The sequence below is a fragment of the Macaca mulatta genome, chromosome 2, assembly GCF_049350105.2.
Source record: "Macaca mulatta isolate MMU2019108-1 chromosome 2, T2T-MMU8v2.0, whole genome shotgun sequence".
Classification (NCBI taxonomy): Eukaryota; Metazoa; Chordata; class Mammalia; order Primates; family Cercopithecidae; genus Macaca; species Macaca mulatta.
The window spans coordinates 145,373,065-145,618,444 of NC_133407.1; the positions used below are offsets into that span (position 1 = coordinate 145,373,065).

Here is a 245,380-nt window from a genome sequence, read left to right on the forward strand (position 1 = left end):
ATAACTGCAACAAAATATGTACAGAATCTGTATGAGGAAAACTATAAAGTTTTGATGAAGGACATCCAAGAAGATCTAAATAAATTGAGAAATGTTATTTTCATAGATAGTTAGACTCAATATTATCAAGATTTCCGTTCTTCCCAAGTTCATCTACAGATTCAACACAATCTCAGTTAAAATTCCAGCCAGTTGTTTCGTGTATGTTGACAAACTAATTCTAAGGTTTATATTGAAAGGGAAAATAGCCAGAATAGTCAACACTGTATTAAAGAGAAAAACAAAGTCAGAAGACAAACACCATCCAAACTTCAAAACTTATATAAAGCTACAGTCAACAAGTCAACAGGATATTGGCAAAAGAAAAGACAAGTAGATTAATGGAATAGAGAGCCCCCAGATAGACCAATACAAATATAATCAATGGATCTTTGACAAAAGAGAAAAGGCATTTCACTGGAGAAAGGATAGTCATTTCCACAAATTGTGTGGAACAACTGGATATTTATATGCAAAATATCTAGACACAGACATCATATATTTCACAAAAATTAAGTCCAAATGAATCACAGACAAAAAATGCAAAACAAAAAACAATGAAACTTCTAGAAGATGCCACAGGAGAAAATCTAGATGATGGGTTTGGTGATGTCTTTTTTGATACAACACCAAAAGTACCATTTAGTAAAGAAAAAAGTTGATAAGTTGGACTTCATTGAAATTAAAAACTTCTCTAAAAAGACACTGTTAGGATTGTGAAAAACAAATCAGACTGGGAGAAAGTATTTTCAAAACACGTCTGATTAAGAACCTGTGTATAAAATGTACAGAAAACCTCTTAAAACAGAAAATAAATGACCCAATTAAAAAATGGACAAAAGATCTGAGCAAACACCTCCCCCAGAAAAACATCCACATGGTAAAGAAACATATGAAAAGATGTTCAGCATCATAGGACGTTATATAATTGCAACATCAAACAATAAGATATTATTACATACCTATTGACTAAAATCCCCAAAACCAGTAATACAAAATGTTAGTATGGGTGTCATGCAGCAAGGACACTCACAAATGCTTGAGCAATGGCCACTGGGAATGTAAAATGGTCCTTTTGGAATTCCTTTTGGCAGTTTCTTACACAGCTAAACATGGTTTTGTAATATGTTCCAGCAACCATTTTCCAAGGTGTTTACCCAATTGAGTTGAAAACATAACCATACAAAAATCTACGCATGATTTCTTAGAGCAGATTAATTTATAAGAATAAAAATCTGAAAACAAGATGTCCTTCAATAGGTGAATGGATAAACAGACTATGGTATACCCATTCAATGGAATATTATTTAGTGATAGAAAAAATGAGCTGTCAAAGAACAAAAAAGACAAGGAGAAACCTTAAATGTATGTTGTTATGTAAAAGAAGTCAGCCTGAAGAGGTTATGTACTATATGATTCCTACTATATGGTATTTTGGAAAAGGCAAAGCTATAGAGACTGGAAAGATCATTGGTTGTGGGTGGGGGGATGGTAGTTAAAAGAGAGAGGGGCAAGTATGAAAAGCACAGGGAATTTTTAAAGTGGTGAACCTATTATTCTTCTAATCCAATATGACTGGTAAAGTTGTTCCTTCTGATGCTGTAATGATAGATGAGTGATGATATGCATATGTCCAAACCCATAGTAATACTGCACTTTAGTTAAAAATGATTTACCAATATTGGTTTATTAATTGTTACAAATATATTAATATAACATGTTAATGTGGGGGAAATTATGGGGGGGAGGGGAATATATGGGAGATCTTTGTACTGTCTGCTCAATTTTTCTGTAAATCTAAAATTGTTTTAAAAAATAAAGTTTATTTAAATAAAAGGCACCAGTGACAATAGAGTGTAACTGAGTAAAAGATATATTAGGATTAACTTATTATGCATACTTTCATGAAACATTTTTAGACTTTGTCTTAATCAGTAGACATAATGCCCCAAACTATGATTTTCTGCTTGAACAGTACAATTTCCCACAAACTTGCAGTTGCAATTTTAGTGTAATCTCTGTAATGTCATGTTGGCTTTTTAAAATTGTTTACTGGTCTATTTGTCTCTGGGTATAGGAAATTCACTGTTCACTAAGAAGCAGAACGATCTTCACTGGAACAACGAATATCTGCCTTTAATAGAATAAAGGCCAGTATTTGAAAATATAAAATACTATTTTGAGATCCTTTGTATATGGTCAGAGGTTATTGTCAAGGTTCATTTTTTGCCATATAGATACCTGGTTTTTCTACCATTTGATGAAAAGTATTATCATGTCCCCATTGAGTTATCATGACACTTTGTCAAATATCACTTGACCATATGTATGAAGGTATCTTTCTGGCTTCTGTTTTGTTCCATTGATCTTATGTGTATCATTGTGACAATATAACCCTATCTTGACTACTGAATCTTTACAGTATATCTTGAGATCAGCTAGTGTAAGTGATATAAATGTATACTTTTGTTTCTAAATATTTTTGACTTTAGTTCTTTGAGTTCTCCATATACATTTGATAATCAGTTTGCCAAATTTCTCAAAAAACCCTGCTGGATATTCAATGGAATTATTTTTAATCTAAATATCGGTTTGGAGATAATGGACATCTTAATAATACATCTTCCAATCAAATGCACACAACATATCTCATTTATTTAGATAAGTTTGCTTTAATTTATCTTAGCAATGTTTGCAGTTATCTGTTTACTATTTAAATTATTCCTAAATATTTCTTGATTTTTGATGCTACTGGAAACACTGTATTTTACTTTTTTCATTAATCATTACTTTATAGAGAGATACAATTGACTTTTATATGTGAAGCTGGTATACTGTGACCATGACTATGCTAAACTCACTTATTAGTTCTGGTAATTTTTTTGTACATTTCATAGGATTTTTGGCATACATAATTATGATTATGCCACATATAAATAAATACAATGTTACTTATTTATTCCTAATCTGCATGCCTTTTTTTTTTTTTTTTTGTCTTACTGCATTCATCTGGATCTCCATTACAATGTTGAACAGAAGTAGTAAATATGACACTCTTACTTGTTCAGTCTTTTGGGAGCGAAGTGTTTGTGTTCATCATAAAGTGGTTTTAGCTATAGGTTCCATGGTAGAGACTCTGTCAGTTTGAGGAAGATATCTTCTTTGCACAGTTTGTTAAAAGGGTTTTTTTTTTTCTTATCATAAATGGACATTGAATTTTGGCATATGTTTTCTTTGCTTCTACAGAGTCATCAAATTTCGTCTTCATTTTCTTGAATTATATGTATTGAATTATACATATCAATTTCTTTGTAAATGATATGTATTGATTTCTCATGTTTATTAAATCTTACATTCCTGGGAGAAGCTATATTTTAAATATGATATATATTTTTAAGTATGGTTGGATTTAATTAGCTAGTATTTTGTTAAATATTTTTGTGCCAGTGTTAATGAGAATTTTGTTTGTACTTTTCTTGTAATATTTTTCTCTACTTTTATTACTCTGGTCTCTTAAAATGAATTACAAAGTGTTTCCTCCTTTATTTTCTAAAAGTGTTTGTGTAAAATTAGTATAATTTCTACACAAATCATTTCTAAGTATCAACAATAAAAACACCCTGGCTTTTTGTTTTCTACAGTGAGATTTTTGATAAATAAAAATTCCTTAATAGACGTAAAAACTATTCACATTTTCCTGATTTGTTGAGGAAGGTTTGTGTTTTGTTTTTTGAGATGGAGTTTCACTCTTGTCACCCCGACTGGAGTGCAGTGGTGCTATCTCGGCTCACTGCAACTTCTGCCTCCCGGGTTCAAGCGATTCTTGTGCCTCAGCTTCCCAAATGGCTGGGATTACAGGCCCCCGCCACCACACCCGGTTAATTTTTGTACTTTTAGTAGAGACAGGGTTTCACCGTGTTGGCTAGGCTTGTCTCCAACTCCTGACCTCAGGTGATCCGCCCGCCGGGGCTTCCCAAAAAGTACTGGGATTACAGGCGTGAGCCACCGCGCCCGGCCTTGAGGAAGGTATTCTAAGTATATTTTTCATGAAATTTAGCAACTTCATCTATGTTGTCAAATTCATAGATATAAAGTTATGCATAATATTATGGTATTATCATCTTAATAGCTATAGGATCTGTGATAATGTCTTTCATTTCTAGTATTAATAATTTATAATTTTAACTCTTTTTCTATTAGTCTTGCTCAGAATTTATCAATTTTATTAGTAATCTAAAATATATAACTTTTGTATTCATTGTTTTTCTAATGGTTTATACTTTTGCTTTAATTCCATTAATTTTTATTTGTATTATTCACTTCCTACTGCCAATTTTTAAAGCTTATTAAATTGGAAACATAAATTATTAATTTTGACTTTTTTATTTCTAAGCACTTAGAATTATAAATACAGCTTTGGATGCATTCCACAGATTTTGATATCTTGTGATCAAAATTAAGATCAAAATATTTTTCTAATTTCTCCAGGAGTATCTTTTTTTGACCAATTGGTCTTTTTTGACCTATTGCTTATTTACATATTTTGTCTTGTAAGTTCCCATTATTTAGTCTTTTTCCAAATATCTGGTTTTTATTGATTCTTAATTTAACACATTGTGGGCAGAAAATGGACTGTGTAAGATTTCAATCTTTTTGAATTTACTGAGATTTATTTTATGGCACAGCATGTGGTCTATCTTGGTGAGATTCCATGTGCACATGAAAAACATGCATAAGTTCTGTCACTGTTGAGTGCAGTGTACTAACTATATATATCAGGTCAATTAGGCTGATTTTGTTTACGTCTTTTATCTACTTACTTATTTTCAGGCTACTTATCCATTTGATGTTTTTCAAGTTTTTAAAACACTTCCTTATTTTCTGACTACTTTTTATATCAATTATATGTAGGTAGAAAGATCTAACTATAGTTGCGGGTTTATCGCTTCTTTTAATTTTGTCCAGTTTTGCTTAATATATTTGCTTCATATATTTTAAAGTATTATTAGCAGGTGCACACGTATTTGTAATTGCTATGTATTTTTGATAACTTGACACTTCTATCCTTCATTATGAAATATTTCTTCTTATCTGTCAATATTATTTGTTAAAATATATTTTGTTTGATATTTACACAGCCCCTCACTAGCACAATGTATCTTATATCTTTATGTTTACTTTTAAATATATCTCTCTGTTTTTACATTTAAAGTTCCTTTCTTGTAAACAGCAACATATAATTCAATCTTACCCTTTTATTTAGTCTGATACTCCCTGTTGTTTATTTGGAATATTTAGACTACTGAAATGTAATTATTGATATAGGCGGTTTTAAAATCTCACACCACATTCAACAATTAACTCAAATGGATTATAGACATGAGTTTAAAAATTAAAAGTAGAAAATTTCTGAAAGAAAGCATTCGGCAAAGATTTCTTAAAATAGGATATAAAGAGTAAACATGACAGTGGAAAAAACCAACAGTTTGAACTTCAGAATTAAAAACTTTAGTCTTTCAATAATCACTCATAAGAAGCTATCAAGGGAGTAAACACACAACCTACAGAATGGGAGGAAATATTTGCAAACAATACATCTGACAAAGGTCTAATACCCATAATCTATAAAGTGCTTAAACAAATCAACAAGCAAAAAGGAAATAACCTCATTAAACAGTAGGCAAAGGATATGAACAGACACTTCTCAAAAGAAGTCATATTCACATCCAACAAACATGAAAAAGTGCTAGCCATCACTAATAATCAAGAAATGCAAATCAAAGCCACAGTGAGATACCATCTCACACCAATCAGAATGACTTTTGTTAAAAACCCAAAAACAACAGATGTTGATGAGGCTGCAGAGAAAAGGAAAGAGTTACAAACTTTTGGTTGGAATATAAAGTTGTTTAGCAACTGTAGAAAGCAATTTGGAGATTTCTCGAGGAACAGAGTTTAACCGCTACCTGACCCAGCAATACTCTTACTGGGTATCTACTCAAAGGAAAACAAATTACTTTACCGTAAAGACACATGCACTCTCATATGTTCACTGCAGCACTATTCACAATAGCAAAGACATGGAATAAATCTAAATGCCCATCAAAGGTGGATAAGATAAAGAAAAGATGATACCTATACACCGTGGACTACTATGCAGCCATAGAAATTGAAATCATCTCCTTTGCAGCAACATAGGTGCAGTTGGAGGCCATTATCCTAAGGTAACTAAAGAAAAAATAGAAAACCCAATACCGTATATGGGAGTTACATATTGAGTACACATAGACATAAAGATGGGAACAATAGATACTAAGGAATAAAAGAAGAGGGAGAGAGGGAGAGGAACAGGGTTGAATAAACTACCTGTTGGGTACTATGCTCACTACCGGGGTGACAGATTCATTTGTACTGTAAACCTCAGCACTGTGCAATATACCCATGTAACAAACCTGCACATGTACCCCTAATTCTAACATGAAAAAGTTGTCACTCTTGCAAAAATGAAAAGGCAAGCCACGATCTAGAAGAAAATATCTATAAAACAAAATATCTGACAAAGTACTTGTATTTAGATTATATAAAGACTCTTAAATTTCAATACATCTAATAAAAAGTGGATGAGAGCTCTGAACAGACACTTCACCAAAGCTGATGTTAGAATGGTGCATAAGCAAATGAATATATGCTTTCATTAGAAAAATTCAAATTATAACTACAAGGAGGAATCACTATAAACCAATTCTAATGTCTAAAAATTTAAAGACCAATCAAACCAAGTTTTGGAGAAAATATGGAGCAACTGGAATTCTCTTACACTGCTGGTGGGAATATAAAATATAACCATATTGAAAATAGTGTGACAATTTCTTAAAAAGTTAAATTTACATCTACTATGTGATTCAGCCATTATACTCCTAGATATTTACCCATGAATAAAGAAAGCATATGTTCATACAAAGACTTGCACATAAATATTCATCATAGTTTTACTTATAGTAACACAAACTAAAAACAACCCAGATGTCAATCAACAGACAAATGGATAAACCTGTTGTGATGTACCCATTAATATACATTTAGTCAGTAATTTTTAAAAAGTGAGCTATCTATGCATGTAAAAACATACAATAGTACATATTATATGATGACATTTTTGCAATGTGTTTTAGCTTACATAGGTTACTGCAGACATGATTAATTCTGGACAAGCACAGAATAACAAATCAACTGTGCCCAGAGTAAATTTTGGATCCTCAGAAGCATGAACAGCATATGTTTTTAAGTTACTATGTTTTAGAATGTTTGGTTGCACAATATCTAACTTTCACAGTTTTATAGTGAAATATAGAGCAGAATTTAGTCCCTCTAAAATTTTCCTAATTTACAAAATGGACATAGGAAAACTTGTACCACTTGTACATGTCAACTAATTCACATTTTCAGTAAGGATCAAAGGAAATCATATGCAAATGCCCATTAAAAACTGTAAGATTAAAAAATTACCTTTTTAGTACATAATCTTTTTGGAATACTGATCAATAGTATGGTTGGGATACATTGGTGTTTAGGTTCTGAAATTTGAAATTCACATTTTATTGACTTTACCTTGAGTTTCTTTTATATAAATGATGCTAGTCATAAGATAAATAAACTAGAATAATCATTCAAAGTAATTTTAAATTGTAAAGAGAAACAAAACTATCGTATTATATTCTATGTCAAAAATACTAATAATAATTAATCATTTGGGGAGTGTTATATTACTAAAAGATAGCAATTCAATAATTAGAACCTTCCGAAGACTGAAGAGTAGAGTGTGAAAACTATAAATACTATCAAGGGATCTGAACGCTAGGACTTTTCAAAAAATTTATTTTAAATGGGGCAAACACTTGCCTGAAAAAATTTTTATACAGTTTTATAAGGTTATATAAAATGACATCATTTCTATTTCAATCACAAATTTAATTTTTCATTTAACCTATTATCTTTATTTTAACATTTTAAATTGACAGTGTGTAAGTGTGTATATTTATGGAATAAAAAGATGTTATGATTTATGAATACAATGTGAAATAAATAAACCATACTAGTTAACATATTTATCATCTCAAATACTTAACATTTTTGTGGGGAGAACATTTGAAGTTTGTTGTCACCTGTTTTGTAATAATATAGTAATAATACAGATAATAATATGTACAGTTACCTATTAATATTGTACATATTATTACCTATATTCACCACAATGTGAAAGGTAACTTTAAAAAATCCTTCCTGTCTTAGATTTTGTACCATTTGATCATCATCTTTCCATTCTCCTTACTCTCCAGTCCCTGTAACCACCCTTCTTATTCTCTTCTTCTGTAAGTTTGATTGTTTTTAATTCCACATACAAGTAAGCACATAGAGTAATTGTCTTTCTGTTGCTGGCTTACTTCACTTAGCATAATGTCCTTCAGGTTAATCTACATTGCCTCAAATGACAGAATTCCCTTTGTTTCTAAGGCTAAATAATATTTCATTGTGTGTATATACAGCATTTTCTTTATCTATTCATCTGTTGACGAACACCCAGGTTGATTCCATATCTTGGCTATTGTAACTCGTGCTATAACAAACATCTGATTGCAAACATTTTTACAAATGGATTTTAAATATTTTGGGTAAATAGAAGTGGGAATATTGGATCATATAGTAATTCTACTTTAAGTTTTTTGAGAAATTTCCATAGAACTTTCCATAACGTCTGTATTAATTTGCAGTTCTACCAACAGTGTACAAAGGTTCCCCTTTCTCTACGTCCTCACCCAAACTTATATTTTATCTTTTTTGATAATAGCCATTCTGACATGTTTGAGATTATATCTCATTGTGGTTTTAATTTAAATTTCTCTAATAATTAGTAATGTTGGCAATTTTTCTATAGGTCTGTTTGCCTTTTGTAGGTCTTTGAAAAATGTCTATTGTGGTCCCTTGCCCTTTTAAAAATTGTTTTGTTTTGTTTGCTTCCCATTGAGTTGTTTGAGCTCTTTATATATTTTGAGTACTAACCCATTATCAAATACATGGCTTGAAAATATTTCCTCCCAATCTGTAGATTGTCTTGGCATATTGTTAATTATTCACTTTGCAGAAGATTTTTAGTTTCATGTAATCCCATTTGTCTATTATTGCTTTCGTTGCTTGCACTTTCAAAGTCAAATAAAAAAAGAAGTTATTGCCCAGACGATTTTTTCAACATTGCATGGTTTTTCACCTATGTTTTCTTCCAGTAGTTTTACAGCTTCTTGTCTTACAATTAAGTTTTTAATCTATTTTGAGTTGATTTTAGCATATGATATGAGATAAGGGTTCAGTTTTATTCTTCTATATGTGGATATTTAATTTTCCCAATAAAATTTGGTAAAGAGACTATCCTTTTCCCATTGCAAATTCTTGGCACTTTTGTAGAAAATTAATCGATATGCCTGTGTATATTATCTTCTGGGCTCTGTATTCTCCTTTATTAGTCAATGTGTCTATTCTAAACAGTACTATGCTGTTTTAATTTCTATAGCTTTGTAGCATAGTTAGAAATCAGGTGTATGATACCTGCAGCTCTGTTATTTTTACTCATGACTGCTTTTGCTTTTGTTTCTTTGTGGCTCCATATAATCTTAAGATTATTTTTCTATTTTTATGAAAAGTGATATTGGAATCCTGATAGAAATTTCATTAAATCTGTAGACTGCTCTGGAAAGTATGACTGTTCCAAGAATATTTGCTCCTTTGATCCATGAGAAAGGGATATATTTCCATTTTTGTGAATTCTTTAATCTCTTTCATACACATTTTATAACTTAATACACAGGTCTTTTGCGTCCTTAGTTGAATTTATTCCTAAGTATCTTATTTTTTACAATGATTGTAAATAAAATTATTCTCTTTATTTCCTTTTTAGGTAGTTTGTTGTTAGTATATAGAAATGCTACTAATTTTGTGTGTTAATTTTGTTTCCTATAATTTTGCTGTACTCATTTGTTCTCATAGTTTTTTGGCAGGGTCTGTAGGATTTTCTGTTTTTAAGATCATGTTATTAGCAAACAATGACAATTTCACTTTTTTGTTTCCTATTTGTATGACTTTTATTTTTTTCTCTGGCAAAGACTTTTGAAAATAGGACTTTGAATAGAAGCAGCAAGAACATACATCCTCATCTTGTTCTAGGTATTAGAAAAAAAGCTTTTGATTTTTCACCATTGAGTGTGATGTTAGCTGTGGGCTTCTTATATATAGCCTTTGTTATAGTGAAGTATATTACTTCTATACCTAATTTGGTTAGAGTTTTTATTATGAAAGGATGCTATAATTGTCAGATTTTCTATGTCTTCATGATTCAGTCTTGGAAAGTTGTGTATGTCTAGGAATTCATTTATTTCTTCTAGGTTATCCAATTGGATGATGTAATTGTTCACAGTAGTTTCTTATGATCCTTTGTATTTCTGAATTATTAGTACAAATGTCTCCTCTTTCATTTCGGATATTATTTATTTGAGTCCTGTTTTTTTTTTTTTTTTTTTTTTTAATTTCCTTAGTGTAGCTAAAGTTTCCTCACTTTTTGTTTATCTTTTCAAAACACAACTCTTAGTTTTGTTGAGCTTTGTATTATTTTTCTAGTCTCTATTTCACTTATTTCTGCTCTGATTTTTGTTATTTTTTTCCTTCTTCAGACCTTAGGCTTGGGTTGTTTCTCTTTTTCTCATTCTATTACGTGTAATGTTAGCTTGTTTATTTGAGGTCTTCTTTTCTCTTTAGATGTGGGATTTATTGTTATAAACTTTCCTTTTAGATCTGATTTTGATATATCCCCTACATTTTGGTATATAATATTTTCATTTGTATTTGTATCAAGATGCTTTTTCAGTTTCTCTTTTATTTATTGACGCATTTGTTATTCAGAAAATTCCTTTTATTACTGTTTCTAATTTTTTATCATTGTGCTTAAAAAGAATATTTGATATCATTTTACTCTTCATAAATTGGCTGAGGCATCTGATCTTTGACAAACCTGAGAGAAACAAGAAATGGGGAAAGGATTCCCTATTTAATAAATGGTGCTGGGAAAATTGGCTAGCCATAAGTAGAAAGCTGAAACTGGATCCTTTCCTTACTCCTTATACGAAAATTAATTCAAGATGGATTAGAGACTTAAATGTTAGACCTAATACCATAAAAATCCTAGAGGAAAACCTAGGTAGTACCATTCAGGACGTAGGCGTGGGCAAAGACTTCATGTCTAAAACACCAAAAGCAACGGCAGCAAAAGCCAAAATTGACAAATGGGATCTCATTAAACTAAAGAGCTTCTGCACAGCAAAAGAAACTACCATCAGAGTGAACAGGCAACCTACAGAATGGGAGAACATTTTTGCAATCTACTCATCTGACAAAGGGCTAATATCCAGAACCTACAAAGAATTCAAACAAATTTACAAGAAAAAAACAAACAACCCCATCAAAGAGTGGGCAAAGGATATGAACAGACATTTCTCAAAAGAAGACATTCATACAGCCAACAGACACATGAAAAAATGCTCATCATCACTGGCCATCAGAGAAATGCAAATCAAAACCACAATGAGATACCATCTCACACCAGTTAGAATGGCGATCATTAAAAAGTCAGGAAACAACAGGTGCTGGAGAGGATGTGGAGAAACAGGAACACTTTTACACTGTTGGTGGGATTGTAAACTAGTTCAACCATTATGGAAAACAGTATGGCGATTCCTCAAGGATCTAGAACTAGATGTACCATATGACCCAGCCATCCTATTACTGGGTATATACCCAAAGGATTATAAATTATGCTGCTATAAAGACACATGCACACGTATGTTTATTGCAGCACTATTCACAATAGCAAAGACTTGGAATCAACCCAAAGGTCCATCAGTGACAGATTGGATTAAGAAAATGTGGCACATATACACCATGGAATACTATGCAGCCATCAAAAAGGATGAGTTTGCGTCCTTTGTAGGGACATGGATGCAGCTGGAAACCATCATTCTTAGCAAACTATCACAAGAACAGAAAACCAAACACCGCATGTTCTCACTCATAGGTGGGAACTGAACAATGAGATCACTTGGACTCAGGAAGGGGAACATCACACACCAGGGCCTATCATGGGGAGGGGGGAGGGGGGAGGGATTGCACTGGGAGTTATACCTGATGTAAATGATGAGTTGATGGGTGCAGCACACCAACATGGCACAAGTATACATATGTAACAAACCTGCACGTTATGCACATGTACCCTACGACTTAAAGTATAATAATAATAATAAATAAATAAATAAATAAATAAAAAGGGTGCATTTCACGCAAAAAAAAAAAAATTGGCTGAGGCTTGTTTTGTGCCCTATCATGTAATCTGTCCTGGAGAATGTTCCACGTGTGCTTGAGAAGAATGTGTATTCTGTTGTTGTTGGGTAAAATGGTCAGTATATATGTCTGTTTGATCTACTAGGTCTAAAATGTTGTTTAGGTTCAATATCTCCTTATTAATGTTTCCCTACTGAAAGTGGGATATTGAAATATCTTACTGTTATTTAATTGCAATCTCTTGCTCTCTTCAAATCTTTTATTATTTGTTTTATATATTTAGGTATTCTGATATTGAGTGCATATATATTTACAATGGTTGTATCTATTTGATGAATAGATCCTTTATCATTATTAATGCCCTCCTATATCTCTTTTTATGTTTTTGGCCCTAAGGTTTATTTTTTGTTACATTAGTATAGATGTCCATGCTCTCTTTTGCTTTCTATTTTCTTGGAATATCTTTTTCATACTTTCAGTGTATTAATCTGTTCTTACACTGATAATAAAGACATACCTGAGACTCAGTAATTTATAAAAGAAAGAGGTTTAATGGACTCACAGTTTCACATAGCTGGAGAGGCCTCACAATCATGGTGGAAGGCAAAGGAGAAGCAAAGGCATGCCTTACATGGTGGCAGCCAAGAGACCATGTGCAGGAGAACTCTCCTTTATAAAACCATCAAATCTAATGAGATGTATTCACTATCACAAGAACACCATGGGAAAAGCCCATGCTTCATGATTCAATTACCTCCCACTGGGTCCTTCCCACAACACATGTGAATTATGGGAGCTATAATTCAAGATGAAATTTGGGTAGATATACAGGCAAACCATATCATTCACCTTCAGTCTATGTGCGTCCTTAAAAGGGAGGTTAGTCTCTTACAGGCAGCATTTCATTGAGACTTGTTTCCTTTATTTGTTTCAATCCAGTCACTCTATGTCTTTTTATTAAATAATTTAATTTTTTTTACACTCAAGGTAATTATTGATAGATAGGGACTTACAACTGCCATTTAGATAGTTGTTTTCTGGTTGTTTTGTAAATACTTTGTTTCTTCTTCTATGGCTATCTTCCTTTGTAGTTTGACGGTTTTCTATAGTAATATGCATAGAACGCTTTGTTGTTGTTTTCTGCTTCTTTTTTTTTTTTAATTGTACTTTAAGTTCTAGGGTACATGTGCATAACGTACAGGTTTGTTACATATGTATACTTGTGCCATGTTGGCGTGCTGCACCCATCAACTCGTCAGCACCCATCAACTTGTCAGTTACATCAGGTATAACTCCCAGTGCAATCCCTCCCCCCTCCCCCCTCCCCATGATAGGCCCCGGTGTATGATGTTCCCCTTCCCGAGTCCAAGTGATCTCATTGTTCAGTTCCCACCTATGAGTGAGAACATGCGGTGTTTGGTTTTCTGTTCTTGAGATAGTTTGCTGAGAATGATGGTTTCCTGCTTCTAATAAAGATTTTTGCCTTGCAGTTACCATGAGGCTTACATAGAATGTCTTATAGCTATAGCAGCCTATTTCAAACTGAAAAAACTTAACTTTGATTGCATACCACAACTTTACACTTTTACTCTCCTCTCCTTCAGATTTTATGTTTTTGATGTTAGAATTTCCATCATTTTGTGTTGTGTATCCCAGACAATGTATTTTAGCTATAATCATTATCAATAGTTTTGTTTTTTAATCCTCTTCCTAAGGATACAATTGCCTTACGTAACATCCTTACAGGCCTACATTGTTCCAAATATGCTTGAACTTCCCATCTTGCTCCTGAAGGCAACCAGCTCATTTTTGCAGGTTGGCTGCAAAGTTGGCTGGTATCTGCAATCAAATGCCATACCTGGCAGGACCAGAAGTACCATTAAGATCTGCATACTAGTCACTATGTGACCTTTGCCTTTTTTGTTTGTTTGTTTGTGCCTGACCCCTGGTGGTCTAGTCCTGCTGTTTCCCCTGGTGTTACCCATGAGGTGAGATTGAAGTGGGCTTTCTGGGAAGCATCTTGAAGTGCTAGAGAAGCTAGATGACTGCCTCAGTTCTTCTTTACCCTTTCATAAATTGTGGACCCGGGAAAATTCTCTCTGTCTGATGTTTTGCCAAATTGGGGGCAACACTGTTAGAGTGAGACTTTTCTTCTTACCTTTCTAATTCAGACTTTCTTCAGTTCTGCAGACCCAATGGGTGTCTCAGGCTTATTTCCAAGTATTGGGTTTTCAAAAATATGGTCTGATCTGTGCTAGTTGAAGTTTCTGTGATGGGGAGTGGCACCTAAGACTTCCTATTTTGCCATTGTGGCGATATCACTTATTTATTTTTTTCTGAGACAAGTTCATATATGCTTCACTCACTACTTTCTATACAAATAATGAACCCCATATGAAAATGAAGTCTTCGTGCTTTTGTTTAAAGATAAAGAGTTTATGCATCCTGGTTGTAAATTAAGTTTAGAAGGATACTTGGCATTTGCATAGGCTATAACACTTAAAACATGCTTTAACCCATTAAAAGCTATTAATTTGTTGTAATGTAATGACAATATAAGAACCTATTGACAGAAAAAAAAAATGAGATCAGGCAAATTTACTTTCCCAATGCCGTATAGCAAGTAGAATTTACTGAAGAAAGTAATTTAAACCTATGTGTATTGATTATTCCAGAATTTTTCTTTGCCAGCAGGCTATGTTCAGTCTTCCTATACTCATTTTGATCAATTGATCAACAGAAATTATTAAGTTATAAACTTATACTTTTCTGTGCTAAGAGGAAGTAGAGGAGGGAATTGAGGTCCCTGACATCAAAAAGATCCACATCTTATGGGATAGAGCGTGCAACGTGAGAAATCACATAGTGATGTTGAATATGTTATATATAGCCAGTAGAGGACTGGCTGGATACTTTGCAAAAAAATTCTGCCTAGAAAACTTAAGAGAAAGTGTGCCTTTACCGTTTCCTCTCTCTCTCTCCCATCACCCAAATAGATGTGAGTCTCTAAAATAAATTTGGTAGTTATATGTTGACGATGAAAGAGTCTCTGCCACCCTTACTGACTTGCATTGTACTGATTTGACCCAGGAATAAATATATTTTGCTAAACAACTTATATTTTGGAGTGATTTATTGTAGCTACTCATATGCCCTGACTAATTCCTAAATATACTCTAGTCACTCAAAAAAAAAAAAAAATTGGCTGAGCACCAGCTAGGAGGCAAGCACTGTGCTAAGAACATGAAGGTACAAGGGAGAACAAGATAGACAAGATTCTTCATTTTCAAAGCATACATTGTGGTGTGGGAGACACACAAGAAACATGAATTTCAATAATGATAATGTTTATTAATTATGTCTTGAGCCATGTGATAAGTAAGTCAGATTATATGACTCAGAGTAAGTAAGTAATATGATTCAGGGATCTTTCATATGGAGTGGTCAGGGCATGTCTGTAGAAGGAGGTAACAATGAAACCATGACTTAAAGGACAGAAAGAACTAGTAAGGCAAAAGTATCTAGACAAGAGGGCTCCTAGCACAGGGCACAGTAGGCAATAAGATGCTGTACCTGGAAGAACTTGATACATTTTGGAAATTAAGAGAGATTAGTATGACTTAAGTATAGGAAAGGAGAGAGGCAAGTTTAGATTGGAGAAGCAGGCAGTGGCTTGCTCATGTAGAATTTGGGGTTGGGGAGAATTTATTTATTTTTATTTTTTTTTAATTTTTTTATTATTATACTTTAAGTTCTGGGGTACAAGTGCATAATGTTCAGGTTTGTTACATATGTATACTTGTGCCATGTTGGTGTGCTGCACCCATCAACTCGTCAGCACCGATCAACTCGTCATTTACATCAGGTATAACTTCCAATGCAATCCCACCCCCCGGCCCCCTCCCCATGATAGGCCCCAGTGTGTGATGTTCCCCTTCCTGAGTCCAAGTGATCTCATTGTTCAGTTCCCACCTATGAATAAGAACATGCAGTGTTTGGTTTTCTGTTCTTGCAATAGTTTGCTGAGAATGATGGTTTCCAGCTGCATCCATGTCCCTACAAAGGACATGAACTCATCCATTTTTATGGCTGCATAGTATTCCATGGTGTATATGTGCCACATTTTCTTAATCCAGTCTGTCACTGATGGACATTTGGGTTGATTCCAAGTCTTTGCTATTGGGAATAGTGCCGCAATGAACATATGTGTGCATGTGTCTTTATAGCAGCATGATTTATAATCCTTTGGGTATATACCCAGTAATGAGATGGCTGTGTCATATGGTACTTCTGGTTCTAGATCCTTGAGAAATCGCTATACTGTTTTCCATAGTGGTTGAACTAGTTTACAATCCCACCAACAGTGTAAAAGCATTCCTCTTTCTCCATATCCTCTCCAGCACCTGTTGTTTCCTGGCTTTTTAATGATCGCCATTCTAACTGGTGTGAGATGGTATGTCATTGTGGTTTTGATTAGCATTTCTCTGATGGCCAGTGATGATGAGCATTTTTTCATGTGTCTGTTGGCTGCATGCATGTCTTTTTTGAGAAATGTCTGCTCATATCCTTTGCCCACTTTTTGATGGGGTTGTTTTTTTCTTGTAAATTTGTTTACATTCTTTGTAGGTTCTGGATATTAGCCCTTTGTCAGATGAGTAGATTGCAAAAATTTTCTCCCATTCTGTAGGTTGCCTGTTCACTCTGATGGTAGTTTCTTTTGCTGTGCAGAAGCTCTTTAGTTTAATGAGATCCCATTTGTCAATTTTGGCTTTTGTTGCCATTGCTTTTGGTGTTTTAGACATGAAGTCCTTGCCCAGGCCTATGTCCTGAATGGTATTACCTAGGTTTTCTTCTAGCGTTTTTATGGTATTAGGTCTAACATTTAAGTCTGTAATCCATCTTGAATTAATTTTTGTATAAGGAGTAAGGAAGGGATCCAGTTTCAGCTTTCTACTTATGGCTAGCCAATTTTCCCAGCACCATTTATTAAATAGGGAATCTTTTCCCCATTTCTTGTTTCTCTCAGGTTTCTCAAAGATCAGATGGCTGTAGATGTGTGGTATTATTTCTGAGGACTCTGTTCTGTTCCATTCGTCTATATGTCTGTTTTGGTACAGTGTCATGCTGTTTTGGTTACTGTCGACTTGTAGTATAGTTTGAAGTCAGGTAGCGTGATGCCTCCAGCTTTGTTCTTTTGACTTAGGATTGTCTTGGCAATGCAGGCTCTTTTTTGGTTCCATATGAACTTTAAAGCTCATATGTTTTTTTCAGTTCTGTGAAGAAACTCATTCGTAGCTTGATGGGGATGGCATTGAATCTATAAATTACCTTGGACAGTATGGCCATTTTCACAATATTGATTCTTCGTATCCATGAGCATTGAATGTTCTCCCATTTGTTTGTGTCCTCTTTTATTTCACTGAGCAATGGCTTGTAGTTCTCCTTGAAGAGGTCCTTTACATCCCTTGTAAGTTGGATTCCTAGGTATTTTATTCTCTTTGAAGCAATTGTGAATGAGAGTTCACTCATGATTTCGCTCTCTGTTTGTCTGTTACTGGTGTATAAGAATGCTTGTGATTTTTGCACATTAATTTTGTATCCTGAGACTTTGCTGAATTTGCTTATCAGCTTAAGGAGATTTTGGGCTGAGATGATGGGATTTTCTACATATACAATCATGTCATCTGCAAACAGGAACAATTTGACTTCTTCTTTTCCTAACTGATACCCTTTCTTTCTTTCTCTTGCCTGATTGCCTTAGCCAGAACTTCCAGCACTGTGTTGAATAGGAGTGGTGAGAGAGGGCATCCCTGTCTTGTGCCAGTTTTCAAAGGGAATGCTTCCAGTTTTTGCCCATTCAGTATGATATTGCCTGTGGGTTTATCATAAATAGCTCTTATTATTTTGAGATACATTCCATCAATACCGAATTTATTGAGAGATTTTAGCATGAAGGATGTTGAATTTTGTCAAAGGCCTTTTCTGCATCTATTGAGATAATCATGTGGTTTTTGTCTTTGGTTCTGTTTATATGCTGGATTACATTTATTGATTTGCATATGTTGAACCAGCCTTGCATCCCAGGGATGAAGCCCACTTGATCATGGTGGATAAGCTTTTTGATGTGCTGCTGGATTCGGTTTGCCAGTATTTTATTGAGGATTTTTGCATCGATGTTCATCAGGGATATTGATCTAAAATTCTCTTTTTTTGTTGTGTCTCTGCCAGGCTTTGGTATCAGGATGATGTTGGTCTCATAAAATGAGTTAGGGAGGATTCCCTCTTTTTCTATTGATTGGAATAGTTTCAGAAGGAATGGTACCAGCTCCTCTTTGTACCTCTGGTAGAATTCAGCTGTGAATCCATCTGGTCCTGGACTTTTTTTGTTGGTAGGCTATTAATTGTTGCCTCAATTTCAGAGCGTGCTATTGGTCTATTCAGGCATTCAACTTCTTCCTGGTTTAATCTTGGGAGAGTGTAAGTGTCCAGGAAATTATCCATTTCTTCTAGATTTTTTAGTTTATTTGCGTAGAGGTGTTTATAGTATTCTCTGATGGTAGTTTGTATTTCCGTGGGGTCAGTGGTGATATCCCCTTTATCATTTTTTATTGCGTCTATTTGATTCTTCTCTCTTCTTTATTAGTCTTGCTAGCAGTCTATCAATTTTGTTGATCTCTTCAAAAAACCACCTCCTGGATTCATTGATTTTTCGGAGGGTTTTTTGTGTCTCTATCTCCTTCAGTTCTGCTCTGATCTTAGTTATTTCTTGCCTTCCGCTAGCTTTTGAATGCGTTTGCTCTTGCTTCTCTAGTTCTTTTAATTGTGTTGTTAGAGTGTCAATTTTTGATCTTTCCAGCTTTCTCTTGTGGACATTTAGTGCTATAAATTTCCCTCTACACACTGCTTTAAATGTGTCCCAGAGATTCTGGTATGCGTGTCTTTGTTCTCATTGGTTTCAAAGAACATCTTTATTTCTGCCTTCATTTCGTTATGTACCCAGTAGTCATTCAGGAGCAAGTTGTTCAGTTTCCATGTAGTTGAGCAGTTTTGATTGAGTTTCTTAGTCCTGAGTACTAGTTTGATTGCACTGTGGTCTGAGAGACAGTTTGTTATAATTTCTGTTCTTGTACATTTGCTGAGGAATGCTTTACTTCCAACCATATGGTCAATTTTGGAATAAGTGTGATGTGGTGCTGAGAAGAATGTATATTCTGTTGATTTGGGGTGGAGAGTTCTGTAGATGTCTATTAGATCCCCTTGGTGCAGAGATTAGTTCAATTCCTGGATATCCTTGTTAACTTTCTGTCTCGTTGATCTGTCTAATGTTGACAGTGGGGTGTTGAAGTCTCCCAGTATTATTGTATGGGAGTCTAAGTCTCTTTGTAAGTCTCTAAGGACTTGCTTTATGAGTCTGGGTGCTCCTGTATTGGGTGCATATATATTTAGGATTATTAGCTCTTCCTGTTGAATTGATCCCTTTACCGTTATGTAATGGCCTTCTTTGTCTCTTTTGATCTTTGTTGGTTTAAAGTCTGTTTTATCAGAGACTAGTATTGCAACCCCTGCCTTTTTTTGTTGTCCATTTGCTTGGTAGATCTTCCTCCATCCCATTATTTTGAGCCTATGTGTGTCTCTGCATGTGAGATGGTCTCCTGAATACCCCAAACTGATGAGTCTTGGCTCTTTATCCAGTTTGCCAGTCTTTGTCTTTTAATTGGAGCATTTAGTCCATTTACATTTAACGTTAAGATTGTTATGTGTGAACTTGATCCTGTCATTATGATATTAACTGGTTATTTTGCTCATTAGTTGATGCAGTTTCTGATGGTCTTTACATTTTGGCATATTTTTACAATGGCTGGTACCGGTTGTTCCTTTCCATATTTAGTGCTTCCTTCAAGGTCTCTTGTAAGGCAGGCCTGGTGGTGACAAAATCTCTAAGCATTTGCTTATCTGTAAAGGATTTTATTTCTCCTTCACTGATGAAACTTAGTTTGGCTGGATATGAAATTCTGGGTTTAAAATTCTTTTCTTTAAGAATGTTGAATATTGGCCCCCACTCTCTTCTGGCTTGGAGAGTTTCTGCCGAGAGATCTGCTGTTAGTCTGATGGGCTTCCCTTTGTGGGTAACCCGACCTTTCTCTCTGGCTGCCCTTAAGATTTTTTCCTTCATTTCAACTTTGGTGAATCTGGCAATTATGTGTGTTGGAGTTGCTCTTCTCGAGGAGTATCTTTGTGGCGTTCTCTGTATTTCCTGAATTTGAATGTTGGCCTGCCTTTCTAGGTTGGAGAAGTTCTCCTGGATTATATCCTGCAAAGTGTTTTCCAACTTGATTCTATTTTCCCCCTCACTTTCAGGCACCCCTATTAGACGTAGATTTGGTCTTTTCACATAATCTCATACTTCTTTAAGGCTTTGTTCATTTCTTTTTCCTTTTTTTTCCTTATACTTCTCTTCTCACTTCATTTCATTCATTTGATCCTCAATCGCTGACGCTCTTTCTTCCAGTTGATCGAGTCGGTTACTGAAGCTTGTGCATTTGTCACGTATTTCTCGTGTCATTTTTTAAATCTCTGTCAGTTTGTTTATGGCCTTCTCTGCATAAATTATGCTAGTTATACATTCTTCCATTCTTTTTTCAAGATTTTTAGTTTCGTTGCGCTGGGTACATAATTCCTCCTGTAGCTCTGAGAAGTTTCATGGACTGAAGCCTTCTTCTCTCAACTTGTCAAAGTCATTCTCTGTCCAGCTTTGATCCGTTGCTGGCGATGAGCTGCGTTCTTTTGGAGGGGGTGATGCGCTCTTATTTTTTGAATTTCCAGCTTTTCTGCCCTGCTTTTTCCCCATCTTTGTGGTTTTATCTGCCTTTGGTCTTTGATGGTGGCGACGTACTGATGGGGTTTTGGTGTGGGTGTCCTTCCTGTTTGTTAGTTTTCCTTCTAACAGTCAGGACCCTCAGCTGTAGATCTGTTGGAGATTGCTTGAGGTCCACTCCAGACCCTGTTTGCCTGGGTATCAGCAGCAGAGGCTGCATAAGATAGAATATTGCTGAACAGCGAGTATACCTGTCTGATTCTTGCTTTGGAAGCTTCGTCTCAGGGGTGTGCCCCGCCGTGTGAGGTGTGGGGTGTCGGTCTGCCCCTAGTCGGAGATGTCTCCCAGTTAGGCTACTCAGGGGTCAGGGACCCACTTGAGCAGGCAGTCTGTCCGTTCTCACATCTCAAATTCCATGTTGGGAGAGCCACTGCTCTCTTCAAAGGTGTCTGACAGGGTCATTTGCGTCTGCAGAGGTTTCTGCTGCTTTTTTTTGTTTGTTTAGTTGTGCCCTGTCCCCAGAGGTGGAGTCTACAGAGACAGGCAGGTCTCCTTGAGCTGCTGTGGGCTCCAGCCAGTTCGAGCTTCCCAGTGGCTTTGTTTACCTACTTAAGACTCAGCAATGGCGGGTGCCCCTCCCCCAGCCTCGCTGCTGCCTTGCCCTTAGATGGCAGACTGTGTGCTAGCAATGATGGAGGCTCCTTGGGCGTGGGACCCTCCCGGCCAGGTGTGGGATATAATCTCCTGGTGTGCCATTTGCTAAGACCCTTGGTAAAGCGCAATATTGGGGTGGGAATTACCCGATTTTCTAGGTGTTGTGTGTCTCAGTTCCCCTGGCTAAGAAAAGGGATTCCCTTCCCCCTTGGGCTTCCCAGGTGAAGCGTTGCCTCGCCCTGCTTCAGCTCTCGCTGGTCGGGCTGCAGCAGCTGACCAGCACCGATTGTCCCGCACTCCCTAGTGAGATGAACCCGGTACCTCAGTTGAAAATGCAGAAATCACCAGTCTTCTGTGTTGCTCGCGCTGGGAGCTGGAGACTGGAGCTGTTCTTATTCGGCCATCTTGCTCCACCCCCCCTATTTATTTTTTGTTTATCCTAAATACAGTAGAAATACATGGAAAAAGACCAGTCATCATGGCTCACACCTGTAATCCCAGCACTTTGGGAGGCCAAGGCAGAAAGATCCCTTAAGGCCAGGAGTTCAAGCCCAGCTTGGGAAACATGAAAAATTAAACCTGATCTCTATCAAAACTATAAAAAATTAGCTCGGCTTGGTGGCATGTGCCTGTAGTCCCAGCTTCTCAGGAGGCTGAGATGGGAGGCTCGCCTGAGCCCAGGAAGAAGAGGTTGCAATGAGGTGAGATTATGCCATTGCTCCCCAACCTGGGCAACAGAGACAGAGGAAAGAAAGAAAGAATGAGAGAAAGAGAGAGAGAGAGAGAGAGAGAGAAGGAGAGAAGGAGAAGAGAGAGAGGAAGAGAGAAAGAGAAGGAAAGAAGAAAGAAAGGAAGAAAGGAAAGAAAGAGAAAGAAAAAAGTTATAAGTAAGGGAACAATATGGTTAATTTACTTTAAATGAGTTAACATGTAGAAAATGTGTAGCTATATTAAGAGTTACATATAAGTTAATAGTAGTAGGTAGTAGTGGGGCTTATCTCTGAAAATATGGCGTGAGATACTGTAGGATATATGGGTGGAGTATGGAGACAAGAAGAAAATTGGAGAGACAAATTCAGAAGCTATTACGGTGGCCTAGACTATGACAGTGATTTGACCTAAATTGCTGAAAGAGGGATAGAAAAAAGTGGATGGATCCTAGTTATAGCTTGGCAGTGGATGTCAGAGTGAGCATGAGGAAAAGGTAGAAGTGAGGCATGTCTCCAAGATTCCTGGCATTAGAAAGGATGCCAGAGGATGATGGTATTCTTTTTTGGGATGGAGCAGAAATGGCATAGGAGTCATTCCATTTCAGACATGTTTATGGAGATGCTAGTGAGACATACAGATGGAGAGCTCAAACAGGCAGGGGAGTATTTGAGTCTGCAGCTCAGAACAGAGGGCTAGGTGGAGACATTTATTTGAAAAGTGTTAACATAAAGATAACCTAAAAGACTGGAGTAAAAGTGAGGTTGCTAAGTAAAGAATACGAATAGAAAATAAAAGTGAACCAAAAATTAGCCCTTAAAACAAGAAGATTTAGAGGTCTGGAATGAGAGGAGAAGCAAATATTGAAACAAAACTCCATCCTTCAGTTCATGCCTATACAAGTTCTAACTACTGTAAATGTCTGAAACAAGCTCCATGTCTTTTGAATATACCATTCCATTCATCCACAATTCCTTACCTGCTTGTGCCTGTTCTTATTTCATTATTCCCTGTGGACTTGCAGAGATCTTTCTAGCCCTTCTCTGTTTCTCAATATCTTCTCTCTTTTCTTCTTACTGCTCTTGACTACCCCAGTATTCTCTGTTCTACAATCAATATCCAAGAGGAAGGCAACCCGTTTATTTGGCTACATTAATTAGCATTATTCTGATCATAGGGGAAAGCTCTTTGTGACAGGCCACCTCATGAGTCATTCCAGCATATGGACGGTAGCTATTCTATTACAGTTAGTGCTCAATTTCTGCATTACAGTAGCCCAGTATCTTTTGCCTGAGCAAATAGGCTGTTTAGCTAGAAGGAGAGTTGAGCATAGCATGTAAGTGATAAATCTCATAAAATAAATACTTAATGAATTAAAATTATTCAGTCACTTTATAGGTGAGTCACCATTCTATCTGTACCAACTCACAGCTCTCAGACATTTTTCTACCCTTCTCTTTTCACCTTTATCACCATTCTGAGAAGTGACTGGTGAGAATCTTTCAGTAGTCTTTGCAGAGATGTAGAAAGATATTGCAGGTAAAATGTGTGTCAGGATACAGGATATGGGAATCAACTAAAAAATTAGCAAGGAGTTTTTATTTTTGCCAAATTCTCTCTTTCACAAATCCTCCCAATTACTGTGCCAGGGATTTGCGAATATGGATAAATGAAGGCAGACATGTATACTTTAATAATGTGGTTACAGGTAAAGAAAAAAACTGTGGCTCCATTTGTGAGACAGGAGAATTTGCTCTCACTTTTTTTTAACCAGTAAGTTTTTACTTTGTTTATTTTATTTTATTTTTATCTTTATTTCTACTTACGTATTTATGACATATAACCTGGTGTTTTGGAGAGTTTTTATCTGAAATACTTGGGGCAAAAAGATAATTCAGTTACAGATGAAAATAGTTTTGTTTCTCTTATTCTAGATGTGTAGTGGCCTAAAAATTATCTTGTATTATGACAATTATGTTTATAAAGCCAGTATCTATCATCGTATGACTCTGATGTTTGATTGCAGGTTTTGGGTTTTTTTTGTGCTATTTTGTGGAAAAAAGAAACACATTATTGCATTGCTGGTTAGAGTTGGTGGTTCTTCCTTTAAAAAATTATTTGACTATGCAATTTAGAACCAAGTCTTTGGACTTCTGCAAAAAGAAAAACTATGTATAATTATTTTTTTGTATCATTTTTTTCCAACAGTGGTATTATATTCACATTAAGTTCAGAAAAAAAACCCCACAAAATTTACAGCAGTTTAAATCTTGCACTATTGGGATGAAAAATAAATAAATTAACCAGAAGTCCTATGTAAGATGATTACATTGCCATCTCCTCGAAAATAATGTTACCTAGTTATGTGTTCTATTGTTCTTGTTGTCTATGAATATTTATCCATAAATATTTGATAATTTCAACATATTTTGAATGCTCATTAAGTATTAATATATTGTACATTTATTGTGTGATAAATGTAACACAGGTAGATGTTAAAATCAATACAACTTTCAATTGAAACAAACTACCTGCAGGTCTCATCCAGAAGCTTAGGTTTTATAGATTGCCAATTTAAAAGGGAAAATCTCAGACTGCATGTGGATTCATGAATGTCATGTATTTCACTAGGAAGAACTGTTCAATTACTTCTGCCTGTGGAGTTAATGGTCTGCCTACTTCTCAACTCCTGCAGTGCCAACCCCTGCAGACCCCAGGCTACTGTGTTCTCAGAGAGGGTCTTTATGGAACATGTAAGTATACCTTGAGCTCTTGCTGTGGGCAGCCTTGTAATACAAAGGCTTTTCCTCAGGCTCGACAAAAGATGCTGCTATAAGGAAAAGTGTTAAGAGGTAGGGGATCATGGAGTTTGATACAAAGTTCTTTGAATTTTGGTCATGGTGTTTTTGAGGTTTTATTGTTTGCCTTTTCTTACATAATAACAGAACTCCTTATTTTCTTTTGGGAACAACTCTTCCATCTCTTAATCATGTGGTTTTTGTGTGATCAACACCCACAACTCTGCCTCCCTTTCCCCAGATGCCGTCATAGGTAGCCATGTGATTCAAACCCGGGCAAATAGAGCACCACACCACACTGCCCATAGTGATTAATCCTGGGTACTTAATCCAAGATGAAGTTCTGTGACACATAGAATTTTGAAATCCCTCAATCCAAAAGTGCCTGAAATTGCTCCTGTTTCCCATCATTTCTATTTATTGTATAAGCTCATTTGAGCTTTTACTGTCACCTGAAATTGAATGAAGCCTCACTCATACAGAAGTGTTTTGTTGTTTCACCTTGAAACAGGATTGAACATGAGCAGTATTTTGTCTTCAGTTTTAGACCTTTTCTTAATTCAAAATAATTTCAAATTTGCAAAATTTGCCAAATAAGAAAAGTAGTATGAACAAAAACCATATACAGTTATCCAGATTTTGCCTTTGTTAACATTTTAGTACGTTGCTTTATCTTCTGTTCTCTCTCTCCTTCTCATTCTCCTCTCCCTCTCCTCTCTCTCTCTAATACACACACACACACACACACACACACATACACACACACACACACATATATATGTAGCTAATTTTTGGAACTATTTCAGGCTAAGTCAGATATGTAGTTGTGTCTCAACATGCATTTCCTAAGAATACAGATATTCTCTTACATTATCACATCATAGTACACTGATAAACTATACAGATTTACATAAACATACTCATTTTATCTAATCTATAGCCATGTTTTATTTTCTTCAGTTACACAATAATGCCTTTTATAGAATCATACCACCCTACTCCTACAGGAGCTGGATGGGATTTAGGTATTAGAGGATTTTGCCATGTCTCTTTAGATTCCCTTTGCCTGAAACAATTCCATGGCCTTTGTTTTTTAATAACAGTTTTTAACAGTACCAGCCACACGCGTAATGTAGAATTTCTTGTTTTTTGCTTGACTAGTGTTTCCTCATGACTACATTCAATTTTCGCATTATTTGCTGGGATAATACATAGGGATACTGAGTCCTCCTCAGCGAATCACATCCATCACATCGAGAGCCACATAGCATCCATCCGAGACAGTGTTGGTAATAATTTTGATCCTCCAGTCAAGAAAGTGTTTCCTGATTTCTCCATTATGTGCTTTTTTCCCTACCTTGCAATTAATAATCTGTGAGAACATACTCTGAGAACCATAAAGATATCCTGCTTCTCCTTAAAATTTCCCAGTGCATTTAGCATTCATGAGTGACTCTTGCCTCACTTCCTTCATGTTTAAAAATAAGACTTCTGCATGTAAGTTGCTTATTTTTATACTTAAACTTTTTATTTTGAGATTACTGTAGATTAACATGCAATAGCATGAAATAATACAAAGAGATCACATGTACCTTTTACCCAGTTTTCCCCAATAGTAACATCTTCCAAATAATAGTAAATGTAACAACAGGATACTGACATTAACACAATCAAATGAGGCATTTCCATCACCACAAGGACCTCTCATGTTGCCTTCTCATAGCCACATCCCCTTTGCTTCCATCTGCACACTCTCTTTAAATCCTAAGAGTCACTCATCTGTTCCCTATTTATATAATTTGGTCATTTCAAGAATGTTATTGAAATGGAAACATACAATATGTAACCTTTTAGGATTGACATATTTACTCAGCAGAATTCATATGACTGAGTAGTATTCCACAGCATGGATGTACCATAGTTTGTTTAACTGTTTGCATATTGAAGGACATCTGGGCTGTTTCCAGTTTTTTACTATTATGAGAAAAAACCGCTATAACTCTTCATATACAGATATTTGTGTGAACATAAGTCTTTATTTCTCTGAGCTAAATGCTTAGAAATGCAATTGCTGAGTCATATGGTAGATGCATATGCACTTTTTAAATAAACTCTCCAACTTTCGAGAGTGACCATTCCTTTTTACATTCTTACCAGCAATGTGTGAGAGATCCAGTTTCCCTGCATCCTCACTAGCATTTGGTATAGTCACTATTGTTATTGTTATTGTTTTACTATTAGGTTCTTTGCATATCCTAAATATCAGTCCTTTGTTGAATACGTGGCTCTTGAATATTGTCTCCTATTCTGCAACTTGACTTTTTATCTCTGAAAGGGATTCTTACTGTGCAAAGTATTTTAAATTTGATGAGGTCCAGTTTGTCAGTTTTTTCCTTTAAGGGTCATGCTTTTGATGTTAAGTCCAAGAACTCTTTGCCTAGCTCTGTATCATGAAAAATTTCTTCTGTATTTTGTCCTAAATGTTTTATAGTTTTGTGTTTTACATTTAAGTTTGTGATATATTTTGATTTGCATTCAAATTTATTGCGATAAATAAGGCAACATAAAATTTGCCATCTTAACCATTTTTAAGTGTGTAGTGCAACATTGTTGAGCATATTTACATTATTGTGAAACACATCTTCGGAACTTTTTCTTCTTGAAAATCAGAAATTCTATACCCATTAAACAACTCCTTTTCTGTCCCTCTGCCCAGCTCCTGGTAACTGTCATTCTACTTTCTGTTTCTAGAATTTTGTCAACTTTAGATACCTCATATTTCTGGAATTATACAGTACTTGTCTTTTAATACAAAAGATTGGCTTATTTCACTTAACATAATGTCATTTTGTTTTCCTTTTGGCATAAGGTATGAGACTTATAAATTATTTTATTAATTGATTGATTGATTATCTGTGGATATCCAAGTGAACCTGCACCATTTGTTGTAAAAGCTATCTTTCCTGTATTTAATTGTTTTTACACCTTGACCAAATATTAGTTGGGCATATTTGAATAAATCTGTTTCTGGGTTGTAGGCTTTTGCACTGCAGTTCACAAAATATATTGGTCTGTAGTTTATTCGTTAGTTTATTTTGTACCTTTTGTCTCATTTTGCTCTCAGAGTAGTTTGAGCTTTATAAAATAGCTTGGGAAATGTCTCCTTCTTGTATTTTCTGGAAGAGATTGTAAATAATTGGTGTTAATTATGCTTTAATTCCCTTAATATTTGTATGAGTATTCAAATTTTCTACTTTATATTGAGTAAGTTATAGTAGTTTGTGTCTTTTGAGAAAATGGTCCTTTTCATCTGAGTTGTCAAATTTATGCAAGTAAAGTTGTTTATTAGTTCTCTGTCCAAACTCTGTGTTCCATAGTGATTATCTCTTTTTTGTTACTGATTTTCATAACTTGCGACTTTTTAATCTTTTTTTGTGAGAAATGTTAGAAATTTGTTAATTTTATTAATCTTTTTAAAAAACAGCTCTTTGTTCTATTGAATCCTCTATTGTTTTTCTGTTTAAAATTGAATTAAATTCTGTTTTGAGCTTTCTCATGTCCTTCCTTCTGTTTACTTTGATTATTCTAGGTTTCTGAGGTGATTAAACTATTGATATAAAACTTTCTCTCTTTTATAGCATATGCATTTAGTGTTATAGTGTTCCCAAAACTATTTTTTAATTGTTGTATTTAAATCATTTTTATTTAATATAGTTATTTATATGTTAGAGATAAATTTCATCATTTATTTTTTGTTCTGTTTATTATTTATTTATTTATTTTTTTAGACAGAGTCTCACTCTGTCACCTAGGCTGGAGTGCAGTGGTGCGATCTCAGCTCACTGCAACCTCCGCCTCCCAGGTTCAAGCAGTTCTTCTGCCTCAGCCTCCCGAGTAGCTAGGACTATAGGCCCACACCACCATGCCTGGCTAATTTTGTATTTTTAGTAGAGACGTGGTTTCGCCATGTTGATCAGACCGGTCTCGAACTACTGACCTCAGTTGATCCACCTGCTTTGGCCTCCCAAAGTGCTGGGATTACAGGCATGTGCCACCATGCCTGGCCTATTATGCTTTTTTAAAAATATAATTTCTCTGTTTTCTGTTTCCTGCTATTTCTGTTTCCTTAGTATTTCAGTGGTTTCTGTAACTATTTGTATAGCAAAAAAATTAACCTTGCCCAAAGAGAGATCTGGTCTTTGATCTAGGATTTTGGGATGTGAACTCTAGGAATGTCATGCCTGATAAGAGTATCTTATCTGGTGTCCTTACCAAATTGTCACACCAAATTGTATAACAATGTAATCTAGAGTGAGGACTTTGGGCCACAACAGATAGTCTAATAAAGTGATTTAGAGTGGGGGTTTGGGGCCACAAGATATCAGCTTGACTCTTTTGAAGTCTGAGATTAGCTATGTTAGCAGCCATCCAGGTTTATGTGACCTAATAAAAATGCTAGAAACTAAGGCTCAGGTGAGTTCTCCTGGATAGTAATGCTTCATATATATTGCCATAATTTATCTGTGAGAGGAGTTAACACTTTCCATTACTGCATTAGGAGAGGACAACTGCAAACCACAGGTTTGGAACCCTCCTAGGCTCTACCTCTTGTATCTCTCCTGTTGGCTGATTTTAATCTGTATCCTTTTCACTGTGGTAAACCACAACCATGAATATAACAACTGTCAGTAGGGTTGGTGAGTTTTTCAGCAAATTATTAAATGTAAAGGTAGTCCTGGGGACCCCAGAACTATTATTTGGTGTCAGAAGTGAGAGTGGCTAATTCTTTCCTCTGTCCCCTCCATTCTGCTATTGAGCTCATCTTCTGAGATTTTTTTTTCAATTATTGTATTATTGTATTTCTCAGTTCTAATATTTCCATCTGGTTCTTCTTTTTTTTTTTTTTTTTTTTTTTTTTTGAGGGGACAGAGTGGACAGAGTCTCATTCTGTCATCCAGGCTGGAGTGTAGTGGTGCAATCTCAGTAAAACTGCAACTCCCACCGCCCGGGTTCAAGTGATTCTTCTGCCTCAGCCTCCCAAGTAGCTGGCACTACAGGTGTGTGCCACCACTTCTGGCTAACTTTTTGTATTTTTTAGTAGACATGGGGTTTCACCTTGTTAGCCAGGATTGTCTTGAATCTCCTGAACTCGTGATCCACCCCTCTTGGCATCCCAAAGTTCTGGGATTACAGGAATGAGCCACTGTGCCTGGCCTCTGGCTCTTCTTAATATCAGGTTTTTCTTTGAATAGTTTTTCTGTTTCTTTGCTGAGACTTGCTATTTATTCAGTAGTTTCAGGTGTGTTTGTGTATGTTTGTTGAAGCATTTTTGTCATGGTTGCTTTAAATCTCTGCCAGATACTTCTGTCATCTCTGTCACCTTGGTGTTTGCATCTATCAATTGTCTTTTTAAATTAATTTTAGATATTTTTCTTGCGGTAATAAGTAATTTTTTAGCCTGGATATTGTTGTATTATGTTATGAGTTTCTGGATTTTATGTATACCTTCAGCTTTAACTGTGTTTTCTTTTCCTTTCTTTCTTTTTGACACTGCCCCACTGGGGAAAAGGAGAAAGGGCACTGTTTCATTACTGTCCTATAGAAGAACAAGTCAAGGTTTCCCACTCAACCTCTGTTGACACCTGAGAAGGGTGCGCCTCCTAACTGCTGAGTGGAGATTAGAGTTGGGGTGCCTTATGGTCTCCACTGACCTTGTGGGGGAGGTCAGCTTGTTACTGCTGGGTGACCGCGAAAGCCTGCACTCTCCTCTAGTGCTTTTCTGATACTACCACAGTGCGGGGAGAGTGCGTAAAGATCCAGACTCCCTGTTTGTTCTGCACTGACCTCATGAGGCAGATGCTGTTTACTGACCAGACACCCTACTTGACCTTCTCTGAAACCACCCTTTCAGGGGTGTTGGGGTACCTAAGAGCCTCCTGAAGGTGCAATCCAGCTCTCTCCTTATCCCTTGATAATGTGGGTGTGGACAGAGTCATTGTTCTTTCTGTGATGTTGGCTGAAATAAAATATTTATTGTCTAAAAGTTTCCTGTCTTCTTTTTTATTGGTCCTTTGACAAGATCGACAGGCTTCCAATGGATATTGTTTTGTTTTGTCTGTACCTGTTGTATTTTTGAGTTGTTGCCTTCTCTGGCACCAGGAAAGTCACTACTATAGCTTTTCCCACGTCCCTATGTCACCAGTTAGTCTGCCTTTCAGAGTCTTCTTATTTTTGTTTTACATATATTATCCAGGGTTTTTAGTTGTAGTTAGTAAGAGAAATAAGGAAAATATATCTGCTCCATTTGTCCATAAGTGAAAGTCTCTAAGTAAATTATTTTTAAATGCCTTCCCTGGGTTCACATTTCTGGTTGGGTCTAATTGCTACTATAGAGTAGAGAGTTTTTTGAGTGCCCTGTGGACTTTTTATATATATTGGCCTTTTCATAGAATAAAGAGGAAATGGATGGACAGCAGGGGCAGGGTTTGTTTAGTGTTTTGTGTTTACTGGTAAGTTCCAAGAGAGCAGAAAAATTTTCTCTTGTGTTTCTGCCGCATTTTCAACTCCTAGCAGAGCTCCTGGCATGTGCTAGAAACTCAAAACATGACAAAGGAATTATTTGTCTTAGAAATCTCTAAAGACAGAAAATGACAATTCTTAGTTGGTTTTTTAACTTGACCACCAACAATCAACATCGTCCTATGGTACCTCAAACATGCTTGAAAAGTCATAAACTTTAATTTCATTACACTAAAATTGTCTTTAATGGGTAGACTATTCTAATTCACATGTATAATTATTCTAGAAAATACAAACCCACTTCTTCTGTTCTGAGAATATTTTAACACTTCTCTCCAAAAAATATGAATACACGCACCATATGATCTGCTCCACTGGGTAATTTAACAGCAGTTTGGGGGAGAACCTTTGTGGGTGCAGTGCTTATCACTTCATTGCTAGTAATTTCCTGACTTAAGAAATAGTGGGAGATAAGGAAGAGTAATTGGATATGATGAGACCTGCTGTGTTTAAACCAATTTCTACTCCAAAAACACCCATGGAGATTTTTCACACAATAAAATGGGAAATAATTGAAAAATAGTTAATATATTTCCATAGTGAATTCTGCTAGCGAGAAAGTACAACTAAAAGGAATGGCAGTATGAAAAATGATAAAACAAATGTGCTATTAGAAACATGCAATTAAAATAAATTAAAATAGTGAATGAATAGTTGATGTTTTATGTGCTACAATTTCATCTATGAACATCCTTATTTTGGGACCCATAGAAAGGATAAATGGGTTATTTCTCTGTTTTATTAAACCAGTAAGTCATTGGAAAACACACAAACCCACACTTATTTGCTTGTTTCCCATTCATTTGTGAGAGAGGGTGAAGATAATGGCTCAGAAATGTTTCCCATCTTCATCAGGGTCATGCATCCTGTTGATTTCTTGTTTCCAACAAATGGTGATGAGCTGTAAATTCTGAAGCACTCTGTACCCTATCTCCTCATCACTCCTTTTCTAACTACGAACAGACTATCTGATTTTGTATTTTTAATCATTAGTTTGTAATCTTAATATCCTCCATTTAGTTCTCAACAAGATATTGTACATTTGGTTTGAGGCTTTTCTTTTTTTGGAGGAAGAAAAATGAACATTTTGCATTTTAAAATTGCATTAAGTAATTTAGAACCGCACATGAACTTTTGTTCTTAGAAGCTGCAACCAAATCCCACATCAGTGATTTGATTATTGAAAGCACAGAATAACAATTGCATGGCAATGTATAAACATGCTGATGGAGAGCAATAGAATGCTATGTGTTACAGCTTTGATTTACAGATCAGCGTCAGCAGATTGCTTTTGATCTTGACCTGTGAATTACTGATACCCTTAGATCAATGAAATGGTTTCCTTTCAGCTCATCTCAATGTGCTCAATTTGAAAGAAGACTTTAAAGAATGCTAGTTCTATTGGTAAGGGCTCCTTTGTCTGCCTCCCTGAAACCTAGTGTTTCAAATCACATTAAAAGAAGATTCCATGGCATCTTGATATCTTAGGTAACTAAAACCTGTTGCCTTGGAATGACAGTCTTTCCCCTCAATGCAGCAATTATTGCCCCTGCATATCAGATTCTTGAAGAGTCCTGGTGCGTTTATAAGGTCTTGGTCCTTGTCATATACCTGCCTTTCTCACTCTCCTTTACCATTTGACAATAGGGCATTTTCTTTCTTTTTTTTTTTCTTTCTTAACATAGAAAAGTGCCCAAGATGGGTTGTTACATTAAAAAGCAAGCTGTAGAAGGATTTTAGAGTAGATTCACCATTTTGTCAAAAATAAAAGTAGGTATACGTATGTGCCTGTGTATGTACAGAAAAAGTCTGAAAGCCTGTGCCCCTAAATTTAAAAGAACTATATCTCAGAAGTAGATAGAAAAAGATTTTTTAATTTTTTGTGCATTTAGTTATTGATTGAAATTTTCACAAGGAACATGTATCCTTTTTACATATAATACTGAAACCAAAAAATGACATTTACAGTGAGTCTGTAAACTGTACAAGTATAAAATTTACATTCAAAGCCTCTCACAGTTTGGCCCCTGCCGATATCTCCACCCTTAAAACTCACTTTGTTAGGGTGAAAGTGAGGCAATACGACCCCCAGTGTTAATTGCAACTTGCTTTTATGATTCTCTAACTTTGTTTTGACCAAAGTGACTTCCTTTTCCTTGAAAATCAAGTTAATGTGTAGTGTTCTCTCTGAATCCTGGCCTCCTTTAAAGACCATCATGTGTATTTTATCTTTCATCATATTTTCACATATCCAAGAGTTCTGCCTATCATCACCAAGAGCAAGATTTACTGAGCTTCACGGAGAGTGTGGCACCATTATATTTTTTGACAAACCCACATGTAACTTCTAATATTACATCATTCACTGCAATTGCCTCATTGTCTTCTAAATGTTTTTATAAGAATAACTTTGTGTAACTAAATCTGGTGGAACCATGGATATGATGAGTCAGTTTTAATGGCTATTAGAAAAAAACAAGAAATCTCTTATGTTAAGAGTGATATTTGTTCCCTGCTCTGGGATAAATTATCTTTTTGCACAGATGAATTGTCTACTTTGGACATTCATCTAGCTTTATATAGAATAACTTTAAAATAGTTGTCTCAAAACATTGATGTCCTCTTTACCCGATAGTAGTTCCTGAGTGTTTGAGATGGCACATTTTTAATATATAGGTCTGCTGACAAATTTTATCACCTGATTTAATCTTTCTATGCCTCGTTTCTTCATGTAGTTATAATAACAGTACCTACCTGGTAGAGTTGGGAGACTAAATGAGATCATTATAATTTAAATAATCTTAGAATGCTGCCTGGAACAGATTAGTAATATCTCAATTAATTCTCACTGGGAACTCATCTTGAGAGTTTGGTAAAAATGATTCAGGTGTAGCACTTATGACAGCACCTGACACATAGTAAGTACTCAGATATCATTGATGATAAGGATGATGGTGATGATAACGGTAATGTGATGATGATGGTGATGATAATTATGTAATTGATGAAGATAATTATTACTAAAACTAAAAAGGGAACGTTGAAGGTTTAGACAAGCAAGCACAACTGGCAGATGAAATCCATCCCCCTTTTGATCACTGATGCATAAGCTTTTGGATGGGGTTGTGTCATCCATAAGAAAGGAACACCTTTTATTATTTTTCAACCCAGAAGTTGCCCCTTTTGGTTACTTCTCTATTCAAAGGTAAACTTTTCCATTAAACTTACAAGAAGGTGTCATGTAAGTTAGTGGTCTCCTTAGAAATCACAATATATATAACTCATTCACACATGTTTAAAGAATAACTTAGAGAAATATCTCTTCTTTCTTTCTTGTCCCCATTTCTAAATTCTCCCTTACAACATTTCACAAAAGTATAGCGGCACCTCTTCTTCTCTTTTGCCTCAGGGCAACTTTGTATTTCAATGCCAACTGTAGGAGTTTTCTGTAAGGTATTTTCCCCTCCTGAATTTTGTTTTTTAAAGACTGAATATTCTGAAAAGATGATACTGTTGAGATTCAGAAAGCAATATCCCCAACATGAAAGCCTTCGAAGCAAAGGTTTTTCTCTGAACCTCTCCTGCCCTCCTTTCTCTTAGTCCCATTCTCCTTCTAGGCTGGCCATAGAAACTAGAATCCCTCTTCCCCAAGGTGGGTCACAGAAACCAGAAACACCTTTCCCCAAAGCCAACCATAAAACCTAAAAATTACTACACTATTTCTGTGTAGTAACTTCCTGTGCAAAAAAACTGGCCATAAAGAAATTATCTGACCTATGTTGTAGGGTATAAGATTCCCCCAGTCCAGACAGAGTCTGGCCCCACACACAGAAGGAAGAAATGCATGCTCAGAGAGGCCAAAAAGAATCCAGACAGACAGGCCTCTAATAGACATTTAGTCTATTAGAATTAGATTATATCCTTTTTGTCCAATCATATTTCTACACAGCTGGCCATACTTGTTGAACCTAAGCTTAAAAAAAAAAAAAAGAACAATTATTCTTGTATCTTTGGGTCTTCATTCTGAAGGCTCCCATGTACACATTCACAAATTTTCTATATCTTTTCTCCTATGAATCTGCTTTTTGTCAGTGATTTTAGATAAACCTTCAGAGGTGAAAGGGAAGTCTTTCTTTGACCCCAACAAGGCCAAGTTGAGCACTGATATTTAGGAAGGTACACATTGAAGAGGTGAAAGGATTTTGGAGGGAATGAGTTGTTTGGAGGTAGCTTTTTTTTTTTTTTTTTTTTTTTTTTTTTTTTTGAGACAGAGCCTCGCTCTGTTGCCAGGCTGGAGTAGAGTGGCTCACTGCAACCTCTGCCTCCTGGGTTCCAGCGATCCTCCCAAGGAGCTGGGACTACAGGCGCACGTCACCACGCCCAGCTAATTTTTGTATTATTAGTAGAGACGGAGTTTCACCATATTGGCCAGGCTGGTCTTAATCTCTTGACCTCATGGTCCGCCTGCTTCGACCTCCTGAAGTGCTGGGATTATAGGCATGAGCCACCACACCAGGCCTTGTAGGTAGACTTTTAAAGGCTTTCAGGCTCAGTCTTTAGGCTTCATAGCATAAAAGCAAATAGCTCTTCCATGATTGGCTTGTATAATGAGTACGTCAATGGTAGTCACACCAGATTACACTATGGAGCCCTTTCTCTGTAATTGTCCTAAATTAGGAAGGAACTCTGGAACACAATACATCCAGTAATGACAAACGTAATTTTCCATCAGCCCAATAGGTTTTTAAGAATGAGACTTGGATTTAGTTTTATCACCTGAAAGCAAAATCATTGATAATTCTTGTATACTCTAAAACTACATTCACAGAGCTTACCCAGAGAAATCAGGTCCTTTTATCAGCTTTGTCCCTGTCATACTGAGATATAAACCTTAATCATCCAAGAGAGTTTAGTACTTAATAATTTGAGCTCCAAGGCCTGCCCTCACCTTATAGCCATTCTTTGGAGGAGGTACAGAAGGATTTTGTCTAATCTTTATTCAAGGATACGTCATAAAAAGTTCTGGAGGCAAAAACAGTGTGAGCTTCCCGGGGGCGGAGCAAGATGGCCGAATAGGAACAGCTCCAGTCTCCAACTCCCAGCGCTAGCGACACAGAAGACCGGTGATTTCTGCATTTTCAACTGAGGTACTGGGTTCATCTCACTGGGGAGTGCCGGACGATCGGTGCTGGTCAGCTGCTGCAGCCCGACCAGCGAGAGCTGAAGCAGGGCGAGGCATCGCCTCACCTGGGAAGCGCAAGGGGGAAGGGAATCCCTTTTCCTAGCCAGGGGAACTGAGACACACAACACCTGGAAAATCGGGTAACTCCCACCCCAATACTGCACTTTAAGCAAACAGGCACACCAGGAGATCATATCCCACACCTGGCCGGGAGAGTCCCACACCCACTGAGCCTTCCTCATTGCTAGCACAGCAGTCTGCGATCTCGCGGCAAGGCAGCAGCGAGGCTGGGGGAGGGGCGCCCACCATTGCTGAGGCTTAAGTAGGTAAACAAAGCTGCTGGTAAGCTCGAACTGGGTGGAGCTCACAGCAGCTCAAGGAAACCTGCCTGTCTCTGTAGACTCCACCTCTGGGGACAGGGAAATAACAAACACAGCCAAAACCTCTGCAGACGCAAACGACTCTGTCTGACAGCTTTGAAGAGAGCAATAGATCTCCCAACACGGAGGTTGAGATCTGAGAAGGGACAGACTCCCTGCTCAAGTGGGTCCCTGACCCCTGAGTAGCCTAACTGGGAGACATCCCCCACTAGGGGCAGTCTGACACCCCACACCTCACAGGGTGGAGTACACCCCTGAGAGGAAGCTTCCAAAGCAAGGATCAGACAGGTACACTCGCTGTTCAGAAATATTCTATCTTCTGCAACCTCTGCTGTGGGATACCCAGGCAAACAGGGTCTAGAGTGGACCTCAAGCAATCTCCAACAGACCTACAGCTGAGGGTCCTGACTGTTAGAAGGAAAACTATAAAACAGGAAGGACACCTACACCAAAACCCCATCAGTACATCACCATCATCAAAGACCAGAGGCAGATAAAACCACAAAGATGGGGAAAAAGCAGGGCAGAAAAGCTGGAAATCCAAAAATAAGAGCTCATCTCCCCCGGCAAAGGAACGCAGCTCATCGCCAGCAACGGATCAAAGCTGGACGGAGAATGACTTTGACGAGATGAGAGAAGAAGGCTTCAGTCCATCAAATTTCTCAGAGCTAAAGGAGGAATTACGTACCCAGCGCAAAGAAACTAAAAATCTTGAAAAAAAAGTGGAAGAATTGATGGCTAGAGTAATTAATGCAGAGAAGGTCATAAACGAAATGAAAGAGATGAAAACCATGACACGAGAAATACGTGACAAATGCACAAGCTTCAGTAACCGACTCGATCAACTGGAAGAAAGAGTATCTGCGATTGAGGATCAAATGAATGAAATGAAGCGAGAAGAGAAACCAAAAGAACAAAGAAGAAAAAGAAATGAACAAAGCCTGCAAGAAGTATGGGATTATGTAAAAAGACCAAATCTACGTCTGATTGGGGTGCCTGAAAGTGAGGGGGAAAATGGAACCAAGTTGGAAAACACTCTTCAGGATATCATCCAGGAGAACTTCCCCAACCTAGTAGGGCAGGCCAACATTCAAATCCAGGAAATACAGAGAACGCCACAAAGATACTCCTCGAGAAGAGCAACTCCAAGACACATAATTGCCAGATTCACCAAAGTTGAAATGAAGGAAAAAATCTTAAGGGCAGCCAGAGAGAAAGGTCGGGTTACCCACAAAGGGAAGCCCATCAGACTAACAGCAGATCTCTCGGCAGAAACTCTACAAGCCAGAAGAGAGTGGGGGCCAATATTCAACATTCTTAAAGAAAAGAATTTTAAACCCAGAATTTCATATCCAGCCAAACTAAGTTTCATCAGTGAAAGAGAAATAAAATCCTTTACAGATAAGCAAATACTTAGAGATTTTGTCACCACTAGGCCTGCCTTACAAGAGACCCTGAAGGAAGCACTAACCATGGAAAGGAACAACCGGTACCAGCCATTGCAAAAACATGCCAAAATGTAAAGACCATTTAGGCTAGGAAGAAACTGCATCAACTAACGAGCAAAATAACCAGTTAATATCATAATGGCAGGATCAAGTTCACACATAACAATCTTAACCTTCAATGTAAATGGACTAAATGCTCCAATTAAAAGACACAGACTGGCAAACTGGATAAAGAGTCAAGACCCATCAGTCTGCTGTATTCCGGAGACCCATCTCACACGCAGAGACATACATAGGCTCAAAATAAAGGGATGCAGGAAGATCTACCAAGCAAATGGAGAACAAAAAAAAGCAGGGGTTGCAATCCTAGTCTCTGATAAAACAGACTTTAAACCATCAAAGATCAAAAGAGACAAAGAAGGCCATTACATAATGGTAAAAGGATCAATTCAACAGGAAGAGCTAACTATCCTAAATATATATGCACCCAATACAGGAGCACCCAGATTCATAAAGCAAGTCCTTAGAGACTTACAAAGAGACTTAGTCTCCCATACAATAATAATGGGAGACTTCAACACTCCACTGTCAACATTAGACAGATCAACGAGACAGAAAGTTAACAAGGATATCCAGGAATTGAACTCATCTCTGCACCAAGCAGACCTAATAGACATCTATGGAACTCTCCACCCCAAATCAACAGAATATACATTCTTCTCAGCACCACATTGCACTTATTCCAAAATTGACCACATAATTGGAAGTAAAGCACTCCTCAGCAAATGTACAAGAACAGAAATTATAACAAACTGTCTCTCAGACCACAGTGCAATCAAACTAGTACTCAGGACTAAGAAACTCAATCAAAACCGCTCAACTACATGGAAACTGAACAAACTGCTCCTGAATGACTACTGGGTACATAATGAAATGAAGGCAGAAATAAAGATATTCTTTGAAACCAATGAGAACAAAGATACAACATACCAGAATCTCTGGGACACATTTAAAGCAGTGTGTAGAGGGAAATTTACAGCACTAAATGCACACAAGAGAAAGCAGGAAAGATCTAAAATTGACACTCTAACATCACAATTAAAAGAACTAGAGAAGCAAGAGCAAACGCATTCAAAAGCTAGCAGAAGGCAAGAAATAATTAAGATCAGAGCAGAACTGAAGGAGATAGAGACACAAAAAACCCTCCAAAAAATCAATGAATCCAGGAGTTGGTTTTTTGAAAAGATCAACAAAATTGATAGACTGCTAGCAAGACTAATAAAGAAGAAAAGAGAGAAGAATCAAATAGACGCAATAAAAAATGATAAAGGGGATATCACCACCGACCCCACAGAAATACAAACTACCATCAGAGAATACTATAAACACCTCTACGCAAAGAAACTGGAAAATCTAGAAGAAATGGATAATTTCCTGGACGCTTACACTCTTCCAAGACTAAACCAGGAAGAAGTTGAATGCCTGAATAGACCAATAGCAGGCTCTGAAATTGAGGCAATAATTAATAGCCTACCAACCAAAGAAAGTCCAGGACCAGATGGATTTACAGCTGAATTCTACCAGAGGTACAAGGAGGAGTTGGTACCATTCCTTCTGAAACTATTCCAATCAATAGAAAAAGAGGGACTCCTCCCTAACTCATTTTATGAGGCCAACATCATCCTGATACCAAAGCCTGGCAGAGACACAACAAAAAAAGAGAATTTTAGACCAATATCCCTGATGAACATCGATGCAAAAATCCTCAATAAAATACTGGCAAACCGGATTCAGCAACACATCAAAAAGCTTATCCACCATGATCAAGTGGGCTTCATCCCTGGGATGCAAGGCTGGTTCAACATTTGCAAATCAATAAACATAATCCAGCATATAAACAGAACCAAAGACAAGAACCACATGATTATCTCAATAGATGCAGAAAAGGCTTTTGACAAAATTCAACAGCCCTTCCTGCTAAAAACGCTCAATAAATTCGGTATTGATGGAACGTACCTCAAAATAATAAGAGCTATTTATGACAAACCCACAGCCAATATCATACTGAATGGGCAAAAACTGGAAAAATTCCCTTTGAAAACTGGCACAAGACAGGGATGCCCTCTCTCACCACTCCTATTCAACATAGTGTTGGAAGTTCTGGCTAGGGCAATTAGGCAAGAGAAAGAAATCAAGGGTATTCAGTTAGGAAAAGAAGAAGTCAAATTGTCCCTGTTTGCAGATGACATGATTGTATATTTAGAAAACCCCATTGTCTCAGCCCAAAATCTCCTTAAGCTGATAAGCAACTTCAGCAATGTCTCAGGATACAAAATTAATGTGCAAAAATCACAAGCATTCTTATACACCAGTAACAGACAAACAGCCAAATCAGGAATGAACTTCCATTCACAATTGCTTCAAAGAGAATAAAATACCTAGGAATCTAACTTACAAGGGATGTAAAGGACCTCTTCAAGGAGAACTACAAACCACTGCTCAGTGAAATGAAAGAGGACACAAACAAATGGAAGAACATACCATGCTCATGGATAGGAAGAATGAATATAGTGAAAATGGCCATACTGCCCAAGGTAATTTATAGATTCAATGCCATCCCCATCAAGCTACCAATGAGTTTCTTCACAGAATTGGAAAAAACTGCTTTAAAGTTCATATGGAACCAAAAAGAGCCCGCATCTCCAAGACAATCCTAAGTCAAAAGAACAAAGCTGGAGGCATCACGCTACCTGACTTCAAACTCTACTACAAGGCTACAGTAACCAAAACAGCATGGTACTGGTACCAAAACAGAGATATAGACCAATGGAACAGAACAGAGTCCTCAGAAATAATACCACACATCTACAGGCATCTGATCTTTGACAAACCTGAGAGAAACAAGAAATGGGGAAAGGATTCCCTATTTAATAAATGGTGCTGGGAAAATTGGCTAGCCATAAGTAGAAAGCTGAAACTGGATCCTTTCCTTACTCCTTATACGAAAATTAATTCAAGATGGATTAGAGACTTAAATGTTAGACCTAATACCATAAAAATCCTAGAGGAAAACCTAGGTAGTACCATTCAGGACATAGGCATGGGCAAAGACTTCATGTCTAAAATACCAAAAGCAATGGCAGCAAAAGCCAAAATTGACAAATGGGATCTCATTAAACTAAAGAGCTTCTGCACAGCAAAAGAAACTACCATCAGAGTGAACAGGCAACCTACAGAATGGGAGAAAATTTTTGCAATCTACTCATCTGACAAAGGGCTAATATCCAAAACCTACAAAGAACTCCAACAAATTTACAAGAAAAAAACAAACCACCCCATCAAAAAGTGGGCAAAGGATATGAACAGACATTTCTCAAAAGAAGACATTCATACAGCCAACAGACACATGAAAAAATGCTCATCATCACTGGCCATCAGAGAAATGCAAATCAAAACCACAATGAGATACCATCTCACACCAGTTAGAATGGCGATCATTAAAAAGTCAGGAAACAACAGGTGCTGGAGAGGATGTGGAGAAACAGGAACACTTTTACACTGTTGGTGTGATTGTAAACTAGTTCAACCATTATGGAAAACAGTATGGCGATTCCTCAAGGATCTAGAACTAGATGTACCATATGACCCAGCCATCCCATTACTGGGTATATACCCAAAGGATTATAAATCATGCTGCTATAAAGACACATGCACACGTATGTTTATTGCAGCACTATTCACAATAGCAAAGACTTGGAATCAACCCAAATGTCCATCAGTGACAGACTGGATTAAGAAAATGTGGCACATATACACCATGGAATACTATGCAGCCATAAAAAAGGATGAGTTTGTGTCCTTTGTAGAGACATGGATGCAACTGGAAACCATCATTCTTAGCAAACTATCACAAGAACAGAAAACCAAACACCACATGTTCTCACTCATAGGTGGGAACTGAACAATGAGATCACTTGGACTCAGAAAGGGGAACATCACACACCGGGGCTTATCATGGGGAGGGGGGAGGGGGGAGGGATTGCACTGGGAGTTATACCTGATGTAAATGACGAGTTGATGGGTGCAGCACACCAACATGCCACAAGTATACATATGTAACAAACCTGCACGTTATGCACATGTACCCTACAACTTAAAGTATAATAATAATAAATAAATAAATAAAAAACAAAAAAAAACAACAAAAAAAAAACAGTGTGAGCTTCCCTGAGAATAAAGCAGAACAAACACCCTAAGTGGTAACCGAGAAGTCATTCGAAAAAGTGAACTATGTTTATTTTAACTAAAAATTCCAAATCCGGGGTAGAGCAGCAAATGAAACATCATCTTGTTGCCAGAGACTCCCAAATGTAGTACAAACTTCAGCTTTTTTACAAGAATGAATGTAAAAATATTCTTCCTTAATGGGAGCAGCAAACCAGAGGTGTTTAATCACCTCTTCCAAGTGTAAAATCATTGATAGTAAAACACCTCATCATCCTTATGGAGGTGAGAATCAATTATGCAAACATAAAGTCACCCTTGACAAACAGGCTCTTTGTTGATTTCATCAAGTGCCATATTTTGGTCACCCTGTTTGCCTCTGAGTACACACATTTCATTTCCATGAGTATTCTAGGAAGACAGCATATGTCATTTGCCAACACACCAGGCAACATCTGCATAATAAAATGCAACCGCCATTGAAACTGGGCTAAAAACCAATTCATCTGGTGTTTAATGAGTAACGTTAGCACACTCTTAAAATACACTAGTAACAAGTTTAATTACTGTTCATTTTATTGTTGATGGCAGGTATCCAGAACCTAATTTCTGACTAAATTCATTTTAGTAAAAGCAAAATATAATGAATGAAATAAATGAATGTAATTTCAAGTTTTTGCCAGAAGTTACACTTTTATTTTATTAACATGGCATTAACTCAGAAGAGAAACATCTTTCTTTTCCCAAATTACAATTTTATTTTAGGGAACCCTTTTCCTCCTACCCTGAATTTCAATCTAATATTGTCTTCAGATTAGCTTTTATTGTTTTACTTTAAAGTAATACTATTATATGCTTTTAAAGTTTTACTCCAAAAGGAAGAAAAATAAAAAATATTTGCAGTTTTAAAAAATTTATAAAATTTAGAGAAATGACTAACAGCATATTTTAAAACAGTTCTAGTCAAAATTTGATTTGTAGAGAGCTGTTGGTCTGAGAGCTGTCTGTTACCTGTGACTAATAAGTATACAAACTAAGGGGCAGCATTAGGAATTTTTGTAGCAACGTGATATTTTCATAGTATTTTTACTGTATTTTCCAAATATCGTCAGTCTGCTATGGCCCAGAGAGGAAAAACATTCTTTAATACACAAACATTGAATTTTAAAACACATAGGTCTTACTTTCTTAAATGGAGCATATGATAACTAGAAACATTGTCTTAAATAGTTTGTTTTTATTACATGATTAACTTTTTTCAGATTTTTTCCCAAAAAGAAGTATATGCCTATTAAATAGTCCAGATATTTCAAGTATCTTAAATTGACCATTGATTCTTTAATGGTATTTGAACATAACCTTTCTTACAAACTCATATTTGTGTGCTGCTTTGAGATTGTTCCTACTCTGTGCCAAGCATTGGACTAAGCATTTTTCATGTGACTAATTCTTTTGATTACCACAATGATAAAATGATAGTATCGTGTGTTATCTCATGCCTTATAATCAGGATGAGGGCACAGTTTTCTGGTGAATAGTTGATGCATAGAATGAACTATGAATGAACATTTGCACAATGTATTTCAAGGAGCTAAGGCAGAAAAAGCTGGAATTTAGGTCTGGAAGATGGTAGGTAAAGAAATCAGAAAAATTTCTGTGGTTTGCATGGGCCAATCAAAGGAATCAAGAGAAACATTTTGTTGTAGAGAAAAGACTGGATATTTGAGTCATATAAATCTACATTTGAATAACCATTTCACCTCACACAAGCTATGTGACTTAATTCTGGTCACTTGAACATTCTTTCCCACAATTTCTTGATTTAAATGAGGTAATAATTGTGGAGGGTCATTTGTATTGGCTTTGTAATGCTCTTTCTGATGATTCCATGCATGCCTTTGTTACTTTTGAGCCTTCGCAGCCTCTACAGTGCATTTCGTGGCTCACTTGCAGCTACAGTTCTGGATGTGATTTTAGTTTTGCAGATCACATGTATTCCTTGGAGTCTCAGATTTGCAATTTGGAGTTCCATTTTACTCACAGAGATCCTGGCAAAGGTGGATCAATGGCCGAGCAATTTCCTTCCCACACCAGACACAGAAGTTACCGGGGCAGCCCAGGTGTGGCCCCAGCCTGGGTATGGAGTCTATTCCTTTACTTTTGTATGATAATAAGCTTTTCTTATGTAGGTGTTTATAACAGAAGAAAAAATTTAGTCTCTACAGATGAACCCTAAACAAGACAGCATTGAACTCTGACTCATAAGTTGCATTATTTTGGTAATTAAATGAGATAGTTACATATAAAATGTTTAGTCCAATGTTTAGCACAGAGTAAGAGCTAAGTATTAGCTTCTCCTTTTCCGCTTATGATAGTTTACATGCCTAATGAAGTTTGATGTGAACTTGCCGGAAGATAGAAAAATTAAATCATTTTGATATACTCTTTAATTATGCTGGTGGCTACATATGACTTAATACAGAAAGACATAGAGATAGTGTGTTATAATGATAGAAACATAGAAGAGTGAATCATTTTTAGAGCAAAATGATCTAAATTTATCTAAGTTTAACTCTCAGAACTACTTATCATTTGCCCTTGAGCAATGCTTCCTGGGATTTATTTGTTTCATCTGTAATGAGAGATGGATTAGGTTATATTTAATGTTCAACAAGTCTTTAAATAAAATTCTGAGACTCAAATTCCAGCTTCATTTACTCCCAATTTACAGTAGTGATTTGAAACATGAGGAATGTCCACTTTAGATGATTCATTGTTGAAGGAGTGTGATGGCAAACTATGAAGCGATTTTCTTTTAAAAACGTGCCTAACACTTGTAGTAAAGTCATGAAAGGTGAATGAAACAATGTGTATATATATATATATGTGTGTGTGTGTGTATATATATATTTTATCTTCTGGTCTTGTAGAAGTTTAAGGTCTTGGTAGATAACAGGAAGGATGCAAAAAGTAGTGTTTGTGTATTCTCTCTCTCTGTCAATGCTTTAAAGTGAGAATGGTACAGGTTGAGCATCCCTTTTCCAAAATGATTGGGGCAAGAAGTGTCTTGGATTTTAGATTTTTCAGATTTTGGAATATTTGTTTACATAATGAGATATCTTAGGGATGAGACTCAAGTCTAAATACAACATTTATTTACGTTTTGTTTACACTTTATACATATAACCTAGGGGTCATTTTATATAATATTTCAGTAGCTGTGAGGCATTGTGAAGAGCTTGCTGTTGGTAAGACTGGTCTGGACACACGGCATTTTATTACACTCTAGATGTGCTTTCCTGGGGAGATATGGGTACATATGAAAAAGATATATCACAGCTGAAGGGGCCTGGGATGGTCTTCTCTCCCTTAGAGACACTGAATGAACTGTGAATTGTTCATCTGTAATTTGACTGCAACCCATCATCACATGAGGTCAGATGTGGAATTTTCTATTTGTGACATCATGTTGACATTCAAAAAGTTTCAAACTTCTGAACATCAGATTAGGGAGACTCAGTCTATACATTGTATAACTTTGGGGGGACCAGAGGAATTGAACTTAGTTTAGTTTGTCATATCAGTGGGATTTTCTGTGGTGACAAGTTGTTGTTATTCTAAGAATATAAACCTTGATACACCTCTTTGTTGTTGTTGTATTTTTATTTTTACAATTATAAATCTTGAGTATAGTTAAAATTTAGAAAATTTTTTTCAAAGTACTGTGTAGAATCGAAAGGTATCTAAGATAATAGTCTTTCAAAGGTGCAGAAAGTAGATGCAATCTCTCCTGAGAAAAGCGGATTTCACAAAACTATAACAGAAAAAAAAAAAAAACAGTTGGCTGAACTTACTATAAATACATATAGCTAAAAGGGGAAAAAGCAGAGAAAAGACAGTTATCTTCTGGTCTTGTAGAAGTTTAAGGTCTTGGTAAATATCAGGAAGGATGCAAAAGGTAATGTTTGTGTATTCTCTCTGTCAATGCTTTAACAATCTCTAGGGATACATCAGGGCTATTTAAATTGAGTTTTAAAAATATGACATGGGTTCATATTTGGGTTGACACTATTGACAAGTCCTTTTTCTCTTAATACAAGTGATAGTGGTAGCAATGTTTGCATCTGATCTATTTGACTGCAAGGAGGAAGATTTGAATAAAATTAATCCAAGGAAAAAAACTGTTTTATTATTGTTATTATTGACATATAAACTTTGATTGGAACTGTAAGCCTAAGCCTAGAGATAAACATTTCTCTCTCTCCATCATTGTTTCTCTGTGACCAGCCACCCTGTTTCTTATTCCAACCAATGAAAGTTGTCTCCTTTCCCTTATTTTCTACGTCTTCATTATTCAGCTTGCCCATTTGTACATTTAATCTTTTCTAGATTATCTTTGTCCCCTTTCTACATCACACATTTTCTCTCTAACTGGTATTTTAATCTTATATATAAAATAGGAATCTTGTCTCTGTGGGAGAAAGAAGAGCATGCTTCTTTTCTCTTAGAACAGCTCCTTTATTTGGGAGGACATGACTAATAAAACTGAGGAACTTGAGTTGAGGACTGCTGAGCATCCATCACTCATTCATATTCCCTCTTTGTCTTGTTCTCTTGCTCTTCCTGTTTCTTAATCATTTCAGTTTATAGAGAAAGAAACCTTGATTTTTAACACCAAGTTATTCTGGTTTTACTAGAATGACAGATTGTTCAATCTTCTTTTTTGATTTATGTGTATGTTTATCTACTACTTTAAGATTCATGAGGTTGTTATTTTTCAACTGGGGATGATTTTGGCCCCCAGAGACATTTAACAATGTCTTCAAACATTTTTTATTGTCAGCACAGGGACATGGGTGCTACTGGCATGTAGAGAGTAGAGTCCAGAAATGCTGCGAAACGTCCTACAATGCACACAACAACCTCCACATTAAAAAATAATAATAATAAAAGAATTATATGGCTCTAAATGTCAGTAGTACCAAAGTTGAGAATCTTTGCCATAAGGGAAGTGAAGGGTTTGAGATGAATTATTTTCTTTATACCCAGTAAGGTTTTGAGTTTTTGTTTCCTTTTCAAACTGTCTAATCTCTCAAATACACCCTTCCAGGTTCCCAGAACAAGGCATAATGGTGAAGCTGATTTTGGGGTCAGTCTCCACAAAACATAGAATTTTGCCAATATTTGGATTCAAGTTCCTTAGCCTTGTCCAAACAGGTGAATGGGAGAAAAATCATTATCTTTTCCTTACCCATTGCAACTGTCATGGGTGACACCCCTATAAGACAAGACTGATTAACAAGAGAAAAGCATAACAAATTAATTTAACAAAGTTTTAGATGGCATGGGACCCTTGAGAAATGAAGACCCAGAGACCCTGGGAAAACTGTGTATTTTTATGCTTAGGGTCAATGAAGCATGGACAGTCATTCAGAAATGTGATTGGACAAAGAAAGGGGTATGATTTAATGGTAATAAACTGGGAGGAACTCAGCAAATCTTGTTTGTTCAGATTCTTCTTGTCCTTTCTGAACAGCACTTATTCTCCGCTAGGTATGGAGCAGGAAGCCCCTGGAATGAGGGTCTTATAATCTACATTCAGCTGAGGTAGGTCAGGGAATTCCTTTATGACCGTGCTTCACACCAGACAGCCAGGGGAAGGTCACAGGAAACTTCTTGCTTCTGTGTCTTTCTCAATTGCCCGAGGTGTCATATTTTGGATTATCATGTTCTGAGCCCTAACACAGATATGGTCCAGTACAGCATCAGCTGTGATGCATACAACATGGGCATGTTAACAATCATCTTTTTATAAGGTGGTGAGGGGAATCATTTTTTTTTTTTTTTTAGAAAGGGTTATCATTAGACAGAAGTCATAAAATATCTGTAGAACAAAAAAATTAAAATTACCTCAATATTTACTACCTTTTTGTTGATGAAAAAACACAAATGGGTCTTGCATCATATTTTTTTTATGATAACATTAATACACAATGGCTGAGCTCCTGGCTAAACTCCACCCTCAAGCCTGGAACCTTGGTCCTATGTGAAAAAAACTGACCCTGATACTGAAGGGCTAGGCTCCTGGCTAAACTCCACTCTTAATCCTGGAACCTTGGCTGTCAGTGAAATCAGCTGACCCCATTTTTCCTCCTAAATGATTGGTTTTTGTCCCATCCTGCCCCCTATCCTGTGCCCATAAAAACCAGACCAACTGGCAGAAAAAAAAGAAGAAAAGAGCAACACAAGCGGCTGATCCAAGTGGTTGGGGACACAAGCTGCTGAGCATTGGGAATATAGGCTGCTGAACACTGGGGATACATGTGGCTGAGCACTGGAGACTAGGAATAGTTGTGTTTAACTTCAGACAGTGTGACTTCAGGGAAAGATGGCTTTTCTTCCTGGACCATCCCCTTTCCAATTCTCCATCCCACTGAGAGCCACTTTTGTCACCCAATAAAAACCTCCTTTCTTTTTTTTTTTTTTTGTACATGATATTTTAAATTTATTTTGAAAGTGGTTATCTAGGATTTACTCATTTATTTGGATAATATGCACTCTTTTCTTATTGCCATTCTGAAAGAAAATTTGCATAGATAAAACTGTGTTAAAATAGCACAAACCCGTGAAACAAAAGCATTTAAATATTATTTTCCATCCTTAGATATAATCTAGTTAAGTATCAGTTAAATTGGTGTCCTTTTGTGCATTTATCATTTTATCACTCTTAATGCCTTTAAACCTGTTTTTATTAAAGTAAGCAGTTCAACCGAGTCATTAGGAGGGATTATATGCAAATGTAGTTATGTAGTGTTGTGTAATGTTACTTGATGTTTAGGATGAAATCAATACTCTAAATTTAAGAAATTAAAAAAGAATGAACAGTCAATTGTACAATAGAAACAATATAAAATGTGTTGTATTTAAAGTATAAAATCACAAAGTTGAATAGTAAAAGCTGCTATAACTCGAAATTATGAAATGGACAACTATTTGTTACAAATACTACTTACACAAAAGAAATTCTAAAGAGATCTAAATTAGCCTGTTATTTGTTTGCTTACTTATTATTGAATAAATAAGAGCACTCTCTGTTTTCTTTTTTAAGTCTGACAAATTTTAAGGAAAATGTGAGAACTGGAAATACACTGTAAGTTTCATTGATAGTCTTATAAAAGTGAACTTCAGGGCAGTTTTTTGTGGGAAGTTTGGTGGTGCTTAGATTAGACTGAACAAACCAAAAATGTTTTTCTATTGATGTGTCACTTAGCTGTAGCTCCTTATGAACTAATATGAAATGCTTGTAGCAAGTATTTGATCACAACTTCCTGAATTAAAAACCTCCTTTCAAACACTACCCTTCTGTGTGACCTGATTCTTCCTGGATACTGAACAAGAACTCAGGTGTCAAAAAGAGCAGGTGCTGGAGGCTGTCACCCTGACCCTTCACTAAGCTGTTAACACCTAGCTGTCCACGGACTAAAGAATGAGTGAAACGAACCACTAGTTCCTGCCCACAAGTGAATTGAAGGTCAAGGGAACAACCCCATCTCAATACGACTCAAATTATTTTAGATATTCATTTCTCACATTTCTAAGAACTGTTCATTTTTATTAGCTTTGAGAAAAAGGAAAGACAAACAATGTAGTAAATGAATTGGTGACTTTCCTGTTCCTTAGGCACCCTGGAGGGCCATGACCCTTATTTCTAGAAACCTTCCTAAGCTTTTTTACAGAACGAATCTCAGAACAAGAGTACAAAGGCAAGGCAAGACATTCAGCTTAGATCCTAATATTCACTCAAAGAGGAGCAGGGAACTATCTTCCAGAGAGTAAGAAGGAGCTTCCAGTTCCTTCTAGTCCTGTAATGACTTTAATAGAACTGGTGTGTGTTGTTCCCAAACAGTTTACTGCATACTTGCCCCTGAGAATATAGTGATTAAAATGAATGATGAGTTGGAATTAAAATACTCTGCTGTTTGGTACTATTTGTTTGTTGGGAAACACTTGCTGACTTTAGCCTTCATTTAAATTCTAGCACAATTTAAAGCCCATGAGGTATGTGCAAGAGCCCAGAACATGACTTTGGAAAGGATTACTTCAGGTCCTTGCTTTCTCCCAGTCTTGGACTATGAAAATAGGGCAAGTCACTTAAGCATTTTGGGCTCTAATCTCAATGTCTTTATTTTGAAGAAAATACCTACTTTTCAGCATTGTGCTAAGGTTTTTGTTTTGTTTTGTTTTGTTTTGTTTTGTTTTGTTTTGAGACGGAGTCTTGCTCTGTCCCCCAGGCTGGAGTGCAGTGGCCAGATCTCAGCTCACTGCAAGCTCTGCTTCCCAGGTTTATGCCATTCTCCTGCCTCAGCCTCCCGAGTAGCTGGGACTACAGGCGCCCGCCACCTCGTCCGGCTAGTTTTTTGTATTTTTTAGTAGAGACGGGGTTTCAGCGGGTTAGCCAGGATGGTCTCGATCTCCTGACCTCATGATCCGCCCGTCTCGGCCTCCCAAAGTGCTGGGATTACTGGCTTGAGCCACCGTCCCCGGCCTTGTGCTAAGGTTTTAACAGTTTTTAACTGAGCTTCAATACTTTCTAGTTCTGTGAATGCGGTTTTGTTCTGTAACATTATCTGTCTATAGCAGATCAGTGTTATATCTACTTATATCTTTAAAAGGACTCTCCGTTTATAAGGATGTCTCCCTCTCTCTGTACCAGGAAAACACAGATGATTCTGCATCGCCAAAGACTCTTATCAATGGGAAAGCATCAACTTAAATCTGCATAACAAACTTTACCTTTGTTTACTCTGTGTTTTATGATCATCTCTCCATAACCAGCCCTTCCCACACCCTTTTTTATTTCAGTGGACAACAGTATTTAAACCTGAATTCAAAGTTACCTTGAGATTTACTTATTTCTTTGGGTATCTCTTTTATCTACATGAAGTATATATATTACTAAATTTCTGTTTCTTTTTCTCTTGTTAATCTTTCTTTTGTTACAGTAATCTATCCCATCTAAACACTATAAAATGTAGAGGAAAAATTATTTTTTCCCCTAACTGCCTCAATTTTCTCATTTGAAAATTGGGGAAGATTGTAACTGCCTCACAAAGTTTTCTTGAGATGTAAATGAGTTAATGTCTGCAAAGCACTTACAATGGTGCCTGTCACAAACATGAGCTATCATTATTAATGCATGTTGAGCTTTCATCACAGTGCTTGACACCTGGCAATCATTCAGTCAATAGTAACTATTTTTATACAGAGTCAGGTATTATTATTAATAGAAACAAAGAAATATATGGATTTATGGCAAGGGAGAATCAGAAAAATGAGCTAGGAAGGTTTGATGTTGCCTAAACAAGCATATGCTTAGTGGTAATGGCTAGGCTTAGTGGGAAGCCATCAGTTAAGCAGGAAAAGAATGAAGAAGCCTTTTCAGTAAACATGAGAGTCATGCTAGTAAATTAGATGGAGTTTTGGCTGGAGACACAACTTGAAAATAATTGAGCACTCCGTGAATATTTGTAAAGTAGACTTACCTTAATACTGTAAATGGCTCATATACATTTTCTGGCACAAATTTACACTCTATAGGTTTTCTGCACATTTGTGAATCCCCTTGCAGGGTTAAACCAAATGAACAGAATCCTTCCATCATGCTCATTTCTAATGCAACCTATATTGCTACCATAAGCAGCAAAATAAAATTCTTTGCATGCATCTGTACCTTACAAAGCAAGGAGAGAAGCATTTTGAGACAGAATGTTTAAATGATGAAATGGAGATCTTGAGATTACATAGTGGTTTTAATGACAGTGATGCCTCATGTTGAAACAAGATTCCTTTTTTCAAAATGTATTGTAAATAATCTCCTAGGATCTGTACAACAAAATAAAATATAAGCGGAGTTAAATAAAATTTGTAGGAGACCATTGATTTGGACAAAGCTCTTAGACTAGGCACAACAGACCAAACCAAAATGGAATTACTCGTGCTCAACTTCCAAGTTACCAAGCTGAAACTAAGTTGTTTATCTGACCTTCCAAGAAATCAAGAGAGGAAGAAATAATAACCAAATTATCAAACAGGTCAGTTTTTAGCCAGCATGATAAGGGAGTCTCTTCTGCTTTAACCTTTACAAGGGAAGTGACTTTGAAATTACTAATCTGCTTTTTGTTCTCAGTTGCTGCTTTCTTCAGCCCCTTTCTGCCTATAAAGCTAATCTCTGCTCAGCTCACTCATTCTGTTTTATAGGATGAGGTGTTGCCTGACTGATTCCAGAATTGCAGATAAAAGACAATTAAGATTTTTAGACCGAATTTATTTTAATTTTTGTCTTTTAAGGGAAGGAATACACAAAACTGTTACTTCCTTATTACAAACTGGAAAGCTGAGGCTTCTCCATCAGATATACACAAGAGATGTTTATTTAGCCTAACCTGTAGTCAGTGATTCCAGGTTTCATTGTCATGTGGAATATCTTCTCTTGCTATCCATGTTAGCCTAAAGAACTCTCCTTGTGTAGACTTTAATCTGACTCCTTTAAAATAAGTCCCTGCTAACTTTTCTTGAATCAGATACTGGAAGATCTAAGTAAACTAATCTACTTATTCTTCCCAGCTACCCGTAAAGCTAGCAGTACCTGTAGGCCTGAATCCTCTTTTCTTTAAATTAAGCTTCCTTCAGTAGGTCTGAATTTATCACAAATCCTATAAATTTTACCTTCTCAGAAAAAAAAAATGTAGTTTATCTAACTCCTTGAGGAAAAAAATGGAATAATTGACTAATAAATTCAACCAATATTGTCTGATGACCAATAGTATTAGAATCTTTTTCGTGTTCTTATATTCAACTATGAGCAGGAAATAGAAGATCACAGATCTTAGGTAATTTGCATATGAGGGCAGGGAAGATAGGTGATAACCAAAAAATTAAACAATTTACCTTGTTCCTTTCAGAAGATCTGCTTTTACACAGATAAAGAAAGTAGAGAAAGCTCCGTCCTTCATTTGCTGTTCCTCAGGTCCCCTCAGTTTGAAATAATCAGCGTACAAAAGCAGCGTATTTTGGGCTAGCATTTGCTAAACTCCTCCAGTATTATTTTGTTCTGTAAGTTAGTAACATTTAGAATATTATGTCCTGAACATTAAATAAGAACAATTGTTTTACAAAAATGAATTGTCCATTTTTTGTTATAATATTTTGATTTTAGACAAAGCCTGTAAAATTTTAACTGTTATTTTAATGTATTATAAATCAATTTTTGAAGAGATCATTTTGGAGAAATAATAGGCAAAAACAAACTTTCATTGCAAAATGAGAATCTAAACAAAAAAATCAAAGATTTAATAATATATCTAAGGTAGTTATGATCTCTATGAGTATCACAAACATAAGTAAACTTAGGAGATAGATTAATGATCACCAATTTTGTTCTGACATTATAATAAAGCAAACTTAAATGTTACACAGAACTTCTCAGATGTAAAATGCTTTCTTACTTAAACCTGCTTTTTCCAGAATAAATTGACATTTTTGGTATATTTTGGGCAATTTTTAAATAAAATATTTCCTTTGTCATTGAGAGACTATAGATCACTAGACTTGAGGAGTTCTGGGGACTATGGGCTTTGTGTTTCCTTATCTGTAAAAGAGAAAACTTTAGGTTTAGTTTCTGGAAATGTGGGACTGCCTCCTCTCCTCCTTATATTAGAAAACAGATTGTATTGACTTTATATTCCTTCCAAATAAGCACAAAACAGCCAGGTGTGGTGGCTCATGCCTGTAATCACAGCACTTTGGGAGGCTGAACTGGAAGGATTGCTTGAGTTTAGGAGTCCCAGACCAGCCTGGCAGCATAGTGAGACCATAGAAAAATTCCACAGAAAAATTTTGAAAATTACCTGAACATGTGGCACATGCCTGTAATCCCAACTACTTGGGAAGCTGAGATGGGAGGATCACTTGACCCAGGGAGGTTGAGGCTGCCATGAGCTCTGATTGTGCCGTTGCACTAAGTGACAGAGTAAGACACTGTCTCAAAAACCACAAAGCAATAAATGGCGTTTTTCACACTTCTATAAGTTCTCTACTTGAGGATGAGATTCCTACAAGTCTACAAGTATTATCCACTTTAGCTTTAAGACCTAAATTGTTCCGACGACTGTGAGAAGACACATAGGCATGTATTTGCCTTGCAGAGGAGTCTTTGTATGTTTTCTAGGGACCATAACAAGGTCAAAAATGAAGTAATTTGACGCCATTTCTAGTTTTTCCAGGACCCATGGTGATAAAGAATTACAACTGTCTTACTATATTTGGCACCTTAGGAGGCATAAATGAAGCTAACATTATTTCTAATGAAAGACGGTTTTCAAAGGATGTCTGCAAAAATTGCATGTTCTTTTATTTTGGTACTATATGTAAGAATTATCTTCTGGGAAAGTACACCCAGATAAAATCATGTACTTCTTCTTTAAGGGGGAAAAAATAATGTTTGGTCAATACCATTTGCTTCCCATGGAAAAAAAGTTAAATAATTGTATGTGAGTGTCTAGAGAGTCTTGACTCCATAACAACTATTATATAGAGAAGTTCTCTTAAATCAAAGATTGAACCAGGCAATGTTTAGTTTATGATTCTATTTCAAAAATTTTTACTACTTTTTTCTTTTACCTGTCCTGCAAAGTGAGGGTGTTATAAGTTAACTAAGTAATGTAACACAGATTTTATATTTAAAAGATTTAGGAAAAGAGAGTAATGAGTTTTTTCACTCTCTTCTCTCTTAGTTTGAGCACTAATCTCAGATTTCAGGAAAGTGTGTGGATAGTGAAGAGGAGAAGAGATTAAAGTGTACTTTGTTTCCCTGAAGGTCTCAGAGCTCCTTTGGAAGAAAGGTAGCTTAGATAGCCTAACATTTCGAGACAGGTAACATGGAAGGCAACCGATGTAAAATAAACTCCTTGGTATTAATGTCAAAATAGGATAGATGCGTGGTCTACGATATTTGCTATTTAGTATGTTCTTCTGCCTTGTGAAAAGAAAGGCCAAATCCGTATCTTGTCTGGTTTCCAGCAGATGGCCATAGGTCAATTACTGCTCACCTGAATTACAAATTTTTTGAAGTAATTCTTTTTCACTGATGTTATTTAGGGCATAAGTGGTTAGTTTGACAATTAGAACAAAAATATACTTAAAGAGGGTTTATAAATTTAAAAAAAAGATTGAGACTCTATAACCTAAATATAGAAAATACTTAATGAATATATCCAAAAGTAATTTTAGTCTTCACAGCAGTGAAACGGTCCAGCATTAATTTTAGGTTTTTAAATTAGACAAAGAATTATAGCCAAAGAGTACTGAAGAAATTGCTTAATATCAGCTTTTTCTTTAAGATTGGTGTAGGTTTAATGAATTTAAGTTAGCATATAAGACAGAGACAAAAAAATTAAATTCAAAGTATATATACATCATCTTAAAATATCAACTGAATTGAGAGAAACTATGTTCTTTTTAATAGTTTTCCAAATGACAACTTCAGGAGATGTTGGAATAAGACAATGTATGACAGGCACAACTATTCCAGAATAACTTCCATCTAGAGACCTGTGTTGATCAAACCCAGACTTTTCAGTTTTTGTAACCTAACAGTTTACTAATTTTTTGAAGAGAGGGAAGTAGAAAGGCTCTTGTACCAATATTTATGAGATTTTTTAGAATTTCCCCTCCAACTGAACAGATACTGATGTTGAAAGCAAATTTATGCATTGTAGAAGTTTTTTGTTGTTTGTTTCTGAGCTAGGGCCTCACTATGTTTCCCAGGTTAGTCTGGGAACTCCTGGGCTCAAGTGATCCTCCTGCATTACCTCAGCCTCCCAAGTAGCTGGGATTACAGGCACACCATTATGCCCAGCTCACGTTTTTTATTTTATTTTTTCATCTTTAAAGAGAAGTCACAGTAGAACTTCACAATTATCTGAAGAAAAAAATCAGTATAATTTTTGGCATCCTTTTCAAATTTGACTTTTAAAAGCTGGTTAGTATCATTCTGAAATAAATTCTTTCCTTCTCTAGATTTTTTGAAAAATATTATATTATTAACTGCTAGGACTCAGAACATTATACCCCAATATATGGTGTCTTGGCATGCAGAGTACTTTGAACTGAAGGGTATTGGAAGGGCCTCAGAAGGAAGGCCCCTCTGACCTTCTCTCACTCTCCTTTCTCCAGCTCTCCTCTCTCCCAAGGCGGCTCATAGAAATTAGAATTCTTTTCCCTCACAGCAAGCCATAAAACCTAAAAGGGTCATTCTGACCTACCTCCCCTGAAAATAGGTCAGAATACCCTTTTCTGATAGTTGTTCTTCCCTATATGGGGGGAAGGTATGCTAGACAGAAAGGTTGAGAAGAATGTGAAGAGACAGGCGTTGCTAAATTCTCTTCAGTTTATTATATCATTAGGTCATACTCTTTTCGTCAAATCACATTTCTCCACAACTATTGACTTCTTTCTTCAGACTTAGCATACAAATGCAAAATTTTCTCTGGATTTGGGACTGCATTTCTGAAGGCTCCCACATCATTAAAACTTTGTTAAATAAACACATTATGCATTTTTCTTGTTCACCTGTGTTTTGTTATAGTGGTGTCAGCTGTGACCCTTGCAATGGGTGAGAAAAAGACATTACGTTTTGCCACTACATAATAAGCAAACTAAATATTATCAGCTGGATTTTGTCACTATAATTCTATAAATGGACAAATGGTTATCAGCTAACCATGGTTATCTACTCAGATTTGGGGAAACTTATCTCTTCTAATTTCCACTATTGTGACAGGAGCAATTAATATTTCGATACTCTTTTATTGGTGGTGTTATATTGCAGGATATGAGGGGAAAATAAAGTTCAAATGTATTTATATGCTATACATAAAGAATGTTTTCATTAATTGTACATTCATATGTATTTATAAATAATAACTAATAATAGTAAATAATAATAGGGCATTGGGGGTTAGAAAAGAGTGTGATAACCGTGGAGCGATCTCCAAGTAATTTTTTCGTACATAATATCACCTGAAGTAAGAGGAATGCTTTGTGTTAAAACCTGAAGCTCTGTGAATGTTTATTGATGATGACAGCATTTCTTATAATTTAGTAATTTGCTTTGTAAATTATGTGCTTTAAAGTATTCTATGAACCACAAATATCAGCTGTGTATTGTATCACTATTTTTTAAAGTTTTTCCACTTGTTTTCCTTTGGGTTATCATTTTTCCAGGGGCAGAAACTATGACAAATTATCCAATTCCATAAAACCCAAGCTAGTCCACCATCCTCTATTCAGTCGAAGGCACAATTCAGCTATAAAGTGTTCTCATTGTATGTTTCATGTGGAGAAAGGAACCAATGTCATAAACGTGCTGCAGTTATTTTCTATTTCTTGTTTCTGCAGCAATAAAAGAAGAAAGAGAGTTAAACATTTATTTACTTGTCAAACTGGACAAAATTCTTCAAAAAGAAAAATTATGTACCACCTTAACCACTTTAGCAATTTGAACTTTCTAAGAGGAAAAATTTTAAATAAGATGCATTTCTTGTTAACTACTTTAATTTTTATTCAGTGGGTAACACTTTTCTTCCCCCTAGACATTTACCTCTCTCAAAATTAGGAGTTATTTTAAAACCACTTCACTGTGTTTTTTGAAACCTAGGTTCTCTAGGAGACTGTCTATTCTGTACTTAAAATATACAAATACTGTATATGGTTGGAGGTATTGAAATGAAGAGTATATGCTGTTTAAGTGCTTTTTAGTAAGTTCATGTTAAACCTTTAAGATGCCTGTACAATGAACATGTAAATGGATAATTCACTCGATAAGCCAGAAAAATAAAAGAATTATCTTTTGTTACATTTAGAAGGTATAACATGTTCATTTGAAACAATATCTACTAATCGCACATTATTTGGAGAATAATGTACTGATTTTATGGTTTTTTTGAGACGGAGGCTCGTTCTGTCGCCCAGGCTGGAATGCAGTGGCACGATCTCGGTTCACTGCAACCTCTGCCTCCCAGGTTCAAGCAATTCTCCTGCTTCAGCCTCCTGAGTAGCTGGGATTACAGGCGCGTGCCATCATGCTCAATTTTTTGTATTTTTAGTAGAGGTGGGGTTTCATCATGTTGGCCAGGCTGGTCTCGAACTCCTGACCTCAGATGATCCGCCTGCCTCGGCCTCCCAAAGTGCTGGGATTACAGGCATGAGCCACCGTGCCTGGCCTATGTACTGATTTTATAGGCAGAACAAAGAACAGGCACATTGTCTCCCTTTAAAGTATTTCATTTTATGATGTGGAGAATAACTACACAAAAAGAAAAAAGAACATTTGGACATGGGGTACAGTATCTTTCATAGCTAGCAATAGTGATGAGACTTTACAAAAAGGATTCTTCCACTTTAATGAGGCTCCTCGTGCATATAGGAGATATCCTTTTCTGTACAGAACTTGCATTTTCAGATATTTGAGCATTCTATAGAATGTGGACTACAGTTGTTATTAAATGTCTGGCTTTATTAATGAGATCATTTATTACTCGTTGCCTGTGCCACCTGCAAACCCATCTGTAACTAGGTTCAATATTGTTCTGATTAATTTTTCTTGACTATTTTCCTTTTCTTCTTTCTTTTTCCTGTTTAAACATGGAATGTCTGGAGCCATAGTTGTGGGAGTATCTGAATTCTAAATCAACATTTTCCAAAACATCATTTCCAAATTGACTTCAAGGTTGAATTGGCCATTGGCTGTTTTTTTGTTTTGTTTTGTGAATGTAGAATTTTAAATGCAAAACATCATGTGACAGTTTTCTTCTTTGAGGCCAAAAAAACCAAATCACTAAAATTTTCACAACAATAACGTCAATCTTCTATGTCAGGAGAAGGGAAACTATGGTCTGTGAGCCAAATCAAGATGATCAAGATCACAGCCTACTTCTGTTTTAATCTGTGATGTAGCAATATTTTTTGTATTTTATAGGGTTTGTTTTTTTTTTGAAAAATAAAGAGAAGAATATGTAATGGAGACCTTATGGCCCACAGAACCTTAAATACTCACTATCTGGCTCCTTTAGAAAAGTCTGGTAGACACCTGCTGTACTATGAAAGTATTTATACATACAAGCATACAAAGTGTTCCTTTTGTAACTCTAATCTCCAGCTCTTACATTTTTGCCTTGGGCTTGCAATCTATTAGTTCTCTCTTGTTTTCTAGCCCTCCCTTTTGAGTTCTTATACATAATCACATTCTTCTACAGTATAAATTAAGAGGTCTCTAAAATGACATGTGCCATGGGCACAATAGAGGAGCATGTTGGTGCTTGTGTATGTAATCAAGTGAATTTAAATGAGATTAATACCTGCCCTTCATTTTTCACTTTTCTATATTTGTTAACATAATGATCTTTGTGATTTATTTCATTCATTCTAACCTGCAAATATTAATAAACTCTGTGTACAGTAAATAAGATACAGCTCCTGCCCTTATGTGTTTACAGTTTGATGAAGAATACAGAAAGTTAAGTAGGCATTACAATACACTCTCGTAACTACTACATACTACTATACAACTCTGTAGGTCAGAGTAGGGAAACAAAATCAAACAGTGAGTATTATGGAAGGCATTTAGAAGAACTGCATTTTGCATTCAGCTGGCTATTAACATGCAAATTTCTAGCTTCATGGAGCTTTACATAGAAACATTGCAATTAGTATCCCAATATTTTCAAGAAAAATTAAATAACTTTCTAACAGTTGTAGCCTGTTACTGCTTAGAAAATGAAAAAGAAAAAAATATGATGGCAGAACATGTATTTTCATGACAGCAAATCTTTAGACCTTTTGAGAAATCCCTTTAACTAGAAAGCAATTGTTCCATTTTAAAGTAAAGCTCACTGGCAGTGTCATTTTGAACTTCAAAGTGATGTCAGTTTCATCTCTTAGGGAGCAAATGGTCAGTCATGCAGGTCTTGTCAGCAGTAACAAGACATTTCAAACTGGGGACCCTGGAAATCAAAAAGTGGAATTTTATTTTATTTTTTCAATAGGTACAACTTCATTAACTTTAAAATTAAAGGTAAACATTTGATCTCAGTTTGCTTACTCTAGCTGTCCAGTTCAGTAGCCATTAGTCACAGAGAGCTACTCGATGTAAATAAATTTAAATTTAATTTAATTTAAAACTCAATTTCTTAATCACAGAAGCCATATTTCAAATGCTCGGTAGCTGGATGTGGCTAGTGGCTACTATATTGAACAATGAAGATAAAGGAAATTTCCAACATCACAGAAAGTTCTATTAGAAAGCACTGACTGTTCCATTGATCACAGGAAAGTCACATCTATTAAGTTCCCCAAATAGCAGTTGTTTGTCATATACCCATTCAGACAACTTCTTTTTATAATTGCACTTCAAAGAATAAATTTTTGAACTTGAGTCATTGCCTTAGCTAGATATAAACTCTTCCAGAGTTTTATTCTTCAAGTAAGATCTACACCTTGCAAAGGCCTTGTAACCCTATTTACTTTTCATTATGTATTCAGACTTTAAAGGTCTTTAGGAAGCTAATGTAAGTATAGAAAAGTGCATGTAGTTCAATAAATAATCTCAAAATGAACATTCTCATGTAACCCTCATAAAGTCAATAAATAGAACATCACTTATTATCATTTTACTTACTAATTTTTTAAAGAGATTTTAAGTTCTTACCATTTTGTGTAATTAAATTAAAAGTTTCATAGAGTAAATTTGGGTTATTCATGAAATACCCAGTTTATAAATTATCAATTTTCACTTTTCTTATTTTTCTCTTTCACAATGCTGATAATTTTAGCCTATTTTTTTAATTACAGTAATTCACTCCTTCCCCTATCCATAGTTTGGTCATGTGGATAGAGTCAAGGAGGAAATAGTCAAAGGCCAAATAATCAAAATTGAAGTAACTATATGCTGTCGTTTGGTGGTTTCACTGTCACTTTTTATTGGCATCCAATATGCTGAAAATCTGAACCACACCTCTACTAAATGATATGGCCATCCATATATTTTCTTTATTTCAATTCTACATCTTTGCTACTTAAGAATGCAAAATTTGATCAATATAACTTTCAATTTTGTCATAGTAAAACATATAAAAGCTATATTGTGTGTGATATTTAAAAAGTACATTTCATAGAGTTGACACCTACGACTTAAAGGTTAAAATATCTCTCTCCACTTACTCAATTACATACGTGTTCTACAGTTATAGTTTTGGACTTAGCAAGTCCTCACTTAACAAGGTATTAAATATATGTCACATAGACGACCTCGTGCAAATTCATTTAGCTTTTTCATGCATCAGTTATGTGTTTTGTTTTGTGCCTTAGGAATTCCAAGCTTGTATGTACCTTGGGAAAATGAAATAATGAATCTTTTTTTTTTTATAGGAAAAGCAGAATACTTTTATTTCCTAAGAAATCCTATCTAAAATAAAATTTTACTCAGTAGTTTGAGGAGTAGGCCATCTTAATTATTAAGTGCTTAAAAGCAATGCTAGTATAATAATTTCAACTGAAAACTAATTCCAACTAATTTCCATAGGCATTCATCACAGTTTTACTTATTGCAGACAAAGGAACCTTCAATGAGGATTAATGGACTATTAGGATGAGCTCTGAGATATTTGAACTCTCTAAAATTGTATACTAAGCTGTGGATGTGTATATGTTTGAAATGCCCATACCTTTAGATTAATGTAGATTAATTTAATTATTTTTTGGATTTATCCTTTCTGTTCTATCCGTGCTACCACTGCCCTAATTTAGATTCTCTCTATCTTTTACACGAACTGGTCTATAGGATCATGGCTTGACCCACAAAAGGCTGTCTCTTATAAAGCCGTTACAGAGTTCCAGCAGCTGTTGAAAATAAAAGTGGAGATAAACAGAAGCATTTGCTTTGAGATTTTGTCAATTCTCTCCAGTGATTCAAGTCTGAATTTTTTCACAGGTGAACATGTTTCTCTCTTGTCTACTCCAACTGGCCAAACTCATGACTTGCCACTCTTCACTTTAAACTCAGAGTGTTCTTGTCTTTGGAATATTCTTTCTTATCCCTTTTTAGATAACTATTCATACTCTGTAATTTCACTAAGACATTCTCTTCTTGTTTCCAAAAATTCTTCACAGGCTGGATAGTTGTGTTAATATTTTGTTTGCCTCTCTAATACCTGGGCACATAACTATCATTATAATTACCACAGTATGTGTGTAGCTTTAATGTGTGTGTGTGTGCGTGTGTGCGCGTGTGTGTGTGTGTGCGTGCGTGTGTGTGCGTGTGTGTGCGTGTGTGTGCGTGTGTGTGTGTGTGTGTGTGAGAGAGAGAGAGAGACAGAGGTTTCACTTGACAGTGAACTTCTTGAGAGTAGGACCTATGTTACTGATTTTTCTATCCCTAGTATCAAGCACAAGGTCTGAGACACCAAAGGTGCTCAATAAATTCATGGCAAGTGAATGAATAAATGACTGAAGGAAGCATTTTTAGATCTGCTCATTTATTTAAAAGAATTCATTTCAATTCAAACTTGTTTTCACATACATACACATTAAAGGCCTGATAGTTCTATTAACATAATTCGATTACCTTGTTAACTTACTTGACACACTTTTTCGTGGTGCAAATGTGAAAATCATACAAATATATCAGGCTGGACTTGGTCACATCAGTATTTGAAGAGCTCAGAAAGATCATCCTTTTACAATTGAGGAATCGGAGGATTAAATTCAGTAGGTAGGCAGGAAGAAGCATGACATGGCACCACCCAGGCTTAGTAGTTCTGTATTCCTTGGGCAAATCTGTTTAACATATTTAATTCTCAAATTTTACATCTTTAAGGTGAAATAATAGTGACCAATTAATTTACAGAAAACCGCTTTCACCATTTTGATTTTTTTTTTGTAACCTAACTTCCTCCAATGTATCTTTCTGATGTTTGAGAGAGGAAATGGGGAAGAAAAGGGAAGAAGGATAAAAGGAGGAGAAAATGAGAATGTAGACTACAAAAAATTTTTAAGATCTTAGTATTTATTTGAAAATGCAAAAGATCCTGGATAGGTAAACAGTCTTGACAGAATGACCAAACCTAGAGGCATCACACTACTTGACATGAAAATATTCCACAAAGTAAACAAGACAGCATGATACTGGCACAGAAACAGACACCTAGACCAAGGGAACATGATAGAGAGCTCAAAAATAAATCCATGCATATACAGATAATTGATTTTTTATAAAGGTGCCAAGAACACATATTGGGAACAGGACAGTCTCTTTAACAAATGGTGCCGGGAAAATTGGATATCCACATGCAGACTGATGAAACTAGATCCCTACCTACCACCATATACAAAAATCAATTCTAAATGAATTAAGGACCTACATGAAAGACCTCAAACTATGAAACTAGAAGAAAACATAAGGGAAACACTTCATGAAATTGAACTTGGCAAGGATTTTAAAAATAAGACCTCAAAGCACAGGCAACAAAAAGCAAAAATTAAAAATGAGATTACATCAAATTAAAAAGATTCTGCACAGCCAAAGAAACAATCAACAGAATGGAGACAGAATCTACAAAATGGATGAAAGTATTTTCAAAGTATGCAATGACAAGGGGTTAAAATCCAGACTATATAAGGAACTCAAACAAATTAGTACCAAAAAATAATAATAACTTGATTAAAAATGGGCAAAAGACCAAAATAGGCAACTATCAAAACCAGACACACAAATAGCCAACAGGTACATTTTAAAAAGCAAAATATCACTAATTATCAGGGAAATGCGAATCAAACTAGAGAAGATATCACCCCATACTTGTTAGAATGGTTATTATCAAAAGAACAAAAACATAACAAGTACTAGCAAGAATGTGGAGAAAAGGGAACTCTTATGCACTGTTGGTGAGAATGTAAATTAGTACAGCCATTATAGAAAACAATATAAAGATTTTTAAGAAAAATAGAACTGTCATATGATCCAGCAATCTCAGTACTGGGTACATATTCAAAGGAAATGAAATCAGTATGTCAAAGAGATATCTGCACTTCATATTTATTGCAGCACTATTTACAATATCCAAGATATGGATCAATGTAAATGCCCATCTACAGATGAATGAATAAAGAAAATGTGATATATATATGTAGAGAGAGAGAGATAGATATAGATATATCAGACACACACACACACACACACAATAGAATGCTACTCAGCCATAAAACAGAATGTGATCTCTCTCTCTCTGCTCCCTCTCTCTCTGTCTCTCTCTCTCTCTCTCTCTCTCTCTCTCTCTCTCTCTCTCTCTCTCTGTGTGTGTGTCACACACACATACACACACAATGGAATGCTATTCAGGCATAAAACAGAATGAAATTCTGTAATTTGCAACAACATGGATACACCTGGAGAACATTACGTTAAGTGAAATAAGTCAGGCATAGAAAGACAAATACTGCATGATCTCAGTCATATGTAGAATCCAAAAAAGTTTATTTCATAGAAATAGAGAGTAGAATACTGGTTACCAGAGGCTGAGGTGAGCAGATGGGAGGGAGGACCTGAAGAGGTTGGTCAACTGTACAAAATTAGGGTTGAACAAAAAGAGTAAGTGCTGATGTTTAATTACAGAGTAGGGTGACTATAGCAAATAGCAATGTAATGTATATTTCAAGGTAGTTAGAAGATTTTTAACGTTATCACCACAAAGAAATGATGAATGTTTAAAGTGATGGATTTGGTGACTATACTGATTTGGTCATTATACAATATATATATTCACTGAAACATCATACTATAGCCCAGAAACATGTTTAATAATTATGTGCCAATTATAAATAAAACACAATTTTTTTCAAAAATTTGCAAAAATCATATTATATTTATAGTTTTCTATTCCCTGATTTTCACTTTTTAAGTGTGACATTTAGTTATTGCATAGTATTCCTTCACATGGATGCACCATATTTATTTAATAGCTTTTCCATTTTTGTTCAGCAAAGAAGTTTCTGCTTTCACACAACTACATGTCATGTGGCCTTCAGCATGAATTGTTTCCTGTATTGGGAATCATTTCTTAACTGCCAATTCCCCAGAATGAAAAGTTTCTGAGATACATCTCCAAGACTCTGTATCTATCTGTATTGGCTTCAACAATATATTGACTACTCTTTCACCAACATAGGAACAATTATTGCATTTTAGAATAGACATCTTTAATGACAATGGAAATGATATTACCCCTCTTTATACACTAGTTGGACCTTCTTCTTATACTCATGGGAGTTTTTGAGAACTTGAGCATATATTGTTTCCCTCTTGAAGGGGGTCCTGTCAACTGTGGTGGCATTTCTGACATCTGAGAGGGAAACAGCTGTAATTGAAACAATAAAGCTAGTGGCTGAGGCAGATGCTCTTTGGAAATGCCTCATCTTCTTTTAGAACTCGAGTTGTGACAAGCAGGTACAGCAGACAAGTTTATGTTTATATGTAAAGTGATATGTGATTATCTTTCCCATACACTCAAAGTCTTATTTATTTCGACTACATTATACAGATGCTGCTATCTGCAGGGTATAGAGAATATGCTAAGTAATATGTCAACCTCGACACCTCAATAGATAGAACTTATTTGCTCATCATGTTAACATATTGGGCCACATTTTTCCAGAGTGTGAATTACTCCCACACAGGAAATTTCCACCTGAGAAGCATCATTAACTCCTTCATGGTACCAGCAATCTGGTTATCAAATTGCCTCTTTACTGAACTAAAATTCTACATTCAGAAAGGTAAGGAAGAGGTCTGTATTCCTTCTCCTTATTTTTGTGTAGGACTATTTCAGTAAAGAATGGCTAAGGGTGTGAATTCTAAGGAAGGATTCCTGGATTCAAATCCTTTCTCCACAAAGTATATAACTCCTCTATTTTTCAGTTTCCTCAGAGGTAAATAATACCTACCACATAGGTTTGTTGTGAGAATTAAATAAATGTATACATATTAAGTACTTAGATAGAACTTTAATACTAAATGTAAGCACTCAATATGTGTTAGCCGTTATATTGTTATATGTCCTATTATTGTCACTATGATTTTAATAATCTTCAAGAAAAATTGCACGTCCTACTTCCATGTTGTTGAGACCTGAGTGTCCATGTAACACCTGGTACTCTCTGAGACAGTAAATAACTCTGGGAAAATACAGTTAGTGGACTAAAATTAAAGCCATTGTCCATTTAAAAAAATTATAAGTGAGTTGTACAGATAATCACAGTTCACATCATTGTTATTGTGTCCTTCAGTATGAACTCTTAGGAACATAAAGATTTAGGTCTCCATGTCCTGAGGTAGTAAATTGTTTAGGAAGAAAATAGCTACATTGATAGGTTCTGGTTTGCTTATTGGCATTCGGTTTGTGGGTCCAACAGCGGCACAAAGATTTCGAAAATCTGTATTCAAGACCAGCTCTGCCTCTTAGTAGGATGACCTTGGACTGCTCAGTGTCTCTGTTTTTCAGATCTTTATCAATTTTTGTAGGACTTGGTAGTCTCTGAGATGTCTATGAGAGCTAACATCTTACAATTAAGTCCGCAAGGACATTTTTCTTATGCTTTAAAGAATGAGTTCTCCTTTCAGTTCCTCAAGTAGACAAACCTTTATGGTATAATAAATTGACAGTAAAGTTATTCTGATTATACTTGCCATTGCAGAAATAATCCAATGATGTGTTTCAGGTAAGGTATAAATTGTCTGGATAAGACCCCACACCCGACTAAGTTAGATTAAGTTTCTGATATAATAAGCTAATAAAATTATATCAAAAGTGAGCTGGTCACACAGAGAATTGGCAGCTGCAGCCAGTACCTGAATAGCTTTGATTGGTCACCTGTTTCTAAAGGGATTACTCAGTAGTGCCGCTGTCTGAGCAAAGCAGTTCTCTCCAGCTTTGAGAAACTCACTTCTTTGTAGAGTCAAACTCTTTTAAATTTAGTGTGTCCCTTTCTGTGACTTTATAATGTTTGACACTACCTTAGTCAGTTTGGGCTGCCATAACAGAATACTAAAGACTGGGAGGCTTTAACAACACAATTCATTTTTCACAGTTTTGGCAGCTGAAAGCCCAAGATCAAGGGGCTATCTTGGTCATGTTCTTGGTAAAGATCCCTTTGCTGTTTACAGAGTGTATCTTCGTATGGTAGAGACAGGGAAAGGGGCAAGCTTTGTGTGTCTCTCCTTTAAAGGGTACTAATTCCATCATGAGGGCTCTACCCACATGACCTAATTACCTGCCAAAGGTGGTGGGAGGCTTATTACATCAGGGGTTAGTTTTTTAACATATGAATGTGGGAGGTACACGAACACTCAGTCCATTGCAGGTACTTCATGGTTCTTGAAATGAACACAGTGTCAACAGGTCATATTTTCATCCAGAAGGAAAAGGCCAAACTGTTGCCCAGATGTCGCTGGTAAACAGTGCTTCCAGATTTGTAGTGTCCTGGTATGCCTATGTTTACCTTGAGAACCAAGACATGCTGATCTAATGGCAGACCCTTGCATCTCCCCATTCCCCACTGCTTATGAGGAAATACTAAAAGCTGTTTTATTTGTATCTGTACCTCTTGTTCAAGATAAAGCAGTATTTTGGTGGTCCATTGACACATTGATTATAGTGGAGCCATGTTTGACTCAGAAATTAGGATTTAAAGTCAGTAGTTACGGTGAAAACCATGTCTAGTAAAATTGCCCTTAGAAATCCATTAAGCTGGACATAAAGTGCATTGTAAATAGATTTGTGTATGCAATCTTCTGCAGTAAAATAGTATTTAAAAATAGTACAGTAGGCCAGGTGCGGTGGCTCATGCCTGTAATCCCAGAACTTTGGGAGGCCAAGGAGGGAGGATCACCTGAGGTCAGGAGTTTGAGCCAGCCTGGCCAACAAGGTGAAACCCATCTCCACTAAAAGTACAAAATTAGCTGGGTGTGGTGGTGCATGCCTGTGATCCTAGCTATTTGGGAGGCTGAGGCAGGAGAATCACTTGAACCTGGGAGGCGGAGGTTGTCCAGTATGGGCAACAAGAGTGAAACTCTGTCTCAAAAAATAAATAAAATAAATAAAAATAAATAAAGATACTACAGTAGTGCCCTCATATTCTTGGCGGGATACATTCCGAGACCCCAAATGGATGCCTGAAACCATACATTTTACCAGACTGTACATATACTGTACCATGCTTTTTTTTTTTTTTACCATGCATGCATACCTTACGATGAATTTCCAAATTAGGCACAGTGAGAGATTAACAACCACAATAATAAAGTAGAAAAATTAGAACAATCTACTGTAATACAAGTTATGTGAATGTGGTCTCTCTCTGTTTCTCTCTTTCTCAAAATATCTTAATATTTTTGGACTGCAGTTGACCACAGGTAAGTGATGCCATGAAAAAGCAAAACCACAATAAGAATGGACTACTGTATTTCTAAACTAGACTTAACACACTACAAGATGCTCACACTGACAGAGTCTCCCAGAAACATACCCACTGAAGGCGCGGCTACTTCATGTCCCCCTGTTCACTGTTCATGACCCTTTTGGTTATATTCATTTCAGGAAAGGGAAGACAGAGTCACTCAAGACACTAATATTGTTTCTCTTCTTCTCTTTTTGATTCCCCAGATGTCTATATTTGGAATATTGTAAGCTAAATGCACAGTAATATGCCTCCTCTATAACTAAGGTTAGCAATATATCCATTGAGGGAAGAGATGAACTAAAAGACTTCTAAATGATAGGCTGCTGCAGGGAATCAGTTTAAATTACCTTTTCACGAGTCAAAGAACATTTATTAAATATCCATGTTATGGATTGAATGTTTGTGTCTCTCCCCACCGTTCATATAGTGGGAGCCCTAAACCCTAATGTGATGGGACTTAGAGGTGAGGCCTGAAGGGAATAATTAGGTTTAGATGAGGTAATGAGAGAGGTGTCTTCATAATGAGATTTGTGTCCTTACTAGAAGAGGAGGAGCTTGCTTTCTCTCTTCATGAGCACACCCTAGAAAAGTCATGTGAGGACACAGCCACCGCCAGAGGTAGCCATCTGCAAGCCAGGAAGCAGACACTCACCAGACACACAAGCTGCTGCCACCTTCATCTTGGACTTCAGAGCTTCCAGAACTGTGAGAAATAAATGTCTGTTGTTTAAGCTGCCCATAGTATTTTGTTACAGCAGCCTGAGCTGACTAAAATAACCTACTATCTGTTTGATCTAGATTTTTTAATCCAGGAAAAAAAAATACCTTGCCTGTCTACATGCAAATGTAAATGGGATGCATAGTAGAGATGGCATTAGAAATCAGTGAATAAAAAATAGATGGGTAAATAAATAACCTGGAGTCCTTTGCTATGCATGTAGAACATATAAATAATTCTGTACATTTCAAGTACACAAAAATCAGTTCCATGTAGGTTAATACCTAATTATATAAAGCAAACATTAATTTCTAAAAAATAAAATATGTAACTTTTTATACACTCACAATGGAGAATGGGTTTTTAAATGAAAAATAAAATTACAGAACCTGAATAAAAGTGTTGATAAATTGGTCTACATTAACATTTTAAAATGTCATGTTCTACTGAGACCCTGTCTCTACCAAAAATTTAAAAGTTAGCCAGGAATCGTAGAACACATCTGTAGTCCTGGCTACTCAAAAGACTGAAAAGGGAAAGATTGCTTGAGCCAAGGCGTTTGAGGCTGCAGTGAGCTATGATCACATCACTGCACTCTGCCTGGGTGACAGAGAGAGTCTATCTCTAAAACAAACAAACAAATAAATAAATAAAAGTCCTGGTCAACCAAAAATACTATAAACAAAGGAAGTAAAGTTACTGACTGGGGGTAGATATTTGCGACATATATAAACAACCTAGGATCAGTATTTCAAATTTATAAAGAATTCCTACAAATTAACAATAACTAATAGAAACATAGACAATAACTAATAGAAACATAAAATGACAATAACTAATAGAAACATAGACAAAAAATTCAAGCAGGCAATTTCCAGAAGAGAGCAGATTGGATTGACCAATCAAGAAGTTAACAAGATGCTCAACATTTCTAGAAATTGTTGAAATTTATGTAAAAACATTGAGATAATGTTTCACACCTATCAGACTGCTAAAACATTTTAAATTCTTAAAATAACATGTGTTGGCAAATATGCTTAGAAAGGGAAATTCTTAGACCCTATTGTCTGAATAGATTGCTAAAACCAATTTGCAGAGCAATTTTGTAGTATCTAGTAAATAAAAATATGCATATTTTCAACCTAGCCATTCTATTAACTATGATTCAAGAAAAACTCACTGGTATGTGAGCAAGGAAATACAAATAGACTTAATTATGGCGTTATTTGTATTAAAAATAATATACAAATATGCTTGTTAGAAGGTCTTTCTTTTACTTGTTCTTTCATATACTTACTTATTTATTTGATTTACATAGTCTGCATACTTAATCACTTTAAGACCTCTAATATTATGTCTATTAAGTAGAACCAACAGTTTTCTCCTATTAGCACAGAAAAATATCACTTTACACCAACCCAGTACCTTATAAAACCAGTAGGCAGGCTGCAGGGGGTGGCAGTAGAGGAACAGCCTCTAGTTGATGGCTAGGCGTCAGCGGTCACTGCAGGAGAGAAATAAAAGGGCACTTTCAAGCTGGTACAATGGCTCACACCTGTAATCTCAGCTAGTCAGGAGGCTGAGGCAGGAGGATCACTTGAGCTCCGGAGTTTGAAACCAGTCTGGGCAACCTAGTGAGACCTAATCTCTACTAAAAAAAAAAAAAAAAAAAAAAAAAAAATTAGCCAGGCGTAGTGTCACCCGTATTCCCAGCTACCTGGGAGGCTGAAGTGGGAAAAGCGCTTGAGCCTGGGAGTTTGAAGCTCCAGTGAGCCGTGATAGTATCCCTGCACTCCAGCCTGGATGACACAGTGAGACCCTGTCTCCCTGCCCCTAAAAATAAAGGAAAGAAATGGGAAAAAGAAAAGGGCACTTTCAGATAGGAAAGACTTGATTGGCTTTGTGGCATACTCACACAACAGAGCCCAAGAACACAGCTGAAGCAAATTATTTGGAACTACATGTATCAATTTGGCTAAGTCTCAGATGCAACGTTAAGAGGAAATAAAGCATGTGGCATATCAAATAGAGTAACATTTATTGGGTCCTTATTCTGTGCTGAGCATAATGTAAATGTGGTGTATATATAAAGCTTAAAGAAACAGGCAAAATGTTGTTTTATATCCTTCAGAGAGAAATCATTTTGTAAAAGAATGAAACTATGCATAAGAATGATACACACAAAATTTAGGAGAGTAGGCCCTCAGGAAGGGAAGTTCATTGGGGGAGAAATGTGATTGATTGTACAGTTCACAGAAAGCTTCAGCTCTATCTGTGAAGATCAAGTTCTTTAAGAAAAATTTGAAGCAAATATGGCAAACTGAAACTATGTGGTGGGTATATGAATATACATTACTTTTTTCCCTAGATAACTTTTGGTATATTTGGAATATTCCAAATGGTTAGAAAATTTAAATTTGCCATTGCAGTTATTTTTGCAATGTATTAACTTAGCAGTTCTGTGCAATGTATAGCAACAACAGGATAGATATCCTATATTTAATATCTCCAATTACAACAACAGGTTATTGTAAAGTTTCACCTGGAATTCATTTCCATAAACTGTGCAGGAGCCACATAGCTAGGTTCGTGACTTTTATATTGATCAACCTTGCTTTGAATGTAATGCTAGAGGAAACACAATCAGAAAGGCTAAGTAAACTGAGAGGACTCAGATCATTTGTGGATTCACTGCATAGTTGCATTTTATATGTTTACAAGAAAAATAAAAACACTTAAGCTACACAATAGAAGTATTAAGAAATATGCTTAAACCTTCCCGTTCAATAAAAAGTTCTTTAAACAAACTTCATCAAGTTGCACACAGATTATAAAACCAATAAAGCTGAAGATACTGTCTTTATTTTCTTGCGTTTATTTAGGACAATTCAAACTCCTTGATACGATTTTCAAGTTTAAATGGATATAAGAAGAATCAATGAAGCATATGACAAGAAATTTCATACATATCTTTTTAGGATTTCTGTTAATTAATTTTCTGCAATTCCATTTAGTTATCATTTTAATACTTAGAATGGGACACAAAGATTTTTTTCAAATGAGAAAACTTTCAGCTTTTATCAAATATTTATTCATCCAAACAATAGTACCTGCTCTGTGCCAGGCATAGTTCTAAGTGCTGAGGAAGAACAGTGAACAAAACAGACAAGAAAACTCTGCCCTCGAAGAATTTATAATCTAAAGGAAAGAGGAGGAGCTCACTTTCTTTTAATTTAGTCTCCATGTCCTTGGGAAAATGACCAAAAGGTAATTGGGAGTCTTTGTGCTTTGGGAAGAAAGGGAAGAGCCATTGAATGGGCTCTCTTTATAATCTTAATGTAAGTCAAGAATTACAGAATGAAAACACAAACTGGCTTTTCCTGTTATACAAATGAAGATGTTTGTGCTAAGTTTTTGCGTAATGACAGCCCCAAATGTTTGAAATGTAGGAGAAAAATAAAAAAGGTCGAGGCAGCTTTTCAGCTATACTAAGACTGCCTGTTTAACTCTTTCTCCTTGCCAAGTCTACTGAGCTTATGACTTGATTGACAGGTTCTCTTTTCCTCTTCTAAAAGGAATTTGAAGAAAATGTAAAGCACTCTTTTATTAAACTGACTCTTTAAGTTTTCATTAAGACCTTCTGTATCGAGCATTGTCCCAGGGTCTGTGTGTTCACAAAGCACAGCCCCTGCCCTAGGAAGGCTAGGGCTATCGGAGTTGACTGCCAATGCTAATTGTCACGCAGTGGGATAGGTGCTCTTACAGTGGTATAGACACAGTTCTGAGTAAGTGAGTCCTTTCTACCTGGGGTAGGTGAAGCTTTCTAGTGGAAGATATTTTTGTATTGGGCCTTCAAAATGAGTAGGAGGTGGCCAGATAATGAAATATGAGGTGACCAGTTCAAACAACCTGATGATTCCTATTAATCACCTAATGTATTCATTGCCACCATGTGCTATAACTTCTGCGTACCATTCATTCAGTTGTTCATTTGTTTATCCATTAATTTATACCATTAAGCTTCAAATCTGTATTACATAGTCGGCCATTTGCTAGGTATGGCATAAATGAGGAACCAAACTGATGACATGTTTACCTTCCTTTTGGATGTCAGCACCAACGGCTAGAATTAAAGTCTACATAAATATTCCAGTCCAAGCTTTTTAAATTACAAAATATATGAGTTATTATATTTAAATAAAAAATGATTTGGCTTTGAACTAAAGTACTTATCATATTCTCAAGTGAACAAGAACAGTTGGAGGTTAGATGATGTATTGGAACATAGGACAGAAACTGATCAGAAAAACAAATAAAACAGAATTCTTTTGGTGCTTGATTTATCTACTTGCTTCCATGCTATCTAAATAATTAAATTAACAACAATTTGGGGGATATACAGGACACTTTTAGATATATTATCTTGTTTGGTGCTGACAGCATCCTGTGAAGTATGTAGAGTTTGTGTCTTTTCCAAAAACACGGGTAGAGTAGGTGACGGAACTCCACCTAGAGTCTAGCTTTCTTTCTACCATGCTTTAATGTACCTTAAGAAAGCTCTGTAATTCCTGGATGCCTCTCAAACTCTATTTTTTCTTATGATATATATTTTTATTATTTTTAAAATAACTTTTTCTTACTTAGCTTCCTTTAACTGACAGACAGGATTTTCCTTTTTCTCCAGTAAAATAAGTAAAACAGTGAGGTAGTGTAGCTACCAATATAAAAATGTTTATGCTTCCCAATATGGTCAATTTTGGCAACTCTGAATGCAGCCATTTTTTCCTAGAAACATAACTTCAATAAATTATGTTTAGTTGCAAATACAAAATTATATTTTCTTTATTAGGGCAAAAATATACTTGTTTGATATTTAAGAAAGTAAATACTGTAACAAAAGAAATAACTGATCATAAACTCAGACCTAATTGTAACTCCTGCAATCTCCTTGTCAGAACAACCATAAATTACAGAGAAGGGAGAGCAAAGATGCTAATCTTGTCAACATAAAAATGCCACAGATCTAAAAAACAATGATAGTAGCATATATCAGTATTTCAAGCAAAGCCTCTTGACTCTCTTACCAGCATAATCCAAGGATTGCCAGTGAGTTAATGTTAGATCTTTACCCTAAAGACAGCATCACACAAAGCACTTGTTTTCTTGTGATTGAAGAACAGTCAACTTATTGCAACTCACTTTTGTTGAGCATCTACTATATAAACCCACCAAACAAACAAACAGTATCACATCCATAAATCTCAGAGTTCTATGCAACCACCGTAGGGTATCGGTGTTTCCAATTTTGGGGGCAGTTGTCAGCAATCAACCCCCAACATACCAATTTTCAACATACCACTGAGGTAACAAGTCATTAGAAGCAAAAGAACTTAGATCAAAATAGATTATTAAAGGGCTTTGGAACTATTCATTTATTTATTTATTTTGAGACAGAGTCTCACTCTGTCGCCCAGGCTGGAGTGCAATGGTGCGATTTCAGCTCACTGCAACATCTGCCTCCTGGGTTCCAATGATTCTCCTGTCTCAGCCTCCCGAGTAGCTTGGATTGCAGGCACCCGCCACCACACCCAGCTAATTTTTGCAGTTTTAGTAAAGATGGGTTTTCACCATATTGGCCAGGCTGGTCTTGAACTCCTGACCTCAGATGATCTGCGTGCCTCGGCCTCCCAAAGTGCTGGGATTACAGGCACGAGCCACTGCACTCAGCTGGAGATATTTTTTAAATTGATATATATTTGATATCTATTGAGATGCATAGGTCTTAGATATGTAGTTTATTCAATTTTGACAGATGCCAAAACACATGTAACCCACACCCCTATTGAGACACAGAACATCTCCATCCTCACAGAAAATTTCTTATGTCCCCTCACAGTCAATCCTACCCACCACAAGAGGACTCAGTTGTGGATCTGCTCTCTGTAACTATAGTTTTACTTTATTTTACTCTATTTATTTACTTTATTTAACTAGGATTTTACTTTATTTTATTTTTAATATCATAAATTTATAAGTAAACAACCTTCAATGCCTAGCCTCTTAGCATAGTGCTTTTCAGACTTCTCTGTGTCATTGCATGTGTAGATTCTTTTATTGCTGAGTTGTATTTCATTGTATAAATATCCGACAGTTTATCTACTCTCCTTTTGATGACCTGAGCTGTTTTCCTCTTGCATCAATTTTAGTCTGAAAATTTGTCTGCGAAATCTGCCATCCTTACATTCCCAGTTATGGTAGGCCAGCTAATGACAGTTCTTTGGGGCACCTCATTTTCCCACACTCCTTTTCGTAGAGCTGTTTACTTTCCTATGACCTATTCTCCGACACTCCCCATCCTCTCCATGGTATCCTCCTAATTGACCCTTCCTGAGAACTAACTCCCCGACTCAAAGCCCTGCTTTGTACTGACCAAATACTGGGTTTCCCTGGAGAACTATTTTTCCTTTGTAGCCCTTGCAATTGGGTATTTACTGTTCATTACACTACACTTGACATTCTTAGGGTTGGATGGTACAATTGGCATCTTCTTAACTCTTCAATGTCCCCTTTAGACTCGTGCTAGATTATTTTCAGCCCTTATTTGTCACCTTATTTCCAAACACAATGGGACATCCTAACTTAGTTGTCAGCCAGCAACAGACGACTTCTGGGGCTTTCATTTTTTTTTTTTTTTTCCTGAAGTGTAAAATCTGTCTTCCTCTTTATTCAAAGGCCTGCCATCTTCTTTATAAACTCATGGTGCTTTCCTGTACAGGCTTCTCAGTTCCTTGACTAACATAAGTGTTACCTTCTCTTTATTTTTAATACCCACTCACACCTCACTGCTATGATCAAACCATCAAGTAGAACAATCTCTAAGCCATGAATTCAGACAACTCACCATCTGTCCGCAGCGTTTTATTCTTCCAACTGTCTTTTGGTAGCTCCCCATAGCATACACAGTCTCCCAAAGCTATCCAGCCCTTGACCACTGTGGCTTCTCTCTATTGCTCCCCTTCTGTTTTTTCTCTCTCCCTACCCAGCGTTCTCTCCAGGGCTCATCATTACCTTTGCCTATTCCTTTAGCCTCATTGGGATTCTGTTAAACTCAATTGGGTAAACCCTGGGCGGGGTCTAGTTTCCAGCTTTCTCTGGACCTTGCTCTGGAACCCTGAATGCTGCTGGAGAATATGATACAGCTGTGAAGATGATATTAGTAGTATTTTATCAGCTTCAGTGCAACTGACTTCTCACTACTGCCCTGCTAACTCTAGGTGCCTTCTTAGTTATTTGTTCCATTCTCTACAGTGGCTAATTAAAGCTCTCTCAAGTCTTCTCAGTTTTATCACCTATAAAAGGAGAATAATAAAGTACCTATTTCATGGAATTATTTGAGGCTATAATTAAGTAACTCAGATAAAGCTTCTAGAACAACATTACAAGATAGTATGGAACAACATTACAAGCATATATACTTCCTAATGACTTGATGCATTTACTTTATCATCAAATTTCAGTTCCTATGTCTTACCTATTTACCATCACAAGTGTCTTCACCTCTCATTTCACAACTAAATAGAAAGCAAAGCCTTCAAATTCTGACACCAACTTTGTAAATGTAGCCACAGGACCATGAATCTATACTTTTTTTTTTTTAAATAAAGGAAGTTTTGTCTCCTCTTTGACATAGCATTAGAACTTGGGTTTTGTTTGTTTGTTTGTTTGTTTTTTAAGAAATGCTGTTTATTCCCACTTCCTCAGAGGGAGGCCTATTCTGTTTTTCATGTTTTTTTCAACTTCATTTTCAACTTCTTTTTCAATCCTGACTGCATTTATCAGCATTTAAACACATTTAGGTCTATTCTGTTTTAACTAAGCAACCAACTCACCAGCAGAGTTGCCCTGACATCGTAGCCCCTCCCACCAAATGATATTCTCTAATTTCCTTTCATTGTCACCTGCATTTTCCCACTTCCTTAGCAAATCTAGGCATTGAAATTTGACTTTGTCTCTCTTTACCTCACTGAAATCTGTCTCACCAAGTAATTGTGTCTAAATCCTATTGCCATTTTCACTTTTTGTCTTAAAACTTTCAAAAGCCCTTGCATAGATGAGTCCTCTCCTCTTTATGAAGTACTTTTATTCCCCCATGAATTCCACAAAAAACACATTGCCCTATCCTTCTCCTACATCTCTGTCTATTTATCTTCTGTCTTCATTATGGGTACCTATTGCTTTGCTAAACATCAATGTTCCTATGTCATCTGTCCAGTAATTTCTTCCATTTTCAGGTTACATACACTCCTTCTGCTGTGTTGCTTTCAGTAACCATGTATATGTTCATTATCACCATGTCTACATATGCAAACTGCATTTCCCATCTGCCCTAAACTTACATTTTCCAAACACAATGGGACATCCTCACTTAGTGTTCCCATGAGAACTTCGAAATTGTCATATGCAAAACTGAATTTATGACCTCTCACTAAAACATGCTTTTAATCACATGTTCATCATTGGCACTAGTATACACTATTTAAAACAGTTTAACCAATTCAGCACTTTTGTTTGACAAGGGGTATGCCAAATATTGTAGTTTAGGTGACTTTGTTTTAGGGGAGCTAATAGTTTAGCTCCCTTAAAACAGTTTTTTCAAGCCAAACCTGGCCATTATTGTGGAATATTTCTTCTCCCTCTCTACACTTATTCACATCCTCCCAAATTCCATTGCCCCCCACATCATGTCTTCTTAATTCTTTCTTTGAAATCTCTCCAATCAGTCCGTTTCTTCAATCGCTATTCTTGTTGCTATCCCTTTCAAAATCTTTGTCCTTCTTTCCAGGATCCTCACACAGAGTAGTGTCATTACAGACTCCAACTCAGCACCTTGGGCAAAGAGAAATAATGGAGAGAGAAATTCTGGTTGGAGGACCTTAGAGTATTTATCAACCATATGTTAAGTCTTAGGCATAAAATAAATCTTTTAAAATACCAGAACAGAAATATAATTGAACAATAAAGTAGTGCATTATTTCACTGTCACATTGCTATAAAGAACTACCTGAGACTGGGTAACTTATAAATAAAAGAGGTTTAATTGGCCCATGGTTCCCCAGCCTGTACAGGAAGCATGGCTGGGGGAAGCCTCAGGAAATTTACAATCATGGTGGAAGGTGAAGAAAAAGCCAGTGCAACTTCATATGGTGGAACAGGAGAAAGAGAGAGTGAAGGGGAAGTGCTACATACTTTTAAACAACCAGATCTCATGATAGCTTACTCAAGAGACAGCACTAAGGGGATGATGCTAAATTATTAGCGACTACCCCCATAATCCAATCACCTCCCATCAGGCCCCACCTCCAACACTCAGGATCACAATTCAACATGAGACTTGAATGAGGACACAGAGCCAAACTGTATCATTCCATCCCTCGCCCCTCCCAAATCGCATGCCCTTCTCATGTTTCAGAACACAATCATGCCTTCCCAATAGTCTCCCAAAGTCTTAACTCATTCCAGCATTAACTGAAAAGTCCAAGTCCAAAGTCTCATCTGAGACAAGTCCCTTCTGCCTATAAGCCTGTAAAATAAAGCAAACAAGCTAGTTACTTCCAACATATGAGTAATGTACAGGGATTAGGTTAATAGACCCATTCCAAGAGAGGGAAATCTGCCAAAACCAAGGATCTATAGGCCCCATGCAAGTCCCAAAACTAGCAGGGTAACCATTAAATCTTAAAGTTCCAAAATAATCATCTTTGACTCCATGCTTCACATCCTGGCCACACTGATGCAAGGGGCGTGCTTCCAAGGCACTGGGCTGCTCTGCTCTTGTAGCCCTGCAGGGTATAGCCCCTACAGCTGCTTTCATAGGCTGGTATGGAGTGCAGCTTTTCCAGCCACACAGTGCAAGTTGCTGGTGGATCTACCATTGTGGGGTGTGGAGGATAGTGGCCCTTTTTTCACAGCTCCACTAGGAGGTGACCCAGTGGGGACTCTATGTGGCAGCTTCAACCCCACATTTTCCCTCCACACTGCCCTAGTAGAGGTTCTCCATGAAGGCTCCACCTGTGAAGCAGACTTCTCCCTAGACATGCAGGCAGTCCCATACATCCTCTGAAATCTAGGTGGAGGCTTTCAAGCCTCAACTCTTGCCTTTTTTGGACCCACAGGCCCAGCACCATGTGGAAGCCACCAAGGCTTAGGCTTGTACCTGCCAAAGAAATGGGCCGAACTGTACTTTTGTGTCTTTTAGCTACAGCTCAAGCTTGAGTGACTGGGATGCAGGGTGCCATGTCCCAAGGCTGCACAGAGCAGCAGGTCTCTAGGCCTAACCCACAAAACGACCTTTCCCTCTTAGATCTCTGATGTCTTGGGAGGGGCTGCTGCTTAGGTCTGAAATACCTTAGAGGCATTTTTTCCCATAGTCTTGGCTACTGACATTCGGCTCCTCTTTACTTATGCAAATTTCTGCAGCTGCATGAATTTCTCCCCAGAAAATGGAATTTTTTTTTTTCTACCACATGGTCAGCCTGCAAATTTTTCTAACTTTTATGCAGTGCTTCCCTTTTAAACATAAGTTCCAGTTTCAGGTAACCTTTTCATTCATTCATATGAGCATATGCTATTAGAAGCAGCAAGGTCACATCTTTAATGTTTTGCTGCTTAGACATTTCTTCCACCAGATACCCCAGATCATCTCTCTCAAGTTCAAAGTTCCACAGGTCTCTATGGCAGGGGAAAAATGCTGCCAGTCTCTTTGCTAAAGCATAGCAAGAGTGGCCTTTACTCCAGTTCCCAATAAGTTCCTCATCTCCATCTGAAACCACCTCATCTTGAACTTCATTGTCCACATCACTATCTGCATTTTGGTCAAAACCACTTAACAAGTCTCTAGGAAGTTCCAGACCTTGGCTCTCATCTTCCTGTCTTCTTCTGAGCCCTCCAAACTGTTCCAACCTCTGCCCATTACCCAGTTCCAAAGTTGCTTTCACATTTTCAGATATTTTTGTAGCAGTGCCCCACTTCTCTAGTACTAATTTTCTGTATTATTTCATTTTCACTTTTTTATAAAAAACTACTTAAAACTGGGTAACTTATAAATAAAAGAGATTTAATTAGCTCATGGTTCTGCAGGCTGTACAGGAAGCATGGCTGGGGGAAGCTTCAGGTAACTTACAGTCATGCTGAAAGGTGAAGAGGAAGCTGGCACATTTTCACATGGTCAAGCAGAAGGAAGAGAGAGAGAATGGAGGGGGAAATGCTACTCACTTTTAAACCACCAGATCCTGTGACAACTTCCTCGTGAGACAGCACTAAGGGGGTAGTGCTAAACCATTAGAAACTACCCCCATGATCCAATCACCTCCCACCAGGCCTCACCTCCAACACTCAGGATCAGAATTCAACATGAGATTTTAATGGGGACACAGAGTCAAACCATATCAATAACTTATTATGGAAAAAACTTCTCAGTAATACAATGTAATACATAAATTTTCCTTTTGCCAGCTAATTCTATACTAATCATCTAAACTGATTGCTATTTAATTACTCATTTCTGAATCATCTTGAATCCTGTCTCAGGCATCATCTCCCCTAAGAATATTATTTCACTGTTTGTAGGCTGTTTTGACAGAGATATATTTCTAGACTGTCTTTTCCAGCTACTGTTGTCTTATCTCTTTCTTTCTATCTTTCATTGTGTTGGCCTACCCACAAGCCCAAATTTGTACACTTAAAAATCTGCTTACCCTACTTAGTTTAAATTAAGGGGATTGCTTATTTGTCTTTTCAAGCCTACTGCATCAGATAATCTCATCTTTTTTCCTACTAATTGAGGCAGTGAAAATCTTTCAAGAGCCTTCAGACCTACTTCCCTAGAGAGGAACCCCAGCATTCTGGATTTGAAGATAAAGAAAAGTTAGCAAGGCCAACTGCAGTCATTGCTCTAAGGTGCATTCTCAATTCCAGCGTTACAAGTGTTCAAGTTTCTGTTTTTACCATAGGCCCCCTCTTCCTGTTACTCATTGTTTCATTTGGGTTTGGATTTGGGGACAATCTAAATATCACTCCTTCTACTCTCCATGTTCTTAACCAATTAGGGCTTGTGGGAAGGTAGGCAATGGGATAGAACTACAATGGAATTAGAGAGCAAGAGAGAGAGAGGGAGAATTCCCAGATGGGATTCATGGATGCCATATCTTCAATGGTTTACATCAATTTAATATACATTTGCCTGAACAATAACTGCATGTCGAGCACTGTACTATGTACTGGAGATATAATGAAGAAGAATTTAATAAAGAAGAACACAGGTATACATTTCTTAGTTTTATGGGGCTAATACACAGTATTTAACTCTAAAAGGAAGGGCAGATAAGTAGCATAAAATGAACTTTACAATCAGCTATATTCAAAATTGAATTCTGATTTCATAAATTATTGACTATGGTAAGATACATTTGGTTGCTTATTTTCTTAATTGTTTATAATGAGAGATAGCCAAATAACATTTTAAAGCATTTTTTTTAGAGTCAGAACAGTATAGTAGGAAGAACATTTTTATGTACTGTCTCAATTTTAAATGATTATAATTTCTTATTTTATTTTTTTCAAAAAAAGCAATTAAAATGTTTTAATATAATGGGTCTACACTACATAATAAATATTTTAAAGACTTAAAATAAATTCAGAATGATGAAATTTTTCTGCATTAATGAAATATACACAATTTACACTTCAGGCAAAATTAGGATTACGAATCAAAAGACTTCAGTGCTAATTCAAGCCCAGGAACTACTTGTTTCTTGCTTCTAGGAAAGTTATTAATTTTCCACGGCTCTCTTTCCTTGTCTGCATTCTAGAAGAATTTATAGTACTTCGATGAAGATTACTCAAGATCATGAAGGTAGAGAACCAAGCCCTGATACACCCTAGCTATTTAGTAACTTTCAGTTTCTTCCTTCTTCTATCTTGTGACCCATTGCACTACTTAGTCCTCTCTACTCTTGTGACAATAAGCACTGGACTCCTTTGGATTTATAGGGAGGTTTGTTAGAGCATAGAGATGTGACACTTAGAAACCATGCTTCCAGGGGAAACAGAATCTCTTGACACCTTCTATTTACATTTGCATATGACTTATGTTTACATATCCACAGCTTCTTTGATCAGAAAATATAAGCTTTGCCTAGATTATCTGTAAATCATATTCAAAACCATTCATGCCAAGTCTTTGCAGAATGTGGGGAGTATGATTTCATAACCAAACTATTTGAAATTCTAAATCAAAGAAGATATTTCTAACATGCAAATTGCTGACATTTCCCAATATATTTGTAAGATACCAGTACAGCCAGAGGGAATTTGTCTATAAATGTTCCACATAATGTTCAAATAATGAATTCCTTGTATTAAGCTACTCTAAAACATAATTACTTTACTAGTTGTAGGATCCCAAGGTTTTGCCTAACTGTTTGGATCCTCAATATGGAGAGAGAAATGAATCAATTTCAGTTGGCATTATTCATGATGCTCACCTAGTTCATAATTCAAACTCCATTGAGAATGGAGCTTACAGTTTCAGATATAATAGAACTTTATCTTAAAGAATTTCACAGATTAAAAAATAAAGATATATGCTTGTTTATATTATCCCTACCAGTCTTTTAAAATGATAGTTATTGAATATTTTTATATTCCAGACATTGATCTAGAGTCAATTACATAATGAGTCCTCCCAATAATCCTGATTTTGAAGCTGGGGAAATTTTCACCTGACAAGTTGATTGGCCCAAGGTCAAATGTGTATAAAATAGCACAAAGAAGATAAAAATCCTAGATTCTAAGTTTTTTGCCCACCATATCATGTTAGTAAGTAATGATAACAGTATCCCCCTTAAGGTAAGTAAGCTCTAGAGGCCAGATGAAGTGTAAAAATTTCAGTTTAACAAAACTATGTAGAGCTTACAATAGTCTCCTCCCTCCCCTCTCCAGAAGTTCGTTCACTGATTAATGCTAAGAAATTCTTTCAACACCTCTTATGTGCCAGGCAGACAAAGCATGGACCTGAGACACAGGTAAGCAGCTCAACATCTGATCTTCAGTATTTTTATCTTTCTTGCCAAAACAGCAATGTGTCTCACTGGTGAACAGAAAAGGTCCAATCATTAATCATGTAGTATTAGTAAAAATAAGAAGACTACCTCTTGCTCTTTTAAATAACATCTTTATTAACTTTAGAGGGTTACCTTAAGAATGTTTTCTCTTGTGGTAAAAAAACATTTACAATTAGCAATTACTTCATCCTCTCTACACTATCTTAATTGTTAAATTTAAATTAAACTAAATTTACCATGAAACTTTCAAAATAATTTTACAGTGATCCCATTTTTATCTGATTATCTCTTTGTGTTTCTCTCTCATCACTTATTTATTTTATCTTTATTACTCTGTCTCCACCACCCATTCATTTTTTCATTCATTTCTCCATTGGAACTGTAATATACAAAAAGACTTATTTACCTATTTGCATAAGCAAGATCTAAAATGATATAGACAAATGTTAATAAGCTGTCATGTGGTGAAATTTAGTTTTTGCCTTTCTCTAACTTTTTGGGATTGTTACATATTGCCTAAATTTTTAACCAATATGATTTTTAATTTTAGCATTTTTATAAAAAAAAAACCTCTTTTTAAAAATTGAGTGATTTCAAACTATATGGATAAATATTTTCAAGATTGAAAATATCAATTCAAAATTACGAACTTTCCTTAATTAATAAAATATACATTATATATATTTCATACATAATATGAAAAAATACCTCTGAAACCTGAGTGGATTATAAACTGGGTTAGATGTAGATAAAATAAGAGAAATAAGTAGAAAATTCACAATATAACTCACTCCAAATAATACAAGAGTTTTACAATTCTACAGCTGAGTTGATATATTGTAAGTTACAGTAAGCAAATGTATTCCAGTAGTGGATTGAAATAATATTTTACTAAATTAGAAACTGGACTAGTACTTTGTTAATAACCCAGACTTTTGCTTATGGGAGAAATACTAAAAAAATTCAGAACACATTTTTCTTCAATTCTGAGTAATGTTGATTGCATAGATATCAAAATAGCTCTTGTCAAGTTGAAAGTAATGTCTACATATTTCTTCTTTATTTTCACCATTATTGAGCATTTACTAAGGGCTATGCACTTTATTTCATACTTTATAAGAATTCTTCCATGTATTCTTTAATCAACTATGTAAAATAAACAGTAGTATATTCTCATTTTCAGATGAGTACACACGTTTTCAAGGGTGGTAGGTAATCGTTTCAAGGTTATATAAACCTGCAAGTTGAAAAGAGTAGTTGGAAGTTAATGTTTGCCCCAGCTCCAAACTCTTCCCCTTTCAAAAAAACAAATGGTAATATTATCCTTAGACTCCATATTGCTTAAATCTTACATGTCAACTAGGCTAGGCTGTGGTGCCTAGTTGCTTAGTCAAACACTAGTTTAGATTTTGTTGTGAAGGTATTCTGTGTATGTGGTTAACGTATATAATTAGTTGTCTTTAAGTAAAACATTGTGACACAAGAGGAGTGCTGGCTAATTGCCTTTCATTGGCTGCCAGAAAGGATCCACTGGCCATAGGGACTGGTGCCCACTCCTGAAGCCAATCTTGCTCTGTCACTTCCCTATATGAATAAAATGTTGTTCTGTTCAGTGTTTGACTAAGTTGTGGCTTCCTTGGTGACTCTGATAACAAGATGCAGTGGGCAGAAGTGCTCAAACATCCACTCCTGGTAACAAGCAAGAGATGCCACTTACTTAATAACTACTACCTAAAAGTCTCACACTTTGGTAAAGAACAATTTAAATCAATCCTCTTCCCTGTTCTTTCACTTGGATGTACTCATTAAGTGGTTACCTGGTCTCTTCCTGATAACTCCAGAGACAAAGACTTCATGAGAAATTGCATTCCATTTTATTTATTGCTTTAATTGTGAGAATGTTCTTTCTTCGATTGAGCTAATGTCTATTTCTCTACCCATCAGTCTTAGATCAGCCATGTCTATTAAAACTGAAAAGTCTAATCTCTCATTCACAAAAGTTTCCTTTCAACACTTCTATCTTTTCGACCTCATCTTCTCATATGTTATGAGATCTTTTTGAATTCCCGTGCACATGCACTACAGCCTTCATTATGAATAAATAAGAAACAAAGAAGAAAAGTAACTTCTTTATCAAAGAGAAATTATTTTAGAAGGTAAAGTTAAAGAATTTGTTTTTTGTTTTCTTTCTGGAAGAGACTCTCATTATTGCTTTAGGTAATGTAATTTTTAATATTATTAAAGAGATTAAAAATTATTAAAGAGATTTAAGACTGTTGGAGAGATTAAAATAATAAATATAAAAGTATACTTATGTTAAGATTAGAGGTAACATGGACCAGCAGGAAGTATGATGCCATTTGTAACTCTGGAATAAATGTAATACCTTTGCTGTAATGAGTGAATATGGCAGAATTTAGTGCTCAGCTCTTGCCACATTGTCTAGTAAAGAGATGATACTCAGTAAACGTTCTGGATAAACACAGATGGCCCAAGAGACTCATCAGATGACTTTGATTTTATTTAGTGAAGAATTTTGTAGTTTCATAATTTCCCTGCGTGAAATACTCTTAAACAAACTTATCTTCTTAAACAAAAAACAGGAAGCCTAAAGTAAACCCAACTTGATAATTAAATTACATATAAATATATATGATTTCGAGTACAGATTTTCTCATGGTGAATGAAAAAAATCAGTTGAAGTAATCATTACTTAAGAGTTCTTATAGTCTTGGTGGAAGGAAGGAAGAAAAGAATGAGGAAAGAAAAGAACAGAAGGAAGACAAGATTAAAAACAACCTCTTCTTGTTGCTCAGACCTACATCTACAAAAGTTTTGAACTACAAAATAAATAACAGTTAAAATTCAAGAACATTCTTTCTCAAAATTTGAAATCAGAAGCTTCATATCAATGGAGGCTAGGAAGTGGATACAGATGAAGTTGCATGGTTTTAAGTTCTGATCAATATCTCATGGGGCCATTTTTTAATGATTCAGGTATAGTTTGGATATTTGCTCAGACAAAATCTTATGTTGAAATGTAATCCCCAGTGTTGGTGGTGGAGCCTTGTGGGAGGTGATTGGATCATGGAGGTGGGTTTCTCATAAATGATTTAGCACTATCCCCTTGATGATATCCTTGCCATAGTGAGTGACTTCTCATAAGATCTGACTGTTTAAAAGTGTGTGACACCTCACCCTGTACCTTTCTCCTGCTTTTGTCATGTATGCCTGCTCCCTCTTTGCCTTCCACTGCAATTGGAAGCTTCCTGAGGTCTCCTCAGAAGCAGATGCTGCTATACTTTCTGTACAGCCTGCAGAACCATGAGTCCATTAAGCCTCTTATAGAATATCCAGTCTCAAGTATTTCTTTATAGCAATGAAAGAACAGCCTAATACAGAAAATTGGTGTCAAGGAGTGGGGCATTCCTATAAAGGTACCTGAAAATGTGGAGGCAGCTTTGGAACTCAGTAACAGGCAGAGGTTGGAAGAGTTTGGAGGGCTGAGAAGAAGACAGGAATATGAAGGAACGTTTGGAACTTCTTAGAGACTGGTTGAATGATTGTGAACAAAATTTATTGAGAACTGGAGCAAAGGTCACACATGTGCCTTAGCAGAGTTTGGTTGCATTGTGCCCCTACTATAGGGACCTGTGGAGGTTTGAGCCTCAGAGTGACAAGTTAGGGCATCTGGTGAAAGACATTTATAAGCAGTAAAGCATTCAAGATGTGGGTTGCCTGCTTCTAGCAACCTATGCTCAGATATAGGAGCAAAGAAATGACTTTAAGTTGGAATTTATGTTTACAAGGAAAGCATAGCATAAATGTTTAGAAAATTTGCAGGCTGGCCATGTGGTAGAAATTAAAAGCCCATTTTTCAGAAGAAGTTAGGCAGGGTGCTGAGCAGCCATTTGCTAGAGAAATTTGTAGAACTAAAAGGAAGGCAAGTGCTGATAGCCAAGACAGTAGGAAAAAGGCCTCAAAGGCATTTCAGACATCTTCAAGGAAGCCCCTCCCATCACAGGCCAGGAGGCCTAGGAGGGAAGAATGATTTCATGGGCCATACCCAGGATACCATTGCCCTGTGGATCCTTGGAACCCTGCTCCCCATCCAGCCACTCTGGCTCCAGTCTCAGCTTAAAGGGACCTGGGTACAACTTGGGCTGCCACTCTCGAGGGTGCAAGCCATAAGCCTTGGTGTCTTTCATGTGGTTTTAAGCCTGTGGGTGCAAGAGTTGAGGTTTGGGAGCCTCTGCCTAGATTTCAGAGGATGTATGGAAAAGTCTGGATGTCCAGGCAGAAGGGTGCTGCAGAGTTGGATCCCTGGCAGAGAAACTCTATTAGGGCCATGTGGGAAGGAAATGTGGGGTTGGAGCCCCACACAGTCTCTGCAAGGGCACTTCTTAGTGGAGCTGTGAGAAAGGGACGACAAACCTCGACATTCCAGAAAGGTAAAGCCACTGGCAACTTACAACCTGCACATGGAAAAGTCACAAGCATGCAACCCCAACCTGTGAGAGCAGCTATGGGGCCTGAACACTGCAAAACCACAGAGGTGGAGCTGCCCAAGGCCTCGGGAGTTTACCCTTCACAGCCATGTTCTCTGGATATGGGACATGGAGTCAAAGGAGATCATTCTGGAGCTTTAAGATTTAATGACTGCCCTGCTGGGTTTCAAACTTGCATGAGACCGGTGGCCCATTTCCTTTGGCTGATTCCTGCCTTTTGGAATGGCAGTGTTTACCTAATGTCTATACTTCCATTGGATCTTGGAAATAAACAACTTGCTTTGATTTTACAGGCTGATAGGTAGGAGATGAGTCTCAGAAAAGACTTCAGTCTTGGACTCGAGACTTTTGAATTAATGCTGGAATGAATTAAGACTTTGTGGGGACTATCAGGCAGGGATGATTGTATTTTGAATATGAGAAGGACATGAGATTTGGGGGGAACCAGGGATGGAATAATATGGTTTAGTTACTTGCCACACCCAAATTTCATGTTGAAGCATAATCCTCAATGTTGGAGATGGATCCTGGTGGGAGGTAGTTGAATCATGGGGATAGATTTTTCATGAACGATTTAACATCATTCCCTTGGTGCTGTCCTCACCATAGTGAGTGACTTCTCACAAGATCTGACTGTTTAAGTGTGACACCTCGCTCCCCTCACTTCCTCCTGCTTTTGCTATGTAATGTGCCTGCTCCCTCTTCGCCTTCTGCCATGATTGGAAGCATCCTGAGACCTCCTCAAAAGCAGATTGCACTGCACTTCTTGCACAGCCTGCAGAACCATTAACCAATTACATCTCTTTTCTTATAAATTACCTAGTCTCAGGTATTTCTTTACAGCAATGCAATAATGGCCTAATATAAATTCCAAATGCCCTTGTTAAGATATGTGATTAAAAGAAATAGAGTTTTATAACTTGAACCACAACCTAATTTTTTTGTCTTGCTTTTACTCTAATTATCTGGGCCAAATAAAAACTTGCTTTGTTGATCTATTTGCTGACTAGTAAGATACAGATATTGACTTGATGCATAGCATTTTGCCAGAGGATAGAGGATGCTAATCATTTACCCTGCCTTCCCTTTGGGTGCTAACCAATTGTGATATCAACATAAGAGGACTTGAAAAATATAGCTGGTACCTGTGGCTAAAGCAAGGCTTTCTATACACACCTTCTGAGTTGAAAGCACTTAGAGCCTCAGAGAACAAGTCTCTGTACTATCTTGTACATTCACAGGTTGAGAGACTACACTTGTTTTTAAGGCCGTCTGTACCATGGACTCCCTACCTCCTATGGAGCACAAGTCTCTCCAAATTAAGGATGAGATTTGCTCTTTTGGTTTCATTTAGGCACATTAACGTCTTGACACACCACTTGTTAAATTCTTATGCACATGTAATAAAGTCCTGGCTTAGAAGTGAAATGCAAACCCTCATCATAACTTTATTCTTAGAATTTGTCTATGTTGTAGACAGAGAAAAGATAGTATTCTTATTAGCAAAACCTGTTTCCACTGAAGATAGTTTTTCAAATCTGATCAATGTCAAAGGATTTTCAGAAAGGTTCTCATTTTGAGAGAAACTTAACGGGTCTTCCAAATGGGAAAGTCAGCAGAAGATTAGAAGGTTTTGATGTCACGGCTCAAGTAGCTTAAGGCAAGCATCTCAAAGTGAGAAACTAATTAGGACAGGACAAAGTAAATAGTATAATAATTTACAATTGGTGGTCCCAGCAAGGTGAGAGTCTTGAAGTGAGTTTGACAAATGAGATGTTTGCCTACATGAGCAATCTAATGTCCTCATAGGAGAACTGTTTGCCCAAATGAGAAAACTGTTTGTTCAGATATATTGGTTTGTAGGAATTTAGTGAAGCAAACAGGGAAGCTATGTATTGGTTTATAGTCTTATCTTTCTGAGAAAGATTTCCCCGGAAAAGGTGGTTAAGTCATGTTGACAGAGATGGCTTCAGTTCTCAGTCCTGTTAGTTAAGTTCTGTGGATACAGATGGTCCCAAATCTCACACCTTTGTAATTTCTCTCTTACTGCTCCCCAATCCAAACAAACATTTATTTTTCTACTGGGAGATGACTCTTTTATTTATAACAAGTTTCTTATCTTCCATTTTGTTGTTATAGTTACTTTACTTACTTGTCAGATATAGCTTTACTTAGATTGTGTTGTCTTAGTGAATATGAATAATGATTTTTTTTTTAAATCCCCTTGGGTTAAGATGTCTAACCTATTGAGAGGGTTCCTCAGGATTTTCTACTTTATTTAAACTTGGCTATTTATTTTGCTTCTCTGTAAATGCCTTGTCTTGGGGCCATCCCAATATTTCTAATCTACACTTTATTACAACAAATGCTTCTTAAGCATCTATTTTATGACAAGTATTGTGTAAAGTCAGATGTTCTTAACCTTGAATTTCATTTGAATCACTTTGAGAGCTTTAAAATAAAATAATGGGGAGTTTTAAAAAGTACTGATACTCAGGCCAGCACTTAAACTTTTGTTTAATTGACCTGGGGCATGGTCTAGGAATTAGAAATCTTTTCAGTCTCTTCAGGCGATTTTAATTTTTCAACCGGGATTTTAGTGAAGTCAGTGATGAACAAGACACCTGTGGTTTCAGGGAGCTTAGTGGAGGGGAAAAAAACACATTACACCAATACAATAATACTTGTTAGAATAAAATTGTGGTTATGTGCTACAAAGTAAAATTTCAGCTTGCCGTGAGAGTTCATAGCATAGTTACCTAACCTCTGTGTTAGGGATGTCAGAGGAGGATGCCCTGGGAAAGAGACATGTAGGGTAAGACTTGAAGGATGAGCAGAAATTAACCAGAAAATACAAGAAAAGAAGAAGCAAGGTGAACAGCATGCTTTGGGACTGGGAAGGTCTTGACGAGTTAAAGGGTGAGAGAGAAGACTAGTGTAAGTAGAGTTTCGTGAATAAGTAGCTGGTTGTAGTATAAAACTCATGGTGGAGTTAGCAGTGGCTAAATCATTCAGGGCTTCCAGGGAAGAGGAAGGTTTTTGTTTTGTTTTGTTGTTTTTTCTTCATCATAAGGGTAATGGGAAACTATGAGATAATTCATCCAAATGTATTTTATAAAGTTTACACTAGCAGGAAACCGCAGATGGGATTAATTTAAGGGAGGGGCAATGGACCAAGATGGGCTGTGGAAACTAGGATCAGAGGCTATTGCAGACCAGGTCAGAAATAAGTTTGGACAGGAGTGTAAAAGTGGTGATGGAAACAAATTGAAAGATATGAAATATTCTTTGGTGATATCCTCAACAGAACTTTTCAATTAGTTGAATATGGCTATCTGTTAATAATTGAACTGATAGGGCCAACACTGAATTCTACCAGCACTCTCATTCTTTAATTATATTATCTTAGTTTATTTAGAAACTCCTGAGCCAGCAGAATTTGTCACACACATTAAAGCCTGGCCTAGGTTCATTTAAAGTTCTTGAGTATTCCAGATATTCCAGGGAGTTAGTTGTTAAGTCAATAAATATGTTTTCGGGGGAAAAATATTAAGAAATTTAAACTTCTTATAAATGTTCTGATAAAATTTAAAACGTGGACTTTTTTTTAATGACAGTACCTTGAAAGTGTTTCTTTTCCAACATCAAAAGTGAGCTGACCAATATGAGCTTGCTAGCATGCTCTGCCCAAGTTATCCAGCACAAGAGTGTTTAGGTTAATAAAGGCCATTTTACTCCAGATTACCCTCCGTAGTTGAATCATTTTATTTTTGAGAAGAAAGTATAGTGAAAATATCATTCTTATAAATTGGCAGTAAGTATAAAATTTGGTCTTTTTTTCCTGCTGTACTAAATGTTCATAGGTCTGTAGCGAACAAGATAATATTTACTAAAACACAAATTAATATTTAGCAGAGAAACAACTTAGACTCACTCTGGACTCCCATAAAGTTGATTACTTAGACATTTAAATATATTTATTTAATACTGTAATATTATATACTTTTCCTAAAGCAAATTTTAAGACATAATATTTGGAAATCTAGTAGAGGTTGTCAAAGCTACATCTGTTGGCCAATACCAATTACTTTTATAAAATTGTGTTATTTCCTGCTTAAACATTTTATTAACTATATTATGGCCCAAGATTTCTGACAGCATGTCAAGGTGCTTTATCTTCTAAGAGAAATTTCAGTTAGACTTGCAATTGCTAACTCAGAAGCAGACTTTAAATGCAGGCAATAATAAGCATAATGATGGATACATGTCATTGTACATTTGACACAACCCATAGAATAGATACCACCAAGAATGAACCCTAATGTAAACTGTAGATTCTGGGTGATAATGACTTGCCAATGTATGTTCAAGAGCTGCAACTGATGTACCATTCTGGTAAGGGATGTTGATAGTAGGAAAGGATGTGCAAATGTGGGGTCTAGGAGTATATGGGAACCTTCTGTATACTCTGTTCAATTTTCCTGTGAACCTCAAACTGCTCTAAAAAATAAAGTTTATTAAAAATGCAAGGAATAGTACAATTCTTAACTTTATTGAAAACTTTGCTAATGAGGTAGAAGCTAGGACTTGAAAAAACATAAGAAAATAGCGGTGTTCCCCTCAAGAACTCACAGGCCAACCCTGGCACTATCCTCTGGTTTTGAAACCCTTATGTACCTGGGTGGGAGTGATACTCATAGCCCATCTCAAATTGTTTATTTCTGTCCTGGTGCTAGATTTATGTTAAGAAATCTACAAATTTTGTTTTGGCTCATTCACAGGTACATTATACAAATTATACAATAGAACTATTTATGCCCATGGAGAGGTTGGCATGGAGTGTGTGTGTGTACAAAAAGGGGGGAAGTGGGGAGAAAGAGAGAGATTTTTTAGATATTAAGAGAGAATGCACTGAAGATTCAGACAATTTTCATTTCACATCTTAGCTCTGCTGTTTTCTGTCCTTCTTCCTCAATAAAAATTAGTTAACTTCTCTCAGACCCTTTTTTATCTATAAAATTGTGTTAATATTAGGTGAGTGTAAAATTATTTGCAATTTTTGCATTGTTGGAATTTGCCTTTTGATATTGGAATACAATCTTAAATAAATGTGGTTATGTTATACATCATTTTAATGGGCATCTCTTACTTTATGTTGTTTTGATAATGAGTTATTACTTGCTGTTAATTTTAGGCTATGGAAATGGTATTAGATAAAAAGCAAATTCTAGCAATTTTCTTATTCTAGCTCAAAATGGGTTGTAAAGCAGCAAAGACAACTTGCAACATTAACAATGCATTTGGCCCAGGAACTGCTAATGAACATACAGTGCAGTAGTGGTTCAAGAAGTTTTGCAAAGGAGACCAGAGCCTTGAAGATGAGGAGCGTAGTGATCGGCCACTGGAAGTTGACAACGACCAATTGAGAACAGTTGTCAAAGCTGATCCTCTCACAACTATGGGAGATGTTGCCGAAGAACTCAAAGGTGACCATTTTATGGTCATTCAGCATTTGAGGCAAATTGGAAAGGTGAAAAAGCTCGATAAGTGGGCTCCTCATGAGCTGAGTGAAAATCAAAAAAATCGTCGTTCTGAAGTATCATCTTCTCTTATTCTACGCAACAACAACAAACCATTTCTCTCTTGGATTGCGACGTGGGACAAAAATTGGATTTTATATGACCAGCTCAGTGGTCGGACTGAGAAGAAGCTCCAAAGCACTTCCCAAAGCCAAACTTGCACCAAAAGCAGGGCATGGTCACTGTTTGATTGTCTGCTGCCAGTCTGATCCACTACAGCTTTCTGAATCCTGGGCAAACCATTACATCTGAGAAGTATGCTCAGGAAACTGATGAGATACACTGAAAACTGCAGTGCCTGCAGCCGGTATGGGTCAACAGAAAGGGCCCATATCTTCTCCATGACAATGCCTGACCACACATAACACAACCAATGCTTCCAAAGTTGAATGAATTGGGCTACAAAGTTTGGCCTCATCCACCATAGTTACCTGACCCCTCACCAACCAACTACCACTCCTTCAAGCATCTCCATAACTTTTTGCAGAAAAAATGCTTCCACAACCAGCAAGATGCAGAAAATGTTTTCCAAGAGTTTGTCACATTCCAAAGCAAAAATTTTCACACTACAGCGATAAACATTTATTGTTGGCAAAAATGTATGTTGATTGTAATGATCCCTATTTTGATTAATAGAGATGTGTTTGAGCCTAGTTATAATGATTTAAAATTCACAGCCTGAAAGCGCAATTACTTTTGCACCACTGTAACATTACTTATTCTCAGGCTGGCGGTGAAAATTAAATAACAAAATACTCATATTTGACCCAGTACAGTGGGTCACAGAATCAGTGCCACTTACCATTTGACCTTTGACAAGTCTCTCAACTGCTTGGGGACTCCAGTGCTTTATTTGAAAAGATGGGAGTTTCACAGAATTATGGTTTGATCCCTCCGAGCTGTAAAATGTCATGATTCTTTTAAGTGCTAACTGGACCTTAAGGGAAATAATCCACTGACCTCTTTTCTCATTAATACCATTTTGTGAACAACAAGACTAAATATTCACTGCACTGGAGAAATGAAAACATTATGATTTTACAGGCAGGGTTTTATTCTATCTCTCAAAATCTGGCAGATGGTGAAATACTTGGAACATAGAGAAAGCAGCTTCTATTACATTTCCTGTGTGTTCATAGAGGGAGAGCATATTCCACTGTTACCCAGATAATTGTGTAGGTGTGTAGCTGCCAAAATCCTAAAACCAGACATGGCCCATGACTAGGACTGCAGATAAATTTTACTATGCCACCGGATGCAGTGGCTCACGCCTGTAATCCTAGCACTTTGGGAGGCTAGGGTGGGCAGTTCACAAGGTCGGGAGATGGAGACCATCCTGACCAACATGATAAAACCCCATCTCTACCAAAAATACAAAAATTAGCTGGGCATAGTGGCACACGCCTGTAGTACCAGCTACTCGGGAGGCTGAGGCAGGAGAATCACTTGAACCAGGGAGGTGGAGGTTGCAGTGAGCCAAGATCATGCCACTGCACTGCAGTCTGGCGACAGAGTGAGACTCCGTCTCAAAAAAAAAAAAAAAAAAATTACTATGCCCAGGTAAACTTCTAATCCATATAAACAACGATTTTTATTTAGTATAAATATTTTCTAAATATTACATTGGACCATGTACTAAAAAATTATTCTTTGCTTATCAGAAATTCAAATATAACTGGGAATTCTATATTTTTATTTACTAAATATGTCAACCTTACAACAACAAAGTTCATATAGCTTTTTTTTTTTTTTTCGTATAGCTGTTAAAAAATGTACAACTGGCCGGGCGCGGTGGCTCACGCCTGTAATCCCAGCACTTTGGGAGGCCTAGACGGGCGGATCACGAGGTCAGGAGATCAAGACCAGCCTGGCTAACACGGTGAAACCCCGTCTCTACCAAAAAAATACAAAAAACTAGCCGGGCGAGGTGGCGGGCGCCTGTAGTCCCAACTACTCGGGAGGCTGAGGCAGGAGAATGGCGTAGACCCGGGAGGCGGAGCTTGCAGTGAGCTGAGATCCGGCCACTGCACTCCAGCCTGGGCGACAGAGCGAGACTCCGTCTCAAAAAAAAAAAAAAAAAAAAAAAAAAAAGTACAACTACCCTCCAATCTACCCTCTCCTCTGTGTTTTCATTGCCACTTGGTTAAGGTGGGATCATCTCTAAGGCTCTTTCCACTATGCTGAAGAACATTAACTTCTAGTGTATTTTCTACTGATGAATGGGACTTCATATCCATTTATTCACTGCCATTCCTTTACACAAACTCTGGGTCTCCAAGTGATGCTGGTTGACCTACTTGGAGGGTAAAGCCCATGACCATGGCCAGAAAACTCAACTATCAAACTTAAATAAGACTCCAACTCACCATCAATATGGAGATTAGTTTCATCTTTGTATTATTCCAAGGTTAACACCAACCAGGTTAATGGGGTCAGAATTGCATTTGTTGGGTCAGAGCATGAAGTGGTGTTTAGATGAAAAGACAATTGTTAAAATCCACAAAGAGAGCTAATGATAATGAGATGCTTAGTGGTGTGATGGAGGAGAGACAGCTGTAACACTCTCTTAATGGAAGTTCAAATGATTTTTGGTGAACTTTCTCTAACTCTTTTGCTCTTGCATTATGTATGATTTATCACATCTAAAGCTCTGAGCCCAATGGATAAGCCTGGATTTTAAGATCACTCTTTAATCAGTTCTGAGGTTTTGTTATATGTGAGCTCTCTTTCCTCTTGAAAGTAAACATAGGTAGTATTTAGAAAGTACACAGAGAAATGATAGTAGTGGAAGATAACAGTGAAACTGACAAATTCTAATTGTTGAGCAATTATCAGATTCTTTGTAAATTATTGTGTTGGTGAGAGGAAATACCCAAAGCCAAACAAGGTGATATTCTTTAGGACTTATGGAATTTACCTTATTGTGGCTGTCTTCTCCATAAAATGGTACAACTTGTCACTCATTCTCCTTCACCATTACCCCACCCTATATATGTCTTATTCTGACTGTGTGTCTTTCAGGAAACCAGCATCCCATGGTGTTTAAGTACTCCAGAATTAGAGGTGGACTGAACTCATGGCTCTGCGCACTGCTACTTATGATCTTCATGACCTTTAGAATTCACTTAAATTCTCTGACTCTCAATTTCTCCTTTGATACACACATGCATAGAATACATAAAGTCTGTACTTCAAAATTGTAATGAAGCCTAAGTCGGTTAGTTCATGTCCAGTTGTAAGCACACAGTAATTATCCAATATCTTGAAAGAAAATAATTCTTAGTATTGATTTTAATGGAAAATATAAACTCATACTGGTATTAGGGAAAGTGGGTAAATTTTGCTATAATCTTTTAGAGGGAAAAACTGCCCAATTATGACTCAAAACCACAAGCAATAACAGAAAAGACTGACAAGTTATACTACAAAACCACAATAACCTTTGCTTAGCAAAGGACAGAATTATCAAAGTAAAAATAAAAAAAATTTAAAACCTGAAAAACTAGAAAAAATTATTCTGGTCATAGAATAGCTCTAGCCACAAACTGCTTTCTCCTACCCCTCAGGTGTTCTTCTCCTCCCCTTTCTGTCTGCCTGGTCCTGAGCATTGTATCCTTGTCCTTCTTGAAGTCACTTGAGTCTACCCCTGTTTCCATATTTGTCTAAATGTTACCAAGATTCGCTGTCCTTAGAAATAACCCCAAATTGGGAAGTACTTTATAAACAGCATACACTTCACACTTGGATTAATAATTTTCCATGAATATGACCAATCTACGTCAGCACTTCTAATTATCAGGGATTGTGAATCTTTAATTTTGACGCAACCTGGTCTAAAAATAAGAAAGCAGTGTGAAAGAGACAAACCTTTAATACTTCTTCCAAAAGCCATAAGAATCCTTATATCTCCAGAAGTAAAATTCCCTCAAACAAAAATCTTGACCCAATTATCTCTCAGGTTGGGTCCTAACAACTGTTTCCTTGATCTTGATGGTTTGTTCTCTCCCTGCCTCAGGAGATAACGTGGATTGAAGGGCTCAGCTTAAACGTAACTAAACAGCACTTGTAACCATCTCACTTTAACATTTTTTTCCTGTTTTTATTTGTGCTTCAGACCTTCACCTGCTTTCAAATTTCAGCATTCCTGTTTCTTAAAATAATCATATGCTGACTTTGTCCTCAAGACATAGCACATAATCTTCACCATATCATGTAGAATTATTGGTTGCCCAAACACTAAATGAAGATTCAGAGAATGAAGAATATGGTTTCTTAAGCACAGTATCAGCCTGTCAAATCTCTTACAATGTGCTTAGGGAAGGATACAGGGAAGATACAGTTATTAACCAACTATTTGGTCAACATAGTAGGCAAATAAAAATATTTTAACGTGTGAAAAACTTTGCGAGAATATGTTATATTGTCCAATTTTCCAATTTAATAAAATTCACAGAGATTAATATATTTAATTATGTAACTCAAACGTGCTTTGAGTTCTTACTATGCCAGACACTCTTCTAGGTGATGGGGTGACACCGGAGAATTAGATCAATCCCACCTTCTCCTACCTCTGCAGAGTTTATAACCTGGCAAAGAATGGTATAATAAACACAATGTTTACCTATATATTAATATCACATAGGCTGTCCAAGATAATATGGACTAAGGAAAATAAAATTTAGAGCGATATGAGGGAGTTGCAGTACTAAACATGGTGGTCAGGGCTTCCCTCCACGAAACTGTGAGATGGAAGCAAATGCCCGAAGGTGAGGGAGTGAGCCCTGTAACTGTCTGAGGATGACTGTTACAGACAGTCCATTAGCACATTTTGGCATAGCTGGAGAGGCATAGGCAATGAGAAGGACATTGAGAAAAGACTTAAAGAAGGGAAATAGCAAAAGCAGGGGTAGCAGTTAGAAATCAATTAAGAAAATTCCCCATATTACATAACAAGAAGGTTGGAAAATTGGAATTCAAATTATGGTTTTTCTGACTCCAAAATTCCAGCTCTTGGCCCAAGCTTGCATCATAAATTCACTGTTGCTTTTTTGTGCTAAAGATTTTTTTGTGGCACAAAGTTTGTAGTGGATGAGCTGGGGGAAGGATAGAAATAACTTTGTTACTCACACTAAATCTGCCTCCCTTTTCCCATATTTGTCTGCTGCCCTCTCCTTTCTGAGGTTTGATTGGAAGAGAGAGCTATAGGAATCTCTTGAGTTGCTTTCAGAGGATATAAAATGATTCCACAAATAAAATATTGAATTCAATTATTGTAGTTTTCCACTTCAATCTGTGTTTTAGACAGCCGTCAAAAATTTTCCCACCTTATTATGAAATAATTTAAGGAGAAATGTGAAGGCAGGTCAAAAGAGAAGCATGGGACCATTGACTTCAGCTGAACATCTCTAATTGTGACTTTAATTGTAATGGAGATTTGACTGAATTCTAATATTGCTTAGAGGTGGGAATTTCTAATATGATACATTCAATAGAGGAATTCTTATAATGCATTGGTGCTTAGGACAATGTGTGGTTTTAAAAATCTTTGTTATGTGCCCATAAACTATACATTGAGAATCAATTCTAAAAGATCAGTCCTGAAGACATAATAAATGACCTGTGAAGTTTGTCCATGAACTCTACGAAATTCTGTGTATGTGTATACTCACTATTTGGGGAATAAGACCTATAGATTCCTTTAGTTTATTTACCTCAAATAAAGTAAGACCAAGACCAGTGTGTTTCCTTAAGACTCACTACTCTGTGAAACAATGATATTTTAGATTTGTGAGTACTTCGCAGTTTACAACACACATACACACACACACATACACACACACATATCTATTTAACCTCAGTATTCAAAGAACCCTTAGCGTTGGTTGTCTAAACAACATCCCATGCTAAGTTTTTTGGAATGGAGTAAATTATAAATAATATTTTTAAAAATGTGTGAAAAGTTGGCTACTTGGAAAAACATTGTTGTGACCACAATGTTTGTATTAGTCTACATGATTAGGTTTCCTGGTGTATAAATAGACACACTCAAACTTGTTTAAGCAATGAAGAGAACTGGTTCAGATAACTGAAAAGTACAGAGATAAAGTTGCTTTTAGGTGTGGTTTGATCCAGAAGTTAATTGTGGTTCCCAGGTGCCAGTTCTTTCAGCTCTGCCACCTCAGTGTGTCAGTTTTGTCCCAAGTTGGTGTCTCTTGTGGAAGCAAATGGTCATAACAATTGCATGTATCTTGTTCCTTGCAAAGTGAAGAGGAAGTGAAACTCTTGGATGCAGCACTGACTGGCCAGTCCTGGGACCATCCCACTGGGCTAGTGTATTGGTTCACATGTCAACTACTGAACCCAGTTTTTGAGAACAGAGGACACAGAGTGTGCTCATTGGCCTCAGCATGGTCACATACTCTTCTGGAAGAGCTGAGAGTAGAGTCGCATTCCCTGGGGCCACATGGACAGCAAAATGAAAAATTAGTGGTCTTAGAAAAGGGAAAAAATTATGAACACTGGGAAAGTGGAAAGATGACTTCTACACTGAGGCAGATGAAAAATACAGCGTCAACAGCAAACACTGGAGGAGAATATCTTGATATAAGCAGCATTAAGGCTATTTAAAAGGAGGAAACAGAAGCCCAGAGAGTTGGAATAGCAGCCTATAGGCACACAAGCAGTAAGTGGAGGAACTGGGACTCAAAGCCAGAACTTCTAACCACAAATCTATTGTTCTTTCTATCATACACTGTTATTTCCACAGAGAACCAAGTGCGTAGAGCTCATAAACTGCAAAACAAATTTGGCTGGGCCTGTGGGAATAAACTGCTGGGTAATATATGACTTAGACCAATGACAGCTGTGAATTTCAGTTTCATTTCCAGATACAGAGAGAGTTCGCAGAATGGTGTGGTTTTCACTTGCTGGGTACAGTAATGCTCTTCACTTCTCAGAGACTTTTCAGCTAAGACTGTCAAAGGTCTCTGTAAAGATGAAACATACTCTGCTCCATAATTGAGGAGCCAGAGGCAAACGGTAGTGAATTAGCCAAGCTACCACTAGTGCAGTCTAGATGGCCTCGATCTCCACTGAGCAGTTGATGGTTGTTTTCTACTATAAATAAGTACATGCACACAGGATCCTGAGAGTCACAGACAAAGTCACCAAGGGTGACCCAGAGAACCTGTGATTATCTTTTCTGTGGCCAGAGAGAGAAAATGGAAAAGTTCAGTAGCAAAGTAAATTTTTGCTAGCATGGTGGTGTTGAAAAATGCCCATGACTCAAGTCAGCAGATTAAGTTCTGCTCCTGGCTCAGTAAGAATATAACCTTGGCCATATTAGTATTCCTCTCAGTTTAAGAGGAGGAATCTGGACTAGATCACCAGAGACTTCCCCGACCCCCAGCCCAGCTTTGAGAGTTTGTGTGCTTTGTTTTCGGTCTTTACTCTTTTTTTTCATTTTTTAATTTATTTTTATTTTTTGATATGGAGTGTCACTTTGTCGCCCAGGCTGGAGTGCAGAGGCGGGATCTCAGCTCACTGCAACCTCCGCCTCCTGGGTTCACGCCATTCTCCTGCCTCAGACTTCCGAGTAGCTGGGACTACAGGCGCCCGCCACCATACCTGGCTAATTTTTTATATTTTTAGTAGAGACGGGGTTCCTGCATGCTAGCCAGGATGGTCTCGATCTCCTGACCTCATGATCTGCCCGCCTCGGCCTCCCAAAGTGCTGCGATTAAAATGCAAAGTCTGGTTCAGCAGGCGAAAGGTGGATCTTGAGGCTCTGCATTTCTAATAAACTCCTGATAGATACCAAAGCTGCCCATGCCTAGCCATATTTTAGACACTAGGAGTAGAAAGGATTTAGAATTCAGCGTATGTTTCCAGCAAAATACAGCCAGAGGAAAAAGACAGGTGGAGAGAAAAAGGAATGGGGAAAATGTGACTCTACTGATTTTTTAAAATATGGTATTTACAAATCAAGGTTAAGTTGAGACTTACAGATTTAAAAACAAAACTATCCTTTATAAAAGCATACATTCAAACAAAAACATCAATAGGATTTACTTAAATGAATTATTGATATCCTCACAGCAGTTTGTTGTTTTAGCTGATGAGGAGAAGCACAGTGGCTAGTTCTCCTTTGATTGGCACAACTCCTTTCGAGAAATATGAGAAAGGTTCTAAAGGCCCCCTGCACATGATACAGTAAAGCACAGGGTGGGGTGGGGGAGGGTTCAAGGATTTATTTCCTCAGTGGTCCAGGGCTGTCCTGCCAGCTAGAGATGTACTGGACTGTCTGCCAGGATCCCTGATTCCTAATTCAGGGCTGTTGCTATTAATGGCACTACTCATCAAACTAAGTCACCTCCTCTATGACCTACATCCTTTTTTGCCAACTTTTTGTGTTAATGGAATCACTCTATCTCTGCAATGAAATGCAAATCATTATTCTTCAAATAACAGTCATGGTGATCCTGAAGCTCTTTGTGTAGGCTTCCTTCATTTATCTTTCCCTATAATTTCAGTAATGAGCATAAAAGGATATAGGCAAAAACAGTATGTTCAGAAATGCCAACATAAAACCCAGCAGTGACTCATTTCACAAGCTATCTTTTATTTTCCCTGTTCTCATTCCCTGGGTCATTGATGAACAAAGTTGTCAGCCTTGCTTCATATGTTACCTCTTGCACGGATTCAGCAATAATAATTGGAACTCAAAATAAATGTGTGTCCAAGAATGAATGATCTACCCTTTATTCACCAGATGATTCAAGATTTCCAGTTTCTCCGTTGTCATTTTTATACTGCACATGCTCTTTTTTCTCTGCAATGCTTTCTTGACCTCTTTCAGGTTGAAAAGAAGCAGATAAAAGAGGCAGCCAATTAGGAGCTGGGAGGCATGTGCTGTGTGGGGCTCCTTCACTCTGGAGCAGCACAGGTGCGTTACGTTATGTATTGGTTGATAAACTCACCTTTGTCCCCCTGATTTGGAAGTGCCCTGGGAAGAAAATCATACTATTGGCCATTTTCAACTATACTATTCCAAGTCTATTGGATTCCTGGTGAATATTTTTTTGGTCATTAAAAACCATTATTTTTATAAGTTATAGGAAGATATTTTGGTAGTTCTCAAATCCAGCTGAACTCCTTAAGCACAGGTACATTGTTTAGCCCAACCTTTAACAATACATAATCATATCAGTAATGATAGCAACTAACATTTATTGAGACTTTATAATATTCAATTGCATGGTTATAAATATTTATTTCCACTAGTATTCTTGGGGAACCGATAAAGCAGTATTCTTCTTCTTTTCCTCCTCCTCCTTCTTATTATTATTCCTTGTCTGTAGATTTTTTAAAAATGGTCTCAGGAAGATTACACACCATCTCAAGTCATGCATTTATCAGTTACAGAGCCAAGATTGAAACAGCTCCAGAATCTGTGCCTTACCTCCTTTATTTGGGCTTCTTTGATATAAGCCTAGTGCGGCTGTTCTATTCAACATCCCTCCTCATTACAAGGTGTCAACAAAAGTAGAGGTCCTGATTGTCCTGTTCCAAATCAGTCCTGTTCCCTGATTGTCCTGTTCCCTACCAATACTAAGAATAATGCCCACATCTGGCAAGGACTTACTTTCTAATTGGAGAGAGAGAGGAAAGCAGGGAGATGAAGAGAAGGGGAGGGGAAGGGAGGAAGAAGGGAAGTAAGAAAACATTGTGAAGCCTCTACTGGCATGTTAAATTATTTGCTAGTTTTGATGTGAACATTCCAGATCCCAGGAAGCCACAGAAGGGAGGACAGAAAAAAACATGATAATGATGTTTGTGGAAAAGTAAAATCAATCTGGTGATACTGTAGGCAAAACATCTTGCAATATTAACTTTAATGCAAAATAACATTCTATGAAATATTTATTTAAAATCTGTTACCTTAATTGGGAAGGTATTTCAGAATGCTTCATAAGCTTCATATATATATATATATATATATATATATATATATATAAATAAAATAGTAGTAAGACATTTTAATTAATTGATTTTTTAAAACAGTAGGTAAATGAGTTTATATTCTCAGTTGCAATGCTTCTTTTAAAAATATAATTAAGTTGAAAACTAAATATATTTTCTGTGACATAATGACAATACATTTACTATATTATATTCTTTACAATTATTATTACATTCAACAAATTTATTATTTTATTTCTTTTTTCTGTTTTTATCTTCTTTCTTTCTCCTTCTCTCCCTCTTTCTCTTTCTTTCTTATTATAAGCACTTCCAATGTCAACACAAAAGAAACAGAAGAAAATACTACTGCACATGATATTCAACAATCCATATTATATTTGACTGTTAAAATCAATTCTCACCTCTCTCTTTCTCTTCCCCCTCATCTCTGAAATTCCAAAAACCTATCTGGGAAAAAAAATGATTTGAATTTATAGGCACCCAAAGTAAAGGTCAGAGAGCCTGCCTAAAATGATCCAGGGGCTTGGAGAGTAGAAACAAGATAAAAGATGAACACTGATATATGAAACCATTCCTTTCCTTATGCCATTACAATGTAATATTTTAGGGTCAGGCATGGAAGCTCACGCCTGTAATCCCAGCACTTTGAGAGGCCAAAGCAGGCCAATTGCTTGAGGTCAGGAGTTTGAGACCAGCCTGACCAACATGGTGAAACCCTGTCTCTACTGAAAACATAAAAATTAGCCGAGCATGGTGGTGCATGCCTGTAGTCCCAGCTACGCAGGAGGCTGAAGCAGGAGAATTGCTTGAGCCTGGGAGGCAAAGGCTGCAGTGAGCCAAGATCACGCTATTGCATCTATTGCATGCCAGCCTGGGCGGCAGAGGGAGATTCTGTCTCAAAAAAAAAAAAAAAAAAAGTCTTTTATGCTTGTAAAATCACCAGAGAGGGTGACATTAGCTTAACTTCCTTCATCTGGGAATATGATTTCCAGCTATGTTTTCGTGACAAACTTGCATCACAGCAAACATACCAGATACCCCAAAGGTTTAGATGTAATGGCATTTGATTATATGATTAATAGGTTCCATCCTGAATTTTTAATTCCTCTCTCTCAAAAAAACATTGGGGTATACTCTACCCTACATGGCTCCCTTCTGAACCATTTTAACATAATTTTAGAGAATATTACTCATCACTTCTTCATTAACATGAATTTGTCATCTCTTTTGATTACCACAACTAAGCTAGAGTTGTCACCAATAAGCATACAACTGAATCGAAATTATAAAAGCCCCCAAAAACCATATGCATTAGACTATAAATCTGAGTTAAGCTTTTCAGTTGTAAGCCACACACAATGTCAGCATTAAATAGTTTTTTATATACACACACACACACACACACACACACACACACACACACACATATAAAGAACTAGGTTTAGCTGGTGACTCTGAGCTTGGAAGACACCCAGTCCTGATAACTGAGGATAAACAGAGTACTAGTTTGTATTAGTATTCAACTGAATTTTTCATTGTTCAATAGACATTGACTGTTCTGGGTGCTGGAAATCCAGTAGTTAACAGAAAAAATTTTTTATCTACATCAAGTCATATTAATGTGGTAGCATACATTGAGAAGAATTTATACATAAATATGTAAATGATATATATATACATGTGTGCATATGCTGTGTATGTGTGATCAGAAAGAAACTTTTGCACTTATGTGCACACAAACACACCCAAACCATCTTCAGCTAAAAATTTTTGTGCCTTCGGAGGATTTTTGGAGTAAGAATCTTAGCAGAAGTACAGTTTCCAAAACAAAGTCCAGAACATAGTTTTTATTTCTCCCATTTATCATCTAGGCAAAAGAATAGTAAGGTTTTGGGCAAAGGGATGGAAAGGAAGATTTGATGATATTGTGCGAATGAACATGCTTCAAGGAAAACTAACTCGAAGGCTTTATTTGTTTCTTATTGCCACTGTAACTAATTACCACAAATGTAGTCACTTAAAAACTAAAAAATTTTATTCACTTATGGTTCTGGAGTTCAGGAGTTACAAAATCAACATGTCAACAGGGCTGCATTCTTTCTGGAGGCTCCAGGGGAAAATCTATTTCCTTGCCTTTCCAGCTTCTAGAAGCTGCTTGCATTTTTTGGCTGTGGTCCCTCCCTTACGTAATACAGACCTCTGCTTCTTTGTCATCTCTCTCTGACTCTGACCCTCCTATAAAAACTCTTTTATAAGGCCCCTTGGAAATATGTTGATCCCAGACTTTAATCCAGGATAATCTTATCTCAAGGTCCTTACTTTAAGTACATATTTTGGGGGACTCATTATTCTGTCTAGCATAGAGACTGATGTATTGGATGAAATATTCAGGTTCTGACTTGCATATTTACTGCAAGTTTGTAGGACAAATTTGGATACTACCCCAGAAGTCTCAAGTACCCTAAAAGCTAAAAAAAAAAAATAATTATTTGAATCACCCTTTGCTTGAGTAGCTGTGGATGACTTTGCAATCAGGGAATAAATTATTTGTTTCATCATGAGCAGAGAGGCCATCAACATTCATGAATTAAAGTCAACAGATGCATGGGGTTCCTTTGCATTTGTCAACAGGCATCTTATCTCCATTTATAAATAAACATATATATGTACATTGCATTAATATACATAAATATATATACACACACACACATATTTTTCTTTCAAAAACTTCTTTATGCAGTCCTTTCAGGTAGTTCTCACAAATAAAATTAGGTTGCTTAGATGTGGCCATTTAAAACATATTGGGACTACCAGCAATATAGGAATTAGTTGTATAATTTATGTCACATTAAATTGTTGCACAACTTCGTGTACTTTCTTCTTTTGTCTGAATTTATTGCCTCACTCATCTGGGAGAATAAAATGCATACAGAGTCGCACAGTGACAAAGGCAAACTGCTTTTTGTAAAGAACTTAAAGATTCTTCATTGTGGATTTAATTATAAGACTGCCTTTTTGTCTTGACATCTCTAAAATATGATGGAAGTGAGTGGGAAAAACTGATGCTATATGGTTTTTCCTATCCGACTTGAATGTTACGTTTACTGATATCTGATTTTAAATACTCAGAGGAGTTTTCAGACTAAAAAAGTGTTTTTGAATAACATATTATGGACTTTAGGTTAGGACAAGATGATATAGAGCCATTTTTTTCCTCCCACAAATTAAAATTTCTAAATTTCATAAATTAAGTTTCTAAATACAACTATAGGCCCAGGAAATAGAACAAGAGGTCTATTTCAGTCCATTCAGGCTCTTATATCAAAAAATACCATAGACAAGATAGCTTATAAACAGTAAACCTTTCTTTTATCACAGTTCTGGAGGCTGGGAAGTCCAAGATCAAATCTACTGGCAGATTTTGTGCAGGCGAGTCCCACATCTATGTACATAGACAGCTGTCTTCTCCCTGTGAACTTACATGGGAGAAGGGGTGTGAGAACTCTCTGGAGCCTCTTCTATTAAAGCACTAACTCCATTTGTGAGAGCTCTGCCACCTAAAAAGCCCAACCTCCTAATATCATCACCTTGGGAATTAGGTTTCAGCATATGAATTTTTGGGTTACACGAACATTCAGACCATAGCAAGGCAATCAGGGAAATCTCTGAAAGGTGTTAAGACAGTGTACTGGTCAGGGACCCAGGACTGGAGGATCAGCACAGCCAAAGGGTGTCTTATGGTCCCCAACCAACAGAGAAAGGGGACTCAGAGCCAGCATTTCCTGATCCCCGACCTAACAATAAAAAGTAACCTCGTTAGGCCCATTCCTTCTCACATAGACCCAGAACCCCACAGGAAACACAAAACTGGCAGAGCTGGCAAGGCAATCAACCTGGAAGCCCACAAACAATGGACAACCAAAGAAACACTCTTCCCACCACTGGGCCAGAGATGACTCCTCCACAGAGAGATAGTGAAGCTGCCAGTAACACTTGCAAGAGAGACCACAGCAAACAAATGGGTTTGAGAAGCCTCCTTGTCACCATGGTCTTGTGACTTCCCTTCCCAGAGACACCAGGAGGGGAAGGGGCACAGGTATAGGGATCCCACCTCTGCATGTGACAGTTCCCAGAATTGCTCTCCAGGTCCCCCCAGGCAGGGGAATCCTGCCACAGCAAGCTCCTCACAATGATGCCCCTTGTAGACTTAAGACTTTCTACCCACACTAGGATACCCCCATGTGGGAGACAGAACTGCAAGGAGGAACTCAGACATGGAAGCCCTCCTGACCCAGAAGGTCTTTTTGTGTACATATGGGCCTGATACTCCCTTCCTCTATGCAGAGCAGAGCACTAGGGCTGCCAGGGTTAGGGGCCAGCAATAAATGAGCATCCAGAGAGGGAACCTGGGTGTCCTTTCCTCCACCTGGAGACACCCAGCAGCCCCACCTGAGTAATCTTTTAGTTTCCTATTGAGGCAGCATCAGCAAGAACCAGTGAGAGCCCCACAAGCATCAGACCAAACAAACAAGCCAAAATAATAGCACAAAGGATGCAAAAATTAAACTACCAAGGAACTGCAGACCACAGAGTAGACTAAACCATGTCTAAGATACAACTGAAAATCACCCATCATACAAGGAACTAAGAAAATTACAATTTAAATGAGAAAGGACAGTCAACTGACAGCCACCGGCACTTGAATGAATCAGATGTTGAAATTATAGTTGAATAGATGAGGATTTTGAAACAGCTATCTCAAAACAATCAATTACGAATTCTTTTGAATAAATTTAAAAAATAGAAAATCTCACCAAAAACATAGAAATTATTAAAAAGGAATAAAATAAATATACTAAAGGGAAAAGAACAATATTTGAAATTTTTTTAAAAAAAACTCATTGTAAGCTTAATAGTGTTGTTGAGATGACAGAGGATAGAATAAAAGAACATAGGACAAATCAATATAATTCACCCAATTTGAAAAGTGGAGAGAAATAGAAAAAAAGAGCAGCTGAAATGTAGATGGAAGAAGGAGGAAAAAGAAGAGGAAGAGAACAGATCCTCGGGACTTGAGGGAACATAACTAAAGGTTCAGCATTCATGTTACCACAGCCCCCCAAAAGAGAAAAATGACAAAGGGTCTGAAAGAGCACTCAAAGTAATAATAGCTGAAAACTTCTTGACTTTGGCAAAAAATACAAACCTTCATGAAAGAAATAACCCAAAGTGGTTAAATGCAGAGAAATTAATGCCAAACACATCATAAATAAACTTCTGAAAATCACACACAAGGAAAACCTTTTGAAAGCAGCAAGAGAGAAATGAAATATTATCTACAGGACAATACCAATTCTAATGTCAATGGGTTTTTCATCTGAAATCATGGAGAGAAGAAGAAAGTGGTACATTTTTCAAATACAAAATGAAAAGAACTCTCAACCATGAATTAGTTCCCTTTACCCTCCCTACTTTTAAATACAATGGTCTAGTGTAAGATGGTATTGTTATTTTTGCTTTGATTATCTTACATAATTACTAAAACTCATAAGTAAAATATAGTCTATTGTATATACCTACATGTATGCTCTGTTTTTCCTTTTTCCTTTCTGATGCCTCAAAATTCTTTGTTTTATCATTTATGTTCAAAGAATTATTTTTATTTATTTTTTAATCTAACCTTTAAAGCTCATTTATCTCAAATCAAGAATCTAAGCTGCTACTTCAAGAAAATTGTAAATGAAGAGCAAAATAAATCCCATGTAAGAAGATAGAAAATAAATATAGGAACAGGTTGTTTAGAAACTTAAAGTAAGAAAAAAATAGAAAAATATCAATGAAACAAAAAGCTAGTTCCAGAAAAATTAATAGAATTGATAAACCTGTAGCAAGACTGACAAAAATAAAAAGAGAGAAAAAATTGAATTGCCAATATCAGGAATGAAAAAGAGGATATTACTACAGATCCTACAGCAATTAAAATGATAAAGGAATAATACCAACAACTTTATGCCCCAAAATTTAATAACTTACAAGAAATGGACCAATTGCTGAAAAACCACAAACTGCCCAAACTCAACCAAGATAAAATAGATAATTTAAATAGTCATATGTCAATTAAAGAAATTTAAGTGCAACCAGAATACTACTGAAAAAGTAAACTCTGGGTCTAGATGCTTAGACTAGAGAATTCTGCCAAGGGTTTAAAGGATAAATAATAGCCAGTCTATATAATACTCCAGAAAATAGAAGAGGAGGGCACACACTCAGCTTATTTTATGAGGCTAGTTTTTCCTGATAGCAAGACAAAAGATAGCACAAACAAAACAGAACAAAAAAACTACAGACCAGTACCTCTTATAAATGTAGATGTGAACATCCACACCAAAATATTAGCAAACTGAGTCTGATGATATATAAAAGGAATTCTATGCCATGATCAAATGAGATCTGTTTCAGGTATGGAATACTGGCTCACCATTCAAAAATCAATCAATATGTAGAGAGCTACTGGCATATGGCAAATAACTATTGTACCCGGTTGAAACTCCAGGAGGGAAGTCATGTATACTTTACAAACGTTAAATATTGTAATTCAACTTGGTGGATAGGTACTTAATAGTCATTGCAACTCCAGACAATTAAGGTCATCTATATCAAAATGGAGATTACTTCTAATATCTTGCTGAAGTTGCATGTGGTTACGTTCAAAAACGAATGACAGATAATATCCAAAGATTTTACCAAGAGGCTTTTGATATAAATAAGAAAGGGGTGAAACTGTTACACTTAATCTGCCTGGGGCTGGCTTTTAACATTTCTGTATATCACTATGAGATCCTTAACAACTCAGAGCTTTCCCGCACCTTGACTAATATAACTTTTGATGAGCCCATCACAGAATTTGATACACTGAATAAAGGCTTATTTTTTGTTTTTGTTTTGTTTTGGTTTGGTTTGGTTTTTGAGACCGAACTTCGCTCTTGTTTCCCAGGCTGGAGTACAATGGTGCAATCTCGGCTCACTGCAACCTCCATCTCCCGGGTTCAAGTAATTCTCCTGCCTCAGCCTCCCGAGTACCTGGGATTACAGGCATGCGTCACCATCCCTGGCTAATTTGTTTTCAATTTTTTTTTTTTTTTTTTTTTTTTTTTTTTTTTTTAGTAGAGACGGGGTTTCTACATGTTGGTCAGACTGGTCTCAAACTCCCAACCTCAGGTGATCCACCCACCACGACCTCCCAAAGTGCTGGGATTACAGGCATGAGCTACTGCGCCCGGCCCTACACCGAATAAAGATTTATACAAAGACAGAATCCTTATCATGAAGTTGCTTAGAAACAACCTAATCTTATGGACATCAGACAGCGCAGGGAGGAATGTGATGTGGTGTAAGGGGCAGAAAACTAAATGCCTACAGGTGTCATCCTTCTCCTCCTAACACAACCCTTTTACACTCTCCATGCCTTATGTAACTTGGATTTCCTGTAGCAACAACAACAATAAATCCCATTCCATATGGAATCAATTGTTTATAGTCTTCTCACACTGTAGTTCTGGGAAAACTTTGTTGCTTCATTTGTGTTTGTTTTGGTTTGCCTGGAGTTCAAAGAAGAATTCAAATCTTCATTTCACATAAATAGAAGTAATTTCCAAATACTTATGTAGAAGTCTAAAATGTATGTAGTATTTAAACAATCTGAATCCTTTCTGCAAGTGGCGGTTTATTGTATTACTATGAAGATATGAATATATACTTAATTACAATTGAGTGTTCTTACATAACTTTTTAATTTCTACATTCCCTCCCTATTGTTTTACAGGAGTTTTCTTTCAATAAACAACACTTTCATGCTTTTAATGCATTTCTTTTTTAATAGGTAAACAGATGAATTAGGCTGAATGAAAAAGTATTTAATATTTCTAAACTATATAAATATTATTTCTATAATAATATGTTTATATATTTATATAGGTCATCTATATTTGTGAGTACAGGAAGTTTCCCTATTCACTCTTCGTTTACTGTATATAAGTTGACAGCTTTCCTTCCTAATAAAAATTTATACTCTTGCCGCAAAAAGAAAGAAAAAGAAAGATCAGTCAATGTAAGTACACCATATAACAAATTAAGATTAAAAATCACATAATCCTATTAGTTGATGCAGAAAAAGCATTTAACCAAATTCAACACTAATTTATATTAAGGACACTCAGCCTGTTAGGAATAGAGGGGAACTACTTCAATTTAATAATGAACAACTATAAAACATCTACAGCTAACATCATACTTTAGTGGCAAAAGACTTAATGCTTTTCCCCTAAGACTGGGAACAACGCAATGATGTTCACTTTCTCTGCTCTTATTCCATATAGTACTGGAGATTTACCTATTGCAGTTAAGGCATACAGATTAGAAAGGGAAAAATAAAAATGTCTCTGTAGATATCATGATTTTCTATATAGAAAATGTATTCCCCCTTAAATGTATACAAAGAAAAAAGAAAAAAAGCACAGTAAAATACTGTAAAATGTTATCCTGACACATAAACATTCACAATCATTAGATAATAAGCAATAATAAAATAAAATAAACCTTTAAAACTTAACCAATCTTGAGGGTCCTCTCTTTGGCTCTTCTCATTTGCTTGCTCTGAGAAATCAAGTTGATGTGGTATCAGTTGCCTCATGGAGAGGGCAGAAGGCATAAGACTGAATTCTGCCATAAATTATGTAAAGGAGATTGGATGCAGGCCCTTCCCCACTGGAGCCTTGAGATGAGACCATAGCTTCAGCCAACTCCATGACTGTAGCCCTCTGACAGATCCTAGGTCAAAAGATCCTGCTGAACCACATCCATACACTTGACCTACACAAGCCATGAGATAATAAATGTTGTGGGTTCAAGTCACCACTTTTTGGGCTGATTTGTTATGCAGCAATAGGTATCTAATACAATCTCTATCTTTACATTATTCAAGAAGCCATTAAAGAAGCAATCCATGGCAAAACTAGTTATTTTCTTAAAATAGTAGGAAGAAGAAAAGCTTTTTGAATGAATCACCTCTCATCCTCTCTGGAAGCTGGAAGCATCAAGAGTCTCAATAAGCATTTATGATGAGTGGCATGAATATGTGAGCAAATACCCGATAAACTGGCCAGGAGTGTGTGTGTGTGTGTGTGTGTGTGTGTGTGTGTGTGTGTTTTAATGCGATTAATCTTTCTTTCATGGAATTTCAGTCAGATAGTGGGTGCAGCCCATGGAGCAAGGCAGGGCTTTGTCTCACCTGGGAAGCTCAAGGGGTTGGGGAATTCTCTTTCCTAGGAAAGGGAAGCCATGACAGATGGTACCTGGAAAATCAGGACACTCCCACCCTAATACTGCGCTTTTCCAATGGCCTTAGCAAATGGCACAGTGGGAGATTATATCACACACCTGGTTCAGGCAGTCCCATGCCCACAGAGCCTCACTCACTGCTAGCACAGCAGTCTGAGATCGAACTGAGGCAGCAAACAAGGCTGGAGGAGGGGCGTCCACCACTGCTGAGTCTTGAGTAGGTAAACAGAGCAGCTGGGAAGCTTGAACTGGGTGGAGCCCTCTGCAGCTCAAGGAGGCCTGCCTGCCTCTGTAGACCCACCTCTGAGGGCAGGGCATAGCTGAATAAAAGGCAGCAGAATCTTCTGCAGACTTAAATATCCCTGTCAGACAGCTTTGAAGAGAGTAGTGGTTCTCCCAGCATGGAGTTTGAGATATGAGAACAGACAGACTGCCTCCTCAAGTGGGTCCCTGACCCCCGTGTAGCCTAACTGGGCGACTGACACCTGGGCAACTGACACCTCATATGGCTGCGTGCCCCTCTGAGACAAAGCTTCCAGAGGAAGGATGAGGCAGCAACATTTGCCATTCTGCATCCTCTGCTGGTGATACCCAGGCAAACAGGGTCTGGAGTGGACCTCCAGCAAACTCCAACAGACCTGCAGCTGAGCGTCCTGACTGTTAGAAGGAAAACTAACAAACAAAAAGGACATCCACACCAAAACCCCATCTGAACATCACCATCAACAAAGACCGAAGGTAGATAAAACCACAAAGATGGGGAGAAACAAGAGCAGAAAAGCTGAAAATTCTGAAAATCAGAGCGTCTCTTCTCCTCCAAAGGGACGCAGCTCCTCTCCAGCAATGGAACAAAGTTGGATGGAGAATGACTGTGACAAGTTGACAGAAGTAGACTTCAGAAGGTCAGTAATAACAAACTTCTCTGAGCTAAAGGAGGATGTTCTAACCCATCTCAGGGAGGGTAAAAACCTTGAAGGAAGGTTAGATGAATGGATAATGAGAATAAACAGAGTAGAGAAGACCTTAAATGACCTGATGGAGCTGAAAACCATGGCACAAAAACTACATGATGCATGCACAAGCTTCAGTAGTCGATTTGATCAAGTGGAAGAAACAGTGTCAGTGATTGAAGATCAAATGAATGAAATGAAACGAGAAGAGAAGTTTACAGAAAAAAGAGTAAAAAGAAACGAACAAAACCTCCAAGAAATATGGGAGTATGTGAAAAGACCAAATCTACATCTTATGGGTGTACCTGAAAGTGATGGGGAGAATGGAACCAAATTGGAAAACACTCTTCAGGATATTATCCAGGAGAACTTACCCAATCTAGCTAGGCAGGCCAACATTCAAATTCAGGAAACACAGAGAATGCCACAAAGATACTCCTTGAGAAGAGCAACTCCAAGACACATAATTGTCAGATTCTCCAAAGTTAAAATAAGGAAAAAATGTTAAGGGCAGCCAGAGAGAAAGGTCAGGTTACCCACAAATGGAAGCCCATGAGACTAACAGCGAATCTCTTGGCAGAAACCCTATAAGCCAGTAGAGAGTGGGGACCAATAAGCAACATTCTTAAAGAAAAGAATTTCCAACCCAGAATTTCCTATCCAGCCAAACTAAGCTTCATAAGTGAAGGAGAAATAAAATCCTTTACAGACAAACAAATGCTGAGAAATTTTGTCACCACCTGGCCTGCCTTACAAGAGCTCCTGAAGGAAGCACTAAACATGGAAAGGAACAACTGGTACCAGCCACTGCAAAAACATGCCAAATTGTAAAGATCATCGATGCTAGGAAGAAACTGCATCAACTAATGAGCAAAATAACCAACTAACATCATAATGAGAGGATCAAATTCACACATAACAATATTAACCTTAAATGTAAATGGGCTAAATGCTCCAATTAAAAGACACAGACTGGCAAATTAGATAAAGAGACAAGACCCATCAGTCTGCTATATTCAGAAGTCCCATTTCATGTGCAGAGACACACATAGGCTCAAAATAATGGGATGGAGGAAGATCTACCAAGCAAATGGAAAACAAAAAAAGCAGGGGTTGCAATCTTAGTCTCTGATAAAACAGACTTTAAACCAACAAAGATCAAAAGAGACAAAGAAGGCCATTACATAATGGTAAAGGGATCAATTCAACAAGTAGAACTAACTATCCTAAATATATATACGCCCAATACTGGAGTAACCAGAATCATAAAGCAAGTCCTTAGAGACCTACAAAGAGACTTAGACTCCCTCACAATAATAATGGGAGACTTTAATACCCCACTGTCAGCATTAGACAGATCAACAAGACAGAAAGTTAACAAGGATATCCAGGAATTGAACTCAGCTCTGCACCAAGCGGACCTAATAGACATCTACAGAACTCTCCACCCCATATCAACAGAATATATATTATTCTCAGCACCACATCACACTTATTCCAAAATTGACCATATGGTTGGAAGTAAAGCACTCCTCAGCAAATGTAAAAGAACAGAAATTATAACAAACTGTTTCTCAGACCACAGTGCAACCAACTAGAACTCAGGATTAAGAAACTCACTCAAAACCACTCAACTACATGGAAGCTGAACAACCTGCTCCTGAATGACTACTGGATACATAATGAAATGAAGGCAGAAATAAAGATGTTCTTTGAAACCAATGAGAACAAAGACACGCATACCAGAATCTCTGGGACACATTTAAAGCAGTGTGTAGAGGGAAATTTATAGCACTAAATGCCCACAAGAGAAAGCTGGAAAGATCTAAAATTGACACCCTAACATCACAATTAAAAGGACTAGAGAAGCAAGAGCAAACACCTTCAAAAGCTAGCAGAAGGCAAGAAATAACTAAGATCAGAGCAGAACTGCAGGAGATAGAGATGCAAAAAACCCTTCAAAAAAATCAGTGAATCCAGGAGCTGATTTTTTGAAAAGATCAACAAAATTGATAGACTGCTAGCAAGACCAATAAAGAAGAAAAAAGAGAAGAATCAAATAGACGCAATAAAAAATGATAAAGGGGATATAACCACCGATCCCACAGATACAAACTACCATCAGAGAATACTGTTAACATCTCTACGCAAATAAACTAGAAAATCTAGAAGAAATGGATAAATTCCTTTACACATACACCCTCCCAAGACTAAACCAAGAAGAAGTTGAATCCCTGAATAGACCAACAACAGGTTCTGAAATTGAGGCAATAATTAATAGTCTACCAACCAAAAAATGTCCAGGACCAGACAGATTCACAGATGAATTCTACCAGAGGTACAAAGAGGAGCTGGTAATATTCCTTCCAAAACTATTCCAATCAACAGAAAAAGAGGGAATCCTTCCTAATTCATTTTATGAGACCAACACCATCCTGATGAACATTGATGCAAAAATCCTCACTCAAATACTGGCAAACTGAATCCAGCCGCACATCAAAAAGCTTATCCACCACAATCAAGTTGGCTTCATCCCTGGGATGCAAGGTTGGTTCAAGATATGCAAATCAATGAACATAATCCATCACATAAACAGATCCAATGACAAAAAACACATGATAGATGCAGAAAAGGCCTTTGACAAAATTCAACAGCCCTTCACGCTAAAAACTCTCAACAAACTAGGTGTTGATGGAATGTATCTCAAAATAATAAGAGCTATTTATGACAAACCCACAGCCAAGATCATATGGAAAGGGAAAAACCTGGAAGCATTCCCTTTGAAAACTGTCACAAGACAAGGATGCCGTCTCTCAGCACTCCTATTCAACATAGTGTTGGAAGTTCTGGCCAGGGTAGTCAGGCAAGAGAAAAAAAATAAAGTGTATTCAGTTAGGAAAAGAGGAAGTCAAATTTTCCCTGTTTGCAGATGAGATGATTGTATATTGAGAAAACCCCGTCGTCTCAGCCCAAAATCTCCTTAAGCTGATAAGCAACTTCAGCAAAGTCTCAGGATACAAAATCAATGTGCAAAAATCACAAGCATCCCTATACATCAATAACAGACAAACAGAGAACCAAATCATGAGTGAACTCCCATTCACAATTGCTTCAAATAGAATAAAATATCTAAGAATCCAACTTACAAGGGATATGAAGGACCTCTTTAAGGAGAACTACAAACCACTGCTCAATGAAATAAAAGAGGACACAAACAAATGGAAGAACATTCCATGCTCATGCATATGAAGAATCAATATCGTGAAAATGGCCATACTGCCCAAGGTAATTTATAGATTCAATGCCATCCCCATCAAGCTACCAATTACTTTCTTCACAGAATTGGAAAAAACTACTTTAAAGTACATATGGAACCAAAAAAGAGCCCACATTGCCAAGACGATCCTAAGCCAAAAGACCAAAGCTGGAGGCATCAAGCTACCTGACTTCAAACCATACTACAAGGCTACAGTAACCAAACAGCATGGTACTGGTACCAAAACAGAGATATAGACCAGTGGAACAGAACAGAGCCCTCAGAAATAATAGCACACATCTACGACCATCTGATCTTTGACAAACCTGACAAAAACATGAAATGGGGAAAGGATTCCCTGTTTAACAAATGGTGCTGGGAAAACTGGCTAGCCATATGCAGAAAGCTGAAACTGGATCTGCTCCTTACACCTTATGCAAAAATTAACTCAAGATGGATTAAAGACTTAAATGTTCGACTTAAAACCATATAAACCCTAGAAGAAAGCCTAGGCAATACCATTCAGGCCATCGGCATGGGCAAGGACTTCATGACTAAAACACCAAAAGCAATGGCAACAAAAGTTAAAACTGAAAAATGGGATCTAATTAAACTAAAGAGCTTCTGCACAGCAAAAGAATCTACCATGAGAGTGAACAGGCAGCCTACAGAATGGGAGAAAATTTTTACAATCTACCCATCTGACAAAGGGCTAATATCCAGAATCTACAAAGAACTTAAACAAATTTACAAGAAAAAATCAAACATCCCCATCAAAAAGTGGGCAAAGGATATGAACAGACACTTCTCAAAAGAAGACATTTATGCAGGCAACAGACACATGAAAAAAATGCTCATCATCAATGGCCATCAGAGAAATGTAAATCAAAACCACAATGAGATACCATCTCACACCAGTTAGAATGGCAATCACTAAAAAGTCAGGAAACAACAGGTGCTGGAGAGGATGTGGAGAAATAGGAATGCTGTTACACTGTTGGTGGGACTGTAAACTAGTTCAGCCATTGTGGAAGACAGTGTGGTGATTCCTCAAGAATCTAGAACTAGAAATACCACTTGACCCAGCCATCCAATTACTGGGCATATACCCAAAGGATTATAAATCATGCTGCTATAAAGACACATGCACACATATGTTTATTGTGGTACTATTCACAATAGCAAAGACTTGGAACCAACCCGGATGTCCATCAGTGATAGACTGGATTAAGAAAATGTGGCACATATACACCATGGAATACTATGCAACCATGAAAAAGGATGAGTTCATGTCCTTTGTAGGGACACGGATGAAGCTGGAAACCATCATTCTGAGCAAACTATCACAAGGACAAAAAACCAAACACCACATGTTCTCACTCATAGGTGGGGATTGAGCAATGAGAACACTTGGACACAGGGTGGGGAACATCACACACTGGGGCCTGTCATCAGGTGGGGGGAGGGGGAAGGGATAGCATTAGAAGATACACCTAATGTAAGTGACGAGTTAACGGGTGCAGCACACCAATGTGGCACATGTATACATATGTAACAAAGCTGCACGTTGTGCACATGTACCATGTAACTTAAGGTATAATAATAAAAAAAAGAAACAGTTACTATAGGTGTAATACCCTTTACCATCTTGAGGTACAAAATAAAATATCATTTTTAAATGTCTAAATTACCATGATTCTGAATGCTCATAGATCATTATTTCTTTCCCAGAAACCTCAAAGAAATAAGTCTGAGAGCTACAAGGGATCACTCTATTCAGTGGAGTCCATATTGGTATCTACTTTCTTCCTGAATTCTTTAAAAATAATAATATTCTTTAAAAATTCCCTGTTCTCTGTTGTTTCTGTAGCACTGTTACCACTCCATCTGGTCTCCTTCGACAATAATAATGTCTGCTGCTTCAGCAAAAAACCCAGATTGCAAATACAGAGATGGAGATTTTGAATCTGACTGAAATGCTAATCATAATTTGAGTATGCCAATGACAAGAAATATGCAAGCAATCCAAGAGGGCCATTGGTTGGTCTTCTTCCCTCATCTATTCTTTGAGTTTCTCTAAAACCCAAGGAAGTCCCCAGCCTCTCACATCTCCCATGTTTGGTGTAATACTTATGGCCTTATGTCACTAGATGCCATAATTAAAATTTGAAGCTGAAAGAAGAGTGCCTAAGGGGGACAACTTGTTTCTTAGACCATCTAAAGGCTATGCACACAAACAGTATGAAACAATTGCTAACTGGGTTTAGTAATACGAAGGATCTCCTATAGCTGAAGCTTAAACTTTGCCCACTAAACTTGGCCATTGGCCAAGTGGATCAAGGTTGAGAGCAATCTGAAGAGTGACTCTGGAGAACATAAGTTAAAACATACTTTTTTCCAGACTTGATGGCTGGGTTCGCAAGAGTCTGAAATATTCACACAGTTGTATCAACTATTCAACTATTCACTGCCTACTTACAGGAAGCATAGAAAAATGAATAGAAAATTGACAATATTGGCCAAAATGACATTGAAATTATCTACCAATTTGTTTATACCTTGTCACAAATAAATAAGACTGTTGTCTCTCAACTCTGTTAGCAACCTAAAAAGTTTGAGAACATTTTCTAAGTTTACTAATTTACTTTCAGTGCATTGTCTCTACATCGTAGGACCCAAGGCCTTGTCTGAAGAAGCATTTCCATAAAAGGTGTTATGTCACACAAATAAAAATGGTGTATCAATGATATGAGATTCCCTGCAACTTAAAGCCAGTTAAATTAGTGTAGGCATTTTGTCAACGAAATTGAACTAATGAAAATGAAACCATACACAATGTAATTTAATTGAAAATTATTTTTAAAAACAGTTTATGTTAGTTTTCCCTAATGTAGTGTTACCATTTTCATCATATTTACCTTAATGGCATAATTATATATAAATTGTTTGGAGAATCCTGTGAGCTCTTAAAAATGTGTATTATGAGTCAGTAAAAGATATTCATCCTCAAACCAACGGTCTGGTGAATCATACTCAACTTCCTGGTCTATACAATATTTTCTAAATTGACTTTTGTCTCTATTTTAACACCAAATTACCATATTAATATTATATAATTACCATTAATACTGTAACATAATATTAAGGTATAATTTATGAGAAACTTTCTCTCACTATTACAAATCTACAGTTTAACCTTAGAACCATCCATTTCTTCCATTCCAGAGAGCCAGGATAAAATACAGGTACCTTTGAAATGATACTGAATGGTAAAATCACCATTCTAGTCATCATGGAGGGAGAAAGGAGATAGAAAAGTTACCTAATTTCCCTTTTAATTCTCTTCTTCATCGTGCCTATTTTATGAACTTGAACAAGGAAGTTGCCACAACATCTGTGAGCCAGAGAATTATGCCCGAATGTTATTTCCAGATTGCTTCCTGTATTCACAAAGGTATAAATCTTTAATTTTTGTATATTCTTCTCACACCCTTCTCTGCGAACATACTTATTTTCCCCATTTTTTAACTGGCTAAGTTCTATCTGCCCATCATTAAAAGCAAAGCCACCTATAACAACTTCCTTAGATTTAAGTAACTGTTAAATTCCTGTGTATTTTTGTGCCTTCTATTGTTTAGGTTTTGTTAAAATAATGCTGCATAACAAACCTTTCCAATAATAATTTGATACAATAATTTATTACTGTTTATGTGCCTCCAGGTTGTCGGGGTGTCAGCTGGTCTAAATAACTCTCATCTTCCTACTGCAGGTCTATAGGTCAGCTGATAATGGCTTTGCTACTCTACCCCCACACCCTGAGGACTAATCTATTAATAGCATGTACTTCTTATAATGATGACTGAGGCACAAAAGAGCAGGTAGAAACTTACGAGACCTTCTAAAGCCTGTTCTCAGAACTGCCAGAACTGGGTAAAATCTCTGGCCAAAGCAGGTCATGAGGTACAAAGTTAAGAGCCGAAAGCCACATGGCCCTAAGATGAAGAAAGGCTGTGGATTCAGGAACAGATGAATTTTAGGAGCCAGCAACACGATCTACCACTTGGCTCTCTTAAGCAGTATCATTGTTTACCTATGTGATAATTACCTGTATACCTATTTTTCTCTGCTATGTTAGCACCCATTTACATTGACTGTTTTATTTGCATGGTACCTTTCACTTGGTAAGTTTTCAACACTGGAAAAATATGCAAGCTAACTAACTTTATTCCCTCTACACATTGCCAATTACATATAAGCTTATATGACCTGGTCTTTCTATAAAGGCAATTATGCAGGAGCCTGAATTCCATGCAAGTACTGTTCTTCTACCTCACTTTACTATTGGGAATCATTGTGTAGTTTTCACCACAATTAAAATGTAACAAGTCCCATGAAGGTATTTAGTCTGAATTAATGGGTTCTCGGCACTGGGCTTCTGGATTTCTTTTTTTAAAAAAATTTATTTAGTTATGACTAATGTTACATACACTTTAAGCCAGTTACTGTATATCCACAGGTTTTGGTGATGGGAGAATAATAAGACAGCTGCCACTCTAGAACCTACTCAAAGGAACTTGTATATAACAATACTCAAACTTTCTATCTCATCAACACTATCCAGTCTCAAGAACCAAGGTCAAAATGACTTTTCCATTTGCATACACCTGACCTTTAGCTCCCTTATGCCTTGATAAGTTGATTATGATTCTATGTCTACAGTAATTTATAATTACTTAAGTGAACCATTAGAGAAGTGTCTGGGTAAAATCTCCACTAATGAGATTTTCACTGGCTTTTTAAATACTTATCCAGCAAAAGAGGAAAAAGAATTATTTATGGATGTTCAGGTCAGGATTTTTTTTATTATATTTTTTAATAGAACATCATATTATCTTTCACTTGCCTAATATTTTATCTATAGAACACTTATAAATGTTGTCAAATTTGGATGACAATGCTAATGTGTTGGAAAATTTACAATTAACAAGGAAGTAAATAGAGCACTAAGTTTTAAGGAAAAAATAGACCATTCTCTGTACTAAATGATTTGATGTAACTGAGATAATTTTTAAAATTAAGCCGTTGTCTCAATCCACTAAAATCAGGGTCCCATCTCTACTGCTCTGTCTCTTTAGCTCTGGAAGTCTCAATGTGGCTCCATCACCACCTCTGTCACCCTATAACCTGCAAGTACTGGGAGATCTGCAGAAAGGATACTGGCATGACATAGAAGTCAGAAATGGCATTACATTAAAACTTCTGCAGTTTCCTTGAAATTCTACTCTCGTCAGGATACACACTCCCATAGCTATTCCACTACTATGCACTTGCCTATGACCTCTGTGCACTGCCCTGCCAGTGCATTCTCACCCATGGCCTCTACACTACAGCACACTCTCCTGCGGCTCCCCATCACCTCACTGGAGCACTTTGACTGGCAATCCCCATCAAAATGTTGTTAGTAGTGTACTGAGGACACCTCAATCACCCCAGCGCAGCAGGAACTTGACCTGAAGGGGCCAGAGAACAAACCTGTGAACCTGGTCCCAAACCTCCAAGTTTAGACCATGAAGTCCAGGAATGCTGAGCTGAGCCCTGGCCCATGAAAGCACCCAGAAATGAACTAAACCAACTAAACACAACTTTTGCCACAGTCAAACCCTCAAAAGTTTCAAAAAATGTAAAGGCAAAAAGCACCATCCAAAGGAGAACAACTTCAAAAATTAAAGGAACATCAGCTAACGCAGATGAGAAAAAACACAGCAAAAGAATTCTGACAACTGTGAAAGTAAAAGTGTCTACTTACCTCCAAATGATCACACTGGCTCCCCAGTAATGATTCTTAACCAAACTGAAATGACTGAAATGACAGACAAACTATTCAGAATAAGGATAGCAAGAAAACTCAATGAGATGCAGAAGAAAGTTAAAACCTAATTCTAGGAAAACAGTAAAATGATCCATGAGTAGAAAGATAACATAGCAATTTTAAGAAAGAACAATACTGAAATTTTGTAAAAGAAAAATTTACTACATGAATTTTATAACACAACTGGAAGCATTAATAACAGAATAGACAAAGCTGAGGAAAGAATCTCAGAGCTCAAAGACCACTCCTTTGAATCAATGCAGGTAAACAAATACTATAAATACTAAAAAAGAAATTTAAAAATTGACAAAACCTCCAAGAAATATGGGATTATATAAAGAGAGCAAACTTATGATTCATTGGCATTCTTGAAAAAGACAGATAGCAAGAAACTTGGAAAATATATTTGAGGATATTGTCCATGAAAATTTCCCTAACCTTGCTAGAGAGGTTGACAGTAAATCCAGAAAATTAGAGAACCCCTGTGAGATATTATACAACATGACCATTACTAAGAAACATAGACATCAGATTTTCCAAGGTCAGTGCAAAAGAAAACCTCTTAAAGGCAGCTAGAGAGAAGGGACAGGTCACTTACAAAGGGAAACCCATCAGGCTAACAGCAGACCTTTTACCAGAAACCTTATAAGGCAGAAGAGATTGGGGCCCTATAGTAAGTATCCATAAGGAACAGAAATTCTAACCAAGAATTTCATATCAGGCCAAACTAAGCTTCGTAAGTTAAGGAGAAATAAAATCCTTTTCAGACAAGCAAATGCTAAAGGAATTTGTTACTATCAGACCTGCCTTGTAAGAGGCACTTAATGGAGTACTAAATGTGAAAATGAAAGATTGATACCTGCCACCACAAAACAACATGTAAGTACATAGCCCACTGACACTATAAAGCAACTATACAGTCAAGTCTACATAACAACCAGCTAACAACACAATGACAATCACATTCTCACATATCAATATTGATCTTGAATGTAAATGAGCTAAATGCCCCTCAAAAAACAAAGAGCAACAAGTTGGATAAAGAAGCAAAACATAACCATATGCTGTCTTCAAGAGACCAGTCTCACATGCAACCACACCCATAGGCTCAAAGTAAGGGGATGGAGAAAGATCTATCAAGTAACCAGAAAACAAAAAAGAGCAGGGGTTGATGTTCTTATTTTAGATTAAAAAAAATACTTTAAACCAATAGTGATCAAAAAGAACAAAGAAGGACATAATATAATGATAAAGGGTTCAATTATACAAAAAGACTGAACTATCATAAATACATATGTGCCCAACATTGGAGCAAAGAAATTCACAAAACAAGTTCTTAGAGACCTATGAAGAAACATACGTAACCATACAGTAATAGTGGGAGACATCAACATCCCACTGACAGTTTTAGAGAGATAAGGCAGAAAACTAACAAAGATATTTGGGACAAAAATGCAATACTTGACCAAAGGGATCTAACAGAGAGCTACAGAATACTCCACCCAAGAACAACACAATATGCATTATTTTCATCTACACATAGCACATACTCCAAGATGGAGCACGTGCTCAACTATAAAGCTATTCTCAACAAATTCAAAACAACTGAAATCATTAATCACACTGTCAGACTACAGTGCAATAAAAATTGAAATCAATATGAAGAAGATCTCTCTAAACCATACATTTACAAGAAAATGAAACAATTTTCTTGCTTCTGCTCCTGAATGACTTTTGGGTAAAAACTAAAATTAAGGCAAGAATAAAAAAGATTCTTTGAAACTAATGAAAACAAAGGTACAACATACCAGAATCTCTGGGACACAGCTAAAGCAGTATTAAAAGGAAAGTTTATTGCACTAAAAATCTACATCAAGAAGAAAGATCTCAAATTAAGAACTTATCACACCTAGAGGAACTAGAAAGATAAGAACAAACTAATCCCAAAGGTAGCAGAAGAAAAGAAATAACAAAAATCTGAGCTGAACTGAATTACATGGAGAGACAATAGCCATTAAAAGGACAAATAAAAACAAAAGTTTGTTCTTCAAAACAATAACGAAGATTGATAGACCAGTAGCTAGGTTAATTAAAAAAAAAAAAAAAAGAAGATCCAAATAGATACAATCAGAAATAACAAAGATGACATTACCATCAACCCCACAGAAAAACAAACAAACAAAAAAAAACAAAAACAAAACTCGAGACTACTACAAACACCTCCATGCACACAAACAAGAAAATGTACAAGAACTGGATAAATTCTTGGAAAAATATAATCTCCCAAGATTAAATAAGGAAGAAATTAAAATCTTGAACTGACTAATAACAAGTTTCAAAATTGAATCAGTAGTAAAGAAAAAAAACCTGCCAACCAGAAAAAGCCGTGTACCAGATCAATACACAACCAAATTCTATCAGACATACAAAAAACAGATGGTAGCAATCCTACTTAAATTGTTTCAACAAATCAAGAGACTTCTCCCTAACTCACTCTATGAGGCCAGCATCATTCTGATACCAAAACCAGGCACATACATAATAATAAAGAAAACTTCAGGCCAATATCCTTGATGAACATAGATGCAAAAATTCTCAAAATAATAGCAAACCAAATCCAGCAACACACCCAAAAGCTAATCCACCACAATCAAGTAGGCTTTATTCCTGGGATCCAAGGTTGGTTCAACATATGCAAATCAATAAATGTGATTCATCGCATAAGCAAAACTGAAAACTAAAACCAAATGATCATCTGAATAGATGCAGAAAGGCTTTTGATAAAATTCAACATCCCTTTATGTTAAAAACCCTCAACAACTAGGCATAGGAGGAACATACCTCAAAATAACAAGAGCCATCTGTGACAAACCCACAGCCAACACCAGACTGAATAAGCAAAAGCTAGAAGCATTCCCCTTGAGAACCGGAACACGACAACGATGCTCATGCTTACCATTCCTGTTCAACATAGTACTGGAAGTCCTAGCTAAAGCAATCAGGCAAGAGAAAGGAACAAAAGGCATCCAAATGGGAAGAGAGAAAGTCAAACTATCTCTCTTTATAGACAACATAATTCTATGCCTAGAAATCCCCACAATCTCTACCCAAAAGCTGCTCGAATTGATAAACAATTTCAGTGAAGTTTTAGGATACAAAATTAACATTAAAAAATCAGCAGCATTTCTATACAGCAGTAACATCCAAGCTGACAGCCAAATCAAGAACATAATAGCATTCACAATAGCCACAAAAAGAATAAAATACCTAGGAATACAGCTTACCAGGGAGGTGAAAGATCTCTACAATGAGAATTACAAAACACTGCTGATAGAAATCAGAGACAACACAAACAAATGGCAAAACACTCCACGCTCATGTAGGAAGAATCAATATTGTTAAAATGGCCATACTGCCCAAAGCAATTTACAGATTCAATGCTATTTCTATCAATCTACCAAAATTATTTTTTACATAATTAGAGTAAACTATTCTAAAGTTAATAGACCAATAAAGAGCCTGAATAGCCAAAGTAATCCTAAGGAAAAAGAACAAAGCCAGAGACATCAATTGTCCAACTTTAAAGTATACTACAAGGCTATCGTAACCAAAACTACATGATACTGGTACAACACAGAAACACAGACCAATGGAACAGGTTAGAGAACCCAAAAATAAAGCTGTACTCCTGCCACCATCTGATCTTCATCAGAGTCACAAATAATAGGCAATGGGAAAAGGATTCCCTATTCAATAAATGGTGCTGGAATAACTGGCTAACCATGCAGAAGAATGAAACAGACCCCCTTTCTTTTACCATATACAAAAATCATCTCAAGATTGATTAAAGACTTAAATGAAAGACTTGAAACTATAAAAATCCTCAAGGAAAACTGGAAAATACCATTCTGGATACAGGCCTTGACAAAGATTACATGATGAAGGCTCAAAGAGCAAGTGCAACAAAAACGAAAAAGACAAGTGAGACGTAATTAAACTAAAGAATTCTTGTATAACAATAGAAACTATCAACAGTGTAAACAGATCATCTACAGAATGGAAGAAAATATTCACAAACTGTATCTGACCAAGGTCTAATATCCAGAATCTATAAGTAACTTAACAAGCAAAAAAACAAACAACCTCATTGAAAAATGGACCAAGGACAGGAACAGACACGTTTCAAAAGAAGACGTGTCAGATGTGGTGACTCATGCCTGTAATCCCAGTACTTTGGGAGGCCGAGGTAGGTGGATCATGAAGTTAGGAGTTCAAGACCAGCCTGGTCAACATGGTGAAACCCCATCTCTACTAAAAATACAAAAATTAGCCAGGCATGGTGGGGCGCACCTATAATCCCAGCTACTCAGGAGGCTGAGGCAGGAGAATCACTTGCACCCGGGAGGCAGAGGTTTCAGTGGGGTAAGTTCACGCCATTGCACTGCAGCATGGGCAACAGAGCAAGACTCCATCTCAAAACAAAAAAAAAAAAAAAAAAAAGAAGAAGAAGACATGAAGACATGCATGTGGCCAAAATGATGAACATAGGAAAAAATGTTGAGCATCACTAATCATTAGAGAAATGCAAAGCAAAACCACAATGAGATACCATCTCACAGCAGTCAGAATGGCTATTACTAAGAAGTCAAAAAAACGAAAACTAAAGATGTTGGCAAGGTTGTAGAGAAAAGGAAATGCTTATACACTGCTAGAGGGAATGTACATTAATTCAGCCACTGTGGAAAGCAGTGTAGAGATTTCTCAAAGAACTTAAAACAGAACTATTATTTGACTCATTACTGTGTATATACCCAAAGGAATATAAATCATTTTACCAAAAAGACCACATATATGCGTATGCTCATCGCAGCACTATTCACAATATCAAAGACAGTGAATCTACCTAGATAACCATCAGCAGTGGACTGGTTAAAGAAAATGTAGTGTATATACATCAAGGAATACTACACAGCCATAACAAAATAAAATAATGTGCTTTGCAACAACATGAATGTAGCTGAAAGCCATTATCCTAAGTGAATCAATGCAGGAACAGAAAACCAAATACGACATGTTCTCACTTATAAATAGGAGCTAAAGATTGAGTGCACACGCACACAAATATGGGAAATTTGACACCATGCCCAACTTGAGAAGAGAAGGTGGGAAGAGGGTGAGTTTCAAGAAAACTACCTATAAAGCACTGTGCTCACTACCTGGGTGATGAAATAATTCATACACCAAACCCCAGTGACACACAATCTACCCATGGAACAAACCTGCACATGTACCCAGTGAAACTAAAACAAAAGTTGAAAGAGAAATAAAATAAGATCATCAGAAAAAGGAAATAAAATAATAATATAAAATTAATTAAAATATATTAAAAATTAACTTTGTCAACAAAATGTTTGCTGGTCTAATGACCAAACAATGAGAATTGTATGAGGCTAAATAAATATAAACAACACAAAACATCTCTAGTGTTGAATTTTGATTTTTTTTAATTTTAGTGTTAGAATAGTCTATACCTGTGGATTCAGATATACATCTAAAAGTACTTGAGAAAAAAAGCATAGTTCTTTAAATTGTATTCTTTTTTATATTCTATAGTTGTTTATATTATATTCTTTTTTCTTTCTTATAAATCTACTTGCAAAAAATGTATTACTCTCCCCAACTTACCATATATTAGACCCAATGTCATTAAGACAAGTTGTTGAATTGAAATAAACTTTATAGACATTGCAGGTATAGTTCCTTAAGTAGAATGTCACTGTGTACACATACTATATGTAGAAAGGAATATGATCAATGATAAATTTTCTTGTGATTTTACTTTCTTCCAAATCAAAGATATCTAGATAAATTCTCTAAATATTTTAGGACTAGAAGGAAAGATTCATAAAGGATTGGTTAATTGGGTAAGATAATGTTCTCAAATAGAGTTTTGTACTATCTTTGAGGACACTTTTTCCTTTGGAAATTTGTTGCGGTGCAATCATCTTGATAAAATAAGCAGTTTGGACTTCTATTTGGTCTTCAGCACTAAGATTTTAGTGTAATACACTCTCCAAACCACTACAACTCAATGGCAGGAGCTGTGCCTTTCTCTTCTTTGTATTCCAGACGTGCAGCAGTGCTTGGAATAGGAAAGGAACCAAAATTACATCTAAGAGCGAGTCCAACAGCTTCTTGCTATTTTCCAATGTATTTGACGGCTGTTTGTCATTTCATCCTACTGCCCATTCTATCAGATGTTCTTGTTTTCTACCTAAAACCTTCCTTTGCTGCCAGGTAACTTTTAATCATGGTCCCAATTTAGTCAGGTCTGCTACAGCACATGCCCAGGAAAGATGATGGATCTTCATTAATTTAAGTGAATCGTAGGTAAAATTCATTTTGCTTATCATTGATTGGTTTGGGAATAAATATCTGACTATGCCTTGAACAATGAGCTGTGAAACAGATTGAACGTCGGCAGTGAGGGCATTGTGTCTGGGAAAGGTTTTCTGCGAAGAAAAAAAGCCACAAAAGTAAAACATTTTATTTTTCACTGAGCATTGCCATGTTTGTATGTTATACGTGGAACTGAGGCATCTAAAAGCCACAATCTCACATACTGAGGGTGGCACAGCAGAAATGTTGCAGAACTTTGAATCTTTGCCAATTTCAAGCCGTCTAAATAGTCACTTACACAGCTGAACTCTCTGAATTTTCTTAAAAATGCCTTATGATTTAATCTATTTAAATTTGAATTTTCTCTTTCTTACAGCCTAACTGAATCTAACTACAAAATAAAGGTATTTTAAAAATCTCTTTATTCTTCAGGCTTATATGACATTGGGCTTGCCTGTTTCTTGTAATTATTTAGCTGTAGTTTCCTTTTGTGTGTCTAATGGTTTGTTTCTGTGTATCTTAGGCTTTTCCTAAGGTTTTCTTCTTGGTCCCCTTTTTATCTGCCGGCTGTCTTAGCACTTCCACTCACCTTGCAGCTTGACTTACCAACTCTGTCTTCGTAACTACAAAATCTTTTCTAAAGTTTTGACTTCTCTACTTAGCTTCAGGCTCAAACTTCTTCTTTGTAAGACACTTTTACTCTGGATTCTTATAGGTTTCCTCAAACTCATTAGTTCATGTAAAACCTCATAACCTTGCCAACCCCATGCTGTCTTCTCTTGTCTTAGAGTGTAGTCTCTTGAGTGCCTTGGTTCAAAAGCTTCCAGTCATCTTTGTTCTCTTCTTTCTCTGTCCAGGTAATGAGCCACCAAATCCTGATGTTTTATGTCTGAACTGTCTTCTTAATCTGCCTCTTTTCATTGAAGAAAATGGCTAGCACATCAAATGGGTTTGCAGATTTAGAAAGTATTTGGGGTAGAAGTGTGATGTAGCCTGAGACGTGTTTAATTTTCTTGCTTTTGAAATTCATCTCTAATTCTTCTGATTCCCTTTAAGATCCACTATAAGTATTCTGAAGTTTCTCTGTAAGGTGCCTAGATTTGAATTACCTTTGTTTTGTGTGTGTGTGTGCTTGGAATTTGTTGTACATCCTGAATCATAGAATGCATATATTTCTTCAAATTCACATTATTCTTTTCTTCCCAAGTATTATTTATTTATTTATTTACTTATTTACTTATTTATTTTTATTTCAATAGCTTTAGGAGTACAAGTGATTTGGGGTTATATGGGTGAATTATATGGCGGTGAAGTTCATGGATGAATTGTGCGGTTGTGAAGTTCATGGATGAATCATACGGTGGTGAAGTTCATAGATGAATCGTACAGTGGTGAACTTCATGGATGAATTGTATGGTGGTAAAGTCTGGGCTTTTAGTGTACCTGACACCCAAATAGCATACTTTGTAACCAATAGGTAATTTTTTATTCTTCCTCCCTCTTCCCCCTCTCAATTTCTGAGTCTGCTATGTCCATTTTTACCACTCCATATGCCTCTGTGTACCCACAGATTAGCTCCCACTTATAAGTGAGAACACTTGGTATTTGGGTTTTTGTTCCTGAATTACTTCACTCAGAGTAATGGCTTCCAGTTCCATTCAAGTTGCTGCAAAAGACATTATTTCATTCTTTTTATATGGCTGGGTAGAATTTCACGGTATAGGTATATACCACATTTTCTTTATCTACTCATCAGTTGATGGGCGCTTAGGTTGATTCTATATCTTCACAATTGTGAATTATGCTGTGATAAACATATGCTTGCTGATGTCTTTTTGATATAATGAGTTCTTTTCCTTTGGGTAAATACCGGGTAGTGGTATTGCTGAATTGAATGGTAGATCTACTTTTAGTTCTTTGAGAAATCTCCATACCGTTTTCCAAAGAGGTTGTACTAATTTACATGCCTACTAGCAGCATATAAGCACTCCCTTTTCACATCTGAACTAACATCTACTGTGTTTTGACTTTTTAATAATGGCCATTCTGGGTCAGTTAAAGTAGTATCTCATCTCTCACTATATACAAAAATTAACTCAAGATAGATTAAGATTTAAGTCCAAGGCCCTAAACCATAGAAATTCTAGAAGAAAACTTAGGAAAAACTCTTTTGGCCATTGGCCTAGGCAAAGAATTTATGAATAAGACCCCAAAAGCAAATGGAACATAAACAAAAACAAACGAATGGGACCTGTGTAAGCCAAAAAGCTTCTGTACAGCAAAAGAAATAATCAACAGAGTATACAGGTAACCTACAGGATGGGAGAAAAGATTTGCAAACTCTACTTCTGACAAAAGACTAATATCTAGGATCTACAAGTAACTCAAACAAATCAGCAAGAAAAAAAAAGAAAAACAAATAATCCCATTAAAACAATATGAACAGATATTTATCTCAAACTCCTGACCTCAGGTGATCCACTTGACTCAGCCTCCCAGAGTGTTGGGATTACAGGCATGAGCCACCACACCTGGCTAGAAAATATTTATCTAAAGAAGATACACAAATGGCCATATTTAATATTTGCTCTTCAAATTCTGCCTACCATTCATTCTTTCTGTTATTTCCTTTTGGGACAATACAGCATATGAATTGTTTTTTTCATTTCTACATACTACTGTATGAGTCTTCACTTAATTTTTTTTTTCACAATTGTATTTTATCTAACTGAACTAAATTCATAAAAACCTACCACAAATGGAAATGTGGTGTCAGGAACCAAAATAGCAGTACTTGTACCAGTTTCTGATCAAAGTATTTATACATATTAACACAAATTTTGCCCTCAAAATAACCCTTTCTACTGTTATTATTATCATCCCTACTTTAGAAATAGAATACATGTGACACAGAGGAAAGAAATGGCTTGTTTTCAGTCATCCAGCTAGTAAGTGAATGAATGAGAAATTGAAAACAGGCTTCAGAATTATTCTGAAGCACCACATGCAACAGTAATACATTGCACTATCCCATGTGTTACCTTTTCAAGGTTTTCAGATAATTCTTTGTGAACTAAAAGAAGTAAGTTATTAACCAGAATCCAATTTTATTCAATTCAAAAAATATAAATTGAATGCAGGCAGCTAGCTAATGATCAGCTTTGAAGAGAGCTGACAGCTAGCTATGATCTTCCTTCTAATAAAAAAAATTAAAAGTCTGCATCTAAATGAGAAAAAGAAATATCCCTAGTGTACACACACACACACACACACACACACTCACACATACACATATATTTTTGACAGAGTTTTCTGAAGTTTTGTGCTCTAGTGTTATCAATAGCCAAGAACACAGAGAGACAGGTGCCTACTATCTACCAGTTGTATGATACAACTCAATCAAATAAATAATACATTTTAATCTTTGCATTTGAAATGCAAACATCATTGTGAAGTACAGCCTTGGTGTATTTTTGAATTTATTAAAAACCTAGGCATTACTGAATCTAGAGATCATAACATGATGCCACATTACACTTTGAAAATGCAAAATCATTTTCCTCCAGGTGGAAGATATAATGGGAGTTCTACTTGACCTTTATATAATTTTTAGAAGATGGAGCGCTTCAACTTCTTCCACTCATGATAAGAGAGATGGTAAGCTGACAGAAACAATTTCCTTTTATTTACTGGCCATTGCATTTGTAAAATACTGCAGACATGAGCCTAACATAAATCAGTTCTCCTCGGATGAATATGCCTTAAGAGAGGCTTTCTGCCAAGGTTTCTTCACCTTGGCCATATCTCTCTGGAGTACTCTTGATCTCTCTCTGACAGCCCTTCTGAATTTATTTTGTGTTTAATTCCAAATAATCCTCAATCAGAAGACAAAAATGGAGGCTCGATGCTTTAGGGCTGAAAGGAACTTCAGAATTCATATCAGTTCTATCATCTGTATCAGAAGTCTTTCTGCTATAAGCAACAGAAAACATTGCTCAAACTTGCTTAAGCAGAAAAGAAATTGATTATCTCTGTAAAGTAATAGTTCAAATATATGTCATCCTTCAGGTGAGGCTTGATCTAGTGGTTCAAAAAGCTCATGAAAGCCAGCATCACTTTCCCTTAGTCTACTCTTTTGTTTATAGTATGTGCCTCATTTTTGAAGTCTTTATGGCTCCCATCATGAGAAGATGGCATGCACTGATTAACTTTAGCCACACAGAATCCATTCTTTTATTGGGCAGTACAACCAATACTACCCAGACCATATGGTTTCTCTGCAAATGGAAATTCACAATGCTAAAAGAAGTGGGAAAATGGATGCTGGGGAAGAAGCCAAAAGATACTCAAATCATCAACCCCATTATTTTACAGATGAGAAAGATGTTTCAGAGCTACAAGATGGAAGGAGACCATCTGTTCTAAAACTACATTTATGTGACCAGAAGGAAATGTTAATTTTATTAAGCCAATGAGATGTCAAGGTTTATTTCTAACATTGGGAAAATGGAAAGTTTGCTCAGTCATCTTTTCAGTCTTCAGTTTGAGTTTCATTAACCTAGAATACACATCCCAGATCTTGCTCTCAGAGAACACATGCTTTAACTCTTAATCGCTTTGGTGTTTAGTCTCCTGAGTGATTGCTTGAGGTTTCTACTTAGCAAAACAGGGACAATGAGGAATGTGTACCGTGATGAAAGAAACCCTTCATTGATAAATTAGGTAGCACATGCACATGTAGAGTTACAGATGCATTTCTTACTGGCTTGGCCACATCACTTCTTACTCCTTGAAGTCATACAAGAAAAGCTTTTCTTTTCTTTTCTTTTCTTTTTTTTTTAAATAGGGCATCAGTGGAATGGCATGCCTTTTGAGACAGGGAACACACCCTCATGGGAAGTGCTCAAGCAACATATGAAGCTGTTGACTGCTTTGTATAAGATTCATTTACACAATATTTATTGAGGTCCACTCTATGTCAGGCTATCTTCTGAGTATTTTATATGTGTGAACAAAATGGACAGAAAGTCTTGCCCTCTTTGTATGTGTATTCTAATGATACAGAAAGAAAATAAACAAATAAGTAAAATATACATCAAATAGTATGTACCATGGGGCAAATAAAGCAGGAGAAGGAGATGAGGAACATGGTATGGGATGAATGTTTGCCTTGGCTAAGAGCCTGAATGAGATAAATTTTCAGATAAATGTCTGATTCAGTTGTACAATTATTTAATTCTAGGACATAGTCTTACTTGTAATGGAAATTTAGGCCAATAAAATGAAACGTTAAACACAGGATTGTCTCTAGGTAACCTGGCTTCTTATGAACACTCCTGAATAACTTTCTCCCTCTCACTCGTCAAGTTCTTGTTTGGGTGCCACTATCTGTATTAGGCCTATGTTGGCCAGTTCATTTGTAAACCTGACATTTGCTCACTCATTCTTCATTCCACTTCCCAGCTCCACTTTTATTCCATAGTTTCCACAGTGATTATTACTTCTTAGCACCTTATCTAATCTATCTATAATATATAATATATACTTAATTACATATAATTATAATTACATGTATGATCTCATTATATTATATATAAAATACAGTATTATATATAATATATAATATAATAATGAGGATATATATAATATATACAATTATATCATATATAGATACATAATTATTATATGATTAATTATATATAATATAATTATGATATATAATTGGGTATTTTATTATATTATATATTTATATATTAATATAATATTAATATAATACAATATAATGTGTAATAAAATACCCATTATACATTATATATAGTATAATAAAATATATATTATATTATATATAGACAGAAAATACCCATTATACATTATATACATATAGTATAATAGGTATTTTATTACACATTAATAATATAATACATGTATACATACGATGTATAATGGATATTTTATATATACATATATAATGTTTAATTGATATTTTCTGTCTGTTCATATAAGAATTTAAGTTTCATAAGACAGGCTATTTGCCCCCTTTTAATTGTATATCCCCAGCACCTAGAAGAATTCTTTTTTTAGGAGATTTTTTTTTTTTTTTTTTTTTTTTGAGGCGGAGTCTCGCTCTGTCGCCCAGGCTGGAGTGCAGTGGCGCGATCTCGGCTCACTGCAAGCTCCGCCTCCCGGGTTCCCGCCATTCTCCTGCCTCAGCCTCCCGAGTAGCTGGGACTACAGGCGCCGCCACCACGCCTGGCTAATTTTTTTGTATTTTTAGTGGAGACGGGGTTTCATTGTGTTAGCCAGGATGGTCTCGATCTCCTGACCTCGTGATCCGCCCGTCTCGGCCTCCCAAAGTGCTGGGATTACAGGCTTGAGCCACCGCGCCCGGCCTAGAAGAATTCTTAACACATACAAGGCAGTCAGTAAATATTTGTGGAAGGGAGACAGGCAGGGAGTGACAGAGAAGCAGTATAGTATACTAGGCAAGAGCACACATTTTGGAGATAAGACAGGCTTGGGTCAGGTCAACTCATAGTCAAGTAATACCTTTTTGAGCCTTAATTTATACACTATAAAATGAATGTCAGTAATATTGTTTTCTTGGGGAAAAAAGCATTGTAGGAATGACATAAAATAGTATAACATATAAAGGGCTTCTCCTATTCCTTAACCTAAATAAATAACAGGTACTCCTGTTACTCTTGGTCATATTGTGTTAGTGCTATTATTTCTTCATCCAGCAGATATTATTAATTAGCTGTCTAATAATGTACCAGGCACATTGCAAGGCAAATGCTGAAATTAGCAAATTGCTGGATCTTCTCCTCTGGCCCTATAGTACCGGAGCTCCATTCTCTATTCCAGAGTTTTGTTTCCAGGCATAGAATCTTCCAAATAGTGAATCTTAAATCTAGTGATATACTTCAAGGCCTCAGAGGATTTTTAAATATACATAGATCCGTAGGGATGGAGAGGTTCACGTGGCAATTCTTATGGAGCGGGTCTGGAAGAGAGAAGTGTGAAGGTGCATTTTTAGCAGTTTAAGAATGACCATATTCCTTTTTACTAAAATAACTACATTTTATAATAAAGTTTTAGAAAACACTACTCTGAAATATTATGGTTGTTCAAAGATGGTACCAGTAAGATATATCTTCACTCCAGCAGTGAATTTTTTAGACCAAATGCATGTTTAAAAGAAGAAATCAGTCTTTAAGAAGATAAGTAGAGGTAGCTCAGGGAGATTTTTTAAAGTGATTATGGAGTGTGGAGAAACACTCTAAACCTCTCAAATAATATTTGATAAAAGATCACCTTCTTCTGTCTAGCTGGGAGTTAACTATTGATGCCCTTTTCTATTTTGAGGGTCTTTTCCTTTAGATTAAAAGGAAAGAATCTCCAGTCCCTGTGAACTTGTGCAAAGAGGTTGAAAAAGAGCAAGCCTCCCTGTTATGCCAAGTGGGAATCTTTCATCCTTAGGCAATTTGGCTCCAGGGCTGCAGAACCCTTCTGGCCCTTCTGGAAAGGTACTGAGAGCAGCAGAACTGAAAGGCACGTCTTTACTTTTCATTTCCTAGACTTGGCACAACTCAGCCTTGGGGCAAAACACATCATAGTCAACTCAGAGATTTTGGCCCTGCCTTTGGTGTCTTCTGAAATTCAGTGTCAGAAGAGATTGAACAGGACTGTTCTACCATTATCTAGGAAAACTACCTGGAAGGAAATATCAGCCGAGAATGTATTTTTTATTTTAAGAAAAAATTCTCTCTCTCTCTCTTTCACTCTCTCTCTCTCTCTTTCTCTCTCTCTACCTATAGATGCAAATGTTAAAGATGGATTTTATCTGATGAGGGGAGATAGTAGTTGGACATTCAGATTCCTCAAAAGCAGGAAGGAGGTAATTTATTGACAGAAGAAGCACCTATGTCTAGAAAACAAAAAATTATCTACCGATCCCCTGTGTGTAAAGGAGAATGGGAAGAAACACCAGAGACAAGTATTAAGTTCCCAAGGGGCTAAAGAGATAGAAGACTTTAAAAAGGTAAATGAAGACGATGTAGGTGATGAAGAAATTAGGGAGATTGACCTGAAATGAGATTATAAGTCTAGGAGAAATCCCATACTGATAGGCAAAAAAAAAAGAGTTTCTGAAACCGAAATCTGGCTAACATTTAGAAGAGAAAAACCAAATGCGAAAAAGACAAAGAAAAATCTAATAATCATCATTGTGTGCAAAGAATTTAATAATGATAAAGAAACTAGATGCCAGATTGCAAAATGGCACATACTCTAGGAGGTTACCGTACTGTGGAGCTCCAATAATAGTGTCCTGCTCTATATCCAGAGACAAAATTACAGACCTACCATCTGTTTTAGCAGCCACAAGGATTCATTTGGACATTCCAATTTACACCCTACCACACATTTTCAAGACAAGAGCCTGTGGCTCTCATTTGTTCCTCTAGCCCACATCAAGTTTTTACATGAGAATGGAACTCAGTCTAAGGTCATTTGCACTGGCTGGGCTAACCAGTAGGAGATACTGCATCATGTCATAAAGATAATGGCATTTTAGAAGGGGCATGGCAAGTGATTATGCGTGATGGGTCTTGAACCATAAGGGCATTGCCTTTGAGAAGTAGATAAATGTCTAGAAAGGAAACTAAAATCACTGAATTTGGCATTTTACTTGTTGCATGGGTTTAGACCAATGGTTCTCAACTGATGGGGTACTTTTGCTCCACAGAGAACATTTAACAATGTGTAGAGGTCTTTTCATTGTCACAGCTTGCGGGGGGAAAGAGGGTCACTACTGTCATGTGATGGTAGAGGCCAGGGATGCAGCTAAACATCCTACAGTGCACATGATGGCTCCTCAACAACAAAGACTTATGTGCCCCAAAATATCAACAGCGTCAAGGTGAAGAATCCTGCTTTAGACAAATAATTCCATTTCTTTGTCTTTTTTGTCCTCTCCTTATAAGAGAATAATATCTTACATGGTTGATGTAAAGAATCAATAAGATGAATCAATACATACAAGTGCCTGAAAAGTGGCAGGTAGTTACTGAATTTTGAATATGATATATATATGTGTGTGTGTGTATATATATATATATAGAGAGAGAGAGAGAGAGAGAGAGACAGACAGAGAGAGAGAGAGATAGGGTCTTACTCTATTGCCCAGGCCAGAGTGCAATGGCATGATTATGGCTTACTGCACCCTTGACCTCCCGGGCTCAAGTGATTCTCCTGCATCAGTCCCCCAAGTAGCTGGGACTACAGGCATGAGCCATCATACACAGCTAAGTCTTTTGAATTTTAGTAGAGATGAGGTCTCTACTAGGTTACCCAGGCTGGTCTCAAACTCCTGGGGTCAAGTGATCTGCCCACCTTGGTCTCCCAAATTGCCAGGATTACAGGCATGAGCCACCATGCCAGGCTTGAATATGAATACATGAATATTTAAAACTATGATTGTCAAATTTTAATGTGATTCTAAGTCTATGAAGCAGTTTGGAATAGGATTTTGAGTGTAAGGAGCTTCACATTTTAAATGACATCAAACTACATCAGGTAGAAAAAGGAGTAAACTTATGTGTTTTATATAAGTAAATAAGTATTTCTTACTCTGTAGCAGCATGGACTAAAACTTTTTATATGAAATATTCATCTTTCTCTAACCACCTCCAAAAATATTCCTCAAAAAATGTGAATGGACAATTTAATGTAAATCAACTTACGTCATTAACAAACATCACCTTGTCTTTAACATGCTAATATGTGCTGCAGATGACAGAGGATACAGTATTTTCTAAAGGGTATTTGATTATGGTAGCCCTCTTTTTCAATATGTCTTTTAACATCTCACATTAAACTAAATTATTTGAACATAGTTTGGGAAATGCTGAGGAAAGGAGAGGAAGAAACGGAAGGAAAGAAAAGCAGAGGGAAAGAAATATATTCATATCATCCCCAGACAGGTGTGCAGGAAAGCAGCCTGTGGCATGGCAAGAGTGACGCTGTTTTGAAAAGAAACCATGATGACGACAGACATTTCACTTCTGCATATCAAGCTGTTCTTCAGCAGGGTCTTAAAACAATGCCTACAGCATAAATCACCCCTCAGAAGGATGCTGCTTATCCAACTTCCTCAGTAACAAGCAAGCCTGAGATGTGACCAGTTTTATAGGTTTTACCCTAAAAACTTCTACAGAAATGAAAATTTTCTGGAGGGCTGGAGCTGAGATCTACAATCTCCAGTCCACCCAAGACATTCCTTTGGTTTGTAAGCCCCTCTTGAATATTTTCTTTCTGAGAAACTGGATTTGTTAGCTTCTTTCTTTGGTCTCTCAGCTGCCTCTCAGTCTTCGGGGGTAGGTTTTTATATACCTGCTCACCATGAAACAAGGTGAAATGACCAGGTGCAAATGAAATGCTATACCTCCAATCATTAAGGCATAAACACATGCCATCAAGAGTGGGGAAAGCCACTATCTGGAATAGGAAACAACGAAGAAAGAGAGAGCAAGCCAGAAATTTGATCAGGAAGACCCGAGGGAGATAAACACACTTAAGTTGCCCTCACCTTGACTGTATTGAACTAATCAAATGAAATACAGTGCTGAGAATTGGATTTGGAAACACAACGAAAATTACTCATCACAGCTATGATACTCTTTTTCTAAGCTTCATGTGCACATTCAACCAAGCTGCTCTTTCTGGTCATATTCTGGAGTCTTTTTCAAAGCCATGAGTCAGAGAATCTGGAGAAATTGTAGTAAAGGTACAACTTGTCTGCTCTGTTCAGTGGTTCTCAAACTTGGCTTCACATTTGCTATAGAATGGAAGTTTATGTCCTCCTCAAATTCATATGTTGATGTCTAATCACCACTATGATGGTATTTGAATGTGGGTCCTTAGGGAGGAGATTGGGTCGTGAGTAAAGCCCTCATGAATGGGATTAGTGCCCTCATAAAGAGAGAGAGAGAGCTCACTTCCTCTTTCTCTCCTCTCATCCAGGTGAAGATAGAACAAGAAAACAAACCAAGAATCTCCCCTCACCAGCTACCAGCTCTGCCAGCAACTTGATCTGAGACTTCCCAGCCTCCATAATGGTGAGAAATAAATGTTTAAGCCACCCAGTTTGTGATATATTTGTTTAAGCAGCCCAAACTATGACATCATTGAAATCACCTGGGGATCTTTTAAAAACTACTGAAGCTATTTTCTCTACCCCACCACCACCATCAGAAATTCTAACTTAATTATTCTGAGGGCAGACTGGACATTAGGACTGTTATATAACCGCAAATGATTCTATGGGGAAGCAACCTAGTAAATGTCTAATCTAGAATGCATGAAAGTCAGAAAGCAAAAGGAAAAGATCTCTCTCTCTCTCTCTCTGTCTCCCTCTCTCTCTCTGTTTCTCTCTGCTTTCTTGCCCTTGCTTTTTGAATTTTTTCTTTGCGAGTCATGTTAAGAAACTATGAGGACATCCAATAAAATAATGGCTAACATTAACTAAATACCTACTGTTTCTCAACACTTAAACTGTGCTTTATCTTTATCAATCAATTTAATTCCTGTAACAACTCTTGAGGCAGGTGTTGTGAGACTCCATGTGAGGATACATTACCTGGGCAAAAAGGTTAACTAACTTAGCCAGTTTACTCAGTAAGAAACACACCAGTCTTCTTGATCCTGCTCACACAAAAACTAAAGTTGGACACATCTGAACCTGAACTTGGCAGAAAAGTCTAGTGGTTCCTAATGCTAGATGAACACTAGAATATCATGGTAAGCTTCCAGAAAGCACCATTGCTACATTTTAGTGGTGTATATTTGATACTAAGCACTTGTCAAAACCCACATAATTTACAGCTCAAATGCTGAACTTTAATGTATGTAAATTTGAAAAATCAATTAAGGAGGTCAGAGGGTTGTAAGATGGAATGTAGACTGTGACTAGGGAATCTAACTGTATTACAAAAGTATGCATAACCCTACTGAAGGAGGCAGAGAAACAAGGTGCTAATCTAAGTTTTTTGGAATTGAGTACACTGAGACTGAAGGCAACAGGAAGTGTGCATAAGCACTGCATTCTAACTGGTGAAGTTACTTCCTACAAAAGCACAGTCTAACACTTCTGGAACCACTGTACTTGTATATAGAGTTGAACAAGTGTTTAAATAGATGCTGAACGGTGCCAGATTTCTCACTGTTGGAGTGGGAGGTTATAGATGGGCAAGGGGAAAAAAGTACAATGGTCCACGTAGTAATGGATCCAAGTAGGAAACATCAGTATGAATTCAGGTTAATTTTAATGTAGATATGTATGTGAGGTTAATAGTGCCAATGTATATTTTCTTTTTTAAAACTATTTTTAATTTTTAATTTTTTTTATTTTACTTTAAGTTCTGGGATGCATGTGCAGAATGCGCAGGTTTGTTACATAAGTATACATGTGTCATGGTGGTTTGCTGCACCCATTAACCCATCATCTAGGTGTTAAGCCCCACATGCCTTAGGCATTTGTTCTAATGCTCTCCCTTCCCTTGTCCCCTACCCCCTGATAGGCCCCAGTGTGTGGTGTGCCCCTCCCTGTGTCCATGTGTTCTCATTGTTCAACTCCCACTTATGAGTGAGAATATGCAGTGTTTGTCTGTCTGTTCCTGTGTTAGTTTGCTGAGAATGACAGCTTCTAGCTTTTATCCATGTCCCTGCAAAGGACATGCACTCATTCTTTTTTATGGCTGCATAGTATTCCATGGTGTGTATGTGCCACTTTTTTTTTTTTTAATCTAGTCTATCATTGATGGGCATTTGGGTTGGTTCCAAATCTTTTCTATCATAAATAGTGCTGCAATAAACATACAATATATTTTCTATTCTGTCTACTGACAAGTCTTAGAAGCACCACTAACACCCCAGAAGCAGTGAGCACACTAAGTGCCCAGATAGTGGTTTCCAGTTCCATTCTCCAATAAAAGGAACCTGGGCTTCTTGGAGAAATGGCTGCTTCTAAGGTTGGGGCAGGGAATACACAAGATGTGCCTGGCTGGTGTTTAAAAAACAAAATGATGGAAGCATATAAAGGGGACACAAAAGCCAACAAAAATAGTTCTCAATGGTCAAAGCTGAAACAATTTGAGCAGCAAAATAAATAGCTTAATACTGGAGTATAGTCCAAGGTATAAAGTCAATATTTTTGAGCCCATGTGGATATAAATCAATGATTGAATACGTACATAAATAAGTGGGGAGAATAGACAAGTCTCCCAATTAGAATAATTCCAAATAATTTATGTAAGTATTTCCCCCTCGAGGAGTTGGAATATCACTACTCTTCCCTTAATTGTGAGTTGCATATAATAACTTGCTTCTAGAAAGTGCTGGATACAAAAGAAGAAAGGGCACCTTACAGTGAAGAAATCTGACAAACACCACCTCAGCTAAGTAGGTGATCAAGGTCAACATCAACAATAATGTCATGTACATGTCATTTATTCCTGATGTGATGTGATAAGAATGGCACTTTTTCTCTGCAGTCTTCCTCCTAAAAACCTGTAACCTCAATCTAATCATGAGAAAGGACATCAGGCAAGTCCCAATTAAGGGATATTTTACATAGTACGTGAGCAACACTCCTCAAAACTGTCAAGGTCATCAAAAACAAAGAAGTATGAAAAACTGTTACGGCCAAGAGGAACTTAAGGAAACATAATAATTAAAGGTAATGTGGTATGTGGGATGAGATCCTAGAACAGAAAAAGGACATTAAAAAAAAACCTAAAAACATCTGAATCAAGTATGGGCTTTAGTTAATAACAATATATGACTTTTGAATTATTAACTGTAAAAAACAAAAAACTATTAATATTAGATGGTAATAATAGGGGAAATTGGGTATGGGGTATATAAGAATTCTCCGAACTTTGAAACTTTTTGTAAAGGTACATAATTCTAAAATTAGAACTTCTGTGAAAAACAAGCAAAGAAAATAAAACAGAACACCTATCTACCGGAACACCTTCAGAGACTCAGATTTAATTTGTCTGGGGTGAGCAGAGCTTGAGTGCTTGGTAGGTTTTAAAAGAGCCCCAGGCATTTTTAATAAATATCTAATGAGAATTGATATCCATCCAGTTTGCTAATCCCATGGCACAACTTCTGTTTTATGTTTTTTTTTTTTTTTTTTGAAAAAAAAATCCCTTTTCAGGCCAGAGAGCTGTACTCTTCCCTATAGCTTATTACTACCTATAATCAGCAAAACTATTTTCATTTTGTATGAAAGTTCTGGAGAAGCTGAGCTGAAGAGCATTGAGAAAACTCTTGGAAGACATTACTAAATTTAATAGAATGTCTTGATGTGAATTAAAAACCACAAAAAATCTTGCCCGGCCCGGTGGCTCACGCCCTTAATCCCAGCACTTTGGGAGGCCAAGGCGGGCGGTTCACAAGGTCAGGAGATTAAGACCATCCTGGCTAACACGGTAAAGCCGTGTCTCTACTAAAAATACAAAAAATAAACCAGACGTGGTAGTGGGCGCCTGTAGTCCTAGCTACTCAGGAGGCTGAGGCAGGAGACAGGAGAATGGCATGAACCAGGGAGGCGGAGCTTGCAGTGAGCCGATATCGTGCCTGGGCCCTCCAGCCTGGGCGACAGAACTAGATTCGGTCTCAAAACAAACAAACAAACAAAAAATCATGTAGTCCCGTTATCAACTGACCCTCAAAGGACCTCGCTTGACCCTGATGGTTTTTTTTTTCCCCCTGCCTGGTGCCTTTCACACTAATGTAAGGAGACCAGGTTTGGCAAAACAGTGCAGAAATTCCATTCATTGATCAAGTAATGGAGAAGGGGAGCTAATGCTCAAAGTACCTTCTCCCTGGAATTAAAGGGGGATTTTTAAGGGCTTTTAGGCAGGTAGGTGGAGACACGGGTGGGGATTCCTTGAAAAAAGTTTATTCTTCCAGGAGGGGTTAAGTATGTGCAGTCTTGCATTTTTCTTTTGCATTGGCACTTTTTGCACCCAGCAAGGTACATTTCTCTTCATTGGATGGAAATGCTGGTTATGAGAATGAGGCAAGAAATCAGGTCAGGTCTTGCACTGAGGCAGAAGTTCAGGTGAAGGCAGCATTTCTGGGCTTAGCTTGTCCTGTGGGTGGTTCCTGGTTATTGGCATCTGACTGTTGTTTCTGTAAGCAAGTATAGCTGCAAGCATAAATTAGTTTCAGGGGTTTTGTGCCTTCCTGAGAGAATTTAAGTTATGCTGTGGTAACAGGTGACAGTCCCTTAAATTTGAAAAACAAACAAAAAGACTTAAAAGTTATTAGCTGCAACTATGATTCAGAAGGATAATTCAATCCCCAAAGTTATGGTGCTTCAAAGGTGGCAACTGAAATAAAAATGACTGCCTGTTTTTTTACACAAGTTACTTGTGGCCAACAGTTTTTTCTATGCAGATGTGGGGTTCTCATTTCACAGCAGATCCATATTACAGGCAGCAACAAAAATGACAGAATCATAAACCTTTGAGGTTATCCAGTCTAGTGGTTTTCCTCTGTGCCATGTATTTCTTAGGAGGCTTCCTTAATGTTTAGGGGAAGATAGAGTGGGATGAGTTCCATGAATCCACTCTGCTTCAATCACAGATCCAATTTAACCAATTGTGTGCGTGTGTGTGTGTGTGTGTGTGTGTGTGTGTCTGTCTGTCTGTATGCATGTATTAGTCTGTTCTTATGCTGCTAATAAAGACATACCAGAGATTGGGTAATTTATAAAGAAAAAGTGGTTTAAATTAACTCAATCTACATGGCTTGGGAAGCCTCACAAGCATCATGGAAGGCAAAGGAAGAATAATGTCACATTTTACATGGCGGCAGGCAAGAGGGCTTGTGTAGGGAAACTCCAATTTATAAAGCCATCAGATCTCGTGACACTTGTTCACTACCAAGAGAACAGTGTGGGGGTAACCACCCCCACGATTCGGTTATCTCCACCTGGCCTCACCCTTGACACATGGGGATCATTACAACTCAAAGTGAGATTTGGGTGGGGACACAGTCAAACCATATCAATGCATGAGTGCGTGTGTGTTTCAACATAAGATTACATGTAAATAAAGATTTCTAATGCTAAGAAAAGCATTTAATCCACCAAACTAGTTCAGTTTCCTCAATTTACAGAGGAGATTCCTGAGGCTCCAAAGGGGAAGCGTGTGTCGTTCTGATGCCCAGTTCTGTGTACTATGTACAAGTAATGATATCTCACCTTGATCTCAAAATGAATGTCAATGATGGTAGCAAATTTAAACTTTTAAAGGTCTTGTATTTTTCTAATAAATGGGTGAAACCTGTTTATGAGCTAAAAACCATTCACATACTATCAATAAATTTTGTTATTTATGTCCTCCCTTCCACCTCAAATGTCAGATCATGTACCTTGGAATTTGTTTTGAAGAACAAGTTTTATTATTTTTCATTGGCTTTGGATGCCTGTTTCAATTAGATGTTGAACCCAATTGAAATAATACAAACCTACATGTCAATCTTCCATATCTAACTATGCTGATTCCAGCAGTGAAACATGCTCTGTTTTCCCAACGATGCTTAGTTTAGCAATTGGAATGTTTTGCCAAATGTGGGTTATGCTCTTCTCTATAAGGGTGTGAGTTATGTTCTTCTCTACTAGGGAAAGTCTTTTTACCCACACTCTTTTTTTAAAGATACTCAGACCAGGTCCAAACCAATTGGTTTTCTCTTTGGAGTAGCAAAATTGTCGGAATATATTGCAGAAAACTCTGAGCAAATGGCACGTTAGAAAGATTACCCATTCTACACAATAAAGCTTGAAGCAAATCAACTCCAATGAGATGAGTCAACTCCTTATACTCAAGGGTTCCCTTGGCAATAACTTTTGACAAACCTACCAATGTGCAAAGAGCTTTACCTGTCAGGTGGGTATGTGTTGAAAAGCTTTAGTGCTTGAAAAACCCTCAACTACACAAACACGACCGTGCTTTTTATTATTGCCAGTTTCTTTATATGGCTGAGGAGAGAAAACACTACTGTGTTTTTTTAAAACCTATAATAAGATAGAACTAGCAGATAGTTATGGCCCTGAGGTGACTTAACTATGTAACGCTTTCGAAAGTTCTCAAGACTAAATTACCTTTAGTCTTTGACTTAGCATTTTACGAGCTAATACTAGAACATCTACTTAGACATTATTAAAAACCCTTGAGAGAACCGAAATCATATTTCTGGAAATTTTTAAAAGAATTTAAAATGTCTACAAAGAGAAATACTGGGCACTGTAAGTACATTTTGTTGAATATAACATTTAATTTTACTCAACAGGAGTTGAATTTTAGCTTAGAAGTAAAAATTAGTGAGAGAGTGGAGAGAAATAGCAAGGCTTTACTAATTAGGAATTAAGTAGCCACATACATGGATTTTCTACTAACTGAAACACACATTTATACATTATATTTTGTAAACATGAATAATTTTAAGTACATGTACATACTTTCCTGTACAATTACATCATTAGTATGATTAGCCATTTGCTTTTTGAGCCTTCACAGTGTCTGGGTTCAAATTCCAGCTCTGTAACATGCTAACTCTGTGACCTTGGGCAAGCTATTTAACATCTCTGAGCCTTGGAGTCCTCATATATAAAATGAAAATAATTATAGTATATATCCCATTAATTTGTTGCAAGGATTAGAATAAAACCGCCCATGCAAATCACTTAGGTCGTGGTATCGAATATAAAAGAAACACTTGGTAAATATTAGATATTTTTGGTGTTGCTGTTTTTTTGGTAATGATTTAGTATACAGCCCTCTCTTATCCTGGCCAAAGTGTCAGCAATTTCTTTTCTTGCATTTTTCATTATCCCCTGACTCACCTTCCTTCCCCAAATCCTTTCAGTCTCTGCTTACCATCTGTCATGGATTGGAAAACTAGATAAAACAGTTTACAGGGTATAACAAACTTTGGAGGGGTTAATCGACTCTAAGTAAAAGAGTTAAGCCTGTGGCTGTAACATAGGAATTAAGGGTAAGTCGTTTGGATCGGAGTCTATTTTTATATTTAGAGTTTGGGAATTTGTTATTATAGCAGTTTTTGGAAATCTAGTTTATTGGTAAATGTGGTAAAAGTATATGCCTACAACTATATTATTTATCATTATGTATAGCCTATAAATTTTGTTATGGCAATACCAAGGTTTTCATTTTCTTTTAAGATATAATTACTTAATTATAGCTTTAAGACAATGGAAATAAAAGAATTATCTTTTTTATATGTCTAAAGAATATTACAAATAGAGTTTATTTTTCTTGACAAATCAATATTCCAACTGCTTTTAAAATGACTTGACAAAAGAGAAGAAAGGCTTTCCACTAATCTCACCATTTTAACACATATATTATTTCCAGTTTTGTGCATTCCCTTCTAATTCTTATGCATAAGCAAGCAAACTCATATCATTCTGATCAAAGAACACAATTTTTAAAAGACTAAGGACATTATGCTTTTCTCAGTATGGGTCTGAAACCCTTTAACCTGGACATAATAGATCTGAAAGTAAATAATTCCTCTCAACCATGAACTCAATACTTAACCAACAAGGAAACAAAAGACGTCTCATTTCCAGTAGATTTATTAGTCAGTTTCAGACAGTGAAAAAAGAGGAAGAAGTAAGAAAGACATATTTTACAGATGGTGATAATAAATAATTCAAATGAAATACTCTTCAGACTCTTTCCTTCTCAACCATTCTACTTAAGTACATTTTAATCAGATACTGGTGCCTACTATTGAATTAAAGACCACAAAATCATTTTTTCCTTGAAGTTTATTTGCATCACACAGTAGCCAAACAGGAAAATAAATTAAGATTCTGAATTAGCCCATATACACACGTGGATTGGAACACTAGAAATTTAAATTATGTCGATAATTTCTTTTTTAAATTTTAAGGCATTTTCCTATGGTCTGCTAACAAGTTTTTGGTTATTTTCATAGTTTTATTGTATCTTATTTATTTGTGATAATAGTTTATTTTCACTGAGTTGGGAATAGGTTTGGCTTGAGTGATTATGTTCAATAATGTTATTTCTAAAACCTGGGTGTTTTAGACTGACAAAATCCTGAACTAGAAATTCTCATATGTGTGTATAATGGAAAGACGATGGAGCATACTACCGTTTTCGTTTAGGTATGTGAGAAGACTCGTTTCTCTTTGAATCCTGGTGTTTTCCTAATTGTTCATTATCAAATGAAAAAGAGACAAAATACCTACATTAAAACCATCAATAATTTAGAGAGTTCTTAAGAAAAGTGTCCATCCTTTTATAATCATCCATGTCTAAAAAGAAAACCATAAAAAATTTTACAAATTATTTCATCTATTTTGGGATTTTCATTTGCTTTTGGTATACCCATATGGTTGTACTAGTTGAGTGGCTAATATAAATCAGTATGATCTGTATTTGAACAAATTGCTAACATTCCTACCATGAGAGTTCCATGAGCCCTATAGTGACCATGAAGGGTTTGGGCCTGAGAAATGCTTGCTTTTATGTTAGGGGTCTGGGAAACACATGTCAGCGTTTGCTCCTAGCCTTCCCTGTTAGTTTCTTGCATTCCCGTTTCTCCCCGTTGGCTTTAATTTTTCTGACTTTGGTGTTGCTACATGATCTTGACCATCTTAATTCTTGATGGGGCCTTTATTTGGTAGTTTTACCTTTCCATTTTTGACCCTGAATTGGTACCAAGTCAACCAGTAATCACTGTTCAGAGAAAAAAGCTGCAACCCCTCCCTCTAGCAGATTTCTTCTTTAAATTGTCCGTAAATCTATTTGCTTCATTGGATAATAAATGGTTTAAAATCTACGTGTATCCCTGAAGCTTGTATCAATGACTCTCTGGCCCAGCTGAAAATGACTCTCTGGTTCACCACAATAAATCCATTAAGCAGGCATATTTCAGGTCACAAGGTTCTGATAAAGTGAGTCCATGATGAAAATGTAATTAGACCTGAATTGTTCAGACTCCCGAACCATCCATAAATATGAAAGAGCTGCTTTTCACAGCTCCCTGTCCTCTACCTTTCCATATTGAAATTGACAACTGCTATACAATCTGCAAATGAAAGAACCTGTATTTGATAACATTTATTCTTTGGGGCTTTGAGAGAAAAAAAGGACTCCATGAAGCAGCATTTTTGGTTTGGCACTTACATAGGCTAGTTTGATTCTTATTTCCAGGTCACTCTGCATAATCTCATCTCAACCTTGACTTGGGAATTACTAAAGGAATCAAACTACAAGGCTGTTATTCCTCTCATATGTTATTGTGGAAATAGTGGTTGACAGTACTGATATCAGTCCAGCTAACTCATGATTTATTTGCCTCCTGTGGAAAGCAGTAATGCAATAAAACCTTAGTAATAAAGATACTGCTGCATTTTATTCTGTTGTAGCTATTTAGTCATTGCTTGTGTTTTCCCTCTAAGTTCTCTGCCTACACTTCCCTGTTTTCTTCATGACAAGACCATTTTACAACCATTTATTTATTGTATGTATGCCTCTACTAGTTAGATGACAGAGTCTCATCCAATGATAAGAAAGACAAAAGACATGGGTAAAATCCACAGAATAAATGAAATCACTGTTGCACAATATAAATGAATTGTGTTCATTGAGTGTTAGTGACCTGGTAGGTAGGAGGAACACAGAGGAAGTCACAACGTGAAATAATCCAATGAAAAACTGACATCCCAGTCATTTTTGTGGCTGAGTAGTATTCCATTGTGTATATATACATTTTCTTTACTCATTTATCTGCTGATGGACATCCAGGCTATTTCCATATCTTAGCTGTTGTGAATAGGGATGCAATAAACATGGGGGTGCAAGTATCCCTTTGATATACTAATTTCCTTTTCTTTGGATAAATACCCAGTAAAGGGATTGCTGGATAGTATGATAGTTTCATTTATAGTTTTTAAAGAAACCTCCATACTGTTTTTCATCATGGCTGTACTAATTTACATGCCCATCAACCGTTATAAGGAATCACTTTCCTCTGCATCCTCACCAGCATTTGCTATTTTTTTGTCTTTTTGACAATAGCCATTCTCATTCAACATGGATGAGCCTGGAGGATATTATGTTAAACAAAGTTGAGTCAGAAACAGAAAGATAAATATTACATGTTCTCACTTATATACAAAAGTTAAGAAGGAAATTTTGAGCTCATGGAAGTAGAGAGAATTGTGGGTATTAGAGGCTGGGAAAGGCATGAAGAAAGGAAGACAGGGAGAGGTTGGTTCACAGATAGAAAGTTACCGCTTGGTTGGAGGAATGAGTTCTGGTGTTCTGCAGTACTGTAGCACAAATGTGGTTAACTATAATTTATTGTATATTTTCAAAAAGCTAGAAAAGGGGATTTTGAATGTTCACAATACGAATAAATGGTAATTGGTTGAGGTGATAAATATGCTAATTACCCTGATTTGCTCATTATTCCTTATTTGCATGTATCCAAATATTACTCCATATCCCCCAAATACGTATAATTATTACATGTCAACTGAAAATAAAAGGAAAAACAAAACTGACATAGCCAACTACCAGCACAGGTGGTAGGAAAGCAAACCATGGAGGCTGGCTTTGGAGAATGGACTTGTATTTAGATTGAGCCATGACAACATTGCAGGGGAACCTGGACTCTCAGAACACGGTGTCAAGATAGGATTTTAGGCATGAAATAAAATAAGAAAAAATGTCACGTAGAAGGCTGATTATAAAAATAGACACCATTATTTCTGCCTTCCTGTATCTATGCTGTGTTCAGTGTGACTCTTCACTTCTCTCATTGAGAAATAGAGCATTTTTTCCATCTATTAAGTCTGTGCTGGCCTCATGGCTTGTGGCTTGCTTCAGCCAACAGAGTATCACCGAAGTGATATTGGGCTGGTTCCAAGCCTGAACATCAAAAGAGCTTGCTGCTTCCTCCTGCTCTGTTCAAGCCCTTCCTGCTGCCAGGTGAACAAGCTCAAGGAATTTTGCTGGAGAGCAAGGGACTCTGTGGGACAAGGGTAGTCATACTTTCTGAAGTTGTCCAGCCCATCCTTAGCTGATCACATATCCATGACTAAATCTAACCAAGACCAGCAGGACTTCTTATTCCAAATTGCCAATCGATAGAATTGTATACTTAATAAATGATACTGATTTGGGCCACTAAATGTGGAGAATGTTTATTACGTGTCAATAGCCAACAGCTACAACTCCATTTACTGGAATAGGGGTTGTTCAGAATTTAGATTCGGTGTTAGAAGGCTAGATCCTAACCACTGGAAGAAGAGTCCATTCAATGTCAGCTAGGAAACCAAATTAATACTGAACAATAAGATTTTAGTTCAGTAGTCCATTTATTTTTCCAGAGTATCAGGCTAGTCCAAGAACTTAGACTTAACAGCCATAGCTCTAGACTCCAGAGTGTGGAAGAAATTATGGAGATTGCTACTTTAAGAAGTATTTTGAGAAAACCAAGTCAAATTAAACTATCTTTATTTATTAAACACTATGTACTAATAAGGAAAGGTGATGAAAAAGAAGTGAAATGGTGGTTCTTTTCTTCAAGATTTTAAATACTAGGTAAGGATTTTGCTAATCAAAGATTGTTATAAAACAAAAGATAAAAAGTGTTGGCAAGAATATGAAAAAATTGGAATTCTTTTACATAGTTCTTGGGAATGTAAAATTGTTATAGCCACTGTGGAAAATGCTATGGAGGTTCCTAAAAAAAAAAAACTGAACAATAGAATTACCATAAGATCTAACAATCCAACTTTTGGATACATAATCAGAGTGAAATCAGGATCTCGAAGAGGTATCTATAATTCCCATATTTATTGAAGCATTATTCACAATAGCCAAAATGTAAAAACAACTTAAATGACCATTGACATACGAATGAATAAAGAGAATATTGTATGTACATACAATGGAATATTATTGAACCTTAAAAATAAGGAAATCCTGTCATATGCAGCAACATGCATGAACCTGAAGGACATTTTGCTAAGAAAATAAGCCAGGCACACAAAGATAAATATTGCATAATTTCAATTATATGAGATATCTAAAATAGTAAAACTCATAGAAACAGACAACAGAAGAAGAAGGATTACCAGGGCCTGGGGACAGGGTAAGTGGGAGGTTGCTGTTTGATGCATGTGTAGTTTCAGTTATGCAGGATGAGTAAATTGTAGCGATCCCTATAGTTGACAATGCTGTATTGTGAACTTAAAAATTTTGTTAAGAGGATGGATTTCCTGTTAAGTGCACTTACCAAAAAAAAAAAAAAAAAAAAAAAAAAAGCAAAAGATGATCAATGTAAACACATGGTTTTCAGCTCCTTTTTCCCACATTGACATAGATTTATAGCCAGCCCTTTTCATCCATTGGTTCTGCCTTTGTGGATTCAGCCAATTGGGGATCAAAAAATATTAGGAAAAAGGCAATAATAATAACATTACAACAATGAAAAATAATGCAAATACAGTATAGCTATTTACATAACATTTATATTGTATTAGGTATTGTATTAATCTGTTCTCACACTGCTATAAAGAAATACCTGAGACTGGGTACTTTATGAAGAAAAGAGGTTTAATTGGCTCACCATTCTGCAGGCTGCACAGGAAACATGGCTGGGGAGGCCTCAGGAAACTTAAAATCATAGTGGAAGGTGAATGGGAGGCAAGCATGCCTTACATGGGCAGAACCGGAGGAAGAGAGAGGGGAGGGTCCACACACTTTCAAACAACCAGATCCTACGAAAACCCACTCACTATCATGAGAACAGCAACCGAGGGTAATCTGCCCCCATGATCTAATCACCTCCCACTAGGTCCCACCTCCAGCATTGGGGATTAAATTTCAACATGAGATTTGAGTGAGAGGACAAATCCAAATCATATTAGGTGTTATAAGTAATCTAGAGATAATTTAAAGTGTATAGGAAAGGTTATTTAACCTTTGCATAGTATTTGCATATAACCTTTGGATATAAGTTTATATCCATTTTATATCAGGAACTTGAGCATCCTTAGACTTTGATAACTTTGGAGATCCTAGAACCAATTCCCCATGGATACAAAGGGACAACTGTGTAAGAGTTAAAAGTTGGACCTAATTCAGCATAAAATTTCAGAACAGAAAATAATCATAAAGATTGTATAGTACAATTCTGTTATTTTGTAAATGTCAAAAACAGCTCTGCTGAAGTCCTATAAATATTACACGGCAGAATTTCCTCTAACATTTACTTATTTCTCTTCATCTTGTCTTTTGTCTACATAATCTAATGAGTTTTTTCAAAAGTTAAATTAGTAGAGAATATTTGCCTCTAGGCCAAAGTAAAAACAGATATGGATTTACAAAAATTACCTACTTTAAATTTTCTTCCCTTTCTTCCTCAGGCACTATCATTATTGCTATTCTGATAGCATATTCCATTGCTAAGATATTTTTCTCTTACAATATTTTTAAGATCCTCATTATTGCCTAATTAGTAAGGAAACCATGACTTAGGTTAGTCTTGGGAAGAATGAACTAGGTAGAAGTGGCATCACAATTTTTATTTTCAACCTAAAGAAGAGAAAGCTAATAGAGCAATTTATAATGTTCCTCCAGATCCTGAAGAGTTCACACATCAGCACTGGGAACCATTGATTTCCTATTTTTTATGTGTGTACAGAAACACAGTCTTAGGCACAATGAGGACATGAGAAATAAAGGATTTACTCCATGCTCTCTGGTAACTTGCAAGTGAGTTAGCTATGAAATAAAGAAATAAACACAGGGAAAAGGTTATATTATGGCATGTGTATATGGAAAAAAAGTTGTAATACAGCATGCATATTTCTATATGGATAGTCTAAAATGCTTTATACAAACAAAAAAATGCAATAAAATTTCAAAGAACATGTGATTGATAACGCCTACAGTTCTGCTAGAAAAGAATAGAATTAAGCTTCAAGAACAGGGAAGAATTATGATGAAGGAATGAGAAATAGAATGCCTTTCCAGTTGAAGGGAAAAGTGCATGCAAAATTTCATCTGTCATTGCTGAATATTCAATGAGACAGTAGGGATATCTGCTTGATTAAAATAGCATAAGAAATTGAGTCAAATTAGCAATAACCAACAAGATTATGAGACTATTTCTATGCCAGCATGAAGATGAGAACATTAGTCTATAAACAAACCTAACTTGTAGTCAGTAAACAAACTTAACCTGACCAGATGAATACTTTAAATCAAATTAATGCAGTCATTGACAAACTAATCCTTTCTCACCGCTTTTAACACACCTCAAGCTTCACTGATAGTTCAGCCACTAACTCTGATAAATGATGGCATTGTTCGTACTACCCTCATCAAACCTAATCAGTCTAGGTATACTAACCCCATAGGAGAGTCATGATTCTAAAGGTAATGGGCGTATAGTGTCTGTAGTCTAGCCATTGCATTGCCCAGAGTGGACCATTATACTTGCCACAAGAGGGAGACTATCCTTATTTCCAAAAGGCCCCTGGTAAAATAGCCTTAATTTGGCTAAATTCTCATCTTTGTCAGCCTAGCAAAGCAGGGATCTCATTGTAGACATTTTGAATCTTTCATTGGCACTTTTATATATTATACTAATCAGTTATTTTTTCTTTACGTTTTAGTATGTAGCATGGTTATGGAACAAAGGAGAGACTCACAAACTGTTGAAAGAATAAATTAATGAATGAATTCTGTTCATGAGTTTTCATAAAGTAGCTCTGAGTAGTAACAGTGGATCAAACTTGGGCTTCTTGGTGCAGGCATGGTGTAGATTACTACTTCTGTATTGTCCTGGGAACTCAGCACATTCCTGCACAGATGATAGGAGCTCATCTGATACTTGTCAAGTAACTATGCTCAGTGATCACGGAATGTTAGAATGAAAGAAACATGCGATTCTGGTCTTTTCCTTAAAAGTTTCAAAAATAATATTACACACAGGAGCATTGTTCCACATCTAATTTATCTGAGTAAATCCCTATATACTACATCAATACTGAAGACATTGTCTGGTTTATCACAGATATTTATCTTCTAACAATCTTTGTCTTGACTCTTAGAGACTCTCTGCATTAACTCATAAAAGCATAGACACAACTTGCTGGAAAAACGCAGTTTTTTATTATGGGAAAGCCAAAGAAGTCCAGTATTTTGTTTATTGTTGGCTATCTCCTCTAACAATCTCTTTACTCTGTGCTCTGCACTTCTTATTGCTCTCTCTAGAATCATGATTCAAATGTTCTAGGTGATTTAAAGTCACTAGTGACTCTCAGTCTCTGAGACTGCTTGGGGCAGCCATCATCGTGTGACATTATGTCTTAATATTATGTCCTACAAACCTGAAGCCCCAGCCTACAACAAGTAACAATGGCATGCTGGGTTCACTATTCACTTGGCTGTTAATATTGATTTGATCTGAGAAGAGCTTTCAAATGATACAAACAAAGCCTTTCCTGGGAGCCCTTCATGTCTGAATTATCACCACTGCTTACTTTCTGTCAGATTTTTGAAGGCCACCTAGCAAGTATGATCTTAGACTGAGGGGCAGTACAGTAAATACAGTGGCTGGCTCAAGAGTTAGATTGTTGTTACAACTTGACTGCAAATTATACCAGTTGTGTGATCTTGAACAAATTCTTCAAACTTTCATTTATTTTTCTCGATAATAGGCACAATAATAACACCAGGCAAACAGAGTTCTGGTGAAGATCAAATCAAGTGTCTTATATATATTAAGCATTAACTAAATGTCAGCCACTTCTGTGTGTATAATCTAATCTTCAGTTAGAATTATTATGGCTTTAAAGTCAAAGAGGGCCAGATATGGTGGCTCACACCTGCATTCCCAGTAGGAGTTTTAGACTCCCAAAGGAGGCCAAAAAGGAATAGTTTGAGACAAGGAGTTTAAGACCAGCCTGGGCTCAACAAAGTGAGACCCCATCTCTACAAGAATTTTTAAAAGTAGCTGAGCACAGTAGCATATACTGTAGTCCCAGCTACTCAAGAGGCTGGGGTGGGAGTGTTCCTTGAGCCAAGAAGGTCAAGGCTGCAATGAGTAATGATGGCACCACTGCACTCTAGCCTGGGTGACAGAGCAAGACCCTGTCTCTAAAATGAATAAATAAATAAATTAATTAATAATAAAGTCAGAGAGATCCAGGTTAGAATCCTGTTGCTACTTTCAAACTTTATGAGCATCTGTTTTTGCCCTGATAAGCAAAGTCAAAGGTCAGTGCACACTGACTTTGCATAATGTTACCACCTCTGAATTAGTGTCACATACATTGCATGGTGCTAGTACAGTGAATGTTTTAGCTAGGCCACTGGGTGTGCAAGTAGTGGATATTTATATTCAGCATCTATTCAGGTTGATCACTGCCTATCTCGTACTGATTATTTCATAATTTGAATATCATACCAGGATATTAGTATCAAAGTACACGTTTGTTGCTTTTGTTGTCATATAGTTAGAAACAGATATTCAAGAAATTTTCAGGAAAGTAAAACAATATTCCCATCTACGGGAAACTTCAGAAGCTGCAACAATTCTAAGAACCAGCTTTTATCCCTCAAGACACACATGGATTCTGTCAAGGGAGTACCCATATCTCCTTGACACTACCTACTTATCAGGCTGCCCCATATTTTTTCATTCTCTTTTAATTTCCTTTTCTGGCCAGGGGTATTTTCTGTTCCCTCTTCTTCCCTTGTGCTCTTTTCTTACTATTAATTTTTCTAATTTCTTTATGTTTTTGAGTTCAAATTCTTAAGAAGATCAGATCTGCCAACTTCATATTTTAGACACTGCTACTCTGTAGATAGCTCATCTTTTATTATATGTTCACCACAGCTCTGTAGCCTAGACCAGGAAATGGCTGCATTACAAGGTACAAAACATGCTCCCCGCCCCCTGACCCCTGACCAGCTCCCCGACACGAGGAAGATGAGCAGAGCAGTTTCCTCTAAAATCTGCTTGGCTGGGGCAAGCATGATGATATCTGTAGGTAAAAGGTAAGGTGCAAGGATGCCACAACTCTCGTTTGTTTGACGTTTCACTATTTTATTTATGGAATCAGTTCTGTTGAATAGAATGATTGCTCATTATTTTTGAGGCTTGGATATTAGAACTTAGAAAATAAATTGAATTGGTCACTGTGTAAATGGTGCAGTCAAAGGAAGTGTCTGTTTAGGCCACTTCATTTAAAACATTGTTAAATTTAATTAAGGACAACATTGGTCCAAGAATGTACCTTCTAAGACGCAGCAGTATAGTATCAATTCTGTTCATGGTGTGTTGAACAAAGCAAAATAGATTAAATACACAAACAAATAATATAATATACAATTAGTTGCCACAGTTTTGAGCTGCATACGTATATTTCCTGATAAACAATGTTTTCAACTGTACAGAAAGAGTTAGCTGTAGTTTTGTAGCATGTTTACAAAATGATTTCTCTTTGACCATTGAAAAAAAAAGCTGCTATTGGCCAGGCACGGTGGCTCACACCTGTAATCCCAGCACTTTGGGAGGCCAAGGCGGGTGGATCACCTGAGGTCAGGAGTTCGAGACCAGCCTGGCCAACATGGTGAAACCCTGTCTCTACTAAAAATACAACAATTAGCTGGGTATGGTGTCTTATGCTGTAGTTCCAGCTACTAGGGAAGCTGAGGCATGAGAATCGCTTGAATCTGGGAGGCGGAGGTTGCGGTGAACCGAAATTGTGCCATTGAACTCCAGCCTGGGTGACAGAGCAAGACTCTGTCAAAAAACAAAAAAAGAAATAAAGAAGAAAAGAAGAAAAAAGAAATGCTCTTTACCATATGCTAAAACACTGTGAAAAAAAATTAGTAGTTTTTAATACTTAACAATGGATGCTAACAAAGAAATATTGCTTAAACCATGGAAAGGTTGAGAATAAATTATTTCATTCCTGTTTAGTTCTTTGGGCAAGGCATACTAATTTGTTAACAATTTACCTCTTCATCTTTCTTAGCTTTGAATAAACTCCAGTCCCCAAGAAAGAATGAGAATCACCAGAATATGAAACTTCCCTGTTTGACTTCCCAACATTCATCAATGCACCAAGACAGCCTCTTGCTGTGAGGTTAACAAATGAATAAATAACTCCATATTTTTCCAGTTTGTCAAGTTAACAACATGTAGATTTTTTTGCATATTTAAAAATCTACAACTAAATCTTAATGCCCCTGAAGCAGATGGAAGAAAATAATAGGCTTCCATTAACTGTGTCAAATTGTATAGGTCTTGGCCATCACTGGTCCTGTTGTGATGAATTTATTTTGCCCTTGGATATAATTTAATTTTCAATTATTCTAATTATAGTACTTCAGAACATCAATATTTGAGATGAGCTTCTCTAGTGTCAAGGACTGATTCTAGTTGTGTAAACCCTGAATATCTGAGACAGGTCTCAATTATTTTAGAAAGTTTATTTTGCTAAGGTTGAGGATGTGTGCCTGTAACACAGCCTCAGGAGGTCCTGATGACATGTGCTCAAGGTTGTCAGAGCACAGCTTGACTTTATACATTTTAGAGAGACATGAGACATCAACTGACATGTGTAAGATGAACATTGCTTCCATCTGGAAAGGCGGGACAACTTCAAACGAGAAGGGGGCTTCCAGGTCGTAGGTAGATAAGAGACAAATGGTTGCATTCTTTTGAGTTTCTGATTAGCCTTTCCAAAGGAGGCAATCAGAGTGAGCAGAGGGGTGACTCTGAACAAAACGGGAGGCTGGTTTTCCCTAAGCAGTTCCCAGCTTAACTTTTCCCTTTAGCTGAGGGATTTGGGGGCCCCAAGATTTATTTTTCTTTCACAGTTGTATCAGACTCCACAGGCAGCCTTGGAAACCATCACAGTTGAGGGTAGGTAACACCCATGTATTGCATAATTTTGTGCTCCACACTCTTATCTACAAAATTATGAATCTTATTACATATATTAATTTTGAGAAAAACTAAAAATGAAACAAAGTAGTTTCAAACTAGTATTGCTTTTACATCTTAAAAATAAAGTTTTATGTACTCTCCTTACCTCATCATAAATAGCTTGCCTTATTTAATATGCACTTGGCATTTTATCTGTTTTATTTCCATTTTGGGATATGTTAATTTTTTAATTTGTTACCTAAACAAAAAATAATACACAAATTATTCTTAGTCTTTACATATGTACTCGTTGAAAGATGAGATATATAAGTGCTGGTAAGTGCTTCAAGTAAGGAAGACATCTGGCCTATGTCGTGGGGATCGCATAATCACTGTGGTGACAGTTTCAGAGAGTAGCGTGTGTAGGGGTTTGAGGAGTTAGCAAAGACGAGAAGCATGAAGCACAGCCAAAAGGTTTTTTTCAGACACGAGATATATCTGAAGTTTGAAATAGAGTGAAGACCCATAAATGGGGAAGAAGTGAGGATTCTAAGTGTCTGAGCAGAAAACAGCATAAATTGTTGAGGATTTGGATAGTGTGCCAAAAGACAGATAAAGATTGCAGATAGCTGCAAGATCCCAGCCTCAGGGGATCTGAAGCCATAAGCATTAAGCATTTAGTCCTGCACCTATGTGTGTGTGTTACAGGACATGACAAATGATTAAAAAAAAAAGAAAAAAGAAAAAAAAAAAACACCCTAGATAAATTCTTAGTTCTGTCCTGTCTGGTGTCTGGTGCTAGGAGATCAGAGGAGAAGATTGTGAGTTGAGCTTGACTTTGAAGCCAATAGGACTTGTACAGTGTGACAAATATACCATAAGGGGAGTCCCAGTTGAGTCATACTTGTTGGTGATCCCTATTCCTTGAGCATGAACAGAACCTGAGACTTGCTTCTAACCCATGGAATATGGCAAAAATGATGGAATATCACTCCCTTGAGGTATAAGTTATATATACATGTAGTAGATATAGATATATATAGATGATACAGATGCAAATATAGATACAGATATAAATATCGACATAGATATAGATCTATGACTGTGGGCAGACAAGGATGATATGAGAGACCCTGCCTTGCTGGCGCTGAAGAAGTGAGCTGTCATGCTGTGAGGTGGGCTACAAAGGGGCCACATGATAGGGGACTATGGGAACCTGCAGGAGCTAAGAGTGGCTCCCAGCTAACAACCCGCAAGAAAGCAGAGCCTCAGCTCTGCAGCTGCAAGTAACTGAATTCTGCCATCTCTTATGTGAGCTTGGAACAGGACCCTGAGCTCCAAAAAGAAACACCACCCAGCTGACACCTTGATTATAGCCTTGTGAGACCTTTCAAAGGACTCAGCTAAGCCATGTCTGGACTTCTGACCCATGAAAACTGTGAGATCGTAAATGTGTGTTGCTGTAAGCCACTACATGTGTGGTAATTCACTATGTAGCAATAGAAAAATAATAAGATGGCTAGAGAAAAAGATGAGTATATTCTGCATACTCTAGATGTGTAGAACCACATGAGCTAAAGTACAGAGAATAAGACTGACATTCTTATTTGGACTTCTGCTCTGTGGTTCCATACATCTGTAGTATCCAGAATACGCTCATCTTTAATACTCCATATTGTATATTGATCCATATATTGAATGCTCTGTCACCCAGGCTGGAGTGCAGTGGCGCAATTTCGGTTCACTGCAACCTCCACTTCCCGGGTTCAAGCCATTCTCCTGTTTCAGACTCCCAAGTAGCTGTCATTACAGGCACCATGCCTGGCTGATTTTTGTATTTTTGGTAGAGACAGGGTTTTTCCAGGCTGATCTTGAACTCCTGACTTCAAGTGATTCACCCACCTCAGCCTCCCAAAGTGCTGGGATTACAAGCATGAGCCACCACGCCCGCCCTTTGAACAAGTATTTCCTGAGTGCCTACTATGTGTTAAAACTTGACCAGGAAACCAAAGGGGGAACTGAAATTAGGAGAGCTTAAGTAACGTGCGCAAGTTTAAAAAAAAAAATTATGTAAGAAGACAAGAATGCTGTAGGGGAAAATGGAGTCATGTTTGTGTGACACCCCAACCAGTAGGGTCTCTGAGTAAGTACTTAATCTTTATCTTTGAATACATCTTGTTTTTCTTGTTTCCTTTGCACTATAGTTTAAATTGTGTGTTAAGTCATCCTGAAAGCACTTATTTTCCTTGTGTCCAGGGATGCTTTAGGATAATATAGGAGTAATTAACTTAAATTATCTTTCTAAAACAAAAGTATCCTTTTTCTCTACTGAGTTTCCCAGAGTGTATAAAAGAACACTGAACACTGAAAAAGAAAATGAATCCTGAAGAAAAACAGATGCAGGAGCTGAATCACTGTTTTGATTTATAATAGAAACATCTAAGTCTGTAAAATATTGAGAACTTTGAACTTTGATCTCACTAAATTTAAGCTGTTAAATTGTTATGCTTTTCTGGGAATTCCTAAAAACTTCCCTGTATTACAATTACTGTGTCTGAAATTTTGTTCACTTGTAATTTTTGATTTTTTTTCTATGGTGTTAGAAGTAGAAAAGATATTTGTTCAATGCAGTATTTTAACAAATGAAGGTATATTTCGAAATAAAATAAAACTTCTTCTGCAGTGGATCTTGCTGATGCTCTACTAAATCTCCTCCAATCCCCTTTTCTCCTTGGCTGCATCCTTCTCCTGGCTTGTGTTTGCTTTTGTTTCTCTGTTGCACCTGCATTTCTCTTAGGAAGCCTGCCTCAACTGCTGGAATCCCTTTACCACCTACTGCAGCATTCTTAGGAGTTTCCTTCCTGCCCAGGTTGGCCCCTTTCTCCAGCAGAGGCTCTTAGTCAAAGAATACTTGCAAGTCCAACTTCCTTGCATGGAGGTGAACAACTCTGAGATTAATTTATGCTCTCGAGGTCCCCTGCAGGAATAGACAGGAAAACTCTGGGAAGACATCGCCTGAAACCACACCCTTGTTGAGTTTCTTCCACTTTTCTCTTTTCTGCTTCCCTGTGTCTTACTGGTTCCCTTTGGGGCGCTTCTGGAATAAACAGTTTCTGTAATAAATCCCAATCTCAGTCTGCTTCTAGGGAATCAACCTAAGACAGACACCTTCTTACCTGTTTGCTGAAGTGTCATCTTGGTTATCAATCCAGAACTGCCAAAATATTTGATACAAAATGAGATATTTCAAAATGCACAGGTGTCCTAGATTTTTGTCATTTTAATGACTTTTTCTGGATAAAAAAGTAGCTTGTATTAATTGTTGAGTTTAGAAAATGCACAAAAATGAAGTAAATTACATTATGTATAGTTTCTATTTATACCTTGGTAAATTTTTCCAAAAACTACCCCCACCCCTACCTCCAATCAAGACTACATCTTTGAGTATATATGCAAATTTTGTCTAATTAAAATTATAACTCTAATTAACATATAGAATTACATTCTGCTTTGTTGTACACAGGTGGTTTAGTTATTTAATTTTTTTTAATAAATGTCAAACCCTTTCACACTGTAAATTATTTTTAAAAGAACAAAAACAATGAAAGAAACAAAGTCAGGGTTAGAGCAGAAATTTCGCCTCTCCATTTTCATTTCTCAAACATAACCACTTTTCAAGATTGGTGCAGATTGTTCTAGATTTTATACACATACAAAAAGACATTTACACACACATACACACAGACATTCATAAAAATGTACATATACAATGCACATTTTTACTCTTATTTATAATGAAACTTTTTTATACTACATATGTATTTCTTACAATTAGCTTTCTTCAGTCTAGGAAACTGATGAACTCTTTCCACAGTAGAGCTTGGAGATTGGCCTCAATTTTTGTAAGTAATACATGAATGCTGTTTTTCCTGATAAACAAGACTTCGCTTTCTGTTCTTATGCATGTCTGTATGCATAGGTAGGGACATTTCTTCTATGTGCTGAAATCCTAGAAAGGCACCTAACGATTAGTAAGAAATGTTTAAATCAATACATACTGAGCACATTCAGAAAATATTAGCCTCTCCTGAATGTAAATCCTTAATTTCTCACAAATACCCCCTCCCCAATATCCCTCCTTCTTTCTCAAAATGTCTTGGTATAAATGGGTATGTGTGGCTTATCCATCCTCTATCAAAATGTTAGTAGTTAATACCAAATTGCCCCATATTAGTACAAGTTGTACTAATATATAGTCCAGTCAACATTTTATATGACCTTTTTATTATTATTATTATTAGCCTTTATACTTATAAATAATTCTCCTGTCTGTCTTTAATTTTAAGCTGTTTATTGTGTTACTTGCCATAGACAAATTTAACTTTTTTTCATTAAACAATTCCAATATTTAATTTCTTTATTACTTCTGATTTTTATTTTATTTCTGGAGAGGTACACATTCTCCAAATTAACATTTATTTTCATCTAGTATTTTAAGATGTTTTTTCTACCTTCTGGTCATGTATTTATTTGGAATAAATGTGTGTCAAATGAATACATTATGTTAGGGAAGATATGCCAGGTAAGAATCAAATACTATTTTTCACCACAAATTAGTAATCTATTGTAGCTATCCACTCCAATGAATGGTCCATCCACTACCTGTTGATTTTGAAATGTAACTTTTTCACATAAGGATATTCATATATGAATATAAATAGATGAATAGATAGATAGATAGATGTGATGACTATATGGATACCTAACTGTTTATATCCATCTATTCATGTATGTGCATTTTGGGGCTCTACTGCTTCACTGATCCATCATTTTCACTTCAGAACTATACTGATATAATTGCTGTAGCTTCATGGCACGTTTCCACATGTAGTAGAGCAAGATCTCAGTCATTATTCTGCTATTTCAAGGATGTTAAACTAACCTCATGCAAGAAAAACCTTCCTCTTTCTCTTGCTTTATGAAGATCTCTTGACAACATCTATATTTTCTACCTTGATAATTTCCTTCTAAAAGAAAAATACATTTGGATATGTTTTGTAAACTCTAGTAGTCATACAAATGTAAATTGTGCATGCCTTGTAGGTAGTAGTGTCTCTCCTATAATTCTCACTCATCTTAGGTACAGGAGGGAAAAATGTCACTTTTAACTATTGCCTGTAACTATTTGCCTTCTACAACCTCATTTTCAGGTTATTCACAGAACTTGGGGATAGGTAGTTAAAAAAATAAAACTTAACCCAATAACTAGTCAAGGACTTTTAAAAATGGTTTAGGTTTTTTAAATATAATTTCCTACTCTCTCTCAGAGATTGCTCTACCTCAAATATCTCTGCTTATCTGCTAAAGATGGTATCTGGGTAGAAGGGGAGTAGGTGTTTATACTTCTTCTTGTGATTCCTCCCTTACCCTGACCTCCAAAGCAATGTCCTTTGACCACCTTGGGGCAGTTAGCCCTGCTGGCATTTAGGACTGTGGACAGCATTGTTTTTGGTTTTTTTTTCTTTTTTTAGACAAGGTCTCACTATGCATCCCAGGCTGGCCTTGAACTCCTGTGCTCAAGCAATCCTCCTGCTTTGGCCTCCCAAAGTGCTGGGATTACAGGTTTGAGTCACTATGCCGAGCCATGGTCAGCATCTTTTGTCTGGGTATAGTCAAGGCCATGTAATACTTTTTGACTTTCTCAGCTTTATTTGAGCTCTTGCTGATGCTATACACTCTCTGATTGTCTGACTGGGAATTTAGCTCATAGCCCTTGGAGCAGAACCCCTAAGGGAAGCCTCTCTGCCCACTATGCCAACCGAGTGTTTAGCTGCTTTGGATATGCCTTTGCCTCATCAGACCCAAGGGCAACCAAGGAAACTAAATCTCTGCCTCACCTCTGCTTTCATGTGACTGCCCTCCCTGAGTGTGAGTGCAACCTACACGGAAGTCTCCTTCCAGATGAATAAATGGGTGGCAAGGCAAGAGTCACTCTCCTCCATGATTTCGTAAACTGTCAAATGTGCTTCTCCAAGCAGGACAGCCATGTTTGTTTCCCTCATGAGCTTCTCTTCTCTGATCTTGTCTTCTTTGTACCACCCCAGTGGGTAGATAAAATTATTTGTTTTCTTTTTACTGCCCTCCTATCTTATGCACCTTCTACTTTATCTCACCCATCTTTAATGGGTAACAGCAATATCTCCCTGAATATTATTTAAATTGTATATTACGTGAACAGCAACCCCTGGAGAAAACCATTGCACACAATGTAGATGGTGCCTCCTGTGTCTGTGCAACTTGGAAATCTTGATCTCCTCAATACAATGAGGGGATTTAACAATGAGTCCAACTGCATCAGTTAAAAGAAAAGAAAGAATAATTTAGCCAGTGTCTTAGAAGGACAATAGCCTGGTTTTCAAGACTACTGTCCTACTGAATTCTGAACGTCAATATCATAGTGTCTTCCTTCTGGCAAAAAAAAAAAAAGAGAGAGAGAGAGAAAAGATGAGGAATAAGATGAAAGCCAGGTGCTATAAAATGTCTAAGAGGAAACATTAAGCTACATGTATGCTTTATCCTTTTATCTTTAGTCACCTTCTCCCCTTTCTGCATCCTTTCTCATAGCTGCTGATGTTAACCACAAATAAAGACAGTATCTGACTAATTAAGATCAATTCACATTTCTGCAGCCAGGAGAGGTTAAGGAGTGGCAGAAAAGGAAGTGAAGTTCTTTGAAAGTTACTGAATAACAGACATTGTGCTTATAACTTTCCATATTTTAGCTTGGTTAACATTTGTAAGATTCATCTCTGTTTCACAGATGAAGAAACTGAGGCTCAGAAGAGTTTAGAAATTCTTCCAGATCATACATACAAAGACAGACTTGAAACCCCACTATGAGGAAGTGCAAAGCTATTATTCCTCATTCTAAGAACTTTGTACTACCAAAACAGTTTTAAAAGGTGGCCCTTGACTTGTTAAAGGGTTATGTGAATTAATCAGAGGTGCCTATGGGATAAATGTCACGCTGCTCTATGGTGCAATGTCAGTAAGCTTTTGGCCATTTCAGCACCTGTGGGCTTTGCCATCATAATTTCAAGGTTAGGCATAAAAGTAAGTCACACTCTGTTTTACAAGAATACATTTCTGCTGGTTTCTTAACTGTATTTTACTGCTGCCAAATCACCATACCTTCTCCTCATCTCCTTCTCATCATATGTACATAATACCATTGTTGAAATTCCATGATGTTCATGCTCTCATTTTTGAAAAATTTAACCTTGGTCTAGACATTAGTTATTTCCAGGAAAAATGTGACATGCATTTTAGGAATACCTAGATAGATTTAGGGATGATGTATTGCACATTCACCCTCATTTACTATTCAGCTTTGCTTGCTATTTAATTCTCCTGTCACTACCAAATACTTTAGAGGACTAGGACTATGCTATCTTTGTGATCATTTCACATTTTATGTCAATCCTCCTGCCCTTATGTATCATGCCTCATGTTTTTATTACATCTTATCAGACCTGATCTTGTCATAGAATGTTTCATTTTCTGCTATAACTAAGATTTACTGTGCCTAAGGGTTCTCAAATTTTAGAGCCTATTTCATTTTAATTTTGTGTCATTTTTTGAAATGAATTCCATAATATATTTGTAGCTTTGACTTGCCTCAAATTGAGGTTTGCAATTAATTTGCTTTTGAAACTGAGCCCACCTTATGTAATACCAAGTAAACGGTTATTTGAACAGAAAATTGGAATATCTTATTTGTGTCCTAAAAGCAAAATCTTTGTTGTCAAAGGGAGAAATAAATCTCAAGTGCCAAAGGAAACAATGTTTTGATGTCAACTGGGGTCGTGTTCCTCAAACACAATAGAAACTCAACTTTTGTTTGAATTAATTCTTTCCAGTTTTCTATAGGACTAGCTTCCTTATTGGTCTCTAAATTCCTCTGAGTCAGAAGAGCGATTCCCCTGAAGTGAGGAACTGATAAAATGACACTATTTATTGATTTAATAGATATATATTTTAGGTATGTTTTTAAGGCCCTTGTGGAAATAATTGCCAGTGAAGGTGCTGTTTTTAACTAACATAAGGAGACATAAGAGTCTCCGGCTTTAAAACAGTGGTGAACTTTAAAAGGAGACAAACCTTGAGGAGAAACCATCATATTCACAATAGACCTTTTCCTTTTTGACCTCAAAACTATATTTCTAGGAATAATTAGAGAAACACCAAAACATGTACTAAAAAGTAGGATTATTGGGGTCTTATATAGCAAATATACTAGAAACAATGAAAATATCTAATGACAGCAAACTGGTAAAATATGGATTTCCCATAGAAAGCTCTGCAGTCCGTAAAAAATTATGAATTTGATGATAGGTAATAATCTGGAAAAAGGTACGCAAAATTCAAGTAAAAATATCTAACTTAAAAAAAAAAAAAAAAAGTGAAACTATTAAAAATTTTTAGGCCGAAAGTGATGGCTCATGCCTGTAATCCCAGCACTTTGGGAGGCTAAGGCGGGTGGATCACTTGAGGTCAGGAATCCAAGACCAGTCTGACAAAAATGGTGAAATCTTGTCTCTAAAAATACAAAAATTAGCCAGGTGTGGCAGCGTATGCCTGTAGTCCCAGCTACTCAGGACGCTGAGGCAGGAGGATCACTTGAACCTGGGAGACAGAGGTTGCTGTGAAACCAGATTGCACCACTGCACTCCAGCCTGGGTGACAGAACAAGACTCAGTTTCAAAAGAAAAAAACAAAAAAAACTTTGTTTAACTATATTTAGGATATCAATTTAAAAATATATATATGTATGTAACCTCCTGACAGATTCTTCCTACCCACTGCACAAATAAAAACCACAGCATTGCAGTAAAGAAAGAGTTTAATTGACATGAGGCTAGCCATGCCATGTGGGAGAAAGTTACTACTCAAATTAATCTCATTGAAGTCTTGTAGGGTAGAGGTTTTTCAAAGGCAGTTTTGGGGTAATGGTGGGGTGGCTAGGAAATGGGTGCTTGCTGCTGACTGGTTGGAGTGGAAATGAAATGATAAAGGGTCTAAGCTGTCCTTTTGTGCACAGTTGCTTCCGGGTGAAGTTACAGGAGCAGTGAAACCATCAGTTGGTGGGTCTAGGTGGATCCATCGGTGTCAGACATACGAAAACCCTGAAAAGATATCTCAAAAGGCCAATCTACAATAGTGATGTTATCTGCAAGACTAACTAAGGAAGGTGCATATCTTGTGACCAGTCTACGTTTTATCAAATTCAGGCTCCTCTCCTCCTGCTACCCTAGTGGCCTCTCATTAATTAGCTTTACAAAGGTAAAGATGGTTGATTTTGGGGGAAGGGCTATTATCATTTAGCCTATAGCCTAAATGTCTTCCAAAGTTAGCTTGGCCTAAGTCCAAGGATAATTAAGGCAGTTTGAAAGCTAAAGGCAAGGAGGGGGTTGGCTAGATCAGATCTCCCTAATGCCTAACTGCCATAATGTTTTTACTTACATAATTTTTGCAAAGGTGGTTTCATGTATTTTGATGCAGAGAAAAAAGACGAAAAAAATTACCCCATAATGACAGTAAGGGTATACAATAGTTGGTGGAATTAAGGGAAAATTTTATATACATTTTATAACATCTTGGTCAATGTAATTTTTTTCTTCATCTTTTTTTAATGAGAAAAGATTTTACCAAAATTAAGGGTGACTCTTTTCACTAGAATAGACTTAATTCTTGGTTAACAACAAAGATAAAAGACAGAAAACAAAAGGTTGTGACCACCAAAGATTCATTATGTTGTACATTTGCTTTCTGTTTAAAATAATATTGGTTTCATCTCCCCGTGAGATCTCTTGGTTTATTTTATTTTATTTTTTCTCACACATATCCAATCAGATCTGAACCTCCGTTTCCCCAGAGAGTCATGTTGTGTTGACCAATCATCTGTATCAGAGAGGAAAAGAATCTGGGACTTTTGAACAGTCATTGTGCAGGCTACAGATGGGTAGTAGCTACATGAAATTCTTAGTCTATTTATGGCAGCTGACACAGGCAGGTTCGTCTTTGTACCTTAGCCACACTACTAATAGTAAAGTGGCATCATCTGTGAACCTAGAGTTTTCAGAGAACTCTTGAAAGCATTATTCTTAATTGCATGTATCGCATCAAGTGAAATTGACATGAAGAAAAGTATGCACAATTATTGATGCAACTTCCCTCAGCAATGTTGTGTGTTGTAAGCTGTTAATATTACTTTTCAGATCCAATCTCCCACCCCATGGGGACTCTGCAGTGGCTCCACTGTACCTGCAAGGACTCACAGTCCATCACTGGCAAATCTTCCGTTAACCTCTGTTGAGTTTGGCCAGTAAGATACCAATCCTCACTACATTGGTAACTTTAAATGGCATCTGCCGGCCACATTGGCTTCTCAACTGTAGACACAAAGTAGGTAGACATTTAAATTTACACCCTCAGACCACAACTGGCTTGTTAGCTGGCTTCTTATATTTTTCTGATTGCTTCCTGCTTTCGGAGATAACAGATTTATATCTTCTCTGTTATCCTGCTTTGACTCACTTCAGTAGAGAAATAGTCATCTTATCTTACTTCCAACTTCAGTGTCACTTCCTCCACTTCTGCCTCATTGTCCCTTCACCAGATGTGCCAGGGCACCTGCCCACCCTCCTATAATGATGATGGACTTCGCCTTGCAGCTAGGTAAGGGCAACATTAAATACAGTACTCCTATTCCATTTTGCTCATTCATGGACTTTCCTGGTGTCTCATTCTTGTACAACCAATGATGCCTTTTAATCTAATCAACATGAAAAACAGTTCTTGTATTTAAAATTAAATTCCGTGCTAGGCCCCACAACCCCTTTCAACTGATATCTTATTTCATTCTTTTGTTTATAATAAAGTTTTTGAAAATGTCTGTACCTGCTTTCTCTATTTTCTCACCTCACCCCTCCTTTGCTTCCCAATCCCCTCCAGATAATTTTGGCCTTCCCCACTCTACTGAAACCATTTGGACATGGTTAAGGAGTGCAATATTTTAAGAGAATTGGAAAAAGTATGATGCGGAAACTTTAGTCTTAAATAGAAGTTTATCCGGTGGTCTAGTAGAGCAACTCTCTTCTTTTCTCATCACTGGGATAAGAAAGTCAAGATACTTTAAAATTTATATTTTATTTGACTTAATAAAGGCAAAATAAAAATGAGTAGCTGGTACTCATTTGTTTAATTCCTTGAGTTTGGTGGTAACAATTCAAAGAGGACTATAGTATATAAAGATTACCAGAATTTAAAGTGTCCTATCACATTGACAATTTATAAGCAGAGATTTCTAGTCTGAACCTTATTAATAATTTGTGCAATTTATTTTTTAACTTTGGAATTGTTTAATTTTAAATTATAGTAATATTCTATTTTATAAAATTTATATATTGCAAATAAGGTGTTTTAATTTTATACAGATTAAGAGATTCTATAAGGTGAGAAATATTTCTTTGATCAAGAAATATTTTCATATACTGTTTTTAGAGTTTTTAGACTTGGTATTGTTTTAAAGTTTTTACTTTCTCCTAAATTTTGTGGATATATTTTTAATATTTTATTTAGCATTAGTATAAAATTTACTACTTCAAGTGTTGAGTATGAGCTTTGTTTTTTCTTTTTCTTTCTTCCTCTTCTTCTTTCTCTTCATCTTCCTTCTCTTCTTTTTCTCCCCCTTCTCCTTCTCCTCCTTCTTTTATTAGTGGAGGCAGCCAGGCTTGGAACATCAGCTAGCCTTTGCAGCTTGAGTAGCAGAGGCTGTAGCCAGAGCATGATATGGGACTCCTGCAGTTATTACTCAAATTTACTGCTTTTACAGAGTAATGTGGTCCAGTATGACCTTTATCCAAATTTTACGTAACTCTCTATTCAAAATGTTTTAGAAATTAGCAGCACTGAAGCAATATCCTGAAGCAACCTGGGTGTGTTTGTGTGTGTATTCATACTGAAAGCTTATTTCCCTATTAAATTTTTTTAGATTTTCAAATCCACTTATTGATTTGATTTTTCCAGCAGTATCAAATTGCTTCTTTTAATAATTGACTTGATGCATAAAGATCACATATTGAGATACCTAGAATAAGTCTCAGAATTAAATTCACATTGTAATTCTTATTAGATATGCAGTCATGGACAAGTCACTGAACATTAATTTGTTTATTAATGTATCTGGGATAATTGTATATTCGTTATATGTTTAAACATGACAACATTCAGCCAGGTGCGTTGGCTCATGCCTGTAATCCCAGCACTTTGGGAGGCCGAGACAGGCGGATCATGAGGTCAGGAGATGGAGACCATCCTAGTTAACATGGCGAAACCCCATCTCTACTAAAAATACAAAAAATTAGCCGGGCGTGGTGCCGGGTCCCTGTAGTTCCAGCTACTCGGGAGACTGAGGCAGGAGAATGGCAAGGAGGTGGAGCTTACAGTGAGCTGAGATCGCACTACTGCACTCCAGCCTGGCGGCAGAACGAGACTCCGTCTCAAAAAAATTAATAAATAAAATAAAATAAAATAAAAATAAATAAATAAATAAATAAATAAATAAATAAATAAACAAGATAACATTCAATTAATGGGTTTGTTTTGGCTGTTAATAGTTTAAGAAGAAAGTGCTCTTAGAAGTTGTTTAAAGCTCCTCTGAATAAGTAATACAGTATGTGCTCACAGCTGTCCCTACTAATTTTGACATTTCATTTCCTACTCATTGATAGTTATCCATGTTTTTTTCTTAGTTTTAAGATGGCTCCATTTGTGAATGTATTACAAACAGAAATACATTTTTATTTGAAATATCAAGGGTTATAATTTAATAACACCTTTATTACATCACTAATAATTTATTTTTACCATCTATGATTGCCAACTTAAAGTTTGGCCAGAAATCTTGGGTGTAAAACTCATTTAAGTTGATTGCAATTTATGTGTGTATGAATATTATTAAAAACTTATGTATGAGACCAGGTGCGGTGGCTCATGCCTATAATCCCAGCACTTTTGGAGGCCGAGGCAGGCGGATCACCTGAGCTCAGGAGTTTGAGACCAGCTTGACCAATGTGGAAAAACCCCATCTCTACTAAAAATACAAAAAAAATTAGCCATGCTTGGTGGCGGAGCCTGTAATCCCAGCTACTCGGGAGGCTGAGGCAGGAGAATTGCTTGAACCTGGGAAGCAGAGGTTGCAGTGAGCCGTTATCACCCCATTGCACTCCAGCCTCAGCAACAAGAGCAAAACTCCATCTAAAAAAAAAAAAAAATTATATATGAGTTCCAATTAATACTGTTTTCCCCTTTGTGTAGTATCATGGAAGCTTCTTTTTTTTTTTTTTTTTTTTTCCCACCACTACACCCAGCTAATTTTGTTTGTATTTTCAGTAGAGACAGGGTTTCACCGTGTTAGCCAGGATGGTCTCGATCCCCTGACCTCGTGATCCATCTGTCTTGGCCTCCCAAATTGTTGGGTTTACAGGCATGAGCCACCGTGCCTGGCCCATGGAAGCTTTGACTTATTTCATTTATTTTTGGCACTGGTAATATCTGGAGAGTGAAGGCCTTTTTGAAATTGACACTTTGTCACATTACCACTATTTCCCTATATTTTTGAAGTCACTTATTTGATGACCACAAATTTTACAGGGTCCACCTTGAATTTCCTGCATTCTCAAAATTTCTTACAGCCCTAATTCTTTTTATTCCTTATTAGTATACAGATTTTGATTAAGTATTGGTTATTTCCATTGTATTATTTCCATTGTATAAGCTAGGTAACACACAAGCTTCTAACCAATTCAATAACACAATAGGAAAATTATATTTTCTTATTTGCTTTTGACAGCATGAGTACCTGCTGATATTTTTAAATTATTTGAATTTATTATTCTTTTATCCTTTTCTTCTCTCTTTTTATGAGCAATCACACTTCCTTGTTTTTGCTATGTATAATCTATTCACCTATGCTATACACTGTCACATATACTATTCCACATAAAATCATAGTGTACCATAATACACACTAGGAGATGTGCGACAATTTTACTTCAATTTTAGAAACAATAATTTTCCATAATGCAACTGAATTTTACTTAAGCCAGATATCACAGTGTAACTAATAAATAACTACTATACTATAACATTTCAGGAAAAAATTCATGTGTGTAAACATCCTCAGGTAGAATACACATGGGAGTGGTCTAATAGCTAAACCACATAGTCTTCTAAACATCGTCTCTGCTGTAATTACTAAGATTTACTTTTACACTATATATACCCAGACGATTTACTTTAAGCTATCATAAAAGAAGTCAATGACGACAGGTATAAGGGAAAAAGAGAGCCTTCAGACAGTGTTTGCAGCAGTGTACATTGGTAAAATATTTTTTACAAACAATTAGGAAAGACATAACAGATCCTTAAACCTTTTCAACATTTTGGCTTAGTGATTTTACTTCTGGAAAAATAGATATAATTACATTTACATTTTTTTCATGTAAAAAAAATTAAACGGCAGGTTCTCCTCAAGTCTGGTAGTTACGGGAGGTAACAACTGTAGCATATTATCTCCTGGCTTCAAGAGTGGGCCCGTGTCATACCAGACATGAAACTCCACCTTCGTTGACTATGCCAGTTGGTCCAGGGGCTGACCACACAACCCACCGCAAAGATCCAAAGGGTTTTTCATTCTGAAATCAGCACAGGAAATTTCTTTCTGCCCTTTGCAATTTCTGCCTTGTTCTTTAGATGGGAACCGACGGTTATAGCCACATGGGAATCATGAGAACTGACAGCCTGAGAGGCTAAATCTAAAAGCCAGCCAGAAGCAGGGAAAAAAGGGAACAGTGATGAGACAGAAACAACAAGACAAGGACAGAAACGGAAAGAGGCTGGATGGTGTTTTGTCTCTGAATCCAGCTCTACCGTGTTCTTTCCCTGGTGTATTATATTAACCAATACATTCTCATTTTTGTAAAAGCCAGTATAAGTTGGACTCAGGTTTTCTTGCAAGTATAGTATCTTGACAAATGTGAGCTTTATAAAGACCTACGTAATAATACTAAAATATTTTATTATAGAACACTAAGTATAAAAATCATGATACCACATTTTATGTAGAACACTATCGCAGATGACCTGAAAGAGAAAGCAAACCAAAAAGAAATGATATACATAATACGTAAAAAAGAAGAAAAACATGGAAATATAAAAATAGTTATTTTTGGATGGTAGGATTAAAGGAATTCATTTTTTAATTTTTTTCTGATTTTCTTTTGTTTCATATTTTAATATAAAAACTTATAAGTAGAAACAAAACAAAACTTTTTAAGTTATAATTTTCATTATAACAAGGAGATTTCTTTTTTCTAAAATAATGGTTCTGAAACTTGGTACAGAAAATAATCATCTAGAGCATACCAAATTCCTAGGCTCCATCCCAGCCTACAGAGTCAGAAATGCTAAAGTGGGGTCAAAGGATTTTCATTTCTTCCAAGGTTCTGAAGAACCTCTGGAACTAGAACCAAGATGGTACGATATGATGGGTGGGAGTGTTGGATTGGGTATTTAACAGACCTGGATTTGAACTCCAGTTCTGCCATTAGTAGCTGGATTATTTTCAAGGGTCTTTTTATTTCCTCTAAGCCTTGCCTTTCTTAACTCTAAAATGAGGCTAAATTGATTTGATCATGATACATTGTATACATGTATCAAAATATCACTGTGTACCCCATCAATATGTGCAATTATGTGTCTACTAAAAAAGGAAAAAATAAATAAAATGAGGCTAATTATTTTAATTGCAAGGGTGGATGAGACACTGTTTATACAGCCTGTAGTATGATGTCCAGGCACAGCGTAAACACTCAAGCATAATAATATGTTATTTAAAAATAAAAAATAGATGAAACAAATTTTAAAATAGTAAATGTCATCATCATTATTATTAACCTTCCATGATGATGACGAAAATGGATAGGAACAAGGTTTTAATTACCCCAAGTTGATTTATATACCATTTTGAGTTTCGTGCCATTGTTTGGGGGAAAATCTCCTGTCATCTTCTACACTACAGGGTATACTTCCAAATGTCATAATTATCTGTCATAAAATATTTCCAATTTTTCTTCAAATTTCAGTAGAAAGGGATTGAATTTTAAGAGTCATCACTGCAGTACTGCTCTCAGAAACAAAAGCAAGCAAACAAACAAAAATCACTATGAGTGTTTTGTAAAGGGAGAAAGGCACTAAGAGATTATTAAAGTTGAATTACCAGGGCCATTTACTCTCATTCCCAGTGCCTGTGTCACACATAACCCCTGAAGAAGGAAAATAGCAATACTTAGTGAAGTGGCTAAAGGGAATTTCCAGCCAGGGAGTTCAACAGACAATCTGAAATCTGGCTGACCTTTTAACTCAGAGGTAATTACAGTGGATTTGGGGGCCTAACCTTAGTTTGCAATATTTTTTTAACTGAAATTATATTTTATGCAGGCCAAGCCAAACACTTGAAGGGCAGAGGGCAAGGCGTAATTAAACTACTACCTTATTTATGTTAACTATTCTTTCTTATTTCAAGGGGACAAAGATATGGGTCTGTTTTGCTTGTTGTTTTTATTGTTGTTTTTGTTTCTTGATGCTGCTGTACTACCAGCAGCTAAAGCAGTAGAAGGCTTAGAGTAGGCTTGCACTAAATGTGCTGGACATTGGATAGAAGCATCAGTACCATCATGTATGCAATGGCAGATTTCAGATACTACCATCCTTATCTATCTACAACTGAGCAGAAAACAGAGACTAAAAAAACAAACCAACAGATACATACAATCCTCAATCACAAAAATCACAAATGGTGAAGATGGGGTGCTGTGTGAAGAAAGGATCTGCCTGGTGTGCAGGAAGGTACTAAAGAGAAACACTGCAGCAGCCAAGGGCAGCACAACCTGGCAAGGACCAAGCTCCAAAACTCAGGAGCATGCCAAGGGGCCACACCTTGTCTGTTACAAAAGATCAGTACACACAGCTAGGACAGAGCTTCCTGGTTTGGTACCACAGAACTCTAGAGACTGGAGGGGTGCAGCGAATTGAATTAGGTGACACATGACATTTTTGCCAGGAGTAAGTCATCTGTGAGTCAAGGTCTAGAAGAAAGATTCAGAGTTGTTAGATGACCTGCAGCCATAAATCTCTAAAAGTTAGGGATAAACAGAAGGCTAAATCAATCCCTTCCACACACATACACCTCCCTGTGTCGTGAAGAACTCTGCTCTGAGGCAGAGAAACATTTTGCAGCTCTGTTCTCTCTCCATCATAAAGCCCAGAAAATAGCTGGTCCAGGAAGGGCTCACCTAATTCAAAGTGAACAATATTTCAAAAGGATGCACAATATAGGCATGCACAGCATAATCATGTTTCTTTCAGCTATGGGCCACATATACAACAGTGGTCCCATAACATTATAATACTGTATTATACTGTATTTTTATCATACATTTTCTATATTTATATATGCTTAGATACACAAATCCTTACCATTGTGTTACAGTTGACTACAGTATTTTTTACAGTAGCATGCTATACAAGTTTGCAACCTGGGAGCAATAGCCTGTCCCATACAGCCCAGGTGTATAATAAGCTCCACCATCTAGGTCTGTATAAGCACACTCTATGATGTTTGCACAATGACAAAATCACCTATCAATGCATTTCTCAGAATGTATCCCCGTCATTAAGCGATACATGACTGCATCTGTGTAAATATAAGAAAAGAGGAGGACTAGAACCAGAAAAACAAAAGTCAGAGACTACAGACTACACATCAGAAAAATATTACCGAGGGCCAAAGAATCTTGCATCCAAATGCATTTTAATGGATTTAAGTAATTTTAAAAAAAAATCTTAAATTTTTAAAAAATAGTTTCTAAATTTAAAGAAATCAAAATTCTCAGAGATATGGGCCAGGTAAGACATTAGAAATATGTTTCAGTGGAAACAAATGAAAATTAAATTGGCAGACAGAGCCCACTAAAGCAGTGAAAGACAAAAATACAACCATAGTATAAGTGAAGACAATATTAGAAAAAGCAAAAACAAGTAACTTCAGGGACTGTTTAAAACACAATAAAAATATGGAGCACAGGACATATTAAATAAAATTAAAACATACACTAGAAACTAATAATGAATTAAGTAGGATTAGAGGAAAAAAATGAATAGATACTGAAAATAGGCAAAGGAGTTTCAACATGCATCTAGCATCCTTGAATTACAAAAAAATTCCTACCAAGGCAAAGACTAAAAACATGTTAATAAAAAAATTCAAAAATACATTCTAAAAATAAGATTCAAAACCACAGTGTGCCTCATGAAAAGACAATAAGGTATGGTTAAAACTGAAATGCCAAAAAACTGTTGGAATAAACAAATTCAATAAAGTTGCAGGATACAAAATGCTATTTTCTATAAAGTTGTGTAAATTTGCAGGATACAAATTTCTATTAGTATTTTTATACACTAATAGCAACTACATAAAAAAGAAATCAATGAAACAATCTCATTTACAATAGCTACACAATGTAAATACTTAGGAGTAAATTTAACCATGGAGGTGAAAGAAGTCTACACTGACGTCTGTAAAACATTGATCAAAGAAACTAAAGAAGACACAAGCAAATGGAAAGATATTCTATGCTCATGGGTTAAAATAACATTGTTTAAGTGTCCATACTATCAAAAGCTATCTACAGATTCAATGCAATCCTTATCAAAATACCAATGACATTCTTCGCAGATATAGTAAAACAAATCCTAAAATTGACATGGAGTTATAAAAGACCCCAAATAGCCAAAGCAATCTTGAACATAAAGAACAAAGCTAGAAGCATCACATTATCTGAATTCAAAACATACATTAAAGCTATGGTAAACAAAACAGCATGGTACTGGCATAAAAGACAGACAAATAGACCAAAGGAACAGAATAGAGAGCACAGAAACAAATCTAGAAGCCAACTGATTTTTGACAAAGTTGCCAAGAACACACATGGAAAGGACAGTCTCTTCAATAGAAAAGAGGATATCTACATGTAGAAGAACAAAGCTAGATTCCTATCTCTCACGGTATACAAAACTCAGCTCTAAATGGATTCAAGACGGAAATGTAAGCTTCAAAACAATGAAACTACCTGAAGTAAACCTAGGGTAGATGCTTCATCATATTGGCCTGGGCAATTTGGAAAGTACCTTGAAAGTATAAGCAACAAAAGCAAAAATAGACAGATGAGATTACATCAAACAACTTCTGCATAGCAAAGCAAACAGGCAACAGAGTAAAAAGACAACCACAGGATGGAAGAAAATATCTTCAAACTATGCGTCAAGAAGTTAATAACCAGAATAGATAGGGAACTAAAACAACCCAATAACAAAATAAAAATAATTATATTTAAAAATGGGCAAAAGACTTGAATAGCTTGGCTTGGTGGCTCATGCCTGTAATCCCAACACTTTAAGAGGCTGAGCTCGCTTGAGGTCAGGAGTTTGGGACCAGCCTGTCCAACACGATGAAACCCAGTACCTTCTAAAAATACAAATCAGCTGAGCACAGTGGTGCATGCTTGTAATCCCAGCTACTTGGAAGGCTGAGGCAGGAGAATCACTTAAACCCAGGAGGTGGAGGTTGCAGTGAGCCCAGATTGTGCCACTGAACTCCAGCTTGGGTGACAGACAGATTCTGTCAAAAAAAAACAAAAAACAAAAACAAACAAGCAACCTGAATAGACATTTCTCAAAAGAAGACATACAAATGGCCAATAAGTATGTGAAAAAATGTTCAATATCATAAATCATTAGCAAAAGCAAAACCAGAATGAGATACCACCTCACACTTGTTAGAATGGCTATTACTAAAAAGACAATAAACAATAACAAATGCTGGTGCAGATGTGAAGAAAGTGAAACTCTTATATGCTGTTAGTGGGAATGTAAATTAGTACAGCCACTAAGGAAAATAATATGGAGAGTCCTCAAAAAAATTAAAAATAGAACTATCATGTGATCCAGTAATCCTGTTACTAGGTATACAGCCAAAGAGAATAGAATCAGCATCTTAAAGAGATTATTTGTTTTCCCATGTTCATTGCAGCAGTATTCACAATGGTCAACAAATGGTATCAATCTAAGTGTTCATTAAAGGGTGAATGAATAAAATGAATGTGGCATATATACACAATGGATACTATAATATTTGGCCAATAAAAGTAATGAAATTCTCTCATTTGCAGTAACATGAATGAAACTGGACAACGTTATGCTAAGTGAAATAAGCCAGACAGAGAAAGACAAATACCAAGTGATCTCACTTACGTGCAGAATCTAAAGAAGTAAGTCTCATAGTAGTAAAGAGTAGAATAATAGTTACCAAAGGCTGGGGAAGGGAGAGAGAAGGGGGAATAGGGAGAGAATGGTCAATGTGTACAAATTTATGGGTAGATAGTTGGAATATGTTCTGGTGTTCTATTGCACAGTACGATGACTATGATTAACAATATTGTGGCTGGGTGTAGTGGCTCACACCTGTAATCCCAGCACTTTGGGAGGCTGAGGCAAGTGGATCACTTGAGGTCAGGAGTTTGAGACCAGCCTGGCAAACATGGCGAAACCCCGTCTCTACTAAAAATACAAAAAAATTAGCTGGGCATGGTGGTGGGCGCCTGTAGTTTCAGCTACTTGGGAGTCAGAGGTTGCGGTGAGCTGAGATTACACCACTGCACTCCAGCTAGGCAACAGAGTGAGACTTTGTCTCGAAAAATAGATAGATAGATAGATAGATACATAGATAGATAGATAGATAGATAGACAGACAGATTACTCTATATCTCTATATTTCAAAATAGGTAGAAGAGAGGATTTTGAATTCTCTCACCACAAAAAAATGACAAGGTATGAGGTGATGGGTATGCTAAATACCTTGATTTGAATTTTCCATAATATATACATCCCACTGTACCTCATACATATGTACAATTATTATCTGTCAATAAAAACACAATTTAAAAATTACCAAAATACAACCCAGTAAAGTTATGATTTTTAAAAATATAATTGAACATCCAGCCAGAAAGATCAAAAATCTATACGAGAAATATATCAGGCTGGCCTTAGCATTCACAACAATATACATCATCAGAAATCAGTGGAGAGATAAATGCACAGTCCTCCAGGAAATAAAGTGTGAGCAAAAATGTTTCACACACCTAGACAAATTGCTGAAATAGAAAGGCAACAGCAGGCATTTTTGATCATGCAAGCACTAGGAGAATATATTTCCTGTAAAGCCAACTTGAAGAAATTGTTAAAAAAAATAAATCTCAGTCAAACACCTGTTGAATAGAAACACTGTACCAAAAGGACAAAGGTGAACCTAAACTCCATTTGACTTTAAAAGTAACGAAAAAGGAACTCTTGGAATCACAGCTTCATTAGTACAATGTGAATGCAATGACAACAAACAAACAATATAACTAATAAAAGTTGGCAAGAAATTAGGCAGTTGTGTAAAAATACTGATTATTTCATCTTTTATAATCAGAAGTCTAAAAGCCTCACTTATAGCTGACAGTTCAAACAACTGAGGTTTGGGTATAACTTAAGGTGTGAAGTAAGTACAAGCAGAGCTAATAGTAGTATCTACTAAGCCATGTTGGAGAAAATGAGTTAGAGATGTATCAATACAAAATTGTTCTAGTGTCCACAAAATAGGAGATAAATACACTAAATCATGTTATAGATATAGAATCAAATACTAAAATGACCCAAAACAGAAACAAAAGTTTCCAGAATGGAAGTAAGTTACTCAACCCACACACAAAAAAGCAAACAAATATATACAACACAGAAAAAGTAAAGCAATAAAAGAGAAAACAGCATAAAATATGACATCAGAATGAATAGAAATACAATATTATAATGTTTCACTGAGGTTAGGAAGAAAACAAAAATGTTCACTATTACAAATATAAGTGTGGCATAAAAACGGGAAAGAGGGGAATAATGCTATCATTATTTGCCAAAGATATAACATACTTGAAAAATGCAAGAAAATCATCTTGACATCTTATAACAAGAGAATACAGTGACATGATTGGGAACAAAATTAATCAACAACAAAAATTAATGGCCTTGCTATAGACAAAAAACTAAATTTTCAAGTGACAGAAGAGACTCAATTTTAAATAGAAATAGAAACATAGAATACCTATTAATGAACTAAAATATTTAAAGACATATTTATTGAAGAAACTGTAGAAGGTTATTAAGACACCTAAAAAGTGCTTGCATAGAAGGAAAATCATATTGATCTGGGATAGGTAAACTCTATACAATGAAGATTTCAACTCATCCTAAATTACTCTACGAACTTAATTCGATTCCGATAAAATAAGGAACAATTTTGAAAGGATAATTTTCTCTCTGGAATTAGGAATTTAGATTCTAAAGATATGGAAAACTAGTTATAGCCAGTCTCTCCAAAAGAGGAGAACAAAGAGGTGAGAATATGCTCTCCAAATCATACTACAGATATTATCAAACTAATTAAATGGCAAATACAGTGTTGGAACAGAATAGAGTCCAGAAATAGACCCAAATTACACAGGGAATTCATTATATATCAAAAATGAAACTTATATCAAGGAAAAAAAGGATAGGTTATTTGATAAATCTCATGGAGAAAACTGGATAAAACATAAAAAGATATAAATGGAAATAATGAAAACACGAATGTTCTTGGGGAAAGCATGGAGGCTTTTTTTGAAGATGCAGACCTTTCTTAGTGTTGGTCAAATCGTAGAAACCATGCCAAGAATGTATAAGTTCAACTGCATAAGCATTTGGAATAGGAAAAAAAAAAACAAACAGTGTCAAAAGGCAACACAACAAATTAGAAAAAGATATTTCCAACCAGTACTTTAAGTGCGACCACTATTCATTTTTACTATATAAAGAACTTTTTATGTATCAGAAAACAAACCAACAGAAAAAAAATAGGCGTAGAATAAACAAAGCTTACAGACAAATAATAAACTAAAATTTGTCTTTTAAATATTTGAAAAGGTACAAAGCTCTGCTTATATATAGATACACAGACACACTCACACCAACACACACACATGTATAAACTACACTGAGACATCACTTTTTGTTTATCAATGAAGACATAGAGGGGAAAAAACTCTCTTTTATTGTTGTGACAGTTTAAATTGCAAAACTTCTGCAAAGGTCAGCTTGATTACAAATTTGATAACACATCAAAATTTAAAATGTAGCTACGTTTTAATTTAGCAGATTTATTGTTAGGTGTTTTTTTCTTCAGGTATTCTAGAATTTAATAGGTATAAACAAAGATATATACAAGAACAGTCATTGAAAAATTGTAATACTTAAAACACTTCAAATGTTCAATAATAGAAAACTGAATTCAATATTATAACACAGTTTGATTATGTAACTATTTGTGCATTGGTATTTGTTGGGACTATATCTGGAAGAATTCACACAAAATGGGTAATAGTGCTAGCCTATAGAGAAGGAAAGAGGAAAACAAACAAGTGGAAAGTCTTACTTTCCCTATATGTTCATTCATAATTTTTGATGGCATATCATGTACACATATTATCCATTTAAAAAAGAAGACAAAATAATAATGCAAATGAAAGGATTGTAGTAAGTACTTCCTAAATGCAGTTTGTACTGACTTAAAGTTAGTGTGAAATATTGGCTCAAAAGTGTCCTTTTCATTATTTTGTATGTTAGAATAGTTTAATTTTTTAGAGGCTGATATATATATTGAATTGTTTGACTGCAAAGAAGCTTCCACAATACTTAGATTAAATCCGAAAGTAATCAGTTCTTCTACCATTAACTTGCTGCTCTGTTTAAGCTAAGATATTGGATCAAGATGATTTTTTTTCCTAAACTGCAGTTATCAAATCCCATTTCCCCCCATAGACTTACCTATTTATATTTGAAGCACAACTGTTGAACTCTGTCCATTTGCATAGATCAGTTAATAAAACTTCCAAATATTTAATTTGTACCCAGGATGTATCTAACCCAGAAGCATTGGTCTAGTTTGATTTAATTGGATACTCTCTTTATTTTGAGAACAGTCTGAATATTTACTACAAAGATTGTAGTTTCCCTTAACATTTCATCATGGACATTTTCATTCACTCAACAAATATTGACCTAAGCTCTCTGGGTTTATGTGATGATGGGGATATTTGTATAAAAGATAGTGAGAATTATATATAAATATCATGTTCTGTAGTGCCTTGTAAGCCTCTGATATTTTGCTATAATGTAAGATATGTATTTACATTCACATTCAACTTGCATTTATTGGATAGCAGACTGGGATATAAAAACAAATCAGCCATGGCTGCTGATGATCCAGCAGGGTGAAGAGATATATGAATAGTTCATTACAGTTCGATGAGCCAAATAAATTTATAGAAAGACTCACATGAGCAAAGGAAGAACACATAACCCAACTCAGTTAGGAGAGTGGGAAGAGCGTACTGGAGACAGTGACTCTGTGTCTGAAGAGATGGTTGAATTTAACTAAGGCAAACACAGTGAATATGGCTTGGTGATGGAGTGCTACTTCAGAGTCCAGGAATCTAAAACTTACTAACTCCATGATGCTGGGCAAGTTACTTTACTTCTCTGTTTAAAATGGTGATAATAATGGTCCACACCTGTCAAAATTGATTGGGGATTACATGAAATGATTAGAGCAGTACCTAGAGTTTAGTAAGCAGTTTATAAAAATAAGTTGCTATTGGGTTTTTGTTTGTTTTTGTTGTTGCTGTTATTTTGTTGTTGTTTTTATTTTAAGTTCCAGGGTAGGTGTGCAGGATGCGCAGGTTTGTTACATGGGAAAATGTGTGCCATGGTGGTTTGCTGTACCTATCAACCTATCGCCTAGATATAAAGTCCAGCGTGCATTAGCTAGTTTTCCTAATGCTCTCCCTCCTGACACTCCACCCCCTAACAGGCCCCAGTGTGTGTTGTTCCCCTCAATTGTCTATGTGCTCTCATTGTTCAGCTCTCAATTATAAGTGAGAACATGTCGTTTTTTGTTTTCTGTTCCTGTGTTAGTTTGCTAAGGATAATGGCTTCCAGCTCCATCCATGTCCATGCAAAGGACATGATGTCATTCCTTTATATCACTGCGTACTATTCCATGGTGTATATGTGCCACATTATCTAGTCTATCATTGATGGAAGATATGCTGTTGCTTTTATTATCAAGTACGGTAGAGTGGGAGAAGGGATGTAGAGTCCTACAAACAAGAGAGGGACATGAAGGACACAGAAGCAGAAGAAACAGCCTTGCACAGGGTGCAGTTCAAGCCGGAGAATGGCAAGAGATGAATGTGGAGAAGTATGCAGGGCCTAGAGCACAGTGGCTGCGAATGCCCTCCTTAGGCACTTGGCAGTCATCCTGACTTGAGGATATTCTCTTCAAGGGAAGGATATGCTCAGACTTGGCTGGCTGAGCTGTAACTCTGGAAGTTTGCAGTGGATAAGACTAGGGTCACAAAGTCATAGATCAGTTTAGCTGGAAACGATGAAGTTTGAACTAGAAGAACAATGCTGGAGAATAGGGTGGAAGCAAGCAAAGGAATATCTAGTGGGGAAATATTATCAAGTCAAAGTGGATAATTTGTTGTATTTTGTGGAAAGATGGGGGAAGCCATGGATCACATGGAATCCAGCTTAAAAGGCGATTTTTACCATTATCCCCAAAGGAGAGAACAGGGATAGCAGGGAGAAAAGAAGATGAGCACGCAACAGCTTAGTGCCATTATTCACAGCCCCTTTCCCCAGTTTTTTAAATCCAGAACTTCTCCTTGAACAGCTAAGCCTTTCAACTTGTGAAAGTTTCAGCTCAGTTGAGCAGCCTGAAGAATAAGGAAGCAAGAGTCTCTACTGACAAATTATGCCTTCTCTCCGTCGATGTAAATGCTCCCTTAAATCACCTTTGAATTTCTCCTCTATTCCTGAGGAACTGGTTGGGAGTTGAAGCAGGCTATAATAATTTAATCTCTACATAAATTCATAGAATAGAAGTGACAGGACAAAGTTTCACACCACTATATTCTGAACGTTCACATCTCATTTCTGGATGCCACTGAATCTTTATCCATTAGAAGAACAGAACATTCTTAAAAATGCCGTAATTTTTTTCTTATTTGATTTGCTGTGGCATTCTGAAGAGATTTGGGACATTTTCCATCTCTGTTTTTACACATTTGTATTCCATATAGATGCTTTCAAGGTTTCAGTTGCTGAATCTGCATTGTTGAGATGAAATCATGAGCCTTTTGATTTAATGTAAGAGCTTCATTATTCTCAGCTGTGTCGTTTGGTATCTCTGCTGCCTAAAAATGCCATCAGGATTCATCAAAAAATAAACAAAACTCTTAAAATTTACCTCTGTAAACAATAGGAAGAGTAGCCGGAAGGGTACGAGGAAATCTAAATAGGATGCAAAATATATGCAGGGATTTTGATACACTTTATTCTTCTGAACACTTCGTCTCATGCCGCCATTTAAACATTTTCTAACCAATTCAAAGAAGAACCCCCTTTTTCCTTCCCATAGAAAAAGAGTTTAGATTAAGGATATTAGCATCATTTTCTCTTTTAGTTTGTGTTTACTTTGTATTTTACAAAGTTGAAATGGATGCTTATTCTTACACTATTCCTGTTATTCTTTATGTACTCTCTACAGATAGATCCAATTTAGTATCTCACAGAAGGTGGGGCAAGCATCATGTACATAAAACTGTACCAGCGAAATCATGCTTTGAAGTAGAAAAATATTACCATTCTTATAACATGATTTTATCTACTAAAGTGCCTCAGTGCTAAAAAAAAAAAAAAAAAAAAAAAAAAAAAAGGTAGCCTGGGCGGTTACCTAAGACTTATGTTTTCCAAAAGGGGAACATGTAGCACTGGTGATAAATGAATATGGTTTTGAGTATAACACTAAGGTGGAATTAATTACCTAGAAACACATAATAATAAGAAAACTTTTCTTGTTTCAATTCTTTCAGTACTTCTAATTACTTAAAAGAGGAGGGAGAGGATCAGGAAAAATAACTAATGGGTACTAAGCTTAATACCTGGGTCATGAAATCATCTGTACAAGAAACCCCTATGACACAAGTTTGCCTGTGTAACAAACTTGCATGTGTACCCCTGAATTTAAAATAAAAGTTTTTTTTAAAAAAGGCAGTTGTGTGCTGGGTTGCCTCTTAGATGCTTACAAGAGCAGGCTGTTTGCATCTCCTCCCATCTATATCCAGTGATGCTACCTCAATAGCTTGAAATTATCCATGGTGGAAAGATCTACACACAGAAATCAGAAATTTCTACAAGTCAGCCTCTTCGTCTCAGATAGCTGTTAAACGTGGACCAGCACATCATTGTTGGGAGGGGATAGTGTTGGTCTAGTCCTACCATTCAGGTCTTCAGCACTTCTGTAATTCACGCTCACCTCTTTTTAAATAATGAACCTGCAGTTTCCAGACTTTTGTGTGAGGTGGACTTTCCTAGTACCATTTTCCTTTCATTGACATCACTTTGGAAGTTATCTTTAATATGCCAGGTATATTGGTTTTGCTTTTATAGTAATGATATAGTGTCTTTCTTGAAATATATGAATTTAAATCAAGTAAGAAAGATGAGCTCAATTTTTTAAAAAGTGATTACGTAGACAATACATTAAAAAGGCAAAATAAAGGAAGTGTTACTGGTAAACTCAAAGATTAGGACACATTGTTCTGGGCCGTTTTCCAGTATTTATTGCTATACAGTTTAATGGGTCATAGTTCTCAGCCACAATTTCCACCCTCGTTATCTAGCCTCGGGGAGTAAGTCTGGGGTATCAAAGAAATATGCATGCTTTTCCTCTCCCTGTATCTTTCATTCTTTTTTACCTCAGTGCAACTTTCTGTGAAAACTAAAATGAGGATTTCCCTGTGGTTGAGTCTGGACCTCTCTTGAATGGTTCTGTTTCAACCTTTTCAGTGAATTCTATAGTTGTCTGCCTTAAATGTAAAACTCCTCCTGGTTCCTTTGTTAGGTGCCTGGATGTCTTCCCAGGGCTCCTACTGTGAGGGCTGGGGAAAGGATTGATGGCTGAGAAGAGAAGAAATGTGGGAGACTCTGTAACTTCAGAGCTTTTATTTGTGGTTTGTTTTCCTATTTGTTTTTGTGAAAAGGCAAGCACCTAGCATGAGGCTGGAGACGAGACTGTGCAAGTATATTATCACCCTAATGCTGACTTTGATTGCCTCCTTTTGACCACTTTATTGATATCTAAGATATATAAACAAGACCAACTCCTTCCCATAACTCAAATCAACAGCTGATTTATATTGCACTGTATAGTCTCTTACTCACAGGAGCATCAGTCGTCTGAAGGAAATGTGCCACTTAATCCCTTTTCTGACTGTCATTCTCTTCAAAGGCCGTACTTCTGGGAAGATATAAAGGTGAAAATATAAGAAGATGTGGGATATAGTTTGAAAATTTGTCAGCGTTCAATATTTAGAAGTCAGAAATTAGTTATCCCTCCTTTCTGGAGACTCTTTGCTTCGGCATTCAATCTACTAGACAAGCTGAGAATGGAGACATAAAATAATTTTAGAGCAGTTGAAATAGAGGATAAGATTAAACCATTGTTTGAGTGATTTCTAGAGAGCAATAAGTTTTGCTCAAACATTTCATCTTGATTTCCATTTGCTCTTTCTATAAAAATAAATCTAGATCGACAGGAGCTGAGTCACCACTCAGACATGACATTTTACATTGTCTTTCAAATACAATCCTATTATGGTGACAATTACGCACATGAAAAATGTGCCTATTGCCTTTTGTCTATGTTTAGCAGCCAGTTGTGGTGTGTGTGCATGTGAATAAGCGTCGATGTGTGCATGTGCATATGCGTTACAATAAGATAAACTCCATTTGCTATTCTATTCTAATACCTCTGCTGAGCCTCTGTTTTGAACAAGAAAAAGTTAGATTAAGAAATAAGTATTTTACGATAGACACTTTATAAAATTAATACAGTATAGAAAAATTCTAAGTAGTCCTAATATTCAGATATTTTTCTAATACCTTATTAAAAATATATATGCTTGGATGAGGATTTGATTTGAAAATAAAAGGAATGGGGACAGAGAGAGGAAGAGAGAGAAAGAGAGAGAGAGAACAAGAATTAACTCTTTGTATGTTTCTGGGATCTTTAAATGTTATGTCTAATTCTATATAGTTGGAATTGTCTTGTATAATAAAGCATATGAGAGAATGTTAATAAGTTATTAATTCCTTCTTTCATAAAAGGGAACGATGCGACCCAGAAGAGGAAGTGACTGGCTCAAGGTCACTCAGTTCTTTAGAGGCATCAGACTAGAATCGAGTTTCCTTCTTTCCTTGTCCTGTGGACATTTTGCTACTCTTTTATGTAAAACAAATATTTAAAGTGATTGTAAACCTCAGATCATATATGTTACTTAGTTGTGAACAGAACATATTCACTACGAATATTTATTTACTAAGGTGAAAATTTATTCTTTTTCACTTTACAAACCTTTACACAAATGAATGCAAACTCAGAACATATTTTGAAAGTTGCTTGTGCTGACTTAGAGACATTCAAATGAATTTATACACTAGGGTCACCAGTCTTGCCTTTTAATTTATGAAATTTGTGACAAGTATGGACTTGAAGGGGAAATTGGGGATTTTAGGCCCACATCTTGCATCTGTACATCTTTGAGAAGTACACAGAGAAGGACTGAAGATGAGTAGGTCTGAATGGGATCCCAGCCCACACACCGCTTCTTCATGCAGGTAGCTCTTTCTTAAGTTCAGGAATAACTCCCTTGGAACACCTATTCCGACCAGACCAACATGTTCAGGCAGGTTTGATGATCATTTCCTGGGTTCCCATAGTATCTATCCTTTGTCTAAATCTGACATATTGTGTTGAGCCAGACTATAAATTCCTTGAGGATACCTCTGTATCTACTATACCTCCACACCTCTGGACACAAGCCAAAGCTCAAGCAGTGTTAATGAAATGACCGTATCTAAGCAACTTACCCCAGTATAAAACGTCCCCATTCCCTACTATCATTTTGGCATTACCAAGTAGTGACATATATACATCCTAACCTGAATGCATAAAGTCCATTCCTTAATTGAAGGGTAGACTTTTAAACGGCCTTAGTTTCAAATCTTTGTTTAAATTTGTATGATGGATATTACTTGTGCCTGGCTCCATGGGGTAAAAGTCAAAACCTCAAACCAGCAAGAGACCCAGGTTCTAGTCTCACAAACATGTGTTTGGTCATCCAGGATCAGTTGCTGATACTCTCAGAGCTTCAGCGCCTTCACAGGTCAATAATAGGAACATTTGTTATTTGCCTAATGGCACTGGTGCAAAATATAATATGAGTATTTTATTAATAGCAGTTCACATATATTAAGCTTTTCCTATGTTCCAGGCACTGTGTTAGTTCCTTTACAAGTATCAGTTTATTTGATCCTCATCACAAATCATATTCCCAAGTTCAATAGGCCCAGGATTCATATCCAGGCTAAATCTGATTTTGAATCCAGGTCTCACACTCCTAAATTATTGTCTCATACTATTTGTCCTCAAATGAGATAAAATATGCAAGTATTTTGAGACATAGCAAAATGACTTAGAATTATAAGGCAATGATGGTATAGAATGGATCCATAGACTGAATCTTTAATTAAACAAGAAAAAATTGACATAGATAAATTCACAAAAGACATTGTCCCCATGGAAGGAGGGGAAAAAGTGGTCCAGGGATATATTTGAAGGAGGTGGAGTGGGGAGGTGTGATTGGCTAACAGAGTTGGAATCACATCTGTTATTACTTCCCTTGCTTTATTTACAGCAGGTAGTCTTCTCAACCTAGAATTCCAATCTCAACTTCCCATTCTTCCACTCTCCCTACACCCACCTTCCACTACCTTCTCTAATCTGGTCAGAAATCTTCTAGTCCTTTCGTGTACAGCCAGATCACCACCTCCTTGCGATTTCTTTTTAGGTTTTTGCCTTACTCCCTTAGAAATGAATCACTTCTTTTCTGCTCTCACAACCTCTTTTACTTCTATTTCAGGGTTTCTTAAATTTGGTAATCTTGTCATTTTGGTCCAGATAATTCTTTTGTGTTTGGGAGCTGTCTTGTACATTGTGGGATGTCTGGCAGCATCTCTGGCCTCTGCTTTTTAAATGCATGACTTACTCCCCCAGTCATGACAATCAAAAATGTCTCTGGACATTGCCAAAAGTCCCCTCCAGGGCAAAATCACCTCAGTTGAAAGCTTTTGGTTTTTTAGCCATTGTAACTACATGATCCAGTTTTTAAAGGGTGCCCCATACCTGAGCAAACTGTTCCAGTGTTCACTTTGAAAAATATTCTTACTATTAATATATAACGCAGTGTTTCTCAAACTTTTATGAGCTTTAGAGAAACCTGGGAGCTTATTAAACATAGATAGCTGGCTCCCAAGCCACTTTTCCCCAAGTCTCTGATTCCACTACTCTGGGTGGGGGTGTAATAGTGCCTTTCTAACACATTTTTTTTCTTTGTTTTTTTTTTTTTCCCAGCTTCACAAACTTTGTTTAATAAACGTCATAATCTCACAAAGTAAAATGCTATTGAATATAACTAATGTTTGCATCATATAAGTAACATGTATCTGGTATAACTACCACATGTATTCACTTATTTATTTAGATATATCAATATGTATAATGCTATAATGCAGCGTTACTATCTATGTAGATTCATCAGTGATTTTTTGTTTGTTTTGTTTTGTTTTTGTTTGTTTTTTGAGACGGAATCTCGCTCTGTAGCCCAGGCTGGAGTGCAGTGGCGCGATCTCGGCTCACTGCAAGCTCCGCCTCCTGGGTTCATGCCATTCTCCTGCCTCAGCCTCCCGAGTAGCTGGGACTACAGGCGTGAGCCACCGCTAACACTACGACGGGCTAATTTTTTGTATTTTTAGTAGAGATGGGGTTTCACCATGTTAGAGGATGGTCTCCATCTCCTGGCCTCGTAACCCACCTGCCTCGGCCTCCCAAAGTGCTGGGATTACAGGCGTGAGCCTCCGCCCGGCCCATCAGTGACTTCTATTTCCCCCACAAGTTCTTGTCCGTTCTGTTGATTAGTACGTAATCACGATGAAATATCTGCAAGTGCAAGTTTCCCCTCATCTATCTTCATCAACGCTTTTTTTCTGATGGGGAACAACTTGCATATATACAGAAATTTAGCTTGGTTTAATATTACCAATGTTGAATATTCTCATCCACGCATGTGAGATACCCATGCAACTTTCCAAAATTATTTTATATGCTTCTGTGTTTTTTCTAGAATTTATGTTTTCATTTTTAACTTTTATAATTTCAACTTCTACTTTAGATTCAGGGGGTATATGTACAGGTTTGTTACATGGATGTATGGCATGATGCTGTGGTTTGGGATACAAATGATCCCATCACCCAAGTGGTGAACATAGCACCCAATAGGTAGTTTTTCAGCCCTTGTCCTGCTCCCCCTCTACCTTCTTTAGTAGTCCCCAGTGTCTATTGTTACCATCTTTATGTTCATGAAACATATTTCTTAAAATGTTGATGCTGCTGATCTGGGAGCACACTTGGAGAATCGTGGTCAATACCACAGTTCAGCAGCTCTGCCCCCAGCTTTAGCTGGTTAGATGCCTGTTAGGCTGGACCGTACTTTCCTATTTCTTCTGTCCCCAATTCTATGTTTAGCATGTCATATGATCTCATTGAGTTGAACGAATAAATAAATAAATCTGAAAGTGCTTTGAAAAGGCTAAAAAGATTTACAGATATAAAATGCCATTAGTAAGGTAATGGGATTTGCAAAATTTGGGTGTCGGGTAGAGACAGTTCTGTTTCCGAGGCATTTTGACAAGAGCTCTAAATGAAATGCCTGCAGTGAATTTGAATACACTGTGATTCAACTAAAGGGTTACTGTAAATTTTTCTGTTGTCATGGCATATCAAAGAAGTTGATGGATAAAGGGACATACTAATGAGAGTCTAAGTGACAATACGAAATGAAATCTATGGTCTCTAAGCGAGTTCTTTTTGAAAACATTGGGAAGGCATTTATTCCTATCATTGCTGATTATCAGGACCACTAAGCTTTTTTAAGAGGTGGATGAACTTGTACAGATCCTGCCTTTTTGACCATTTATGTATGTAAATATCGGGAAGAAAGGTGATGAGAGATCATTGTAAAATGATATTTTCTCAGTGTAAAAAGTGAGAAAATACGTATCTTGATTCTTGTAATAAAGTATAAAGTAATCTTTGATAAGTCTGTGCTGAAAAGGATGATGCGTGATTCCACACATGCTAAGCATGCCTTCATTTAAACAGACTCAGAATGTTCCCCAGAGGGCTCCACCAGCCAGGGGAAAATAAATAAAATAAACAGCCACATCCCAAATAGGAGTTATATGTATGTCGTAAATTCTGCCTTAGCAACAATAGCATTTGGCTCAAAGGATTACACTAGAATCTCTCAGCATCTCAGCTGTACAGGGAGGAAATGCACGTAGAAACTCAATACCTGAGCATAAAGCAATTGGAAGTTTAAAGAAAAAGCACACCATGAAGACTGGTTACTGCAAACTCTTATAGTCCCATATAAGCAAGAAACTATTCCATTTGAACAGCCCTTTTATAAAAAAACAGCAAAACTCTTTTTCTATTACTTTACTTTTTAATGCATCACTTCTATCATGTGAGAATGTTTGGCAGCTCTAACTAAACTCAAGAGCTCTAGAAAAAGATAATACTAGTAATAATAATTTAGGTTATAAAAAGCAGTAACATTGCATTTGAAATGTATAACTTCACACTAAAAAGAAAATAAGTTTTCTAACCTTAATTTTGCACATAAAATATCTGTCTATGGTTAAATGTTCCTCAAAACCTTTTCCAGATTGTTAAAGAAGTCATCACGCTATAACTTGAGCTATTTAATCTCATTTTCTCTTTATGTGGCAGCCACTAGCTGTTCCTACTTTCTCATTACCAGACCTTTCACAATTATTGCCAGAAAGCATATCCATTTCACTGCTCTGTTGTAATTTTGCTACTTCTTCCTTTATTATACTGCTTGATCTCATTCTTATTCTTGTAGAATTCAGATAGTTAATCTGTATCTTTTAGGTAGCCTGTTAACCTACAGATGACATTTTTCTCCCAACTCCATCTATACTTCAATGCCTATGCATTTAGGCCCCCAAATGCCATGTCTTGCTCACTAAAAATCCTATACTTGTCACTTCTACAATAATTTAATCCTAAAGTATCCTAATTAATGGATTTTCTATATTTTCTCACATATTTTTCAAAAGCCAAGTCTCAAATTGTAAGTTCCTGGCATGAAAAGATATTAAAAACCTAGCATTAACTGAATTTAAAAAGTCCATAAGCCGTTAAAGGATTATGGAGCGTGTTACCTTATTTTTATTAAAAGAAAAGAAAGGAATACGTGCACAGAAACACAACACTAAAGAAATATATCGGCCAGGCGCGATGGCTCACACCTGTAATCCCAGCACTTTGGGAGGCAGAGACAGGCGGATAACCTGAGGTCAGGAGGTCGAGACCAACCTGGCCATCATGGGGAAACCCCGTCTCTACTAAAAATATAAAAATTAGCCAGGCGTATGGCAAACACCTGTTGTCCCAGCTACTCAGGAGACTGAGACAGAAGAACTTGAACCCTAGGAGGCAGAGGTTGCAGTGAGCCGAGATAATGCCACTACATTCTCACCTGGACGACAGAGCAAGACTCTGCCTCAAAAAAAAAAAAAAAAAAAAAAAAAAAAAAAAAAAAAAAAAAAAAAAATCAATTCATTCACTGATTATCTCTTAGAAGTGAGATTTTAGAGAATTTTCAATTTTTATGTACCTTATTGCTATACTTTTTCTCTACTTGTCAGTGCGCACTAGTTTTATTATAAGACTTTCTTCTATTGACAAAAAAATAGTGCTTTAACAGTAAATCCATATATGTCATATGTATTTAATGGTTGTAAACATTTAGCACAGATCATGTGTAAGACATAAGAGTAACAGAATAGAAGAAAATGAAATACACGATTCAAAACTTAAGGTGCTTGGGATTAATCTAGACAATGCAATAAATAATTCAAAACGACATTAAACCCTACTTGTTTGTTTACTTTAAAAAATCAAGTGTTTTATACTCAGTATCAGGAACTCTTCTTGGCATGGAGACCTCGCGTGAACCCCATCAACTATTTTTCAGCCAACATCCTAGTGGAAGAGAAAAACTGCCTGCCAACAAATAAGCAAGTAACCCAGCAATGATAAGTGCAATGGAGGAACATGATGAAGAGTAAGAGGAGAGACGGTGACAGACAAGTGATATTCGAGTTAGGGTTTTCATGGTGTGTCCAGAATTGGTGGGTTCTTGGTCTCGCTGACTTCAAGAATGAAGCCGCTGACCCTGGCAGTGTGTGTTACAGTTCAACAAGGCAGCAGAGATACAAAGAGTTAGCAGTAGCAAAACTAATTGTAAAACAGCAAAACAACAAAGCTTCCACAGCACAGACAGGAACCTGACTGGGTTGCGCAGTCCGCTTTTATTCTCTTATCTGGCCCCACCCACATCCTGTTGATTGGTCTATTTTACAGAGAGCTGATTGGTCCGTTTTACAGAGAGCTGATTGGTCCATTTTGACAGAGCGCTGATCCAATCCCTGAGCTAGACACAGAGTGCTGATTGGTGCATTTACAATCCTCTAGCTAGACATAAAAGTTCTCTAAGTCCCCACTAGATTAGCTAGACACAGAGCACTGAGTGGTGCCTTTACAATCCTTTAGCTAGACACAGAGTGCTAGACAGAAAAGTTCTCCAAGTCCCCACTAAGTTAGTTAGATACAGATTACTGATTGGTGTATTTACAAAGCTTGAGCTAGACACAGAATGCTGATTGGTGCATTTACAATCCTTTAGCTAGACTCAGTGTGCTAGACAGAAAAGTTCTCCAAGTCCCCACTAGGTTAGCTAGATACAGAGTACTGATTGGTGTATTTACAAACCTTAAGCTAAACACAGAGTACTGACTGGTGTATTTACAAACCCTGAGCTAGACACAGAATGCTGATTGGTGCGTTTACAATCCTTTAGCGAGACACAGTGTGCTAGACAGAAAAGTTCTCCAAGTCCCCAGGAGACCAGCTGGCTTCACCTAGTAGATCCCACACAGGGGATGTAGGAGTGCACCTGCACTCCTCAGCCCTTGGGCAGTCGATAGGATCAGGCGCCACGGAGCAGGGGGCGGCACCTGTCCGGAATGCTCAGGCCTCGCGGGAGCCCACCACGGAGGGGGACTCGGACAGCGGGGGCTCGGACGTGGTGGGCTGCAGGTCCCGAGCCCTGCCCCGCCGGGAGGCAGCTGAGGCCCGGCAAGAATTCGAGCGCAGCTCTGCCAGGCCAGCACTGCTGGGGGACGTGGCGCAACCTGGCCCGGGTGCTGGCCCCAGTGCTAAGCCCCTCACTGCCCCGGGGCGGCGGCACCGGCCAGGGCTGCTCAGAGTGCACAGCCCGCCCAGCCCACGCCCACCCGGAACTCGCGCTGGTCCGCTAGCGTCCCAGTTGCCGCCCGCACCTCTTCCTCCGCACCTCCCCGCAAGCAGAGGGAGCCAGCTCCGGCCTCAGCCAGCCCAGAGACCGGCTCCCACAGTGCCGTGGCTGGCTGAAGGGCCCTTCAAGCGCTGCCAGAGTGGACGCTGAGGCCGAGGAGGCACCGAGAGCGAGGGCTACTAGCACGTTGTCACCTCTCAATGGGAGGATTCTCCAAGAAGGTGAGATTTTTGCAGAGGGGTATGTGACGTGAGAGAGCAGCCAGGTGGTACGTCAGGGAACAGCAGAGGAAGACGCCAGTGCAAAGGCCCTGAGGCTGAACATGTGAGTGGCATTCAAAGTACCCCAGAACCCGTGTGGCTGCAGGACAGACAAAAATCAAGAGGTGATGTGGTGGGAAATGATGTCAGAGAGATGAAGTGAAGTGGGAGACACATCATATAGGGCCATATGGGTCCAGGGAAGAATTTTGAATCTTATAACAATTATTACCAGAATCTATAGGAAGGTTTAGGGAAACAGAATGAAATGAAATCTTATTATAAAAGAATCATTATTCTGGCTCTCCTACAAAGAGTATTGTTGGAGAATAAGAAGTGAGAAAGGTTACCCGATTGTTGAGAGATGATAGTTTAGGTAAGTATTTGGTAAACTGTGGCGCGTGAGCAAAATCTAGCTCATTACTTGAGAGCTTAGAATGATTTTTTACATTTTGTAATGGTTCCCCTATAAATGGTTATAGAAGTACCTACATATTAGTTTTGATGTAGCCTCTTGGCTGGCAAAGCTTAAACTGTTTACTGTCTAACTTTTAAGGAAAAATTCTGTCAACCTCTGGCCTAGGCAATGATGTTAGACCTTAGGCCCCTGCTGTTTAATCATTTATTATTCCTTCATGCAACTTTTTATTCTGGAGAAGAAAGAGAGAGAAATGATGATTGCCAGTCGGAGTGAAGGACAAAACAAGAAAAAGAAACATATAGTTGGATTCAGGATATATTTTAAAGGCCAAGTGACAAGATTTGCTTAGGGATCAGACACAGTATGTGAAAAAGAGGAGTCAAAAATGACTCCAGGAGTTTTTGTCTGAGCAACTGAGTGGATGATGGAGCCCATTACTGAGCTGATGATGAATGGGAAGGAAAAAGTTGGGCCAGGGTAGGGGGAAATGAGGTTATGTTGTTTTGGACATGTTAATTTCAGGATTCCTAGTAGAGTTCCAAATAGAGATGTCTAACAAATGTAAAAAATGTGTTGTCGATAACATGTAATAAAGAATTTGAGAAGATGGCTATGGGTTTAGGGTCTGGTATAGGGTGAGGTTTTCATATGAATTATACTAGTAATCATAACAAAGATGATAATATTAATTATCATAATAATGTCCCAATCTATTTTAAGCACTGTGTGAGGTAGCTGTCAGACACCAGCAAGCACCCAGCAGACCTCCACCACAAGGAGCATAACTGAGGAAGGGCCCCAGCTGCCTCGCTCTGCGATCTGTTACCCTCTTTGCACTAGGGCCAGGTCTCTCACGGACAACTCCCAGTGGAGGTGGGATCATGGCAGGGATTCCAAGACAGGAAGGACTCCTCTGATGGTTGATTATTGCTCCAGGACTCCCCTTCAGCCTTGCTGAAACTTCTTTATATTGCATGGCAATTCAGGACACTTGTATCCAATCTTCCTTTCCTCCTCGCTTTCCTTGGAGTCAGGCTTGCTTCCTGATAGCTCTGCTCTTCTAGACTTCCGTAAGTCCCTTCCATTGTCCTTCACATGGACATTTCCCCTAGGTAAACTCTTGCAAGTTTAATCCCATTTTCATATCCTCTTCAGATACCCAAATGAAACACAGCAGCTGAACTACAAGGTCTCACTAAATCCCACTTAAGACCATTAAAGCATCTCTCTAAAAATAGGTGTTTTGTTGTTCCTATATCACAAATCAGGAAACTAAGGATTGGAAATGTTAAGTGGTTATCATAGTTTTCAGCCTTTATTTAACAAGTTATTTTTAAATGCCTACTATTGTCAAAATCAGGTGATAGGACTGAATCAAGACTTAAACTATGTGACTTTCTAACTCTAAAGTGTGTGTGTCAACCAATACATTACAGTAGTGGTTCTCAACCTGAGGCAATTTTTTCAGAGAATATTTTCTTAATAATGTCTGGAGACAATGCCGGATGTTATAACGGGTTGGAGCGTGCTACTGGCATCTACTGGGTTGAGATGAAGGATGCTGCTAAATATCCTGCAAAGCAAAACAAAACCCCAACAACCAGGGAGTATCCAGCATCAAGTATCAGTAGTGCAGAGGCCAGGAAACACCGCATTACAGCAATAGAATTTCACTGAACTAGAAAAGGAGGCAGATTCCCAGATATAAATAAGTAACAGAAGAATCAGGACCATCAGGTATAAAAGTAAAAATAAATAAATATGGTCTCCAAGGGAGAGGAAGGGAAGATTCAGATATTCCTAAATAAGAAAAGAGTCAAAATCATTGCAATACATATTTATTAAATGCCTACGGTGGAAAAAAAAAAAAAAGCTCTCAAAATCTGAAAGGCCAAGGAGAATGGAAGCCAGGAAAAAGAGCTGGTTTGTACTAATGTTACAAAAAACTGACTTTTTCTGAACAAATACAATTTCAGCATTACCTGAAAAATTGAAAACAGAAATAAAAGGCATGCATGTATGCAATATACACAGACACACATGCACATGTACACACATATATTGTATGTGCTTAGTTATATTCCAGGCATCTATGCCTAGCAGTTTTGCCACATCTATGTTATTTCTGCCCTCACTTTAAATTTCAGAAAACTGAGGCTTAGATCTAAAAAGTAGTTGAATTCCATTAGAACCTAGAGCCAGAACCCAGAACCCTGTGCTCTAAAGCTCTATTCTAGAATGCCTGTGAGCAATGGAAATAAGTGAATTGTTTAGTAAAAACAGTCTTCAAATTTTAAGAGAGTTGATACCAATAATTTGGTACACAATCCTAGGAAGCTTTTGTATGTGAATGCAGAGTTGAATGAACACAAACAAACAGAAAACTCCCAGCAATTTTACTTCTTTTGGCAGGTATGTGTGTTGTATTGTATATGTATATTACATATAAATAATAATATGCTATGATTTGAGACATGGTGCGAAGTATGGGAAAAGTAACATTATGCCAACAAAATTTACTTTGTGGTGACCCGAAGAGATCTGTACTGGGGAGTACAGATTGACAATTATTCTCATTTCCATTTGCAGATATCAATTGGTTAACAATTTCACATTTAGTCTATTACTTTTGCAAATAGATGCTTTTTTTTTATTGAATCAATGCTAAAAGTTTTCATGAACATCACTTTCTACAGAAGATAGTTTCCCTAGAGGGTTCTAAAACTCTACTTTTTAGAACAATAAACAATGGCTTTGTCATTTCTTATAGTAGTGTTGATACAGTATTTCCATTGGAGAGTGAACATCATAGTCACCAATACAAAAATTTGCAAGTTTCCTAGAGAACTCATAAACCATTTGACAAAAATCAGTGTCAAGTCAGGAGAGAAATATTCTGGTCATTTCTTTTTAGGTGTGTTTCCTTTATTATACTAGATACTTAATTCCCTTGCATGAGTTTTTTTGGATGGTATGCAATTGGATTCCCATCCACATCCCTTGGAAGATATATTGCTTAGGACGATGCAGTTTAGACATATGTTATAATATTTTTTCAGATTACATTTTTTGTTCCAGAGAAATAAAGAAATGAAGACCAGCAGGCTACATACAAGACAGAAAAGATCTGATGAAAATTCTACTATGGACTATTTATTTAGAAATAGATTGGCTGGATAATGCTAATACTTATCACCGTGGCTAAAATTTATTAAACCCTCTCTCTGCTATGCATTTCAACATACATCCCTAAGAGATTGGTACTAAATTTTCCATTTCAAATATACAGAAAAAGATAATGATAAGGTTAAGTAACCTGTTCAGCTAGTAAGTGGCAGAGCTAGATTACAAACCCAGGTGATCTTATTCCAGATCGGAAGATCTGGACGAAAAGAATTGGAAACGAGTCTGTCCTTTGTCTACTGTAACTCTCACTGAATATCATATGGGGATGATAAGTTAATAAACAAGTAGGCGAAATTATACTTATGTTGTGAACCATGTGTAATTAAGGATTCAGTAGACTGGACTGTCGCTTACATGATTAGAAATTTGAGGGGACAATTAGGTTTACTCCCTTGGGACTAAGGATCTTCCATTATAAAACAGAATGGACTAGATTATGTAATCTCTAAAGTACTTTGTCACTTGCTCAAAACTACTCCAAAGGACTCTGGAGGCCAAGGTGGGAGGATTACTTGAGGCCAGGAGTTGGAAACCATGTCTCTAAAAACATTAGCTGGGCATGGTGGCTCGTGCATGTAGCCCCAGATTATGTAAACTCCAAAGTTCTTTCTTGCTAGCTCACAAAATATTTTAAAGGACTCAGGAGGCTGAGGCAGAAGGATTGCCTGAGCCCAGGGTTCAAGGCTTCAGTGAGCTATGATTGTGCCACTGCACTCCAGCCTAGGCATCAGAGCAAGGCCCTATCTCTGGAAAAAACAAACAAACAAAACATGCCAGAGCAAAATGTCTTAGTGTTCAATCATTCTTTACACCTGTTTTATTTATTTTTAATTTTTATTTTTTGTGGGTACATCGTAAGTTTTTATGCTTATGGGGTATATGGGATATTTCAATAAAGGCATATGATGTGTAATAATCACATCAGGGTAAATGGGGTATCTGTCACCTCAAGCATTTATCATTTGTGTTTCAAACAATCCAGTTATACTCTTGTAGTTATTTTTAAATGTACAATTACATTATTCTTTATGCCTGTTTAAGATGCATTCTGAATGCATAGGACTAAAGTCATTCTTTGATACAGCAGTGTGAAACAGGAACTATAAAGAGTTGCTCTTATAGATGGAATGTCCTTCTGTGTTCTCTGTTTAGAAGCACAGGAATAAAAATTTGGAATCTCTTCTGTTTGGATCTCACATGGTAGACCCAATGCCAAAAGGATAAATTAAATATTACTTAGTAAGGGGCAAGGACAATATAGAAAATTTATTCTAGTACAAACAGTCTTTACTTCTCTTTCATGAAGTGGGCAAAGAGATGAGTGTCACAGAACATGAATGGGTACAGCTACAGCAAAAGGTCAGATTTATCTGTGAGAGAATCTTCCATGTGTTGGGCACCAGTGGAGCCACATTTTTATAAATGGAACCATGCAAATTTAAAATAGTGAGCAACTTAAATATATCAAAATACTCTCACTTTATATATACCATTTGAATTTTAAAAATTCTCTCAAGCAAAAATATAGTTAGAATTTTAGAATTTTATCGTTTGAAAACTGGTGAGTCATGTCCACTGGAAGCGAGCTGGCTTTACCTTTCACGTGGTGAACTCACTATAGCCGGTCAAAAGAAATAAGCAGCAAAATTATGGAGATGGCAAAAAGATCAGTGGTTGCCAAGGGTTTGGGGGAGGAAGGGATGAATAGGTGGAGCACTGAGGATTTTTAGGGCAATGAAATTACTCAGTATAATACTACAACAGTGAATTTATGTCATTATACATTTGTCCAAACTCATAGAATGAATAATGCCAAGGGTGAACCCTAATATAAACTATGGACTCTGGTGATAATGATGTTATCAACGTAGGTTTATTAATTGTAACAAAGGCACCACTCTGGGCGGTGGGTGGGGGAGGGGGTGTTGATAGTGGGGGAGAGTATGCATGTGTACCAGCAGAGTATATATGGGAAATCTCTGTACCTTTATCTCAATTTTACTCTGAACCTAAAATTGTTCTAAAAAATAAAGTCTTAAAAAATACCCATCTTGTTGCCCCATGATTGGTTCTGATTTGTTTGACATTGCCCGACCACATCCCCCTTTCATAAAGTAACAGTCTTATGTCTCATTTAATCAACAGGAGCCTCTGACCATGTCTAGGCATTTAATCTCCTTTAAACAACAGGAGCCTCTGACCATGTCTAGGCATTTTGCTATAAATATAACATGACATTGTTTCCATGTAACAGTAAAAATATTAGAGTCTGTAAAGAAAAATGTGTTTGAACTTGTATATGATGTCATGAAGTTTAAGTGTGTGGATACTAACAGGCAGAACTGTTACTTTTGAGGCTTCAATGAAATCTTATTTAGCTTTCAAATAAGTACCTCAAAAGCCAAAAATCTTGCAGATGAAAAATGAGCTACGATGTGGATTATTTTTTAGTCATAATAGTGAAGAAGCGTGTTCATGATCACATAAAAGTGTTGGTAAGAAAGAAATTCTGTAACAAAATTAATATATAGTTCAGTCTATCAGAAACTATTCTTTGAAGGATGTCATTTATCAAAGTACAGATGCTGCTCTAAAAACTACATTGGCCTTTAAACATCACTAATTAAAAAGGAAGTAGAGCTTTAATTTGCCATTTTTTTATCTTCAATACTATTGACATCAAAAAAATCATTCAGAATGCTCATAAAAATTGCTTTCCATGTTTCTTATGACTAAAAAGATTTTTTTCAGAAATGAATTAATCCTCATTCCCTGACACATTTGCCAGCATTCTGAGATGAAAAGAAAAAAACATTATTATGCACCCTTCCTGAGAGAGCAGTAGAGGCAAGAGCTGAGTCCAAAATTATTCATTTCTGCTTCAAATCTTTCTTGAAATCTTTTCTGTGGCTGTGATGTGCAAGAAATAGGTGGAGAATTTTTATCTCCACCCCCTCAAGTAACATAAATCATCTGCTCCCCCTTTTACAAACATGAAAGAGGAAAACTGTCCATGATGATTTGCAGAGAGTAGGTGTGTGTGAGATCTGCTATTTCCATGGCTGGTTCAGAAGCTGATGTCACGATTACTTCCTACACAGCAATATGGGAAACCACATTAGCAGCAGGAATCCCAGTTGGCGGAATTGCCAATTGTACCTGATAAATAGACAGTTATTTGGAGGAGGAATCCTCTGGACACCTTAGAGAAGTCAATGTTTCACTTAGAAATTAGAAGCTCCTGGAATGGGATGATGTATTTCAAAATCTTTAAGTACAGTGTGGTACAACAATAAATGTTGATTTTTATAATGTTTGTCATCATTATTACATTACTATAGCTGTATGCAAGTCTTTCAATAGACACATATATGTTTGTCCAAAAGCAAGGGTTTTGGTGATCAGGAATGAAACTTAATATAAAAATTAAATTTAATTGAACTTTTTAGAAATTGCCCTGAGAAAACCTGGGGTGGGAAATAAGGAGTTGAAACTAGACTGGAAGATAATCTTGGATTCCGAGGGGATCCAAGGTGATTGGGAGCATGACTTTGGCAGGAAGTCATTTTAACATTATGGCATTGAGACATAAATGCCCACCTGAAATAGCTGATAATATGGGGACTGAAGTACTCGTGTTAGTGTGACAGCAGCAGGGTCACTGGATTGAACAACTCCAGGGGGCACCATTCATCCATTCCTTTATTCCAGGAAGTGTTATGGAATACAGAGTATTACACAGAAGCAGCAATTTGGAAAGACCATCGTGAGAGATTCTTTATACAAACAGAACCCTGGTCTATAAAGGCACACATTGAGGTCAGTGTCACCCTGTCCATGCTCTCATCACACTTCTGTGTAGATGTCTTCTCCCTTTTTGTATTGTGTTAAGACATCAGAATGCATCTTCCAAGGTGCTAAGCTCTCTCTACCCCTGCAGAGGCTTATTGTTTCTCCTGAGAAACTTGGCTGGTTATTGTGATGCAGCCAATTGATCTGTTGTAATAATAAATGCCCACTAAATTCAATTGCCAGCTTATCATTTATGTGTTTCAGTTCCTGCTCCGTGGTTCTGTTGGAGGTCCAGAACTGAGCAAGACCTGAACTTGGTAGTTACCCATGTTCCAAATCTAGTGTCTTTCAAACTTTGTCTTGACTGAACATTCCTTTGTTCAAAGAAATACTTACAGAGATGTCCAGTAAATGAAATAGAGAAGCTGTGAATGCTGACTTTGGAAGCCTTTCCTGCTCATTGTCAACACCCACCTGTTGACTTCACTTGTTCCATAGCAGCCACTGTGGGAATTCCATTGACTGTCTAGAGCTCTTCCATACCCAGTGCTAATAACACTACTTAAATAAAATCTGTTTCATTGTCTTTAACTGAATTTCTGGGGGTCTATTATCAACATTACTTGGAAATGTTCCCTTCTCCACTCTAGAAATTAGCTGTGTTTCTAACTGGTAATTTAAAAGTAGCACTCCATCTCCATCAACTTGGAAAATTAAATAAATTATAAAAAAAAATAAAACTAGCACTGCAATATTTATCTGTACTTATAGAACTGTATTATTCAGGAGTGGAGTCCTTTGGTTGCAGAAAACCCAACTCATTCTGACCTAAAGGCATTCTGTTGACTTACAGGTAGCTGTACATTGAAAGGCTTAGAGGTAGTACTGGATTCAAGCACGGTTTCCCTTCAGAGGGAAGAGAATATGCAAGATTCGATTTCTGTTTCTCACTCTTTTCCTGTTATTCACCCTCAATTTATCTTTATTTATGGGCAGGCTTTCTTCATGTGATAGTCCCTGAGAAGTCTTTCCTGTGATTTTCTTTCCAAGTAACACCAACAGAATTTTTGGAACTATGATTCATTCAACCAGTTGTTTTTTAATTAATAGACTTTATTTTTAGAGCCCTTTTAGGTTTTTTGAAAAATTGAGCAGTGAATACTGACAGCTCCCAAAGATTCTCAACCCCTCCATACACAGTTTTCCCTATTAACATCTTGCACTGATGTGGTACATTTGTTACAACTGATGAACCAGTATTGATATAGCATGATAAACTAAAGCCCATAGTTTATATTAGAGCTCACCTTCTGTGTTGTAGAGTTTGTATGTGTTTTGACAAATATGTAATATCATTTATTCACCATTACAGTATCATACAGAATATTGTTCCAAAATTTCTGTGCTCCGCCTGTTCAGCATTTCCTCCCTCCTGCCAAAGTCCTGGCCACTAGTGATGTTTTTACTGTCTCTCGAGTTTTCCTTTTCCCTGAATGTCATATAGTTGGAATCATGCAGTGTGTCATCTTCACAGATTGGCTTCTTTCACCTAGCAATAGGTACTTAAAGTTCCTTTCCATATGGCTTGAGGGCTTGCTTGCTTGTTTTTATCACTGTTATTACACTGGTATTATTTTATTGCATGGATATACCAGTTTGTTTTTTCATTCATGTATTGAAGGATATCCTGAATGCTTCCAAGTTTGGGCAATTATGAATAAAGTCACTGGAAATGCGTGTGTGCAGGTTTGTGTGGACATACGTTTTCAAATCATTTGGAGAAGTACCAACAAGAGTAATTGTTGGATCATATGGTAATTCTATGTTTAGCTTCTTAAGGATCTGCAAGACTGTCACCAAAAATGGCCATACCTTTTTTCATTTCTATGTAAATGAATGAGTTGCTGTTACTTCACATCCTGGCCAGCACTTGTCCTTGTCAGTGTTTGGGATTGTACCGTTCTAATAAGTGTGTAGTGGTATCTCATTGTTGTTTTAATTTGCAATACCCTATTGAGACTGGACTAGTTTTAGTTGGTGTCCATTCTTGAATCAAGCTCTGTAGTCTAGGGGATGGAATATAGTGATCAGTCAGGTATGCATCTTGGGCTTTTTATTTAAGCCCAGGCAACAAGGATAGTTTGTGATTTACAGATAACAAATTCACAACTGAAAAGTGATTCACAGTTAAGAAAGACAATTGGATGCCATACTGATAATACATCAGCAATTCACAAGATAAATACATAAACAAAACCTTCTGACAAAATGTAAATATCAGAGTGTTCATAATTTACATCATTCTCAGGTGAAAAACACATGATATCTTTCAAGGGTCAAGGAAAGAGGTGGTGTACATATGAAGTATGGAAGTTGCAACAAGTGGCAGGGGGAAGGCTGGGCTCAATTTCAACAGTTTTTAAAAAAGTAGAATAAAACCCATTTGTTTTCAATATTCTTCATTGTACATATTGATTCATGAGTATGTATAACTTCTTTCTGTATAAAACATATCACACAGTGTAAATGAAATAAACAATCCACTAGAGGTCTTTTACAATTTAAATTAAGCTATTATTCAATGTAATTACTAGTCTGAACGTTTTGAAGTTTTTCAAAATAAGAACTATCGAGGTTGTTTATTCTACAAGATAGTTCATTGCACAATTATGAATAATCAGCAACAACTCTGTGAGTTGATGATCATAGGGTATATTTTAGTTGAGAACATATTTTTGGCAAGGAATACACAATGCCTATTAATTAAATCAAAGAGATTTTATATATGCTGATTCAATAAATGTTCTTTTCAAATGAATACGTTGGCCAAGTAATAGGTGGTCACTCTAAATGCAATTGGTAAATTTGAATCTTACAGCAGGAAAGGAGGTATGGGTTAAATGTTCGTAAATATAGGCACAAATTAGTGATGTTACTTGGGGAGAGAAGAAGAGAGTTGGCGTAAACATTTCACAGTTTTATAACAGTATTTGTCCAATGATTGATTTAATCTTGTGATTGATCATTAGCAAAAGTGTAAACCATATGGCAACTGACATTTATAAATGTGCTTTTATCAGTCAGTTTTATCCATTGAGAACAGCAATTTAAAGATTCAACACTTTGTAAGTATATTAACACAGTATTCTGGAGAATGTATTGAGTAATAGTGTTGGAAAGATTCTGTGTAGAATCTTTATAGAATCATTAAAGAATAGTATTGGAAAAGAATTTTAACTGGTGATAGACAATATTTACTTCATCCAAAAGCCTGTGTTTATTTCATCCAAAGTTCTGATAATGTCAGAAGTTAGTGATTTCTGGAAATGCACTGGAAATATGTAGAAAATAAGAATAATTTACTTCATTCTTAGAGGATATGAGTTTTAAATACCATGTGAAAAAATAGATCTGAGCTAAATCGAATGGCCACGAAGTGAATGGGTTTGCTAAAGAGAGGAAAATCCTAAATATTTATACAAATTTCATCAATCTCTGCCTTTGTTTTCTAATGTATAGAAATTAGATATAGAAATTAGAAATTTCTATACATTAGTAAACAAAGGCAGAGATTGATGAAATTTGTATAAATATTTAGTTTTCTAATGTATTACATTTATAGAATTTTAGAAAGTAACTTATTTAGCCACCAATCCCACTAAAACTAGCAATAGTAGCTATAGGTTTAATCAGTCGGCCTTTGTGTTTAAAATGAGGCAAATTATTTTTGCCACCAAAGCGGCAAATATGAGACAAAGCACGACGTTCTCTGATTATAAATTGGAGAACTTGGTTAGAAGTTAATTCCTATTTATCGGATGACTTAGGATATCATTTAACTATGATTTAAGCTATCATTTAACTGTCAACCTTTAATAATGTGATGACAAAGTGCACTTTCACTTTGATAACAATTGCTGTTGTCATAATCATCTTCATCATCCACATTTGATTTCCATGATGCTTTAAAATAGTCAAGTGTCACACTACCCAAGAGAAGTGTATCAAATATGGTGCCATATTTTGGTCAAAAATTGTTTTTGGGTCTGAATTTACAGAAGGAGAAATAAGAGAAGAATTTGGATTGAAATAAATAGTTTTATAGAGGTAATCTATTAAACATGTATTAATATACCAGAATAGTTCATGTGGATCATTATGTTTTCTGGTAGATAGAGCACTTGAATGAAGGTATAAAAATATGGCTTAGTCATTAAATAATTTCCCAAAACCTACTTAATCACTCTGGGACTTGTCTCAGCCATAGAACTAAGAGAACAAAGTCAGACTTAAGTCAACACAAGATACTTAACTTACGTAGCTACCGTCTTTAAAAACATCTTTGAACTGTCTTAATGGAATATCACTTCACATTTTTCTGACATCTTTAACACTGTTTTGGTTTCCAAAACAGTTGCCCACTCTCTACCCAACTCTTTCCACTCAACCTTGGGTTATGTAGCTTCCTGGCTTTTCATTCTTTATCTAGAATAAGATCAGAATTTTTTCCCGGGTGACTTATTTTAGTGGATTCCAACTGTGAAAACAACCAAACACATATGAAAGGACGTAGCAGATTTCATCTGAATATTCCTTTAGAATTTTGCCAATCATAAATGTTTGTAGAAAAGAGTGCTCTTAAAACTCTCTGTTAATATTTGCCCAAATTTGTTTATTCAGTTTTGTCCAGAAAGGAGGGAGTTGGTTATTTGAAGTGCAAATATAGGACTCAATATTTCATTTATTCAGAAGGGGGCACACTTGTGCTTTTAATAGCAGATGTATTCAGATTTGCTGGTATACAAAATTTATACATAAACTTGCCACAGATGACAGAACTACTTCTCATTACCATGGTTTTTTAAAAGGCTTAATGCTTCTTAAACAAGAAGAGTGACAGAATTCAATATGCAGGTTTCTTTTTAAAGAAGGTTTTGTTTTGTTTTGTTTTGTTTTGTTTTTTTAAAGTTCCAGAGTCCTTTTAGGTTAAAAACTCTGCAATTTGTTCTAATAATTTTTCAGTGTGATTGAAACATGTCTATGATCATGGAAATAACATGTTTTTGACAGCTTCTAATACATTTTAGTTTGACCTCTGACGTTCAGCAATTTGATAGCCTTAAAAACATTTTCTTTGCTGGTTTTCATTAATAATGTGACATAATTTGTATGCCAAGATAACACTGACCCATTTGGAGAATAAAGACTTATGCAATAATGTATCTTTCTACCAGTGGACTTAATTGTTCTTAGCCATAATTGTTTCTCCCAGGGACACAAGATTGTCTTTGCATGTTTGTCTAAGGAATTTACTCTAAAACCTTTGAAAATCATAGCCAGCTTCTACTACTTTGGCCTCAGTGCCATCATGCTCTAGACAATTCAAGTATTTGGTCAAAAATGATAAAACCCAAATGATTTAAAATATACGGTAATAACTGTGATAAATACAGAGGATACGAGAAGATAGAATACATATACAATTAAATTTGCTTTGAGGTATTGTTAAAAGCTTATATGGGTTGTAACCTGTCTGACAATATATAGACAATGGGGGATATCTTTACTATATAAAGCACTTTTACAAATGATAACAAATATTTAAGATAATTCAGTAGAAAATATGCAAAGGTAAAAGATGGTCATTTGACAATTTCCAATATGGATGAATGGGAAATTACCATTATACTATATTCAGTGTATACAGGAAAACAATCCTAGTCTATATGGTTGAAGTAGTTCATATTTTTGTCCCTGTTCAACACTCATGTTGAATTGTAATTCCCAATTTTGGAGATGGAGCCTGGTGGGAGGTTGTTGGATCATAGGGGTGGATTTCTCATGAAGAGTTTAGCACCATCCCCTTGGTGCTGTTCTCATGATGATTAGTTCTCCTAAGACCTGTTTGTTTAAAAGTGTGTGGCACTGCCCCCGCCATTCTCTCTCACTCTGGCTCCCATTCTCACCATGTGATGAGCCTGCTCCCCATTTGCGTTCTGCCATGATTAGAAACTTCCTGAGATCTCCCCAGAAGCAGATGCTGCTATGCTTCTGATACATCCTGCAAAACTGTGAGCCAATTAAACTTCTTCACTTATAATTTACCCAGTGTCTTACAGTTTCTTTAGAGCAATGCAAGGAAGTCCTAATACATATTTTCAGTCTTCTGCCTTCACAACGTTTTCAAGAGAGCAATGTTGATACAGATGTTAATTGATATTTCATTTTCAGATGATAATCATGCAATATGTATCACTGATTTCAGTATACCCTTTGACTAAACATTCAACATCTTTCTTAAGGAAACGATCTGAGAAAGAGATAACTGTACAAAGATGTTTCTTGCCATGATGCTTAACGTAGTGAGCAGTTGGTAACCACATAAGCATCAAGGAAAAATAATTAGTTAAATGTTTTAAATGTGCTGTGGTAAAATCCTTTAAATGAGTACTTCATAACTATTAATACCACAAAGAGAGCCTACACCTATTGATTTTTTAAGTCTAAGTATGTTGGTAAATTGAAAAAGTAGGTTAACAGGGAGATTATGGAGTAATTCCAATTTTGTGAGGGAACCATCATTCTACCCTCTACATCCATGAGATAAATTATTTAGCGTGCACATATAAATAAGAACATGAAATATTTGTCTCTCTTTGCCTTGCTAATTTCACTTAACATAATGTCCTCCAGTTCCACCCATGTTCTTGCAAATGACAGGATTTTATTATTTACGGCAGAATAATATTACAATGTGTATATAGACCACATTTTCATTATCCATTCATCCACTGATGAACACTTAGGTTGATTCCATGTCTTCACTATTGTGACTAGTGCTACAGTGAACATGGGAGTGCTGATATTTCTTTGATGTACTGATTTTTCTTTCTTTTGGGTATATATCTCCTTTATTTGGGATCATATGATAGTTTTATTTTTAGTTTTTTGATAAACCTCTATATTCTTTTCCATAGTGACTATACTAAGTTATATTCCCATCCACAGTGTGCAAGCATTCCTCTTTCTCTGCACCCTTACTGGAATCCATTATTTTTTGTCTTTTTGATAAAAGACATTTTAACTGGGGTGAGATGATACCTCATTGTGGTTTTGAATTGCAATTTTTAGATGATTATTGATGTTGGCAATTTGTATGTCTTCTTTTGAGAAATGTCTATTGAGATCTTTAGCCCATCTTTAAATCAGATTATTTGTTGACTTTTTTTTTTTTTTCTATTGAGATGTTTGAATTTCTTATATATTCTGGCTATTAACCCCTTCTCAGTTGAATAGTTTGCAAATATTTTCTCCCACCCTGTTGGTTGCATCTTTGCTTTCCTATGTGCTAACTAGCTTTTGTTGCATTACATTGGCCAAGCAAGTCACAAAACTAGTCCAAATACAACAGTCACGATGGCTCACACCTGTTATCCCAGCACTTTGGGAGGCCAAGGCAGGTGGACCACCTGAGGTCAGGAGTTGGAGACCAGCCTGGCCAACATGGGGAATACTAAAATATCCGCCTCTACTAAAAATACAAAAAAGTATCCAGGCATGGTGGCAGGCGCCTGTAATCCCGGCTTCTCTGGAGGCTGAGGCAGGAGAATTGCTTGAACCCGGGAGGCGGAGGATGTAGTAAGCCGAGATCACGCCACTGCACTCCAGCCTGGGCAAAAAGAGTGAGACTGTGTCTCAAAAACAAAACAAAAAGCAGTCAACAAAGGGATCTCACTTCTTGATAGAAGAAACTCCAATGTTACATTGCAGAGGGCAAAGGAAGGAGTAAAGAATAGGGGTCCTTTTTGTAGTCTGCTCCTCTAGTAAAAAGCTAAATTCTGAGAAAACAGACTAAATATAGAAACACAAATTGTGAATCCAATGCAAAGAAAAAGTTGATTAAGTCATGAGTGAGTATCAAAAAAAAGACTAAGGTTTTCAAGTTCTTGAGGCATACATGTGAGATTCCTATCTGAAGTCCTTCATTTTCTAACTACGGAAACTTAAATAATGCATCAATAGGAATAAAAATACCTTGTGTCCTTTAAAATGTGGGTAATGCCTACGATTCCCTTCTTTGTTGTTGTGAGAATAAAGCAGGATTACTTTTTTAAAAGTTCTTTACAGAGGCTTCCCATTGCAGGTACTTCATGAGTGTCTAGAGTAATTCACTAACTTTATTAGGTAAACCCTGCTGTAGTTATTAGTGAATCACATTGTACAAACTAATGAACTAGAAAATAGAATCAAATAATCAATACAGTGGAAATAAGACTGAAGTTGAAGATATCTAGCCGGGATCATGGATTCTAGGTCTGTGCAACCTTAGGCAAGTCACAGTATTTCTCTAGACCTGTGTCGTTTCTAAGAAAATGATGCTTCTTCTTGGAGCTGAAATGTCATTCTGCTCTAAGAAAATTACAACCAAGAATGTTCCTTTCTCATTTTCATTTTCCAAATTGTATTTCTGCTTGCAAAACAATATTGTATTCTTGTATCAGAGAGTTTTAGGGCAAACGAAGATGATCAAGTGAATATTTGAGTGTTTGGGAAAGGAGTGGACCAGGGTGAGGAGACCCGAAATTATCACCCCAGTTGTTAAGTAGCTGAGAAGGACTCCAACATTATGAATATTTCTGGTTATCAGGCCTGTCTGAAGTTATTCCAAATAATTTTTGTTTTCAGTTACAGCGATGTGTGACTAATTGTTAGTGTGCATTCTTAATGAGCATATATCACATTTAAAAATAAAATATTACTTAAAAATGCTACAAATAAAATTACACAACTTTGAAGCTGAGTTCTATTAAGTAGCTGATTGTGTGAGTTATATAAGAATATGAGATATAACCTAATGTACTAATGCACCTTCTAGTATCTATCCTGCACTGCTCTGGTTAGCACCAGTGGCTCCAAATGACAAGAAAGTGTCATGACATCAAACAGCAGGGCAGAATTCCACCAAAGAATACTGAACACTTTTATTAGGAAAATAGGAAAAGGAAGAAAAAAAGAAAATAGTGGCAGTTTCTTTGGACAAAATCTGGGTAAAAATTACTACCCTCAGGGTAGAAATTTTCTTAAATTGGGAAATCATACCTCGAGCTGAGAGCTTGGCGTATTTGTTCACAAACCTATTAACTTCTCTATAGCTTCCCATTAAACATCACAAGTAGTTTATTCCCATATCATCTGGGCAGTGGGCCAGATTTTGCCTTGAATTTCTCATTCCTATATTTTCTTTGACTGTTTTACTGATCTTCATGAACTTTCTTTTTTCTTGTTTTTTTTTTTTTTTTGAGATGGAGTCTCACTCTGTCACCAATGCTGGAGTGCAGTGGTGCGATCTCAGCTCACTGCAACCTCCATCTCCCAGGTTGAAGTGATTCTCCTGCCTCAACCTCCCAAGTAGCTGAGATTACAGGTGCATACCACTGTGCCCAGCTAATTTTTGTATTTTCAGTAGAGACACCTTGAAACTATAAGTGAAGAGGTCACCTCAAAATATACAGAGTCAAAAACAGGCTTCTGAGGAGGTAAATGTGTTTTAAATAAGGAAATCTGCATTGTAACTTCAAAAATGTCATTCATTCAGAAGGTAAATCAACAGGAAAATAGACCTTGAACAAGACTCTTTTTCATGTCTATTTGAATAAGAATGCTATTGAATTTGCGGTGCTAATAAAATAGTTTAAAACTTATAGCATTATTTTCTGTATCCAAATAAGTGAAAATATTTTTTTAATATAATTTGGTATGGTTTATACTGAGTTAGCTTTGAGGATGCTAACACTCTCTAATACTTTTCCCCCAAATGTTGATATATTTGTATTTATTCTATATGAAACATTCAAATAGTGTTTTAAAATGATATCCATAGTGTCATCCAAAAACCTACCACAAAATGTTTTAGTCTTTATTATAATTTCAATTATGTGGAAGTTAAACATATGTGACTATAACACTTTTTTTAGATTGTGGTTTACAAAAAAAAAAAAAAAATCATTCCCCTGTTGAATAATTCAATAGGTTTATATTGGCAAAATCCATGTTCTGGTCACTTGGGTCCAGCCCCCATTAAGCCTGTAGTCCAGTGGAAGAAGAGTTCAGTAAACTCTTAAAACTGAAAACTTAACATGCAGTGTAATAGTCCTATGCTGGGGTCAACATAGTGTATTACAATTGCATATTGCGGAGTCCTCTTATTTGAACTCAGAGGGTCGGAGAATTTCCAGGGAAGGTAACATGGAAGGTAATATCTGACAAATCAGTAAAAATCAGCCAAAGAGATGGAACAGAATACTTCATCTCAGTAAGCATTATATACAAATGTATAGAGGTAATAACAAGAGTTGGCATTCTTTAAAGAAGTAAGAGTTCAATGAAACTAGAAGTTAGAATTCCTGAAAAGATGACACGGAGATTGGGAATAATAAATCTGGAGTGGTAAGCCGGGGTGTCATCATGGAAGTTCCTTTTTATCAAGTTAAAGAATTTGACCTTTCTTCTAAGAAGATTGGAATTCTACAGAAATGTTTTAAATAAGAAAGCAGCCTAGTTAGGTTCACATTTCAAAAAAATCATTTCAGTACAAATAGAGGATGATAGACAAATGAGAGCAGCAAAGACAGAGGCTGAGAAACTCATTTGGAGTCAGCTATAGTGGTTCTAGGTGACAGATACTATTGGCCTCAACTAGAATACCTGTAAGTGGGGATGGAGACAAGTAGCTGGAATCATCATATTTTTAGAAGATTAAATTGAGAGTGCTTCAGATTGGATGTAAAGGAGGGTGAGGATCAAGGGTTAAGGAAGCTAACTAGATTCGTGAGATCTGTAACAGTGATGGTTGATTCCTCAACTGAACTAGGAAACATACACTAAATATGGCAAGTGAAAGTAATGAGATCATTTGGTGGCATAGTAAGGTTTTCCTTCTGTAAGACTTCAAGTGAGATGGCTAGCAGAAATTTATGCATATGGATTATGAACAAAGTCCTTTTCAGGAACAAGATCTGAGCTAGAGATACAAACTTTGAGGTTGTCAGCAAGCAGATGGTAATTAAACATATGGGAGTAGATAATCTTACTCAGGGATGATATATAAAGGAATGATTCTCAAACTTTGGGGTCAGATTAATTACCCAGGAAACCCAATAAAATTCAAAATCCTGGGTACCAACTCCAGAGTGTTTCATTGAGTAGGTGTAGAATGTAGTTCCCAAATCTGCCTTGTTGAAAACCAGAGCCTCACCCAATGGTTCTGGTAGAGATGATGTTGTGACACCACTCTGAAATATAATGAGAAGAGGATCTTGCATAGTGTCCTGAGTAGTATCGGAACGTAAGCGATGGACAAAGAAAAAGGAACCCAGAAAGAAGACTGCAAAAAAGCAAGCAGAGGTATTGAAGGAAAACCAGGAGAATAAAACATTACAAATTCTGTAAGAAAATAGTGGGTACAAGAGTGGTGAACAGGGTCAGAGTGCTGAGAGAGAAAGTAAAGATAAAGGCTAAAAACACCCACTGGATGTAACAAAAAGGAGGTCATCACAAAGTTGGCAAGAACAATTTTGGTAGAATTATGTGGGCTGAAGCCAGATTGCAGTGGGCTGAGGGTTGAATATGAGATGAGGATAAAGAGACAAGAAGCAGAGGCAAAATGTTATAAAAGAAGTTGGGACTAGAAGGGCAGGAAGTCACTGCAGCAGAATGTGGACTGAAGGGTGAGATGTTTTTAGTAGAGAAACGACTCGAGTGAATGTGCTATCTCATACCTGAAGCACTCCATCCTTAATTTCATTTTAAAGTTTTTGTAAACAGATTCATTGAAGTATAATCTACATATTATAAAATTCATCTGTTTAAAGTATACAATTCAATTTTTTTTTTTTTTTTTTTGAGACGGAGTCTCACTTTGTCACCCAGGCTGGAGGGCAGTGGTGCCGTCTTGGCTCACTGCAACCTCCGTCTCCCGAGTTCAAGCAATTCTCCTGCCTCAGCCTCCCAAGTAGCTGGGATTACAGGCATGTGCCACCACGTCTGGCTAATTTTTTGGTATTTGTAGTAGAGATGGGGTTTCACTATATTGACCAGGCTGGTCTCAAACTCCTGAGTTTGTGGTCCACCCACTTTGACCTCCCAAAGTGCTGGGATTACAGTGCCACGCCTGGCAATTCGATGATTTTTAATAAAATTACAGAGCATACAAGCATTGCCACAATGTAGTATTAAAGGATTTTCATTGCTCCATATTCCATACACCCATTTACTGTTAATCCACATTCCTACATTCTGCCCCAGGCAAATACACATGCATTGTGTGTCTCTACAGATTTACCTATTCTATACATTTCATAGAAGCCATACAACATGTGGGTTCTTTTGTGTCAGAGTTCGTTTGCTTAGTGTATTGTTGGAGAGGTTCCCTCCTGTTGTAACATATATCAGTGCTTTATTACTTTTATATTGCTGCCTTATATTCCATTTTATGGATAGAGCACATTTTATATATCCATACTTCAATAGATGGACATCTGGATAACTTCCCCTTTTTGACCATCATTCGTGAATGATACTGCTATGAATAGTCACATGAAAATCTTTAAGCATAGGTTTTCATTGCTCCAGGATAGTTATCTAGGAGTCTGATTGCTGGGTTGTATGTTAAGTTCGGGTTGAACTTTCTCAGAAATGGTCCAACTTCTTTCCAACGTGGCTGCAACATTTTACATTCACGCTCTTTCATCTCTGCCCTAATAAGCACATATTCACTTGCCTTTATAACTGCATTCATTTAATTATCCTGAAGGAAACAGAACTGTGCCCTTTTGGATATTGGGGAGCAAAGTAAGGTGCTGCTTTGGGTTCTGTACATTATGGTTAGGCCAGAAATGATGGAAATATGAATTAGCACCAGTCTGCCCCCTAGTGGTGGTCTAGACTGCTGTGCTGTCAACCTAAATCCATGGGGCCAAACTTCCGAGCAATCTACTCTTTCCTTCACACCCTCTGTCACCCTACCTCCATCTTTTCTTGCAAAGACTAAACAGTGGATATGCTCAAACAAATTTAGAAAGTGTATAGTGCGGTGCAGTGGTTCACAAGTATCAGTCTACTAGTCATATCTACCAGAGATATGGACACCTACTCTCATGTGTTTAAGCATCACCTGCTGGGGGACTTGAGCAAAGTTACTGAACTTCATGTAGTAAGCTCAGTTGTTTCTGTAACTCTACAATGAGGATTATGATAACACCAGGCTTAGTTATACTGCAATGATTCAATGAAATTTCATAGGTAAAACACCTAACACAGTTAAACCTAGAGTTAGCATTCAAGAAAAAGTAAGTGTTCCTATTTTACGATAGTAAAAGTGGTCACAAGAGTAGTCAAATGCTACAATGACATTCTATTTATAAAATTGTTTTTTTTTACCTGTTCTCATTTGCTTATATCTTGTGTTTATGCTCTCTATTTAAAAGTAAAACATCTTTGAATTTAGAACTACTGTTGACTGAATTTATTTGACAGTCTACAGTGTACTGTAGACAATTTATTTGATATTGATAAAAATCACAAAAGTAACAATGATACTGCCCTTCATTATTTTATAGTAACAATATATCAAGAGATTTGCTAAAGTCTTCTTGTATGTAAAATTTAATGCAGAAAACATTTTTATAAGGTAGGTAAAGATCTCAGATAGTCTGTGTTGGAGAAAATATTTCAGCCACATCTTTCTCGCTGCACCCATGTTCACTAGCTGTTGTGCGGCCAGTGCCCATGGAAATGACAATATCAATTACAGCTGGTTGATAATTGAGACATATATAGGCTAGAATGAGCTTTTGTTGCTCTTTTGTCAAAGAGAAAAAGTAAGACCAGAAATGGCCTGAATTTGATGATTACTGCAGTCTGCAATTCAGCAATTCAAGATAGTTGCACTCTCCTTCCCAATCCACCCTAACACCTGCTTACTTTTCCCCATTGATAGCTAAAGTTTGCTCCCCCAAATAGCCAAAGGTTAATTGGAAATTTTATCCTTGTAAAGTAAGTGCATAGGCCTTCTTTTGTTTTTCTCTTAACAGTGCTGCAGACTGTTTAGAATTTATTCTCTGATGGCAGTTGTTAAGTTACCTCTTTTAATGGCTGTTTTATAACTTTAAAAGGAAAATTGTTTCCAGGGAAGAGAGCATGCCTCCAATACAGAAATCAGGTATTTAGGGGGATGAACCATCTAATAAAACACTTTGGACAGCCCATCATAGTGTTCAGACACACAGTTCTAGAAGAGAAATAAGAAAGCATTTCTTTGGCCAAATGTGATCTGAACCATCCTGGGTTTTGCCTCACATACTGTGAGAGACATTTATTCTCTTGACTATTCAATTATTTTGCCAGGGAGATGTGGGAATTAAAGTAGCAGCAATCATGATAACATGTATGTTAAGCATCAAAATACTTGCACTGAACAGACAGAGTTGCCAGTTGTATTTTCAACTTGGGTTTACATATGGAAAATATTATTACTATTTCCTTCAATGTCATCCATTTTTAATGGCTCCTATTCCATCCAAATTTTAAGCTGTAAATATAGTCTAGTATTTGAAAAGAAAATCTCAGTAGTCCTAATGCCAGAGGCTGTAACTAGTTTGTTTGCCAGCAAAATTTGTCTTTAGTTTACATGTATCTAGATGCTTGATTATATGTCCCCAAATCCAGTCATAATTTAGCCCAGAATTTTCGACTAACAGAACCTAAGTGTAGATATATTTGTTTGTCTCATACATTTTAAAAAAAGGAATCTGTGAGCAAGCCTTTAAATATCAAGAGATTCCACAATCTGTATTTGGGATTCTCTTCATAAATAAAAGATTTTAAAATGCTTTCTTATCCCTGAGTAGGACACTGGACAAATAATGCATACTTACACTCTACTATTTGATATTTGTCCAAGACCTCCCAAACACCTTTGGTTTTTGCTTAATATTAGTCGATATTTAATCTACTGAAATATTTTAGTCCGTCTTTTTTTTCCCCCTGTAGAAAATTGACTCTAAATTTAAAGCAGCCTTTCTAATGCAATCTGAGCCAAAAGGTATAATTCACTTTAAAGTAATCTGAGGGCAAGCTTAGAAGTGTGTAGGTAGTAGGGCAAACATTTATTTAATTTCCTATACTACTATAGAAACGATAATAACTAACAAACATTAAATACTTATTCTATGTCAGGTGCTGAGGTTTACGTACATTATCTGGTGTAATTATCACAACAGGCCATAAAGTAGGTGCTAAATGCTATTATTAGTTTAACAGCAATAACAAAAAAAATTCTAAACCTCAGAGCAGTTATGTACATTGCCTATGGTAAGGGACTGAGCTAGGACTATCTTCTCTCTAAAACTCACTTCCTCATCACTCACTCTCTTACTCTGTCTTACCTTGACATTACATTCTAAAGTATTTTTAAAAATATATTTAGGTTCAGCACACGCCGGTTATTCCAGCACTTTGAGGGGCCAAGGCAGGTGGATCCCTTGAGGCCAGGAGTTCAAGACCAGTCTGGCCAACATGGCGAAACCCCATCTCAACTAAAAATGCAAGAATTAGCTGGGTGTGGTAGTGCACGCCTGTAATCTCAGCTACTCAGGAGACTGAGGCTGGAGAATCACTTGAACCCGGGAGGCAGAGGATACGGTGAGCTGAGATCGCACCATTGCTTTTCAGCCTGGGCGACAGAGGGAGACACTGTTTACAAATAAATAAATAAATAAATGTTTATTTTAAATATAAGTAATTAAAAACATAAAGCTACCTAAAAATGCATATTTATATAAATAAATATTCATCTTCATACTTAATAAAATGCTCACGGAACTCTGTGCTCCTCATCACACCTTTTGGGTCACAGAGGGTCCTCTTTTTATGAATGGCCCATCAAAGCGGTCAGTGTTAGGTAGCATTCTTTCCCAGTATTTTCCTTTTTTTTTTTTTTTTTGCTACTGTAAATGAATTATGTATGAACCCTCAAGTAATTAGCAAAGACGTTGTTGTTCAGCTGAATTTTAAACTAATTAATCTGACCTAATTCCTGTCAAAAATAATTAGGATAAAATATGTCCTCCCTAAGCAACTCTTTGAAGCTGAGACGCTAAAGCACAGTACCTCCTGTGTATGCACTGCTCTAAAATTGAGAGGGCCATTTATTTAAGTTTTAAAGGAAATGCTAAAATGCTACCTTGTGAATTGCCACCTGGGCATCATCTCCTCCTCCTTGGTTTCTATATTCAAATAAAGAAAAGAAGTTGAACTAGCAATGGGACTGTAACATGAGTGGTCTCAATGAGCCCTTCACATCACGTGGTTTGCAATTAAAACATCCAAACTGGTTAATTTCTCCTCTTCCAAAAGGCTTCCTGCTGAATATGTGTGCCGTGTGCCCCGTGCCCCGTTTCTCAGCCCCTTCACTCCTTTTTTTTTTTTTTTTTGAGACACAGTCTTGCTCTTGTCCCTTAGGCCAGAGTGCAGTGGTATGATCTCAGCTCACTGCAACCTCCACCTCCCCAGTTCAAGCAATTCTCTTGTCTCAGCCTCCTGAGTATCTGGAACTACAGGTGCTTGCCACCATGCCAGGCTAATTTTTTTTTTTTTTTTTTTTTTTTTGTATTTTTAGTAAGGACGGGGTTTCACCATATCACTCAGGCTGGTCTCGAACTCCTGACCTCAGGTGATCTGCCTGCTTCAACCTTCCAAAGTGCTGGGATTACTGGCAGGAGCCACCACACCTGGCCCACTTTTCTTAATATAAAATTGATTAAGCTGTCTTCTGTCTCCCCATCCCCTACCTGCCCCAAATAACATTTTAAAATATCCTTAGTGATATAATGAATTGGGAAAGTGTCTCATGTAATAACTAAGTCCTAAGCTATATATTTCTAGAAAAAAATAATTTAGGAAAAGCAAATAAGCAAGCTTTACCCATAGCTGCAGCTGGTCAACAAGTTGAGATGATCATGGGTTGCAGCAACTGTGGAGGTTTGTATATGCTGGTGTTTGCCCAAAGCCTTCACTACTGCCCTGTCATTCTATAGCAGCCTCTTCTGCGTGCCCCCTAACCTTGCTCTCGAACATATTATGGAGCTCTTGGGAGAGGAGCGCATTGTGGAGTATATCTGTCACATCCCCAAGCAGTTCAGAGTTAATAATTTCCTTATTAAACCTATGAACCCTCCATGTTTTCTAGTCCTCCCTCCCCAACCCCCTTCCAAGTTAGTTTCTAGGCAACCAATAAGCGCTGAATTACATTAAGCTCTTTATTTCAAGGCTGCAGTTCAGAATTTTGCTGCATATTTGTTGGCTCATTTATAGAGACCGCAGCATAAAATTCATTAATTCTGTCTGATCTGCAGTACATTAGTGATTTGGTTAGAACCACATCACCTGTACCTGTTTATCATGTTTAAATCACTCAGTGCCATGATGTTCTTCTTTATGTAGCTTATGCCAAAGATATTGTGAGCTCTAATTTGAAATCACAGAAGCAAGAATTTCCACAATTCCCAGTTCTTGGTTATCTTTCAGCACCTTGAGATAGTCTTTTATGAAATTAGAAATTTCAAAATCTCCTTTTTTGAATGACCGAAATGTCTAACAGCTGACTATTAGTAAGAAAGATCAGAAATGTAAGGTTCAGGAATAGCCTGAAATGCAGTAAGCATTTGCAAAAGGGAGGATATTGTTTGCTTTAACAAACTGAAATTTTGGTGTGAAAGAGAAGCAAGCCTTTGGAAATATTCCTTTGTTGGTATGAGTCAAGGAATTGAGGTTGTAATTTCAAATTTTACCAAGGACAGTGTGAGAATGAAGATTAATCTTCCGGCAGAGCTGTTCTCTGTTTTGAATGTTGAATGGTTTGAGATATTCTCTCGAAAACTCTGAGCAAGCACTCTCTCTTTCTATGTGACATTTATAAACAGATCTGGTAAGTCTCTAAGTGTATAATATATTAAGGTCCTCACAATTGATCAAAAATATGAATTAAATATTTGTTCGCTCTGTAGTTTCTTAAAACACAAAGCAGTAATCTACACTGGCCACACTAAAATGGTGACTTTGAGAAGACAAAGTAAAATCCTTTTAAAACTCGAACTTGAATCTAATCTCTTTCCTTTCACCTGCTTATAATGTAGCTGAGGCAGGTGTGTGTGGTGTATAGAGCTGTAGAAATAAACTAATTGAATAGTCTTGTGGCATAGAGAGCCAGCTGTCCACCAGAGTTGCATGGTAGAAAAACCTTCTAGGAGACCCTACTGTCAAGAAGGAGTGGCCCAGATTAGACAGGGACTGCATCTCCCAGAGGACTTTGCATCTAGAGTTGCCACTTACTGGATTTGCTTCATAAAATATGAGCAGAAGGGAGGTATGCCATTTCCAGGCGTGGCCTACAAGATCTTCTGTATGATCTCCCATGTGACTGCCTCTCTCTCTTATTTTTTTTTTTATTTTACATTCTTTTATATCAATAGTTTTTGGAGTACAGTTTTTGGAGGCATGGAAAAGTTCTTTAGTGGTGATTTCTGAGATTTTAGTGCACCCATCCTCTGAGCAGTATACTCCCATATGTCTCTTTCTTCCCCCTCTGCCCATTGGATATCAGTAACCTCTCAAGCTGGGGAAAAGTGAGAAGTTTTGTCAAAGCCCCCGTCACCAGCGACTGCATGGAGTATCACCTGTCTAGATCCCTGACAATAAAACTATTGTTTATCACTGAGAATTTGGGTATATCTGTTTCAACAGCTCGTTTTACCTTGACTTCTACACGTGCCATGCGTGAGTCACAAGACAGGATGACTTCAATCAGTAGAACCACAAATATTCTTGACTGCTTACTATGTGCCTTGCAATGCAGATTCCAAGGATTCTATGGTAACCAGACAAGAATGGCATCTTAAAGTAGCAGGAAAAAAATGGACACACTTCAAACTATTGCAATCAATCTGTTAATTATATACATGTAATGAAATGCAAAATAGAAATGTAGTACCTATAGAGCATATAATACAGTAAGATTTAAACTACTCTGGGGTTGAAAAATATTTTCATTCATTAATACTTAATATTATTATTTCCGAATGTTAGTTCGGATGAAAATAAATCTGGATTTCATGTTAATAGAGAGCTGAGTCCAGAGTAGACTAGTAGAATCAGTAGGTTAAATTGTTTCTTCCTTTCCTCCCCCAACACCCAGGAATCAGGATGCAACTATAAACCATTTCTTAAATAGTTTTTTTTTTTTTTTCCTTTGGAAAAAGGAGGCTGGGTGCAGTGGCTCACATCTGTAATCCCAGCACTTGGGGAGGCCGAGGCCGGTAAATCATTTGAGGTTAGGAGTTCGAGACTAGCCTGGCCAACATGGTGAAACCTCATCTCTATGAAAAATAGAAAACTTAGTTGGGCATGGTGGTGCATGCCTGTAATCCCAGCTAATCTGGAGGCTGAGGCAGGAGTCACTTGAACCCAGGAAGTGGAGGTTGCAGTGAGCCAAGATTGTGCCACTGCACTCCAGTCTGTGCAACAGAGTGAGACTCCATCTCAAAAAAAAAAAAAAAAAAAAAAAGAAAAGAAAAGGAAAGCACTTAGGAAACATTTCACTTAATCCTTTCATAGATGAGGAGGAGAAATGTATTTTCCGAGCTTATAATGCCTTCCATTTTAATATATGGAACATTTAGTGTGGGCCAGGAACTATGCTAGTTACTATTTTTTATTGTAAAATGTAATAGACATATAGATTAGTACACCATAAAATATAGGTCAGTGATTTGTCCCCTGAAAAACAGAACACTCATGTAATGTACCTAAATCAAAATCTGATAATCACCTGCTCCTGAGAATCACTAAACAGCCTAGCCCAATTCCAGCTACCTTTCTCCCCACCTACTACCTTTCCTTTTATGGTCATGGCTACTATCTCCCTTTATAGTTTTACTACATTACCATGTATCCAAAAATACTGGGCTTTATTATTTTTTGAAGTTTAAATACATTGAATCTTAATACTATATATTCTTGTATGTCTGTCTTCCTTAACTCTACATTTGTGGTTTTCATTCAAGCTCTTGTTTGTAGCATTCCTTGGGTCTTTCACATTCTATCCTATAAACATATCACAATGTATTTCATTGTATGGACATTATACAATGTATCTAGTTTAGTATGAAAGATATATAGTTGTTTGTTATGAATAGCAGGATTCTACATAATCTTACACCAGCTTCTTGACACACAGGTGCATGCATGTACTTCCAGTTCCTAATTTTCAGACTTTGGTATTATGTTATAGCAGGCACCCATGCCTCTGTACCATTCTCCAAAGTTATTTTCTTATTTTAAAAAGTTGGGAATGGAGGGCTGGTATAAAGTAATAGAGTCAGATATACTACACTGGCCGTCTGGTTACAGTACCACAGACGTTTAGTTCAATATTTAATGGGCGAAGCTGAGTTCCATCCAGTATCATTGAAACAAATGACTGGAGAAAACAGATGATCGGTATCCTTTTTGGAATGCCATTACTCATTTTTTTATTTGTTTAACCATTTTTAACATGGGGAAGATGAGTGTGTTCTTGCTTTCAAGTTTGATTTTACTATTTTTAATGAATTTTTTTCTGACTTTTTGGTCAAGCCAAGTTTTTTCCACATCATAGCATAAGCTGTTCCCTTTGCCTGGAATGTTCTTATTTTAAAGCCTTGCATGATTAGCTAGTTTCTTATTATGATAGTTTTAACTTAACGCAGAAGTCTCTCTTGAGTGTCTTACCTACCCCAAGTCACTCTTTATTACATTGCCCTTTATATTTGCTATTAGAGAATTTATCACTACATGTAGCTATCCTGTTTATGTTTTATTCCTTTTAAATGTTTCCTGGGACCTCCTTTTCTTGCCTTCCAGAAATATAAGGACCAGCAATCTCATCTCTTTTTTTTTTTTTTTTTTTTTTTTGAGCAAGCTCTCTCCAGTGTCTGGAACAAAACATGGTTCATAATAGGTGTTCAACAAATGACTAATGAAAATGGAAGAAACAAAGGAAGGAAGGAGGGAGGGAGGAAAGTAAGAATGGAAAAAGGGAGGAAGGAAGAACAGAAGGGATATTCACGTAGGCCAAGGAATAAAGAGGCTATCCACTTGATACAATAATTTTGTAATTCTGTACGACAGGTAATAAATGAAAGAAAATCTGTGCACTCAACTCTCATAAGGTGACTGCAAGCAATTCAAAATGTGCCAAACCATTAAAGGTTAGAAACAGGCAGGGGACCCAGTGTTTCCACACAGCGATGTAGACTGAAAGCAACAAGGGAAAGCAAGGAGCAGGGAGAATGTGCGACCATCATTCCAATTTTCTCTATATCTCCGTGCCAAGCTGTATATACATGAATTGCTAACTGCATGACTAATGTGAATCTCAAAGAAAGAATCTGAGTCAAAAGCAACCTCGGGGTTATTAGCCATGGAAACAGGAGGGAGAGTGTGGTTATTAAACACTGTTGTCAAAGAACAAAGAAGGGCCAAAAAAAGAAGAAACTCAGTAAGCAATGGTTCAGTATTCTGTCACATTCATTTGAAGGAAATTGGGTGACGTCCAAAGTTTTAATGTGTGAGCAAAGTGACTGAATAACCCTGGGAGAACTTGTCATCTTGGCAGGCTCTGCAAAATAGCTTATATGTATAACTATTGTAATAACAGACACAAAGCGTTGATATTTACAAGGGTCTGTAAGAATGTGTAGTAAGATATGTCTAGGAGTGGTCCCCAGAAAATCCCAGAGCGGTAAGAGTCATAAACTAGGTACAAATTCCAAGAGTTGACCAAAGCATTAGCAATAAAATAAATATATTTTTGACACACGAAGAGAAGAGAGGCAAGGACTCCTGCAGGTAGATTCAATAGGAATGTAATATAATACTTGTGGTTATGGACAGTGAAAATGTTTAAATATCTACAGCGTCAAATTGACATGTATTAACCCTTGAATTGATAATGGGTTCTACTCATTTAGGTTGTTTCCTTCACCCTCCAAAGATGGTAACTTTAAGTTTACTGTGTTAGCTGGAACAGAAAGTGATTCATTTTACAGACAACTTGACAAGAATATAAAGTTAGGAAAGGATGGTATGAACTGTGTCCTATAAATACCAAATTCCTTTTCTAAAGTCATTGCTGAGGAAATAGTAAAATAGAACAACCCAGGAAGTCCAGGAAAATTACATGGGAGAGTAGTCAATAGATTGCAAAGGGGGAAAATATGAGCATTTCTGAGCAAAACAACAACAACAACAAAGTGACTTTGATGTGATGACTATGACACCTAAATGGAGCATAGAATCTAGGACAGAGAGCCGCCTCTCATTTGTGAGAGCTCAGAGAGTGAGAGTTGTGCTGAGTAATTTTGCTTGGCAATGAACTTAATACCTTCTTCTTCTTCCCCCAATTAAAAAAACTGCAAAATTAGACGAGGTAACAGAGGTAGATTATCGCCCTTCTAAAGCCAACTTAACATTCCAAGCATTTATATACCAAATTGCAAGCACTCTGATATATGAGAAGTGGAGTCCATTTTGCTACCTTGCAAAAGGAGCTTCAGCTTCCCATTTCTCTTGCCTTATGGTTCATATGATGAGAACGACCCAGATGGGTTATCCCTGACAAACAAAGAGACCCAAAAGAGTGATACTGACAACCCAACCCTGAACCACATCTGCCCTAAGAGCTGGCAAGTCCTGTGGGCCTTGAGGATGTTCCGTTTGCCCATTCATCTCGAAGAACAAAAGTGTGACTCTTTCAACTGGGTTCCTCTCAGGAATCCAGAGCGTATGATCTATTTAACTGAAGTAGCACAGGAAATCCCCAACGCTAAAAAAAGAAGAGCTAGTCTCAGTGCAACCCTATAAAACTTTTATTATTTTCTAGTCTAGGGATCAAGGCAACATTGAATGAAAATTCGCAGTTCCTGCTTCACTTAGAGGTAGTTCAAGTCAGGGAATCACAGAATTTCACAGCCAAAAGAGATATTCCTGTATATCTACTGCAACATCCTCATGTTCCTGATGAGAATATCATGATCCAGGGAGGAGAGGTGACTTACACAATTTGTTGCTTCATGCATTTATGTAAGAAGCATTTATTGAGCATCAACAATGTACTGCCATGCTGTGCATTTCATTAGGGAGTACAGATAAAATAGTGCCTGAGGCTTAACTCTTGCCCTTAGGAACTTGCCATCAATTTGACAGTTCAGATGAGTAAACTGAGAATGGCACTACTAGGCATTGCCAGAGCACAAAAGAGGACAGTTTGCACAGTGGTGAAGAATGCAGGCTGTGGATTGAGGTACTGTGCGTTCAAACACAGCACCACTGTTTGCATGTTGTGTGACCTTGGGCAATTGATTTCACTTCACTATGCTCCAATTTCCTTTTTATAAAATGTTGAGAACATTAGCATCTATTCCATAGGGTTCTTTGATGAGAAAATACATACCTAGTAAAGTATTTAGGAATTTATAACTGATTAATAAATGCAGTAGTAGTGGCAGTGTTATTGTTACTATTATTACTAAAATCAATACTTGGAAGTAAAACAAAAAGCTTCCCAGCATTGGAATGAATAGGCCATGAATATGTTAAAGTTGAAGAAGTACGTTCTGGCAAAAGGAATTAGGTTATTTTCTGATGTTCTGGACCTGGTTTTCTGGACCTAGTTTTCTGGACTGTATTTCTGACTTTTTGTGGCTTTTTGAATGCCCAGCTTTTATCTTGGGTCATAATTGCTCTGTGCACACAACTCTAGAGGGTGCTTCTCATGGTCATAAGATTTGATCTCATGTGTAGTCCTAGATTTTTATCTCATGCGTTCCAGCAAATGGCTGTGAAGTTCATAAGGAAGGAGCTAATGCACACAAAGGTCTTGTTTCAGCGGAATGTCTGGCTTCCTGAGATATTTATTCCAACTAATTCACACATGATGAACTACGTGAAAACATGATGTCTTCCACTGTAGACTGTAGGTGCTGCACATTTTGGACTGCTCAGTTATCTGTTACTGAGTAGCCACTCCAAAATCTGGTGCCTGAAAAGACAATTATCATTGAGTCGGCAATTTGGGCAGGGCTCAGTAGTGACTTGTCTCTACTCTGTGCAACGTTGGCTAGGGCAGCTTGACTAGGACCTGGGGAGTCACTTTCGAGATGGTTCACTTACATGGCTGGAGCTGGCAAGTTGGAGATGGCTGTTGGTAGTGAACTAGTTAAAGATGTGAGGTCTCATTTCCTGCCAGCTCTTTATTTGGGCTTCCTTATAGCATGGCTACTTTACGACAGTCAGGTAGCTTACACAGTAGCATAGGGCTCCTAAATGAGTGTCCCAAAAGAACCAAGCAAAAAACTCTGTGGTCTTTTTGACCTACTTTTAGGAATCGAACAGCATTGGCATTGTCATAGTGGTAAGCCACAGTCATAAGATTGAGGGGAAAATAACACAGACCCTCATCTGTCTATAGGAAAGTGTCAAAGTCACATTATGAGAAAAATACGTGAGTGTTTTTTGAAAAATATATCCTGCCAAAAATGCCATTTTTATCCTGCCCACCTATCCAGCACAGTGTTTAACACAGTATTGCTCCTTAATAAATATTTGCTCATTAAATACATATAGCATATGAAAATAAATAAATCAGTGTTACAGTATTATTGCTGTAGTTTCTATTTTTTTACATTGACATTGAGTTTTGGTATCAACCTCGCCCCCTGGTTTGAAATTTTACTCTTCAATATGAGGATTTAATTTTGTACGTCCACAGTTGATCCTGGAGTCTTAAGCTTCTTTGGCGACTAAAGAAAAGATTACAAAGAAAGATTGGTCGTGCCTTTGAGAGTAGTAATATTAATAAATGGAGGTGGGATTTGACCGTAAAGACTTATCAAGTCATCAAAGAATATTCTAAAAGAGAAAGATAGCTCTGAAAGAGGAAAATAATTGATAATGAACTTGGTTGGGATGAAGGGAATAAGATGATGACAAGCAATCTGGCAGCTTCTGGGGGAGCAGCAGCCAAAAGAAGCATCAGCAGAGCTATGTTTAATTAATGAACAGTAGCAGAAGAGGGTGCTCTAAAAAGATTAGAGATAGCAATTGAGGCTATGCCTCCTGGGAGGTATTGGATGACTGAAGTACTTCTGTGTGTGATGTGATTAAAATAATCAACGAGAATGTTGAACATCAAATCGTGAATTTAAAAGATTTAGTGTTCCCATCAAAAGCTATAGCAAACATCAAACAATAATTTCTGATTAATCTTGGAGTATGTGGAAGACCACCAATATAATGGCCGCTTTCAAATGTCATGAAGTGTCTTATCCTTTGTCCACTGCAACCTGATGTATTATTGCCCGTTGAGATTTTAGCTCTGTGTCCTTATTGTCAAACATATTCAGACCCGAAAATTGCAACTTGAACTTGTAATTTAGGATAAATTACAGATTGTAACTTTTTCCCCTATGTCATCCATAATTCTATTTATTTTTAATGGAAGCAAAGAAAACTGTTTGTCCAATCTTGTTAGTAAGTAGAAACTCCTCAGACTTCAGAAGAGCAACAGAAAAGAGTGCAGTTGTTCACACCACTCCTATTTCACTAATAGCATTTCTTGGACTTTTCCAGAATAGCTTACATTTTGCTAATTTTGGTTGAAGTCAAGAAAAAAGAAATGTGCTTCTTTAAATCACTTCTTATCACCCTTCTATAAATTTTTGTTGTAGGAGAAAGAGTAATCACATATACCAGGATTTAGCTATCATGCTTCTGAGTGTCCCAAATTAACATGAGGGCAGTATCATTCCCATGTCTTCTGACTAAACCATTGTGCCTGCTGTCACAATACTACAATGAAAACATCATGTACCTGAATGGGTTTGAGGAAAAACATGCTATTGTTATGTGATGAAATTTATGTTTACTTATATATTAATGGTATAGGGTTTGTACAGACACCACAGTTTTATCCCTGGATTTAAAAATTACTTCTGGCTCCATCACCCAGGCTGGAGTGCAGTGGCATGATCTTGGCTTGCTGCAATCTCTGCCTTTCAGACTCAAGCCATCCTCCTACCTCAGCCTCCCCAGTAGCTGGGACTACAGGTGTGCACAACCACACTCAGCTAATTTATGTGGGTTTTTTTTGTAGAGACAAAGTTTCACCATGTTGCCCAGGCTTGTCCTAAACTCGTGAGCTTGGCCTCACAAAGTGCTGGGATCACAGGCGTAACCCACCACACTGGACTACATAGACAATTCTTCATTTAGCTTCAGATTTACCATGAGGGCTTTAAAATATTATATGCATATATTAAGAGGCTAAATGGTCAAAGACATTGTCTACTTTAAACCATGCTTCTTGAGCTGATGTTTTCTAAGTAGAAAGTTAATTTATGTTTTATTGTTTATAAGCTGGAATTAAAAAGTAAATATATACTTTCATTGGTATAACTCAACCTTTAGATTAACTTATCGGAAGCAAGCTGGACATGAGCCATTCGATATTGATACCATTGACGCAGTGGTGGTGATTCCAGATATGGCAAACTATTATAACAGACCAAAAGTATTGCATAAAGATATATCAACTACCTCTTCAGAGTGATGGCCATGATTTTGGGAATGACCACTAAGTATGTTGTTGGTTTGTGAAGGTGGGAGATAAAATTCAGATGCTGCTGCAGTTACACAGTGAGACACTGACCCAGAAACCTAAAGTAGTTTTTCTTTATGCCCACTAGCTCATCACTCTCCACTACCACCTTTTCATAGTCCCAATCAGCCTCCATAATTAGATATTTATATGTGTATTAATATTATTTTTTCCTTTTTGTGAGACAGATTCTTGCCATGTCGCCCAGGCTGGAGTGCAGTGGAGCAATCTCGGCTCACTGCAACCTCCACCTCCCGGGTTCAGGTGATTCTCCTGCCTCAGCCTCCCAAGTAGTTGGGATTATAGCATGCGCGACCACACCCAGCTAATTTTTTGTATCTTCAGTAGAGATGGGGTTTCACCATGTTGGCCAGGCTGGTCTTGAAGTTCTGACCTTGTGATCCGCCCACCTCGGCCTCCCAAAGTCCTGGGTTACAGTCATGAGCCACCGCAGTCCGGCCTGTGTGTTAATATTATTAAGTATGAGAGGTCCCTGATAGAAAGCCCATGAGTAATTTGTGTTCTCTCTGTATCACCAGGAAGTACTACAGGGTTTTGCTTATAGGTAGGTGCTTCGCTAGTTTTTACTGAAGGGTTAAAACCGCCATGTTGGGAAAAAGATTTCTAATTTAAACCCAATGAGAGCAATGCTGGGATCATTCCTGTCTTACTGCTATAAAAGAATACCCGAGGCTGGGTAATTAAGAAATAAAAGAGGTGTATTTGGTTCACAGTTCTGCAGGCTGTACAAGAAGCATGGCACCAGCTTCTGCATCTTGTGAGGGCCTCAAGCTGCTTCCACTCATGGTGGAAGGAGAAGGGGAGCTAGCATGCACAGAGATCACTTGGCCAGAGAGGGAGCAAGAGAACGAGAGGTGGGAGGTGCCAAGCTCTTTTTTAACAACCAGTTCTCACAGGAATTAATAGAACGAGAACTCACTCACTGCCCCTTCCCCACAAGGAGGGCATTAGTCTATTCATGACGGGCCTTCTACCCCCCGGCCCCAAACAGCTTCCATTGGGCCCCAACTCCAACATTAGGATCAAATTTTGCCAGGAGATGTGAAAGTGTCAGATACCCAAACCACAGCAGTTCCCAAGCATAGAATCGGGGCCTCCAGCTGATTCTCAGGTCACCAGCATTGTCTTCTCCCTGGCAACAGAGTCACAGGAGTTGAATTCGGAATGTCTTTTCTTTTTCACATTTTCTTTTCACGTGCTCCTTTAGGCATCCTTAATATCTCAAAGTGGCATCCATGCTCTAAAGCCCTCAAGAGAGTCAAGTCATGTGGAGGAAACATATGAGTGAAATCTAGCAAAAAATAATAATAAATATGATGTAGCAAACCATCTCATCTTTCAGTTAGTGGCATCTCCCTCCAGGGTGAAGAGTAAATGTTGACTAGACCATGTTGTCAGTCCAAAAGAAGGAAAATGGCTTTATCTGTTCAGAGGCTTTATTGTTTTCTCTTCGGAGGCTTCTGACTGAACAAGATTAGCTGCACCATTTCTTGGTTGTGAGTTTCTGTTTGTTCTCCTGTGCATGTCCTACAGCATCTGGCATGGCACTTTGCCCACAGAAGACCCTCAGCAATATCTGTTGACTTGAACTGAGTCACTCTATTTAGCTATTTGGAGGCAAATGTGGTAGAAGTGGAAGAGAGAGAGAAAAAAAAAGTAGTAATGTGGTTGGACCATTGCACTGTTCAAATTTGAGGATTTAGTATGGGCAGTGGCACTTCTGAGCTGTGTGATCTTAATTCAGTTGCTTATACTCTCAAAATTTTAGTTTCTCCCTTTATAAAATAATGTCATATTTAATAAAATGATATAATTTTTGCAAAGGTTTTGGCAGAATACCCATGGAGTGTGTGAGCATATATGCATACTCCCCTACAAATAATAAATGAATGTTTATTAACAAATGCAAAGTAAAACTTAACCCTCCACAATAATCTCCTAAACCCTCATAAAACCAACATAATCATAGTATACAAACTCCCCCATGATTGTAGCATAAAAAAGCAGAAGATGAGACTTGGTTTGTATCAAGTCACAGAAGGTTTACCAATGACATTAAGAGAAGGATCAAAATAAGAGGTTTTTGCTTCCTCTAATTTATTCTTTCTTTTCTGAAATAGCATTGTGGAAATACATTAGCATATTTGGTACCTCTTGGGACTTTTTAAAAGGGTGCTTTAAAAATATCTTCTTTGCAATATCCATAACATGAGGAAGGTGAGACTCTCACAAACTTAACGGGAGAAATAGATCAGAAACTTTTTTTTTTCTAAATAAAGAACTTATTTTCATGGTGCCTGGTCTCTCTGACCTAAATTGCAGTAATTCAGTATGTGTGAAATTACCTTTTCTAGGACGAGAAGATCATAGCAAAAAAAAAAAAAAAAAAAAGAGACAAAAAATGGTGAAAGAAAGAGAAAAGAATATACAATATAGGAAAGAGTTCAGGCTGTCTGATAAAGAGCTTGAGAATAATAAGAAACTAAGTAGTTATAACAAAGCAAACTCAGAAATGGAAACTGCTAATAAGAAGGACTAGCAATTATCTCCACTGAGCAGCCTTGTTTAGGGCAGGTCAGAAGGTCTTTCAAGAACTAAAATAAAAAGGTATTGAGGCCAAAGTGTGGCATCTGAGTTCTCTATTTCTAGGGCTTATTTTATTAAACTTTGTATCACTTTCAAGTTCATGGTGATAGCAGAGCAGATTTATTTCTGTAATTAAATGGTTTGTTATTTACCAGCAGATATGAAACTGGCATAAAAAGACACATGATCAGTAATGTAGTTCAGACTTTATGAATTATTAGTAAAGGCTGATGAATGAGATTGTTACTCCTCTCCATAGAAGTTTGCAAATTGTGTTTTAGGTCTGAACACTTGCAGCAGATCAGCAAAAGCCAGTTACCAGCAATTCGTGACCATCCATAGTTCTTTCTCCCCCACTCCTTTGCTTCAGGATCAGTCATAAAAATATCACAAAATAGAAGCTTTTCATAGTGCTGTGGTCTGCACTTGAACAATGTGAGTTACAGTCATAATATTATCGCTGGCAGGTGTTATATTGTGGGTTGGATTTTGTAAACTGGGATTTGATGTGTGGGAGCATCAGCTTGGGGCTGGAGCTTCACATGTTTTAAGGGTGGGTGGTGTATGCACAGACAGGTTCTACATGAGTCAGCCTGATACAGAGTTAGCATTTTTACATGGTTGAGGAAACTTCTGGAGGATAATAATGACTTAACTCTGAGTCTCAAGGACCTTGAAATTATTAAATCTTAAAGGATCTGTAATAGAGAGAAAGAATATTATAAAAAATGATGCAGTTTTTGTGGCAGGAAAGGGGGAACAAAGTAGGAATGTCTTGTCCGGTATCCACAATAAATCTCTGCTGAGCTTTTTCAATTCACGATAAACCTTTTAAGTTCATATGTTTAAATAATTCCACCCATAAAATCTACCTAAGTTGACCAAATTGAGTTTGTGGATGAATCATAAAAGAACATACAATTTTAAGTTTGAAAAGTTTAATGAACCTCTATCAGATTTTGCATAGAAGGAATATCAAATGTCTCTTTCCCTTTCTAGTGTTAGCCATAAACTAGTGGGAGTCAACCTTTTGAGCTTTGCAAAGAAGAGTGAAGACGGCCGGGCGCGGTGGCTCAAGCCTGTAATCCCAGCACTTTGGGAGGCCGAGACGGGCGGATCACGAGGTCAGCAGATCGAGACCATCCTGGCTAACACGGTGAAACCCCGTCTCTACTAAAAAATACAAAAAAACTAGCCGGGCAAGGTGGCGGGCGCCTGTAGTCCCAGCTACTCGGGAGGCTGAGGCAGGAGAATGGCGTGAACCCGGGAGGCGTAGCTTGCAGTGAGCTGAGATCCGGCCACTGCATTCCAGCCTGGGTGACAGAGCGAGACTCCGTCTCAAAAAAAAAAAAAGAGTGAAGACAAGAACAGACCTACTGGTAACATTGTCCATTTGCTAATATAGTTCAGTCAAGATGGGTATGGTTCTGCTATGTTAAAAAATACCCCACTGGCTGATGATGGTGGTTCACACCTGTAATCCCAGCACTTTGGGAGGTTGTGGCAGGCAGATTGCTTGAGCTCGAGACCAGCCTGGGCAGTAGAGCGAGACCTCATCTCTACTAAAAAAAAAAAAAAAAAAAAATCACCTGGGCATGGTGGCACACATCCATAGTCCCAGGGACTCAAGTCCCTGTATTTCCAGCTACCCCCAGCTGAGATGAGAGAATTGGTTGACCCCAGGAGATCGAGCCTGCAGTAGACCAAGACTGAGGCTCAATAAGCTGTGATCACACTACTGCACTCCAGCCTGGGTGACACAGCAAGACCCTGTCTCAAAAAGAAAAGATATCCCCCTCAGTGGTTCAAAGCAACAGTGGACTTTCTCCTTTTTTTTTTTTTTTGTTTTGTTTGTTTGTTTCCTTGAGATGGAGTCACACTCTGTCACAAAGGTTGAAGTGCAGTGGCACGATCTCAGCTCACTGCAACCTCCACCTCCCAGGTTCAAGCAATTCTCCTGACTCAGCCTCCCAAATAGCTGGGACTACAGACCTGCACCACTACACCTGGCTAATTTTTGTATTTTTATTAGAGACAGGGTTTAGCCATGTTGGCCAGGCTGGTCTTGAACTCCTGGCCTCAAGCGATCCACCTCGGCCTCCCAATGTGCATGGATTATAGATGTGAGCCATTGTGGCTGACTGACAATAGACCTTCTTATGCCATGTATCTATCTTGGGTCTGCAGGAGTCTCTTCTTTCCATTGCCTTCAGTCAGTGACACACGTTGATGGACTTTCCACTATGTGGAATGTCTCTGTCACTTTTGGTAGATGTAAGAAAATGTGATGAATTGTGCCTCAGCTCGTGAAGACCACATCTCACATATTATAGGTCTAAGCAAGTCACCTGCAGGCCCAACTTCAAGTCCAGTCCTACCATAGGATCAGAATGAGGAAAACCAGAAATACTTGATAAGTAGCCACAATAACTGCCACATCCTAAGAGCCATCTTTTCTTATGTGTTATTCTATTTTGCACTGCTGTAAAAGAACACCCGAGACTGGGTAACTTATAAAGAAAAGAGGTTTATTTGGCTCATAGTTCTGCAGGCTGTACAAGTATGGCAGCAACATCTGTTCAGCTTCTGGTGAGGGTTCAGGAATCTTTTACTCATGGTGGAAGTTGATGACAGGAGCAGGTGTGTTACATGGTGAGAAAGGAAGCAAGAGAGAGGAGGGAGGTCCCATACTCTTTTTTAATGACCACATCTTGTGTGAACTCATGACCATGGGGAGGACACAAACCCATTCATGGAGGTTCTGCCCCCGTGACCCCAACACCTCCCACCAGGCTCTGCCTTCAACACTGAGGATCACATTTCAATATGAGATTTGGAGGAGGGGGCAAACCTCCAAACCACATCACCCTGATGAACACTGTTCTTCTAAAAATGTGCACTTTGCTCTTATACATCCCCCACCCCTCTTTCTCTCTCACAACTTAAAATTATCCCAACAAACATCTCTGGATTGGATGAAGGCTGTAGTTTCAGAAACACTGAGTTTGACTGCTAGAGGGATCTTAGAGAATATTTGATCCATCCTCTCACTTTACACATAAAATAGATTAGGGAAATGTGACCTGGCTATGTTAAATTACTTCCTAATTGCACAAACTGAGTTAATGTCAAAGGTGAACGCTGATTCTCAATCAGCATCTTTTCTGTTACATGATAGAGTGTCCTTTGGAATACTATAGCAATAATTGCAGTTTTTGAAGAACTTCGGTTGGAATTTCAATAATTTTCTACATACAAAGCAAAATACTTACAACTTTTGTTTTTGATAATGTGCTGGATATGTCTATATTCTTAACACTTACAAACCCTCTTTGATGTAAGTTCATAGGTTTGGGACACTTGAATTTCACTAACAATTATATTCCCAGTATCAAAACTAATATCTGTCACATAGAAGGTGTTGAATTAATATTTGTTAGGTTTCTTCACCTCTTCTTTGCATATTCATTTATCCACTTTTGCTAGTGAGTTTAAGAGAGTTCTGTTTTATTCATTTCTGCAGAATCAGTGTTTAGCAAAATGCCTAGGTGATAGCACTTAGTTAATTTTGGGGATGAGTGCATACATAAAAGGAATAGTAAGCTATCATTAGTTTTAACTAATTGTGAAGTCTACAAGGGAAATTTGAATTACTAGACAGGCTGAACTATAATACATTTTTCAAAGAAATCTGATTTCATTTAAATTCATATAAATGAAAGAAAGCTAGCAATGTCAGTCAAAGATTCTCCTTCTTGAAATGTATACCTTACATGTAGAAATTATAAATTAAGTGGCTCATTTGTGAAATGAAGTGAAATTCTCATAGATCATTCAATAAATCTGTTTTTTTTTCTTAGTATCATTAGGAAGTTTTAAAAGACCTGCCATCAGTCCCCTTTTAGATATGTTTAAACAATTTAGAACACTTAGCTAGGCTGACCATGAGCTAGCAAGTACGCAGGTGGACTTGATTTGATTTTATTGTAATTATCTTATTAACATTTATCTTTAAGCTGTTGATTTATATGTGCTTAAATGTGGTATAGTTAAATATCATGATTCTCTTTTCAGCATGTCTTATTTTCAAAGTGCATAAACTGCTCATTTCTTTTTCAGCAAAACATTCAACCTGCAAATCAAAGAGCTCAGGTATTGACCAATATACAAAAGATTAAAATATAGCAAAAGTGCAAACCCCAAGGCAAAAACTCCCTTCAGATGATTCTCCTCTAGCCCCCACCTCATTTTCCTTAGTGTTCTATTGACATCCAGCAGATTAATGGAAAACCTCTGATTGTGTTCCCTGACCAGACTCATCCCTCTAGGGATGTGTTGGTTTACTTTTATAGTGTACTTTTATAGCGTACTGAGATTTGTGTGTATGTGGTGGGGCTGGGGAGAGGAACGGATTATTTTGTACTTTTTATTTCCCAGTTGAAGAAGGTTAAAAATCAAAAGAGGTGATCTAAAAGGCACAATGAGTTTGGCTTCCATGGGACTGCCTGGAGCAAACAGCACTGTTAGCATCAATAACCGAAATGTGACAAGCTCCTCATCCACTTCCTTCGGAGAAGCAGACCTCAGCGTTCTGACATATTCAGGAACAGCTGTCTCTACATTGTATTAAAGAGAAATGAATATTTTTACTAACTATTACATGACAATCCCTGAAAGACAATCTGTATTAGACACTACATGAACAAACTTCATGAAAGCATTTAAATGTTTTTTCTGTTTCCTCTATCTTATCTCCTGTCTCCATAAACAGTCCTTTTTCTCTTTCTCAGTGGACTTTGCAGTCAGTCAAGCTGATTTCTGCTTTTTTATCCTTTGATCTCTCTCCTCTTCCAAGACACACAAACACCAAGACACACACATATACATACAAGCACATACACACACACTTTGTCTGTACTTATTTTTAAAAAGTGTCTTTCTTGCTTTCTTCAGTAAGGATTCTCATCTATTCAGAAATGTAAAATGGTAAGTTCTTGTAGAGGGCAAGAGAGATTGTCTATAGCATAGCATGATATTTTTCTTGTTGCTCATATAGGAACTGGTACCCTGTCCTGTGTCAAATTTTGTCCCATGCTTGAATTAACATATTCAGTCATTTAGTCAACAAATATTTATTGAATGACTACAATGTGCCTGACATTTTGCAAAAGATGAGCCCAATATTTAATAATGATTCACAAAGTCATGATTTGTTTGACCAGAAAACACTCTTGTCATTATCAGTAAAGATTTCTTGCATGGTAATTGCCACGAAGCATTATCACAGGTAGTATTGGGAGGAGGAGGGAATGTTTATGACATTAAGAAAAGACAGCTAGCTCTCTTGGACCTCTGCAATTAAGAGAAGAAATACTAGCATCATAAAAATAAAGCTTCAAGGTCTGCCTTTGTAACTGGGCACTTATATACTTATTCCCGGCCTGAGAGTAATATATTACAGATTCAAGGGTGTCTGAACAGTAAATAAACGAAAACATCACACTACAGAGAAGTAACAGCAAGTGAGAGTTGGAATGGATCTAGAAGTTATAAGGTTCAAAATTCTCATTTCATGTATGATAAAACTAAAGAGCACGCAGAGTAAAGACAATTTTCCAAATCTTGGTGGGTCTTTCCCACTTCAGAGCATGCAATCATGGCTTCTCTTTGTTGGTGTAAGAGTTGGTTTTGGTAGTGAGGGTTTGGTGAGTCAGGTCTTGCTGAGTTGGACATGACGTTTGAATACACAGTTAAAGAATTCATCTAATAATATGCAGCTGCAACTGCAAATGACTGTGGTGGGGATATATAAAAAAGTAGAATTAATGAACCAAGATAGAGTAATTCTGTCCCTCATTCAATAATTGATATACAAAAAGACATTTTCTTATGTGAAACTTAAAATAGTACGACCAAACGGCTCCCCTAGCTACCATTAAGTGAAAAAAATGGCTATCAGCAGAATCCAGAATATTTTCAGGTTAACTAGGCCCTCTAACTTCTCTTTTGAATTTGGTTTCCTCATTTTAATTATCTGATACTCAGACCTGAAAGCTGCTTTGGTCTGAATTACTTAAATAATTGAGGAAAAGGATGGGTTTCCTTAGCCTGAATTACCTAAATAATCTACATTGGCTGGAACCATCTGATAAATGCCAACCCCGAACTCCCCTTTCCCTGGTGCAGATGTGGCTTCAGAAAATTAATATGAACACTATTTTAAATTTTAGATGAAGAGCATCATGTCCATATGAATGTCCTTTAGATGCAGAAGAAAAGAATTCTGTGTATGAGTAAAATGAGATTATTCAAAGTAATCAATGGCTAATTTGAAGGGAAAGAGAAAAGGAGGCATAATTTCTGGGTTCTTTGTGCATTTGATCATTTTGTTAAGTATTCCAGTTGAGAATGGTACCTTCTCAAACTGCCTCAAGCTACAGAGAAGAAAATGTCATTGGCCCATATTTGGGCTGTACACAGAAGGGTCTCTCATGTGAATGACATTTTCTACTGAGGATCTTGTTTCATGTCTTAGCAGACATTGGTTCACTTTCCTCAGGGGAATAGATACATCTAGATCCTTCCCCTTAGAAGTTGGCTTTATATCTAAAGCCTATAGCTTTTTGTGGTCTCATACGGTATTGTCTCCACAAAATAAATACAAAGGCATAGATAGATGGATAGATTAGATAGATAGATGATGACAGACAGATAGATAGATAGATAGATAGATAGATAGATAGATAGATAGATAGTCTACAAATTTTTGTAGTAAAGAATGGAAAGCCTATGTACAAGCCATGGGAGATTGTTTGCAAATTCAAATTCAAAAAAGAAAAGAAAAAAGACTGCTTAGTTTGCCCTTTTCTACCACCTTGCCTTTAATGTGGTGGATAATTTTTTTTTGAGACAGAGTTTCGTTCTGTTGCCCAGGCTGGAGTGCAGCAGTGCTATCTCAGCTCACTGCAATGTCCGCCTCCCGTGCTCAAGCTATTCTCCTGCCTCAGCCTGCTGAGTAGCTGGGATTACAGGTGCATGCCACCACGCCCAGCTAATTTTTTGTGTTTTTAGTAGAGACAGGATTTCACCATGTTGGCCAGGTTAGTCTAGAACTCCTAAGCTCAAGTATTCTGCCCGCCTCAGCTTCCCAAAGTGTTGGGATTACAGGCATGAGTCACCATACCTGGCCAGGTTAACTAATATTTCTAAAATGAAAAAGAGCACCTGCTTTCAACAAATATATATGTAATATAAATATATAATTACCAATATTATATATAGTTTGTACATTATATATACTTAAAGATATATCCCTCTTACAAAAAGAAAATTCCTATGAAATAAACTGTATAGGGCACTCATGTCACTTAGGGTCCATGATAAATTTGCTTCTCTGCTTCATAAAATATGACTTTGGTGTCTAAATAAGCAGGTTCCTAGGCTCCAGCCAGGCTTACCAAGTAGGAATTACTGGGGATAAGTCTTGGCAATTTGCATTCATAAAAACACAATGATTGTTAGGCACACTTGAGTATGAAATCTAAAGATATTTTTTTCTTATTTCTGCTCTGCCAAGTGTCTTAGACAAGTCATACAAACTTTCTGTGTCCTGTGATTTGATGAATAAAATAAGTTGCTCTTAGAAATGGAGACTCAGTCTGAATTTAAATCTGACAATTGCTAGCTGTGAGCCTTTGAGAAGAGCATGTGAACAAATTTAGCCATGTTTGCATCATTTATAAAATGGAAATATTAATGCCTGTTTAGCTTAACACACACATGTTACGAAGATAAAATTAGATAATAGAAGTGAGTAAAATTTGTAAACCCTAAGAACAATAGAATTGAGAACATTTTTGTTTGCTGAAAAATAGAAGATAAAGACTTCCCAGGTGTGATATGAAGGCAAATACAATTATTTAGAAAATGTTTTGAATTTTTTTTAAGTTACGTGTTTCTAAAAAGAGAATATGTCTTGGGTGAATTACTTTTAATCTTTTTAAGGTGTATTATTTTACATCTGAAAATGGTAATTTATAAAGGGGTTCAGAATGCTCAAATGACAAATATTATAAATATTCTATGTCTCCCTTATAATTGTATCCATAATTACTAAGGGCATAATAGAAAAAATAAACTAGTCATCTGTTAACAACACTGAGGTTTTTATGCAGAGTGAAATGAGGGACAACCTAATGTTATTATAATTAACATTATTGCCTGTGCCAGTTAAATGATGAATCTATTTGCACATTATTCTACCCTTTTCCTGCCTGAGCCTGGCACAGGGCTGTGGGATTATAGCTCCATTTTTCAGAATGAGATCCAAGCCAGCAACTAATTCTAATGTTCTCTGGAAATAAAAATGATTTTCCTTTTTACTGTCCTAGGGATAACACCTGATAAGGTAAATATTCCTCTAAGTGTATTGTTTATACCATGAACTTGAGTCATGATTCACAAAAGATCTTTTCTCTCAAAGTTACTGCCTGTGCAACAGAATTCCAAAGATGAGCTGGGAAAGCTCAGAAGATACAAATTGACATGTTTGCTACCTTGACATTCTCCATAGGGCCTCTAATCCTGTACCTGTCACCGATGCAAATGGTGAAGGATCTCAGGGCAAGAAGAAAATTTAGGATAAGAGAAATCTCAGGTCGTAGCTCAGAATTCATATGAGATACTAACTGTGGTTGGGGAATGAAATGGCATTAGGAATGTAAAAGTTATTACTACACATTTGTCTCTTACTTTGTGTTCAAAAAATAATTAGTTTATTTATCTTTCCCTGAATTCCTTTTAATTTTGCTCTCAATCCCATGCCTTCTTTTTAAATTTTTCATTTATTTATTTATTTATTTTCTCAGCTTTATAGAAGTGTAGTTGACAAAAATTATATACATTCAAGATGCACAGCATAATTATGTGATATACATTGTGGTTATTTGATATATGTATACATTGCAAAATGATTATCACAATCAAATTGATTAGCACTTCCATCACCACACAGTCACTGTGTGTATGTCTGTTCATGTGTGTGTGTGTTTGTGTGTGTAGTGAGGTCATTTTAGATTTATTCTCTTCACAAACTTAAGTAAACAACACAGTATTATTAGTCATTGTTTACTTTTTACATTGTATTCCCTCTTTTAAATGCTCTGTGCCCTCCTTATAAAAAAAAAAAAAAATGTCCTGCATTGTTGCTACAAGGATGTATTTACTTGGGAAACTCAGTGACTTTCATTAGCTGTAGATGTAAATGACTTCTGGCAAATCCTCTTTGTAGGGAAGAACTTTCAGGGTATTTAGCAGGTGAAGGGACATGACAACCTTACTTAGAAAGACGACTTGAGAAGAAATACAAACAAAATCATCTAGGCAACTTTTGTGAAGAAAGAGACGATTTTGGAAGGTTATCCACAAGTGATTGTGAGGTCACTAACTCAAATGCAGTTGGATTTACATTTTTTGATCCAACACTGTCATTGCCTTTGGCTCACCCCATGCAGAAGTATCACCCCAATGATATTGTCCAAGTTAATTTATCCTATAAAAAATTAGGATAGCTGCCCATTTCTGGTGAACAGTGAGTTTTCCACTTCCTAATGGGAAACCATCCACAGAGAACTGGCTGCTCAATTCAACAAATGAAAGGGAACACACTAATTTCTTAGCTCATCCCAGGATATAAGACAAAATCATGAATCAAAGATCAGTGTAGTGCTTGATTCAGCCACCAAATGCCACTATATTCTCAGTGTCATACAGTGATGACACTTGGATTTCTGCCCATGAAACTCCAGCCAAGAGATAATTGCTCATACTCATGCCTAGGCATGAAGTACACACTGGTTTCCTGCTGGAAATCATACTCAGAAAGCGAGTTAACAGTTCTGATCTTCCCAATCTTGGGGTTCTGATGTAGCTTTGATTTTTATTTTCATTTGACTGTGAAAATTTTTCACTCCTTATGTCTTTGGAATTAGAATCTATGACATAATTTATTAGGAGCCATCTATAGAGATACCTATAGACTGTTTGGTAGACAAGAACAATGCATGCAAATGACAGGCACACCACTGGGCCGCAGTATGCTGTTTTCTCTGTTTCTTTTTAATTTATTGCTACTAGGACTTTTGAAAAATACACTATTAACTGCATGTCTGAAATAAAATTAACTTGGCTGGACTTGCCCTAACAACAATTTTGGAAAAGTTTATCTTATGTTGAAAAATAGTTTAAGCAAAACACACTTGAAGGAAAAGGGGGAGGGAGAAAATCTCTAAAAATTAAATGTCTTCATTAGTAGAAGTTACAGATAGCTCATTCATCTTTTAGTATGTTATAATCTGACTTTATAAAATGAAAAAAAAATAGTCTAGTGAGAGGTTACCAAGCTCCAGTGGTTATTAAGTATAAACACAATTAATGCATGCAAAAGAATTTTAAAATACATTATGTTTTATAATTGTTTATAATAGTAACAAAATAAAGATGACATAATACTTGGATGTTTCAACTTTTACTAATTGTAATATTTCATAGTGCTTGGAGTTATTCTGTTGCTGTTGCTGTTTTCCTAATAAAAGGTTGAAATCTCTAATTTATTTCCTTAAATGCCAAATTTTGCAAAAAGGTCGATGAACCCATCATAGTTCCCCCATGAGAAACTTATGTATTCCTCAGAAATGAATTTCACTTAAAACTTTCTGGTTATAAACACAGTTATTTCTGACTGTTCTTGAAAATAATTTTATAAACGGAGCTTTACAAAAGTGAGATTTAGAAAAATGAAAACAGGCAGGGTGCAGTGGCTCACACCTGTAATCCCAGCACTTTGGGAGGCCGAGGCGGGCAGATCACAAGGTCAGGAGATCGAGACCATCTTGTACAACATGGTGAAACCCAGTCTCTACTAAAATACTAAAAGTTAGCTGGGTGTGGTGGCACGTGCCTGTAATCTCAGCTACTTGGGAGGCTGAGGCAGGAGAGTCGCTTGGACCC

General features: G+C 36.8%; 1 long non-coding RNA gene across 2 annotated transcripts; it reads right to left on the reverse strand.

The window, feature by feature from the left end:
- Positions 1-58,433: 58,433 nt before the first annotated feature.
- LOC106996838 (uncharacterized) lies at positions 58,434-223,886 on the reverse strand. Of its 2 annotated transcripts, none has more exons than XR_001442921.3 (4): positions 223,826-223,886; positions 209,466-209,554; positions 61,152-61,261; positions 58,434-58,652 (listed from the first exon to the last, which is right to left on the reverse strand). It is a non-coding gene; the product is annotated as an uncharacterized LOC106996838 (long non-coding RNA). The 2 variants fall into 2 exon arrangements; XR_001442922.2 differs by lacking the exons at positions 58,434-58,652; positions 61,152-61,261 and adding exons at positions 155,136-155,349; positions 160,680-160,772.
- Positions 223,887-245,380: the final 21,494 nt, after the last annotated feature.